This window comes from Paroedura picta, chromosome 4 (genome assembly GCF_049243985.1).
Source record: "Paroedura picta isolate Pp20150507F chromosome 4, Ppicta_v3.0, whole genome shotgun sequence".
Classification (NCBI taxonomy): domain Eukaryota; kingdom Metazoa; phylum Chordata; class Lepidosauria; order Squamata; family Gekkonidae; genus Paroedura; species Paroedura picta.
This window is the reverse complement of record NC_135372.1, coordinates 120,738,680-121,027,037: the sequence shown is the minus strand read 5'-3', so window position 1 is coordinate 121,027,037 and position 288,358 is coordinate 120,738,680. Positions and strand designations below refer to the sequence as shown.

Below are 288,358 nucleotides of genomic sequence, written 5' to 3'. Positions count from 1 at the left end.
AACATACTGTACTGTAGGTTAGCAGAATTTCACACCATGCAGAAAAACCTCGCACAAACCTTTGGAAATATTTAGTGCTATATGTATGAATATGCATGCAGGTCTGAAGAACTAAAAGCCAACTGTGATCAGCAAACCTTCTGAACACATTTTCTTTCAAGAAGCTTAACCGCCTTTAGGAACCAAATGAACATAATATAAACACAAATTTTATCTTGCTGGAGCATTCTGCTACGCTGGCTCCTGGTCAGCAATTCTTTCTGGATTTTTGGCCTTATAAGTATATATAAAGAAGAGTATTTGCTTTATCTTGGAACTCTGGAAAAGATTCTTACAGCCCTTGTGCATGTGAGCTGGATGTGCTCTTGACACCCTATAGCAATTTATGTCTATACACATATCAGCCAAAGTTACCAACAAGATAGTTTTAGAGAGGAGCAAATCAACTATGTCATTAGAAGGCAAGATATTATGGCTAAAGTTCAATTACTTTGGACACATCATGTGATCAAACTCGCTAGAAAAATCATTAATGCTCAGCATGGTCAGCGGCAAAAGGAAACGTGGTCGCCAAAGGATCCCCTGGCTCAACACGATCAAAGCCGATGACCATGAACCAGCTTAAAAAAGCAGTCATTGTCAGAGGCGTATGGCAAAGATTTTCCTATAGAATCGCTGCAGGTCAGACATCACTGAACGGATAACATCATCACACGTCAGTGTGTACAGGAAACAACAGAAGTGCCATTTTTAGTAGTTTACAAAATCTAAAGTTGGTTATGCTTTACTTGGTGGTTCTAATGGAAGTCTAATCCCTTCTGTGGCACTCTGGTGTGGCCTGCTCCTCTTGCTTCTTTTCTGCCATGGTAATGGCTGCCCTTGAAGTCTCCCTGAGGCGCCAGGTTGGGTCAAGGAGAGGGTTAAACACACCCAGATCCTGTCTTGCCCTGGCTAGTTGGTAACACCAAACTGTAGGCCTCCAGCCTGTATCTTCCTTTGAGAGATTTCTTTTCAGAAGGAGGTTTTCTCCATCTACCTTCATTTCCAAGTCGCTCCCTGCTTTCTTCCCTCCTTCTCCTGTCTGCCAATCAGCCCAGTAGCTTTGAGTCTGGTTTTCTCCCCTTCGATTGCACCTGCCTCGCTTTTGAGAGCCCTGTCTTCTCTAGGAACACTAATGTCCTTTACGTCTCCTATAGTCATAGTTTTCTCTCCCTGGAACTGCCTCTCCAGGCCTGCAAAACCCTTTCCTTGGTCACTCCTGTGTCTGAGGTTTTTTTTTTTCAGGTTTTCCACTCTGTTGTTGAGCTCCGGTGAACCCAGCTGGTCAGCAGTATTCTAGCAGCAGCATGAGGATGAGTGTGTGTGCCCAATTTGCTCTCCTAACTGGGTCAGCCTCTGAGGCTTTCTTTCTGCATTCCCTAGCTCACCTGGGAAATGTTCAGGGTTCCCAATCACCTGTTCTGTGGTCTGGAATGCCTGAATGTGCTTGATGACTTTGGACCAGTCACATACTTCCAGCCTGGCCTACCTCACGGGGCTGTTGTGATGATAAAACAGAGGACAGAAGAATGATAGAAGTTGCTTTGCATCCCCACTGGAGCAAAAGACAGGGTATAGATGAAGTAAGACAGCCAATGCAACACAACTCCTGAGCTTTAAATGTCATCAGAAGTATAGAGTCAAACCATTTTTGTTTTAAATGACTGTTTGAAAATTGACTGTTACAAGTGTTTGGCGTTTAATGCAAAAATGGTATAAATTCCTACCCCAGTTCCACTTTTTAAAATCAGAATGCAGAAATAATTACAATTGTTTCCTCTTAGAACATGATCACTTGCACAGAATAATGCAACTGTTTTCCATCTCTTATGGAAGTCTGTTTATAGGTTTGGATGCTTGCATATTGCAAAACACAGCCTCTTCAGAAATCATAAAAAGCTTTTTTCCCCTTTAAATCAAGGCATGTTTCTCTAGAGCAGGGGTAGTCAAACTGCGGTCCTCCAGATGTCCACGGACTACAATTCCCACGAGCCCCTGCCAGCAAATGCTGGCAGGGGCTTGTGGGAATTGTAGTCCGTAGACATCTGGAGGACCGCAGTTTGACTACCCCTGCTCTAGACCAAGATACACTGAAATCTGGTGTGGGTTAGACATACATGACACAATAGAAATAGTGTGCTTCTTTTCAGAGCATTGACAAACAGTACAGTCCTGAGGGCCACTGTGAGGGTGGTAGCCAGCCACTGATAAAACAGTGACAGTGCTGGTAGGATCTCCATGGACATTCTGCAGCGGGGCAGGGAACAATATGTACCCCTCCACAAAGTATAGACTGCATGGGCATTCTGGAATCCATAGCAACCCTGCTAACATCCACCAATCAGGCAGAGACACCCGAGACATTCCTCTGAGTGGCTCACACCGGCATAGCCAGTCACTTCCTGCTGATACAACCATAGCTGCTCTATGCCGCCACTACCTCCCTGAGCTCCAGGGGAGAAGGAAGAAAAATCCACTGACAATACTACCTCAACAGAGGCAGGCAGTATGAATGGGCCCCTATAGACCACAGGGTTAAGTGCTTATACAGCAAGCAAAAAGCCCATCTATCCAACTGATAAGGGTCTGAATGGAAGAAAGAGTGCTGCCTCTCATAGTGACCCACATATCATCAGTCCTTAAAGTCCCAGTGGACAGTGTTATATTATACATCTAAACAAAATAGGGGTCCAGGGACACCATGAAGACTGACAATGTTAATCTTGGCATGAACTTCCCAGAATTAGAGCTCAGATGTTTGAAGGGGAAAGCATTTCAACAGGCACTATGAGGCAGGCCTCTGTTGGCCCTCCAGAGGAACTGGTAGGCCACTGTGAGACAAGATGCTGGACTGATGGACCATTGGTCTGATCCAACAGGGTTCTTCTAATGTTCTTTTGAGACACTAGTTGTCATTCTTTTAGGCTTCTGGTGCAAAACTCAACACATTCCAGTAGGCTTTTGAACTAGATTAAGAGAACTGGATGATGTTTGATATTTCATAGTCCTTGAGGTTGTTTATGGTTTGATTTGATGGTTTTATGACATTTAATTTTATTGTATATTTTAATTTTGATTTGTTATGCTTTGAATTAAATTTGTTAGCTGCCCCGAGGATGCATATGGATGTGAAAGTGGCATATAAGCATCCTAAATAAATAAATTGGTATACAGTAAACTGGAATTGTTATCATAATATACAAAACATGTGAATCATATTCAAAACTTCAATTTGAATTTAATTTATTTTGCAGGGTGAAATATGGCTGTTGGAAAAGTTTATGCATTTTGATTGATCTATGCGTTTTGATCCAATATAGTTCATTTGAGTCTTCCTCATCATATAGTGGCTAAACTTGCAAACCTAAGAACAATTTCTTGAGAGCAAGCCAGGTTGAACTATCCTAAACTATCCAAAATATCAGCCCTCCTGAGGTAGGTTCATAAGTCTATGAGCAAGGGAATTGGTCGTCATTGTTGAGGGGAGGAACTGGGTTTTATTAAGATTATGTTCTGATGTTTTATGGGGATTTTAAGATGATTGTGACCCCCCACGAGCCACTTTGTGAGTGCGGCAGTATAGAAATCAAATAATAAATAAATAAATAGAATGAAATAAGAGGTACTCCTGAATAGAACTATTTAGAATTGCCTAAAAGACCCTTGCCTTGATTAAGATTTTTATAGGTGAACACAGGAAACATCTGAATGTGCCTTGATAGAACATTGGGCTATCAAAATCAGTACTATCTCCTCCAACTAGTAGTGGCTCTTTAGGATTTAGGCAGAGATCCTTCACATCACCTGGTCCTTTTAACTGGATATCCCAGAAATTGAACAAGGAACCTTCTTCATGACAAGCAAATGCTCTACCACTGAACCATGTTTTCTTCCTATTAGTCCCTGGCTTTAGCTCTTTCTTTAGTATAAGTACAATATATATCTGTTATACTCAACCCGAGTCTCTCCTTCTAACTGTTGTGCACCCCTCAAATCACTCCAAGATCAGACTTCATATTTCATGACTCATTGAAAGGAAATTTTGTACCTCCTCCTGTGCACAAATAGAAGCATTTTCGGAAACTATAATCTAATTCAACTTCCTGTGGTAAACACAGTGGCATTTAATATGAAAAATTCATGCGTAAAAGTGTTTGACCCTCAATGCCATGGCCTACCAAACAGGCTGCCTTAAGAGACCGGGTCATGTGAGGTTCCATGAACTGAACTTACTACAAAAAAATTCTTTGCTGATGCAGAAGGGATTAGCAACAGTGGGGAGAAGTGCTTGCTTATTAAACCGCCTCCGTTTGAATCCTTCTGAGTGAACACATGATGCTATATTGAACCAGATCACTCACCATCACAGTCAGTACTGCCTACTCAGTGCGTCCACCAGGCAAAAACATGTTTGTTTGTGTTTTTAAACTTCGTCCAGTTTCACACAGGCAGAGAAGGCTGAGAGAGCAGCCCTATGAAGAAGAACAGTTGGTTCTTATATGCCGCTTTTCTCTACCCAAAGGAGTCTCAAAGGGACTTACAGTCGCCCTCCCTTTCCTCTCCCCTGTGGGGTGGGTGAGGCTGAGAGAGCCCTGATATCACTGCTCAGTCAGAACAGCTTTATCCATGCCGTGGCGAGCCCAAGGTCACCCAGCTGGCTGCATGTGGAGGAGTGCAGAATCAAAACCAGCATGCCAGATTAGAAGTCCGCACTCCTAACCACTACACCAACTGGAAGTGGGGCAAATCCCTATTTTTATATGATACTGCCACCAGGCCACCGACCTCCAGGGCCTAATGCAAGTCGGGCCCCAGAAACCCTGGGCTAAAGGAACGTGGAATATTCCATGTTCCTTTAGCCCACTGCAGGGGCCAACAGGGCCTGTCCTGCGGCTGACCCATATGGACAGGGAAGATCTGGGCCTTCCAGTCCCGGCTCCTCCCTGTCCCACAGTGGCCCATAGGAGCAAAATATGCCCTGGTTGGCTTCACAGTGCTTTGCTGTGCTGCAGAGCGGACTAGGGCATTCTACGCAATCCCACCTTTCTGCAGAATAAACCCCCCTGCACCCTCTCCCCTGCTCTGCAGAACTAATTCACCGCTGCCATGCGGAATCTACCTCAGTTTTGCAAGGCCTGTAAGATGGAACTCTTCGGTCAGGCATTTGGGTGAGGCTGGGCTAAGGAAGATCTGGGCCTTTAGAAGTCCCCTAGATGCCCATCCATCTGAGCGGATGACCCAAGGCTAGTTGTTGGTTTGAATGGGGACTGGACTGTGGGTTAAGGGGGAACAAATAGGACTGTGCTGCCAATATTGTATCATTTTATACTGTTTTACAGGGTTTTATCTGTAAACCACCTTGAAACGGCATGGCTGGGAGCAACGGTTAATACATTCAAATGTAAATAAATGAATAAAAAGATATGTCAATACATACCAAGTATTTCCTAAATTAAATGTGTTTGAATAGCCTTTTTTGAGCCTGTGGGCACCTTTCTGACACAGTATTGAGGGCACAGCTGCATAATGGCTACCACAACATGGCTGCTGCAGGAGGTAGAGCCAGCCACAAAATGGCTGCCACAGATTACCTTCAGTCACACATCCTTGTCCTATGTGGAGAGCCTCTACCAAAGCAACATTTTAAAAAATCCTCACAGTTTATTAAATCTCCAATGGCCAATCAGAAGCGTTGGTGGGCAAAAGCCCCACCTGCCCCCACCCAAGTTCTAAAAAATGCTTAGAAGGCATCACAAAGATGTCAGCAGGTGCCATGGCACATATGGGCAACTTGTTGGGGACTCCTGGAGTTGGAACAGCATGCCTTTACTCTCCATCATGTAATTATGTCTTGTCCTCACATATCTATAATTAAGGTCTTTCATGCCAGTGAATAAGACATAATATCCAGTACATCCTGTGTACAAACTTAAGTGCTGCTTTCTATTAAAATGTATTTATTTTTAGGCTCCATATTCAGTAAATCCTGAAGCAGTGCTATCATTACTAATGCAGATAGCAAGAAACATGTGCTAATGTCAGTTAGATACATGCAGCCACAATAGATCTGTCTAGCTATCACATGCCTGTCTTGTCCTTCCTGTTCTTGGTTCAAAGAGCTTAGAGCACCATACATGGTTCTCCATTCCTCATTTTTTAAATCCTTGAAACCTCTTTGTAAAGTAATCTAGTATGAGAGTTTAACCAGTGGTATGTATGAATACTAGAGGGTCACCATGGGGCCCGATCACATATTTTGCCACTGTTTTAGCAAGTCCCCCTGCACCCACATTTGAAATTGCAAAAACTGGGCAGCCTCCTGTCTAAAGCTCAGGTTGTGAACTGTACAGGATTTACTGCAGCTTCAAGTTGTGTAGTAATTCTATCTCACCCTTCTTTCACCAGTTCTACAGGCCTAGTGCCAGAATAATTCAATGTATCATTAGCTAATGCATTTCGTCTGTTGCCACCCAGTTTTGTAATGGCAAAAATTCAAGTCCCTTCACCATAGTATAACCTTTGATGCTTGAGAGTCTATCCCATTTTCTTCCATATACTTAGGTTTTCTCCTCAAAGGTTAATCCAACTACATTCATCCCAGCAAAAGGAAAATTACTGCAGAGTTCACCACAAAGATAACATGTATAACTACAGCCCCCCCCCACACACACACACACACAGACACAGTAGTATGGTCAACCTAAGCACAAGCACTCAGAATCCTACTTCCAGAGAAGTGTTTTGGGAACCATCCTAAGGAGGTCTTCTCAGAAGTAAGGCTTCATTCAGGAAAAGTTTCTTTGGACTGCAGTGCTGGTGATGTGGCATGTTGCTCCAAGGAAAAGAATGAAAGCTGTGTCCTATACTGATGCAAAAAGAAGATCCTGTTTTTTTGTTTTTAATATAGAGCAGATCTGGTTTCACTTCATTTATCTCTTTGAGTCCTGTATGTGAAATAAATCCCTCAGTTTTACTATGAGTAGTATGGTTAAAGTGTCAATGTGTGCATATTAAGAGACATCAAGTCACTTACTACTCATGGCAATCCTAAGAATTAATGGCATCCAATTGTTAACAGCTTTGCTTAGGTCTTTCCGGCTGTGGCTTCCTTTATTGTATTAATCCATCTCATGTTGGGTCTTCCTCTTTTCCTGCTGCCTTCAACTTTACCTAGAATTATTGTCTTCTCCAATGATTCTTGCCTTTTCAGAATATTATCAAAGTGCCTCAGTTTATTCAATTTAACTTCTAGAGAGTGTTTGGGCTTGATTTTAACACATTGTCTTTTTTTGCAGTCCACAGTATCTGTAAAACTCTCCTCCGACACCTCATTTCAGTTGGAGGCTGGAGAGGTCCACATTCAAATCCCTGCTCAGCTCTGAATTGCACTCGGTTTCCCTGGGCGAGTGTTGTTCTCATTCATCCTACCCTATATCACATGATTGTTCCTCCCATATATCCTATATCAGATGATTATTTCTTCTGCATGCTTCATATCTGAAATGCAGTTCTTTTCCTGTGCTTTAGTGTGGGTTCTCTACGAATGACTACCTCATGGGTTAACCTGTGTTTGGGCAGCTCTGACACTTGTCTCAGAGAGATAACACAGCCACTCTGGTCTTTCCCCCAGCAACCCTTCCCCCTCTAGGCTGGTGAGTATGGTGTTTCTGGTAATCATGCCCAAGTGGTTTAGATGTTCAAGGGCGCTTGCCAGTTGAAATTAAACTGGAGCACTAAACCCACACTAGTTGAGGCTGAATCAGTCCATTTAGGGATTTACCCTGAAGTAGTTCTCTTCAATAGAGCCTCTTGTGGCGCAGAGTGGTAAGGCAGCCGTCTGAAAGCTTTGCCCATAAGGCTGGGAGTTCAATCCCAGCAGTCGGCTCAAGGTTGACTCAGCCTTCCATCCTTCCGAGGTCGGTAAAATGAGTACCCAGCTTGCTGGGGGGTAAACGGTCATGATTGGGGAAGGCACTGGCAAACCACCCCGTATTGAGTCTGCCATGAAAACGCTAGAGGGCGTCACCCCAAGGGTCAGACATGACTCGGTGCTTGCACAGGGGATACCTTTACCTTTAGTTCTCTTCAAGGGCAGCAAATCTAGACATTACCGGAGTGTATACCTATGTGTCAGTATCTATTTTGCCAATGGAAAAGCAGACACTGATGAAAAGTGCTCCTGGCCATCAATGCCACCTGCTTTCCCAGCAGGGGGCTCAGGTCAAGCAGCACCCTACATGTCAAACATGGTCCTTTAGGTAGAGTGCAACCCCATCTAGAATAAAAGACACCCCAGATCTTGAATCTTTACTTCTACCAGTAGAAGTATTTTGTCAGTGTTAGGTTCCAGAACTGCTTCCAGGCACTGGTTCTTAGTTTCCACAGACTTCCTAATTTCTGCTGGAAGTGCAAGATAAAACTGAGTATCATCCACAACCTCTTTCAAATCTTTTGATGACCCCTTTCAGCAGCCTTAGGTAGATGTTGAAAAGCAGGGGGACGTGAAGGGATTTTGCAAGTTCCCAGAGGCCAAGGGCCTGAGCAGCAGTCCCCTAACGCCACCATCTGAAAACTACCTTCCAATACCAAAGTATACTCACGATACTCTATAATTATTACACTGCTTGCATTATTTACAGTTCCAGTTCAAGGGTTCAGTACATTGATAATGCACATGTAGAGATGCAGAACTTTTTGGGGGGAAATGCACTGATGGGCCCTTGTGTCAGGTTAAAAAGCCGTGATGAATTCTGACCCTTCTTAACCAGATGAGACATGGGAGTCTGTCTTTCCCACTTTATAATTCTTTGTTGAGTGCTTGTACTGAAATTGTTTCACAACCGCATGAATTTGGAGTTTTCATTTCACCCTTGGACGAAATGTAGAACCTGGCAATGTGACAAGTATAACAGTGTGTCAAAGCACAATTAACTTAGGCTTTCACCCCATTTTTTAAAAACATTTCTAGGGAAGCAGTGAAATGTTAGAGTGATTGTTTTCACATCGGAGCCAACAGCACAGGCTGCCTCCACTTCATCAGCAATCCCAAACAAACTTGCACATCGTAATCAGCAACACATGTCTTACCCTATCATGGTGCCCCACCACCACCACCACACATGGGTGGAACATTCAAATCAGAAACACCTGAATGTCTTGATGGTTAGGAGACAAGGGAGAAGGAACTAGCCTTCTCAAAACTACTCGCTGTAGCTGGTTGGGCCAACGATGTCTGCTTAAGCAGGGTTACATCCTTCTAAGTCCATTGAATTCAATAACTTTAGATGGGCATAACTCTGTTTGGGGTAGTATTGCCAAATTTAGTTAAAATTCAGCAGAAACTTACAATTCTCTGTTTATATGTTCCTACTCTCTCAGGTGTCCACGGATACATCCTATTTTCTATTTCCTGTTGCGAGGGGGGGATTCCATCAATTTCAGGGTTCAACCCAATCCATCTTTGGTTTTTTATTTCCATTTTACATATCCTATTGAACCCTAAAAATAATGGAGATTTCCTCTCCACTGTCTCTGGTCAACCATAGACCCCTTTTTTTTTGTATTTTTCTTCTTATACTTAGCAAGATTTGGTGGTCACCTTTCCAAAGATTTTGTTAGCAAACCTTTTGTTAGCAAGGTTTCTTTTTTACTTCCAGCCCATGTCCCGTAACTGCCTAGCCAGATAGTAAATGTTGCTGAAAGTGTCTGAGTTTCAGCTATTCCATAATAAATACAACCAGATCCGCTGTAAAATTTATCCTCCTATTATACATAATTAAATTTTATTTAAAAGGGAAACTGTTACGGTAAGGTTACTCATAAACCTGCTTCTGAAGCCGAGGCAGGGCAGACTCTTGCAGAGTCCATGAATGCAGCATATGGCAGGCAGAAAAAAGGGCGGTGGGGTTCAGAGAGTAATTCCTGGTGTAGGAAGAAAGCTATTGGGAAAGTATCTATTTTTGTTTGTGAAATACTGGGGGCCATTCTGCACCCAGAAAATGTTGTGAAAGGGTTACCTCTTGCAGACACTTTTTTTTTTTTTTTACATTTTAAACAATGTCATCAGCATTCAGCATTCCAGCAACAATCCGGCAGCTACATCCTACGTTTTAAAGCGTTAGTTGGGAAATCCACAAAACAGGATTCCCCCAACTATGTTGCACGAGCGGGAGGAGAACAACCTGCAGCCACTAGTGAAATACATGTGTGTGACCAAAGTGGCCAGAAGTAGTGTGATCTCCATATCCAATACCCACCCTTGTGCCCGCCTCCCTTTCCCTTCTCCCTGGAATGGGACTTTTGTTGTTGTTGTTGTTACAAGCTGCTTGGAGAAACGAATATGCATTGCTTGATCCAGGCAGAGAAAAAAAAATTCCACCCACCGTTTGGCACACAAAGCATGCCTCTCAACCTCCCCCCCCCCAAAAAAGCAGGAAAATAATTACTTTTGATGATCTTCAAGTCTCATAATTCCAAAATGAGGTGGCATTAAAATATGCACTATCCATCTATGATTATATGCATAGGCATAGCAACGGAGAATTTTTACTTAAAAAAAAAAAAGAGATTGCTGGCATCATTTTCCCTAAAACTGGGAGAAAGGTGATTGGCTGGCTGCCATGATTGACAGGCGCAGGGAGACTCACAGCTATAGTGAGTCCCTCTGCCATTTTAATCAGTTCAGAGTGGCAGGAAGCATGAGAAAGCGGGAGAAGAAAGCAAGAGCGCAAGGAGGTGAGAAATGGTATAAGGGGCGATTTTTAATAGTGTTAAGCAATTGCACTGGCTTAAGGCTATGTCTTTAGATGTGCGGAATGGCCCTGGAAATATCCTTGGCATTATATTTGGATGCTACTCCTACCTGCAAATAACAGATGGGTGCTAAAAAGCCTCATCCAGGTTTCTTTCTTTGAGAATTGGGAGACCTGTGCTGCTGATCTGTTCCTTGAAAATCATCTGTAAATAAATAAGTCTTCACTGATGCTTACATTAAAATCCTGCCTCAGTGATCTCCGTATTCTATTGGCTCAGTGCAAAACTTACCTTACAAAGCCTAGATACTTGCTTCCAGAATCATACCTGGTAACTGTGGGGACAGTTTACAGTTTAAAACAAACTTGTTTCTCCAAACTCATAGGAGACTATGTGGATCCCCTCAGCTGGTATAAAAGGCTTGTCATAATTCATTAAACATTTTCATTTCATTTTATTGATTCAGAAAGGGCATGATTATAATGAAATATCTAAAATTTGTTTCAGGTAAGTTTGCAGAGTTTAGAAAGATTGGTTATCAGTAGACCAAGATTCCATCCAGACACCAGATCTACTGCCCATGGATGCAGTAGAGCTGGTCTCTGGATTCAGGCCAATCACCCATTGAAAACAGCATGGACCTGCAGGCCAGATCTATGTTCACTTTTTTCCAGTGGGTGGTAGACCTGGTATCTGGAGACCAGGACTGGTAGTGGAAGGTCCTGTCATGTTGCAAGCAATTTATGGAGCCCCCATAGACATTTTGAGGCAGGAGACATTCAGAAGTGACTTGCCATTATGTGCCTCAGAGTAGCAACTCTGGATACCCTTGGTGGCCTCCTATCCAACTACTAACATATCTTCTGATATCTGATGAAATTGGATTCAAGAGGGTAGCTGTGTTGGTCTGAAGTAACACAACCACATCAAAAATAGAGTCCGATGGCACCTTTATGATCAAAGGCTCATGCCTTGAATAAATCTTTATTGGTCTTAAAGGTGCTGTTGGAATCTACTTTTGTTGAATAGATGGTAAGCTTTGTTAAAAGAAATCCTGAGAGCCTGCTTGGTGTAGTGGTTAAAAGCACAGGCTTCTTATCTGGCAAGTTAGGTTTGATTCCCCACTCCCCCACATGCAGCCACCTGGGTGACCTTGGGCTAGTCATAGTCCCGATAGAGCTGTTCTTCCAGAGCAGTAATGCCAGTGCTTTCTCAGCCCCACCTACCTCACTGGATATGTGTTTTGGAGAAAGGAAGGGAAGGTGATTGTAAGCTGCTTTGAGAGTCCTTTGCGTAGTGAAAAGCGGAGTATAAAAACCAATTCTTCTTCTTAATTCCTCTTTACCCATTTTCTACCTGAAATCCAACAACCTGGAAGGTGAAGTCTTCCCAGACCTTTCTCCTCTCCTGCTAGAGCACTATCCTGTGGTGCATAACACTGGAAAAAGAAGGGGGGGGGAAACTCTACAAGTGCTGAATTTACAAATTGATCTATAGCAGAAATAGCAGAAATCTGCAAAGAGAAAGCAGTGAGAAATTAAAAAGAAATTCCTCTTTCAAAAGGGTGAATGAGCCTAAGAATGGTCCATATCTGTATCTAAAAATGTGAGTTTTGGAATAAGAAATTCCACCCCCAACAATTTTATTAAGTAAATCCCAAAGCCAGATTTACTGTATTTGCCGGCGTATAAGACGACTGGGTGTATAAGACGACCCCCCAACATTTCCACTCAAAATATAGAGTTTGTGACATTACATTACAGTACTATGGGCCACTATGGGCAGCTATGTCTATCCCAACTGAAGTGCACCCGGCGTATAGGACGACACCCCCCCCCACTTGGAGGCATGTTTTTCAGGGGGGAAAAGTAGTCTTATATGCCAGCAAATACTGTGCTTCCACTGTTTTCAATCTTCAGTAAACCAGGCAAATGCCAAAATCCCAAAAGTGCAGGACATAAATTTCAGGAATCTGGGTATTGGTGGTTCAAAAAAGGGACTTTTGGGCACTATTCCCAACCTCAAATATCTGACTGTACATCTCTGTTCTTTTTATCATTCCTATTACCACTCCTATCACCACTGTTACTATTGTTTTTAGTCCTCTGAAGACATTGGGTTTAGAAGAACGCAACTATGCATAGGACAGCATGTTTAAAGATGAACCAATGCATTGCGACAAGTAGTGATTCAAACCTTATACCGTGGAGCCATTCTCCTCCTCTGTAGAAAGATGCAGGGATTGTATTTGGAGGCTGCCTAGTGCATCTCGGAGCTCAGGAAAGAAAGAAGAGAGTACTATTTAAGGCCCTCCCTGCTGCTCAACATCTGGCTTTAGCCATGCAAGCTGCTGCCTTTCCTGCCCTTCAGTGAGCAGCAGATCATTAGCTGGTTGATTTGGAGCCAAGTATGAATTTTTAGATCCAGTTGGCCCAGGAGATCTTTGTTGGCCTGCTTTAAGTTGCTGGGCATTTAAATAAGCCGTAGTCAACCTGGATTAAGTAGGGGGTTTGGCAGGATGTCTGTGGGCTATAACCAGAGATGCACTGGTCTTCTCAGAATGGCAGGAGGTACCTGATCCCGTCACTGCTCACTCACTCCACATCATCATTGTTTGAACTCTTGTGTTGACCAGAATGGGCAGATGGTATTGGTGATCGGCATCTCTTAGCACAGGTTGCTATGCTACCTAAAACAAATGAGTTGTGGCTGTATTGACAGAATGAGTTTATAAGCAAGGTTGGATTACTGAAATGGTGGCAGTTCTTCAGTAAAATCTTTGAGGATGCCCTTATTAAAGAGTGGGGAGCTTAAAATGACTGCATGGTTGTTTTAACTGAACCCACTTTCAAGTCTTTTATCTTCATTTCAGGGTATGGGCAAGTGGCATCCAATAATGAAGAAGAAGAAGCAGAAGAAGCAGAAGAAGCAGAAGAAGAAGAAGAAGAGTTGTTTCTTAAATGATGCTTTTCTCTACCCGAAGGAGGCTCAAAGCGGTTTACAGTCGCCTTCCCTTTCCTCTCCCCACAACAGACCCCCTGTGAGGTGGGTGAGGCTGAGACAGCCCTGATATCACTGCTCGGTCAAAACAGTTTAATCAGTGCCATGGCGAGCCCAAGGTCACCCAGCTGGCTGTATGTGGGGAGTGCAGAATCGAACCTAGCATGCCAGATTAGAAGTCCACACTCCTAAGCACTACCCCAAACTGGACCAAGAGAATGATATTAACATTGGTCATCTTGGGTTGCATCTTCTAATACCAATACAGTTCTGTGAGACAAAGAGAGGACGGTGAAGAAGTTAAATCCTGTCTCTTATTGCAGCCCCATAACCTGCATGCCTTGTATATCATATAGGCCCTGCGACTCCAGGATATAAGTTTCCCAGATTTAGAAGAGACTGCTGAAGGAAAGGGAAATGCGGACGCCCAATGGCGTCACAAAGTGGCTTACAATTGCCTTCCTTCCCTCTCCACACAAGAGACCCCATGTGAAATAGGTGGGGCTGAGATAGCTCTGGCAGAACTGTGAATGCCCAAGGTAAGCTATTTTCTGTAGTGAGTTTATGCTTCAAAACCAACAATAAGAAAGCAAAGGATGGGAAGGAGAGAGAAAATTAGTGCTTCGCATGAGCAAATGCAGTTGCACCTACCTAAGCTTAAGTGCACAAGGAAATATGAATTAATGACACCCTTGTGTTTATCACTCCATCACTGTATGGGCCATGCATCAATTTCCCCTTTTCTCCTTCAGAGGCAATGCTACATGAGAGCCATAATCTCTGCATCTAGTTTGACTGCTTCCAAGTTACACACAAGCAAATGGCTTGAAGAGATTAGCCATTAAAAGAAAAGCCATCTGGAAAAAAAAGGGGGGTGGGGGGAAAGAAAAGTATAAAACTGCACTCTGTATTCAGGAATGGAGCCGAGCAACATTCTAGCTGGCTCTTTACAAGTTCTTTTACAAGCCTGTGCCTAGTTCTGTACCAGACTTAAAATCCTAACAAATAAATAAATAAAACCCACAGTATTCCTCACAATGGTTATAGTTGTAGGAAGTTAATAGGGAAAAATATATGCACACATGTCCAAAGGAATTGCAGAAAAAGAAGAAGAAAAAAGAAGAAACAAAGAAGAAGAAAAGAAAGAAAAGGGGGGGGGGGGTAAGTCAGCCGGAATTTTTAAAAATATCTCAGGGGTTTGTTTTTCAATTTTGGACTGCAAGCCACTTTTTATCTTAACATTTTAATGGCATTTGAATTAAATGCCCTTAAGCTTTCTTGTTCTTTATTTCCACTCTAACTAAACCTGTGTTTCTGTTCCAGAATAACAGAAGTGAAGACTTCATTTTAGCTAAGAGAGTTTCAATTGTATGGACTATCTAATGAAAATAAACACCAGTTCTTAAGCTACTGCAGAGATACTGCAGCCATTTTCCAACTAGTTGTTTGTCCTTATGGTCAGGTTCCATACCACCTTGCTAACAGCTGAGCAGAAAACTACAACTAAAAAACAGTTTGGTGGGGGCAACCACAGAGATCTACTATCGACCTCAAAAGAAAATATGGCCATGCGTAGGTGATCATGGCATGTGCTTCCCGGGCCTATACTGAAGCCTGTACAGGGAGGGTCCAGATCTTCCTAGCTCAGACTCAACCAAACACTTGGTGGAAGAACTTCTTCTTACAGGCCCTGCTGAACTGTGATAGTTCTGTCAGGGCCCTCAGCTCTTCCAGGTTGGGTTCTGAACTGAAAAAGCCCTGGCCCTGGTTGAGGCCAGGTGAACTTCCCAGGGACGAGGGACAACCAGCAGATTCATACCCACAGAGCGCAAAGCTCTGCGAGGGGCATAAGGAGACAAGCAGCCCCTCAGATAAGTGGGTCCCAGGCCACACATAGCCCTAAAGGTAAGAACCGAAACCGTGAACCTGATCCGGAAGCCAACTGATAACCAATGTAGCTGCCCAGGCATAGGCTGGACATGGCCCTTCCAAGAGGATCTCCTGAGAACCCTAGCAGCTGCATTTTGTACCAACTGCAATTTCTGGGCCAGAGACAAATGTGGGAAAGCCCACATACAGTGAGTTACAGAAGTCTAGTCTGGAAGTGACCATTGCATCGATCACCATGGCCAAGTGTTCTGGTATGGGTCAAGTTTTCTCCAAGAATGCTAGGAGCTGGTGCGTGGCAGCCCTCTCAACCACCTTACCCAGAAATGTAAGATATGAAATCGGGCAGTAGCTGGTAGGGTCCCGTGGATTCAGTGATTTTTATTTTTCAAGACAGGATGAACCACTGCCTCCTTCAGACCTTCAGGGAACTTTCCCTGTTAGAGAGAGCTTGATAATATCACTCAAAGGGCATCATATCCATTGGTCGCCCACCTTGAGCAGCCACAATGGACAGGGATCCAGATGGCACATGGTCACTCTCACTGACCCCAGCAACTTGTCCACTCCGGTTAAAGAGAGCCATCTGAAACCATCAAACATTGTCCACTGTATTTGTTTATGTCATCACTGGATGAGGGTGGTGTGTTGGCAACAAACAACAAATGTCTGCATTGAGAAGACTGGGCTATTATTTAAGCTCCTCCTTCCAGCTTTCCTATTGGCTGAATCCTGTCCAGTACTACCAATAGCCTCTTGAGCCTTATTCAAAAGGAAGGGCTAGCACAACGACACCTGTGTCTCAAAGAGCTGTGACTAGTTTTAGGAGGTTGGTTTGTTATAACAGTAAATAAATATGACTGATGCATTTACATTCAATTTAATAAGAAGAAAGAATTTTAAAAAGTATTCTTAAAAATGCTGATGTGGTTTTTTAGAAAGACATTAAGGTTGTAAAAAAGATCAGAAAATGCTTGCTCATAGTGGTTCCTCGTTCTTCATATTCCTTGGAACTTTATTTCTTGGTAGACAATTGCTACGAAGACTTCACATGGATTATTAATTTCTCTGGATAGGTTAAGAGTCAGTGTAGAATTCTACTGATTAGCTGACCTTTTAAGCATGGCTAAATGTAATTTCTCTAATTCAATTTTCTCAAGTATTTTTCTTCTCATTATACATCAGACTTAAATGGAAAATGTAGCTACCTTTTACAATAATATGGGTGTATGCTTTTCCCTAGACATAAAACCGAATGTCCTTCTTTCCAAAGTTTGTTTGCTGTCATGATTAGTTTTAGACAAGGTTCAAATCTCTACACTTCTATGGAAGCACACTGGGGGCCATTCCGCACGACTTTAATGTAGCAGAAGGCTTGCAAATTCTAAACGCTACTAATTTGCAGTTCTGCAAAACGTCGCATACAATCTGCCACACTCCTGAAACAGACCCGCAAAAAGCGATTCTTTGTAGCACTTAAAGGGAAATCTGGAGAAGTGGATTCACCCTCCGAAAAGCGCTACACTCTTGCGAACAATCTGCAACACTAGCATGATAACAACCGCCCATTGGCTGTTCGTTTGATTGACGGCTACTGGATTCCACTAAAAAAGCAGGTATGCCTAACGCCGAGATTGCACTTTTAAAAATAGTGTTTCTGCTTTGTGGAACCAATTGGCAACATTGGCCCTTGTGGCCCTGAGATGGATAGAAGGCTAGCTCTATCTTATTAGATGTTGGAGGCTAATCAGGGTTGTCCCTGGCCAGTATTTAGATGAGGCATGTCTAAGGAATGCCACAGTCACAATGCAGAAGCAGGCAATGGCTAACCACCTCTGAATATCTCTTGCCATGGAAATAGTATGGGGTTGCCATAACTTTCCTCTTCCACCATCACCACCCTTGGCATTGGAAGTGGATCAAAATCACATCCTGGTTTGTTTGCAAATTTCAACACCCCACCTAATAACTTACAGGAAAAAAAAACATCCTGTTGGTCGGGATTCAGTTGATCAAATGCTGTTGGATCCAATCATTATTAGAATGGACTGACGGAAGCCTTCAGAAACGGAATAGGGTACAGGATGGGATGTTGCAGAAAGAAGGTCATCAGAAGTAATATTTGCATTCTTCAGTGAAACAATTCCTGTAAGTAAAAAAACACAGACAAAAGGTAGTCTCTGTGTGAGTTTTCCTCCCTAATTCCTCTTGGTGCTGCACCACCTCCAAATGTTTTGGGGGACTTCCTAACAGGAATTGTATGTGAGTCATCGGGATGCTTTTGCCACAAATTTAAAAATCACAAGATTACATAAATGCATGTAAATATGTATTTTCAGGTGCTGTAGCCTCTGTGGACATGTCAGGGGGAGGGGTCGGGGCTTTTTGACTTGCAGGTGGGCCTTTTGTGTGGAAGGAGGACACTGAGACCTGGATGGTTTAAACATGGCCACAGCTTTTATTTAATTAACACACAACAAGTTGGCATCAAAATAGAGCCTGACCCAATGTTGTTAACCGCTAATCTTAGGGCCCCAATGCACGAGGATGCCCCCTGTTTCCTCCCAGGGAGACAGATCACCCATAGGCACTGGGCTGCCTTCAAGGGAAGTGTTAAAACCTTATGTGCCAGTGAGAGGCACAGACCTCCTCTGACACATAGGCCACCTAGCTCAGCAAGCATCCAGCCTCCACATCGGAGTTGGCCTAACTCATTCCAAGCTGCCTCACAAATGAGGCCCAAGCTTACCAAGTTCAATGCCCAATTCAAACTACCCCAAGAAGCTCTCTAACCATGCCATTTCTGACCCACAAAAGATGTGACAGAAAGATATGAACAATTTTAACAACATAATCAATGCTAACATTGCAACTAAACTTTTATAACAGGGTGGGTAGGCGGGATCCGACCACTTGCTGCCCTGATTGCTGGTGGAAAGAGGGAGGGCCTATGCACTTTGCATCTTAAATAGGCGTGTCATACCCATGGGTGTCATCCACGTCAACGCACATTTTCCTCTTGTTCCCCCTGCCCTCCCCGAACACTGAGGATGCCTAGCATCTCCTTTCAATGCGTCCCACCCCCTCGTCAATAGAGGCTTTGGGGATTAGGTAAGTCCCCATCCCCATTCAACAGTGAACATGATTGCACTGGAACTCCAAAGGATCAAGACCCGAACCTGTTTTGTTTACAAAATCCATTCTAATAGAATGTTAGGATTATCCCTAGTCAGTCTGGAAAGAGCAAAGTCCAGGTCTGTGAACTGAGGCTAAATGCTGGAGACCATCTTGAGTAAACAGAGTCAAATGTTTTCATCCCCATGAAGTACTCTAGGCTCTCAGGCACTGCCATCATGAAAGGTCTTTGCTTTACAAATTAGGAGTCAGATGCTCTGGGGATTGATTGCAAATGTGAGCCTGAGCCTTTCACCTCTAGGTCACTAACTCCAATCAGACTCAAGAATGGAGAGCAATGGGAAGTAATTATCACATGACAACTGTTCGGTTTCTGCATTAGGCTGCCTATTACATTGGACTGAGAAGGATCAGGTGCCTGGAATGTCAGCCTTTAAGAGACGTTTGCTCCCTTCTAGAAGAGACAGTCTGAATAGAATATTTTCTGCAATGTCTAAAATTAACAAACAGAGGTGGAGGAGCAAGTTCCTTATGGAAAGCACCACCCCTGAACTGAGCTATAATGACATATGCATTTACACTGACATAAGATTTATTCAGATCTGACCATGACCCCTGTAACCCACCCCTTCCCTTTGGCAGATTGGTCCAAGTCAATGCTGTTAAATTCCCCTGAGGTCTCAGTGTGCTAGATATTTGAGCTAACATAATATAAGATTGTGTGATGTCCTTTAGAATGCTGGACATGGTGTGGAGATGTCCCATCAAGGTTGATTAAGACTTAGGCCACAGCATTTGGACTTTCCCTGTAGAGTTTTTATAATCATGAACTATACAGATGCATGAGCATTTTGTTTGGCAGATTCTGTAATAAGTGTAAAAGATTAAAACTGCTGGGACTCAGAAATATTCTGAATTGGAGGGGGGCGGTAATGAGGGTGCATTTTACCATAGCATTTTTGCGGAATCCTAGAGCACTCAAGAAAACAAAGATCATGGCATCCGGCCCTCTCAATTCCTGGCAAATAGATGGGGAAGAAATGGAGATAGTGACAGATTTTATTTTCCTGGGCTCCAAGATCACTGCAGATGGGGACTGCAGCAAAGAAATTAAAAGACGCTTGCTCCTGGGGAGGAAAGCTATGGCAAATCTAGACAGCATCCTAAAAAGCAGAGACATCACCCTGCCAACAAAAGTGCGTTTAGTCAAGGCTATGGTATTCCCAGTTTCAATGTATGGCTGCGAAAGTTGGACCATAAGGAAGGCCGAGCGTCAAAGAATTGAGGCTTTTGAACTCTGGTGCTGGAGAAGACTCTTGAGAGTCCCTTGGACTGCAAGGCCAACAAACCGGTCAGTCCTAGAGATCAGCCCTGACTGCTCCTTAGAAGGCCAGATCCTGAAGATGAAACTCAAATACTTTGGCCACTGAGTCACTGAAGCAGTAGGTGCAAACTTAAATGGACTCCAGGGAATGGTAGAGGACAGGAAGGCCTGGAGGATCGTTGTCCATGGGGTCGCGATGGGTTGGACATGACTTCGCACCTAACAACAACAACAGAGCACTCCATGACATTCCATGACATGCAAATGGGTAAGCCAGCCTTGATTCCCTGCTCCTCCCTCACATGCAGCCAGCTGGGTGACCTTGAGCTCATCACAGCATTGATAAAACTGTTCTGACCGAGCAGTGATATCAGGGCTCTCTCAGCCTCACCCACCGCACAGGGTGCTTGTTGTGGGGAGAGGAAAGGGAAGGAGATTGTAAGCTGCTTTGATACTCCTTTGAGTAGAGAAAAGCCCACATGCAGCATATAAGAACCAATTCTTCTTTCCTTAAAATAAGCTAAACTTAAACATCTGAAATCAAGTGACAGCTTGATCTGAATTGAGCCTGAATTAGTTCAATTGAACTAAGTGAATTAGCCCATTCTGAACTGAGTGGGATGGATCTCCCCCATTGCTAGTTGTTGGCTATTAATATTATTAGAACTTACAGATGGATGCAGCCCTTGTCCTTTTCCCATTCCCATCCAGCATGTTTCTAGATGTATGCATATGGCAGCATGGGAACTTTACCAGCTTTGGAGGCCAATATTCAGTCCCATTCAGCCTGGTTTTCTTCTGAGACATCTGAGCAGGCTTCCTGTATTAATTCCAATAAATAAAAGATTAACATTTGTCAAGAAAATCTTCTAAGAGTCACAAATGTACATCTATAACAATGCTCACTCTTGTACTGTAACAAGTTCCATATCCAGTCCAAAAAAGAAACCAGAATGAGCAGGTCTTATAATATGCTGTTGTTAATTTTACATTTTTTTTAGCTTAGGTCTATAAAAGGCTGAGATTTATTACACACAGAATCTACAAAGTTAAGAGTTGTACAATTGCCAACGTGTGGCAAATAACATCAGGGGCAAAACCCGCATAAAACGGCAGCTCTTCTGGCTGTGCCAATAGTCCTTCTGGTTCAAAATCCAGGCTCTGAAAGCAGTTTCAATTATACCTTGACTTCTACAAAGAAAACAAATATGCCCTGTACATATCACACGCCCTCTTCTCATCCAATCAGAGTCCATCCACAGACTGTTGATAGGTAACATTCTTAGCCATCCAGTGAATGTGTGGGTCAGTGCATACTGACTGTTCTTATATTGCAGTGGGTCTACTGCCAAAGGCAATACCCAACACTATCTATTTCTTAACTTAGGATCTGATCCCTATATAAACTTTCCCATCCGTGTTATTCTACTAACTGGTGGGAGAAGGATGGGGGGAAGCTTAGCATGCATATTTGCCACTTCTTATGATCTGGTGTGCATGCCGAAAATGAAAGTGAACATTTACATTTAAAAGTTATTAGCTTTGGGGTACACAAGGGCTGGTATTTCCCCCCGCTAATTTTCATAAAAACAGAGATATGCATTTCAAACCACATAAAACAAAATTGGTGCCCTACACCAAAAATAAATTTTAAATGTTTCAGGCCTCCAAAGAGGTATCTTACATGGGGGAAAGGGAAGTGGAGAGGGAGAGAGAGGGAGGGAGAAAAAACATTTGAAAGGAAAGTTCCCCTAGCTGCCAAGCTTCTGATGGAAGGCCTTCCCACGGAAATGGTTACAGAAGACAGATTGCTGACAGAAAACATTGCCTACCGAAGGAGATTTTGCTTCATGGATTGGGTCAGGGCTTGGAGAAGGAAAACATAATACAGCTATTATGGCGGTCATTCCAACAAGAAGAAGCTGAAATGTGGTAAAATGCCCTTGTACGTAATACAATGTTGTTAGCATATATAAACATAGTGGAATGTAAAGTCAACATAGCTCCTTCTCTTCAGGTATATTGCTTATTCAATTCCAAGTGCCAAAACTTAGGTGTAAGTACAGAATACATAAACTTTCAAATGTCCACTGAAAGAATTAAAATAGGATGAGGTACTAGATGCTGCTGGGGACAAGGGAGACCACCGAGCACAATACATGTCAGTAACATGTATCTTTTAAGTGGAACATGAGGCTACCATTTTGTGAGTCTGTTCCTCTTGGAAGTTTGTGCAGTGTTAAATTTTCATGAAATTTGATTTTAACTGTGAAAATTGCCACTGGGTTTTGTTTTTTTTAGAGCCTCTTGTGGCGCAGAGTGGTAAGGCAGCTGTCTGAAAGCTTTGCCCATGAGGCTGGGAGTTCAATCTCAGCAGCCGGCTCAAGGTTGACTCAGCCTTCCATCCTTCCGAGGTGGGTAAAATGAGTACCTAGCTTGCTGGAGGGTAAACGGTAATGACTGGGGAAGGCACTGGCAAACCACCCCGTATTGAGTCTGCCATGAAAACGCTAGAGGGCGTCACCCCAAGGGTCAGACATGACTCGGTGCTTGCACAGGGGATACCTTTACCTTTACCTTTGTTTTTTTACCTCTCCCCCAGCCAACTTATCCTATTTTATCTTGCCCTTCTTCCAAATCTGGTATGTAGGGTTCTCCCCCCAACTAAGATTGGATCTACTACCAGTCAAGGTAAACCTTTGGTGACAGATTAAGAGATGACAATGTAGACCATGAGGTCATTCCTCTTCACCCCATTTACTACTGCCTCATCTTGCCTCAGCATGCCTAAGCAGTGAGTGCTTCTGCCCTTCTCTCCATCCCAGGTATTTCTAAACATGCTGCATAAATCCATCCCAGCTTCCTGAACAGTCATGATAATCTTATGAGAATTGAGAAAGTGCTACTGGAGATGTACATAGTTGCTATGGATAATGTCAGCCAGGGTGAAAGTGGGCTGGGGGGCAGCTCAGTGGGGAGCTATCGTTTCCCCCTCTCCCATTATATTATTACAACTCTATGAGGTAGATTTGGCTAAGACAGTATGACTGGCCTAAAGTCACCCAATGAGATTCTTGGACAGTGAGGAGTCAGGCTTTTTCACTCCTCGTTTGGCACTCTAATCACTATACCGTACTGGTGCAGAACACTTTCTATATTTTTCTCTAACTGATCCTTTGTGACCAACATCCCCCCTCCTCCCTGCCCCCACTCTGGCTGTGGCTTCATTCCACACTGCTCAAACATATTTTTTTTCTGTTTCTTGGGTTTGTAATTCTGGTTTTATAGTCCGGCTTCCTTCGAAGACTCAAGGTGGGTTACGTAAAAATATAAATTCCATAAAATCCCATAAAACTCCCTAACCCATATAACTCCCAAGGTACCAAGATGGCCAGGTCCCTCCTACCTCTCATAGTCATCTAACAAGGCATGCATTAAAGGTTGTATAGCAGAGCCTGAGCGGGGCTCATCACTCTTGCTGGCCCAGCTTCAACCATAGACCTGGTGGAAGAAGGCCCTGCAGAACTCCATCAGCTCCATCAGGGCCCTCAGGTCTCCCAGGAGCTCATTCCATCAGGTCGGGGCCAAGACCAAAAAGGTCCTGATCCGGGACAAGGCCAGGTGTATTTTTCTGGGGCCAGGAACCACTAACAGATTAGTATTAGCAAAGCACACTTAAAAAGACTGTTTGTATGTTGCCTCTAGCTGCTTTTCAAAATAAGAGTGGAAGACAATCAAAGCATGGGTTTAACTAGTTAATTTAAATGGCACAATGCACTACCTAACTGAGGATGAGCTGCACCATTTTTATAGCACCACCTTGGAACCAAAGGCAGCCAGCAATTTGCTGATTTTCTTTATCCTTGCCTGCTTATCTTCCTCTCATTTCCCTAATGTCCCCCACCGAAAATTAAGGGTCTTGTTGATGTTGCTCAGCACCCGGGAATTCTTTCTCACCCCACCATAGAACAAATGAAGGGCTGTCCAAGAATCAAACACACACCCATGATCCTCACCGGTTGTCTCAAGCTGCTTGCCACTTCATAATATTTCAGCCAGCAAGTCCTGGGACCAAGACTAATTTTTCCAATTCCTCCTGAGGCATCGTGAAGCTGGCCAACTCCCCCCCCCCCCACACACACACACCACTAGTTAATCATGGAAAACTCATGTTCTGTCTTGTAGTGATCAGCTAATCTCATAGTGTCCCTAGGCAGGATGTACAAGCAACAGGACATGACAAAAGCCCATACAGAGGAGATGGAGCTGCTCTTCTTCTTCTTCTTCTTCTTCTTCTTCTTCTTCTTCTTCTTCTTCTTCTTCTTCATTGCCTTTAAAATAAAAAAAAATGATGACTGCAGGACAATTGACAGACTAAGTCAACAGGAGACAAAGTGCCAAACTATCTTTAATACCGGTAGTAACCTCTGATACACAGTGTATCAGGTACAATGAGTTCAGGAAACATGTTTTTCATTTAGGATGGACAGGCACACCCCGATGTTCCTTGCACTTGAATGGTAGCCATTTTACTGCAGCTGTTTCCATGAGACATGGAAAACATCCAACATCAGCAAAGAAGTTAAGTTGGTTTAGAGTAAAGAGATATACAGTTGCATTTTCTTCTTATATGCCTCTCATTTACAAATTGCAGTTCACACTCTCATAATGTAAGCATTTATGTCTGAGGTTTCCTTTCCATGTCTACACAAATGTCAACTACATATGTCTTTTAAGCACCTTTTTTCAGACATCTAAATAATAAGTGAATCTTGAAACATTCTATCGTGGTTTAGAATCTACTGCCCATCTTTTTGGAATGCTCATCTTCAGTGCATCCTCCATCTCTGAAAATCATTCTAAATGCACAGAGCATCAGGGGGAAAAAATCATGTACAATGTATGTTGCCATGGCCAAATCCTGTTGTCCCATTCTAATGACCTCACTACCACTCCTTGAACCATTGTTGACCTATGTATTGCTTGCTGTCATAATAAATACCACTTCTGCAGTAAAGTGATTTGGAATGTTTACAGGGTGCAATTCTTGGCAGAACTCTGAATGCATATTTTGGAGGCCATGTGGCACAAATCATCACATTGTTTGAAGATGAAGTATCAAATAAGATTTTGCTGGGGTCTTTTAGAGTTATGAAAGAGCGGGCTGGAGCTCAGTGCAGCTCACCTAAGCAGATGCTACACAACCACCGTGTCACTCATCAGTCATACCATAAAATAGATCTTTCCCTATCTCCTCCTACAGTCCCTGTCCATAATTATTAGCCAGTATTATTTTTATTATTGGTTTTATAGACCATCTCTTCCTCACAAACAGGCTTGGGGCGGTTCACATCAAACATATATTGTGCTATTAAAATTAGAATTAATACAATAATTAAAACCTTGCAGTGCTCCAATTTTTCCCCTTGAGCTCACCTTTCAGTTTAGTGGTGGGAATGCCCCAGAAATGAATGGAGATAGGTCCATAGATTTTTATATGTATGGCTGTATTAACTATATACAAGAGCTATAGACAAGAGTAATTAGGCAAGAGAATAAGGGGTATCATTTCACATTTACAATGGTTAGTGGTATAAATTTCCTATACAATATATAAATCAGGGTGACATAACTAGTAATCCACTCAGGCAATCACTCCGCCCCCCCCCCAATTTTTGGTGGCCCACCAAGAGTTCAGATGTTTTCTCCTTATCTGGAATGGCAGAAATTAATGGGCTATGTCTGAAATGGCGAGATCAGGTATAAATGGATCTATCATGTAGTCAGGAACATAGAGCCCTGGAGAAAGGCTAGTAGTGAATGGAGCTCTCAAACAACTCTTTGTGTACCAGGAGCTCCTAACTGTAAACCTCTAAATCAAGAATCAAAGCCAATTAAATTTAAGGATGACTACAGATTTTGAAAGCACTGCCGCTGAAATTTCAAATTCGAGTTGTCATTGTCCAATGTCTCGTGTCTTCATGATTGTCTAGTCTTGCATTTTGTGTAGTGGTCAGGTATCTGATTAGGTCTGGGGATTCCCAGGTTCAAAGCCCTGCACTGCTATGATGTTCACTGGATGAAGTTTGGTTGTCTGCTCTATCTCAGCCTAACCTAACTCAAATGCCCATTGTCATGATAAAATGGAGGCAGGGATAATGGTGTACCCTACAGTTACTTCTCTGGAGATATAGGCAGGCTAAACATGGGATTAACAGAAAGATTTACTATGTAAGAACACAGACGTAGTACTAGTAAGAAGGTGCAATGTAGCTACTACTTCATCTACTGCCATTAGTCATTTCTAAGCAAGCTGGAGTCTTGCCTATGCTGAATTAGTCCACACTGAAAAATAAGTCACGTAACCATGCATTATTTTAATAGCATTGTCAATATATTACATGGCCTTCAATGTATGTTTGTGCCTGTGCCTATGACTCTCCAACATTAATGAAATCTTTTAACAAGTGATGTGGAGACATGATGCTCACCACCCTGAGCTGGCTTGCTGGATAGTATACTGAATGAATGAATGAATCCGTTCATGTTGCACGTATTGTAGGTACTGCAGGGATCATTGTATATTTATTGAAACAGCCAGACCGTTTATGCACTGGGAACTTCACTGTCCCAGCTCCCATGCAGGAGCAAAAATCGGGGGCAGATGAGGTGGACCAGGCCAAATGCTCCCCTTTGTGAGTGCACGAAGAGGCGGGGCAACCTACCTTGACTAAAACTCCAGCCTGCAGCCCGGCATGAAACCTCCAGTGCATAAACGGTCCTACTGTGGCTCAGCTACATTCATGGTGCTGCCCAGGTCACATGGACTTCAATCACACATCTGAATACATAACTATGTGGAGTAATATGTTACTGTGAATTGGCCTCAGGAACATTCTGCTTAAGCACAATCTTCATCTTATCTTCATGCATAGTATCCATTTGTATATATTCTGATATCTTAACAGTTTGCTCATGCATAGCGGCAATTCGGTCCTTTCATGCTACCAAGACGACTAAAGAACACTTTTAAAAGGAAAGCAAAAGAAAATCAAGCTAAATCAACTCTCAAATTCCCATGTAAACTGGGATTTAAGAGTGGAAAATTTTCTTTTACCTATTCTTTGGGTGGTACAAAAATGTAAAATTCCTGCTTCTCTGGGCCAAGTCAAACAAGGATATTGTCCTTTTAATGTCTTAAAGGCTCTGTTTTCTTGTAATGCCAAATGCAATATTTTTTTGAAAACACTACACCAGAAGTTTCCCAGCTGAGAAAACAGGCTGGTGAAAAATGGTTTCAGAAAACGAAATAAACCATGCTAAAGCCATTCAGGGTGTGTGCATGATATGAACATCTGGATTGGGGTTGTTAAATTACCTCTTTTCTCTCTCTTTTTCTCACAGCTGTTCAAAAGAGTCCTGGGGGCAAAGAGACAGGTCAATGGTCTGGTTGCACCTTTTTTTGGAAAAAAAGTATTTGCACCTAGGTAAGGAATCCTGGCTACATGTGTGTTTAATAAGTAGGAGCAACCACAAAGAAAAAAAATATCTTAATTCCTGTTTGAGGGGCTTTTTGTTCTTTTTTGCAGAGGCGCTGAAGGAAAATAAACTCCGGATTTCAAATTCTCTTAAACAAAAAACTTATGGTTCTAATAAAATATTTCTTTCAGTACGCGTGGGTGTTTTTAAATCAAACGTGATATAGATGGTCTATTTCTCTGCACTCCTTGAAAGAAGAATAACAGACGGTTATTCCATTACAATTTAGAGAAATAGCAAAGTGGGAAATAAATGTTCTGGGTTCACTGAACTGTATCTTCCAAGGGTGTTATAAAAATATGCATTTAATGAGCTTACATTTAATTTCAGATTGCAGCATCACCCAAATTTGAATGGCAAAGAAAAGAAACAGGACCCTGGAAACAATACATTGGCCATTAAAAAAATAATAACTGGTCCTTTCAGCTGTATGTGTGTTTTGGGGGGGTTTCTGCTATTCTTGTTTAATTTTTTTTTTACTTTTTTCAACATTTCTTAGTGCTGGACTGAAAGGGAATCTCCAGATTCACTTCCAATCTTTGTTCTAGCTGAAGCCCAATGAAAACATACAACCTCCCCTATACTAGCTGAACATTTGCTAGGCTTGTTGCACTTCTTTTGGTTTGTCACGTAATTCCTGATTGTTTGAATTCTTTCTCTTTAGGTGAAATTTTGATAGTCTACAAAAAAGAAGCTCAGAAGCTTCAGGGTTCTAAAAAAAACAACTACTGTGGCAAACAGTGACATCCAGTTTGGCAAATGTACAGCCTGATCTACACCTGCAGGAGATTGAGATAGCAGTGATAGAAGGTGAATGTTGTTAACTGTAACACTGAAAACCATCAAAACCATCATTTGGAATGGAAATCCATGGAGAAGTGGCTATTTTAATACAAAACCCAGGTATATATGTTTTCCTTCTATTTTTATATTTTTTTATATCCAAAAAATTTCAGCATCATTTCAGAGTCATCTCCCCCCCACCTCCCACCCCAACCATATCCAGATTTATCTTGCAGAAGGCCTGGTCTGAGTTGCTTTGCAAGGTTCTTATCTGCTCTCCCATGGTTCGGTATAGGTATTATTAATTTATACCCTATTTTGTTTTCCACAGTGAGGACCCAAAGCAGCATACATCATTCTTTCATCCTCCATCCTCCAAAAGACTCACGTGAGGTAAATGTGTGAGCTTTCATGGCAAAGTAGGGATTTGAAGCTGGGTCTCTCCATTCTAAAACTCTAATTGCTACACCACACTGGCCTTCATGAACTGGCTGCTGCTGAACAGTAGCAGATAGGGATTTGCACACACACACAAAATTGTACCATTTTGGATTCATCCAAATCCAAAACACAGAAAGACCTTTTCACCCTTTTGGATTCTGCCAAATCCAAAACATTTCAGGGCTTCTCTACTGCCTGAGAAGGGGTGAAAGAGAGCACCCACCAAACAACTGATCCCTTTAAATCTCTCCCCAGCTGGGAGGGATTTAAAGGGAATGAGAGGGGCACCTGCTATTATCAGCTGTTCAGAGCATGCTCTCCCTCTCACCTTCTCAGGTGCTGCCTGGGAAAGTGGGGGAATGCATTTAAACAGGCTGAATTGCTAAATCACGAATCAGCGACCCTACAGACTGTTTAAATGCAGAGAATGAGCAGTTTGGCTCTCATGAGCCAAAAAAGGACCCGAATCAGCATTGGGCCAGGCACTTTTTGGCTTATCTGAACCGAACTGCCCATCCCTAATATCAAACTAATAGAGGTCTATTAGTTTGATATTAGGGATGGGCAGTTCGGTTCAGATAAGCCAAAAAGTGCCTGGACCAATGCTGATGAGCCATACAAATTGGTTGGTAGCAGCAATGCACTTAAAGGTTTTTTGATGGGACTGTCCATGAACACAGCCCTGCAAACAACACAATTTGTTTCTTAAAGCTACAGACAATGCTTCTATTATGTTGAGGGGTTAAATGGCTTCGGTCCAGTATCCACAGATTTGGCCATGCTGGGAAATAGATATATTGATGATCGTTATTTGTTTGGAAACTGTATACATCACAACTTTCAATGACCAGCTCAAGGCAGCCTAAAAGCTATGAATATTAATGAGTCATAAAAACAAGCCAGGGACACAAAATAATATTCAGTGGCCTAGACTGATATTCATAAAGCAGGCAAGATGCAGCCCATAAATAGATCCTCCCCCACCCCCCAAATGTAATCTGGGTAAAGTGAAATGTTTTGGCCTGATGTCTACAGGAAAATAAGGAAGGTGATAGATCTTCCTCATGGAAGAGGGTGTTCCACAGGTGTGGTGCCACTGCTGGCCTAGGGTGCAGTACTGCTGGGCCACTCCACCAGTGCATCTCAGACAAATGCTGGTGTATCTTGTGTATTGGCTTGGTGTAATGGTTCAGAATGGTGGCTTCTAATTTGGTGAGCCGGGTTTGATTCCCTGCTCCTCCACATGCATCCAGCAGGGTGTCCTTTAGCTAGTCACAGCTCTGATAGTGCTGTTCTCACAGAGCAGTCCTGTCAGAGCTCTCTCAGCCCAGCCTACCACACAGAATATCTGTTGTGGGGAGAGGAAGGGAAGGAGATTCTAAGCTGCTCTGAGACTCCTTTGAGTAGTGAAAAGCAGGGTATAAAAACTAACTCTTCATAGTTATTGGCTTCCTATTAGCTCCCCATCAAGGACTGCACTATTCTTCTCTGACGGGGAGGGAAAGGAGCGATCGCTGAAGCTTTACGATTCCTAACAACAATCACTGCTAGCCAAGATGCACTTTATTCTTTGTTCCTGTGAGGCTGTTCTTATGTTACATCATGCTTTCAGTAGAGCTGAAAATGCAAGTTTACACGTATTTTTAAATCTGCCAGAATTTGATCATTTATTTTACCTTTTGTCATTTTGACTTTGAGGGATACTTTAAAGAAATGATTTAAGTTTCTAACAAAAGATAACATTTGAAATGCCTCAGGAAGTAAATCAGCCATAAGGACAAGCTTAGGCTTTGCAACTGTATGGACTGAGAGAAATGACCGAGACAAAACAGCAAGGCATTGAACTGTCCACAGAGAGGACCTTGATGAAAAGTGATGGCACTGCATTTTTCATAAACTTGATGACTTCTATGGCCATTAGAAACCTCAAAAGACAGAGGGAAAAGAAACTTACATGCTCATATGCAGCTCCAGCAATATGGAAGAGCAACCTTTGAAAGGTTACTAAAGGGCTTCTCTTTCATTTCTGCCTAAGTCAAGATTTTGTCATTCAACTGACAAAAAACAATTTCAATTCTCCCAATCTATGAAGTAGGGATATGCTCTGGCACCTCATTTGCAACATGCTGGGCCCAGGGAAAAAATGGCTTTAAAAAATCAGAAGAATAAAGTTAAAGCCTGCATCTGCTCTCAATTAGAAAGCAATTAAGGGAGTTGAAAACAAACCTGTTTACATTGGCTATGAAATCTAAGATAATTTGTGAGATGTCAGGACAGGATATTAAGACATTAACGATCATCTTGTTTCTCTTTCTTTTTTCCTATTAGACTACCCATCTTCCTGTCTGAACTCCTCTCACAGTGGCACCTTAATTGACTTTGAGGAAGTAGTTCTCCAACCACCGAAACCAAGTTGCAGAAGGGATATGTGTATGGAAGATTCCAGTGCATGGAAGATCACATGAAAATAAGAAACCTCAGAATAAATGTTTGCAACTGAATTGGCAACAAATTCAACATGAATTGGGTTGCAAAGATGCAGTTCTATAGGAAAGGCTCACGGTGAATTCAGGTCATCACAAGCAAATGTTTGCTACAAAAGCAGTTTAGCAGATGATGATGAGCATAACTAAATGTGAAGGTGGCCAACTACCATTGTAGACCATGAGATTGAAGCTAACTATGTGACTATAATCCATGACCACTATTTCTCCCCAACCATAGCCCTGTTCACAAGTTACAGTGAATATGCATACAGCAGCTGAACAGCTACTTATCATGGATGCTTTAGGCTGATTCTGCATGGTGCAAGGAGTTAGACTAGATGGCCTTTATGGCCCCTTCCAACTGTGTGGCCTTCATGGCTCCTTCCATTTCTATGATTCTAAATACAGTCTGTGTAGTCTACACTTTATTGTTCTTTGCAATTCTTGTGTTACAGCCATCACATGTACAGCTGAACGTGATACAAACCCCATATTCATACAGGTACTTATTCCCTGTTTTATTTGTAAAGTGCATGTGATTGGCTCTTTCTTACAAACAAATGTACTGGCAGAGTGACCAGTAATTCACTGTAATGTGTGAACAGAGCTCATGAAATCTGGAAAAGTGTATTAATGCTTGAAAGTTGTAGACAGGCAGCTTCCCAAGCATGATTAGGCTCTTGGCTGGAAGCCCTGGTGTCTCCTACATGGCTCTGCTATCAAAGTTCAATGCAATTCAGACTGCCAGAATCCTAATAACCAAAGCTGGCCCGAGGGTCAATTTTGTATACATTGGATAATGCGCTTTCAATGTGCTTTTGCAGCTGGATTTTCCTGTGCAGAACAGTACAATTTTACTTCTAAAATGCATTGAAAGTACAACAATGCTGGACAATTGGGAGGGGGGGATTATATCCCTGTAGCTAGCTTATCCATGAAACATTGAATTTCTTTTTAAAATCTCACAAGGTGACCTAAAGGAGAAAACGCGTTCACTTATTACATTTGTTTTAGGTGGGCAATATCAAGCCACATCTGGTTCAATAAGGCTTTCCCACCAGCATTAGTTAAACTTTGAAAATCTGTGTGTTTACATTCAAACCAGTTTTTCTATACTCTGTGGATTTGTCTAATCCTCTTTTAAAACCTCTGAGACCAATAGACATTGCCACAATAAAAGCCATAATTTTACCCTGAATGGATTCAAGGAAGGGAGGATGGGACACCTCGGGCTCCAAAAGGCACATGTGTTTTAAATAGCCTGTTAAAACACACACTGAATAAGTGGGTGGCACAAAATGCTCACCTCACCCCATAGCTAAGCTTTATTGTTGAAAGCGGGGAGTAGTGTTGCTAAGAGGAATTGTAACTGTGCCCCCATATAAGGGCTTGAGAAATCAGTATGCACAATAGCTAGCTTATCAATGCCTGGTCTACTTCTGTTAACTATCCCTGAATTGGTAACTACAACTACTATTGTTTTGAGCAAACCACTCTGGCTCCAAACCTAGCAAGCATTCCTGTCAACTTGATTTCTCCTCACCTGCATTTAATACAAGTGTGAGGAAGACTTGAGCTTCATCTTCCTGCGCCATGTGCTGCTCAAGCAAATAAGGACTCAGAAGCCATCAAAGCTGAACACCAATCCTCCAGGCTACTTGAGTTTAGGAACAGCCCCATGTTGTTGGTTGGCTCAGGAACCTTGGCAATTACCCTCTTCTTTAGAACCTTGACCTGTTCCTGCCAAATGTTGTTATGACATGACCAATTAAAAGATCGGGCCAATTAGAATCATAGAATCATAGAAACATAGAATCATTGGAAGGGGCCATTCAGGCCATCTAGTCCAACCCCCTGCTCAATGCAGGATCAGCCCAAAGCATCCTAAAGCATCCAAGAAAAGTGTGCATCTTTGTTTGTGCCTTTGTTTGAAGACTGCCAGTGAGGGGGAGTTCACCACCTCCTTAGGCAAGCCTATTCCACTGCTGAACTTAGAGAACAATTCCATTCCTCAGGACCCCTCCTGGGCTTATTTGAAAACTAAAAAAAAGTCTAAAAAAAGAATTTCTTTTCTTTTTTTAATGCTCATTACAACGCTCACCAGGAAGGTCTCAAGGTGGTTCCCATCTGAAGGAACAAGTCAGCCTTTTTGGATGTTTCACTGATATATGTACACAGTTTGGCAAAACACTAAATATGCACAATTATGCCAGGACTGCTTTTTTTAAAAAAAAATGATTATCAGTGGTCATATTTACATTGTTAACATAGAAGGAAGAAGACACAGAGAGAACTGAAAACTGGAGCAAACTGAGCATACGGAAATACTAAAAAAAAAATAGAACATGGAAGGATTTTGAAATACCTAGCTTTATTTCCTGATGTTATGCCTGCCAGAAATGGACTGACAGATGGAAATGTAGATTCTTAAAAATATACATATTTGTAAATGCAAGGTAAGGGCCTGCCAAACAATTTGTTTTCTTATAATCTTTGATTTAGATCAGAATTATAAGAGAGGGTCAGCTCCAACTTTTGTCCAGGGATCCATTGAAGCTCTTGGAAGCCCTGCCAGGTGAGCTTAATCATGTCATATCTCAGAATCTAAGCAAGGGTGATCCTGGTTATTATTTAGATGTCCAGGGTCACTGTGAAGAAGGAAGCAAAAGCAACCCCCCCCCCCTCAACATCTCTTGCCTTATGGCACTTTTTACATACACACACACTCAAGGGGTTACTTGAGGTTTTATTTTGGATGTTTTAAATGGCACAAAGAAAGATAGAAAATAGATATTTGAATGAATGAACAAACAAAAAATGAATGAACAGACGGATGGATGAGTGAATGAGCAAACAAACTCAGTGGCTGCTGTGTGAAGCAGGTTGCTGAACTAGATGGGCCACTGCTCTGACTGAGCAAAGTACATCACCTTTACTTTCTCTTAAGCTTCTCAGCTGGGTTCACTTCATAACAAAATGTGGGGGGGGGGGGACACAGGAAAATTTACTGGAGGTTGCTATATGTATTTGACTTTTGTTTTCCTCTAGAGTATGGCCCCTTCTAAACTGTGGTGAAAGTGGAAGAAAGACATGTTTTAATAAACTTGGCTGATGTGACTCAGTCCTTTACACAGAGACCACAGCTCCTGCATATACAGTAACAACAAGCTGCCTTATTTAGCATTTCTAACCATAACTACACTTCCAGTGAATTGTGGTAGATCAGCTGTTTATTCCCCAAAGTTACATCATTCTTTCCTGATTCCAGGAAATATGAATGATTGATTTGTTTGCAAAAATGGAGGAAGGAAAAAAAATTGTTTCGATTCTTAAAAGTTATTACTTACTCCAGTAACTCCCTCTGAAAGTAGATGTCATTCAGTAACTGCATCTGAATGTCAGAAAAGCATTCAAATGCAAATAAGCTTAAATTAGCATGCACCTAGAATCCCCCTGCTACCTTTTGTCCTTAAAATGTAACTGCCACATTTTCATTCACCATTTTGGGGTTGCTGAGACTCTGTCTCTGGGGGTTGTGGGTGTGCATGCATACATATGTGTGGTCTCTGTTCAACTGCAGATGATACTAATAACTTAGTAAATAATAATAATTTGGGGGAGAGTATACAATTTTTGTGCTAAACTTTGCAGAACTCAATATTGCAGGTGTGGCTGTCCTCATTGTGTATGTAGGGCCCTGTTCTTACCAATTAATAATAAGCAACAGAGATACATATGGCCAAACTGTGGCTCTCCAGATGTCCATGGATTACAATTGCCAAGAGCCCCTACCAGTATTTGCTCATGGTCATTGTAGTACGTAGACATCTGGGGGGATGTCTGTGTTTCTCACCCTTGCTTTATGCAAATATGTGTGTGCAAGAACTGAAATATTCTGCACTTGGTGAACCAAGCATCAGCTAATAACTGTGGTGTTCTTCCTTTCCCAGTTGGGCATTCCAAAGCACACCACAAGGATCCACAGCTGATCTAGACTTGGATGCTCTTACCACATCTCCTCTTTCCCAGCTCTCTTAAAGCTGTTCCCAAGTCCCCATGAGACATGCATCAGGAAGAGGTAAGGGGGTGGTTGAGTTGGGAGGCTGAGCATTTCCTGTCTCTTGTCTGAGAAATACAGCACAGCAAAATAGACTTGAGTTTGTGTCCATTTTAAGAACACTTACATTTAACACTGGATAATTGTTGGAGGAGGGAATGGTGGGAAAGGACAATCATAATAGTAAGTGTTGTGAGTTCTTAGGACATCACAAGCAGACCTTCTTTATTCAAGTCTAGATCCAGCCAATTCCACACTTTGGATAAACTGAACATTATAAAACAAGGTGAATTTGCCAGTTTAATAGAAACATACAAATACCCCAGTCTCTTACTGGCAAACATCTACTCAAAGGCAATACGAAGTGTGTAGGCTAAAGGGATTTAGTCCTGTTGGCTTAAATCCAATTAGTTAAATTGACAGCTACATAAAATAGCTAGAGAAACAGCAGTAGATTAATTATGGTCATCCTCACGGAAAAATTGCAGTTTACTCCAAAGCATTAAGCATTTTCGGGTTTATAAAGCAATTGTTGCTACTGATCTCATTGTTTTTTATGTTCATTCAACAGAGAACATCTATCTTCTTTAACATAGTCCCCTCAGTCTGAAAAACCAAACACAAATTAATTCCTGGAATTTTACAGAGGGAAACATTAAAAGCTATTTAGAGGTTTCTGTGGATACTTTGGTCTCTGCTTCATTGAGACAGTGGGTTTGTCTGTGGCACCGGAGCTAGAGCACAAGGGCAAGGGTTACAGAGGGGTGAAGCTAATCACAGATAGGTAGGCTTGATGGATGGGGTAAATCTTAGTCTGATTCAACAAGGAAACTAATATGCTCTTATAAGAGACTGACTATGTACAAGCTGAACAAAGAGTTGCTTGTTTTTTACAGGTTAGATCCAGACATATTTTTAATTTGGTCTCACCTAATCTCCATCCTTACCATGGCTTCTGTCCTGGCAATTCCTATAATCTCCAAAGCAGAGTTTTGGGAGGGCACCAGTGGGAAAGCTAAATTGGAGCCAATCCTGTTTGGTTTGTCTCTTTTTAAAATGTAGAGTTTGATTCACACATATATTTGATTATTCAGCATTCAAATCTAGAAGTTAGAATTGTGCATGAAGATAAGTGAAGTTTCTCCTACTCCATGTACCAAATCATGAAAAAAGTTACTTTTTTATTAACCCAGTCCCAAACTTCAGAAACCTAGTTGTGCTTCAACATGATGATGGAGCGATGAGTTCCTAAATCCTGTTCTCTATGCCTCTCTCATTTGCATGGCAGAAATGTGGTAATGGTCACAAAGAGACCTCTCAAGATCCTTTTCTCCCTGGTATAATCTCAAACATTAAGAAGAACGGGGAGAATAGCCAGCTCTGAAATGTGTAGCTGGTTTTTGAGAGTGCTTCTAGTCTAAGGCATCAGGGGGGAACAATATTTCCTTGGATACATATACATATACATACATCTTTAAACAGCCCCGCGGTGCGAAGCGTCGCGGACTGAATAAAGGAGTAAGGGCTGTGTGGGAGGAGTTAGGGCGGGCACTGTCCGGGATAAAAACTTGGAGGGGCCAATCAGGAGCCACGAAGTGGCTCCTGATTGGCCCCTCCAAGTGTCCATCCCGCCCCAAGCAGGGAAGGCTCGAGAGAGCCTCGAGAAGGCTCGAGAGAGCCTCGGGTGGGGGGTGGCCCTTGCCGCCTTCTCCCGGCCGGCGGGAGAAGGCTCGATATTTCTTACCCGCTGCTTTCAGAAGTGGTTGCAACAAGAATAAAACCCTGATACATAAAAACATAAAAACCATAAAACCAAATCCCACCTAATCCAGCGACGAGATAAATAAAACCTCCTCCTCCACTTCCCATGTTACCCCCTCCCCAGGAATTCCAATAGTTCTTGGTTGTGGAGGGGCCCCTGTGATCTCCCATACCCTGGACTCAACCAAAGATGTGGCAGAAGAGCTCCATTTTACAGGCCTTGCAGAACCGTGAATGCTCCTGCAGGGCTCTTAGCTCGGGAGCTCATTCTACCAAAAAGGCCTTGGCCCTGGTTAAGGCCAGGCAAACCTCTCGAGGACCAGAAATCACAAACAGGTTAGTACCCACAGAACGCAAGGCCCTGCGGGGAGCATTAGGCAATAGGCGGTCCCTCAGATATATGGAGCCCAGATTGCAAAGCTCCTTTAAAGTCAAAATTAGAACCTTGAACTTGATCCAGGCTGCAACTGGTAACCAATGCAGCTGCCTCAGCGCCAGCTGAATATGAGCCCTCCAAGGTGTTCCAGTGAGGACCCTGGCTGCTACATTTTGACCAGCTGCAATTTCCGAGTCAAGGACAAGGGTAGGCCCATGTAGAGTGAATTACAGAAGTCAATCCTGGATGTGAGCATCACATAGATTACTGAGGCCGTTTGGGGGACAGGTAGGGTGCTAGTAGTCTGACTTGGCAAACTGAAAAATGCCAGGTGTGCTACTCTCATGATCTATGCCTCCATAGTGAGGCATCCAAGGTCACGGCCAGATTCCTAGTATAGGGTGCAATGTTAAGTTGCACCCTAGCCAGGTTAGATACACACACTTCCTGATCTGTCCCCTTCCTTCCCACCCACAGGACCTCAGAGGGGTTGAGTTTCAACTCTACTCTAACCACCCAGCTATGGCTTCCAAGCAATTGGCAAATGTATCTGGGGGGAGGCGGAGTCCAGGTGGCCATCCATGAGGAGATCAAGCTGGGTGTCATCTGCATACTGATGACAACCTAGCCCCAAACCACTTTCCCTAGGCTCCACCTCCAAATTGTTGCCTAATGTGGTCCAGGTACAGCCATGGGCTTGGGCACACTTGCTGTCCTTCTAATCTTGGCCCCATCCCATCCCCAGACATGTGAGAGTGGAGGCTAGAATGGAACCAACATTGATGTTGTACTATGCTAGGTCAATTAACAAAAAGACCTTGACTCTGTCACATTATTTTGCAGAGTTCAGGGTGGACCTGGCTTGCGTGACTGAGAGTTAGCATAAAAGATCTTGACATATCCTTGGTTGGAACTGGGGTTCAAGAAATTAAACACAGGGATGGTGTGTGTGGAATTCTGAGCAAGAGCAGCAATTGGGCCCTAGTGGGGGATATTCCACCAGTAGGAGGCTTCGGAACCTTCAGCATTTTGTCAGGGTGTATGGCCACAATTTTATGTATATAGATGTATCTTTCTGTGTGATGTCAGAACATCCAGAAGTGGTGTGATGCCAGGACATCCATAGGCATCCTGAGCTGTGGCCAATGTTCCATGTTGCCCATCTCTGCTACCCCATACAGCCCGTGTAACTTTAGGAACCAGTGAATGACTGCAATCTATGCTCATTCAACCAAACACACGGAAAATAGGGCCAGAGGAGGCCAGGGAAATGGAATATCTAAGTGCAGATAATTAGAAAAATCAGGACAGAATGGAGCCAGGCTCATAGTTTTGTGTCATCTACCCTTGACCCAAAAGAGGAGATGTTCAGTATACAGAGAACAATTTTAGCTCAGAAAGCTAGGAGAAGACTTTTGTCTTTTGTCTCTCATGTGCTCAGATGCACCAGGGTCACAATGTCATGCTTCAGCTGGTCTGCTCAAGCCACAGGTGCTGTCCCGATGAAAGTACAGAAAGTTATGAAAGGTTTCATTTTGTCCAGCCTATTAAAAATATCATGAATTCAATAGATCTTGCCAATCATTTTTAAATGAATTTTGCGCTTTTTATTTTCCGGCCATTGTACATCCTTATTACCATGAATCTCTCAGTACAATAAACATTTCCTGAAGACTCACTTCCTTTCTGTGTACTTTGGTGGGGAAAAACACATAAGTGGACATACAGTGTGGCTGAGGTTATTGAATTAAATTTGTCTTTTTTTTTTTTGGTCATTTCCCAGTTGTTGGAAGAGGGATTAAATTTATCATATGAAGGTTCTGAAATTGTCTCCCTACAAAATATGTGTTTCTAGTATGGTTTTGTTTCTGGAATACGGCTTCTAAAATTTTCTGTGCATTAATTTTGGTGCCAAGGACTCTATGCATGTTACAGGAGAGTTTGAAGGGTATTTTGTGGTATAAATAAGTTCCTGCAGAATATTAGCCAGATTTATTTGGCTCAAAGTTGTACTATGTGAATGGAAAATCCACCCAGTGCTCCACTGGGATTCTGCATTGCAAGGAAAGATCAATAGCAGCAGACAAACTGTATTTCCATGAGCTTGTCCACCATTACTGAACTCCAAATCCCTAATAAAGAATCCTTAGTAAAGTCTAAGTAATGCTAAGATTCTCAAATCACAGCTTCTCTAGATCAAGACATTTGCACTGGTTTATGGGATTTCATATGCAAAGGATTGTTGGAACTAACATGTCATCAGCAATGAAGTTATTCTTTGACTATTAGCCTGATTTCCATTAGTGATGTGCAGCCCTTTCCCACTGCATGCCTCAGAAATTATTCATTCCTTGGGATCACTTCTGTGAGGTACGTGAGGCTGAGGGAGCTTTGATATTACTGTTCAGTCAGAACAGCTTTATCAGTGCTGTGGCGAGCTTCACAGGCTGTTTGTCATGGGGAGAGAAAAGGGAAGATGTTTGTAAGCCGCTTTGAGCCTCCTTCTGGTAGAGAAAAGTGGCATATAAAAACCAACTGTTATTTATTTTACTTAATTTATTTAGATTTTTATACCACCCTTCCCTACGGCTCTAGGCAGTTTACATAAAACATTTTGAAACATTTCTCTTCTTCTTCTTCTTCTTCTTCTTCTTCTTCTTCTTCTTCTTCTTCTTCTTCCTTCTTCTTCTTCTTCTTCTTCTTCTTCTTCTTCTTCTTCTTCTTCTTCTTCCTTGCTCTACACCCAAAGGTGGTGGGGTGGCATACCTAAATTAGGGTTAGATCTTTTGAATTTGAAGAAGGGGAGTGTTCTGTCAAAAGCCTGAGTACAGATCAAAGGGAAGGGCCAAAGACTAAAAGCAGGAGTAAGCCTAGTCAGACGGTTAGGAGTCTAAGAAGGCATCCAAAGAGCAAAGGCTGACTAGCTCTGTGGACAAGCTTATAAGGGTATTTACTTGCAAGTGCCCTGGTTCCAGTTCTATTCTGGTACCTTACGTTTTTACATTATAAATCCATCTATGTAATTGAAACTACACCAGTATCATCAATTGCTAAGTCACAAAAACCTAATGATTGGGCTGATGTTATCATTTATAGAAAGCTGTGCCCTGAAAAATTCAGAAATGAAAACAAACTTCCACAGAAGCATCAGTTTCATACAGTGTTTCAGCATGCTGTCAAGCATGAGTCCTGCAGTTTATTAATTTTGTTTAATCACGTGGAAGAATTTATATTGTGTAGATCCTGTTACCAGGGTTAATGATTTGCAATTCATAACTTAGTTTAAAATGTGAAAGTACTTTTAACAAATGCTGCAATGAATATTCTCCCATCTCAATTTTTGAACAGATATTAGCCATAAAGTAGGATACGATTTGTTCCGGACTGTGTGAATACTCAGCTTTTAAAACACCCCGTTCAGCACCTTTTCCCCCTTCGTTGCTCCTTTTCTGGAAGTATATTTTCATAGAAATAGAATTGGAGGGGGCCGTATAGGTCATCACCCCCTGCTCAATGCAGGATCAGCATGAAGCATTTTTGTAGTTATAGTTTCTTTTCCTCTTTCTTTGAATAGCAGGGAATTGGACAAAATATGAAAATATTACAATGATAGTCTGCCTAAGGAGGTGGTGAACTCCCCCTCACTGGCAGTCTTCAAGCAAAGGCTGGATACACACTTTTCTTGGATGCTTTAGGATGCTTTGGGCTGATCCTGAGTTGAGCAGGGGGTTGGACTAGATGGCCTGTATGGCCCCTTCCAACTCTATGATTCTATGATTCTATGTGTCGCCAATACAAGTGCTGACATCACTTACTGTGAACAAAATTAGTCTGGATCATATTGACTAAATTATTTACATGGGTGTTTCTAGCCAATCAGGGATCATACGTGACACGTCATGAAGTGATGTAGCTGGTCATATATTGCAGTGGGCCGCAACCTGTGGGCCGCGGCCTGGTGCCGGGCCGAGAAGGCCTTGGTGCCAGGCAGCGGCTTCTTCTTCCCTCCCCCCCGAAGCGAGAAGCTCGCCAGGCCGTGAGCAAATCGGCTGCCAATCGGCCGCTTCTTGTTTCGGGAGGGGAGGGAAGAGAAGCTTGCCGAGCCGCAAGCTAATCAGCCGCTTTGGCGGCCGATTTGCTGGCGTCCTGGAGGGGCCAGGAGGGGGGGCCACGGCCACTGGCATGGCAGTGGCGCAAACGGCCATGCACGGACTCCTGCGCACGCGCGTTTGCGCTGGGGCTGCCGCGAGTGCGCAGGCCCCCGGGCCGCCCTCTCCCTCCACTCTGGAGCAGCTGATATATTGCACTCCGCTTGTATCATTATGCAGCAAAGATTTAGATGGAGGAGGGATGCTTCCCGAATAGGAAAACTCTTCTGAATCAATTATCAAGTGACTGATGGTTCTTGAAACTTTCAGTAATGTCCACAGTAACATTTAATAGTTTCCTCTTATCCTGGTTATTGCCTGGGTAGTATCATTACTGCTTGATTTTCATGTATCGTTAGGACGACTATATTCAACCCATCTATTTTATTAGGTAAATGTCAATATTTTGTTTATATCATTTGCAGCATTTAAATGATACCATTTAAGTGCAGTTGGTGCACAAGCATGCATCAATATTCCTTGGCTTTTAGGGTGATTAGTGCAAACAGGAGGAGGCAATCCCCTTTGGTTGCTATAGAAGCCCTGTTGAAAACCATCATACCTATATGGACGAGAGCCACATGGGGCATGGGCTGTGGTAAGGAGGAGAATCAGGTGACAAAAAAGAACAACAAATGGGCCTCCCCCCCCTACACCCCCCATGGAGAATGTCCTCTGACAAAATTTGACAGATGTTTTGAGAATTACTTTTGGCACAGAGATGTGATTTAACATTTTTGGATTATACATTGTTTTAAGGTTTTTAGCTGTTTTGATATAATTTTCTTGCTGCGCACTGCCCTGAGTTGCATAGTAGGATGGTATATAATTTCATTATTATATATTTATATTATTATACTATTACTATAAATTAATAATAACACAAATACAAATAAAGGAGTTGTTTTATATCCTGTTTTTCACTACCCAAAGGAGTCTCAAAGTGGCATACAATCACTTTCCCTTCCTTTCCCCACAACAGACACCATGAGAGAGACACCCTGTGGGGCTGAGAGAGCTCTTATAGAATTGCTCTGTGAGAATAACTCTACCAGGACTGTGACAAGTCCAAGGTCACCCAGCTGGCTACATGCGGAGGAGCAGGGAATCAAACCCAACTCACCAGATTTGAGGCCGCCTCTCTTAATCTCTACGCCAAGCTGACATTGAATGAAAAAGCTGGCTGGATTGAACCTCATTTTTATGGTTGAGTTATTTATATATTTAAGCCAATTCAAGGAAAGTTGCTTGGAAAGAGGGATTAAAAAGAAAACCTTTCACAAGCTAATGCACAAATCTAAAAATACTATTTCACACATATGCCTCCTTCCTGTTTTCAAAATGAGGTATTTAAAAAAAAATTAACATTCAAGACAAAAAAACCCTTTCTCCAAAACAGCATTCCAGGTGGAATAAAATAATTTGGGACTCCTTGAATGTTACAAAACATACTATTGCACATCTGAAAACTTTGTGCACTGATGGAATGGAACAAAGTTGTGATTGACAATGTGTTCCAGGTCCGGTTAATACTTCTCAGTAACTACTTTGAAAACACTTTTCTAGAATGAGATAGCTATTGCAGAGCAGCTGGCTTCTAGGAAGTTGGGTCAAACGTCTTGAGGGAAATCTCCATTAAGCGGCAGTCATTTGGAAGCCAGCGGTTGCTTATTTTCTAAATTGTCTTGTTTTGAGATGTTTATTATATAATCACATACTTTAAAAGAGACAAAGGAAGTTTCCATCAAAGTATATATAAATACTGCGGAATTTGGCATTCCAATTCTCATTTTGGAATGTTTGGATGCGTTTTTAATAACCAAAAGGTGGGAAGATTCTATTTCGGAAGCGTCATTTATTTTTCTTCTTTCAAGACTTTGTCCCAGCCCTCTGCAACAAGCCTAGAAAAGCAATCCAAAGATTTTTCAAAGATATAAATGACATTTAGAGGCCTGTTCCCTTGAGGAGCTTGAGAAATCTAGTCCCAAATTATTACTGGCAGCAGTAAATCCACTGATGTCCCACGTGGCTAATGTTTCCACCAACTTCCTCAGGATAACCGATGTTAAAAGTCTGACTGAACTCAAAAGCAATGATTTAACAGAACAAGTGTTTATGTATTAAGTGTTGCATGCTGTAAGGCATGGGGGCTCCCTCAGGTTGAGGAAATCCAACGGAATGCCTCTCACTTCAGGGATTGCATAAACGAAAGCAAACTTGCTCAAAGGGGACATGTCTTTCTGTGAATATAAAGCACTGCAGGCAAAGGCAGGGATGTTACTGTTAGCTCTTCAGCAGTCCTTTTCTGTTCTGATTTTGATTAGATACATGCTTATGTACAATGAGAGAAAGAGGGTGAATGGCCATCAGGTTGGATTCAGAGGTCATTTCCCACCGGCATAAAGCACTTGTACAGAAGAAGAAGGAACGCTTTCTTGCGGACTCTCTCCCCTCACATTTATGAGAGGTCTCAGAAGTGACACAGGCCATTTCTGCATGGGCTACTGAGACTCTCGTGCGTTTCTCATTTCAGACAGGCTTGTCTCTGTTTGCACCCCGGTTTGAAGCATGACAAGAAAGGAGGAAGCGGATTCTACCAATTTCCCTCATTGCACGGCAAAAAGGATGAAAACCCATGCCACCCACTGGAGAGCTACATTTCTGCACGGGCAGAAAAGGCCCAGAACAGCTGCCGCCATGCAGAATGGGCCCTAGGACCTTTTCTGCGATTGTTTCTAATTAAGGGAAAGTAGTAAATGAAGGGAATGTTGTTAAGGGAAAATAATAGCAATACTACTAATAATTTATTTATTTCCTGACCTCTGTTGACTCAGGTAAATATATTTCTTATTGCAGCTGGAGGAAAAGGCTCCAGAGGAATTGAACTTACATAAAGCATCTGGAAGTTTCAAGGTGCAGATCACTGATAAGCTCTGGTGTAGCAATTCAAATGTGAAGTTAGGACCTGAGAGACTCAGATTCAAACCGCAACCATGTCATGAAGTGCAACGGGTCACCCTGGGACATACAGTTTCTGTACTAGCAATAATGTTCTGATTTGAATTTTTAAAGGGGTGACTTTTTCATCCGTTTCCACACTAAAATCAGCCTTTTCAGATGGAGACCTGAATTGTCCTCACACAAAAAGGGAATCCCCAGATATACCAGTTTTGTGTTTTGAAGCAGGTTCTAATACAGGCTGTTCAATGGGGGAAATCCAGCATTCAGGGTGTTCTGCCTGTAGCTGCCATTGCCCCCCCCCCTCCTGTAGCATCACTTCCATTGTCAACCTACTTTCCCTCTCCCCTTTATCATCCAACTGCATTTGCCATTTTAATTTTTTAAGGCTGATTTTATTACAATGCTAGTCAGCTCCTGGGAGAGAGATCCCACCCACCATTCCATTCCCACCCACCCCCGCCATTTTTTAGTACTGGCACTCCCCTCCCCTTTCTTTTTCCCTTGAGTTGACACTTTTGCCTGTTCTGGAGGGGTTAGTGAGATTGGTAATTTACTAACACTATTCCATCGGTGTGCTTCATCGACTATTTCTTTCACAAATACAGAGTTGAACGTTTGTGTTTTCTATCTGACTACTGTTAACAAATCCTGTCCACAGTTTGAAGGCACTGTAATTTCTGAATTGAATTGGGGAAGAGGGAGGAGACATTCTAAGGACAGAAAATGGTGGGAGGCTGATGAATGGGTATAATTACATAACAATGTTGGGCATGTGAGAAAGAAAAAAGGGGAGAAAAGGATGCCAAGAAGTTTCCATTTCTTGCCCCTCAGCTTAAGTGCAGAAACTAAAAAGTGGGCTCGATTCTGAACAAAGAATGGAAAAGGGAGGCAAATGATCGCAATGCGGAACACCAGGGAGAATCCATGAACAGTAGAAATAAAGGTAAGTTGAGTCTTACAGGGTTCCTGTGAGGATAAAATTAAGAAGAGAGTCGAACTGTATCTCCTGATATACTTTCATGCACCAGATAGCCTTCTGATGGTGCCTTGTCCATAACTGTACAGAAAATGAGATGATAGGTCTTTTCTATGGTATATCCAGTCCCATAGAATGGTTTCCTAGAGTGGGTGTGGCACCTTCACATGCTGCACTCAAGAAAGCAAGTAGTGTAGCTTTATTTTGAAGGGTATTATTTCAGTAAATGGTAAACTGTTTTAGCAGGTCTTGCTGTATTTTGAACCTGTGTGCTGTGTATTGCTTTCGATTTGTTAATGAACTGTTATGTTGTTTTTGCATCCTTGCAGCTTGCTGCTGTTCTGTTAGCTGCTGTGTGTCCATGGGGAATGAGACAGGATATAAGGGTTTTTTTTCTTTCTTAATCAATCATCCTGAGCTCCTTTGAGAAGGGCAGGATAAAAATGGATGGAGAGGCAGATAAGTAACTGTTGGTAAGGAAAACTAGGGTTGCCAACTGCCTGATAGGGGGAAAAAACCCTGTCTTCTTAATAGAGGCTTAATGGGATGTTAAAGAAAGGAGATTCCCCCCCCCCTCCCTGGGCACTTAGCAACCCCATCATCAGCAATATTTCAGGATATGAGCTTTTGTATCAGCTTCAGTATCTGAAGAAGTGAGCAGTGGCTCATGAAAGTGTATATCCTGACAAAATTTGTTTAATTTTTTAATGTACTACTGGACTCTTTCATCTAGTCCGAGATTCATGTATTGGAAATATAGTTCCCCCCTTCTCAAAAACATAATATGTAATGGACATGAGCATAGTAAGACACCATGGTAGTTTGAAGTAGAATAGACACCATAGTGAAACAGAAAATTATTTGGTAGCCAAAGAAGATATTAGTTCCAGTAGGACTTTAAAGACCAATGGAATTTCCAGGGTATAAGCATCATTAATCAGATACAAGGAGACTCTGATGCTCGTTTTCATATCCACTGTATAATGCACTTTCAGTGCACTTTCAAAGCAGTTTAGCAATCATTTGCAAGGGGATTTTGCCATTGCACACAGTAAAAACTATATGCGACACGTGTTAAAATTGTATTGAAAGTGCATTATTCAATGTGCGTGAAAGTGCATCTTCATGTTTCATTAGCCCAAATAAAATAATCTAAACAAGAACAAAAGAAAATGTTACTTGTTTCACAAATCCATCTTCTTTTGGAAGGCGATATAGTTATTCCAGATCAAGGCTATGTCCTCACAAATGATGCTACAATTGCAATTCTATGTGAACGTGCTTAGGCAATTCCAATACCTGGAAGGAAACTGGAAAGTCTAGAGTTAATGCTTCAGCGGCCCTAAAAATAAGAGAAAAAGTGATGTATTATGGCTTTATGAAAAAGTTGGCATTTAAAACAAGCAAAAGGCAAATACTGGCCTTATTATTATGTAGAGAGCTATATTTATTCATGTTTACTAGTTCGCTATAAACACTAAAAGCAACATATGCCCAGGAGATCTGGGTGAATAATTTAAATATATATAAACAGAATAATTTATTTGGAAAAATATTGTGAAATTTGTTATATACATTATTCAGGCAATTCTAATGCAATACATACAGATTAAACATACACATACATCGCATACGGTCAGATCTGCAGAAGAAAACCTCCTTGACTATTTAGAGCATGTTCAGAACATTGTACTCATTGTTGCCCAGTTAGGTCCAGCAGCAGTGCAGGAAGCATTCTGTGAAAACAGATTGTTATGGAGAGTGAAATTATTTCTTCAAGCAAAGGTTGGATACACACATTTTTGGATGCTTTAGGATGCTTTGGGCTGATCCTGCGTTGAGCAGGGGGTTGGACTAGATGGCCTGTATGGCCCCTTCCAACTCTATGATTCTATGATTTCTCTAAATTTTAATTTTTAAAATACAAACTATGGTGGCTGTGGAGGCTCCAAATACTAACTATGGAGGGAGGCTCCAAGGCAACTGCCTTCAGGCCAGAAGGACATCCAGTGTCCCACTGTGGCATCTCCTGTAGGCTCTTTATATCCCAACCACCCACAATCAAATAAAAAAGACATACACTTTAAAATCATGTTGGGTAGTATACAGGGTATTCACTCCTGAAAGGCTTCTTATTTGTAAATCTGCTAAACTGAAGTTCCATGAGGGAGACTGGCCATTTTGGGAGGGCTGAGTGGGTTGACCTGACCATATATGGTCATATCACTAGATAAATGTTTAACAAATTTTTCAAATATATAAAACATGAATTAGTTTATTTAATTTCTAACAAAAATTAAAATGATATATTAATTGTGATTGTTTACAATTTAGGACTTGCCACTGAGGAAAAAGATAATAGAAAACGCACCTTTAAGACCAACAAATCAAGGTGTAAGCTTTCGAGTGCAAGTACTCTTCTGCAGACTATGAACTTCTATCATGACAGTGGGAATATAAAGAAAAAAATTGATATGATATGGCTGTATTTGGATGTGTGACACAGTTTACTAATTTAATAGAATAAATTACTCCACAATTCCTAAGAGAAAATCTGAGTGTGTGTGTGTGTGGGGGGGAGGAACGTGTGGAGTGCAGGCTCAGGATTCAAAGTAAAAGCAGACCAACTCATATTCAGTGATAATGGTTAAGATATATTCCCTTCTGAACATGTACCTCCCCCTGAATTTTGTCTTATGCATGGGTATAATTAATATTATATTATGATGGATTGGAATCTGGTAAGATTTGTGCTGGTTTATGATAAAGATTACACAGTGATTCTTGAAAGTGTGCTGTGCATACCGAAAAGGCCATAATCTTAATCCAGAAAATCAGTCCAGAAGGATATCATGATTGGTGGTACTGAGGGCCATTTCGCACGGCTTCAAAATAGCACAATGGTTGCTAATTGAAAACGCTACTAATTTGGAATAACCCACGACGTCGTAGACAATCTGCAACACTCCTGAAACCGACCCGCAAAAAGCGCTTCGTTGTAGCGCTTTCAGGGGAATCCCAAAAAGTGGATTCACCCTCCGGAAAGCGATACACTCCTGCAACCAATCTGCAACAATAGCGATAAAGACCTGTGCGTTAACATTGTTGCGGTTTCTTCAAAGTCCCTCCTCCTGAGCCTGTCCTCCAAACTTCCGGCGAAGCGATCGCCTTTTTTTTTTCCCCGAGCGAGTGGAGATCAACGCACCGGCGAGCCTCCGTTTAGCCAGTGAGGCTTCCCAGGCTGCAGTCCCTCCTCAGAGCTGTTTACAGTCACTAAGCACAAGAAGCCCGCAGAAGCCCGTTTGCTGATGTATTTTCCCTTTATTTTTCACACTGTTTCGGCTGAAAATCGCGCCCGTGAGGGGGGGGGAGGGGGGGATTTTTTTTTCCCACTCGGAGGCAGCGTGGCCACGATCAAATGACAGCTCAAACAGAGGCTTCCCGGCTTCAGTCCCTCCCCTTCAGTCACTAAGCACACACATTTCACACATTCCATTCAGCCGAAAATTGGGCCCGTGAGAGGGGGGGGGGATTTTTTTTTTCACTCTGAGGCAGCGTGTTAACGATCAAACGACAGCTCAAACACCCCAGGCAGCTGGATGGGTCTCTCCGTTGCAACGAATCTACCCAGATTCGTTACAATGGGTCTGTTTTTTTTTTTTTTTTTTTTAAACCTTCCTTAAAGGGAAAGGGGCTGTTTGGGAGCATGCTAACGGCTGCCCATTGGCTGCTTGACGGCCAGGGGCGGGACGAGCTTGGCAATAGCGCTTCCTTTCTAGCGATTTCTGCCGAGACTGGAAGCCTGTGGGAAACGCTAAAAAACGCAACTGATTCCACTACAAAGGCAGGTATGCATAACGACGAATTCCACTATTTTAAATGGCGATTTTTCATTCAGTGACCAATTTGCAACAAAGATCCCCGTGCAAAAAGGCCCTGAATGCTCCTGAGAGGGCCAGGACTGACAGACTCCTAGTGGTATGGACTCCACACTGTGGAAATTTCCTGCTACCTCTCAGAGCAGCAGTGTGAGAAAAAAAATTAAAGTTATTATTGGGCTAATGTTATGACATCATTCCCATGGAAAACCTCAAAATGACATCATACCTTTCTAGGAATGCTGGAAACTCTATGGTTTCCAGTGATTCCTGGAGAAGTGTGATGTCATTTCTACTCTCTCCACCAAAAGTGGTGTCATACCATAACATGTCAGATAGCCACGCTTGTCACCACCTCCCTGGTCTCCTGCTGGTTGCTAGGCCAAGCAATCTTATCCAAGAGAATCCACAGAGTTGCATTCCCTCTGTCCATATCCTGATGCCAATCAATCAATCAATCAATCAATCAATCAATCAATCAAATATTTATTGTAGAATTCAACCAAAACTAATCATAATATAGAAAAAGAAAACCTTGCATATTTCCGAACAGTCTCAGTCAACATGGATACATACAAAAACATTGACGGACAATCGACTGTTTGGATAATTTAAACAAAATAAATGCAAAGAAAACTAGGCAACGGGTCAGTCAAGGTTGTTTTGGTTCCATAAACAGGTTGGAAAGGATCCCTTCCCTCACTGCATCCCATCCTTCTGTAAAAGTTCACTCCTATTTAAATTTACACTCCTAATTGTTTGACTTATATGTTGTGGCATTTTGTTGTACATACTATATTGTTCTTACTGTATTTTTTTTAATTGCAACTCAATTTTCTGAATTACTTTTTGCCCCATTTCTAATTTTTATAATCCCAGGATGAATCTGCACAGAGCTTTTATTCCAATCTCAGGTCAATTAAGTCCCTGCCATCTACACTGAATATGATTTCCATTTTGATTTTGGGTGATTTAAATTGATCCAGAATAAACAAAGTAAGTGCAGAATCAGCCCTAGTGCAATTGCATTGCTTATTAAAACACTCTTGCTATTTAATTGTGGTTTGTCTGAGATGGGTGGTATTTACATCCCTAAATAAATAAAAATTATTATTATTCCATATTGTATAGTCCATCTGGAGTCTGTGAGAAAAGCAAAGTAACAATAAAGTAGAATAATAAATCAATAAACAATACTTCTTTTCTTGGGTTAAGACATGTCTCCCTATGCTCAATCTGCAATTGAGAATTGGCCAAATATGGAGAAGCTTTCTGCTATCTTCTGCCTGAAATTTGGTGAAAAGGATGTCTTGGGAAAGAGGAATAACCCCTTAGAATCTCATTCCAATTTGGAAGGTGAAGAAATTTACATGCCCTTGAAATCAAAGGAAATTAAATTAATCAAGAAAACAAACTTGTTATAATGGTTATAGAAGTGTGGAATTTTCTTTTTTAAAGACTAAAATGAACCAGAAATGAAAGGAATGATCAGGCAGGGAAAGACCCTTCTTGGTAGTAGTAGCACATGTTTAAAATTATGTCCTCTATGTTCTTCTATCTGCTGTCTTTACTGCAAGATTTATGTTCCAGACAGTCATCTTTTCAGTTCTGCATGCTTCTAGTTGATTTTTGGATTTTTTTTTAAATTTCATGATTAATTTAGTTGTAACACCTATGGAAGACCTGGGAGAGACCTAAGTGCTACTCATTAAACAAGGAAGAGAGGTAATTGTATCTGCTTTCCCCTATACATAAGCAACTGAATGGGGTTTTGTACACATGGATCTTCAAATCTCCAGCAAGAGGTACCTACTAGGAGAAAGGGTGGTGTTGGGGGGATGTCCTTCTATCAGTACCAAGCACTGGCAGATCAGAAGATCCAACCCCAGACAGTTTGGTATAACCACAGTAATCTCCACAATCCTAGTCTTAATTGAATTGAAGACAACATGCAGAGCTGCTTTATTCTGAGTCCATCGATTCACCTATCATGGACATGTTGATTACACTTAGGTTGCCAGCTCCAGGTTGACAAATGCCCAATTTTAAGATATATATACCCCACCTTTCACTATCTTCCAAACATGTTTCCCTTCCTCTCAAAAGACATCCTGTGAGGTTGGTGGGGCTGTGAGAGCTCTGTGACTAGCTCAAGCAGATCCAGCAGTTTGTATATGAAGGCGTGGGGAATCAAACCTGGTCCCCCAGATTAGAGTCTGCTGCTCTTAACCACAACATAATGTTAAAAGCCCAGAGATCTCTAGCTACTACCTGGAGGTTGGCAACCCTAACTACACTGTCTGATATCAGCTTTCCAGTATAGGTTTTTCATATTACCTACTATTTATTCCTTTTAACTGTCGATGCCAGGGGTTGTACTTGCAACCTCCTGCATGCAAAGGACACATTCTACTACTGGGCCACTGTCTCTCCCCTAATCCAGAATAAAAAAATGAAGGCATTTCCACACAGTGGTCAAAATGGTGAGACACCTGCGACCTGCAATAGTGAGATATTATATCACACTATTCATCCCCTCCACATTTCAAAGCCTTCCCCTTCATACATATTGGGCAAACATCAAATGAGAGAGTGATGCACTCTTTCACTTACCGCTCCTTGGCCTGACAATCAATGGGGCCAACCAAGCAGTGGTTTGTTGGTCTCACCCCCTTTTTTTAACTGGAGACTTACACATAGCAATGCGTACTCATAGAATCATAGAATAATAGAGTTGGAAGGGACCTCATGGGTCATCTAGTCCAACCCCCTGCACTATGCAGGACACTCACATCCCTAACACTCATCCTCTGTAACCTACCACCCCTTTGCCTTCACAGAATCAGCATCTCCGTCAGATGACTATCTAGGCTCTGTTTAAAAATTTCCAAACTCAGTTCTATGAAAACACATTGCAACGTTATTTAAAGCCCCCCCCCTCCAAAAAAAATCGTGGCCAGCAAGCGGAGGGTACAGCATGGGAGGTAGATTCCCACCCCACCCCATCGTTTAAAATGGCTGAAAGGCTCCTGTTGAGCTCCCAGCCACCATCACCCCAATTAATCCAGGCAAATTAATCAGGGTTGGTTCACACACACACACCCCATCACCCCATCACCCTCACCCAGCCTCCTTCACTGAGCAGGAAATGGTGGGGGAGAGCAGGAATGAGGGTGGGACATTGCAGAGCTAACTATCACATACATTCCTTCTGCTGGTTGCCTGCTGGTTGTCCGCTGGTGGATCATGCTTTTTAGGGTGGTGAATCCACTTTTTGGGATTCCCAAAGTCATACTTTAAAATGGAAGATGTAGTGAGCCGGCTGCTGCCTAGATATGGAGGGGCCAGAATATGCCGCCTACATTCAGCAAACATTACACTAGATTTCTTGCGTGTGGAAATGCCCGGAATTGCAGAGAGAGGACCTCTTGTGTATGTAACACTGCAATTGTTGCAAGAATTATTCAACCTTTTGGACTACGTATTCTGGCCCCCCTGTGGATCAAATTGCAAAGCTCCTACAATAGAGCAATGGGACCTAACCTGACCCCAGATGCTTGGAAACCAGAACTAAGCAAGCATTGGCTGCTTTTGCACCAAGAACTGTTGATCATTGGTGGTGTTAGGTTTTACTTTTTGGTTGTTGTAGTTTCCATACTGCTGCCATAATCCTTGGAATATCTGTTCTGGAATCAGACTGGTTCCATCTGGCTTTGTTTTCAAAAGGAATGCATCCAAAAGTGTCACTTGAAATGAGGGAGGAGGGCCAATGGGAATTTCATAAAATGAAATAAGCATGGCTGTATATGAAAGTCCTACAGGGAAAATGTTCCACTCCCCCTTCCTCCTTTAAGAGCATTTCTGTTTGTTTTTGTTTTCAATTTTCAATTATTAGTCAGTTATTCTGTCCAGTTTCTTTGGTCAAAAAAAGTGGATTGTTATATGATTAGTGACTGCCCCACTTCTTCGATGCAGCATTACACCCCCCCCTCCCAAATAAAGACATTTCATGTCATCTCTGCTCCCGAAACAAAAAGGAATTCCATTGTAGACTCCTAAATGGCCACCTCACGAGAAGGAAGGACTCCCTGGAGAAGAGCCTAATGCTGGGAGCGATCGAGGGCAAAAGAAGAAGGGGACGACAGAGAATGTGGTGGCTGGATGGAGTCACTGAAGCAGTAGGTTCGAACGTAAATGGACTCCGGGGAATGGTAGAGGACAGGAAGGCCTGGAGGATCATTGTCCATGGGGTCGCGATGGGTCAGACACGACTTCACACCTAACAACAACAACAAAATGGATCCTAAACTGATGCTTGGCAGATGAGGAGGAATTAAATGAGGGAAAAAGCAAATATAGATATTTCTGGCAGTAACTAGGGAAGCTAAATGGAGCAAAAAGAACATTTGCAAAGAAAATGAAATGTTTCTGAATATGAGCAAAGGGAAACATTTTGCAGAGATGTAAGAATTACAGATAGAGAATTCAGAGTTTGACTAGGCCTGCTACTGCAAGTTGTTGATTCCCTCCAGAAAAATTATTCAGACAAAATACCAAACTACAGCTTTGGAATACATGAGAACTACATGAGCCTCAGCCTTACTAACTTTCTCCTTCACATCTCTCTCTTTTGTGGTAAACCATCACTTGCTATTGCATCTGAAACAACAACTTGCCCTCTAGACCAGGATATCAAACCACAATGATTTCCAATTCTAGTTTGGATGGCAAGAATATATTTGAATGTAATGATCAACCAGCTGGCTGAAAAAGGAGAGAACTAGACCACATGAATGGGGGGGGGGGGAGGGAGGAACAGGGAGGAGAAAGAAGGGCTGTATAACAAGAGGTTTGGACCGATGAGCCAAGCTCAGTTTGGCTGTTACATAAGGACCGGCCTGTATGCCTACTGCAAAATACTCGTATGCGTTCTAGTGAGCAAAGTTTGAAGCCTGTAGCCTTAAGAGGCATCCTCCAAACTGTTTCCCACACATGTTGGACAATACACTTTCAACGTACTTTAGATTGTCCAGTTTTTGAACAGCTGCCAAAAAACTTTGAAAGTTTTGTAAGAAGCAGAATTGGCTTTTACACCTGGCTTTTCAATACTTAAAGGAGTCTCAAAGCAGCTTAAAATTGCCTTCCCTTCCTCTCCATACAACAGACATCCTATGAGGTAGGTGGGGCCAAGAGAGTTCTGACAGAATTGCTCTGTGAGAACAGCTCTAACAGAACTGTGACTAGCCCAAGGCCACCCAGCTGACTGCACGTGTAGAACTGGGGAATCATACTCGATTCTCCAGATTAGAGGCCACCAGTCTTAACCACCACACCAAGCTGGGTAGAATGAGTGCAAGTCACATGGTTCTTCATCCAGCCAAAACTAAACCACAAGCCATTCCCTTGCTTTCAGACTGAGTCTTAACCCTAAAAAGTGTTACTGTGTCTCTAATGACCATATGCTGTGCTACAGCTTTTTCCTGCCCTGGAGAATCTGTGAGTAGGAAAACTTCACCTGAGGGGGAAACACCAGAGCACTGTTGGGGGGGGGGGGGGCAAGGGCAAGCGTAGAAAGCTCTGATTCAAATGAAGCTGTGGTGTGGAACATCATCAATCTTCTCCTTTCTCCCTTCCCTTGTGATTAATGGGAAAGTGGAAAGTAGCAAGAAGTGCCTGTCAGCCTGCAAGGCATTCCTTACCCATGAAGTGTTGGGGGTAGCAATATGCTCAGACATGCATCCAGGGAGACGGTTGGGTGACTTCAGCGCAGTGTAGTCAGCTGTTAGAGTTCAAGTCCCCACTCTGCCATGAAGTTTGCAAGGTGCCTCGGGCCAGCCAGGATCTTTCAGTATAACTTAACCCATAGGGTTGTAATGAGTGTAACATGGAGGGGAGGGGAGTGTATTCTGCCCTGAACTCATCAGGAAAAGGCTGGGATGAAAATGTCTTGCCTAAAAAACAGACTTGTATGTTTTTAGTGCCATGAACAAGTGGCCCACTACCAAACAGTATATAGCCATCCTAGAAAATGTTCTCACAAGAATGGGGAACAAACAGACAGTATGGCATTTTAAGGGAAGAATGCGTATTCCTTATTTCATGTCTTTTGGTATTTGTTTTTAATTTTGACAACAATTTATCTACTTTTTACGATTGATTTGTGGTTTGTTGTGTACTGCATATGTTGGCTATAAAGGTTTTTATTTGCATTTTTGTTTTTTTAATTATTTAAATAAAATACCTATCATTTGTACATATAATATATGTTTGATTAGCAGGGTGGCATTTCTGCCAAGGAAGACACAACTCGCTTTTTGGCATTAATATAGCTGCAGCTGTTTATTATTATGGACCCCCTTAGGCCCAGCATGGTGAAGAAGAAGAAGAAGAAGAAGAAGAAGAAGAAGAAGAAGAAGAAGAAGAAGAAGAAGAAGAAGAAGAAGAAGAAGAAGAAGAAGTTGGTTCTTATAGGCAGCTTTTCTCTACCTGAAGGAGTCTCAAAGTGGCTTACAGTCGCCTTCCCTTTCCTCTCCCCACAACAGACACCCTGTGAGGTGGGTGAGGCTGAGAGAGCCCTGATATCCCTGTTTGGTCAGAACAGCTTTATCAGCGCCATGGCGATCCCAAGGTAACCCAGCTGGTTGCATGTGGGGGAGTGCAGAATTGAACCCAGCTTGCCAGATTAGAAGTCCACACTCCTAAACACTACACCAAACTGACCCCACCTCCAGCCATCAGACTGCTTATCCCGAGTGTCCAGGGCGCCTTGGGACCTGCTCCATCCCAGCCGGGAGAGCAGGTCTCCTGTTCCTGGAATCCCTCACCAGGGAAGCGACCCATTGGGGCCCACCAGGCATCCGCCTCACTTTGGTACCTCTTAGGTTGCTTGTCTGCAAGCCCTTGACCTCCCAGCCGGTAGGCTGCATTCGTATATCTGCCGGTCTCGTTAAGGAGACCCCCAACCACCAGGGAGTCCAGTGCAGATACTGGACTCCCTGCCAACAGACTCTTACTATGCCCAAACACCACTGCGATGAACCCAACAACTGAACAAAACTGTGCCCATCACCAAAGCCTCAACACAGGGAGGGAGGGAATGAAAGCTGGCTGGCTCCCGGGGCACAAGGGAGGGTGCGGCAGGCACATGTGTTGCCCTTAAAGGTGCCTATGCCCCGCCTCCTATGCATGCCTCATTGTGGTGTGCGTACCAGCGGCCTGCTCGTCACGACTTCCTGGCTGCCACCTGCACATCCACAGCAGCCGCTGTACTAATACCATGCATGAAATACAAACAACAATGAAAGGGTATACAATTTGCAGGATATTGTTAGCATTTTTTTTGAAGGAAGGAAGGAAGGAAGGAAGGAAGGAAGGAAGGAAGGAAGGAAGGAAGGAAGAGAAGAAAGAAAGAAAGAAGAAAGAAAGAAAGAAAGAAAGAAAGAAAGAAAGAAAGAAAGAAGAAGAAGAAAGAAGAAGAAGAAAGAAAGAGGGAGGGAAGGAGGGAGGGAGGGAGGGAGGGAGGGAGGGAGGGAGGGAGGGAGGAAGGAAGGAAGGAAGGAAGGAAGGAAGGAAGGAAGGAAGGAAGGAAGGAAGGAAAAAGCCCTAAATATAAAGCATCAAGAGACTGAATTTGTATCAGGAGATGCAAAACTGAAATGAAGGGTTTTTTGAGTCAATCAAATTTCAAAACTATCCCTAATTATTATTTTTAAAGCTGTCAGTTCTGATTTCCATCCCTTACTAGCCTTTTAGAGCCCAAAACACTGCCAGAAGCAAAGAGGCCATTCCCAGCCATAATTTCCCCAATCAATGTTTCCTTGAAGTAGTGGTGAAAAAGGCCATGAATATTTCTCAGGTGGGAAGAAGGTATTCTCTCTTCATGTGTCCTGATTACTTGTGTCCAGGAAAAGGTAGTGGTAATACAAAAATAGATCCATTGCCCCCCCCCTTCTCTCTTCATATCTTGCCACTATGAAGAAGAATCTCAAGGATCTGAAGTAGTTAACAGTGCATTCATTTGCCTCGCCCCTCCCATCCTGTGCTGGCAAGCCAAAATTATGATCTGTTAAGAAAATTCAGCTCCATCTGTAGGCGAACCAGTCTTATAAACTTAAAGAATCCAGCTCTTGTTTATACCAGAGCTATAGTAAAATTCCCATTCACCTCTGTGCCAGCAGGACTGTGCTTGAATTGCATGACCTCTGTTCCTCTGATTATCTCTTCATTACTTGCTCTGTGATATCCGAACTCCAAAGAACAGATCCAAAGTCCACTAGCAACAGTGGGAGACTGTTTCCATTTGCTTCTTTTAGACTTTGGATTGGGGGGGGGGGATAGAGAGAGAGAAATGAGAGTCCCTGCAAAAGAATGTAAGTGGGTGTGAGTTGGAATGGAAGCGATTGGATATTGGAGGCTACAGAGCAGAACAGTAGCTATTTAAAGAGCACGCTTGCTACTGAGCGGTCCCCTTTCAAAAGGGTTATATAAATATGTTCTCGTCTCAACATATGTGGAAAAACAAGGTCTGAGGTGAGACTATATCCCTTCATTTCTTATGGGAAATGCTGGGTGGACTTGCAACACCTCCTTTCCCACCACCCACAGGCCCTGGAAGCCTCTTACCAGCTGTGTACAGTGTAAAACTAACATCCGGTAGCGCTGCTTTAAGAGTCCAACGCCTTTCCATTATAATAAGCCCCTGTTTTCATTCCTTTTTGACAGGGCTATAAAGGTTTCGTATGAAATTTGGTGTACACTCTGTCTGACAAGGGAGGGGAGGGCTTTCTCATGGCGTGGCTCCTCTTTGGTTTCTGAGTGTGTGAGCTACCAAAGGGTTCTCAGCAATGTGTTGGTAGTCTCGGCCCATTTCCCATCGATAACTACCTTTTAAAATTGCAGTGACTCATTGGCACCCCTGTTGTGGATTTCAGTTGTGGTAGAATAACACAAGACAAGCAGACATTCCCAGTGGCACGAGTTTGTCTGTGGATTGATGGTCTCCATGCTATTATGAAAAATCCCAAAAGTTTATTGTCTGTGACATGAGATAATTGCATAACAACAACTTGCCATGTAGTGATCATTATTCAAAATGAATTCCAAATGGCATCCATAATGTAAATGCTAGCCTTCAAATGACAAACATTCCAGGGTTAGAGCCAAACTCTGCCTTCTGGGAATGTAAGAAGCTTCTGCTCAGGCAAAAAGAGGAATTTTCCTAATTCCTCACTCCCATTCTCGATTGCTATGTTCTACCCCACTTTTTGATATGGAAAGATGTTCCGTGAGTGAAGCCCCCCTCACAATCCTAGGTAGGGTAGCCAGCTCTGGGCAGGGGAATACCTAGAGATTTGGGGGGGTGAAGCCTGAAAAGTGTGGGATTTGAGAGGGGGGAGAGATTTCAGTGGAATATAACACCATACAGTCCACCTTCCAAAGTGGCCATTTTCTTTAGGTGACCTTTATTAAAATATTTATACCTTGTCTTTCCTTGTGGATAGAGATACTGGACATGTTCTGGGTGGTGGTCTATCAAGTTCTGAATGACTTAGTTGTTCTAGAATAACATACATTCCTTTACAACAAATTTTATTATTTTAAAATGAGGATCCAGACTGTGAATGTCAAATTGATCATGAATATTTAAGAATTAAAAGAAATACTGCTTTTTTCTCTCCATAGATGTTAAAATTGTTCACACATTTCAGCAACCTTGGAAGCCAAATATCAGACAGCCAAATTCAACAACTGTTGATGATCATTGATTGTTATTGGCATAGTAAACTCGGGCAATGGGGAAGACAAGGGATAGTAATTTATCCTTCCTTCCTTCCTTCCTTCCTTCCTTCCTTCCTTCCTTCCTTCCTTCCTTCCTTCCTTCCTTCCTTCCTTTTAGAACTTGCTGGCATCAAGTCAATCTTGGACTGGGACTGAAAAGACCAACACTATTTCATGTTGGATCAACAGAATACTGTTTCCATTATGTGGGAAGATGAATTTCAATTAAATGAATGCTAATGGTTTTAGATGGTGTTTAGGTCTTGGGGTAGGAAGTGGATTTTTCAACACATCCTGGTTGGCAGTTACGAGCACTATGGTTCAGGAAGATGGTGACCAGCAGGAAAGAACCAAGAAGAGAAATACATAATGATCTAGAAGGCAAATTATATGAAGGGGAGATGGACTAAAGGAAGTAGGGGTCAATTTTCACAAGACAGAATATGAAATATTGGGGACCCTGGACTCAATCTGTGATCACCATCATAGTCATATGATACCTGTTTCTGTTCCCACTATTTGGCATACTGCAAAAGGTCATGCAAATGTAAAAAGAGGGTTGAAGAAGTGAAAGAAGGTACAAAGTGGGAATCACAAGTACAATGTGGAGGAGGAGGAGTGGAGTGTCCTCTGAGGTCCAGAAGGGGTGGGGAGAACTACCTGATGGAATGTTTATGCTTTTGATTTAACTTTGGCATTGAGCAAAGAGAGAAAGCAAGACTGCCCCTAAAGAACTTTAAAAGAAGCCAGAGATAAAATAGAGATAAAATGATCAGAATGCAAACTGAGGGCTGAAGTAAGGAAAAGTGACACAGACACCAAAATTAATCCTGAATGTAGTATGTAGTGAACTCGACAGAAAAGTAGAATGGCTTAAAAAATTGGAAATGCACTGTGAAAGTGAGGGAGACCACCAATGCAAAAAAGCCCAAAGGGTATAGTGTAGTGTGTGAGTAGCATTTTCATACACATGCCTTCTCATGTAGCGCACTATGCATCCTACCTAACCTCCTCCCTCCCTCCCCCATAAATGTGTTATCTCCGCATGCCAATCATATAACTTTAAATTGTAAATTGTTTTAAAATCTCACTACCTGCTCTTTTAGTCCATGTTATTAATGTTATTTCATGCATATAAATTTTCATACAGCTTTATGGGTGGTACAATTCCACACCTCACATCATTGTGAGCATCCATGAGTCCTGACCATCCATGAGTCCAGGCAGAAGTTTCTCACCTACTGCATAGATGCAAAAGATGCCACAGGGCAAGGGAATGAAACTCTACTACCACAGCTACTGCTAGCAGCAAAGCTGTTTGACAGCCATACAGAGTAGTTGGTGGACATGTTAGAAGAAGAAGAAGAAGAAGAAGAAGAAGAAGAAGAAGAAGAAGAAGGAAGAGGAGGAGGAGGAGGAGGAGGAGGAAGTTGGTTCTTATATGCCGCTTTTCCCTACCCGAAGGAGTCTCAAAGTGCTTTACAGTCGCCTTCCCATTCCTCTCCCCACAACAGACACCCTGTGGGGTGGGTGAGGCTGAGAGAGCGCTGATATCACTGCTGGGTCAGAACAGTTTTATCAGTGCCGTGGGGAGCCCAAGGTCACCCAGCTGGTTGCATGTGGGGGAGCGCAGAATTGAACCTGGCATGCCAGATTAGAAGTCCGCACTCCTAACCACTACACCAAGCTGGCTCTCATATCAGAAGTTCAGCTCCCATGGTTGTTGGATACTCATGTTCATGTTCATCGCAAACTTTGCCGCATCCTGTGTACTCTCTAACTGAAAATGTCATAACCGGTTTTCTGCTCCTTAACTCTTGTTTAACTGGGACAATTAATGCCTATATTTGACCATGTATATTTTGCCACAGCTTTGAGTTGGTTTCTGTACCGTTTCTGTATGATATCAACGTACTTACCAACATCTTTAAAACACTGCAAATATAGCTCAAGATGGGTAGTTGTGTTAGTGTGTCGGTAGCAGCAGAAAAAAGCAAGAGTCCAGTAACACCTTAAAGCCTAACAAAAGTTGCAGCAGGAGATTGAAGAAGTGAGCAGTGACTCATGAAAGCTCTAACCTGGCATAAATGTTGTTAGTCTTTAAGGTGCTATTGAACTCTTGATCTTTGGTAATGTGGTTGTAGTTATGATTGTGACAAATTATTTCAGGGGTGCAATGTATACATCTACAAGGAAAGCATGCAAACTCCTTGATACAAATGTATGCACAGTCACCCAAATGTTGCTCTTTTGCAGTGTTTTATCAACATGCACAAGTCTGCCAGCACCTCTGGACTTTCTTTCTACAGGTGGAGACAAAAGCTGATCTGGGGGAGGATGCCGGAGATCATAATACTGGGTTGACAGAAATGCCATTATCAAATGACTACATGTGGAACTAGATGTTTAACGTCAATATACAAGATGGGAAAACACAACTGTAAACTGATACTCTGGATTAATTGAGTCCACATTCATGTGTATAGGCCATTGTTTGACTTTTCTTGGGAGCAAATTTTGGCAAAGGAAGGGTGTGTTTGAATTACTTGGCTTCTCCCCCCCACCTCCCTGAAAATGCAGCTGTTACTGCTATATGTGAAGTATGCAGGAACATGTGTGACCAATCTAAGGATGCAGAGCTTGGCAGAGAGAATTTGGCAAGGTTTAATGAAACACAGAACAAGTGCATGAATATAATCCTTATTTATTTTTCCACCTGGAATCTGCAGTAAATCATGTTTCCTGAGCTAATCGCTGTAGATTTAATTACAAACAGTCTGATCACCCCCCCCCCCCAAAGAGCTACATTAATTCATCAGGGAGAGGGGGAGCATTCTCCTTCCAGTCCTGTAGCATCTTGAAATCAACAGAACATTGTGCTATGCCACCTGTGCAGATACAACATGCCATTCATTGCACCAGCTGAGAAGGTAAATGGAATGTGACAATAGGAAAAGGAGCTTGCGAGCTGTTTAACCTACAAGGAATTAAGAGAAAAAGAGGAATCAGTCTGCCCTGTGTAAACACAGAAGAAGTGTCTGTGCATACGCTCTCTTGCTATGATCAGTGCTGCTGCTTTCTGAGCTGGAGTGGGCCAGAGCTATTGTTGCAACAGCTTGAGGAACTCTCCACCATATATAAACTGGAGAAATGCATTAAGGAACCTTGGCCTGAGACTTCTATAGAGGTGGGTATATTTGGACAAGCAGCCTACAGGTATGGCTACCTGAGAGATTAGGAGTGTAAGCCAAGTAAACCAAGAGGCACCTAGCAGACAGACTGAATCCAGAAGGTTACATACCATAATCCATCAGCCGAAGGCACTGATAATCAGACATCATTCCCACTCCCCCCTGCACCACAGCAGAGACACTGAGAAAGTTTATTCCCAGGGTTGTTACTTACCTGAGTCTGGAAGGGCACCTTCCAGTGATGTTCACTGTCCCCTGCCCTGAATCAGTGGAGTGATGGGGAGAAAAACAGTCTCAATTGACATCTGCATGCCTGTTTAGGAACATGAAATGACATTGTGATGCTCTATGAATATTTTAAAAAAATCTCTATAGCTAGAGATCCAGCAACAAATCAGAAAATTCCTGTTTCAGAACAGGATACGACATCCCAGAAACCTCAGTCCCTCCTCCAGTGGTTGCAGGAGATGCAGGGCAAGCTAATTTCATTCCCTTCCCCTCCACACTGCAGCCTCCGAGTCCCCAGGGCTATAAGTCCAGAGGATTCTGCAAATCTGGAGATAAACTGTTCTCTGGGCTTTTGTCTGGAATATAGAGGCTACAACCACATGCACATCACATAAACAAATACCCTGCTGATCTTGAATCATCATCATAATAAGCGAAACAAACAGATAGCATTTCCCCAAACAAGGCAAGGATATAGGTTTTCCATGCCATATTTTAGGCCCAACATGAGACAGATTGATTCCATCAAGGAAGCCATGACCTTCAGTTTGCAAGGCTAGAAAATGGATATCAACAATGGGATGTTTGGGAGGACATTAATTCATAAGGTCATCATAAGCTGGAAACAACTTGACAACACTTCACACACACACACACACACACACACACAAGGCAGGACCAATTGGAAGTACTAACACAACCAGGGACAGACATTTCCAGAAACCTTCAATAGCCATGGGTTAATGTGCAGAACATCAATAAGAGAATGAATGTCCAAAGACCTATTGTGTGCGGGTGATAAAAAGCCACGAATCACATAGGCAAGGCTAAGCTAGATTGTAACCCAAGCAAAACCTGCAGGTTTGATCTGGAGCTATTTGTAGCCAAGCTAGCTTTGTAAGAGCTAATTGGCTCTCTGGGAGGAGAAGTGTGGGTGATAATAAGCTAGTATGGGCCAGTACAGAGAAAGGAAGTGGCTGAAGAGGGAGCTGCTGTCTTCTAGGACAGGAGAGACACTATCAGTAAAAAAATGGAAATTACTTTCTTCTCTGGGGAATAAGTATGCTGGAGCCTGAAGATGACACTATTTCCCCTTTACTCTTCCACTCTGGAGCCATGTGGTTTACCACAAGAGGCCCAGCATGGCTTGCGTTCCGGCGGACACTGGCAGGACTCTTCTTTAGTGAGGAGGAATACGCTGTCTCCTGAGCTGTTGGTTTGTGACTGTTACAGGACTAAGAGGCATCACACAAGGATAGGGTTGAAAACACATTGTCCTTTGCAAGCCTTCAAGGGAGTCTATTATGAGAAATGAGCCCTAATGGGACACATTTTATACTGTGGAAATTGCTGCTGTTCTTATGCACAGTGCCTGCAGTGAGGAATGAAAACCCTGTCAAAGTTCTGTAGCACATTAATAATCTCAATATGATATCCATTCATTTTTTTAAAAAAATAGATCAGGTGTGATTTAAAAACATGGAAACAGACCTCATGACACATTTCTATTTGCCCTGGCTATAGTTTTCTGAAATGAAATGGTGCCGTCAGTAGAATGGAAGCGTCAATAAATCCTAAGGCATTACCAGCATCCAAGGAATGCTCTTGACATTACAGCTAGAAGGGTGATGTGGCGATGATATATGAGGATGTCTCCAATCCACCTCTCACACATGCACACTGCATGTCCTCAGCACATGCACTTTTTATTGGCTGCAACAACTTGACCATTCAGAAAGTGCAAGCTGTCAAGATGAGTGACAGCGGGCCAGCAGGGGCTTTGTCCTTCATTCACCACTGACTGGTCTGCTCATGATGTTTATGGGGTAATGGAAGAGGTGCAAGGGAGTTGAGCATAATTAATTGGACAATTGAATAGGTTTTGCTCCTCTGATTTCAATTAACCTTTGAACTTGCTAGTGACAGAATCTGATGGCTAACCATCAAAGTCATAAAACTGTGTAATCCTGAAGCAACGCTCAAAAGAAAGGTAGTGGGGAAAACCGAGGGCCTTCAGAGAAAGTAATGATGTTGAATAGGTTTGTACAGTAACTCCTGTGGTACAAATTCCAGTGCTTTCCCTCATTTCCAATATAGTTATGTGCTTGTATCTCAAAATGTACAAAGAATTTTTTGAGCCCCAGTTTCCCTTTCAGCAAATATTCCACAGAAACAGAGGAGCCTTATAAGGCAATGAATTAAGTAGGTTAAGAAATAAGGACAAAGTTCCAGTATCTGAGCAGAAGCACTTGTAAGGATTGTTTCTTCCTCCTCACAATCACTGAAGCCTTCCCTGTTCCCTGCATCTACTGCCCATTTTTTGAAAGCGTTATGTTCTGTTGCCAGGGAGGAATGTGACATTCAGGACCAATGTCTTCTCCATTCCTCCTCTCTCTGGTACTCTTTAGGCTGGGCCAAGAACCTTACAGACCTCCTCACATCCTAGTTTCTCTCTTCTCTGCCTCATGTTCTGATCCTGAAGATATTAAGGGCTGAACATCCTCTTTCCAAGACTGAAGAAGCTCAGATCCTCAAAGTAAGGGAAGCGAAGAGCTGAAGTTCTCTTTATCCCCCAAGGCCATGGATGATAGGTAAGTAAATGATCTAGGAGATAAATTAAGTCTTCCATGTTCATGTAGAATTTCTGGAAACTTGGAAGCAATGAAAAAAGAGTGTTTTCTGTTATTCAGTTTTGTTTTGTTCTTTTCCTGAGGGGGGGGGGGAGAATGGAAACTTGGAGGAGATGAAATCTAAGCAATACTTTCCTATCAAACCTAAACCTTTCTTGCTGCTTTAACAACATAAAACCCATTATTTATAACCAACATATACATTTTTAAACTGGCATATTTTTTGAATTTTAAAATGTTAATACCTTTGTTCTCTGCGAGCAAAACTGCAGATGTATGCAATACTAAAGCCAGACGGTAGCAAACTATTGCACACTGAGTTATCTTGCAATTCTCTACTTAGTCCAGAAGGTATTTCCCCCTAAATTTAACATTTTTCCCATTAAATAAACAGGAAGAAAGGCCAAAGGTTTTTTTTTTTAATAAAAGCTCCCCCCTAACTTTCTCCTCTCCCCACATCTTTGCATCTCCATGTCCATAAGGCCATGTGAAAACGATCACACAGACTGAAATGAACACCAAATGGTAAGACAAAAAAAGAGAAAGAAAGAAAAACCCCACCTCAGAAGGTTTAGAGCAGGGGTAGTCAAACGGCATGGACATCTGGAGGGCCGCCGTTTGACTACCCCTGGTTTAGAGTGACTGAGTTATTTGCCATTTCTTTATATGATGATTGGCTACTAAGATTTGTGCAGTGAGGCTGGTCTGTGGGGGAGGGGGATGCTAACTCTCATGGGCCTTCGCGAGAAGGCAAATGCACAGAACACTGCCTGTTGCACTGCAATGTACTGTACAGGTCATTGTGGGATGGGGATTTTTCAGTCTAATTTGTTATAGTTACAAAGAATTATTCATTTTGCTTTTGTTGACAATGCATGTTGGGTTTGGGGGTGATATTCATTTTTCATTCTCCTTGAAATCCATGTCAGAACTACCATCCTCCTCCTCCTCTGCTCTCCTTACAACACCATCACTGGGTAACCCCAAAGGTCACTAGCTAATGGGTGGCAGTGGTGATACAAACTTCATTGAGAAACTCAGCTAGCTTATACTGAAATGATTTTGACTTCTTGGAAAGAAAGAACTTCTGAAATCATTACATTGTTTTGCTTTCGATGAAATTAATTTACCACCTTTGTATGAAGAGATTCAGCTGCAACCCTAGTTTTGGATGGGTAGCCATATTTGTCTGTAGCAGCAAAAGAAAATTTGAATTAAAAAACCAATACATATTTCCAGTGTGTAGACTTTTGGGATCCAAAGCTACTTTGACAGATACAAAGCTCTGGAAAATGTGCTTGGTCTTTAAGTTGTTAGTATACTCCAGTTTTTCCCCCCAGCCCCCCCCCCCCCCACAACAGAACATCAAAGGATGCTGAGAGACTCAAACCATTTTGTGTTAATCTTGTCTCTGTGCCTCCCCCAAAACATATTTCAAAATATGGCTGCTTGGATTTTCACGAGAACACAACAGAGAGCTCACATCAGGCCTCTACTCATGCAACTTCATTGGCTTCCGAATGAATTCCAGGTCAGGTTCAAGGTTCTGGTTTTAAGACCATATGCAGCCTGTGCTCCACATACCTGAGGGACCACATGATGACTATACGCCCCACCAAACGACACTATGCTCAGCCAATAGGGTGATCCCTGGCCCTCAAGAGGTACATTTGGTCTCTACCTGGTAGAATGAACTCCTGGAAGAGCTGTGGGCCTTTCAAAATTTAAATCAGGGCTTGCAAGACAGAGGGGCCTGCAAGATAGAGCTCTTCTACCAGGCATTTGGTGGAGGCCAATAACCAGTAACATCTTTGAGTCAGCACCCTACTATGTTGCACTCCCCCCCCCCCAGGAAATGAAGAAAATCATTAGTAAGTACCTGATACTGCTGTGCAATTGAATTCTTAAGGAATGTTTTAATTTGTTTTTAATTTATTTACATTCATATTAACTGTAGCAATGTTTTAATATTTATATGTAACCATTATTCTGTTGTCATCCACCATAAGCTGACTTGCCAGGAGGGCAGAATATAAATCTAAACAATATATAAATAAATAGTCCCATGAGCCTTGCATATGACAGCCATATCCAATTTGCAAATGAAAATAATTCTCTATCATAAAATTCATCATCAAAATTATATCCCTACAAGCAGAGACCTCTGAGACTTGTTTGGGGAATTGCATCCTCTCCCACCTCCCTCTTTCACTAGCTTGGCCATTTGCCATCCTGCAGCATTGCTGAATTTCTTGGTCTGGCTCTAATGGGAACAGTGGCTTGGGCTCACACATTTCACTGCTCCTCTGGCTCGCATGGTGCTGGGGAGGGTAGCATTGGTGTCTCCAGCTCTTGCTCTGCCAACCACAGCCCATCCACTACAGACTTTGTGGCTCTTGAGATGAGAGAATGGCGGTTCCCATTCCTTCTCCTTTCCTCCCTGCATTGGGTTGGGCAAATGGAGGTACATAAACACAGACCACCACCCCTCTCTTTTGGAGGTATTTAAACTTTCTCCCTGTGACTTTTTAGATTTTTGTTTGTGACTTTTTAGATTTTTCTACAAACATGGGGGTACCACACATTTGAAGAAATATGTATTTACTGTCTATATGGCCCAGATCTATAGATTTAAGTATCTTCAGGTGGCACCAAGTTGATTGTTAGACATATTTATTCCCATTTTGGTCTCTTCCCTCCCCATACTTCCCTTTCTCCTCCACCCTCTTGTGAATAACTTAAAAAAAAACCCTCTTCTTCTCTTCCAATACTTTTCACAAAGAAGTCTTGGATAAGTCCATACTTTCATGCTACAGCTCAAGTTCATGCCCCAACTCAGATAACATGACTACAACATGTGCTAGACCAGTGAAGGGAACATTGAAGGATATTTGCAGACAACAGACATGAACCTGAGAGATGCATCTGGAAGGATGGAGGTCTAATGCATAACGTCTTGACTACATGAATGTCCTTCATACAATTACACTTTACTTGCCCTATTTAATATCCGAGTGATAGAAGTTCTGGCTGTCCTCCCTTAATCAATACTATTGCAAAAAGAACCCTTCGTTCAGCAGTAGTATAATTTATCAGATATATGCAAATAGATTTGCTAATGTTAATTGCCCTGGTTGATAGGTGATTAATTTTTTTTGATTAAGATCAATCATTCTTCAAGAGTCTTACTAAAGCAATCTGTAAAGTAATAGTAATGAGACTTGCCATACTGTTAGCATGCTTCTAAACTAGCCATAAAGTATATCCTTGATGGAAGAGAATATTTCCAAGCCAGAGATTCCCAGCTTAAAAGGTATAAGTAGAGAATGCAGCTGCTCAAGAGGGAGCGCTGTGCTGGGATGATCTTTCCAGAGGACAGCACAAGAGGGGCAGGGGCACCTTGGCCTTATAGGCAGAGAAAACATCTATTTGTAGGCCTGCGGCTAAAGAGGCACCCACCCGTTGGAAGAGCAGCTCCAGCATAATGTGCTGCTTCTACCATTGCCACACACAGACTGAGAATGTGTCTCTGAATCTTCAGGGCCACTGCAGATGTTCTCTTAAAGTAGGTGGGCATCCTCATATTATGCTGCTGTGTAGAATAGATGGTTGATTTACAAGCAGCAGAAATGTGCTTTTTTTTTAACTATTTGATGCTGTTTCTTTACCCAAGGCAGTGAACAATCAAAAACATATAAACAATTGGTTTAAATATATATTTATATCCTGCCTTTCTGGCTGGTCAAGCATTCCAAGACGGCTTTTTATTGTGTGTCTGCATAACAATGAAATAACAAATAAAAACAAGTAACCAAAACACATAATAGGCACATGGGTTTCAACTGCTAGGGGAAGACAATGATAGGGACTGATTAACCACTCTGGGGAGGTAATTCCATAATTTTGATGTATTTATTTATTTTATTACATTTGTATACCACCCTCCCCTAAGGCTGAGGGTGATTCACATAGAAGGTAACAGAACAATACATCTAAATCAGTGATTATAATGAATGAAAGGTAATAATAACAATAAAAAAGAGAAATAACATTCTAATGTTGTGAACAATCTAACAGGTCCATGGTTGGTTATATCTGTGCATGGGTTCAAGGGAGGGGGGTTTGGAGCCCAGTAGGTATTTAGTTTTGTCTGATCTCAACCAAATGCCTCATGGAGGAGCTCCCTTTTGCAAGCGCTGCAGAACTGTTTCACTTTCATCAGGGCGCTGATCTCCTCTGAGATGGAGACCAGGACAGAAAATGCTCTGTCCCTGGTTGCAGTCAAGCCACCTTCTTGGGGCCAGGGATCACTAGCCGGTTGGAGGTGGCAGAGCACAGAGATCTTTGAGGAGCATAGGCAGAGAGGCGGTCCTTCAGCTACACTGAGCCCAGGCCACATATGAACTTGAAGGTAATTACCAAGACCTTAAGCCTGATCCGGAATTCAACTGGTAGCCAGCACAGTCGTTGGAGGACAGGCTGGATATGGGCTCTCCGTGGTGATTCTGTGAGGACCTTGGCTGCCGCGTTCCGAACCAGTTGCAGCTTCCAGATCAAAGTTAAGGGTAGGCCTCCAGTGATTTAACAAGTTTATATGGGAGTACAAAAGCAGCATGATACCTGTACTGGGAGCCAGTGCTGGTACAACGAGACTAGCATGATACAGGCTCACTTCTGTCAGTAATAATGTGCTAGTTGTAATTTCTAGACACCCTTTAAGTGCAGCCCCATGTATATTAAATTACAGTAGTCTAACTTATATGTTTCATTTTATAGCTTGGAGGCTTGAAGGGGGTTAGAGGCCTCATTTACCCTGCATACATGACAGGTAGCCTAGCTGCAAGGTACAGGAGCAAACTCTTTTGCCTGTGTGCTCTGGCAAAGCTGGTAGACTGCTGCAGCAACTGCAGAAACAAAAGCATCCTCTGAACAAAAGGCATTAAAACACATACAGAGATAGATCAAAAAGGATTGTTGTGTTAGTGTGTCGGTAGCAGTAGAAAAAAGCAAGAGTCCAGTAGCTTAAATTGACCAGAATTAACTGGCTGAAAGGCGGGACACGCCACCACCACTACCACCAGGATTTCCCTACCGAAACCTGGCAACCATGTGAGGGCCCCAGCCTGCCCCTCGATTGTATGAGTCATAGCGGGCCAGGGGGCAAGCGGCTGCCTCCCCAGCTCGGCCTCCTCCGCGGCCATGTACTCTGCCCTCTTCACTTCCTGCCGGCGGAGCTCCTGCAAGGAGGAGGAAGGGCCCTGGTTGGGATCCCGGGGGGGGCGGCACTAGACGCACCGCCCAGGCACTTCCAGACCAGGAGGCAGCCTGATGGGGAGGTGTGCACCTGGGCTGGCCTGGAAGGCGATCCATGCACAAGGCTGCGCAGAAACTTACCCACCCAGTCTCTGGCAGTGGCAGCGAGGGTGGCCTCTCCCTTCCCCCCTCCCCCCTCCCCGACTCTGCTAAACTCTTCCCATCTCGGAACTTGCTGGGTTGTGCCTGCAGGTTATGCCTGTGGGGAGCAGACCTGGCACGCCTCCCTCACCTCGCTGCCGTCCCCGCACATAGGGAGAGTGCAAGTGGAAGCCCCGGACAGGACACACCTCCTTCCTTCCCTCCTGGCCTCCGAGTGAGTTGCGGGACATTTAGAGACCTCGGAGGGACACGGGGCATTTGTCCCAGAGGCGTGGCGGTCCCACAAGATTCTGGATGCCTGGGCAATATACAATAGCTCCTTAAAGACTAATCAAAAATAGTACAATTAATTCCTACATTTGACGATATATCTTTTGTCACAACTTTCTATACTTTTTCTGTATGATAGCAATGCACTTATAGACATCTTTAAAACACTGTCAGTATAGATCAAGATGGGTAGTTGTGTTTGTCTGTAGCAGCAGAATAAAGTCCAGTAGCACTTTAAATACTAACAATATTTGTGGCAGGGAAGGAGCTTTTGTGATTCACTGCTCACTTCTTCACACAGAAATATAAACGGCCACCATCTTAGGGCCGAACCAGCCAGTGATATGGATAATTCAGGGCTCCTTCTGCAAAGCAACAAGCAAAGAGTAGATTTAAGATTGAGGCTGCAATGCTAGTGCAAGGGGCGGGTGAGCTGATGAGAAATCAGGCAATCCTTTTCGTTCAGGGCTCAACAGAAGGGTTCTCACGTGCAAAGAAAGTTGGGAGGTGGATTTTTCAGTGACAGAGCATGCCTGCCTGCATGTAAGCAAGGAAAGCTCAACCCTAGGCCTTCCTGCACCTTATCACACAGCACTTGGTTTATTGAATTCAGCATTTGTTTCCTAGCCCAACTTCAATATTGGAAGCTAGCCAGGCTGAGAGAAAGATTCTGAAACCAACTAAGTGCAGCAAGATAAAGTGTGTGTCTGTATGAGAGAGAGTGAGGACTGAACTCCCTTTTCCCAGGCTGTTTGCACTCCATTGGGCTTAAAACCAGACCTCTGCCCCCCCTCCCTTGATGTCTCCAGGAAATGAAGGAATTGCAAAAATAACATTGCCATGCCACCCTGTGCCCACTTCACAGACAACAATTTTAATTACCTTAAAAATGGGAGCGCTTTACCTGATCTGCTTGAAATGTAGCAGGCAACTTCCTTTGGTAAAGAGAGATAAACTTTGGCAATTTCATCTCAACTGCACAGGGACAAAGAGCCATGGCCAGAAATGTGTTTCACATTGAAATCAGTGGGAGAAACCCCAAATAATAAAGCTATTAATTTTCAGCATGAAGATAAAGCCTTTGAATCTAGTGTAACTATTGTTTAAAAGGAACTAAGACCAAACAACGTGAGGGCTGAAAGCTGTGAGCTTTTGGATCATATGTTAATCTGTTTAGGAATGTAAACCTCCTCTGAGTACAGAAAGCAACTCAAAGCAGCCAAAAGTAATCCGAAGTGAGAATTTCCTATTTGCAGAAATACATATATATATATAGTATATATATATATACTAGTAATCAAGCCCACTGTAGCTGAAATACAGTGGGCCCTAGCGGGGAAGTGTGCAGCCCCTGAGCTGGCAGGCTGCCGGCAAGTGAGCCATGGCGAGCCACACTGCTTGCGGCTCGCAGTAGCGCCCTTGCCGGCGGGCGGCCAATCGGATTGTCAGTCCGATTGTCAGTCCGAGGAAGGGGCCAATCGGCATCCTTCCTCATCCCAGACAGAGCCCGCCCTAACTCCTCCCCTCCAGCTCTTACCACATTATTTTGTCTGTGGCGCCCATGGCGCCGCGGGCGGTGTTAAGATAAACAATAGGATTCTGGCTCTTTCCACTGGAACAATTGTAAAAATTGAATTAGTTATTATCAGGTTCCCTGGCCTTAGTAGCTTGGGTCCTAAGTTATGAGAGTATAATTCTACTAAGGGAAGGAAACTTTTGGCCATGCACTACAGCCTGCCATAGCCCCCAAATTCTGCTAAAGTAAAATGGTGGAACAGCAGAGAAAATGAAGTGGGAATCTGTAAGGGATTGGAGGGAACGGGTAAATTAACATCCTCTTTCTTCTGCAGTGTCTCTTGATGCAGCATCAAAGTAATCCTTATTTAGGGACACAAGGTATTACATTGTTTGCTTTCTACCTTCTATTTTCTACCTTTCTACCTTTCAAAAATCATAGAATAATAGAGTTGGAAGGGATATCATGGGTCATCTAGTAGAACCCCCTGCACTATGCAGGACACACACAACCCTGTCGCTCATCCACTGTAACCTGCCACCCCTTTGCCTTCACAGAATCAGCCTCTCCATCAGATGCCTATCCAGCCCCTGTTTAAAAATTTCCAAAGATGGAGAACCCACTACCTCCTGAGGAAGCCTGTTCCACTGAGAAACCGCACTGACTGTCAGGAACTTCTTCCGGATGTTTAGACAGAATTTCTTTTGCATTAATTTCATCCCATTGGTTCTGGTCCATCCCTCTGGGGAAAGAGAGAATAACTCTGCTCCATCCTCAATATGGCAGCCTTTTAAATATTTGAAGATGGTTATTAATTCCCCTCTCAGTCGTCTCCTCTCCATGCTAAACAGACCAAGCTCCCCCAACCTTTCCTCATACATCTTGGTCTCCAAACTGCTCACTATCTTTGTTGCCCTCCTCTGGACAAGCTCAGTTCATTGTACTTTACCACATATGAGAGTTATAAATTGCCCTGAGCTGAAAGAGAGGGTAGGGTGGTATATTAATAGATATGTCGATAAATAGATATGTCGATAAATAAATAAATAAATAAATAAATAAATAAATAAATAAATAAATAAATAGAGATAAAAGGCAAAAAGGAAGTCCTAGATGCTAGATAACCTAGTTGTTGCTCTTAGCAATGTTCAGGGAAGGGATCTTATTGTTGAGCCTTGCATATTTTTACAATTGTGTGAAATTCATCATTTTCATGGCCGTTCTGGATTTCGCACCTAACACTTAAAACAAGATGGCCTATCACATCTCTAAAGGATGCTGAATCAAGGGTATTAGAACAATGATTTCTCTCCTTTGGTTTAAAGAAATATGCTCAATACAGTGTACAATGAACTGTACACTGTCACTGGGTATGTGTTGAACTTCGGGAAGACAGATTCCAGAACGGCATAAAAAGTTTTCTTTGAAAAAGTCACGTGCCTCTAGGAAAGCCCTTTTTCCTGTAAAGATTTTGTTGTTGATAAAGGTTTACCCTGGACAACATGCTGTGGACAATATATTTATTTCAAGGAAGAGATACATAGAACAATGTGCTGCATGATTCCTTTCTTGGGCAATTTTCAGGAGAGGTTCTGATATTGCTGTGCACAGTCTTCTTTAAAGTGGCTTCAACAGCCTTTTAAAAAGAGCCAATCCACAGCTCAAAGTTACCACTTTAAAGGAGGGAAATATCTGTGCCCTTCACAAAGATTGATTGACTGGGACCAATTATGCACGGCAAGAAAAAGCTGGGCCAGTTCTCACATGGCAGCAGGGCTAATCCCTGCTTACACATGATGTCACTGTCAGCCCAGCCTCCTCCCGGCTGATTATTTCAGCTACCTTTTCCTGTTGTGGTCGCTATCAGCACCCTTGTCAGGCCAGGTTTCCAGGACTGGCTCCTCCCCCACCTACAGTATCTTTGCAGGGATGAAAAATGCCTCAGTTGGCTCCCAGGTGCTTTGTCATGCCACAGGTCCAAATAAAGCTTTTTTTTCACCTTTGCAGTAGGCGTGCAATCCTACCTTCATGCAAAGGTGGAACCTGCATGGTGGAACCTTTTCACTCCAGCTGTGTTTGTGGGGATGCTGTAATCTGTGGCAGACAGGGTCCACTGTGGTAAAATGTCCCCCATGGGGACGTGGGAAGTGGTGAAGCATGCTGCTCCAGTGCCAGAAACCAGCAGTCACCCAATACAGCTGCTGCCATGCATAAGCTTTCTGGGAGGGACTTTTATACAGACCAACTATCTTTTATACAGTTCAGCCTGACTCAGCCCCACTAGAGATGTTCTGCTCCAGATCCCACAAGGTTTTACTTCACAAGAAGAAGGAATAAAGAACATATATTCCAGTGACTCCTCAAAGGCTTTCATGGTCAGAGTCAACTGGTTGTTGTGAGTTTTCCAGCCTGTGTGTCCATAGTCTGGTAGGGACTAAAATTACCAGACCACAGCCACACAATCTGGAAAACCCACAACAACCAACATATAGCACTATCTTCACAAATGAAATCACTAGTCAAGCAAACACTCGACAATTCTTAATAACACTAGTAAATAAGCTCGCTGCAGTGTTAATGCTGTGGGTGCTAGCGGGGCTTCGGAGTCAGCGGGTCCAGCTGGTCAGGCGCGGCCGTGGTCCGGGGCACGAGCGGGGCCTGGGAGTCGGCGGGGCGGGGGTGGGGCGGGGCTGCATGGTGCAGGGTGGCTCGGCCGGGTCGCGGGAGTTGTCGTTGGCGATGCGGGCATGGGGTGGCACAGCACAGCATGGGGTGGCTTTTCGAGGCCCCGCAGTCGCAGCGGCTACCTGGGGCCGTCTGGAGGCCTGTACTGTGGTGGCGGCACGGCAAGGAGGCGAGCATGCATGGTGGAGGTGAGGGTACTTATGGCGGCGGGTGGCTGCGGGTGAGGACAGAGGGGAGCGGATCAGGAGGCGCTTTTCACCTCCTGCTTAGTCAGTCTGGCGGCAAGGGACCAATTGGGAGCCGCGCTGTGCATGGCTCCCAACTGGTCCCTTGCCACCGGACTGACAACCAGAGGGCCCAATCGGCAGGCCCCCCGATTGTCATTCCAGAGGAAGGGGTCTATGGGCACCCTTCCTCATCACGGACAGGGCCCACCTTTGGTGCCCTTAACAAAATATTTAATCCGCTCCTCTAGGGGCGGTTAAAGATTATGACTGTGAGCTGACTGGACAATATGGTTATTTAGGAAGTTTGAGAGTATCCACACATCTTTGCCATCTCCCTGCCCCCTTTGCTCTCAGAATCTCTCTCTCTCTCTCTCTCTCTCTCTCTCTTTTAAATGGTGAATTTCTTCCATTTTGGGGGAAACTTTTACTTTTGCCTGCTAGTTGTTTCGTGATCAATTCATTTGTGCATTTGTGAACATGAAATAGGGGTGTATTGAATATATATATTTTTTTAAAAATTCAAAACTAAAACCCTCACATTTGTTGATAAAGATAAGTATCCTGAATAATGCAGTAGATTCCCAAAGAATTGTCAAAGAAAATTACCACAGTAAATAGGTATGCCATTTTCACGGAATCAAAAAGGAAACACAATTTTATAAAAAAAACAAACTGATCATCACTTTGATGATGGGAAATGGTAACTAAGAGCAATGCCATTACCACTTCAGTGGGAAAGACACTGATGAACAACTGTTCAGTCAGCACACTGACAGGGTCCCATGCTTAGCCTAGCAACATCAAGCTAGGCAGCATATTGATGAAAACCATAGTCAATAGGAAGGTTGCAATGACACTTAACTCTAAACAATAAACACCCACATGAAGATGCAAACTACTGAACATTCTATCCAGAAAATCCTACCCATGGAAGAATTACATATATGGATTTGCAAATAACTGTTTCAGACTTGCACTTAACTTGCATCTATTTTAGGTAAGGCTGAAATATCTCTTACCATGCATAGTCAGGAAAGTACATGTTCAGTAGGTGTGTGTGTGTGTGTGTGTGTGTGTGTGTGTGTGTATGAAGTGCTGTGGTCACTTCCGACTCATGAATTTATTGACCTCCAAAATGTCCTATCATTAACACCCAAGCTCATCTGCTAGAGAAATATCTATGTAAATGACACCCGCTTTCAAGTCTGGTCAATATTCACCAGAGGAAGCCTAAACATAAAGAATAAACGTTCCTTCTGCTTTCTCTCATTCCTATTCTAAAGCAGCTGCTGACTTAGGTTTAATATCTGTCCACACATTTTACACATAAATGAGAGCCCTCCAAGGGAAATGTTGAGCACAGAAACACCACTAAAGGATGATACTATAAGGAGGGATCACTTGGTCATTGTTGGAATGGGATGGTGTGCGGCATGTCCATCGGTCATAGAGCCACTGATCTGCACTCTTTTCCATCAATGCTAGATTTTGCTGTGTCTTGCACTGACCAAAAAGAACCAGCACCCTTGAGTTCAGCACATTTGATTTTTTTCTGAATACTTTTAAATGTCAGAAATGGTTTCATTCCGCTGTTATCCTTCTGAGCTTAACAAACAGGGTATATTTGTCTATGTGATAATGTCACTTATAGACATACAAAGTCTTTTGAGGAAGCATTGTCTTCGACATGAACACTCACCATCAAAATTAGCAAAAGGGGGGTACTTTTAATGTGTTAACATACTCATTTAATGCTCCCATTTCATTGTGCTCATCTGTAGAATAAAAGACAATGCCTGGAAAAATGTGTACCTTTCTTGTCCCTCTGCTATCTATGACTAAGTTCATAGATATTTTGCACGTTTGGCAATGCCTTTTTAATGATTCCCATTTCAAATTTGCTTCTCCCTTGTGAAAAGGAACCCATGTATTTACAGCATCGCCTATTTTCTCATGCTGAATGTTCCCCAAGGAAATATATGCATTTCCCACCATTTGTGTATGTAAATAAGGTATATGTTACATGTAAATGGCATAAAACTCCAAGTATGTCTAGTGCTACAGAATGGTACAGACAAAACAAAAGAATTGTCAACGGCAGTAGAGAAAACTAAAGGAGACACAAACCACCAATGGTGACAGCATTGTGAATTTAAAAAGAAACAAACATGGCCAGATTCTCTCATAACCTATTAAGCACCAAACCATATAACCAAATCAAGACACTTTGCAGTCAAGACGGTAACTTCATCCACCCCCACGCCCAGCTCCATGTCTGATTTTAATAGAGTTTGAGTCAAACTCTAAATGTTGTTCCTAAAAGCTATCCTGAACAATTTATCCATCAAAATTCCAATCCAAAGTGTCTGGTGACTTTTTAAACAAACAGGTTTTCTTCATGATGTGCAGATAACAGAGTTCTATAATATTGGTCTCCTGGGCAAACCTATTAGTCTTTGCAGTCCCCTGCTGTCCTTAATGGCCACAGCCAGAGGGGATTGGTTTTAACTGCAGAGGAGGCCACGTTTTATCCGCCTTGCATGGAGAGGCATAAATTGGCATTCCATATCATAATACAAAAAAATTCCCAGCAATTATTAAAAGATTCTTATCTCCTGCTCCCTGCATGGATAATGAGATCCTTCTCTGCTGGACTGAGACAGCCTGTCTCTCTGCTCACTTAATGAAATGGACCCAAGTTTGCAAATTAGCAATGCTCTGACTCCAGAGGTAACCTCTTGTTGTCTAGTTGTACATCAAGGCTCCAGGCTTATGTCTTTCCTTATTAACACCCTGTAATCATGACAGGGCCCCTTTCTTATTCATTTCCTGGTTCCCTTAAACTCACTCACAAGTTATGGCTGTCCTTTTTTTTTTGTCCTTTGTCCTGTTGATTTAAGGTTGGTGGTATGTGGGGGGGGGGGGGGGAGGGGGTACGGCAATTCTTTGGGAGATTGATTCAAGAAGTTATTTGGGCCTCATTGAGATTGTGGCTTTAAAACAATTGTTTTGAAGATTTAGTTAATACAACACGGAATTGTGCTTCGTGATTGTGGTGGCTCACTCCGTACTAAGGTGTGCTTCTTCTCCCCTTCTCCTACGTAAGTATTAGGAATGTATGGATCACCATTTCTGCCTTTTCATTTGTATGTGCGTTTACAGTTGTTCTTCTCATGTTTTCTTTTCACAAAGATCTCATTTTTGTCGACCCCCTTCACCCCCCCTTTCTCATAGGGCATTCTGTGGCTCCTGGGCTGTGCTGCCCCCAGGTCCAGTGCAGCTCTGAAACTTGTCCAGTGCCACCAACGACTGCTGGAGGTCAGTGCATTCTCTGCACTTGCACATATCAACTCTTCTAACCCCCATATATTTTTAAGATGTCAGATTTTTATTCAAACCTAGGATGCCCCCCCCCCCCAAGTTTGCAGAAACATCTGTTTGGAGTAAGTGTGGCCCCAATCTGTGGATTTGGATATATTATTATTATTATTATTATTATTATTATTATTATTATTATTATTATTATTATTATTATTATTATTATTATTATTATTATTATTGTTATTGTTATTGTTATTGTTATTGTTGTTGTTGTTGTTGTTGTTGTCGTTGTCGTTGTTGTTATTATTATTATTATTATTATTATTATTATTATTATTATTATTATTATTATTTTACCCACCACTCCCAATAAGGCTCATGGTGGATCACAAAATGTGCATAAAACCCCCAATAAAACTTCCCCTTAAAACACAACCAGAAATTACAATCAAAAATAAAATCCATAAGATGTGGCGGAATCTCAATATTTGCAGATAGGAACCACACATGAGAAATAAATATACAGATCTAATGATAAACAGGGCTTTTTTTCTTCTTTTTTTCTTTTCTTTTCTTTTCTTTCTTTTTTTTTTTTTTTGCTCAGCATGTACTTGTATGTCGAAGAAATTAGGGGAATTTCAGACAGTATTGTAGTCAGCAGTTGTTTGCGAGTGCTAATACATATAAGCCCATCATGGGTGTTGTTCCTAGATCCAGTTTAAGAACTGAGAACCCTCCTGAAACAAAGGAGCCAAGCATAAACCCAACACAAAGCAGAATATACAGAAAATAATATGACTTTCTCTGCTTAAAGTACTTTCAGCAGCACCAGTGAACATGTCCAACCAAAGTTGCCTGATAATCATATCAGGCACCTTTGATTCTACGTGAAAACTGCAGTTATTTTTCACGTTGAGCAGAGGAATTCATATCGCTTCACAGTCTCCTACACAGGCTTACAAACATATGCAGGAGCCATCTGTTGAGTGCTGTACCTGTAGCCTCCAACTATTCCTAAGCAGCAGCTGTTCTGTCCTTACAGAGGAAAGCAGATGCCTGCCCTGAAGAGACAGCAGACAGTAACACATTTCATCCTCCAAGCATCTACCAAGTCCGTGTATTATATATTTTCACTTGCTAAATGTAAAGGTATAAAGATATTTTAGTGTTGATCCTACAAAATGAAAAAAAAATTCTACACTGTTCAAATACTAAGGAGATGGCTTCGGTTGGACCGACCTCTTGCTAATTGTACTGTCTCTGCTTTTTTACTGAGGATAGCAGAGATGTGCTCTAAAGCAGGAGTAGTCAACCTGTGGTCCTCCAGATGTCCATGGACTACAATGCCCATGAGCCCCTGACAGAGTTTGCTGGCAGGGGCTCATGGGGATTGTAGTACATGAACACCTGGAGGACCACAGGTTGACTACCCCTGCTCTAAAGGACATGGCAGGCTGACATTGGTGCATTTCACACATGCAAACACCCCAAGCATCTGCCAGTGTGGTGTTGTAGCTGACAGAGTGACTGTCGAAACCAGGGTTCAAGTCCTGCTTGCCATGACATTTACCAAGCGAATTTGGGACAGTTCATCTTAACTAACACTCACAGAGCTGTTGTGAAGATAGTATAGAGGTGAGCCATATATGCCACACTTAGCTATTTGGAAGTAAGGAGGGATTTTTTTAATGGTCAAATAAATAAGCTCTTCTTTATCAGCCTATTCAAATAGTATATCAGCTGGCTCACATTCTTGCATCTGACAGCTCAGATCAGCTGAATACCTCCACCAAGTAACGTCACATTGAAAGAAAGGGTACACACACAACATTACACACACATGAATGGGGAACTCAGAAGGTGTAATTTGTCATAATTGTGCAAAAGGAGCCACAATTACATAGTCCTCTTCCAATGTTATACTGCAAACGCAACATTGTGCTAATTAAAGTATTTTTCTGCGCCAGATGTAAAATATTTTGTCATCATTCCGGAACAATCAATGAAAAAATGAAGCTCGCTAGCTAGCTAACTAGATCAGACAGATGGATGGATGGACGGACAGACAGACGGACAGACCAAGCTTGGGAAAAGTCTAGACCTGTCTTTAGACACTGGGCTCTCAATGATGAGTTATGAGGTGATCTTTAAAAGTGAATAAATAATGTCAACTAAGCCTAAGGGCTTGTGAGAAGCCATTAACATTCTCCCCCCATGTCAACTACCTCACAGATTTCAGGCCAGATATCAAATCTGTCACATAAATATAACTTTAAAAAAAAGTCTACTAACTTTGCCAGCTACTCCAGTAACGTTCTATTTGTTTTACATGCATTCTGGGCTGTTTGGTTGTTAGTAGCCTTCACACAAATACATTGGTCTTGTGGCCTAGGTTCGGGTGGAAGTGTTGTTTATGTAGTGGTGATGTATGCTGCCATGGTGAATGGTACAGCTGGAAATAAATTGTGCCCCCCTCCCCAAAGGAAGAACCTTATAAAGTAATTAAGCAAACTTCAGGAGGACACCTGGGAACGTTGGGGCTGTGGGACACAGGCACCCTTTCCGAACTGGCGGCACTGTGTGCTGTGCTGCTGCCAGGTGTTTGTGATGGGGCAGTTTAACCTGCCACTTCCTGTGTCTCCACAGAGGACCATTTTTGGTGGTGCATCTTGTCTGCCCTGGATTTCTGTCTCCACATGAGGCAGCTAGGGTTAGAAGGTTCTGCCATGTGGCGTGGTGGTGGCAGAGGATGGTTTTTTTGTTGTTGTTGTTGTTTAAGAATGTAATAGCAATATTGCATTCCTAAACAAACAAAAATGCCCCAGGTGGCTTGGCAGCACTGTGCAACACCATGGAATCATATAGGGCATTTTGTGTCCCTTTGAGACACCACAGTCAGCCTGGAAAGCCCAGTTCTTCCCTGCCACATTGACCTAACATGGCTTTTCCCTGTTTGCACCTGGGGTAGGAAGGGGAACACAAAAATATCTGCACTGCCTTGTTGTGGGGCAACAGAGGGCCTGAATCAAGCCATCCTCCAGTTAGGCACTGCCATTATATGGAAGCGGAAATTAGCCATGCAACCAGTCAAGCTCTAGCCTGGGTCTAATTCCCCATGCAGAAAATGTCAGAAAGATTATGTTGGGCAATGCTGCAATGTCACTTCCAGGTATGTACCCAGAAGTGATGTCATGGTATCACCCAATGCCGGTCCCCTCCCCTTTTTCTCTCAGTTGTCCCCCAAGCAATAGTGGGAACCTAGGAGACGTGGAAGTAGTTACCCAGCACAGATTTCCCTAGATTAAGTTATTGACAACTGATGTGCCCAAATTAATGAATACTTCTTAATGTGTGTGACCATATCAAGGGCGGATAGAATTAAAGGTAATTCTGAACCCTGGTTCATAGGAATATATGAAAAGCCTTCCTGGATCAGACTAACTGGCCTTCTAATCCAGCAACCAGTCTCACACAGTAACCCATCAGTTGTCCTTAAGGAGCAGCTAGCCGAGCATAGAGGCCAAGGCCACCCCCTGATATTGCCTCCTAGCACTAGTATGCAGAGATTTATGACCTCTGGATGGATCTGATGGTTTTATTTAGTCACCATGGCAAGTAGCCATTGATGGATAGGGCTGTCAGTTTTGAAGCTTATCCCTATAGATGTCTCTTTGATGTTTTTTAACTCTATTCCATCAAAATCTTCCACTGTCTATTTCTACTCATTAAAGGTACAAGACATTGCCTTCCCCTTATCCAGTTGGAAATCATAATGAAAAACCTAGCCTCTATTAAGAGCTTTTAAAAGCCATCAATGCTAGGGTCCACTGCTATGTCCACTGATAGTGAATTGTGCAGTTTCATTAGCTGTTGAATAAAGAATAATTTCCTTTTGTCCATCCTGAATTTATTGCCCATCAACTTCATTGGACGTACCCAGGCATTATGATTTTGTAAGAGGCAGAAAATACTCTCCTATCCACTTTCCCTGCACTTGTCTTTCTCCCCTGACACAGGAAACCTGCAGTGGAAGACATCCCATGATATATTATTGTGCACTGGGCTGTCATAGAAACATAGGGTACCACCCTGCACACTTCCACATATATGTAAACTGTCAATTATCAAGATGGGCATCTGATAAGACAGTGATAACGCCAACCATTCTTTGTTTTCTTCTGTTGCAATTGTACCACAGGAACCAATCAGTGCAAGAAGAACCCCATTTCATATCTTATGTATCAGATTCCTTGTGACAGAGCAGCAGGAATATTTTTTTTTAAGTTTTGATACTGAGCAGACCATTGCTCCCCAAGGACATTAGATTACATGAAGGAGCTTGGAATACTTCCATTTGCAAATTCTCACTCCAGCAGTTAATTTGGCAATGACAGCACCGAGAGGCCCCCAAGTAGAAAAGAACAGAAATGAACACTAGCTTCATGTTCATCAGAAAAACCTGCTTCTTGAACTGGATGGCCTCAAAATCTTCGCAACAAAATCTCTAAAAGAATATTCTACATCAGGTACATTGTGGGAAGTGCCTTTCAAAATGTTATGACGAATGCAGGTTGCAATTGTTTTGGACCTCCATTACTTCACTTGAGACTTGTATTCTTTTCTATGTCACCAGTGTATCGATAATACTACATCTTTCCCACAACAGTAGAAGAATTTGAGGATAACAAACAAATAAACAATAAGTGTATTCAGAGACACCCCTTCAGTAAGGTAATTAAGGCAGCCACACTGAGACCTGCCTTTTGAAGAAACTGCTGATCTCCTGGATATAGGGTTGCCAGATCTGAGTTGGGAAATACCTGGAGACATTTGGGGTGGAGCTGGGAGTGGGTGGGATTTGGCGTGGGGAGGGACTCCAGTGGAGCATAATGTTATTGAGTCTACCCTCCAAATAAGTCAGTTTCTCCAGAGGAACTGAACTCTGTTGCATGGAGATGAGTTATAATTCCAGGGGATCCCAAGTCCCACCTGGGGACTGGTATCCATACCTGGACAGCTGGTTCAGGGTAGGAAAGGGCCACTCCTTGGAGCCCATGCCAGTCCATGATTCAGTCTACAATCACAATAGATAACCTGAGCAATGAGCTCAGTGCAGGGTGAATATGCAGGGCTGCCTAGAGAGAGAGACTTGGGGACAAAATTCCTGGGGCCCAAAAGCAGCTTGAGAGTCCTGAGCTGGGCTCTCTGACAATTAACACAATCAGGTTTGGATTTATTACCCGCCACTCACAAGTGGCTTGTGGTGGGTTATAATAGTCTGAATATAATCCCCAATAAAACCCCCATTAAAACCCCAGACATAAAACCACATAGATCCAGTAATCACAATACAAAAAAGGAAGATATGGAGGAAAAAACAATTCAAAACATTATCCATTCCCCCAATAAAAATCCTGTAGAGGGAGGTAGGAAGATGGAACCCACAGCCGATAAACAGATTGCTCTATCCTGGAAGGGGGGGGGGGCATACAGATCTTTCTTGCCGTGCCGTATGCTCTGCCAAGCAATATCAGAACCTTGAAAAGTTCTGCAGGGCCTGTAAGACAGAGGTGCTTTGCCAGACCTATAGTTGAGGCATAGAGTAAAGACAGATCAATACTGCCTAAATCCATCTGCTTAATCTGGTCTAGTCACAGTTGTTATAGGGCTGTTTTTGCAGAACAGTTCTGTTAAAGCTCTCCCATCCTCACCTATCTCCCAGGGTATCCAGTTTGGTGTAGTGGTTAGGAGTGCAGACTTCTAATCTGGCATGCTGGGTTGGATTCTGCACTCCCCCACATGCAGCCAGCTGGGTGACCTTGGGCTCGCCACAGCCCTGATAAAAATGTTCTGACCGAGCAGTGATATCAGGGCTCTCTCAGCCTCACCCACCCCACAGGGTGTCTGTTGTGGGGAGAGGAAAGGGAAGGCGACTGTAAGCCGCTTTGAGCCACCTGACTTGACTGGACCTGGACTTTATTTTTCCTGCCTGGCAAGAAGGAGAGAATTTTGTGGTTGTTTTTATGAACAAAATTAAACATTGGCTTGAGTAGCATGGACTCTGACATGAATCTCAAATCTTTCTGAATATATTCTTCAATACAGCTCTTTCTGCTGCACTTACTCTTTGCTTATGGCTCTGCCCTTGTAACTCTTGTACGTTTGCTATCAATCTTTTATTTTAACCCCCTGCATTTTTTCTCTCTCAATCTTCTCATCACTGCCAAATCAATGTGCACTCCTTCCCCCAAAAGCCATACACTGCCTAAGGAAAGCATTTGGGAGTGTTTATGGGCCAGTTGAAGTGTAATGATTTAGGAGATGTTTATAAATGTTTATACTATACAGATTAACATTCCCCTGGGGCGGGGGCTGTAATGAAGGGAGAGCTCCAGCTAGAATGAAGTCAGCCAGTATGAGCTGAGCTAGAGGCGTATGAATGAACCCTGCTGGGCTTTACTCACAGGAGATTTCCATCCTTGGAGCGGATTTCCTGAGATCGTGCTCTTTCAGCATTTTGTTTTGGGAGAGACAGAATAAAGAGCCATCCAACTCGGCAGTGAATTGAATTGACACTCCAGAGTGACATTTGGGACTGTGGTTATTAATCAACCCTTACCCTAGGCAATGCGATAAAATTCTTTACAGGCCTGTAGATCCTCCTCTGTGTTGAGCTCAGTATATGATAACTGCTCCAGCTCTAAATATCATTGCACGTGTTTGCACCAGATTTTCTCAGAGAATCATGATGGACAAGATTCATAATGCCATACAAGCTCATGCACCAACAAACCAGTTAAACTGAGCAATCCCAGGTCATTGTCTGGTTCCTGAACAAAGATGTGCATTCACCTCCTGCTGTTTGTGAGCATGTTTCTTTATATTGGCCTGGGATAGTTACTTTTTTTCTTCTGAAAAACAGAATTGTGGCTGTTATTTTGTATTGTTGATTTCACCATGTTGAAATCTTCAGTGCTGGAATCAGTTGGACTTCAAATGTTATTTTTTATATAAACCTTGTTGAATGCAAGGTTTATTTTTTTGGATCAGCTGTAGTTTCCAGATCAAGGTTAAGGGCAGACCTGTGCAGAGAAAGTTGCAGAAGTCCAGTCTAGAGGTGACCATTGCATGGATCACTGTGGCTAAGTGATCCGGGACCAAGTAGGGCAGTAATAGTTTGGCTTGGCGAAGGTGGTAGAATGCCAGCTGTGCTATTCTCATGACTTGAGCTTCCATTGAGAGGGAAGCATCCAGGATCACATCCATGTTCCTGGCAGAGTGAGCTACTGATAGTTGCACACCATCCAGGGTGGGCAGACGTGCTTCCTCGCATGGTCCCTTCCTGTCCAGCCATAGGACAGAGCTTCAGATGACTCTGCTTGAGCCATTTCATCACTGATTCCAAGCATCTGGCTAATGCTTCTGGGGGAGAGTCAGGGTGTTCATCCATCAGGAAGAAGATCTGGGTGTCATCTGCATATTGATGACATCCAAGCCCAAACTTTTGTACCACTTGGGCAAGAGGGTGCATGAATATATTGAATAAAATTGGAGAGAGGGCTGCTCCTTGTGGGACCCTGCAAGTCCCACATCAGGTCCAGCCCATTTCTAGAGGACAGCAGCTCAGCATGGACATTAAAGTCCCCAGAACTTATAGTCTGGGGAAATATAGTGTCCAGGCCACCACCATCTCCAGCAAGGTTGGCAGGACATCTGGAGGTTCATTGGATGTATGGTACACCAATCAGATGGCCACGCTCTTGATTGATCCCCACTTGAGGCTAAGATAATCAGTACCTGAGATTGATGGTATGATGGTATGGCAAGGGTCCTGAAGGAGAATTAGCCCAGCAGGGCCTAATTTTTAAGGGCAACAGTTTCACCCTTTCTGACTCAGGTTTCTGTTATGCATGCCAGGTCCACTCTATGCTCTGCAACATAGTTTTGCAGGGTAGAGGTGAACATATTACATCATTCATAGCATCATTGTTGAAATTTACCTCCCTCTATGCTTAGGTCCATATACTTCAAGCTAGCCCAAACTGGAAGGAGATGTGTCTCTGTGCTTAAAGGGGAGTTTGGCAGGGAACCTCCTTTTTAATGATATTTCTAATGCATCTTTAGCAAAGTTTGGATGGATCAGGGAGCTTGCCCAGACATGTTTGCACACCAGGGATAAGGCATACTTATTCTGATAAGATGCTAGATCCCCCCAGGAGGATTTTGGATAATGCAGACTGACCTGATTACTTGCAGAAAGGGTCTGGACATTGACCAGGGTGAGGGAAAATGTCAGTGACCATTTCTGTCATAGCCTTCAGCAATATTTCTTCAAACCTGGAGTCTTTCTCTTCCTAATTATTTCCTTAATTAATTAACTTACTCCAGCTGTTTCCGATCCTTGAATACCAGACCATCAAGCCCACTTTTACATGATAGTTCATTCCACAAAAAGCCCCATGTTAGGTGAGAATGCAAATGTCCCAACTACTTGAGAAACTTTATGAATAACTTCACTCCAGAGGTTTTCTAGTAATCTAATCACTGATCCTTTGTCACAAATTTGCTAGAACCATTAGTGAGACTCCATTTCTCTATCCAACATTCAAGAATATTGTTTTAGGGGCTAACCACTCCAACCTGGCCTTAGGACATGAATTTAGCTATTTAAATGGACACACTTGACCCAGTCTTGTATATGGAGTTTGTAGATCCAAATCTCACACCCAACTAGCAGGCTGGTCATCTTGATAGCCTGCTAGTAGTCAAACAATAAGTATTAATCTTCTTCTAACCCAAAATATTCATCCTCTATCACAGGGATAGTCAAACTGCGGCCCTCCAGATGTCCATGGACTACAATTCCCAGGAGCCCCCTGCCAGCATTCGCTGGCAGGGGGCTCCTGGGAATTGTAGTCCATGGACATCTGGAGGGCCGCAGTTTGACTACCCCTGCTCTATCATATCACTTTGATTATTTACTTTATTCTTGTATGCTTGTTAGTTTAAATAGTGTGAAAATGTGTTAAGGGCTTTATTTTGCTTTTAAAGAAAAGATATTTTTGCTTCATTTAAGTTTTCCTGTGCCTGAGTCTTCTGGCTAGGAAGCTTCCCTTATATAAATAGGTGAAGATTTGTTTGTTACCTCTCTCACTTAGGATGCTAATTTTCCCATCCAAAATTCAGGTGGCAAGTATATTTTGGGTAACAATTGATTTGATTGTAACAACTGATTTAATTGTCTGTTTAAACAAGGTTTTAAACCCCTGAAACATGTTTCAGGTTTCAAGCAACCCCAGAATAGATCACACAAAATATGGTTGAGAAACATAGCTGTGTACACTCCCACCAGGAGCTCCTCCCCTTCCCAGCCCCTCCAAGCCCATTATTGGCCTTTTGGAAAGGGGTGAGTAGGTCAACATTACCATATATGGTCATATCACCTGGTAAATGTTTAACAAATTTTTAAAAAATATAAAAATTAATTAACCGCTGCCCATTCAGAAAACTATTCCAGGACTATTAAGAAACCCCGAGAAAGCCTGATTTAAACAATTGCCTGCTGAGTGGAGCAGTTACACAGAAAGGATGGAAGAGGACAAGAGGACTCAATTGAATGGTATGAGAACATTTCTGTGCAAAAAACTCCCAATATAATGCACACCTAGGAAAAGATACAGTGAAAGAAGACGCTGAAACAAACTGTCAAATACTGATGAATTGATCGACGAATTATGAAAATGATCATTGAAAAATCAGGTCCCTCTTCACGATCAGTAAATATTTTAAAACCCTTAGTTAATTCTGCAGTTTCTATGGAGGAAAGGATAGAGTTTTCCCTTTTGTCACACATGTGCCTTCTTTACTGGGGATTGAATTGTCCTTTTCTATTTTAAAGGAAAAGAACAAATGACAATTTCTCCCCCCCCCCTCCAGGACTGTTGTTGATTGAAAGCACATAGTATTAGCACTTCCAGTTCCTTTTCATTGTGGTAAATTTAAAAAGAGATGATAATAAAGTGGAGATGCAACAAAAGTGTCTTTCCATTCATGCAGGATAATTCCCAATTTGTATTCAGAAGCAATATACATGCTGTGTAACTAGAAAAAAAGTCCCCCAAAACAACATTATTAAATCTGGGGAGGAGGTTGTCAATAATATCTTTTCTTTCCAAGGTAAAATCTCCTTCCTTTAGAAAACATAGAATGGTTACTCTAAGGTAGCACAGAAACCACGGATCCACACATTTCTGCCTGACTTCCTTTTCTAGAAAAGTCTACATTGTTCCTAGGCAGGGGGCATTCTTTGGGCCACAGAAGGAGGAAGGATGCAAGAAAACTAAACTCTGCAGGCAGAAATTGTTCCATCTGCTCAAATGGTTTGGAGGATCCAAGGCAAAATTTAAACTTCGTAGCTATGAAGCCAAAGGAAATTTTGGCCTTCCCCAACATGAGTCTCAGACTTTGATATATATATTTTCACGTGACGACCCCGGCGGTCACCCGGAAGCTGCGCTTTCTTCGGCGGCTTTTTCGGCGGCATGCACCGAATCTGCGGCCGATTGCAGCCGGCTCCATGCGTTGTCGGTGATTTTAGTTGCCGCCATTCCACCCCAAATGTGCGGTATCCCCCCCGTGAATAATGGGCCAACAAGGCAACACATAGATTTTCAAAATAGATTCTATCCACATTACTTGAAACTGTATGGGATATAACTGGAGCACTGCAGGTAATACCTGTTCTCTTTAGTGGGTCCCTGGTATGCTTGACTATAACTTCTTAAAAGGGTTTATTTGCGTGCACTACCAGTGCCGCATGAATGTAGCCCCAAATTCTTGGAAGTTCATTCTCCATTCGTATTTAATTCTGTTCCCTTTCCTTCTAATACTAAGCAGTAGTGGCAACGGTACTGTGACCTTCACTAGTCCTGCAAAAGCATTATGGGCGCCACAATTTCCCTTTATAGTAGTTTCTTAGCGCCATACTGATCCCCATTGATCTCTCCATTTGAGCATTAAAGTGCAGTTTTCACATTACTTTTGGGGCTGGGGAATTGTAGTACGCACATACTTTCAATTAATTATGTGGTTTTATTATTAATAATGATGATAGTAAAACAATTAAAGTGCTTTCTGCTTGATTAACAGTGCTGTTTTAGCTGATTGATCAATCAAGTAATCAATTATAGCTACAGAGGAGTTTGGTCAGTGTGCCTTTCTTCCAGGAACTTCTAGACAGAAAACTTTCATCTGTGCCCCTCCAGTCTTAGGGAGAGGGGAGGGGTAGCTATTCATATGGCAATTGCACTGTTGGTTTGTACTTTATAAAATGGCAGATATGCATGCAAGCAAGGAGGAGTCATCAATAGTTAGAGAAGGTAGCTCTTAGCTAGAGAAGGCAAAATCTTTAATACATCTTTCTGTGTGTAATCAAGTCGCAGCCAACTTATGGCTTCATAGGAAGTGAGAAGCAGAGATGGCTTCACATTGCCTTCCTTGGCCGTCTCCCTTTTAAGCACTGACCCTGCTTAACTTCTGAGATCTGATGAGATCAGGCTATACATCCCACCACAAGCATCTTATTAGGGTTTCTTTAATACCCACAAAATTCAAGCCCAGTAGCATCTAAAGGCCAACAAAACTGGACAAAAATTTTGCTATTCTATTACAGGCTAACATGTCTATTCATATTAAATACCTACAGTCTGCCTTATATTTAGCTCATTATCAAGGAAACAAGTTTTCATCAAGTGCTTTGGATGTTTGTGAGTAACTCAAGCATGTTCACCAGCCTACTTTCCTCTCATCCATACAGGATGGTACATCAGAATTTTCAAAATGTCATGCTTGCCATTGTCTAATGGGACTGATGTTTTCCTCCCCAGAGGACTTTTAAAAACTCCCAAATGGTAGTAGCTGAGCAGCCTGTGATCTTTTAAGTATATTTTGTTTGTACAATGTTCACACAGCCTTCTGGAGTCAGAGTCCATCCCTGTTTCGTTTAATAACTCCATCTGCCTATCCAAGACCCTGAGGAAGAAGGAATTTCACCTGCGGCATAGATGCAGAAGTGGTTTGCAAGAGAGAAGGAAATGAAACTTCACAGTGACAGCCACCACAGACACACAAAATTGTTCTAAACCAAGTTTCAGAAGCTAATGCTATGGGACTGCTGCTTTGCTCTTGGCTTCCGGCTGACAAGGTTTTGCAAGGTTCCATCCAAACCCTCATATTTTTTTACATCTATGTAAATCTAAATAGGTAGGAACCCAAGAAAGGGATTTATTGGTTGTGGCATCAAAATGTTTCTACTCCCACTTCAGGGAAATTTGTGTGAGGACGAAATTGTTACTGACTTTTCATATCAAGGTTGAGATATTTGGAAGGCCCATTTCAAGACATACAACTGAAGTTGGTATGACCCCGACACAGTTCTCCACCCTAAGGTAAATTTTCTCCTCCCAAAAAAATGTTGTTCCCTCACAGTCTGAGCTAGCTTTGTAGCATGGTTTCTTAGTTATAAAATGAAGCTCACTGTGACATCCTGTAATTTACAGAGAGTTCTGGCTTTACTCAGCTCTGAAACTTTTTCTTTAACCTTATTTCTTTAACCTTTGTCAGAAATGACACTGAGACATTGTTAAAAACAAACAAATCTTTTAAAATCTTTTTTGAGTTCCACTGAACTCTCTTGGCTTCTGGATGGTAGTCACTCTTGGCTAGTTAATACCACTTTCTCCCTTCCTGGCAGAATAAATATCTCTCTGACTACTAAGGAATCTGAAGCACAATCCTCTCACATAAGTCTGATGAAATCTTGACACCTGATTTCCTTTTTTAACTGGGCAAGAATCCTTCTCTCAGAAAAAAATTTCCTTCCAGTTTGGCCTGAATAGCTTCACTGCCCAAGTTCCCCCTGCCAAATAGCTGCCCCAGTTGTCCAGACACTGCATGGATTAGCTGTCAGTAATAACTCAGTTCTCTAACTAAAGTTTTTCCTCAGAGTAAATGGTCACCTGAGCACAGACAGGTTCTGTCTGAATCAAACATACTTGACTTCAAATGAACCCCATCTCAAATAGACTGAAACACACCCCAGCACACAGCTATATATCAACTCCCTCTCAGCTGTTGCTGGCCAATCAGGGCACTCAGAGCAGTCTGTCACTCCAGCTATCTCTGCCTAGTGCTGAATTTTAACCTTTCACTTACTGTTACTCTTACTTCAGCACTTGGAACCTGATTTACAAAGTGCTGTGTGTAACTGATATACATAAAGATATGCCAAGGATTGTACCAAAAAAAAAAAAAAAAAAGCTTGTCTTAAGTGTGTCACGTCATGGATGGACCTTGGTTTCCTATAGTTTTTTTTTTAGTTTAAGGGGAGTGATCCTGAAGCAAGAGACCATCAGCCTATCTCAATTAGGATTAACAGCAAAACTGAACAAGGAATGGGCCTTAACCAGCCTGGGACCAAAATTAGACTCGGTCTAATACAACAGATCTAGTTTGTGCCCTTTGACCCTGGTGCCATCAATCTGTTTATGTATTCTGTGCATGCATTACCAACCCTTTCTAGGAACAAAAACCCACACTTAAAGGAATTACTTCTATATGTATAGGTAGATTTATTTTGATAAACTGATTGGATAAAGACATTATTTTTTCAATAATACCATATTGAGCAGTAGTGTAACTGTTTTTCAGTGTGGCATTTAATGAACATATCTTCGGGTTGGTCTTCTTGCCAATGTTATTATATTTATATCCCTCTGTAATGGGGTCTGATGGCCTAGATAACTCTATTGTTCAGAGTTTTACTATGAAAATGGCTTAGAAAGCACAAAAGAGTAATTGACAATTCATTACGGGCCAAGTTTACAAGTCACTAATTCAACTTTATACCCAGCGACTGGTGTAGTTTTAAAATCTCGATACCAAATAACTCCATTTTCCCCTCTACAGTAGACTTTAAGAGACAGTATAAATGAACATATTGCCATTTAAAATTGCCAGCATTGGGTTGGGAACATCTTTGGGAGGTTTTGGAAGGATAGCTTGACACAGCAGAGGCTGGGAAGGGGAGGGACCTGAGCAGGGTATAATGCCATAGAGTTCACCGTACAAAGCTGCCATTTTCTCCCGAGGAATTGATTTTGATTGTCTGGAGATCCATGGTAATAGCGGGAGATCTCTAGTCACCATCTAGAGGTTGGCTACCCTAATTGCATTATGTTTGCAAACTGAGAAGTTGGCTTGCTTTGCATAAGTCAAAGCACAACCACTTATCTACGAGAAAGAATTAAACTCAAGCAGCTGTCTTGGAAGAGCCGAAGTTCGTATCTTCAAAACTGCATTGTTATTCAGGGTAAACCACAGAAAGCTGTAATGGGACAAGTGATTTTGTACATGGTATAATTAATTAGAACTCATAAAACCCAATTAAACAGCACTTTTGAGACCATCAAGTGGTGCATGTTTGAGGCTGTGACTATGACAGTTTAAGTACCTTTTTATAGCTGGGCAATCTCTGCAGGATTATTTTCAGTGCTCTAAGTAAAATGTGAAATGGCACCGTTTTGGCCCCTGATAATAAATTATTCGATAACTGGTGATATTAATAATCTTTATTGGGGGGAGGGCTGTAGTGTGTGGGGACAAGAGATGGAAAGTGTGGCTGAAAGGGTTGGCAAAATATAATCAAGTCCATTTAATTGAGGTATCATCCAGCCGGTTTTGGTAGGTTTGAAGAGAGGTGGGTGGGAGGAAGCAGCTACTACTTTTACCAAATACAGTCTTATCACTTGTGGCACATTTTATCAAGGTGATTTCTTGAAAGGTAATGCTCACCAAGCAAGAAGAGGTCAAGAGGAACATAGCTGCTGATATCGAGTAAGGAGTTCAATAGTCTTTTACAAAGTGGAAAACTATCCAGGAACAGGTAAGTTCTAACAGCCTAAAACACGACTGAGACTTACCTAGGCTGCTTGTTGACACCACAGAGGGCAATCTGGAGGCAGACACAACTGCCTCAGCAGCCCATTCACAGTGCATATGGCATTGGGAGGCAGGGCGGAACCTTTGGTGCCTATGAAGGTGACATGTGCATGGGTCATGGGCTTCTTTTGTCCATGATGCTGTGGAGAACAGCTTCCCTCCCACCCCCCTGTGTTAATGTGAAAATAGCCTTGTTCAGTTAATGAGGTGGATGTTTCACAGTCAATCTTTGGGTTTTGGTGCAGTCTGCTGACTACTAGGTCAGGCGTTGGTAATAAAGCTGTGACCTTGTTTGGTGTAGTGGTTAGGAGTGCAGACTTCTAATCTGGCGTGCTGGGTTTGTTCCTGTACTCCTCCACCTACAGCCAACTGGGTGACCTTGGGCTCGCCACAGCACTGATAAAACTGTTCTGACAAAGCAGTGATATCAGGGCTCTCTCAGCCTCACCCACCCCACAGGGTGTCTGTTGTGGGGAGAGGAAAGGGAAGGCGACTGTAAGTCGCTTTGACCCTCCTTCGGGCAGAGAAAAGCAGCATATAAGAACCTTCTTCTTCTTCTTCTTTATACCCAACATTGACATGTCATGTCTTATATCAGCCCAAAATGCCCTCCTGCAAGTCAATCTCTGACAGCTAGCATGGTGTAGTGGTTCAAAGCAGTAGCCTCTAGTCTGGAGAACTGGGTTTGATTCCCCACTCTTCCATATAAAGCCTGCTGGGTGACCGTGGGTCAGTCACAGTTCTCTGAGAGCTCTCTCAGCCCTGGGAAGAGAAAGGTAGGTAGTTGTGAGCCACTTGAGACTCCTTTGGGTAGTCAAAAGTGGGGTACAAAAAGCAGCTCTTCTTTATAATTATAATGTTTAACATACTTCTCTGGCCAAATACATATCAGTATGTTTGTAAACTTGGGTGTTCTCTCAAGCAATGCATACAAGAGTGAGCTAACATTAAAGATAAGCTCATTTCCCTGTTTATTTGTTTGTTTAGGATGGAATTGGTGGTTCTAACACCCTTTGTTTTAATAAAGATCAACATACTTCTCTCCTTCTACTGATCAAGCACATGCCTCCGTGTGTCTGTGCGCATGTGTGTTCCGTCAAGCATATACATGCAGGAATGATGCACAATCAAGTGGGAAGCAAAAGCTCCCTTTCCCCTTATTTATTTACGGGGCCCCCATTTATGTTTCCCTTGGCAGCCAGACGGCCTGTGCTGTGTGCCAAGCACTAATTCCTTGACCGGCCTGACAGGCCTTGGCGTGCACACCTGAAAGTCGTTAGTGTTTGGACTCGTTTTGTTCTCACATTTTGAGGCAGTGACCTGCAGTCATGTAAGACTTCAGCAGACACTTTATCATCCCCTCCCTTTCCCTCCTGTCATCAGCTCACAGCTTAGTGGCCTGGGCCATTCTCGGCCATGCTAAGCAACAAATAAAGGCTCCAGGGAAGTCTCTCGTCTTAGCAAATGACTGCCGGTGGCGAAGTCTCATGTTACCAGTATGGACGTGACAGTCGACTCTAGGAATTTTCTAAGCTCTCATTAACATGAACTTCTCATCATCTTTTTTTTCTAAAGGTGGGGGAGAAGAAGGGAGAAATTAAAATGACAGTCTTATATATTATTTGAAAAGGGGGGTAAGTTAATCCTTGTAGCATAGGCAAGTAGATATAAGAGGATTCATTAGCCATGTTAAATTCTGGAGCCAGGATGGTGTAGTGGTTAGGAGTGCGGACTTCTAATCTGGTATGCCAGGTTTGATTCTGCACTTCCCCACATGTAGCCAGCTGGGTGACCTTGGCCTCGCCACAGCATTGATAAAACTGTTCTGATTGAGCAGCGATAGCAGGGCTCTCTCAGCCTCACCCACCTCACAGGGTGTCTGTTGTGGGGAGAGGAAAGGGAAGGCGACTGTAAGCTGCTTTGAGCCTCCTTTGGGTAGAGAAAAGTGGCATATAAAAACCAACTCTTCTTCTTCTTCTTCTTCTTCTTCTTCTTCAATTCTCCTGTTTGCAGAGTTTAATTGTGTAAAAGGCCATGAAAATTGGACTCAAATTTTGCTATTCTATTACAGGCTAACATGTCTATTCATGTTAAATACCCACAATTTGCCTTACATTTATCTCATAAGCAAGGAAACAAGTTTTCATCTAGTGCTTTGGATGTTTGTGATCAGTTCCTACTGAACCCATAGATTTAATACTGGTGGTGAGGATGGGATTCCTACTCCCTGCCTTCCTAGGAGATACAGATGAAATTACTTCAGTGCCCTGCCTTTCCAAGGAGGGACTGTCCGATACCATGACATGCCCTACTTGTATGCAGGAACTCAAGCTGGAACCATGGCCACTGGGGACCACACTGAGGAGTGCAGACCAGAGTTTCCTGTCAAATGGGGATCATATGCCACCCTCTTTGGCTGTTTCCTGGTAGTAAGTGGAATAATGGAAGTTGCCCACCACTGAAATTTCCCAGACCTGGAAGGAATGCTGAGAGACCAACTCATGTGTGGCTTCTGGGACGAGCACACCCAGCAGTGTCTCTTCACATGAAAAGAATGCCCTAGCAACTGAAGTAGCAGACTCGAACAAACAAAAGGTCATCTGGGCTTGGAGCCCACCACCTAACTAACTCTGAGAACATTGACAAAGAGATGAAGCAGATGCATCTCGCCATTCCTGAACATTCCTGTCCTTTGCATACAGAAATACTACCTTGCATCAGTGGAGGGAACCATCAGAGATGAGTGTGCGGGTTCCGAGACATGAAATGTTTGCCATGTAGAAAACAAGACCACATCACAAGAGCCTGCCATTCAAAAAAGCAAACCAGCACCACCTTTGCAAGCTCGTCCCTGATGGAGGGGCAAAAAGGAGAGACAAACACCAATGACCCAGATGTCAGTCCAAGACATACACTCACAACTATGAAAGCTCAAAGTCAGTGTCAAGATACAGGGGGTGCCTCGTGAAATGGGAATAGATTCTGGCTCAGCACTCTTGATAATCTCCCAAGAGACTTTTAGACAGTTACGTCTTCCAAGAGACTTTAACTTGCAGGAGGGCATTTCGGCTGGAATAAGATGCGACACAACAATTTTGGATATAAACATGGCCACAGCTTTATTACCTCCCCATAGGAGGGTTGGCACAGCATGGGAGAGGGAGTCTGACCTAGCAGTCAGCTGACTGCACCCAAAAAAACGCAATAATTTGACACAGCTGCAGGTTTGAAGAGGATGGAGCCTGTTGGCAGGGGGTCCCACGGACAATTGGGCTCTCTGGGGTTTGGGCCGCCCTATGAGACAGCATGTAAATGAGTATGGCTGACCCTGCTGAGTGTCCAGGGGCTCATTTGTCAGGAGGCCAGGGGATAGCCAAATGAGGTGGCTCCAGTGGCCCCAGAAGCACCCTGGGGATCTGCACCATTCCCAGCCTGAAGAGCAAATCCCCCTGGCTTCTGAAAACTGCCCTACAGAAAGTGACCTATGTGGGGGAGCCAATGGCCACCCACCTCATTTTCATTATCCCACCACAATTGCAAGGGGGGGGGGGTTCAAAAAATTTCATATGTTTACAGATTCTGGTTTACAGTCCTCACTGATCACATACCAATGTTGGGCCTTTTCGCTATGGACTGCCAACCCACCCACCCCCCTCAATCTCCTTGAATGCTGTGGTAGTCCACCTTCCTTAATGGCTACCATTACATCCTACAACACTGTCCAGGAAAGAGCATGGATAAAGAGCATTTAGCCATTTGCTGCTATTGGGCATTGATTCTGTCCCTTCGCTGGTGCATGACATTCTGTTCCTCAAGACTCTTCCCAAACTGCCTCTACATGCTTCATATGTGGCTGGCCATTCTGCCAAAGATCAGGTCCTCTCCCCTATCCTCAATCCTACCAGTGCTAAGAGTGGTGGCCTCTGATCTGGAAAACTGGGTTTGATTCCCTGATCTTCCACATGCAGCCAGCTGGGTGACCTTAGGCTAGTCACAGTTCTCTTAGATCTGTTCTCACAGAGCTTTCTCAACCATACTTCACAGGGTGTCTGTTGTGGGGAGAGGAAGATGTTTGTAATCCACTTTGCGACTCCTTCAGTGAAAAGTGAGGTATAAAAAAACAGCTCTTCTTCTCTTCATTGGATCCGTCCCAGCATTAACTATTATTTGCCTCACAATAATCATAGGATTAATTTCAGAGTGATAAATCTAATCATTAGGATTCTTATCTAATCATAACTGTGAAAACCTTAACAAACCAATACAAGTATTAAGTAGCAAATAGTTTCCGATCTTTACCTGATTATATCTCAATTTCATTCCATGACCAACTTGTCCTTGCCCCCCCCCTCTTCAAAACTCCCATTAAAAATGAATGAATAGTGAAGATAAACTTATAGTATCTGAAGAACTAGGATCTATTCCATGAATATTTATGCTGGAATAAAATGGTATTAGTCTTCAGATTGCACAAGACTTCTGTTCATTAATAAATATATGTATTAATTAATATTAGTTTTTATGAATAATAGTTTTGTGCTCCCTCTCCACTGTGGAAGGAAATTGCTAAGATAGAGTAATGTGAAAAGCCAAACAGTGATTCCTTGGCAGAGGATTCCTGAACCAAGATCTAAGCTGTTTATACAAGTAATTATTGTTTTTGTTCTACATTTCTACATCTGTAAGTTGAATAGTTTGTGTTGACTAGGATTCATTCCAGGTTTTTTTTTTTTTAATAGTCCTCTCTTTGGCTTTGTGTGTATCGTGGCTTTTTTCTACTCCTAAGGTAAACATTCTAAGCTAAAATATAGAGAAGCATCAGCTAAGAAAAGTATCTACCTTGCTGTTCCCTGGACAACACTAGCCAGGAAATGAAAATGTCCACAGCCACCATCTAAGCCTGATATTCCCAAAAGGGTCAAAGATCAAGGCTAAATGAGCAGAAGACTAAGGCTTTGTGATTAGAGTTTTGAGACTACCATGCAACCAATAATCACATTCCAAAAATCAAAGATATACCATTAGGCTAGTAACCTGGGAAATTCCAATATGTTAGATTTTACATTCATGCTTTTCACTACATAAACATAACCATAGTAGATACTATTTGAGCTTTTAATTGCCCCTTGGAGTCTAGTACATTTGACTGCATGGTAACGGTGATACCTGGTGTTTGAAGCAACAGGATACAAAATGTTCCTTATAAAATCTTTAAATGCTCCCAAGAAATTTGTCAAATATTTTCCCTCAAAATGTATGAAGCACATGCAGAATGCATGATTGGTGTGGTATATAGAGGACATATTGCTACAGTTGACTTGTGAGTGTATTTTTAAGTGAGTTCTTATTCCAGTCCAGTAGATCAGTCTTAATACCCCTTGAAGGGAAAACCTGAAACTGTGCAGGATATACAAATAAACGAATGAATAACATTACTGCAACATTTATCTAAGGGTGAACTAGTTTTATTCTGGGGTATTTGTTTTTTAACAATACCACTCAAACACTCTAAAACAAAACTATATTAAATCTTTGGTACTAGTTGCCAATTGTTTGTATCTGATTGACCATTTTCTCCCATATGCTCTTGCCTGGGAATTAAGTTTAGAGGAAGAGGCCCTCCTGACCGTCCCATCAATCAAAGAAGCTTATCTGGTGGGCACATGAAAGAAGGCCTGTTCAGTGGCAGCCCCATGATGTTCAAACAACCATCCAGAGAGGTATATCTGGTAATGGTGAGAAGGCTCACCTGGGATTTCCCCCATGCATCCACTTTTTAGAGCAGGGGTAGTCAAACTGCGGCCCTCCAGATGTCCATGGACTACAATTCCCAGGAGCCCCCTGCCAGCGTTCGCTGGCAGGGGGCTCCTGGGAATTGTAGTCCATGGACATCTGGAGGGCCGCAGTTTGACTACCCCTGTTTTAGAGGTTATTTTAACTTTCAGGAAGAGCCAGTATGTTGCATTAATTAAGAGTCGTGGGCTCTAATCTGGAGAAATGGATCTGATTCCTCTCTCCTGCACAGGGAGCCTGCTGGAGGACCATGGGCCAGTCAAAATTATCTCAGAACTCTCTCAGTCCCACCTACCTTACAAAGTGCCTGTTGTGAGGAAAGGAAGGGAATACGATTGTAAACGTTTTTGAAAAGTGGGGTGTAAAAACCTACTTTTCTTGTTGTTTTAAATCATTAGGAACCAGTAAGGATGATACAGCTATCTTTCAGTCTGAAACGCTTTAATCATATACTTTATCATCTCAGGATGTTATCACATTGTCCTGAGCCACGTGCGTATTCAGAACTGGTGAGACAAGAAAAAATGCTTATAAATCAGTATAAACTGACCGACAACTTTGTTCATCAGAAGTTGTGCTGGTCTACTGAAGGTCAAACCGTGTTAAAGGTAAAATAGGCAAATTCAAAAAGAGAGAGAGAGACTACAATGAACCTTCAGCAAATTAAAAGTCTACTGAAAGCTGGGCACTAAGTAGGTTTGTCAAACTAGCAGTACCCGTTAGTGCAAGAGACTTTACAAACTGTCTTCACCACAAGACTGTATCTGAACGTTTTTCCAGGCCTTGCACTGTCAGCATAGGATATAACATCCTAATGATGTCAGCTTCTGGACAGAGGAAAAAGCTGGTTTTGGTTTACAAGGGGAAGGATGAATAATTACAAAGGAATTGTGTGTGACATAATGTAGGTTAGCTAGGCTCCTGGTTTTTGAGAACCAGGGATGAGAGTTCCAATGGCTTTTAAGACGTCTTAGGCCTTTGACTCTATCTAAAGAGGCTTGTGGTATCTATATTGCTATTCAACTCTGAGATGTTTCTGTCACCCAATCATGCTTTGACACAATAACCATAACTGAACAGTTTGTAAAGTAAGATGAGATCTGACTCACTAAAATTTGGAACAGTGTAAACCTCCAAGCTCTGTAGAGTTTTCTCCCCAGACAGCAGGAACGGGGCTGGCAAGGCAACTTTCACTATCTTCAAGCTATGTCTACTCTACATCCATGCCCAGATACTTAGGATGGCTGTACATTCACATATATTGGTGATAAAATATGGCAGAGATGGCTATCTTCTTGTTCTGCTTGTCAGACCCTGGCATGGCTGGATACTAAATTGAATGGAAGTTGATCAGAACTAGCAAGGCAACTCATGTACCAAAGAGCTAGACTTGTAGTCCTGTTGCATGCAACCAGTTTGGACAGTGGCATATTTGATTCACCCTGTGGTTCAGCACTACTTCCTCCAAAACTTCATTAAAGGTAAACGTAAAGGTATCCCCTGTGCAAGCACTGGGTCATGTCTGACCCTTGAGGTGACGCCTTCCAGCGTTTTCATGGCAGACTCAGTACGGGGTAGTTTGCCAGTGCCTTCCCCAGTCATTACTGTTTACCCCCCAGCAAGCTGGGTACTCATTTTACCGACCTCGGAAGGATGGAAGGCTGAGTCAACCTTGAGCCTGCTGCTGGGATCGAACTCCCAGCCTCATGTGCAGCGCTTTCAGACTGTATGTCTGCTGCCTTACCACTATGCACCACAAGAGGCTCTAAAACTTCATTAGAAGATGCATATATGAACATAAGTATGTAAGGCAGATCCTTGGTCTATCGAGCTCAGTATTTAGACTGGCAGTAGCTCTTAGGGTTCTCAGGCAGGAATAGTGGTTTTAGTTTTCCTAGCGCTTACTTTCTGAGGTCTTTTAAGTGGAGATGCTAAGGCTTAATTTCTGGACTTTCTGCATTCAAACTAGTTTTCTTTTCTTTTTATCATTGAGGCATGACTCGTCTGACATAAAACACAGAGTACAATATGTTGTTGTGCAGGGGGGGGGACTCCATCATTGAAAGATACATTTAAACTAATTTCCAAGGCAGCGTTGTCAATCCACATTTTAAGAACTGCAATGTGTCCCATTTTTCATAAATGGAGAAGGCCAATGAGAGTATTTCATTTAATGAAAGTCCCTAGCCGACTCTTACTGGAAGTTGTTTTCTTTAAATTAATGCTAAACAGTACACTGTGATTGCAGTTCACCAGAAGTACAAACACTTTTCTGCAATCACAACAAATGTCTAAGCATTATACTTTGCAGAGGGATCGCTATGATCTGGCAAAAAATCCCCATTGAAGAAAATTTCTATGCATGCTGTGCAGCAGGGTAAAATTGTATTGCAGGCTGGGATTACTGATTTAAGCATCTTCTCTCCCTCCCTGCCCCCCGATCGCCCCGTGCATCCCTGGTACCATTTAAGCTGAAATGGCTAGGCAAGAATATGTTTATAGGGTGAAATAAACGGAGGGTTTTTATGTTTTAGAAACAGCAGACTTGGAGATCAGCCATTTCTTGTTACACCCCGCAGGTTCAAGCTTAGGGAAATGGCTTTGAGATTTTTCCATTCCACATTTGTTAGTTGGTTTTATTTTAAATACAAGATGCTGTATAAATAAGATGCTATCTAAATTTCCATTTGAGTTGATACTGGCAGTTGTAGCTAGGAATTTGGCCTTCTGGGCTCTGGTGACATTCCCACATTTGGTAGGTAATAGGTACACTTGCTTCGTGGTACCCTGAAAGGTTGTCTTTCCTGCTGTGGCAAAAAGCACAGATATTGTGGAAGCCGGTTTTGTGTAACAGGCTGAGTTCATATGACCAGCATCAATGCCAGATTTGTGCCAGTGGAAGAGAGATGAGAAGGTGATTTTACCCATTTCACCCTCTTCAGTGCAAGCACTCACTCCTCAGAATTTTGGGCATAAGCAGAAGGCTGCTGGGTAAATGGGGAGGCAGGGAGAAAATGTAGGATGTTTTATGGCTTACCTGGACAAAAAAAAAAAAACAGCTTTGCTTTGCAATAAATGCAGTACACAGTTTTAAGACGCACTGTAATTTACTCATGTATGATACATGATTCTGAGGTTCTGTCATATTTCAGATGTGAAGCACCAGATGCTGGCATCCACTGGATCAAAACTAGCTGGAATGTTTGATTAGCTGCTTTTTACTGCTTTAATGATCCCCATTTCCCTGACAGAGCCATGAAAAGAACAAGCTTCGATGCATTTTTGTGATCTTTTATGGATCCCAGAAGTACAAGGATTAATGAAGCAAAAGGCTTATTGAGCACTATGGAACAAGCACAGTTGTGATTTCTATCTGGCCAGAGATTGCTCAGCCATTGCTGTCTGAAATCTGTTTTAAAAACAACATTGAAGTGGCACCACTGGCTTTTGATTGCTTGGAAACATTTTGAAAAGTTTAAGACCACTTAGTCTGGCCAGTCTCCAGAGTTATACTTAAAAAAAAACACACCAAATAACCTACACATAAGCAACTTTGACACCACCAGCACCATATCTGGCCCTTTCAACAACCAAAGTCAAGAGAAAGCAGATGTGCCCCCCACGGTGTTTTGAGACCTGTGTCTGCAGCATCCAAACCAGAAGTAACAACCCAAGTAGAACAAGATCCTTTTGATTCAAGCAGGTAGCCATGTAGGTCTGAAGCAGCAAATTTTGAGTCCAGTATTACCTTTAAAACCAACAAAGTATACCTTGAATAGAACTTTGTTGGTCTTAAACTACTGGGCTCAAGATCCTTTTGAATGAGTCATGAAATCAAAGGTTCCTGTGAAGTATAATTACTTTGCCGCCTTTGTTGAGCTGCAAAGGACTACCTTATGTTCCTGCTGAATTTCTATCCAGGATTTAATTAGGATAAATCATGAAAACCTGGGGTTTCTTGATGGTCCTGGTAGGGTTTCCCGAATGGTTGGGAGTTAATTAATTAATTAATCCATTCATTTATTCTATTTCTATACCACCCTCCTGGGCTCAGGGTGGTTTACATAAAACATAGGAGTATACATTGTAACAATAATCATACAATAACAGTAAGAGCCAGTGCTGAGTAATAATAATATGACAATTAACTATGCAATAGAACTTTTTAAACAGAGCCCATAAGGCAGGGGTAGTCAAACTGCAGCCCTCCAGATGTCCATGGACTACAATTCCCATGAGCCCCTGCCAGCGAATGCTGGCAGGGGCTCATGGGAATTGTAGTCCATGGACATCTGGAGGGCCGCAGTTTGACTACCCCTGCCATAGGGAGTCAATTGGGTTCAGGATGTAGAAGAACATCTGCAATGTCTGGGAGGAACAGCTGAATGGTGTTAAATCTGTCAACCTCAAGCAAATGCCTGGCAGAGGAGCTCGATTTACAAGCCCCATGAAAATGTGGTTCAGGAAGGGCCCTGATTTCTTCAGGGAGCTCATTCCAACAGGTGAGGGCCAGGACAGAGAAGGCGCTGGCCCTGATTGAGGCCCAGTTTGCTTCTTTGGAGCCAGGGATCCTCAGCCAGTTGATGGTGGCAGAGCATAATACTCCTTGAGGGGGTATAGGCAGAGAGGCAGTCTCTCAGATACACTGGGCCCAGACTGTGTATGGTCTTGAAGGTGATTATCAGAACAAGCCTGATCCGGAAATCAACTGGGAGCCAGTGAAGTTGTTGAAGGGTAGGCCGGATGTGGGACCTCCATGGTGTGTGTGTGAAGATCCTGGCTTCAGCATTCTGGACCAGTTGCAGTTTCCCGGTCAAGGTTAAGGGAAGGCCTGCATAGAGCGAGTTACAGAAATTCAGTCTGGAGGTGACCATTGCATGGATCACTGTGGCTAGATGTTCTAGGCCAAGTAGGGTGCTAGTATTCTGGCCTGGTGCAGATAGTAGAAAGCCTGCCAATCTACTCTCGTGACCTGTGCCTCCATGGAAAGGGAGGCATCAAGAATCACACCCAGGTTTCTGGTGGAGTCAGCTACAGATAGTTGCACTTCATCCATGTTGGGTATGGGTCCTTTCTTGGACCCTTTGTGCCCAGCCACAGAACCTCTGTACTTGAAGGGTTGAGCTTCAGAAGACTCTGCTTGAGCAACCTCATCACTGCTTCAAGGTCTCTGGTTAAGGATTCAGGAGGAGAATCAGGTGGTCAATTCTGATTAGGAGGAAGAGCTGGGTGCCATCTGTGTCATCTGGGTGTCATCTGTGTATTGGTGACATCCCAGCCCAAACATTTGCACCAACTGAGCAAGAGGGTGCATGAAGATGTTAAATAGGATAGGAGAAAGGACTGCTTCCTGTGGGACTCCACAGCTATGTCTCCCAACCATATTCTGCATGATGGTGCCACTTCTGGGATTTCTTAAAGTTTGAAGAATGTGTCAGGGATTTCTCAATGGTAAAAGGTTGAGAACAGCAGAGCTATATTGTTAGCCAATATGAAATCTAGTGCCAGTAGAAGGCTTTGTGCTGTCATATAAGGATGTGCATTCAGATATACCCAAGCCAAAAATATACCCATAAAATACCTTATCAGTATTTTCAGCATCCCAAAGATATCCTTCTTGTTCTTGAACACTGGGGGGGGGGGGATTCAATATTTTCCAGGAAGATGGCTTCCAGAGACCTGGAGGCTGGGATCCCTAGCTTGCTCTCAGGAAAATATCTTTAGGATATCACTGTGTAAGTACATGTCAATAGAGTCATTCAGTATTTTATTATTCAGTGCTGCTTAATATATTTTTCTATTGTTGACTTTCAAGAGATTGTGTTTTGGAATAGTTAATGTATGGTTACCAAGTTAGAAATTTAAACTAATTACTTAACTAAATTCCTTATGCTGGACCCCTCCCCAGGGAAACCGACCAGCCATTAAATGGTTAAACCAGTGAATTCGGAGCCCAACTCAAGAAACCCATGCTTTTGAGAACATCAGTGTCTGCAACACATTACAATATAATCAGCAGCACAAGGAAATAAACAACTCTCAATTATCTCAAAACCCAAATTTTGAACATCTTGTTACAGTTTTTTTCCCCCGGAGGCCTTCAAATTATGGAATCGTTCTGCTCTGTTGCGTTGTGGTGAATAAATCTAGAATTATTCCCTGGAAAGAGTGAATTGCAGCTGACATGCTATTAATGCAAAAGACCACAGTTCCCTGCTCACTCCAACATTCCCCATTTTGGGACACATTCCCTCTCTCACACTCACACATAAATAATAATGCAGTGTTCTCATCAGAAGGCGAAAAGAAAGGAACGGAGGGACTGATCTAATTTCTAGAAAGTGGGAAGCAGTAGAAAGTTGTATAATGGATACAGGCAAGGGGGAATGAATAGAATATCGTTTTTTTTTCCTTGAGGGGTAGGGTTGGATTTTCATGCACACTTACTCCTGTCAAGATGCCAAACTCCTCATACTTCATAATACCCCAGACAAATAACTTTCCACTGCTTTTCTTAATAGCATATGCAAACACAAGTTCATCCCACTGTGAGGGGGGAAAAAAGAACCAGTCCCACCTCTTCATAACAGAAAGCCATTCAATTTCAGTTCCAGCCTTGCAACACAGAGGATTTCAGTGTCCCAGCTAGCCTCCAGAACTGAAAAGAAACCAAGTGCCAGTTTGGAGGCTTGAAATGGGAGCTCGGCTCTGGAATTCTCACAAAGCTCTGAAACATTTGCCCAGAGAGTGGCACAAAACAGTTTCCAAAAGCTTTGAGACTCCTTTACAAGAAATTTCACAGGCACCCAAACACTCTTTAAAAAAAATCAAGATGCTATTTACTCCCAAGGAATTTGGCTTGGATGATGTTTTATAAATGAATTAGGATTAGGATTCCTATTTCCCATTCATAGGAAGTGCTTGTGTCTTTAAGAGCCATCACTTAACTTTCCTGTGTACCCTGGAATCACCATTAAGTATGAGAACACTGAGAAAAGTAGCATAGCTTATGCAAACTTTGGAGAGAAAAAAATGATATACGTTCCGGTGCCAGTGATGCTGATGACAATAGTTCTCATGCAGCCACACCCCTTGCATGTGTTGGCAGCATTTAAATATATAGAGGAGCAAAGCACTGGTTGCTTAAAGAATAAATAGTTTTATTGACAATTGAAACAACTTTGGGGGGGGAAAGAGAGAGCTCACTAACTGCTCTTCATCTGAAGGCAAACAGGGGGGGGGAGTATGGTCAAGGGAGCAGGAAGTCTTCAATTGAGCCAATCAGGACACAGGACTTCTTCAATGACCTCTGCAAGACATTCTTCATATATACGAGTGTGAATCATGCACACTACAGATCTTGCATATTCTAACAGCATGGAGTAAGCAAGACTCTTCAATTCCCATATTTTCAGGAATACAAGCTTTAATCAACTGAGACTTTCACTAGCTACTTGCTTTAATTGCTATATTAACATTTTAAAGCAGCTAATGGATCAGACTTGTGAAATATACTCCTTTGTAATTCCTTTTAAAAACTATCAAAGGATAAGCATAGCAACAAGGAACTTAAATCTCAGACATGGTACAGTTTTTCCTCTGATGAAAATGGGGAAAGGAGGTCTCCTTTGACCACCAAACAGGCCATCCTGGGAATTAGGCAGCGGGGACAGTGCTGTAGAATGGAAGGCAATTAAGTGTGATTGGAAGAAAACACTGGTTGGATCTAACCCCATGACCTGATCACTATCTTGTGAAAGAGTGTTCAGAGGTCTTTGGATTCCAGAGGAATTTCAGTGTTTGTTGCAAGAAAAGTAAGAGAGAGTCTTGCAGTGTTTTGAAGAGTAATGCATTTATTATGGCATAAGAATTCAGGAGAGCTCACTCCGTCAGTTGCATGAAGAGTCACTTTCAGCTGGAAGAAAGATGTATACCCCTAACAACAAACAGCAAAAGGGCCATGTGTCTTATCTTACATTGCAGAGCACAGATGATGATAAACTACAGTTAAAAAAACAATGTGGACTATTTTCATCTGGGTAAATCCAGATACTGCACATAAGAAGAACAATTACTTTTTGTAGCCAGTGTACCATTCCTAGTCAGATAGTTTCCCTCTTTCTTTTTTTCCTCCCTCCCTTTCATTTTCCTCCTTCTTTCCAGATCAGTTGTCTTCCTTCCTTGGAGATCAGTTTATTTTAATTTATGTTCAGAGGAATCTTGTATCTATGTTCAGAGGCAGCATGCATCTTAACATGAATTGCTGGAGGAGCAACAATAGTAGGGGCTTCTGTCTCCTACTCATAGGTCTCTTGGGAAAATTTGGCTGGCCAATGATGAAGGACAGGAAGAAGAGACCATGGGACCTGTTCATAAAGTGTTTTCTTTTCCTTTTAAGTGTTTCACTTGTTTATAGCTAAAGTTCTAAGTTGTCTTGACCCATTAAAACCAAGGGGAAGTTTGCCATTGGCATCCTTGGAATCTGGCTTGTAAATATCTTCCACAGTGGGAGCAGATGCATTCACATGCCTTTTGCACAGCCAAGGGATATTAGAATTAAACCTCACTTGGTGCAAAAATACTTATTGAGTTCTAAGTGATTCTCCTTATTAATCCTGAGACGAGCAATTCCTCCAATCTTATAAAATGTTGTCCCATGATCTCCCAGTTATGTCCAATGAAAGTGGGGTTTATGTTGTTGTCTCGGAAACACGATGAGTTAAATGTTCAATATTTTCTTATAAAATATTTAGGTTTATAAACCGTTGCAAAGTGGCTAGTGTTTATATAATATGCACAGACAGCTGTGATCCCTATCATGAAAGACACCAACTAATGTATAAGCTCTTAGCAAGAGGGAAGGAGGGTTTTTTATTATTTAAGGATGCTTGGACTATTCTTAAAGTGCTTTTGCCAGCCCAGAAAAGTGGGACTGTAAAAAGCACGATATGCATTTTCATATTTATTTCATCTCAGTAAAACTTGCTCAGTTTTACAACTCTGCTTCCAGTCCTCTTTATTTATTCAAATGCGGTCATTTAAATAGAAATATATAAAGTAGTGCATGGCCCTGAAAAAACAGTGATGTTGTTATGGGTGTACAAATATGCCACACACACTCTTCTGTTTCTTTTCTTTTCTTTTTTGTATGTAACTCACTGTAAGCATTTTTGTCCTGCTTATTTAGACCTCTAAAGAAGAGTTGTTAACAAGACACTGTAGATCAGCCATCCGAGAGGCCAAAGCTGAAAGTCAGCTGAAACTAGTCATGGAACCCACTATAACAAGAAAAACTTCTTTAGATATGTAAGGAGCAAAAGTAAGGTAAATGATGCAAAAAGCCTACTGTTGGGTGAAGAGACTCTGCCAGAGGGCAGAGAGAAAAGCAGAAAGGCTCATTACCTATTTTGTCTCTGTGTTTTCCCAGAAGAATATGGACACATCTAGGGATGGTAGTAGGCAAGGGATCATGTCTAGCTGGTGGGTTAACATGGACAGTGAGGTTGATGAGAAGCACGTGGCTGCATTGGATGAGTTCTAATCCCCTGGGTCGGATGGTGTGCACCCAAGAGTGATCAAAAGATTTCTGGTGAGCTTGCAGAACTGTTGTCCATCATCTTTAGGAAGTCTTGTAGGACTGGAGATGTGCCAGAAGACTGGAGGAGAGTGAATGTTATCCCAATCTTCAAAAAAGGGAGGAGAGATAACCTGGGAAACAAAGGGCTGGTGTGCCTGACCTCAATTGCAGTGAAGATAATGGAACAGATTTTAAAGGGGATGATCTGCAAACATCCGAAGGATAATTTATTGATCCAGGAAAGTCCACACTTCCTGTCTACAACTGGTCCTGCCAGACCACCAAGTTATAGTCTGCACAGGGCTTTTTACCCACTTCCAGCTCGAATAAATCACTCCCATCTACACTGAATGTGATTGAAAATTGCCATCAGTAAGTGTGCAGATTTCTGCTCCAATCCTCTCACCCCCCTCGTTCAAGAAAAGAAAGACAGAGTCTCCTGCTGTCCTTGGCTTCCCTCCCCGCTTTGAACTTCACCAACCAAGTGAAGTGACTTTATGTTTCAGCTGGCGCAGGAGGGGGGGAATAGAGGAAGACCCGGATTCAAATCAATCTGAATTCAGCAGCATCCATGACAGGAAAAAACAAAGTAAGTGCAGAATCATACCTGCTTTCCTTTTTTGATGGGCTTACTAGATTGTGGAATACTTAATTGATGTTGTTTACCTGGATTTCAGTAAGATTTCTAACAAAATTCTTCGTGCTGTTCTGATGGGTAAATTGGAGGACTGCAGAATGGATTTTTGAATGGTTAGGTAGATAGGGAACTGGTTAGAAAACTGCATCCAAACAGTAGTTGTCAATGGTGATTAAAATTTTGAGGGGAACGTCGTGTTTGGAACTGGATGAAATGGTTTAAATAGAGGAGAGATCTATCAGTCACTGTCCAAAATGGCTGAATGATACCTCTTTATTCAGAGGCGGCATACGTCTGAATTTCATGTCCTATAGGAAGCCCTGGCCAGAGTTCCTGGCAATTCCTGGAACTATCTGGAAGTGACAAAGGGTAGCTCTACCCCTGAGAACCCTAGGCAGGTTAAAAAGTCAAGATAAATATATTTCATTTATACCATTAGTCTGTTAATTATTATTGAGTACTGAAATAAAGGAACCAAAAGCCATGGACTGAAGGCCACAGCACAGTCATGGAACATCTGCTTTGCATGCAGAAGGTCCCAGATCCCGAGCAACTCCAGTTAAAAGGATCAGGTTGTAGGTGACGAGAAAGTTCTACTTGAGACTCTGGAGACCCAGAAAATACTGTCTTTGATGGACCAATGGTCTGTCTTACAGAAAGGCAGGTCCATATGTTCAATCTCTACACAAAGAGTGTTCTGCACAAACCTGGGAAGTGAACAACAGAACAATGGGGAATGCCTCATTTTTAATTCATTAGTTGCCACATGGAAACAAGACAAAAATTGAGGTAAAGAGAATTTAGAAAGCATCTCTAGAAAATAGCCACTATCATACAGAGAGCAATAGGGTTCTAGGAAGGAATGGAGACTCACTGCACTCTGCACAGGCAAAATAGCTGGAATAACCCACATTCCCATGTCAAAATACCCAAGACATGCACACAACTTAGTGTTCCTATGGGTTATAAGTAAGCTACTACATGCATACTGGTACTCTGATATATGGTTTGAGGGAACAAAACGTATTAGTGTTAATTAAGGAAACAGATATTCTAACTGTGTTGTCAGTGACATTGCATATGACCTTCACACTGTCTTATTTGCATAGCAAATTAAAAACCCAAACACAGAAAAATTGAAGAGGTTTCATTCTTCAGGCATGATAGTGTTACGAGGGGAGAATAAGTGCACCTTAAAAAAGCAGGGGGGAAAACTTCAATAAAATGAAATTATTATGAGAATAATACCTTGGAAACATTCTCTTCACTCTCCCATTTAATTTAATTTAATAGAGGATGCTAGTTAGCGATGCCAATAATAGACTGTTGTAGTAAATCATCGTGGCCCTATGAAACCCAGCTCTAATCAGATGGGGAAGTATCACAAGGTAGCTACAGCAATCACTAAGTTTCTCTAAAAAGAAAGTTGTGTTACTTCGTGTAGAGATATTATGTTGTGGTTCTTATATAAATGGTGGTCTTCCATCATCTGTCTGTAATCTCACCCCCCCCCCCCCCGGATACAGGCATTGGCCAAGTTCCTGTGTGTTCACAATATTCACCATGATTGTATATTCACAATATTCACTACTGAATAGTGAATCTCAGTGTAGAACGACAAATCCAGACAGCAGGGTCAGCCATAACTGCCTTTTAGGAGTCTATGTGACTAAGGGAACTAAGATCTCCAGGAACGCTTACTTAAAAAAACACACCTAATTTGGACATAATCCCCACCCATTAAAAATGTTAACAGTATGTGAATGGCTGACAGTAGGAGATGGCAACAGGATCCATTTGGAAGAGGATGTGAGAAGAAGGGGAGGAGAAATGAGCTGGCAGTTAAGGAAAGGAAAAAGTGTGGAGGGGAACAAAGAAGAACATAGAGGTGAGCAACAGCAAAGGAAAGGAGGAACACAGAAGTATGTGCCTATGTAGGGGGTGGAATTTCCCCTCCCCTGCAAGTCTTCCTGAGTTTTTGCTTGTTCCTGTTGAGGAAAGGATCTGTAATAGGGATGGGCACAAACCAGAACGATATAGTTCATGTCAGTTCATGGCTTATTGCTGAACTGCAGACTGAACCACAAACTGAACTGTGAGGTTCATTCAGCAAACAGCTAAGTGCCTGGGAGGTGCTCCTGGCTGCTCAACTGTTTTTCTTTCTTATGCGGACCCTTGAAAGAGACTGCACAAGAACCTTCCCCTAAAACAGCTGTGCATTGGAGGGGTGCTCCCAACTGCTCAACTGCTTTCCATAGTTGTGCAGGCCCTAAAAACAGACAGCAGAAGAAAGACGAAAAAACCAACAACACAAGAGCTGAACAGAAGGGAGGTGTTTCCTAACATTCAGCTAATTTGCTTGCTTGTGTACTTTATTTAAAGGGACTGAATGTGAAACACTGAAAATCAGCTGAGCAGTGGAGAGGCACTCCTTGCTGATCAGCTGTTTTTGCAGCTTTCCTGTTCTCTCCACAAACCTGTCATGGACATGTCATGAACTTCATTTCACGAACCATGAATTCAGCAAAATTTGTGATGAATTATGCTTTGTGGTGCTGTCTGTGCTCATCCCTAGTCTGTAACAGAGTGTTCACAACTGTTAGGACACTGTAAAGGTAAAGGTAAAGGTATCCCCTGTGCAAGCACCAAGTCATGTCTCACCCTTGGGGTGACGCCCTCTAGCGTTTTCATGGCAGACTCATTGGTGGTTTGCCAGTGCCTTCCCCAGTCATTACCATTTGCCCCCCCCCCCAGCAAGCTGGGTACTCATTTTACCGACCTCGGAAGGATGGAAGGCTGAGTCAACCCTGAGCCGGCTGCTGGGATCGAACTCCCAGCCTCATGGGCAAAGCTTTCAGACTGCATGACTGCTGCCTTACCACTCTGCACCACAAGAGGCTCCTCAGGACACTGTAAAAACAGTAAAAATGAGTAAGAAGAATCTCATTGTAAACATTGCAGGAATCTTACACCTCTGCAGGCCTTGGTCTAGTCCTCAACAGTATGTTTATAAATTAGATAGTGCAAGTAGAAACACTCTCACTGGAGTTACCACAGATCCCCAGCCGCATTAGCAGATAGGATTCTAACTAATTCATCACTCAGTTGCCTGCCAGCACCAGGAATAAAGAAGCCCAGCTAAGGTTCACAAAATGTATGTCATGAACTATATCACTGTACCTGCACCTTATGGACTTTTGGGGTACACAATTGGGATCTTGTTGATATGAAACTCTGGTGAAAGGGCACTTCACATCAAGAGATCACTGTGCATGCATAACAGCCAAGAATGGCAGTTATCTAGCAAAGGCACCCAGATCCCGTTTTTGTGCCAAGAGCTTTACAGATGTTTTATTTGAGCATTCAGTTTAACAACCACCAGAAATCTCAACTGAATCGCTTAACTTGAGCAGGAGTCAAAATCAGGAATCAGTATGACTGAGCCCCTGTCAAGGCCCAGGACCTATCAGAGGACGATGGCATGGATGGGCATGATTTGGGAAAATGTGGTTCAGTTCATAGTTTGTAGAGTGCACAGACTGTTTACTTTTTGACACTAGATGAACTGGTTTGGCTCATGATCCTGCCACAGAAGAGGAGCTTATCATCAGCTCCAACAACTGGATGACCCTCTTCCAAATGGTGCATTGTCCTCAAGCCCTTCCATGATACAACCAATGTGCTATACTTCCATAAGGCCAGCCTGTGGCATGTCAGCCCTCTGGCTTCCCCAGCAGCTGGCTTTTCTGTCATGGATCATGGCCTTGGCAGAGAGGTTGCAGATTGGCAGGGCGTCAACACTAAGTTGCAGCCTCTCTGCAGTAAAGGAGACTGGCCTCTATAGACTGTGACTCCCATATAAAAGGCAGCATTACTGCTAATCAGAAGTTCCCCATCTTTCTGCAAACAGCCTACAAACAAAAGGGCATGCTCCTGAGCTGAGCATTATCTATTTCTGACCACATAGAACAGATTAACTCAGTTATTGGCATTCAGCAATGTCTGTAAAGCTTTAGAGGGCTCCTCTTGGTATTTCTAAGGCAGGAGAATTCCCCCCCCCCCTTTTTTAATGGGGTTTTGTAAACAGTTGAATTGAGCAGAAACCGTTTGTCTGGAAGTGTATCTATTCATGAACTGCCACAAACTGCCATAAGCAGCACCAAAGTTTGTGAAATGTTTGTGCTGGTCAACCTTCCAGAAACAATGTGTCCATCCCTAGCCCAAAGAGATGGTGATTTAGTCACCCATTGATGGCTAGTTGCCATTTTATGTTTGTACCCATACCACCCTATGTCAGCTGGCCACAGACTAAACTGGTTGGAGACCCCCTGGACTAGATATTAAAATGCCAATCATCCACACATGCCCTGCAATAGGCCCTGACAATGTAAAGCCAACTTGAAGCCTACTACAAATTGCACACTTATGCATTGGTGGAACTGCCAATGTAAAACTACCTGCTTAACCTTGTCAGTTTTCCTTCCCTCTATGAGAAAAGAATGGAAAAGCAAACTTTTTTCATGCACTCTTTTACATATGTGACGGTCCATTTTGTAAAGAGATAAACAGGCTCATTGGTTGGACACGTTTCTGGGACACAGAAAGCAAATACTTTTGAGTGCAGATAAAACTCTTGACTTGCTTAGGCAAAAAACTGCTAGCCTAAGCTCTCACCTTGCCTGTTACTCCCCATAAGACTGTACTTTCATAGGACTTTGAATCCCAGTCCATGGCAGCTGTTTGAATAAGTAAAATCTCTGAGCCTTGTACAGCACGCTTGCCTAATGAATGAGTGATGAGGAATGTTTAGCAACATCTGTCTGTGGTGTGAATGGACATGGCAGAGCACATATGCCACTGTGTTCCAAGCGCACCATCCCTCCTGCACCTCCTGCATTGGGGACAAGCTTGGATCGAGAGCAAGCATCCGACAAAAGCATTCCCCCATCCTATCTCTGCTATGCCAGAAGCAGGCAGCGTTCTCTCTCAAAGGAATACCAGATCTGTTTTCCTCTTTAGTAGTTGGAAGGCTTCAGCAAGTAAGGAAATGGAAAACCATTAAGCAAAAGAACTTTCAAAATCAAATCTGTTGTTGGGCCAAAATCCTTGCCCAAGATTAAGCCCAGTTGCCACGCCTCTCTCTCTCTCTCTCTTTTTTTTGAAGAACATGACCCTCCCCCCCAAAAAAAAGTTTTCCTTCCGGCGTCTCTTGCAGACATGACTTCCAACTACCCAAAATGCTTCTAAGATGCAAGCTGAAAAGTAAAAAAGCAAAGCAGAACAAGGAACTGCACTGCACATGTCTCCTTGCTATATTTCCTGGGGAATATCACAGAGTACATTACAAGATTACATTTACAAAAAAAAAATGAACTGCTATTTCATGTGCTGCACATTCTATAGGAATGAAGAGAAGCTAATCCTGAGGCACACAGTAATAGGTGTTGACAAATCTTCCATGTTGGCCTCCTTAGCTTCCTGGTCCTCACAAGGATGCTTTATGCATGGTGGCTGCTATGTCGAGCTGACACCGTACCATTGCGGTGGGACAGGATGCCCCGCCATTCCCCGTGAACGCATGGAGGTGGGGTGTGCGGGGCTGCCCTGGCGTAGCACATGCGCACATGCGCTTTGCACCAGGGCCAGGACGCCCAGGACGTTGCTAGGCAGGATAAGTGGCAGCGGCTGGGGGGGAGGTCGGGAGGGGCTATGGCGGGGGCAGGGGGACGCCCCTGCCGGCTCCACGCCTCCATGGAGCCCACAGGAGCGTGCGGTGTCCCTACAGGAACACTGTAGGTCAGGACCGAATGTGCCAGGCCCGGCACTGGCAATTATGCACAGCGCTGGCCTGCCCCAGCCCCTGTGGGCACCCGCAGTATCCTGGAAGCTGTGGAAGTTCCCGTGTTTCCATTACACTGGCCTTCTGTGTCCCTGGACCAGGCCATGACCACGCTGGCGGCGGGGGCTTGCGTAATTGGGGATTTTCCCCGGTGCCCTGCTGCTGCCAGAGCGGGCATTTTGGCCCGTGCATAATGGATCAAGGAGTGTATGGGATGATACAAATAATATCGACAATTTATTTATTACATTTACATACCGCCCTCCCCTGAAACTCAGGGCGGTTTATTCCAGAATGCATTGACTGTATTTTGTAGCCGTCTTTTCACTTAAAAAAAAAAAAAAAAGAAAACCCTTAGCTTCCAAAACAATGACTATAAATTAAAATATGATAAACGTTTCTCAGGAAGGGGGTTATTGGCTCAGTTCCAGCAAGAGAGAAACAGTGTTGTTGGGGGCCTGCATGTTTTAGGAGCATTCCTGTTCACCATTGCCCATGCACAATTCAAAGAGCAGCAAAAGCAAAATTAGAGTGGCGATGTCACAGCGCCCTGTGACACTCCAGAAATTGACCCTACTTCTACAGTTAATTCCATACAGATTGGGGGAATTCCCAGAGCTTCACTGAAGGCCACTTTCAGGTGGGAACAGGGCTGGATTAAGATATACTGAGGCCATAAAGATTAAGAGGCCCTAGAGCATTACTATATATATCTATCAGTAATTGCTAGTAAGTTTTTAATATTGAGGCCTCTCTTAATCTGAGGCCCTTTGACCATAGCTTGTGCATAAATCCAGCTCTGGCTAGAAAGAGATAATGGTGCTGAGGCTAGACATGGTGGAGAATTGTCCAGCTACTACCAGGGTTTCTTCCCCTTTATGATTGATATAAGGCTGTTCCCCTTCACATTTTAGAATGTGGCTTTAACTCCATATATGAAAGAGATTTGGAACTTTGGAACTAGTCTAGATTCATCATAGCTTGTCCCCTGGACCTATTAAAACTTTTCCTGGAGCTTACCACCACCACCACCAACCTCCCCCCTACACACACATTCACACTGACTCTGAGCCTGCCTCTTCCTCCAAGTTCCCTTTGGCTGCTCCTTCTTTAAACAGAGGTCTCCACCCAGGGTTGCCAATCCCTGGAGTTTCCCCAGAATTACAATTTATCTCCAGACCACAAACATCCATTCTTCTGGAGAAAATGACTGCTTTGGAGGGAGGACTCTGTGTCATATGCCCAGATTTGTTCTCTTAGTTAAACAAAGACCCAGACATAACCTGGAAACATGAATGCCAAGTCCAGTCTCTCTCTTCCTCACTTGGACAATTTATGCACTGGGAACTTCACTCCTCCAGCTTCCGTGCAGGAGCACAAATTGGGGGCAGATGAGGTGCACCAGGCCAAATGCTCCCCTGTGTGGGTGCAGGAAGTGGTGGGGCAACTTGCTACAACTAAAACTCCAGCCTTCAGCCCAGCATGAAACCTCCAGTGCGTCAACGGTCTTGGTGTGCAGTGGAACCTAGGAGAACAGGTTTCCCCCCCCCCCCCCACAACCCCGTGGCCTCTTCTGCAGCCCTGACTCACCAAGAGGGGTGCCAGGATATAGAGGCTCCTTGATTGAAACCCATCCAATCCTGACAGAATACATTATGGAACAGTGCCAGTAACAGGACTAATCCTGTCTTGGCTCAGTATAGATTTAGGATGTGGTGAATCCTGATCTCAGCACATGTCTCTTGCTCTACAAACTGCTCACAAAGTCAGCCGTCTCATAAGAAACCTGGTCAAAGAACATTAGTCACCAGGGGTTGGATGAATCCCCTTAGCTTTTTCACTCAGTCTTACCCAATATTCCTCCTTATTCCAGCTCCCATAGCACATGGATTCTGTGCATGCAGGTCCCATGATCTCCTGCAGAGCCATTTTGCCCCTGGCTCTGTTTACTCACAGTGGAAAAACTGGTTGAATCCAAGCCCATATTCCAGTGGGTATCTAAATTTTAAAAGGTAGGTTCAGGTGAGTAGCCATGTTGATCTGAAGCAGCAGAACAAAGTTAGATTTTAAAAAACTACCATGCAAATGACTTTCCCAGGATATGACCAGGATATCACAGCCATCCATTGCTATTAAAAAGAAAAACCTGTGGAGGAAACTAATGAGCTATCCCTGCTGAAAAAGCATTAGAGGGCATGATGAAGAAGAAAAAGAAGGCACAAAGATTCTGCTATTGTGGGTTACCAAGTCTAAACCTCCTGATAAAAGGTGCTCTCATAAACTTGACATATCTGATAGGGAAGGAATGGAAACTTCAGTTTTCCTTAGCAAAAAGGATCACTGGGGACATTCCTTTGAAAGGAGAGAGGGCAATCTCTCTCTGAATCTGTCTGAAGCCTTCCTTAGTTGTTGCCACTGCCATTGTGAAGCTGCCTCTAGAGCAGTAGTCATCAACCCCTGGTCTACGGCCTGGTGGCAGGCCGCAAAAGCCTCGCCACCAAGCCATGGCGGGGAAGAGGGAGGCACCTCACCCCCCCCCCCCCCCCGCAGCGCAGTGCTCGCCAGGCATTCGCTCAAGGCCTGGCGAGCCCTGTGCTGCGTGGAGGGAGGCGTGCGCTTGTGCGGAGCTCCATGCAGGCGCACTTGCATCCGCCAGCGAGCGCAAACGTTCATGTGCTACTGCTTCACGCATGTGCATTTGAGCAGAACTGTCATGCATGCATGTTTGTGCCCTGTGGGCATGCATGTTTGCACGGAGCTGCCGCGCATGGGCGGCACTGCCAGGCCTCCCTCTCCCTTCCACCCCTGTTAGCGGTCCCCAGCCTTAAGAAGGTTGGGGGCCGCTGCTCTAGAGTACCCTAAATCATGGCACCCCACTTGAGATCCAGTCAAACCTAAACCAGTCAATTCAGTCACACCCAGCAACTAGAACTTAAGGGCTGTGAAATAAGGTAACGAGTTGGAAACCTTGGTGCATGCATGCAGTCTGTGCGTTGTGCCTTGGACCCCATCATATATTGAGGCCACACAAAGTTCAGAAAGGGCAAAATGAGGGCAAAAAGAAACTGGCCAGTCCATCCTCTATGAGTACGGAACTCAGAACTGTGTGCATTGTGCACTTTTCCAGACTGTGGTCCTTACAATACAATGTTAATGCCCCCAAATGCCCGACCTGCCAGCACGAGAGGCTGGTGATGCATGGCAAGAGTGGCACTGAGAGGTCATCCAAGTTTGTAAAAGTCGTACTCCAAGAATCCAAAGCAGAGATCTTACAGGAAAATATATATTAAAAGATGATCTCTCTTACGCCATTCTTCTTTAATGGTGCAGAATTTTGTTTTGCTATGTCTTCTGCTTCTCCTGAATTTGAGTTGAATGAGAACGTCTTATTACTAGTCCAGGAAGGTCGATTCAGGTGGGTAGCTGTGCTGGTCTGAAGCTGTGCTGGTCTGTGCTGGGATCAAATTTTGAGTCCAGTGTCACCTTGAAGACCTTTGTTGGTTAAAGGTGCCATTGAGATGTGAGCATTGAGATGTTGCCTCAGCCTTTGAGGTTTTTCACTTGATTTGTATCTTCTGCATTCCTATTGTTATAACACACACACACACACACACACACAAGCCCCCTGTGACATAACTGCATGAAGATCTATGTGTGAGCGTTTCATTGCTTGTACAATCACAATGTGAATGGTTGTTATTGCAACATTTTATATATTTATGTTATGTGTACATATCAGGAATACAGATGGGGGCCAGACACAACCGCAGCTGTTAGGGTTAGTAACCACAGGGTTGAGTTATCCTGGAATTACAGCTGTTCTCCAGACTGGTGTAGTTTATTTCCAGAAGAAAATGGTTGTGCTGGTGGGTAGACTGCTTGACCCACTCCCCTCCCTAAACTCTGCCTTCTCTAGGCACATCCCCAAATCACCAGGAATTTCCCCAAGCCAGAGTTGGCAACATTACCAACTGGATGTACAGGGCCATGTACACAATCTGGAAATAACCCAGCAACTGGTTCAGAAGTTCTAAAATATCAGGTTCCCTTTGGAGAAAGACCAGACAAGTGATTCAAATGAACTGCTAGGGCAGAAGGTTGTGCCAAACTGCACATGCTCCAAGCCCAGCATTCATTTTAGAAGTTCCGTATGCTAAGCCAGAATTTGAGAAGTCTGTGAAAAAAAATAGGGAAACATGAACATATTGGAGTGTTCACCATTGGGATTCAAAGTTTCTTGGGGTAGTCAAACGCCTTCTTCCCATATGTGTGCAGTGGCAGAAGTCGGTGTGTTTCACAACACCTACAGTCTATGACAAATGCCCAAAGACTAAATACCCACTTTCAGATGAAGTAGGACTTATTTTTGTAGACTTCCACCCCTCCCAACACTTTTGCCAGTTTAATAACTTATACATCTGTTCTGAGGAAAGTTATCAGGCCATCATTCTGTGATGAGGGGGTATCTCTCCAGAGCTTTCCTGAATTGTTTTCAAGGGTGGGGGTGGAATTAATTAGACTTTTTGTTCTATCCCAAGTACTCCAAAAACATTACACGAGGATTTAAAAAATATTACAATCACAAATTAAATTGACTTTGTGGAGTTGCTTCTATGCCCCCGAGTACTTCTTTTTGTTTAGTATAATTTACAGAAGAAAACTGAAAGGTGCTACTGGGGAGTCATTTCATGGCAGAAACTGAGAACTGTGGAATTCAGATCAAATTGAAATTCCAGAGCAACAAAAGAATTAAATGTGGGGAATCTGTCGGGTCCTATTAAGTTTAAGTGTTTAATGACTTCCTCCCCAAATACCTATTCTTGACTCCTCTTGAATCAATCTACTGTCCTGCATTGATTGATGAACATTGTCTTCAAGAAGCCTGTGAAACCTACATAATTTTGTTTCTGTGACAAAAAAGGTACCAGCTCCCCCACCTTCCTTCCCTCCCTCCCTTCATCCCATCCACCAGCAGACTGTGTTGAGCCATTGCTTCTTTACATGACAATGAATGCCCTGGCTGAAAAGGTAGGTTGGATGTGGAAATGGGGCTCCCCCATTTGGCTCCCACACCCCCATGTCTACGGCTAAGTGTGGGAGAGGAAAGCTGAACATGTTCACATTCAGATAAGCTGTCTTTCTCTCTATGCAGCTGCCAAGGAAAAGGTTCTTTGACAAGCCAATAATGGAGCCCAGAGGGGATGAGCATGGCACCATTATTTACAGATCCAAGCTTCTGATAGTCTGATCATTAGATTTTGCCCTCAAGGTCATTTTGCAACCATCATTATTATTATTGATAATCATTTCTCCCTTAAGCTTTTTTTTAAATGGTTCATGTAGGCAGTTGAATTATGAATGCAAAAAAAAAAAAAAGAGAGAAAAGAAAATTGTTGTTCTCCAGTGGAGGTATCTTAATATTCAGTATTCTGTTCTGAAATATGGATGTCTGATCAGGAGGTCCCAAGACAAGAGTGGAACTGAACTGTTTGCATTTATACTTTACATATTATACATTTTGGAAGCTGCTCCAGTTGTTGGTCAGGAGAATGACTGGACAGTTGTCAAGTAAATACGCACCACACACACACACAAAGCTGTATCACACCTGGCCTTCCATATCACTAATAAATCATCCAAAGTGCTAATTATTACTTCTAAAGCTCTACATCAGGGGTAGTCAAACTGCGGCCCTCCAGATGTCCATGGACTACAATTCCCAGGAGCCCCTGCCAGCAAATGTTGGCAGGGGCTCTTGGGAATTGTAGTCCATGGACATCTGGAGGGCCGCAGTTTGACTACCCCTGCTCTACATGGTCTGAAACTAAAGTGCCTTCTCCTATATGAACTTGCCCACAGGTTAAGATAATTAGATGTAATATTTTGTGCTTTCCATTCTCATCTACCAGATGGATCAGCACCAAGACAAGGCTTTCACAGTGGCAGCACCTCAGATTTAAAATGCCCTTTCTGCAGATGCTCACCTGGGGCCAAAGGTAAAGGTATCCCCTGTGCAAGCACCGAGTCATGTCTGACCCTTGGGGTGACGCCCTCCAGCGTTTTCATGGCAGACTCAATACAGGGTGGTTTGCCATTCCCTTCCCCAGTCATTACCTGGGGCCAAAGGTACTATTTTTAAAGTATGAGGTGAATTTTTAAAATATCTCTAAAGTTGAAGTTGGAACCTCCTTATGAATGACACTTGTATATACCCTATTTTTATTTCCTCAGAATGTTTATTGGGATCTTATGTTCCTGTTTTTATATTTCATATGATTTATTATATTTGATGTTTTTAGAAGGGTCAAATAGACACAGAGATACTGTATAGCTTGATCATGTCAGATCTTGGAAGCTAAGACAGGTCAGTACTTGGAAGGGAGATCACCAAGGAAGGCAATGACTATCCACCTCAGATTCTCCCTTCTACACATCTTCCACACACAATAGAAAGGAAGGCAAAATGGTGGTCTATTGATCTGTCATATTTCTTCCTACTCTACTTTGGAGGAGCTCCCTGGTCCTCATATCTGACATTTTACTCTTAACAAACAAACTATAAGGCAGGCCAAGCTGAGAAGGACTGGCAAAGGTGAACTAGTAAATGTCAAGATTGAACAGGAATTTAAATCCAAGTCTTTTAAACTACTATACCAATCTTGGCCAAACAGTGTCCATGGCCTACAATTCCCATGAGCCCCTACTAGCTCAATACAATAACATATAGTTAAAATACAATATAAGTATAAACATTTTTTTTTCAACCAGGGTGTAAAATCTTAAAAAGATTGATCTCTGATGAAGATCTTATAGATTCAGCAGTGGCCAATCTGTGCTGGCAGAGACTCATGGGAACTGTAGTCCAAGGACACCTGGAGAGCCACAGTTTGGCTGCCCTTGTATCAAACTGACTGGTATTAGTTATAAACCTACGGGCAAACAAATAAGGGAAGAAAGGGAAACAGGAGAATACCAATCTACACCACTGTGGTTGTTCAGGTGATCACTGTTAGGAACCTTCTCTCTATAATCTCAAAGTATGCAGACCCAATAAGAGGCTCAAAGTATCCCTCAAAACTGTCCTTAGTTGACAAGCCTCATAACTCCCTGAACTTTTCTGTGCTCACTACAATTAAATTTATCTCAGGAAGGTCTGCAGTTCTTTTTCCTTGTTTAGTAATACTGGAAGTTTTGACATTCTCAGTAGCCAACAATATAAGTATCTTTGGCTCGAATGTTTCACAAAATTAGTTTTCTTCTTCAGCAACAGTTCTTATATCATCTCTCCCCCCCCCCTGTTCTTTCAGCCAACACTCATTCCAGAAGTATCCAATGTAATAAATATGTTGTGTGGAAGGAGGGGATTGGGAAAAATATTCATGTAGAATGTTATATTATATCACAGGCAAAAGGATCATCACAAATTAATGTGTATAGAAAGTAGAACAGTGAGAGGTTAGGCAACCTGTGTGCCCAAATTGGACAGACATTTTTCTGCCACTTGGTTCTCCTACCTGTCCCTGCCTTTGAGGCTGGCAGGAGACCTGTGGGAACAAGAAAGGGTATTGTACAAGATGTCAACATCACTTTCAGGTAAAAACTCAAAAGTGAAATCAGTGTATGAGTCTGTCCCCTGGAAACTCTATGATAATACCATGACATCCTGAAGGTTTCAGAGGACGTGCTGACATCACTTCCAGATTTTCAACCAGACATAATATTAAAATGTAATGCCATATCACATCTGCCCCTTGCCCCATCCCCAAAACTTCTGGGATAGCTTGGCAGTGGCATCTCTGCCAGTGCCTGGCAACTCTACAAAAGAGAGAGAGAGAGAGAGAGAGAGAGAGAGAGAGGGGTCACCTGATCATTTCCTTCCCTCACTGCTGGAGGTGGACATTCAGTCAAATACCATGTTCCTTTCTGTTCGTATTAGTTGTTCAGGTGAAGTGATATTGTCAGCTTTGCTGCTGAACCTTTATCAGGAAGGATGGCAAGTTCTTTCCCCCTCAGGGGATGAAACTGTTCCCATTTGTTTCTTTCGACTAGAAGTTTGACCTGTTCAGCACAGATCTGCCCCCTTTAACCTCATTCTCTATAATGACACCATTTATTTTATTCAGCAAAACATCTCACATGCCTTATCTCTCATTACCTCATCCATACAGTACTACAGGAGGGAAAAGTCCTCTTTCAGCTGGGTACCAGCTAGCCTGCTTGGTTGACTAAGACCCTTTCCACATGAGGAATCTCATGGTCAGCCTCTGGTTGCTGCTGGGTTTTAGAGCCGCCTCCACATGACGTCACCTGCATCCTGAGGTTGTCCTGTGAGCATCCTGTGAGCCAGCGTCTTCAGAGCAGCAGGTAATAAATCCAATGATGATAATTAAAAAATCAACTGACAAGGATTCTCGCCCCTTATGTGGAACATCCACATATGGGGTACAAATCCTTGCTCCCTGTCCCCTCCCTCCTCCCCCCACCTCCCTCGTTGTCTGCTGGCATGTCTGCTGGTGGGGCCAGCCCAGTGTGACACAGTGCTGTGTGTCGCTATGCTGGCACCCCCCCCACACACAGCCTCCTGAGGCTGCCTCCACTCTCCAGAGGGGAGATCAGTCTTTGAAGACTGATGATGGCAGCACCAGAGCACTGTGCATGCCTCAGTGCTCTGGTGCCACTGCTGCGGTCCATGTACTGGCGTGGTCCCTGGGGGCAGGACTACAGATGTCATGTCTATAGACTTCCAGTGGAGGGACTGTGCCAGTAGATGTTCCACGTCAATAATAATAATAATAATAATAATAATAATAATAATAATAATAATAATAATAATAATAATAATAATAATAATAATAATAATAATAATAATAATAATAATAATAATAATAATAATAATGCAGTAAAGGTATCAAGCATCCAAAAAAAGGGACTGTAGTTATTTCATTGGGAGGAAAATGTCTGATAAAGCTGTTCTGACCGAGCAGTGATATCAGGGCTCTATCAGCCTCACCTTCCTCACAGGGTGTCTGTTGTGGGGAGAGTAAAGGGAAGGCGACTGTAAGCCGCTTTGAGGCTCCTTCGGGTGGAGAAAAGCAGCATATAAGAACCAACTCTTCTTCTTCTACTTCTAGCACCCACAGGAATCCTAGGCAGGATCCTAGGCATGGTCGAAATCAACTGGTCTCTATAAAAAGCCATATGTGTTCTTTCCTCCATCTTGACCTATTTATAGTGGGGATTTTTGTTTGGGCTCCCTGCCATCTGACTCATTTGCAGCTCTGCTCATTCATTTCCAATGATACTGGTAGTGTTTCTGTATGAACAGCTGGACACCCGTTCTCTACTCAGCCATCAACACAGAAGGCATTTAAGAAAAACCTTCACAGATGACAGCTGGGCAGAGCAGCCAGATTTCATTTGGGAGGGGGGTGTCTGTGTCTGCGGGCATGGAGGCCATTCTAAGAACTCTTGCTCTCATTCTCCCATGACTTTAGGCAAGGAATGTCCTGAGCTGTTAACCAAGTAAAACATTTCCCTTCAATCCTTCCACTTCAGAATCATAGCCCTGAAGTGAAGATAAAAATCATCTATCCTCTTGCAAAAAAATCCAGCTTATCATGAGAAAAATAATACCCCAGTGGGCTTGAGGCTTGTATGGGAAATGTGCAGAGGGTGTTGCTGTCATTGCCGCTGACCACAAGTCAGCAATGAGCACAGATTGTAGGAAATGTCCTTCCTGAATCAACAGCCACACAGTGGCAAAGGAACACTGCAATCTTACCTTATAGGCCCCAGCCTTCAATAGACATAGAATGGTATGACTCTGCTTGGGATTACATGCTAAGTCAATGTTCTAGCTAGAAAGCACATGGCAAAAACATTTTAAAATTACAAGATAATGTCCCTATAAAGCCAGAAAAGAATATACAACATGGTACTTTATACTTCTTGTGCTTTTATCAGGGCTCTCTCAGGGCTCTCTCAGCCTCACCCACCCCACAGGGTGTCTGTTGTGGGGAGAGGAATGGGAAGGCGACTGTAAGCCGCTTTGAGCCTCCTTCGGGTAGGGAAAAGTGGCATATAAGAACCAACTCTTCTTCTTCTTCTTCTTCTTCTTCTTCTTTATCACCCAAAACACAATGAGTAGTATGCTCATTCTAAAAGCCAGTTAGTACAAACTTGTTACTGGAGTGGACATTGGAAAACAGTTTAAGATGGTTGCATGCTATGGATATGTCACTTGTGTCCAGGAAGGCTAAAACTTGGTTAACAAAAATTCTTAAAATACATGCCTACACCTACTGGCGTAATGAGCCTCTTGTGGCGCAGAGTGGTAAGGCAGCTGTCTGAAAGCTTTGCCCATGAGGCTGGGAGTTCAATCCCAGCAGCCGGCTCAAGGTTGACTCAGCCTTCCATCCTTCCGAGGTCGGCAAAATGAGTACCCAGCTTGCTGGGGGGGAAACCGTAATGACTGGGGAAGGCATTGGCAAACCACCCTGTATTGAGTCTGCCATGAAAACGCTAGAGGCCGTCACACCAAGGGTCAGACATGACTCTGTGCTTGCACAGGGGATACCTTTACCTTTACCTTATGCCTACTGGAGACAGTGACCATAATAATTTAAGCAGCAATGTCCAGTGGAATTTGCCCCCAAATCACCGGAATACAGTGAAGTTCAGTTTTCATTTCAGAATTGTAACAGCACAAATTAGGCCATACAAATTCTGTTAATGTCATCTAGTTTTAAGCACAAAATTAACTACTTTTATTCTACTGATTTAAACAAAACTATGCACATCCATATGTAAAGAATGTTCTGTATCCTGCCAGTATGTACAAATTATTTTTTTTATTTAACATCTCCCCTTTCTCTTGTGTCTCAATTCCAAATTAAAGCCAAATACAACATAATACAATGCTATTATCCTCACCCCAAAGAAAATGCCTGCCATTGAAACATCATTAAAAGGCTTAGCAAACAAAATAGCCTTAATCCCAGAGTAAAAACAACAACAAAATCCAAAAAACTTCTAAGGATCTAAGGATTGTCCTACCCTCTAGAGAAGGCGTTATTTCCTGCCTTTGGTCAAGCAAGCTGAGGGAGGGGCAAGTGGATCATGAGGATGCTGGTATATTTTTCTTTTCCTGCAGCCTGAGGGGGAGGGGAGGGGTGGAGTGGAGTTTCAGCATCAGGAGAGAATGGTGGGGGGTACTCCAAAAGGCAAATCTCTGCTCATAGAACAGTGGGCTTTTGGAGTGAAGTCATTTAAAAATCCCAAAAATGAGGGCAAAAAAGAAACTTGCTAGGGAATGGCAGCCAGTTTTCCTGTAGTCTTTGAATCAATGCCCTGACCAATCAGCAATATACTACCATGCTGCATCGGAGGCGTGGAGAAGGGGAAAGAGGTTATTCCGGCAAAACACTGACATCTACACTTGAAATACTGGGGTTTTTGAAGAGCTTTTCTCAGAGTTATATCCACTCCTGGATATCATGGGGGAAAGGTAATGTCACCGTGGATCAATCATAGACGTTGCAGGGGGGAAATGTAAAGCGCTAAATATCAAAATGGAAACTGAATAAGGTATAGATGAGCTTTTTAAATTCAGGGTCACAGGGGATAAAAAGCCCCGTGCAGACTCAACCCAGTATGGCTGAGTTCATGAGCTCCATCAAGATTTTAATATGCCTTGTCAATGTCTTCTTTCCATCCACAAGTGACTCTAGTCCTTACAAAGCACTGTCAATACCTCTTTCTTCTATGGATTCAGCTTCAGCTTGTTTTGCCTTAGCCACCTGCCAACAACCTCACAGTATTGGTTCAGAGTTGAGATGAAAGCATATCCACTCTTAGATCATAAAAATATAGTGGTGGGTGTTGTCTGAATATTGATGGCATCCAACATAAAATATTCAGTTGATTTCACCCAGTTGATTTCACTTGGCAGCCACATCTAAACATGAAATAGCAAGGGTGACAAAACAAAACTCTAAGCCATTCACAAGACAGATCCCAACCCTATCCTGGTGAAACCTCTTTGTGTCCAACCACATCAAAATACTGAAGCCAGTGAAAAGCTGTTCTTTGAATACCAACTCAATGTTTCAACAATCAAATAAGGACAAAATGGTTAACTGTATCAAAGTACACACATAAATCTAACAGTATCACCAGGTTTTACTTTTCCGTGTCTTACTTTAAGCAAAGATTACCCATCAAAACAATCAAAGCCATCTTGGTGGCAAAGTGAGTCTTGAAACCAGACTGAAATTGGCCAAGGGCACATGTGTCATCCAGAAATCTCTGGAGTTCCTCCACTAACATAGGTCCCACCCCTTTCCCCCAAAGCATCAAGTTGAATATGGGCCTATAATTATCCACCTTATTTTTAGCCCGTATAGTTTAAAAAAATAAAGTTCTAGTAACTGCTTGTTTCAAAGGACAAGGAGAAACACGGTTATTCAGTAGGGCCTTAACTATTTTAAAGAGCTGAATAGTTCTAAATCCCAAAACAGGCATAAATCAAGAGCACAAGGGGTAACTCTCCCAAAGCCCTATCAGCATCCATGGGGAAGACCAATTTGAATCTGATAGCCAAATGGACTAATTAGGGTTCTTTTGCTCAGCCCCAATGAATCACACAGAGAGAAAAACCTTTTTATATTTTTACTGCAGAAGAAACATAGACACAGAGGAGTTCCCAAATCTGTGCCGAGAATAATAGGATTACATCATATTAAAAAACCTTCCCTTGGAGGTTGGGCTTGCAGGATGAGCCAATAGCCTGGGGTCTCTACCTCCCCACTCTACCCTTCAGGAACACCCTACAGCCCTTATGCCAGCCTTCCAGGAACTGCTGACAGGTTCAAAAAAGCTGCTTGCATGCTTCTCCCCCAACTTCACATTGTTTACATAAATGGTAGCGACACACTCTTCTTCCATTTCTCTAGCCTTGAGAAGGACCATCTCAGCTATAAAATCAACTTTGGTCTTGTAAGAGAGCTTATCAAAAACTACATTCCAGAGAGGAACAGGTGGTTTTCTCTGCCTGGTATGAACCAAAGGCTTGAACCAGGACAGGATATAGAATTATAGCCAATCTCTAATAACTATATGATCAATCAGAAGGTTGCAATCATTTTCTTTACCACCAAGCCATCAAATCTACCCATAGGAAAATCTACCCTCCTGGCTGGACTTAGTAAAAGAGATTTTACCAGCAAAAAACCTCACAAAAACAACACCCCTGGAGACCAAATCAATATCATTAATCAGACTGGTGTTAGCAAGTTATGATCCATCTTGAATAACAGAGATGCATGGAATTCAGCTGATGCAAGGGCAATAAAGGAGAAAAAAAAATCATCCTGAGCCACCATCACTGCTACCTCATAGGCATACTCTAATTCATCCTCAATCTTCTACCAACATCACTCTAGCCAACTCCCAATGTATTTCATATCCCTCAGCTCACTTGTAAGCCAGGACTCTCACGCCTACCAGAAAGTAGAAGAGTGCTGAAGAGTGACCCTGTTTGTGGCCCCAGGCAGCTCTCCTTTCAATGCAGTTTAAAGAGGTTCTCCAAAACCTCTGGGCAAGCGCTCGAAATCCCCTCAGCCACCTGGAATGCAATAGGTTCTATTAGTCTCTGTGGTTGGACAATCCCATTAAGTCTGGAGGCAGCAAACTCAACTGTGTCTTCAGAAGGGATGGACATTAAAACTCCTCATTAGATCAACAGCATGCTGAAAAAGAAGGTCCAGCAAATTCCTTTTTCCATGTTTTGAGTCTAGCACAACTTGAGCTCATCCCACAGTTGCCATGGAAGCCAAAGAACAATGTAAGGAACAATACTGTCCACGCAGTCTGCACCATTGTTTTCTGAGAGCACAATTAGGCTTCCTGTTGGGTACCAGAACACCCAAGAGAATATGGAGCTTCTACTAAGATCTACCTTTGTTTTTTACTGGATTGAGATCTAGATATACGGTTGCCTTTTCCACTCACAGAAGATAATTACCAGTTCTAGCCACAGATAACTTATCTTGCTCCTGAGCGTCACCTGTCCCTCAACAACATCATTTTAGGGAGCTCAGTGAGCTGCAGGAGGAGGGAGAAGCAAGGAAATATTCTGTTCCACTGACGTCTTTCCATGAACAGAAAATCTAGTCTGGATCACAATCTATAGACAGTCCTGGGAGCCATCTTGTTCCCTTATTCGTGGTTAGTTTGCAAGCCGTTCAGTTGCATTCACTTTAATGATGAAAAGAAAAGAAAGAAGGGAATTCGAGAGTTTCAGATTATAGATCACAATGTGGCTGTTCAACACCAAAGAGTTCCAGATAGTAATGCATGCTGGTCGGTTGCAGTTCCATAGCACCTTAATAATTAACAAAATCAGCATGCAATAACTTTGAGTGCCTACTTCATCACATGCATGGACCAAATTTGTTTTTGTTAGATTCAACATTGAAGGTGGGGGGGGAGCTTCATGAAATCACACACATACTTATTTTGGATATTGTACCCCCCCCCTCCCCAGGAAACCTAAAACCCAGAAAACCTGAAGTGGGATTTTATATCTCACTTTTGTCTACCTGAAGGAGTCTCAAAGCAGCTTGCAATCACCTTCCCTTTCTCTGGGCTCAACAGGTACCTTGTGAAGTAGGTGAGGCTGACAAAGAGTTCTGAGAGAACTGTGACTGGCCTAAGGTCAGAGAGCTGGCTATGACCATTTATGCACTGGGGACTTCACTGCCCCAGCTCCCGTGCCGGAGCACAAATCAGGGGCGGATGAGGTGCACCTGGCCAAATGCTCCTCCATGTGGGTGCAGGACGAGGTGGGGCAACTGAAACCGAAACTGAGGTGACTGAAACTCTAGCCTGCAACCTGGCTTGAAACCTCCAGTGCGTAAACGGTCTATATGTGGAGGAGGGGTGGGGAATCAAACTCGGGTCTCCAAATTAGAGCCCACTGCTCTTAACCGCTACACCACGGCGGGTCTATGACAAGGAAACTTGAAAAGGAAAATACGTTTGGGGTCCAGGCAAATGGGGTACTTTTTAATGAAGAAGACCTTTTAAGCGTATCATGAGAACATTTTCCTCCAAGGTTTCTTTTTGCTTGTTTGTTTTTAATAAGACCACTGTCTACCATCCAGCAGAGGATGCATGCTGTCATCTCATCACCAGTGCTATCATGGGTCAGATGACAGGTACTGATTTCTTTTAATGCAGATTGGAAAGGGTATTACAAAAGATTTGTTCTCTTGAAGACGCTAATCTCAAATTAAAAACATCAAAGCCAGCTTGCCTCTCCACTAATGCCATTATTAAAGAGAATGACAATAAAGAATAGAAAACAAAATGGAATGAAAACCTTCATGAGCACTGAAGTTTGCAAAGGAATAATTGACACTAATAAAATATTTGGTTCCATACATCTCAAAAGATCTCTTGGCTTGACTTTTCATTGTTTTTAAACAGGTCCTTTTTTTCTTTTCTAAAATGTATCTGGCACCATATTAATAAGAACATCAACTTTAAAGGGAATGTAGTTGTCCTATCAAAATTAAACAGGCTCTACAAAAGTGAGATCCCTTTATACGATAGAGATGTGAAGACATGACTCCTTAGCAGAAAGGGAAGGAGACTTAGGGGCTTAACGCACCGGGATCTTTGTTGCAAATTGGTCACTGAATGAAAAATCGCCATTTAAAGTAGTGGAATTCGTCGTTATGCATACCTGCCTTTGTAGTGGTATCCAGTTGCGTTTTGTAGCGTTTCCCACAGGATTCCGGTCTCGGCAGAAATCGCTAGAAAGGAAGCGCTATTGCCGAGCTCGTCCCGCCCCTGGCCGTCAAGCAGCCAATGGGCAGCCGTTAGCATGCTCCCAAACAGCCCCTTTCCCTTTAAGAAAGGTTTTTTTTTAAAAAAAAACACACCCATTGTAACGAATCTGTGTAGATTCGTTGCAACGGAGAGACCCATCCAGCTGCCTAATGTGTTTGAGCTGTCGTTTGATCGTATGATCGTTGGCACGCTGCCTCGAGTGAAAAGAAAAAAATCCCCCCTCCCCCCCTCTCACGGGCCCGATTTTCGGCTGAATGACTGTGTTAAATGTGTGTGCTTAGTGACTGAAGGGGAGGGACTGAAGCCGGGGAAGCCTCTGTTTGAGCTGTCATTTGATCGTGGCCACGCTGCCTCGGAGTGGAAAAAAAAAATCCCCCCCTCCCCCCTCTCACGGGCCGATTTTCGGCTGAATGACTGTGTTAAATGTGTGTGCTTAGTGACTGAAGGGGAGGGACTGAAGCCGAGGAAGCCTCTGTTTGAGCTGTCATTTGATCGTGGCCACGCTGCCTCGGAGTGGAAAAAAAAAATCCCCCCCTCCCCCCACTCTCACGGGCCGATTTTCGGCTGAATGACTGTGTTAAATGTGTGTGCTTAGTGACTGAAGGGGAGGGACTGAAGCCGGGGAAGCCTCTGTTTGAGCTGTCATTTGATCGTGGCCACGCTGCCTCGGAGTGGAAAAAAAATCCCCCCCTCCCCCCCTCTCACGGGCCGATTTTCGGCTGAATGACTGTGTTAAATGTGTGTGCTTAGTGACTGAAGGGGAGGGACTGAAGCCGGGGAAGCCTCTAAACTGAAAGAGGCTCGCTGGTGCGTTTATCCCCGCTCGCTCGGAGAAAAAAAAATGGCGATCGCTTCACCGGAAGTTTGGAGGACAGGCTCAGGAGGAGGGACTTTGAAGAAACCGCAACAATGTTAATGCACAGGTCTTTATCGCTAGTGTTACAGATTGTTTGCAAGAGTGTAGCGCTTTCCGGAGGGTGAATCCACTTTTTGGGATTCCCCTGAAAGCGCTACAACAAAGCGCTTTTTGCTGATCGGTTTCAGGAGTGTTGCAGATTGTCTACGACGTCGTGCGTTAAGGCAAATCAATAGCGTTTCCAATTAGCAAACATTGTGCGATTTTGAAGCCGTGCAAAAAGCCCCTTACTTTTGTTTGAAATGAAAGATGGGGCTTTGGAGAACCTGGTGATTGTATTGCAATTGATATAGTACTGTTTCAATTGCTGATTTTTTTAAAAAATAAAAAAGCTCCTGAGATGGAGAAAGAAATGGCTGTTGCAACAGCCAAAACAGGAGCCTGCCGGCCCACCCGCCATTTTCTTGCTAAGGGAGAGGGCTTGATTGCCTTCACGGCTATGGGAGGGTGGCAGGGAAAACACCGGCACAATTCATCCAGGGATAGTTCAATCCTTTCCATTTTAAAATGTAAAGGTCCATGGGTAAAATCCAGAACTATCTTAGTTTCAGCTGCTAGATATCACTTCCCTTCCCCTGTTTCCCTCCTTACTTCCGTGTCTCCCTGGAGCCCCCAAACACTTCCAAAATCACAGGAGATAAAATTTTATTACTCCTGGAATTTCAGAAGTTTTTTTTTGGGGGGGGGGAATCATCTGAGGTGTCCCTGTGCTCATCTGAAACTGCAAGTTTCAGGTGCAGTTTTGGCTTGGATAGATTGCAATGCACACCCTTAATATTTAGTATACTCTTGCAGGCTTCTTGTCTCTAGATGGAGCAGTTAATGGCAAATAGAGTAGGTGAGTTGCAAAAGCAGAAATTGGCTGAAAGTTATGACATGAATACGGATTAGGCAATCTGTTACATTTGACAGATGTGAACCTTGCTATGAATATTCAACTCTGCTTCATTACGTTGCCCTTTATAGACAGTCCCGTCTTTATGCATGCAATCTGAAATCAGTACAAACTAGATTAGATAATCCATATTAACACACCACCGTGATACTATTTAGCCTGTATATAGCTTGTTGTAAGATTGTTTTATGGGGCCTGACTGATAGGAGCATTCCCATGGAGCCTGTAGTCTATTTTTATTGCAAAATATACATTCTGAATTGTTGTTGCAATAATGTTATTTAGGATGCAATATACTCCTAATTCTCGCACATTTTCATCACTCTGAATGAGCACTGAAAACTAACATGTGTCAATTGGGCGCCAAACATACAGTGAGTGATTCTGTATGAGGAAATGTGTGTGGACACTTCAGTCTAGAATTATATTTCCCCTTTTCTTTTTCAGGCACGATTTCCTTCTGTTACCTTCTAGAGCAGGGGTAGTCAAACTGCGGCCCTCCAGATGTCCATGGACTACAATTCCCAGGAGCCCCTGCCAGCATTCGCTGGCAGGGGCTCCTGGGAATTGTAGTCCAGGGACATCTGGAGGGCCGCAGTTTGACTACCCCTGTTCTAGAGGGCACAAAACAGCATTCTGAAGCAGGCATCTCACTTCAGTATGCAAGAAAAATCGGAAGCCAATGATCCAGTGGGAGAGGAGCGCCGGTTCTATCTAATTTTGTGGCAAACAAAAAGTCAAGCAGCCCTCCCCATGCTGAAGGTACAAGATGGGTGACGATAAAGGGTCAAAGCTGCATACTTTATGCAGTCAAGTTAGATTATAATTCCACTAAAGTAGTAGTAGTAAAGACGGGGGGAGGGAGCAAAAAGGTTTTCAGGTCAGACTTCTCTGCATGTTGAGCAACAAAAAATCTGGGTCCTTCCAAGATATAGATAGCCTTTGCCTGCTTTCTTTCCCATTTCTTTTCACCACTACAGTTTTATTTTTTTAATCTGCTTATTTATGCCTTCCCCCCCCCCCTGCCCCGGAAGAGGAAGCTTACATTGTTTCCGTCATAATTTTAACTTCCCGACTGCTCTGTGAGGTCACCCATTATAAGACGATGAGCTTCCATATTAAAGTAGGGATTTGAAGTTGCATGACTCATATTTAAACCCGCCATTCTAATCACTACTCCAGAGTAGCTTTCTTTAAGGGAAGACACTATGTATAAGAGAGATAATTGGAATCTATTTTAATGTGCTGACAAATGTTTATTTCGGAAGCCATTTTGATTTAGTTGCATAACTTATTTCTTTTCTTTCTCTTTATTTTTTACTGTACCTACAGTATATCTCACTTTTCTACCAAGTAGGGATCCAAAGTAGCTTACATCATTTTCCTCTGTTTAATCATTGCGACAATACTGTGAGGTAGGCTAGGCTGAGAGGATGTGACTGGCCCCAGGCAGCAAGCTTCCATGGCCTGAGGGTTTCCCAGATCCTACTCTGACACATTAACCCCAACATCATGCTGGCTGTCTAGCTGTCTCATTGATTACTGAAATAGTGAAAGCAAGATTCCCTCCAAATTTAAGTATATTCTTACCTCTTTCTTTGCTACCAGCAAAGACCCAAAAATGGAAGGAAAAAAAGGTTCATTTTATTGGGATCTGGAAGTACTGTGAAGGCACAGGGAGATTATAGCAGCACAGACTGAAGACCCATTACTGTGGTATGATATACTAATGTTGATTCAGAATTTTAAAAAGATGTTTCTTTGATTATTCACTTATGGCATCTGTGTAATTGTGGACATGTAGTCCATGTGACAGATCTATTTAGAGAAACAGTGGCTTGACTCTGCTGTCTACCTTTCTAACAAAGTGTTTACGTGTCAAATTCTTAATAATCTCATGGTATAAACCAGGGGTAGTCAAACTGTGGCCCTCCAGATGTCCACGGACTACAATTCCCAGAAGCCCCTGCCAGCATTTGCTGGCAGGGGCTTCTGGGAATTGTAGTCCATGGACATCTGGAGGGCCACAGTTTGACTACCCCTGGTGTAAAAAAATGCTTCCATACGCAACAAATGTGTATCTAAATTATTCCACCACAATTTCATCTTCATCCTCAAAGAGGCCCCCAATAATTTTGGGCGTGATCGGCAAACATGTTTAAATTTAATTCATTGATCCAATGGAAAAGCAGATGATTAATCAACTAAAATACTTACTGGATTGTCACTCCCTTAAACTATGTAATTGTAATGAATGGACAGCAAGAAGGAACGATGTAAACTTATTCAGAGATATGTTAAAATTCCAGGAGCAAACAACAAGAGGAAGTGTAAGCTTCATGAGATTCACAGAGCCATCTGCCTGTCTTCTTTTGAGAACAGACCACTAGACTAGATGGACCACTAGGTTGGTTGGATCCAGAGAAGTGGTTGTCAAGTATTTCTCACATGTGTAGGAATGTGCGTGTAAACAGTCATGGACATGTAAATAAATCAGAGCAGCCCTTTGAACCGAGACAAAATAATACTGCAGAAGGTGGACCAACTGGTTTTAGTTTATGGTGCAACATCAAGATCAAGGATCGGTAAGCCTCAAACAAACCAGTGCTGGCCCAAATCAAGATATCATCAATGCCATAACCAACACCTGGAGCTCTTCAAAATAAAATGGCCTTGTGCAATGGGTTTTAACTATTATCTGTTAAAAGGGGTTCAAAATGATACCTGGAATTATATGCAGTCTCTCCAGCTTAAGGGATTTCAAGGCAGATTCTTGAATCAGGAGAGAATTGTTTCTTTGGCAATAAGTGAAATTGTTCTTCCATCTGCTAATCCTAAATATTTTAGCCATGTCACCTATGCCAAAACAGCTTTCTCAAGAGATGCTTAAATTGTTTTTCTGTTTCCCACGTCTACACGATGACAACACATTAAGCAGCATTATGCCTGTCCATGTCCAAGTGTACATGTTTGTGCACTCCTAGAAATATCACACCCACCATTTTCTCATACCAAACAGGCAATCCTTACAAGTTCTATCGTTTTAATACTGCCTTTCTTCCAAGAAGCTCAGGGTAGAGTGCACAGACCTCCCTTTATCCATGTTATCCTCACAACAACCCTGCAAGGTAGTTTAGGATGAGAGAAGGGGAAGGGGGGGGGGAGAGACTGGATGAAAGTTACCATGTGTACTCTATGGCTCATCAGGGATTTAAAGCCAGGTCTGCCTGGTACTAGTCCATAATTCTGCCAACTAAACCACATTGGTCTCTGAGATCCTTGGGATACTGTTTCTGAATAGTAATGAAGGGATCGCTTCCAATAATGAAATCAAAAGAGGTGTACCAAAGAAAAAAAGACAAAAATGCATAGCCAATAAGGTGCAATAGTGAATGGATAATTCCAAGAAGCAATGATGCCTGAACTCATGAAAAAAGGCATCATGCTTTGTTGCTTTCTTGGCCTCCATGCTCTGTGTTCAAGATCCTATTTGAACATTCTGCATATCGCCAATGAATTTAGGCTTCCTATGCACCCTTTGTAATATGCAAAGAACAGCTGATTATCCATTTGTTTGTTTGTTTGTTTATTGTACAGAGTTACACATTGGAAGCATATAATAATATAAACAAATATCATGGCTGAAATGGTTGAATTATTGAGAAATGGTTGAAAACATAATAGATGTCCTATGAGCTGTCATAGCAAAATTCCCCCTCTAAAAACAGCCATTGTCCCCTGGGAAGCTGATGTCTATCAGCAGGTGAACTCCAGTTCCAGGAGGTCTCCAGGCCACACCTGGGGGTTGGTGACCCCTGGGTTAGGAATGTTCCTTGAAGTTTGGATGTGGGGTCTCAAGAGTCTGAGTCTGGGTGTGGGTGGGTAAGAGAAGCAGTAAAGGTTGCCCACCAACCCCATGGGACCCTGTGCGGTCTCTGCTCTCCCCCCCCCAGCTGCCTTCTGCAGAAGATGCCTGAAGATTTCCAAGCCCCCAGCTAGAGGTTGGCAACCCAGCTGGCTGCACGTGGAGGAAGACTGGGGGATCAATCTGGGCTCTTGAGATTGAGATAATGTTTAATCACCTCCAAAATGCTGGATCTTAAGACTTTGCTCCTAGTACCTTGAATAAAACTTTGTTGGTCTTAAAGTAGCCACTGGGCTCTAAACTCGTCCTGCTTCTTCAGACCAACACGGCTACCCACTGGTGTGAAATTGAATGCTACACAATGGGCAACATTGTCCTGATTATATTCACAAGTTCTTTCTGGAAAACCCAGAACCTTCCAGCAGTTCCTGCTTCTGACCCAGGCTGGCTTCTCTTCTGGCATCTTTCCTGCTTGTCATTCATATCACTTAGCAGACTGAGCATAAGGGGAGCCTCTTCCGCTTTGAAAGGGAACAGGGATGCCCGTTCACAACGGGAGTGCCACAATCCCCTGAGCATGTGTGGGATTCTAGAAAGGATGCAAATGGGGCTTCTCATGTGAAAATAAATTGAGCCGTTTCTGTTGGAACGGTCCCCTCATTTGGATAAAGGGAAACCATTTGAGCCTTCTTAGTTCCCTTTCCACGAGGGTAAAAACGCTGCTGCCCTGAGATAGCCCAAACCTTCGTTTTCCCTTCATTCCCTCCTTGCTCAAAAGCCTCTTGTCACATTTCAGCTGCTTTGGAAAGCTTTCTTGCCAACCCCCCCCCCCCTTCTTCCCCGCTCCCTTCCCCCTGTCCTCTGGAGCCACTGCTTTGGACCTTGCATTATTTCTCACTTGGAGTCTACCGTCTGGAGCCAGAGTGGTTTGTCTGCTTCCCTGGGTTCAGCTAATAAATTGGGATCAGAGGGTCACACAGCAGGGGACTTGGAAGCCTGCGAGCCTCTGACACCATTTTTATTAGTTTTTACTATACATACCATTTCAGGAGCAGGGATGCCATCCCAGTGGGGCCCTCTCCATTGCTTAGTAACTAAGATTTTGTAATCTAAGTTTTGACAAGGTCATTTTTTACCTTAGAAGTGTGTGTGTTGGAGGGGGGCGGTCCCACAGACATTAATTACTCAAAATGGGACAATGCAAATAGGAGCTGATCTTCCCTTCTACCTACAGGGGTCTAACATATGGGGGGGGGCTCCTATCGGGAGGCAGGACTTTCTTGGAGGGCCTCTCTGGTTTGCTTTACAGAACACACCATTCCAAATGGGCAGAAACCACACACCCCCTCTCCCTCATTTTCTTGTGGAAATAAGACAAGCACTCCAGCTCGCTTGGCAGAACTCTACATGCCATAGGGGAGACAGAATGTTATCCCTCCAAAATCCACCCATTCCCCCAGCCCTCTGAGAAACAGAGATACCTTCCCAAATGTAAATTACCTTCCAAGAGGCAATGGGTGGTGGGGTGAACACGTGTTTCATGGAAACATGGGTGGTGGACACAAAATGTGAAACAATGTCATAGAGTTAAAATATACATTTTCCTATAGAGAGTGCACCTTCCTTACCTGTAAAAAAACCCTCATATAATCCGGCATCCTGTTAACCTGGAGGGCCAATAAACCAGACAGAGAGGCCAAGGCTTCTCCCCTGACATTAGCACTGGCATGCCGAGGTTTACTGCCTCTGAATGTAGAGTTACACTTTAGTCACAATGGCTCATAACCATTAATGGACCTGACCCCCATGGTTTTGTCTAATACCCTCTAAATCAGGGGTGGGCCACAGTTGGCCCACCCCTGCTCTAAATCCTCCCCCACCACATCCCCAGTCATAAATTACCTCTCTCCCAAATATTAACTTGCTCAGAGTTTGTTTTTAATGTGTTTATCATGAAGGTCTTCTGATTTTTTTTTCTTCCTTTTATTAGTTCCACGAGTATATATGATGGCCTTGTTTGTAGTGAGGACAGATATTAAGAATATTAATCAATCAAATAAATGAACCCTCACACTGGTCAGATCGGCAGACCATTGTCATAGAATTCCCCACCTCAAGTAATGCCAATTAATATGCAACCACAACCAGCACACAAGTGAGAAAATGAGTAATGCCCTTATGGAAAACGTGTGAGATTCCCATGACTCAGTATTTTAAAATTTGGCACATTGATGCATCTACATCACATTCTGCGTGAAACTGGATTGCTAAATACTGTACATTGAATTCTGCAGGCTGTGCAATGTTATACCAAAGCAATACAGTTGTTCTCGGAAGACTTACAATCTACATTTAGATGGGAAGCATCTGGGCTGCCACTATGAGAAACAGGATGCAGGATTAGATCAGCTCTAGAAAAGGAGACTGATATGGAGAAATTCGGAATGATTCTGGAACAGGGGGAGCTAAAGCATGAGGCTCTGATCACTTTACTGCCTTACCTACAACTTCATTCTGCTTTTTCAGCATGTCAGCATCTCTAGAGGCATTATTACCATTTGGTGGCATCTTTGTGGCAGTATCTTCCCAATTGCTCACATGAACAGCCAAATGTAGGCACTTCTAAACATTCACTGGTCTGCACCTGTCTTTTTGGACCATCACAAGATGACTGAGCTCCGGTCTTCTCTGGATTGAGGGAAGAAAAATTGGCTGTGGCAGCCAGGAAAGCATCTATTCTTGGAGAATGTAAATCTACATAATCACATTCTCCCTCACACTAGCCCTCCCGCTGCTGGCATATACCCCAGCTCTGGGTTGAAAAACACCTGGAGACTTGTGGGGAGGTGGAGGGGATAGAAGGAGGGGGTTTGGGGTGGGTAGGCCCCTCAGCAGGGTACCACGCCATAGAGGCCACCTTCCAAAGCAGCCATTTTCTTCAGGGGAACCAACCTCTGTTGCCAGAAGATCCACTGTAACCATGGGAAGTCTCCAGATAGCACCTGAAAGTTGGAAACCCTCTGAGGGTACAACCAGATGGGAACTGCAGTTAGCTCCTCTTGAAGCCCGCCATGTTTGCTGGGTAGCCATCTGACGGAGAGGCTGATTCTGTGAAGGTTCAAGGAAGTGGCAGGTTACAGTGGATGAGTAGAGCAATAGGGTTGTAAGTGTCCTGCATATTGCAGGGGGTTGGACTGGATGACCCAGGAGGTCCCTTCCAATTCTATGATTCTATGATTCCCTAATAAAGCTTTTGGTAGGTGGTGAAATTTTGATCAGCCAATGCGGCTTCTCCCCCTCCCTCTTGCATCCACACTTTCTCTGTTTCACTCTCTGCTTGTGTTCTACTTGTGTTCTACTTTTACCAGGGAGTCTCTCAATAGAGTTTGAATTCAGTGAGCTGCTTTGGGGCAGGGTGTGCTTTCTTGCCAACCCCCAGGCTACCTTTCCTTCCACCTCCACTCCCGCAGCCCTGCACCATGTGAAGTGTTTGCTTCTGATGTGGTTCATCAAGAGCTGGGGCCCAGTGATGCTTTGAGGCCCCTTGGCTATGCATTCCGCCAACTGTCATCCCATCGGGCTCCAGGGTTTGCTTTGAGGTTAAGTCCTCCCATTAGCATTTGCTCCTTTGTTGTGGTCCTCTTGATTTGTTCATGATGGCTCCAGCTTTGCCACCCTTCAAGTAAGCCAAAGCTCTCAGCGATCTGAGAGCAAAGAGGGGACTCAATCACCTCCTCCTCCTCCTCCTCTACTGCCCTTTTCTCCACCACTGGCATCCGCTCAAGGCAGATCGGAGAGAAGACAGGCAACGGGTGTCTCCAACATGGATTTCAAAATGCAGACACAAATGGGAACTTTAAAATTAAAAAAAACACTTGAAAAAGCAAAGGAAGACTGAAAGAGAAGTCACAGCAAGGAAACCAGTTGGAATTTTAAGCAAAAAGAAAGGGAAGGGGGTGTTGAATCTGATCTGTATTCAATCACATGTACTGAACTGTGGTTCTGAGAACTGCTCAAAATATGGCCAGTGACTGTTCCAGATTTCTTTTCCATCAGTTGACTTAGTATGTTGAGTCAAAATGCATTACTTGTGGCTGCCAGCATATGAAGCTGAACCCAGTGACCCCACCCCCTCTCCCTCTTCATTATTGGCACTAATGTTAAGGCCAGCTTCTGGGAATGCAAATCGGAGCATTGGGGTATGATGCAGGATACTGAAACTTGCTAGCTAGCTCTCAGCTCTAACAGCACAGCAGGAGTGGGAAAGGCAGGTTTTCATCAGCAAAATATTAATTATAAAAAGCAAGTGTTCATTGTCTGTGTCCATTCATACTAGCCAGCTTGGATAGTAATGCGGACTTCTAATCTGGTGAGCCGGGTTTGATTCTGCCCCACATGCAGCCAGCTGGGTGACCTTGGGCTCCCCACGGACTGAGAAAACTGCTCTGACCGAGCAGGAATATCAGGGCTCTCTCAGCCTCACCCACCTCACAGGGTGTCTGTTGTGGGGAGAGGAAAGGGAAGGCCACTGTAAGCCACTTTGGGACTCCTTCGAATAGAGAACTAATTCTTCTTCTCCTTCTCCTTCTCCTTCTCCTTCTCCTTCTCCTTCTCCTTCTCCTTCTCCTTCTCCTTCTCCTTCTCCTTCTCCTTCTCCTTCTCCTTCTCCTTCTCCTTCTCCTTCTCCTTCTAGTTTACACAAGTGGATTCCTCCAACACTATGGCAAAAGTGGCAAAAGCTACATGGTAAAGGCATTTTAGGCTTGAATTCTACAAACTAATATATAATTAGCATGAGAGAAGTATTTGAGAGTTCCTCACCCACAGGAAATATTGTGAGCAGGGTTAGATTTTCTTTATATATATTATTTAAGACATTGATTAGCCACCTTTCTCCCTTGCGAAACTCAAGATGACTTAGAAGAAGAAGAGTTGAGTTTTATACAGAGTTGCCACAGAATTCAGACTTTGTTCTTGCATCTGTTCATTAACTCCCTTATTTGTATGCGGATTTACCACCTTTCACATAGCTTGACAGCTTCTTAATCCAATCTCAGCTAGAATCGCCCAGTTACTCATGCATCTTGATTCTAGCTAGCCCTTTCTGGCAATTGCATGCATCCGCCCTACCCCCCTATCTATATGTAATGGTTGAGGAAATTCTGTTTCACAGTATCTGAAGAAGTGTGCGTGCATCTTGAATAAAACTCTGTTGGGCTGAAAGGTGCCCCTGTACTCAGACTTTGTATGACTGACTAAATTACAAACCAACCACTGGAACCTGAAAAAAACCTGCATTTGCATTGCTAATGCAGGAGTGAAGGGAGGCATTTTCAGACGAGAACTGGCAAGCAGGACCCAGGGGTAAACCCACCCACCGATCCTTCCCAATAAACCTGCACCCACCTGTTTCTCCCAAACAGAAATTAGTCCATCTGGGAAGGGAACACCTGGGATAAAGGCTGATGGGAGTGTATGTGTGTGGACTGCACATTCCCTCCCACAAGTCAGTCCCTGCCAAACGCCTGTTCTAACGTTATCTGGCAGACGCATAGGTAGAATACATACATTTGTAGAGGTGATGTATGGTTTGCTCCTGAATAAGAATTCTGGCTTCTATTAGAAGCCATCAGATGTTTCTCCTGAAGCAGAATTCCCATTTGCTTCCGTTTTCCCTTGGGATACAGGTCTACAATCATTACCTTAGAAAGGTTTGATTTCCTCATTTATTTGTTTTTGTGAATAAGACACGAGCCCTCTTCAGTGGTTTAAACTTGCATAAAATGTATGCATGCATTAAAAGGAGACAAATCATATTCATCCGAGAGGTCCATCTGTCAGCCAAATATCTACAAGGAATCCTACATATGATAACAGGATTTTGTTATGTGCGAAGTCGTGTCCGACCCATCGCGACCCCATGGACAATGATCCTCCAGGCCTTCCTGTCCTCTACCATTCCCCGGAGTCCATTTAAGTTTGCACCTACTGCTTCAGTGACTCCATCCAGCCACCTCATTCTCTGTCGTCCCCTTCTTCTTTTGCCCTCGATCGCTCCCAGCATTAGGCTCTTCTCCAGGGAGTCCTTCCTTCTCATGAGGTGGCCAAAATATTTGAGTTTCATCTTCAGGATCTGGCCTTCTAAAGAGCAGTCAGGGCTGATCTCCTCTAGGACTGACCGGTTTGTTCGCCTTGCAGTCCAAGGGACTCGCAAGAGTCTTCTCCAGCACCAGAGTTCAAAAGCCTCAATTCTTTGACGCTCGGCCTTCCTTATGGTCCAACTTTCGCAGCCATACATTGCAACTGGGAAGACCATAGCCTTGACTAAACGCACTTTTGTTGGCAGGGTGATGTCTCTGCTTTTTAGGATGCTGTCTAGATTTGCCATAGCTTTCCTCCCCAGGAGCAAGCGTCTTTTAATATCTTTGCTGCAGTCCCCATCTGCAGTGATCTTGGAGCCCAGGAAAATAAAATCTGTCACTATCTCCATTTCTTCCCCTTCTATTTGCCAGGAATTGAGAGGGCCGGATGCCATGATCTTTGTTTTCTTGATGTTGAGTTTCAAGCCAACTTTTGCACTCTCCTCCTTCACCCGCATCAACAGGCTCTTTAGTTCCTCTTCACTTTCTGCCATTAGAGTGGTATCATCTGCATATCTGAGGTTGTTGATATTTCTCCCTGCAATCTTGATCCCAATTTGTGACTCCTCTAATCCCGCATTTCTCATGATGTGCTCTGCATACAAGTTAAATAGGCAAGGCGACAGTATACAGCCTTGCCGAACTCCTTTCTCAATTTTGAACCAGTCAGTGATTCCATGTTCAGTTCTCACTGTTGCTTCTTGACCTGCATATAAATTTCTCAAGAGACAAATAAGATGTTCTGGTATTCCCATCTCTTTAAGAACTTGCCACAATTTGTTGTGCTCCACACAATCAAAGGCTTTAGCATAGTCAATGAAGCAGAAGTAGACGTTCTTCTGGTACTCCCTAGCTTTCTCCATGATCCAGCGTATGTTGGCAATTTGATCTCTAGTTCCTCTGCCTCTTCGAAATCCTGCCTGTACTTCTGGAAGTTCTCGGTCCACATATTGCTGGAGCCTAGCTTGTAGGATTTTGAGCATAACTTTGCTAGCATGAGAAATTAGTGCGATGGTGCGGTAGTTTGAACATTCTTTGGCATTGCCCTTCTTTGGGATTGGAATGTAAACTGACCTTTTCCAATCCTGTGGCCATTGTTGAGTTTTCCAAATTTGCTGGCATATTGAGTGTAGCACTTTTACTGCATCGTCCTTTAAGATTTTGAATAGTTCAACTGGAATGCTGTCACTACCACTAGCTTTATTGTTGCTCAGACTTCCTAAGGCCCATTTGACTTCACATTCCAGGATGTCTGGCTCCAGTTCAGTAACTACCCCATTGTGGTCATCAGGGATGTTAAGCTCGCTCTTATATAGTTCTTCTGTATAATTTTGCCACCTTTGTTTAATCTCTTCTGCTTCTGTGAGGTCCCTACCATTTTGGTCCCTTATCATACCCACCTTTGCATGAAACGTTCTCTTCATATCTCCAATTTTCTTGAAAAGATCTCTGGTCCTCCCCATTCTATTGTTTTCTTCTATTTGTTTGCACTGTTCATTTAAGAAGGCATTCTTATCTCTTCTAGCTTTTCTCTGGAATTCTGCATTCAATTGGGTGTATCTTTCTCTTTCTCCCTTGCCTTTCACTTCCCTTCTCTCCTTAGCTATTTGTAAAGCTTCCTCAGACAGCCATTTTGATTTCTTGCATTTCTTTTTCTTTGGGATGGTTTTAGTTGCTACCTCTTGTACAATGTTGCGAACCTCCGTCCATAGTTCTTCAGGCACTCTGTCTATCAGATCTAATTCCTTAAATCTATTTGTCACCTCCACTGTGTATTCGTCGGGGATATGATTTAGTTCATACCTGAGTGGCCTAGTGCTTTTCCCTACTTTCTTCAATTTAAGCCTAAATTTTGCAACAAGAAGCTCATGATCTGAACCACAATCAGCTCCTGGTCTTGTTTTTATTGACTGGATAGAACTTTTCCATCTTTGGCTGCAGAGCACATAGTCAATCTGATTTCTGTGTTGACCGTCTGGTGATGTCCATGTGTAGAGTCGTCTCTTGGGTTGCTGGAAAAGAGTGTTTGCTATGACCATTGTATTCTCTTGACAAAATTCTACCAGCCTGTGCCCTGCTTCATTTTGTACTCCAAGGCCAAACTTGCCTGTTATCCCGGTTATCTTTTGGCTTCCTACTTTAGCATTCCAATCCCCCATGATGATAAGCACATCATTTTTGGGCGTTGCTTCTAGAAGGTGTTGTAGGGCTTCATAGAACTGATCAACTTCATCCTCTTCAGCAGCAGTGGTTGGGGCGTAGACCTGGATCACTGTGATGTTGAATGGTTTGCCTTGGATTCGAACTGAGATCATTCTGTCATTTTGGGGATTGTATCCCAAGACTGCTTTTCCTACTCTCTTATTGATTATGAATGCTACTCCATTTCTTCTGCGAGATTCTTGTCCACAGTAGTATACCTGATGGTCATCTGAATTAAATTCACCCATTCCTGTCCATTTTAGTTCACTGATTCCTAAAATGTCGATGTTCAGTCTTCTCATTTCTTGTTTAACCACGTCCAGCTTGCCTTGATTCATGGATCTGACGTTCCAGGTTCCTATGGAATAAAAATCTTTACAGCATCGGACTGTCTTTTCGCCACCAGTTACTTCCACAACTGAGCGTCCTTTCGGCTTTGGCCCAGCCGCTTCATTCATTCTGGCGCTACTCGTACTAGCCGTCTGCTCATCCCCAGTAGCATATTGGACACCTTCCGACCTGAGGGGCTCATCTTCCAGCGTCATATCGTTATGCCTATTGGAACTGTCCATAGAGTTTTCATGGCAAAGATACTGGAGTGGTTTGCCATTTCCTTCTCCAGTGGATCACCTTTTGTCAGAGCTCTCAGCTATGACCTGTCCGTCTTGGGTGGCCCTGCACGGTATAGCTCATAGCTTCACTGAACTACCCCTTGCCACAACAAGGCAGCGATCCTTGAAGGGGGGATAACAGGATACAGAGCTCTAAAACGTCAAACTCGATCACACATACAAAGCCTTTGAGAACAGAACTCTGTTTATGTACAGCTCATAGAAGACTTCAGCTATATATATGGTCATTGTGAGACATAGGCAGCAGATGTGTTCTATATCCTATCTAGGAATTCACGGTACAGTTTTAAATTCCTATGCAGGGTTAAGGTAACATTCCAAGAGACACCAAACCAGGTTCACATCCTCCACATATTAGAAGTCTGCAAGGGAAGGTCCATAGCTTAGGGCAGCGGTCCCCAACCCCCAGGCTGGGGACCAGTACCAGTCCATGGATCAGTCAGTACCGCAGTTCCTCTTCATCCTTCTCCTCGGGAGCTGCCCTGCCACTCTGCCGCCAGCTCACCTTTGGTGCTCTCCAGCGGCCGCCATGGCTGAGGCTCCCCTTCTGTGTGGTACTGCACAGCTGCTGCTGACAGCGCCCCCCAGTGAGCAGCGGGAAATCAGGGGCACCAGCAGGAAAGCAAGCAGAGCAGGGGCTCAAGTGGCAGCTGCGGCGATAACGTCCCTTGGCAAAAGGCAAAAAGCGTGCTTCAACCCAGCTGTAGAAATAGTGAGGCACATTGAACCCACAAGCGAGCAAAATGAGTAAGAAACAGATGTCTTTGCAACAGAGAGCATTAGGGCAGAGGAGAGGAGTAGACTACCCCCCCCCTCCGGGCCTCAGTAAAATTGCCAAGCATTGACCGGTCCCTGGTGATAAAAAGCTTGGGGACTACTGGCTTAGGGCATGTGGTTTGAATGACCAAGGCATGCACAACCCCTGACTATTAGCCACACTTGAAAGGTATTGGGTTAGCTGAACCAGTGGTCGAAATCAAAAGGAGGTAGTTAACATCCCTATCAACAGACACAAACACACAGCCACACCCCAAACCATGTGGAGACGGCCTCTAAAGTGCACTGAACTGTCCCAGACTTTGTAGTTTGCATTGTTTATAACCAGGAAAGCAGTTGATAGCTAACACAAGCCAGACTGACTGTAAAACTGAAAGCTAAATTATCCTCAGTCAAGAGAGACAAGAAAGGAGAACCTCTAGTAATGATTTGCAGTTGAATCCAAGAAAGACAAGGTTATATCCCTCTTTGGAAATTTCAGAAGATATTTGGGATTCTTAAAATCACCCATTTATTTATAATATTGCCCTACAATAACAATATTGCTTTACAACTATTCACATCACTTTTACATTTCTATTAACTCAGGCAACCAGTATGTTAACTGCTGAAAGCTTCCCAGTCCAGTACCTTGGCGATTATCTTCTCTCTCTTCCAGCCTACAAAAAATTCTCTTTTCCCTCTGTTCTGCACCTCTACCCTTTATTCATTTTTTTTGTTTATGTCCCTGCTAGGGCTGCCATTAAGGTGGGACCTGGAGATCCCCTGGTTTGCCAGCTCATCTCCAGGTGACAGAGATCATTTACCCTGAAGAAAATGGCTGCTCAGAAGGGTGGACTCCATAGCAATTTACTCCACTGAGCTCCCTCCCCGCTCCAAATCCCACCCACCTCTGGCTCCCCCAAGCATTTCATAACTCTGAGGTGGCATCTCAAGCACCCCTACAGATATGGGTGTGACACAACTGGCATACGGCCATGCAAGAGTCACAGAAGAGGGTGCAGAAATGTTTCCTAAGTGTGGACTGGAATGGGGCCCCAGCATTGGAGAAGGATGGAGGCACAGCTGCTTTCTGGTGCTGGCCTGGAAGGGGCCACGGAGGGTCGTATTTGAGGCAGGAACAGCAACAGGGACTTGGGAAGGGTGCTTCTCCCCACCAGTGAACCACTGTAGTCAGAGAACTCCTTTCTAGAGAATATTAGCACTTCTGGTGTCTCTAGTTAGTGATAACAACTCTTTTGCCTCTGCGGAGAGCCCCAGGAACAGACTAAGGGGAGGAAGCTCCAAGATCCCTGCTTAGGGCTAGGCTCCAGTGGCCTGGTAGGATAGGTTTGGTGCTCAGGGAAGAGGGCTGGTGGTGCCCATGGCAATCACGTTTCACCCCCACTTTCACCCTGACAACACACAGAGTTATTCTGGCTCGGGAGGGGTGGGAGGGTATAAATGTGGGCGACCTCTTGGGGGTGCCCCAGAAATGTAATCTGCCCCCAATTTGGAGAGTTGCAAACTGCTCCAGTCCAACCATCCACTATGGAAGCAACTCTAGAAGCAAAGTTGGGGACATATTTGAAACAGTTCCCGTGCATCATTTCTGCGTAGGAATACACGTCATCACTTCAATCCATAAACACTTGATTGGGCAAGAAATCATAAACAGTCTTTTAAAAATGATGCAAGATACTTTGCATTGCTACTCAGCTGACCTCGGAAACTCTGATTTCCATGAGTCGCATGGGGCTGGTGTGCATGTCAAGTTGTCATCATGAGGTAACTTTGTGAAACCCCTGTCAGAAGTCTTGTCATGTCTGCCTTTCTGTCCTTCCAGATCTGCCGATGTGGGTGGCCCAACCAACCCAACAGGTGTTCCTTTGCCTCTGCAGACTAGAAAGGTTCACAGAGAGTTGTTTCAGCCCTTGGGGGGGGGGGGGGATGTGAGGGTTGAGGGCATGGACCATGCAAGATGATGCCACATGAGCAGTCTACCACTTGCTTGTCTGCTGGGGTGCCCACCAAGCTGTCGTGGGGCTCCTCTGGGGATCCCCTGTTGAACGTCTGCCTTTCCCTTTTGGTTGTTGCATCATTAATCACTTAACATTTTTACGGTTGTCTGATGGGGCTGGGGTGGCTGCCAAGTTGTTGTGGGATTTCTTTGGGGAGCCCTGTCAAACCTCTCCTGTCATGTCTGCCTTTATGTCCTTCCAAAACTGCCTTTGAAGAATTGTGGGTGGCCCAGCCAGTCTGACAGGTATTTTCTTTTCTCTGCAGAGTAGAAGAATTTATCAGCGGGGAAGGGTTGCGTGAGTTGTGGGCACGCTTTCTGTGCATGTCTGGTATGGCTAGGGTGCCATGGGGTTCCTTTGGGGAGCCCCATGTCAGCACTCTGGGAGATGTCTGTTCAGAACCTTCCTTTGGAGACTTATTGGGGGACTGTGAGCATAGCTGGGTTGCTTCTTTTGATTCCAGCATCTGGTGTGTGGGCAGGGGGGGGGGGAGGGTTAGGTGCCTGCCCAGGCGAAGCTTCCCTGTGAGTATGGTATCTCCGGCTTGTTCCTGAGATATTATTCCATAGGATCCTGGCTGTAACCGCAGCTGCCTTTTCCAGAGAGAGCATTGGGGAAGCCTTTTTTTTTTTTTTTTGGGGGGGGGGTATCCATAATTGGGTCCCCAGAAATGTAATCTGCCCCCAATCTGGAGAGATTATAGAAGAGCAAGCATCAGGGTAAGAGTCTCTGTATATTCACTGTGTATAGTTTGCAACCCCCTTCAAGGATCGCTGCCTTGTTGTGGCAAGGGGGCTTGCGTAGTTCAGTGAAGCTATGAGCTATGCCGTGCAGGGCCACCCAAGACGGACAGGTCATAGCTGAGAGCTCTGACAAAAGGTGATCCACTGGAGAAGGCAATGGCAAACCACTCCAGTATCTTTGCCATGAAAACTCTATGGACAGTTCCAATAGGCATAACGATATGACGCTGGAAGATGAGCCCCTCAGGTCGGAAGGTGTCCAATATGCTACTGGGGATGAGCAGACGGCTAGTACGAGTAGCGCCAGAATGAATGAAGCGGCTGGGCCAAAGCCGAAAGGACGCTCAGTTGTGGAAGTAACTGGTGGCGAAAAGACAGTCCGATGCTGTAAAGATTTTTATTCCATAGGAACCTGGAACGTCAGATCCATGAATCAAGGCAAGCTGGACGTGGTTAAACAAGAAATGAGAAGACTGAACATCGACATTTTAGGAATCAGTGAACTAAAATGGACAGGAATGGGTGAATTTAATTCAGATGACCATCAGGTATACTACTGTGGACAAGAATCTCGCAGAAGAAATGGAGTAGCATTCATAATCAATAAGAGAGTAGGAAAAGCAGTCTTGGGATACAATCCCCAAAATGACAGAATGATCTCAGTTCGAATCCAAGGCAAACCATTCAACATCACAGTGATCCAGGTCTACGCCCCAACCACTGCTGCTGAAGAGGATGAAGTTGATCAGTTCTATGAAGCCCTACAACACCTTCTAGAAGCAACGCCCAAAAATGATGTGCTTATCATCATGGGGGATTGGAATGCTAAAGTAGGAAGCCAAAAGATAACCGGGATAACAGGCAAGTTTGGCCTTGGAGTACAAAATGAAGCAGGGCACAGGCTGGTAGAATTTTGTCAAGAGAATACAATGGTCATAGCAAACACTCTTTTCCAGCAACCCAAGAGACGACTCTACACATGGACATCACCAGACGGTCAACACAGAAATCAGATTGACTATGTGCTCTGCAGCCAAAGATGGAAAAGTTCTATCCAGTCAATAAAAACAAGACCAGGAGCTGATTGTGGTTCAGATCATGAGCTTCTTGTTGCAAAATTTAGGCTTAAATTGAAGAAAGTAGGGAAAAGCACTAGGCCACTCAGGTATGAACTAAATCATATCCCTGACGAATACACAGTGGAGGTGACAAATAGATTTAAGGAATTAGATCTGATAGACAGAGTGCCTGAAGAACTATGGACGGAGGTTCGCAACATTGTACAAGAGGTAGCAACTAAAACCATCCCAAAGAAAAAGAAATGCAAGAAATCAAAATGGCTGTCTGAGGAAGCTTTACAAATAGCTAAGGAGAGAAGGGAAGTGAAAGGCAAGGGAGAAAGAGAAAGATACACCCAATTGAATGCAGAATTCCAGAGAAAAGCTAGAAGAGATAAGAATGCCTTCTTAAATGAACAGTGCAAACAAATAGAAGAAAACAATAGAATGGGGAGGACCAGAGATCTTTTCAAGAAAATTGGAGATATGAAGAGAACGTTTCATGCAAAGATGGGTATGATAAGGGACCAAAATGGTAGGGACCTCACAGAAGCAGAAGAGATCAAACGAAGGTGGCAAAATTATACAGAAGAACTATACAAGAGCGAGCTTAACATCCCTGATGACCACAATGGGGTAGTTACTGACCTGGAGCCAGACATCCTGGAATGTGAAGTCAAATGGGCCTTAGGAAGTCTGAGCAACAATAAAGCTAGTGGTAGTGACAGCATTCCAGTTGAACTATTCAAAATCTTAAAGGACGATGCAGTAAAAGTGCTACACTCAATATGCCAGCAAATTTGGAAAACTCAACAATGGCCACAGGATTGGAAAAGGTCAGTTTACATTCCAATCCCAAAGAAGGGCAATGCCAAAGAATGTTCAAACTACCGCACCATCGCACTAATTTCTCATGCTAGCAAAGTTATGCTCAAAATCCTACAAGCTAGGCTCCAGCAATATGTGGACCGAGAACTTCCAGAAGTACAGGCAGGATTTCGAAGAGGCAGAGGAACTAGAGATCAAATTGCCAACATACGCTGGATCATGGAGAAAGCTAGGGAGTACCAGAAGAACGTCTACTTCTGCTTCATTGACTATGCTAAAGCCTTTGATTGTGTGGAGCACAACAAATTGTGGCAAGTTCTTAAAGAGATGGGAATACCAGAGCATCTTATTTGTCTCTTGAGAAATTTATATGCAGGTCAAGAAGCAACAGTGAGAACTGAACATGGAATCACTGACTGGTTCAAAATTGAGAAAGGAGTTCGGCAAGGCTGTATACTGTCGCCTTGCCTATTTAACTTGTATGCAGAGCACATCATGAGAAATGCGGGATTAGAGGAGTCACAAATTGGGATCAAGATTGCAGGGAGAAATATCAACAACCTCAGATATGCAGATGATACCACTCTAATGGCAGAAAGTGAAGAGGAACTAAAGAGCCTGTTGATGCGGGTGAAGGAGGAGAGTGCCAAAGTTGGCTTGAAACTCAACATCAAGAAAACAAAGATCATGGCATCCGGCCCTCTCAATTCCTGGCAAATAGAAGGGGAAGAAATGGAGATAGTGACAGATTTTATTTTCCTGGGCTCCAAGATCACTGCAGATGGGGACTGCAGCAAAGAAATTAAAAGACGCTTGCTCCTGGGGAGGAAAGCTATGGCAAATCTAGACAGCATCCTAAAAAGCAGAGACATCACCCTGCCAACAAAAGTGCGTTTAGTCAAGGCTATGGTCTTCCCAGTTGCAATGTATGGCTGCGAAAGTTGGACCATAAGGAAGGCCGAGCGTCAAAGAATTGAGGCTTTTGAACTCTGGTGCTGGAGAAGACTCTTGCGAGTCCCTTGGACTGCAAGGCGAACAAACCAGTCAGTCCTAGAGGAGATCAGCCCTGACTGCTCTTTAGAAGGCCAGATCCTGAAGATGAAACTCAAATATTTTGGCCACCTCATGAGAAGGAAGGACTCCCTGGAGAAGAGCCTAATGCTGGGAGAGATCGAGGGCAAAAGAAGAAGGGGACGACAGAGAATGAGGTGGATGGATGGAGTCACTGAAGCAGTAGGTGCAAACTTAAATGGACTCCGGGGAATGGTAGAGGACAGGAAGGCCTGGAGGATCATTGTCCATGGGGTCGCGATGGGTCGGACACGACTTCGCACATAACAACAATAACAACATAGTTTGCAAAGGAGCATCTTGTGGCTCAGGGTGGTAAGGCAGCTGGGGAAGGGAATGGCAAACCACCCTGTATTGAGTCTTCCAAGAAAATGCTAGAGGGTGTCACCCCAAGGGTCAGACAGAACTTGGTACTTGCCCAGGGGATACCTTTACCTTAACCTTTATAGTTTGCAAATGGTCCATTCTCTACATCTTTGGACCTGTGCCTGACTTTCCCCCCAAAAGCATTTTCCAGACTTGATCTTAGTCCTGTTGGGTTTGCAGTGTCACAGTGGCACTGGTTCTGCTTAGCACACTGTTCTGGTTTTGCTGGGCTGGCGAAAGTGCCCCCCCCCCTTCAGTTTCTACTGCAGAGATTCTCAGGGGATACTGATTCTGTTCTGCTTCACTGCTATTGTTTGGGAGGAGTGTTTTACCCCCTCCATTGGAAACCATAGGTCACCCTAAAACCAATCCTCACCAAATTTGAACAGCAGGTAGAGAGTCAACTCCTGATCTCTGACAACCTTGGTGTCTTTAGTGTGCCAGGGGAGGCACACTAAAGACACCAATATCACAATTCTCACAAACCGAACTGGTTCATCTAGTGTAAGGTGAACAGATTGTCCAACTTTTGGGGGGAGATCTGGGGACACCTGGCAAATTGTACTTATGTTGCAAGTAAAAATATATATATTACAATACTATTTTTGCGTTCTATGAATTTTTTGTTGCTTTATATAGACCAAAATTTTAATCAAGAACCCCCCCCCCTCTCAGTCAATGGTGTCCCGCTGTACCCATGTTAAAATCTGGTCACCTTAATCTAGTGTCAAAAAATTTGTGATTTGCAAACTGGGCATGCCATGAACTATGAGACAATAGGAACGGTATTCTTCCAGTTCATGCCCATCCCAACTCCTGGGGAACTAAACCTTATAGTTTGGAGACCAGTCATAATGATGGGAGAACACCAGGCCATGCCTGAAGCTTGGCAACCTTACTCCACAGTGTGACAATAACTGCACACAAGGTTTGAACTTCACTGGCTGACCTTGAACCAGTCCCCACTTGTTACCTGGATAAAAGAACCACTTGTGTCAGAGTCATCCGGAGGTGTGGAATAAACAGACCGGCACTTAAGCTGGCAGGCAGGCAAGCCAAGCACTGTTGCTAGCTGTCTGCAGCAGAATGGGAAAACTGATTGGAGAGAGAGGGGGAACACAGGCCGTAACCTTTCAAGCTCTCTCAGTCTGGGCTTGAGATAGCTAAAAGGCTGTCTATCCCCAGATGATGGACTTGGCTCTGGTTGAACTTCAGATAGTGGAGCAATGCACAAGAGGGCAGCTCCAAATTACCTCAAGGCACGGGAAAACACTCGAGGGCCCAGATTATTCCATGCTTTAACGATCAGAAAGTACCGAAATGCTAAGATGCTGATTAATTCTGCAGCAGCACAAATGTAGGTGGTTTGCAGATCGGGTTATCTTCAAGGTGCGGCTTTTGCATGTGAAAACAATCTGCTGAAACAGTCAATAGGAAAGCAAGGAACTGCTGGGTTAGACAGATGCCCCATGCTGGTGATTCAGAGATGTTAATTGTTAAACTAGATGCAAACAAATCATTTCCATTGTTTTTCCATTTACTTTTCCTTGTTTTCCCTATAGAGTGCTCCCAGGACGCAGAGAAAGAGAGCTAGGTGATCTGGGGAGGGTAGGGGGATAGGTTTTTTGTTGCCAGGATATATAATTTTAATGGGGGGATTAATAATATTATTGTATTTTATGTGGGGTTTTATTGTCATGTAACCTCCTGCAAGACAGTTTTGCTGAAAGAGGCAGGAATAACAACAACAACTTGTTGAGTACTCACTAACATGGGTGACATCAAACCCATCTTTGGATGCACCACCATCCCTAATACAGTAAGTGCCTGTTTCATAATCAGGTGCCTAGAATAACCAACTCTTTGACCCATTTAAAGATTTGATTTTTTTATACATTTGGGGTGTGCCTGAGCAGTGGTTGTGACTGAAAGCAAATCATCCTCCCAGCAAGAACAGAGACTCTCAATTTCCCTCTCATTTCTTCTTGATCAAGGGTAGTCTAACTGTGGCTCTCCAGATGCCCATGGACTACAATTCCCATGAGCCCCTGCCAGCATTTGCTGGCAGGGGCTCATGGGATTCGTAGTCCATGGACATCTGGAGGGCCGCAGTTTGACTATCCCTGTTCTTGATAATGCTCAGTGAGTAAAAAAGAGCCCCATCTGGTCTAATGTCCTGTTTCCCACAGTGGCCAGCCAAATACCCCCAGGAAGCCCACCAGCAGGGCATGAAGTCAACAGTCTTTTCCCCACTCTCACCCCAAAAGTGTCCTGAATATGCTACCCATCAACTTCATTGAGCATCTTCATTGAATGAAATAATTCTCACTATCACTGTCTCCAAACCCTACTTACTTTTAGAAACATCTGTTACGTTTGCTGTGGCAGGGAAGTGGGAGGTGGCACCAATGGAAGAAGGATGAGCCTTCATGGGAGAACTATAGGAAATGGGTCAGCAACAGGGAAAACTTACATGAATGCCAGTGGAAAAGGCTGACTGGTGTTTGCCATAGACACTCAGCCTACAGTGTGGCCTGAGCAAGAGGGGCAGAGGAAAGAGCCCCAGGAAAGAGAAGGAAGGGATATAACTTTGACATCTCCCTGGAGGCAACACTGTAAAAGGTGGAATCAAAAAATAAGGTCATTCCAGGGCAAGACGGGGAAACAGACATGCCAAGCCTTCAGCGATTCTCTCATATCTCTCTTCATCACATATCTAGTAAGCAAAATACTTTTGTCTTTCAATTAAGAAAGATAATTCAATGCCATTTTGGTTGCCATCCTTTGTACATTTTCTAGCTCCACATTCATTTGGGGGACTGAGGTAGCCAGAGATAGACACATCATTCTATGTACCTGCCACAGATCTATAGATGGAATTATGATACTGGAAGATTTATTTCCCAGTAACTTTAGCACTCAGTTGCCTTTTGCACTGCTGCAGAATACTGAGTCAATATCTTCACTGAGATATTCACCATAATTTGGATAATCGCGATTTAGCTGTATGGTACAGAATGGTAAATTATATCCTTGAGTCCAGGCAAATTCTCTAAAGTAAGCCAATGAAATACCATGTGCCTGTTTTATTCTATGTTGCCTTCATTGGATTTAGTGCAAAAGGCAAAGGAACTTCTACAATGCTTGAAGAAGAAATGGAGGAGAATCAAAAGCAAGATTCATGATATCAGTTGCAAGAAACAAAGAAACTAGATGATAGGAAGGTAGATGACATGGGCATAGAGAATGGTTGAAAAAGAGTGTAGAATTAGTGGAAATGCCCACATTGAGTATTTTAATTCGAAAACAATTATATTATCTGTAAGTAGTCAGATACCTTCTATAATCTTTCTGTGTGATTTGAACAAAAATGATGATTGATGGGTTGGAAGACTAAAGGGAAAAATATGACATTAAAGGGGAAAAGCAGTTTTAACTGTTTTATATACTAAGAGCATAACAGATATCAATTTGATTTATAATCATCATAGCTAATGTTGGAAGCCTCTTTATTTCTAACTTCCCCCTTTTTTCTTCCTTCCTTCTTCTTTGATTGCATTTTAAAATTTCTAGTAAAATATTCTGTAAAAGAAAGATATTGCTTCAAATACTTAAAAAAAAATTAAAATATCCTTAAATATATCAGATTTAGGAAACCAATACTGTTATATGACTGCAGTACAAGTAAATTATTGGAGGGCAAGGAAGGTCCCAAGATGGTCAATTAATTAATTATGTCCAATGGCATGTACCTAAGAGTTATTAAAGTATTCAGAGGTACAAAAATGCTAATCTCCTAATCAAAATCTGCATCTTGACTGGAGGAATAGAAACCACTTTTTAAAGTGATCCAACTAGGAACCAAGATACTGCAAAATATACAGAAATACAGATGAGAAGCCAATAAAAGCACTCTTCATCGAAAGCTCACGCCCTGAATAAATCTTTGTTGGTCTTAAAGGTGCTACTGGACTCTGATTTTATTGTGCTACTTCAGACCAACACGGCTACCCATTTGTATCCATCCAGATGAGAAGCCAATCAGTGATAAAGAACAAAATCAAATCAAACTTGAAAAAATTGGAAGATTCTACAGAGATGCTGAATATCAACAATAAAAAGATAAGTGTCAGCCTGAAACCTGGGTTCAAGTTCGTACTCTGTCATGAAGTTCACTGGGTGACTTTGAACTTGCTATTATCCTGCAGCAAGAATTATATTGGCGTATTGTAAGGATATAATATTAAAGGGAGGTCCTTGCAAGAAGGGTACAATAAAAGTGCTACAGGTAGATCTACTTTAACTTCAAAAGTGTGGACACAGTATCAGACTTTGACTTCAAAAACTCAGTCTTGACTGTCATAATACTGAAGAAATAGAATAGTTACATCAGATGGGAATTTTAATAGGCTGCCTATCTGATCCTGTTTCAGCATAAGCCCTAGGAACGAAGCAAAGGCCAAACAGTTTTCATTAGAGCACCTTTGTATTAAAAAAACAATTACATCTGAAGAGGACTTCAACAATACTCCAAATCATTGCTGATAAACAATTATTTCATAACTCCATGCTCGTAAAGATTTCCATGGTGCTATCAACTTCTTCCTACCTAAGGAATTAATATCTTGATCTGGAGCCTGGAGTGTGTACTGAGATAGCCAGATTTGCAGATGGCACCTAATTATTCAGAATGGTGAAATCCAATGTAGCCTGTGAAAAATTTCAAGAGGATCTAAGGAAATGGGTAACAATATAAAATATACCATATTAAGAAGGTTTGCTATGGCAGCACACAACAAGGAAGAGACTTGGGAACTAACAGGCATTATTTCCTTAAGGACATGAGATGTGGAAATGGCTACTGGAACCCACTGTTATGGTTGTTTTTGTTATGATTATGATTATGATGTATATCCCTATGTTTTGTGTAAACACCCTTAGGCTTATGGGAGAGTGGTATAGAGATCCTGGAAAATAAAATAAATTAAATAATACATTCAGCTCTACGGAAATGAATGGAAGTAATGTAGAACAAACTACAGAACTATGCCCAAGTGTTGCAGTGACATGCTATAATACATTTGACCTTTGTTTAAACATTTTGTATGCCATAGTGTCATAACAACCCCAAGGGCCTTACTAACTAAAGACTAATTATTTATTTTCAGTGACAGATGGAGTGGCAGGACACACAACATCTGTCCAGGAGGTGTTTCTTCTGAGGAAATCTTTCGGGCATCTCTTGGCAATTAGAAGCATAATCAGAAAAAAAAAACTAATTTTGGTGGTACGTTAAAACAAACCACATGAGTCTTCCTCACCTTTCATTATATTCTTATAAGGGGCCATTATGTTCAAGTAAATTCCCTTTCAGATGCTTTAGTCCTCACTAAAACCGTTTACGCACTGGGAACTTCACTGCCCCAGCTCCCGTGCAGGAGCATAGATCGGGGGCAGATGAGGCACACCGGGCCAAATGCTCCCCCGTGTGGATGCAGGAAGAGGGGGGGCAACCTGCCACAACTAGTTTTACTTAGTTTTACCATAACATATATATACCCATAACATTAATACTATTAACACTAATAATTGTAACAATGGTAATTATAACAGTGCAGTCAGCTCCAGAGGCAGAATGCATTGATGGATTTCTGGGAGGGAGGGAGCAGGGGCTGTGCAGATGTTGTTGATTACGCGTTGTCTCAACCAAATGCCAGGCGGAAAAGCTCCCTTTTGCAGGCCCTGCAGAACTGTTTTAGCTCCATTCAAGTTGTTCCAGTTCATATTCCAGTTGCAGTCAACAGAAGAGAAAGAAGTCTGATCTAATACTTCCCCTGTCACAAATTGTGTGTGGGAGGATGAGGGCATCGTATCTGAAGAGACCTACACAAGTGTCTCTGTGGAAGGCCATGCACACTGAATAAGAAGGCAAAGGAAGAGCAGGGTTCAGATGGCAGCTCCTAGATTAAGACAAAGGCCATACATGGAGTGGAAGGTCCACATTCGGGGTGGAATGGTGGTGGCTAAAACCCCCAATTATGCATGCTGCAGGCGGCAACCAGGCACAGAGTCAACGTATGCTACCGAAAAAGCCACGTTAGCGAGATGTGGAAGAAAGTGGAGCTTCCTGGGACCAGGTTGCAACCAGAAGCAGCTCTGGAGTAGCCGCATGCATAATCGGATACTCTGGGTTTTGCCACCATTGCATTCCGTCCCCTTTGTAAGCGATTTGCTTCGCTTCTTCCTCCTCCGTGTTCTCCATGCTGCCGTTTCAGCGGCCGTGCATAATAGGCCAAAGAGAGGCATCCCATTCAAGGACATAACCTCAGAATTACTGGGTGAAAGGAAAAGACAGTAGGGCAGTTGTAGGAAAACCATCTCTACCCCTTCAGAGGGAGACCTCTGACCCACTGCCCAGTTGCTAACCACCTGGCTGATCAGAGAATGGTATCCAGAGACAATGGGAGGCAATGAGTATTCCCCAGTGTGATGACATCACTTCCAATGTGCCACAGAAGTTATATCATCATACTAGGCAATGTTCTAGCATTCATCCAAAACTCTATGGTTAAACTGTAAGTGATATTATTATGTTCCCCAACCCCACCCACATCGGGGAAAGTTCTCTGAGGCTGGCAACCCTAGATCCTTAATGTGTGAGACTCAACAAAGAGGGCATTAAACAGGCAAGATGCCATGGGAAGGGGGATTTTCATTAGTTGTCACTTGTCTTGCTTCTGCTGGTGGGCCCCCATGTGATGCTAAGACTTAACGATAAGCACCAATACTTTGACTTCGTCCAGAAGCGGAGAACAGTGAGTACTTACAGATCTTTCAGCACACCACTTGGGAGATCGAAAGAACTGATTCTGCATTAAAATAATTATCTGTGTTTTTCTTTATGCAGAACTACTTTCATTTCTTAAGATTTGCACCAGATGCTTCCTCCAAGGCAGGTAAACATGAGACAATCCCATTTTCGCTGAAGAACCATGTAGTGAAAAGACTAGAAATAGTTAATGTCAAAGAGGAATCCAGTACACCTTGCTTGAGAAAGTTTTTCATCCTGGCTTTCTCCTATCCAACAATGCTTCTGAAACAATACTTCAAAGATTTAAACTAGTTGTGTGACCATGATCTAGAAGGCTGGGGAGTAGCAGAGCATTTTCTCCTGCTAACTGAGTGGAAAATATTAGGACGTCTTTGGCTCATAGAGGATAACTGGGAACAAGTTCAGAGGACCGTGTTACATAAGGCCTATGCTTACAAGTTGTGCAAGTGGATAGCCAGGCACACCTCTACTACTGCCTGGACACTGGGTACCTACATTGAATACAACATTTGCCTAAATTCTACAGAGTCAAAACTTCAGCCAATATATAAGCTGGGCAATGACTGTGGTGGTCCCAGCCCCAACCTAATGGGCAGGCGACATTGGCCAAATTATCATTCCTTAATAAACCTGGACTGTTCCTAGCAGCAGGGCCTGGATTGTAAAAAACCTCCTTTCCTTATCCCAGGGGTAGGCAAACTGCGGCCCTCCAGATGTCCATGGACTACAATTCCCAGAAGCCCCTGCCAGCATTCTGGGAATTGTAGTCCATGGAGATCTGGAGGGCCGCAGTTTGACTACCCCTGCCTTATCCTCTCGATGCTTTCTCTTAAAATCCAAAGGCTGACCACAGAGGCCAGTGCTCCCACTTGCCTTGCTCAGTTGAAGAATATTATTTCAATCTAGCTTTATTTTTTTTTCCATATAGGAGGTAAACATGATAATTAAGAACAGAGAACAGGTCATATGATAAATGCTCAGCCTTTGGCACTCATTCTCGGAGTGCAGGGTTCACTTGTGAAAGCTGCATCTTGTAATATTGGATTATGGTAATAGATGAGAACTATTTTCCACTGTTTTTAATGCCTCTGCCCTTCACTACTTACAGTCTCCTGATTTACTTCTAGAATTTCCTGTCTATGTATTTGTTCTCACATGTTTTCAGGGTTGATTTAGATAATGATCCATATGATCATTTCCCAGTCCCAATCTTTCTTTTTGAAGCACCATTATTTTACCCATCAGCTTCTTATCCCTATGCCTGTACAAATTACAAAGACTAAAGGAGGATGAAGTCCTTGGTATTTCCAACCCCTTTCTCCCAGTGTGGAAATGCCACATGTGTCATTTGTTGCCATTTGCTGCCAAAAGATGCAGTGATGGCTGCAGGCATACACAGCTTTAAAAAGGGATCAGACAGATCCATAGAGGAGAGGTCTGTCACTAGCGATTAGCCCTGGGGACTAAAGGGAACCTACATGTTTGGAGGTCTAACCCTCTCAATCCTCATCTTCTTCTCTTTATGCTGGACCTCCGAAGGAAGTGGTCAGCCACTGTGTGAGACAGGATGTTGGACCAGATGGACTACTGGTCTGATCCAGAAGGTCTCTTCTTGTGTTCTTATATTTGTTAACTGACTCTTTTTTGCCCTGAAACTCTAAGCTGTGCATACTAGGAGTAAACCCAGCTTCAAGCCTCCATCTCTCTTACTTGCATGTGATGCACCATTGGGTTGGTTTCAACTCATTCACTTCTAATTCCCCTCCTTGCTATAGCTATTGTGGCATGTGTAAGCTTGCTATTTGCCTGTTGCAGCAGGTAAACCCTTGTTCCTAGTTCCCAGTCCGCAAGAAACTGAAGAACAGGAGGGGGAAAATGACTGGAAAACGTCTTCCATTATGATGCTTTAGGAATATCCATAATTTTTTACAGTCCATTATAGAGATTAGGGGAAAATCCTAGTGCATCATCCAGAAGTGACGGTACATCTTCCTGCAACTCCCCTCCCCCTCCATTGATGAATATGGATGATTGGGGTTCTGTTGTTGGGTGCCTATATAATTAGATCCCCTTGTCCAATATTTTTCAAACTTGGATAATTTTTTAAAGAGAGGCACCCACAACTCTGCTGATAATTTGGTGTCTCCATCTCAAAAATCACCCCCCCTCCTGAGCCCCAGATACACCCAGATCAATTCTTCATTATACCCTAGGGAACCAGTACTGACTATAATGGTCCCCCTAGGCTATAATGGAGCTGAAAAGATTTGGCTATTCTGAATAGTTGCTGAATCTGAATTCCATATTATTATTGGGATTCAGGAATATCATGAAATGTTGATATTTTGGGGGGTTCAATATGCTCAACCCCCCAAATACTGATTTTTGCATGCTTCTACTATAAATCACATTTAGCCCCATTCAGTCCATATTTACCAAAAGCAGAAAAAAGAGAGGGACTTGAAATCAGTACTATGGTCTTTAAGTGACCCAAAAGAGAGAAGTCCAGTAACAAATGTCTGGCCTAATTCATGCCTCATAGAACTGGCTTGCTGTTGGTGGGTGAGAGAAAACTAGAGAAGAGGCAGATGAGCTTTGTTGGGAGTCTAGAGGTAGGAGACCCCCCAGATTGGCTGAATAGCTTCCTCATTGCCAGTTTGGAAGCCTTGTCCCTTCACAACTCACTGGCAGTCTTCATGCAGTGGCTAGAAAGATCCTTATCCTGGATGCCTTAGATCGATCCTGCATTGAGCAATGGGTTGGACTAGATGGTCCGTCAGACCCCTTCCAGCCCTTATGATTCTATAACTGGTCTGAACTGCAATGTATTTTTCTGTGGCAGCCTTACCTCCATACCCATGAAGTAGGCCCTAAAGCAGGGGTAGTCAGCCTGTGGTCCTCCAGATGTCCATGGACTACAATTCCCATGATCCCCTGCCAGCATGTGCAAGTGCTGGCAGGGGCTCTTGGGAATTGTAGTCCATGGACATCTGGAGGACCACAGGTTGACTACCCCTGCCTAAAGCATTGCACTCTTGATAAGTATGAACATGGAAGAATAAGGTAAAGCATATGTGACAAAAGATATACACTTAGCAAGTATGAACATGATAAACTGCTTTGCAGGATACCTGTAACATACTACCAGCTTTGGACAAAAGGGAAAATCCTTCAACCATATCATATGTGCAACATAATATACTGTTAAGATATCACTATATCAACCACATAATATATGTCACATAATACACTATTAAATGCCTCGCCTACATTTTGCAATCTTGCCCATTATCTGGTTTGCTGGAAAGATGTCATATCCAGATCATACATACTTGTGGTCTGTATGGAATAACTGCTCTTCTTTCAGGCTCAAAATCATGCATGTTCATTTCAATCTATACGTATTTCAGTTCCTTATCTAGTCTGAATGTGGACAAATAGTGTGGACTAGGGGTAGTCAAACTGCGGCCCTCCAGATGTCCATGGACTACAATTCCCAGGAGCCCCTGCCAGCATTCGCTGGCAGGGGCTCCTGGGAATTGTAGTCCATGGACATCTGGAGGGCCGCAGTTTGACAACCCCTGGACTGTGGACAGAGCATGTTAGGAGATAAATAATAAGCATCAAGTGGTCCGTTAGGGTCTGCCAACTTTAAGCCCTGATGGGATCCCATTCCACTCTAATCAACTTTCAGTAATCTCTTCCCTTAAAATAACTTAGGTTTTTACCCTCTGCCAAATGCTACACATATACTAACACTTTCTGAACAAATAAAAATAAGTAATGCTTCTTTCCCAAAGTGGATGGCTTGATAGGCTACTAAGCCACATCTTCCCGTTTCTGGAGCCTGATCCATTGTAGCAAGGATCTCTCCGCTTCCCAAAAGGTTATCAAATCTGATGTAGGCCTTTGTTCACATTGCCCTTGTCTTCCCCCTGCTGGTTGGATGGTTTTTCAACTGCCAGCTATAGAAATGGATCAAGAAGAACACCTTTCTTGATAGCATTGTGCAGATACAGATGCACGCACACATACGATATAGACATCGATGTCTTAACAAAGGTGGGAATTGAAATTAAAAGGTAGAACTCCTGCTAACCTTTTATACAACAATTTTCACTTGTAGAATTGATGAACAAGGCCTTCTGGCTTCTTCTTTAAAGCTTTCTTTGGAATCTGACAATCTGGAGGGTTTTTCTCTTTTTTTCCCCCAGTGAGAATCTAATGTGGTGCTATGTTCTGTTGCATTATGTTGTGCTGTGCTGTCATGTCACATCTTGAAGTTTCAGTATTGTTGTGTGTGTGTGTACATACATCCACACATTTACAACCTCCCCCCCCCAAAAAAAAATATCCTCGGCAAAACTGTCACAATAATGTTCCAGTGTGCCCAAATTCCAGAGAAGAATGGATTCTCTGGTTAATTTTCAGTATTGGAGGCTGGCAGGAGAATAAATCTTCAAGAAAAAGAATAAAGCATAGAGATGGAGATAAAATTTAGCTTCTTTTAGTCACACCCTTTATTTTCAGCTAATTAAATAACCCCTATGTACTACTTTGCAAATGAACAGGCAGATTTGTGCAAACAGTGATTACCAAGGGTGACCTGGAAGTTAAAAAGTTGTGGATTTGGGAATAACCTTTGGGATAAGGAGCTGAGGTCTTAGGACTGTTAATTTTATTGAAAACAGAAGAAGGAATGGTTTGTGCTGCCAACTCTGAGATATGAAATTACTGGAGAATTGGGGGCAAAGTCTAGAGTTTGGGGAGGAAGCTCAGAAGAGATGATGCCACAGAGTTCACACCCAGAAGCTGTCATTTTCTCCAGTGAAGCTGATCAATTGTAATTCTGATAGAACTCCACCCCCACCCCCCCCACACACACACACACACTTGAAGGTTGGCAAACCCAGAGACCTAACTACCTGTAGCATTAAGCAACGCTTTATCCCTGCTGATCAGGACGAGCAACTGATAGCAAAATAGCTTATGCGAGCAGAATATATGATTATCTAGAATTAGAAGGTATCCCCAAAGCCACTGTGTACACAAGTGCCAAGTACAGCAGTCCTGGTGGGAACAACAGTGAATTGTTCTGGTTGGATAACATCCCAGTCAGGTACACAATTGCAGAAACACCCTGTCTTCCTTCATCCATAGAAGCAAAACCAGATAGCAAAGTACCAAAATAAGAATCAGACATGAAAGTTCCCTATTGTTATCAAATGTTGCAAATGACTGCTGTTGGATTGGTTAGATCAGAAGTATTAAAGGATAGCCATGATTCAAGTCAGACGTTGACTAATTCCTGAATTTATGTCCCTAGCACTTCTCAAGTTTTAATGAAAATTCTGTAAAACAAACAAACAAAAAACTATTGCATCATTCATTGCTGTAGCACTCTAAGAAGAGAGCCCCATTTTCCATTTTGAGGGCTGTGAGAGTTACATGCAATAACACATTCCAACTAGTCACTGCATCACTGAGAATTCCAACTCTGCAGAAGCAAAAGGGGAGGTAAAGACGGACGAACTAGTGTTGGATGCCTTCCCCTTTTCTGTTTCATACATATCCACCTCTTTGTTTTGTTCCTGTGATGCCACTACCTTCAAAAACACCAGCCATCTCTCGTTGTGACAGCTCAGGCCTGTGCCACCTTTGATTCTTTGTGCACAAAGAGCATATAGAACTATCTAATGTAGATTCCAACAGTATGGAGGGACAAGTGTCGGTGAGATATTCTCACCGTATCAGTGTCCCGGAACAAACATAAACTAAAGAATCGGGCCTCTTTTCAGCATAATGGATCAGGGGCATGACATATTACGGGAAAGGGAGACTCCTTAGGTTGTGTCAGCAGCTATAGGTTATTGTATTGAGTCATGATTCTTCCAGGAAACATCCTGTAGTAAGAAAGTATGAAAAAACCCTGCACAGTGGAAACTATTTTCAGATTGCAAGGAGTAGGTTTTTATGACATGACAAAACCCCAGATCCCTGTTGCATGTTCTCAGTTGCCACCTGCTGGCAGGATATGTACTAACTGTCTATAGACACACATCACTATGACGGGGCCTACATTTTAATCCTCATCTCTAGACTATCTACAATATTGTCTCTACTTGGTGAAGAAATCATATTAAGAAAAATGAATAAGCTCTGCTTTCAATGTTGTTTCACAATTTATTTCGCAATATGATAATGATGTGGGTTCCCAGGCATCTGCAGTGCATAATTAGGCAGCAGGATTCAGGAAGACAACTGCCTGAAACTTTGGAGACCAGGGTCCATTCTGCACACACAGGTCAATGCACTTGCAATGTGCTTTGGCAGCTGGATTTTCCTTTGCAAAACAGGAAAATCTGCTTCTAAAGTGCATTGAGAGTGCATTATCTAACGTGTGCAGAATAGGGCCGGGGTTGCTTTCCAAATTCTCATCAACCCAATTTCTTCCTGTTTGAATTTCTTTCCAAGGTGGAATTAAGGCTGCTAACCACCAGGTGGGGCCTGCAGTTCCCCCAGAATTGCAACTGATCTGCAGACTGCAACTGCCAGCCCCCTTCTCCTGGTGGAAATGGCAGCTTTGGTGAGTGGATTCTATAGAAGAACCTCTCCCCTGTCAAGTACATCAGTAGCCACTACACAGCCAGGTGCCATAATGAATACGGGTGGGCACAAACCAGGAAAATGCAGTTTGGACCAGTTCATGGTTTGTGGCTTGGCCAGTTGGCAAACCATGAAGCATCATGAATTAGGGGCTGAACAAACTGGTTTTGTTTGTGAAGCTTTTGACTGCACAGAACACCCCCTTGGCATACTATAGAAATACAATGCCAAGAGGGTGAGAGACACCAGGTTTGCAGAGGAACTGTGGTTCTTCTACTTGCCCTCCAGATTTGGTTAGGATTCAATTTATGGGGTCCAAGTCACAGCCCCTCTTGAAAGGTGCTCTTAGGAAAGTTCTTTCTGGGGATATGACTGTTATTTACCCAGAAATAATACAGTACAAAACAAGTAAAGGAGGTCACAGGAATGAATGCTAGAGTCCAAAGAATAAACAGTTCATAGACCAAAACATGAAAGAATTCCAAAAACCGTATTGTGTTCCTTTTTATCTTTGATTTTGATTGAAGTGGCAGAAATTTTAACTGGTACAAGGATGGGCTTCTGGTAAAAGCCTAGTTTTGTTAACACTTCACCAGTACACTGCTCTTGGAACGATAGAGCTCTCATCAATGCAAGCTTTTCATAGGCTCAGTCTTACATACCACACAACCAACCAAAATTACAAATGACTAAGTGATGGGGTTCTTTGAAATTGTGACATGGACCACTAGGATAATGGCCATGGGTGGAGACAGGGTTTACAGAAGGCCCTGGAGGAGGATGAAGCCAGCCCTATGCTGTAGCAAGGCTCATACCTCTCACTAGATGGCAGGGACTCTCATCAAGCTTATGTGGCTCCTGGAACAGCTATAAAAAGGGACCAGAGTAGACCAAAGAAGAATGTGATGGGCTTTTGTCCAGGCTTTGAAGGAGGTGCTTATGGACCAGAGGAGAAACACAGTGGCCATCCTTCTCCATCCTGGAAAATGGATGACACAATCAGGTCAAGCAGGAGTCCCCATACCTCAACCCCTGGGAGAATGGGGGCCATGCTGGCAAAAAAATCTAACATTTAGAGAGGTGGATCTTTGCAAACAAAGATGTACACTCCAGTAAGCATCCTCAAGGACAAAGAAATCTTGTGGCAGGACACATTTTTAAGATTAAGGCACTGGCTCATTGCTCCTCCTCCTGTTTCCCCACTGGTCCTCAATTTTTTTTTAACTTACTCGCTGACTATTGTTCTTGACAGCATGAACATACATAGTGAGACGCAGATCTGCCATTTATCTTTTAGCACCACTCCGATTAATATGAAATCCCTGTACTGACAGAGTCAGACAAAAAAACTCAGACAAGCAGGGAGACAGATACATCTGCATAGAAGTCAAGGGGACAGTTTCACATGAGAGACATTTAGCATTCTCTCTGTTCTGCTTCTGATTTATTTGACTCAGACATGTACGCAACTTGGGATCCAGCTGGTGATTTGGCAATAAAATGATATCTAAGCTCTAACGGGTCAACAAGAGAGAGAAGGAAGGGGGAGGAAGAAACTAAATTACACTTGTTTATGGAAACATTACTGTACCTTTGATCTGACTTGTGCTTTGTTTCAATACAAAAAAAAACTTAAAAAAAAAGAACGAAAGTAGATCGTAAAAGTCAGATGACTGCAAGGGAGCTTTTGTATTTGTTTGCCAAGTTTGATGGAAACCTTTAATTAAGTCAGACTCCTGGAGGGCAGATTTCCCAATCCAGCAATGAAAGGCTCATGTTGCTAAGAAGATGCCTATCCATACCAATACTTCAAAAGTTGTTTGGGAAATTTCTGAGACTGCACAGTGGGATAAACTGTATGAGATGATGTCTGCCAGGTAATAACCAAAATGAAGCAATGATGAATGGTGGGAGAGTGAATATTATCAAGGATAATACATTCATTGCGAATTCTTAAAAATGAATACCACAATAAAATTCGTAAACTACAAATGTATATGTAATAGTAACAATAAAATCCAGATGAAGAATGCACCATACATCTAGGATAATAACATTCATAATACTGTCCCTCATATAATATGAAGGTATGCCAGGTGGGATCTGGTGTTCCCCTGGAATTATAGCTCATTTCCAGATTACAGAGAGCAGTTGCCCTGGAGAAAATGGATTATTCAAAGGGTGGACTCTGTGGCATTGTGCCACCCCTGTGGCATTGTGCCACCATTGCTTTGCAGGGCAGGGGGTGGTCCTGGTTTGAGTGACTGAGACATGGGCAAGAGAGGGTGAGACAGTGGCCCTCAAGGATTTGGCCCCGCTTGAGTATGCACCAGTCCCAGCTCCATGGTAGGGGGGGAGGGGTGGCAGTCTTGGTCCGGGAGGCTTTCTCCTACAGGGCTCTTCTGGTCGTTGGGGTGGAGTGTGTCGGCATAGGGTGGGATATGGTGGAGAACACAGCAATTTATTTTATTTTATTTTAATTATTTATTTCGATTTTTATACCGCCCTTTCCTACGGCTCTGGGTGGTTTACATAAAACATTTTGAAACATTTACATAGAACACTCTCAAAATCAATATAACAATAACAATAACATACCAACTAGAACAGTATTTTAACAATAACTTTGACAGTCCCACAGTAGGTTTGGTCCCTCAGTCTGGGGGGGGGGACCTGTAGATCACAGAATCACAGAATCATAGAGTTGGAAGGGGCCATACAGGCCCTCTAGTCCAACCCCCTGCTCAACGCAGGATCAGCCCTAAGCATCCAAGAAAAGCGTGTATCCAACCTTTGCTTGAAGACTGCCAGTGAGGAGGAGCTCACCACCTCCTTAGGCAGCCTCTTCCACTGCTGAACTACTCTGACTGTGAAAATATTTTTCCTGATATCTAGCCTATATCGTTGTACGTGTAGTTTAAACCCATTACTGGGCGTCCTTTCCTCTGCAGACAACAGAAACAGCATCCTGCCCTCCTCTAAGTGACAACCTTTCAAATACTTAAAGAGGGCTATCATGTCCCCTCTCAACCTCCTTTTCTCCAGGCTGAACATTCCCAAGTCCCTCAACCTATCTTCATAGGGCTTGGTCCCTTGGCCCCAGATCATCCTCGTCACTCTCCTCTGTACCCTTTCAATTTTATCTACATCCTTCTTGAAGTGAGGCCTCCAGAACTGCACACAGTATTCCAGGTGTGGTCTGACCAGTGCCGTATACAATGGGACTATGACATCTTGTGATTTTGATGTGATGCCCCTGTTGATGCAGCCCAAAATGGCATTTGCCTTTTTTACCGCAGCATCACACTGCCTGCTCATGTTTAGTTTACAATCCACAAGTACCCCAAGATGTTATGGGTCAGTCAGCCTCACCAAATGCCTGGCGGAAGAGCTCCTTTTTTCAGGCCCTGTGTAACTGAGGGAGTTCTGGCAGGGCCCTGATCTCTTTGGTGAGCTCATTGCATCAGGTGGGGGCCAGGACTGAAAAGCCCTGGCCATTGTTGAGGTCCGATGTGCCTCTTTAGGGCCAGGGATCCACAGTCTGTTGGAAGTGGCAGAGCGTAGTGCTCTTCTGGGGGTATAGGTTAGTCAGGCTTCTTCTCCTTGCCCGACTATTCCACTGCCACTCAGCTGGGCACGAAGACTGAGGTCATCATGAGTCAGTTGCAATTTGACTGCATGCAATTATTACTATTATATAAAATTACAATTTGAAGGGGATACAATTTGAAGGGGGGAGCCAGCTTGGTGTAATGGTTAGGAGTGCAGACTTCTAATCTGGTGAGCTGGGTTTGAATCTGCATTCCCCCACATGCAACCAACTGGGTGACCTTGGGCTCGCCACAGCACTGAGAAAAACTGCTCTGACTGACCAGGAATACCAGGGCTCTCTCAGCCTCACCTACCCCATAGGGTGTCTGTTGTGGGGAGAGAAAAGGGAAGGCGACTGTAAGCTGCTTTGAGACTTTTTCGAGTTGAGAAAAGCGGCATATAAGAACCAACTCTTCTTCTTCCTAGTGGTCATGGTGTGGGGTTGTACATACTCAGGCTTTCATACATACAAAACACAAGGAATGCTGAGAGGGATGAATGGCATGATTCTGTAGCTACTTTGTCACTTCCAGCCTGACCTAGAAGTGACATCACATGGATAACATTAGCATTCAGTCCGTCCCCCCTGGCCAAAAGAAAAAAATTATGGTTAAACCATAGAGTTTGAGGTGAATGCTAGAGCACTGCCAGGGACACAGTAATGTTACTTCCAGATCATGTCAGAAGTGATATCATCATGTCACTAGACATGGCATTGCTTGCAAGACCCCTCTCCCAAGATGGTGAGTCTCTTGATATTTGACTGATTCAGGCTGGCAATGCTAGGTTGCCCAGTTTGCCACTAAGGGATACCACAAATCAGGGGGGCCTCACATTGATACTATCAGTCCTGACACCCAATCTGCAAATACATTAGGGGTCCACTGGTCTTATGACCCTGTATTCTACTGAGTTAGAGAATATCCCCATCTAACCATGTATTGTCTATTCTGCCAGGGACTCTCCAGGTCCTTCTAGCTCCACAACTTAGCATCCTTGCAATGGTGATGCCAGAGATTGGACCTGAGACAGTATGCATGCAATGCATTGCTCTGCCATATAGCTAACCCCACCCCCACCCGTTTCCAACATGTTCATAGAAATAGAATTGTAAAAATCTGCTCTCTCACAGAAAACCCTCAGATAAGGGTTCGGTTTATGAAACTTTGCTCAAATTAAGCACTTGCTAGTATTGACCTATTCGTGCATCTAGGAAGAGAAGCATTTATTATCTTTACCTCAAAGGAAGTTTTCAGTGAAATGCCCCTGTAATTTGAAGGTCTGAAAAGAGAGGGGGAAACTGGGGGTTGAGAACATAACAGAAATCGTTTCGTTTTCCCAGCTTCACATTTCTGCTCAAATGGATTGTTAACTTTTAGAACAGAATGTCATTTATCAATCAAACTCAGTCATCACTGACCCCAATCCAATCCGTATGAACAAAGGAACAGCCTGCTTCATATTTATTCTTAGCTATATGGGATTCCTAGCCTGTTCTAAACGCAGCCCTGTACATACAGTGTCCCCTTTCTGATCCAACAGGTGAGGTATTTGGGATTGGGGCTGTGTGTGAAAGAAATCAAAACCACACAAATCACACATAGGCTCATTCTACACATGTTGGATAACGCACTTTCAGGGTGCTTTTGCAAGTGGACTTTCCTGTGCAAAAATGGGAACATCTAAAAGTGCAGTGAAAGTGCATCCTCCAGCACAGGGGTAGTCAAACTGCGGCCCTCCAGATGTCCATGGACTACAATTCCCAGAAGCCCCTGCCAGCAAATGCTGGCAGGGGCTTCTGGGAATTGTAGTCCATGGACATCTGGAGGGCCGCAGTTTGACTACCCCTGCTCCAGCATGTATGACAGTCTCAGCTGCTGACCTTGCAGACTGTTGCAGCAGATTCACAATCTGTAAAGATTTCTCTGATTGTGCTAATGTGACAGAGCTTAAATACAACACCAGATCTTAGAGGAAATCATCACAAAACCTATGGTGCTCACCAACAGCACCAAGCCAACACTCTCAAGTGTTTAGATGTTAGGGAGCAAAAAGCAGGAGGCGAACAGTAATTAGCTCTTTGGGAGTACTGAGAGACACACAGAGCACAACAGGCATCCATGAGGAATGAAAGCGCCCCAGCAGGACATGACAAATTGTAAGGCCAATGGGGATTTAATATTTTCCTTAATGCTACAAAAATATCGAAGATTGATTTCAAAGTGTGAATGTTTTTCCTAGCACATGGGAGGGTTCCCATGTCCCAAATGATGGATGGCTGAGAATGAAACGGAGAACCTTTTTTTGCTCCATCCTTTTGAAGTGAACAGACATCTTTCTTCTTCTCGGAGTCTATATGATTTCTATATTCTAATGATTTCCAGTCCTTTATGCAGCAAACAGATGAATGCCATGAAAGAGGATGGAGAATTCCATCAACTATCCCTTTGAGCTGCTTGTCATAGCGAGGGGTGAAATAACACATCAACAATGAGGTTCTATAGGCAGGTTCCTCGATGATGTAAAATAAAGCCATGCAAAACCACCAGGACACGTTTGGAAGCAGCGTCTTCATGGAAAGCACAAACTGGTTGTTTAAATCTCATGCCTTTTCATAAAGGCAGATCTAGGAGCAGATGCTAAAAAGCCAGCATAGTGGTTAAGAGCAATGGCCACTAATCTGGAGAATTGGGTTTGATTCCCCACTCTTACATGTGCAGCCAGCTGGGTGACCTTGGACCAGTCACAGTTCTCTCAGAGCTCTCTCAGTCTCACCTACCTCATGGGGTGTCCTTTGGGTAGTGAAAAGTGGGGTACAAACCAGCTCTCTAAAGGAGGCACACTTATTGTAAAATAAACCAGTCTGTGGCAAGCTAAACAAATCAGACTAGCAAATGAAAGGGGGGGAAATGGAAGAAAAAAGAGGAAGCCAAAACAAATGGCCATTGATCTACCAATAGAGAATAGTTCCATTCTTCATTGCAATACAGATTATTTGCATAGTCTTTTATGGGAAAACGCCTGTCTCTGGCTAGCATTGGCTTGAATTGGAGCTCTTTGCTTGAAATGTGCCAGGATTGGGGAGTTCCAGTAAACACAGACTTGCAATATTTTGGATTGTGGACCTTTTTTGTGCTCCAAAGTCAATCCTGGTCTTGTCTAGGGTAGCAGATCTAGAAAACAGCCAGTCCCAAGACCCCATAGAGATGCTTGGATTTAGAGGATATCACATAGTTCCAGATGGCTGTAAGTCCTTATAAATGGGAAGATTAGTGGTAGCTGATTGTTAGCATTGGTTGATATGAACATGGCAGCCTTTCTTGAGAAATTAAGTTTGGAATCAATTAGCCATTTTGATTATCCTATCCAGGTTAGATTACTGCTGTGTGCTCCTCTTTGGTCCGTGTTTGAAGACTGTTCCAAACCGTAACTGGTTCACAGCAGAAAGATTGGCAGGAGAAACCATGCCGAATACCATGCAGGTTACTATATTTATGTGTGATTGCAATCTATTCAGAGGCAATCCATTCTGCTCCAGTTGGGACATTACAATGTATGGGGCCCATCATTCTTTAACACATGGAAGAAAAGAGGGGGCTATTCAGATTGTACATTGTGGAAGATTGAGGTCACCCTGGACATCCAGGGCAGTCACCCTGAACATCTAGGACATATATTCCCCCCTCCTGTGGCGGACTGGCAGTGATTGCAGGGTGCTGGAGGGAATCAGATGGGTTATGCCACTTGGGGATTTATTATTTTATCAATGTATTACTGGGGTTTTATTGTAAACCACCACGAGCCAGCTTGGACTGGGAGTGGTGGTAAATAAATATAAATATAAATATAAATATAAATATAAATATAAATATAAATATAAATATAAATATAAATATAAATATAAATATAAATATAAATATAAATATAAATATAAATATAAATATAAATATAAATATAAATATAAATATAAATATAAATATAAATATAAATATAAATATAAATATAAATATAAATATAAATATAAATATAAATATAAATCTTTATGTACATTTTACAATGAAAAAATAGTTGCATATGGAGCTCTGTGCAAACAGTGCATGAATCCAATAAATGAGCAAACACTGTAAATTGCTTCTTTATATATTCATTTAATAAATAACTTAAAAATAACTGGGGGGGGAGGGGATCCTCAATTAGGTCTAGGAACAGGGACCTGAGTATGATTCTGCCCTCTCAATGAGGGCAATTAACCATGCAGTCTTCTTAAGCAGAGTTACACCCTTCTGAATCCATCGAAGTTAATGGGTTTAGAAGGGTATAATTGTATTTGGGATAGCCTGGGAAATGCAAGAATTGCAATGCATTTCCCTTCACTTGTTCTAGGAGTATGCAACATAGATGTTTACACATGCATAATTAGGAGCAATTGAAAGCTGTTATTAAAACATTCTTTAACGATGTTCAACAGTAACTTGATAGATATGCATCTGTCATGTGGTCCAATTAATATTTGTTTTAATAACAGACCTATAATTAACACAGAGGGGGAAATGTGTTGCTAAATCTAAATCAAATTATAATGCACTTTAGGAAGATATCCATTTAATGTGGTATGTTAAAGGGGGGAAATGTTTATTTTTATTTTAATACTAAGGAACAGCCTTTTCCAAGAAACAAACTTGCTGAGGAGATGGCAGTGGCATGGACTTACCAAATTTACATCATTCCTCATACTTTGAGGTTGCAACTCAGTCTGTTGAACAATGTTTAAAGCATCGAACATTAAACCGTTTTCTTGAAACCACTGCACAGGACAAGAAAAGAAGATAAGGTGCTATCTGACAGTCAGAACAGAACTGTGGCTCTCCAGATGTCTGTGGACTACAGTTCCCATGAGCCCCTGCCAACATGCAGGGACCCCAGGTGGACATCTACACAGCCATGCTTCCCAACCATATTCTGCACAGTCCACTTCTGGGGTTTCTCAAAGCCTGAAGAATGTTTCAGGGGTTTTTCAAAGGTAAAAAAGTCTGCTTCTAACAAACAATGTAGGTTCCAGCAACAAGGCCACATAATGTTAATTTCAGGAACAGCATATGGATATGAGAGAAAGCAGCCTTCAAATACTTGCAGGCCTGATCATTTTAGGGCCTTTAAAAGCCCATGTCAGGACTGAGCCCAAAAGCAAAACTGAAATCTGTCACAGCTGTTGAATAATTGGTATAATATCTCAAGGGGATCCAAAGAATCCAAGCTATATTTGATTGATGTTTGCAAGCCAATCTTAATGTTGTAAAACAAACTGCAATAGTCTAATATAGCTGTTCACAAGTTATGTGTAACCATAACTGTTAATGATATTCACTATGATTAGTGATCAAACCTACAGATTTCAGTTATTCAGTCTGTTTTGTTTGTTTGTTTCCCTTGGTTTCAATGAGAAATGCATTTCCATCTGTCATCATTTCCTCACCTGGCCAGCCAATTGGAATTAAAGTCTCTGAGGCGGTACCCAAACTCCTGAAAGATCCTCCTTGCTAAATTCCCCAACACATCCAATAGCACATTCCTGTTTCATTGGCCTTTGGCACAGGAACTGTTCTGTAGGCAAACAGAGATGAAATGTGCTCAAAGGAGCAGGAAGTCTCCTGTTGAGCCAATCAGGACACTGAAAGAGATAATTACAATGAAAATTATCAGGAAGTTCCTATTCTAACTATGCTAAATACACATCTCTTTTCATGCCCCCTGCAGGGCATTCTTCATACTCTGCTCAGTCGTTCACACTGCAGATTTTGTATATTCCAACAATAGCTGTAAAAAAAGCCTTGTAGGAAAGACACCAACTTAAAAAACAAACAAAACAAAACAGAATGACCCTAGGACTTCCAAGAAAATGGCTTTCCTTTAAAAAGAAAAGAACCTGTCAAATTCATGCCTTTCTGCAAAGTTTGATGGCTGTTTTGTACCTATCATTCCAGAAAAATCGTCTTTCTTTCAGAGTGAGTCTCTTTCTCTTATGGCTGAGTAGAAGGGCTAAGAATTACAGTCTGAAGCAGGGTTTTCTGGGTAAGTGGCCCATTTATTTTCACAAAGCCAGCTGTTTGGCATGGCAAATACCCCGTTTCTCCTGTGAATCACAAACACATTGAAACACGGACTACTCGTTTTAGATTTCAGTTCATTTCTGTCGGATTTAAAATGCCAAGCCTTGTTTATAATGATTGAGCCAACATTATGCAGTGTTATTTTTATTGGGGGTGGGGGGGCAGCTTCCATTAGATAAACCCAATGGGTAACAGATAAGCCATGTGAGAGAGAAGGCCAGCAGAGTCTGCATATGTAGATTATACTACCCATACACAAAGGGTAGCGTATGCAATCCATCCAATTTGTGATTGATTCGAAAGCATGACAAGACTGGCCCCAGCCTGAGAAGAACAGTGCTTTTAGCAAGCATCGGCTGTCTATATGACAAGGAGCCTGCTTACCATTCAATAATGCTCATCTAAATTCCCGTTTTCGAGCACCGAGCAGGCCGGTGTGCTGAACGTGACATCCCGGCTTGAAACAAATGACTTGATTACAGGCTTATTAAAATTGAAACAGGGCTGACTTGATTAACCCTGACAGCCCTACTGTACATGTCACTCTGCATCACGGCTAAAAACAAAAGATAATGTCCTTCGTTCCGAAAGAGGCTGATGCGCTCTTAGGGAAATAGCCAGTTGCCGATGCAGTCGGCACACTAACAGCACAAGCCACAAAAACCACTTCTGTCAGCGGACGGCCACTTAAAGGATCTAAGTACCACTGATGTCAAGGCAGCAAACAGATTCACAAGCCAATTAATCCGGGGAGCTTGGACCAAAGCCAAGGGAGGGCCAATACAATGAGCCAATTTGCTGAGTCAGAAGGGTTTTTTTGTTTTGTTTTGTTTTGTTTTTAAAGCTCCCTTGCACAATGGCTGGCCCTGGAAGTCCCTTTGGGCCTTTTGCCAGCTTAAGGGCTTGCCGCAAAGGGCAGGCTGGCTGCACTGCTATTTGCCCAGCATATGTAGTCAGGGTGTGTGTGTGTGTGTGTGTGTGTGTGTGTGTGTAATCTCAGTCTCAGAACCTGCCGAGAAAAAGCAGGGCTCATGTTCAGCTCTACCTCTGCCAAGTTCTTCTGAAGCTGGTGGCTTTGTGCCAGGGTGTCGTTTTTCACAGGGAAGACACAATACCCAGCAGCCTGGCTGAGGAAGAGTAAAACTGTCATCTGCACTCACTCCAGCCTCATCCTTAAAGGCTTGTTTAGGTTTGTTCTCCTTGCCTGTGAAACAGTTCCAATTGATCCAACAGCCACATTACACGACACCTCTCTGAGACCCGGTGGACAGTATTCCAGCCATGACAAGTGGGCTGCAACATTCTGTAGTGTATTTCGGACCAGTGATTTAAAAGGGTTCATTAAAAAAAGAAAATCACACCCTCAGTCAATATTACATTTGGTTGAATTTTTTTAACAAAAATCTGAGACGTTTGTTTCTTTTTGCATGCAAGCTTGAGCTGTAGAATTAGATTAACAGCAGCCGTTGCACTGTATGAAATTCCATGTACTTGCTAGGATGATTGGTTCATCTACTCCAGCTGGCTGCAGATTCCCAAGATCCTGGGCAAAGTTATTTCCAAGTTCTGCTCCCTGGCATACTTAACTGGAAATTCTAGGTACTGAACTTGGACCTGCCACAGACGTATCACATGTTGACCTGTAGGAAGAAAGGATTTCAGCAAGGGCAGCTTTTCTCATCACTGCATGACAAGCTGTACCTTCTGTTTAGGGTTTCACTACTAAAACATTTGAAGCTATAGAGTGGCATACCTAGGCTGGTTCTGCAATCATATAGATCCTGCTGAATTCAGTTTGATTTGAACCCGGATCTTCCTCCTTCCTTTTCCCCCAAATTGAAACTGACAGCATTCTACAATTAATTGTGTGGCTGCTCTCTCCTTCCTGCTTGATTGGGAAAGCTAAGAGGGGGGGGGGGGGGGAGCGGTGGTCACAAAGCTCCAGCCAGCACTGAAGGAGCACAAAGCTGGAGGGGGGGGGGTTATTTCCTGTCATCTCCTGACTCTACAGCCTAAACAAGTGTGTGTGTGAGGGGGGGGGGGTGGAGCAGGAGCACCACCTTTCCTTTCCTGAGCAAATGGGGTGGGCAGAACAAGGGGGGAAGACAAATCAAAAGGCAAATCTCAGCACATAGAAGTGTGGGCTTGGAGCACAGTCACTTTAGAAATGAGGGCAAAAATAAGTCTTGTGAGAGAATGGCAACTAGGAACCAAGCAGTCTTTGAGCTGACTCCCTGACCAACCAGCAACAGACTGCTTCACTATGTCAGCATTAGAGGTGTAAGGAAGGGGGAGGGAGTTAATCCCGCACTTAATACTGTGGCTTTGGGAGTGGTTTTCTCAAATGTAGTGAGTGATATCTACTCCTGTATATCACAGGGGAAATATAGTGTCACTGTGGATCAATTACAGACATTGCAGAGGGGAAATTGAAAGTGTTGGATATCAAAATGGAAATTGAATAACATGTAGATGACTTTTTTAAATTCCAGGGATAAAAAGTCCAGTGCAGATTTAGCCCTAGAGTCAAGAATACAGGGAAGTCTATAACATGAGTAAGGAAATAACCATATATGTGAATGGGACAGGTACAACCTGGCAATCTCCTGGAATTACATACTCAACTAGGTAAGACAGACATCAGTTCCCCTCTAGAAAACAGTTACTTTCAAAGGTGAACTCTATGGCATTGTACCTAGTTGAGTTCTCACCTTTCCCCAAACCCCACCCTCCACAAACTCCACCCCTAATCATTATGGTACATGATTTGCACATGACCAGAAGCCCTACTTTTCATGGTTTTCAATCTTATGCACATTTTTACACTAGAGACTAAATGTGTTTAGGTTGGGAGCAGAGTTTATAATAACATTCTTACGCCTCCTTCCTTCCCTCATACCTGGTGAAGTTCTGGAAAAGGGTGCCAGAATAACAAGGAGAAGTAAGTTTGGAATAGAAAATATCATTTGTCTTTTCAGACAGATTTTGCAGCCCTAGCCAAGCTTTTGTCAAATTAAGAGTGCAATCCTAAGTAGGCCTGAAGTCAATGGCCTTAGGAAGATGTGACTCTATTTAGGATTGTACTGTAAGCTTTTAATTTTTAAAAACATAATTTGCACAGGCCAGTCCCATGACTGAGCAAGACAGTGAAATGATTTCATGCTCAAATTACTTCTTCCTTTTTCAACTCCCTAAGCACATAGTCAACTTTGCAGTGCAAGAAAAATACTATTATAATAAGTAGACCTATTTGCTGCAGTGGCTCCATAGAAATGTTGGGGCTGAATATTATCATACCAAAAGATGTTTTTAGCTCTGTGCTGGATCAGAGCCGGTGTTTCTAGTGGGTGATATGGAAGTCAGTTACTCAACTCCTGCTATAAGCCCTGTCTGCAAACCAGGCAAGCAAAGGCACCTGTATTTTTTCAAACATAAATAAATAAAACTTCAGCAAACTTAACCTTGGAAAGAGGTAAAACCCTCCAGTGAAATTCTAAAATATGACTTGTCAGCTCATACTGAAGGCACTGAGAGCTTGGAGGCACCAAAATCTTCTTAAATTTCACTAGGGGCAGGGAAGGAAAACTAATCAGAGGCCTGGAAAAGGTGGGCCAGGGGACAGAGTATGAAACATGGATCTGGAAGATCTATCAGCTTTAGGAACTGTGGCATGGGACAAGTCATGCTCTTTCACTGCCAAAGTAGATACCAGGAAGTAAATGCCGGGTTCCCAGACAACTCAGTTGTAATGCCTGTAGTGGGGAGGCTTAATCCTATAGGGACAAAAGAGAATTTCTATTGAGCAGTTTTGGTACTGTGTGGGCTTTTCCTACACCTGCTCGTTTGAAGTAGTCTTGCCATCGTTAACCATTTGACCATCAGGCCCTGCCCCAGCCCCCATTTACCAACACTCAATGATCTTATTATCTGGAGAAAGAAGGGAAGGGGGCAAGAAGTCGCATGACATGATAACACATGATATTACTGCATTGCATAACACTTGAGGAATTCTTGAGATCTCAGATGATACTGTGGTACCCTTTCTGTTCTCGATCCACTTCCTACAAGCTCCTATGGGCTGTCAGATGTCTGCTTAGTGGAAAAACCCACACCTAGGTCCCAGTTCCCTACCCTCAGGAAACAGAGAAGAAGAAGAGAAAAAATGGCTGGCAAATAGCCTCCATAGCATTTCCCCATGTTTCTATGTTCTTTAGCATTGATAGTAGAAGATTAGAACATCACTCAGAAACAACATCACTTCCTCCCCAGTTTCCACTCTGCACAGGCATGACCCTCAAAATATTTGAGAATTTGCCAAAGCAATGGCAGCCCAAGGCTGAAAGTCCATCAATTTCAACGAACAGTAACTAGTTCCTAGGCCAGTTCTATCCAGGACACTTTACCAGCTCTTGTATGAATTCTACTTCACCTCCTTCAATACGGGAGAAAAATAGCACTAAGATCAAATTAGTGTAGTGTGGTCTCTATGGAGCTTTCCTTGAAGATTGTTTGGAAATTCCTGTTGGTCATGTTGGAATAAGCAAGATCTGTAGTATGCATGATTGAAGAGAATATAAAGAGTATCTTACAAGAGGTATCTGGGGAAGGCACTGGCAAACCACCCCATATTGAGTCTGCTATGAAAATGCTGGAGGGTGTCACCCCAAGGGTCAGACATGACTCGGTGCTTGCACAGGGGATACCTTTACCTTTACAGGAGGTATCAGAGGATATACCTGGCTAGCAACTTAATCTCCATTAGAGAGGTTCTCATTAAGGATTGCTTGTGTGTGCCACAACTTGAAAACAACCTGATTTCAGTAAGAGTACTTGCCAGAAGTACTTGCCAGAAGAAGGATGGTGATTATGAGTATACAAAGAAATCTGTATTCATGGTAAAAATTCCAGGAACATATCAATAAGATTTTTTTTTTTTGGGTATTTGGCAGGCTTGGGTGAGTTGAACGCAAATGCCTCATAGTGACATAATTTAGACAGAGATGTTTAATCAAGCATAGATGAGAACTGATCAAAACTAGGACAGTGCAAAAGGATTTGTATGCTTTAGACACATGTATTCGAAATGCAAACCTAACTAAATGTTGCAATCTTAAGAAATGTTTTAGTCTCTAAAGCTGATGCCTTGGACATAGAAATAATAGTGCTATTGCCCAGTTAGAGAGCTAGAATTTGACCAAGGCTATGCAGATATCTATGAGCCTCTTGTGGTGCAGGGTGGTAAGGCAGCCAGCATGCTATCTGAAGCTCTGACCACAAGGCTGGGCATTCGACCCCAGCAGCCAGCTCAAGGTTGACTTGACCTTCCATCCTTCTGAGGTCGGTAAAATGAGTACCCAGCTTGTGGGGGTAAAACGGTAATGACTGGGGAAGGGCAAACCACCCTGTATTGAGTCTGCCAAGAAAACGCTAGAGGGCATCACCCCAAGGGTTAGACATGACTCAGTGCTTGCACAGGGGATACCTTTACCTTTATGCAGATAACTAAATGCAATATTGAAAGAAACTGCATGCAATGCATTCAAGTTAAAGGAACACATATGTTCAGTAAAAGCCATGAGACTCTGGAACTAATTCATAGGGATGCATGTGGCTTTATAAAGACAGAGACCTCTAGTCAGAAATAATATCTTCTTAATCCTTAATCATTAAGCAAAGAGAAAAGCCAAGTATTGGAGAAGACATATGTTGCAATGGTAACCAACGGGTTCCAGAAAAATCCATTAGCCATTCACAAAAACAGAGGAGAATATGTGAGTTGTGACATGAAGGATAACTTAGATGAAGAAGAAATAGAACATCTCCTCAGTGTTCCATACACTCCAGAAGAGAATGGCATAGCAGAAAGAAAGAATCAATCCCTAACTGAGATGTACAGATGCTTCTAGAGGCACAGCTGCCTGAAAAATACTGGGGAGAAGTGATTAACACGGATACTTACCTACATAGAATCATAGAGTTGGAAGGGACCTCATGGATCATCTAGTCCAACCCCCTGCACTATGCAGGACACTCACAACCCTATCGCTCATCCACAGTAACCTGCCACCCACTTAAGCCTTCACAGAATTAGCCTCTCTGTCAGATGGCTATCCAGCCTCTGTTTTAAATTTTCCAAAGATGGAGAACCTACCACCTTCCAAGGAAACCTGTTCCACCGAGAAACCGCTCTGCCAGGAACTTCTTCTGAATATTTAGACGGAATTTCTTTTGAATTAATTTCATCCCATTGAAACTGGTCCATCCCTCTGGGGCAAGAGAGAACCATTCTGCTCCATCCTCTATATGGCACCCTTTTAAATACTTGAAGATGGCTATCAAATCCCCTCTCAATCATCTCTTCTCCAGGCTAAACAGACCAAGCTCTCCCAACCTTTCTTCATTCATCTTGATCTCCAAACCCTTCACCATCTTTGTTGCCCTCCTCCAGACACACTCCAGTTTATCTACATCCCTCTTCAACTAGGGTGCCCAAAACTGAACACAGTACTCCAAGTGAGGCTGAGTAAAACAATACTATCACCCCCCGTGATCTGGACATGATACTCCATTTGATACAGCCCAAAATCCCATTTGCCTTTTTAGCCACCAAGTCACACTGCTGACTCATGTTCAATGTATGGTCTACTAAGACTCCTAGATCCTTTCCGCACATGCTAATGCCAAGACAAGTCTCCCCCATCCTATATTGGTGTCTATGGTTTTTCCTACCTAAATGCAGAACTTTACATTTGTCCCTATTGAATTTCATTTTATTCAGTTTAGACCAATTCTTGAGCCTATCAAGATCATCCTGTATTCTGATTCTGTCTTCTGTTGTGTTTGCAACCCCTTCCAGTTTAGTATCTTTGGAAAATTTAATAAGTATCCCCTCTAATCTCTCATCCAAATAATTTATAAATATGTTGAACAAGACAGGCCCCAGAACAGATCCTTGGGGCACTCCACTTGTCACTCTTCTCCAAGAGGATGCTGAACCATTTACAATCCACCTGACAGAATTAGGATTCATACCGCATTTTACCAGAAGAGAATCAACCTCAAGGACTATGCACACGAGTTCTTGAGAAGGTGGTATGGAATATGCAAGATCTGTAGAGTGCATGATTCAAAGGGATATGAAGAATATCCTACAGGGGGCACCAGAGGAGATGTGGAGTTAGCATAGTTAGATTAGGAATGTACTGGTATTTTTCATGCTGCAAGAATGTTCATACATGGTTGTTGTTTTTTTGTTCTATCTTCAGTGGAAATACTGCACAGCAGTCCCCCAACACTGAATGTAATGATTTTTTGAACCGACAAAATTCAATCCAAATTAGGATCTTTTTGCAAAAACCAGCATCTGCACACAGATCATCCCTGTTCCTTTCGGCTTGGTGTGTGAAGAGATATGTAGGGAAAGTAACATACGGTATTCAATAAGCAGATTGACTGTTTATGTAAACATCCCCTTTGTAAGTATTTGGAGTGAAGACCCTAAATGCTGTCACTTGTCATCAGCAAAATAAACAGAATGTGCAACAGCAGAAAATGTTGAGATGGGGGAAGGGGGGAGCGGAACAGTAGAATTATAGGAATTTCACTGTTTTTTAAACACAAGCAGCCCACTGTTAAAAAAATAAAAAATGAGGAACAGATGTTAGTATTCACAAGTCTTTTTTAAAGTTAGCTTACTATTAGTAGGTGTTGTTAACCAGAGAAGTGAATATTACTTTGTTTGAAAGCCCTCTCCCCCCCCCCCCCAACAAATACCATGGGAATGTTAGATGCTCAAGGACTGTGATACTGACACATCTGTATTTTGATTTAATTAGCTGTTTCATGAGATTACACTGAAGCATGTGATGCCTTTCAAGCACAGCACCTGTAGTCAGATTTAGAAGCAATGAAACTGGGGCTACTCACGTTCCCAGAATCTTTAGGTGATTTTTTTTAAATATAAAATAATTAAGATGTCAGGGTTTTCTGGCAAAGTCTTAAACTAGAGATGGGGATGAATTTCCTTTTCATTCAAATACACACACATGTATCTATGGGGGTAATAATGTGCCAGTGGGAATTTTGAAAGAAAGAAAGAAAGAAAGAAAGAAAGAAAGAAAGAAAGAAAGAAAGAAAGAAAGAAAGAAAGAAAGAAAGAAAGAAAGAAAGAAAGAAAGAAAGAACACAAAGTCTTGCGTGCAACTGCAGTGTGAGGTCTGATATGCCCCAGGTGCAACAGTAGGTCAAGTGTCCTTCCGTCTTCTCACTATTGGAAACGTGCCTGGCCTTGCAAGAAGTCCCCAAGCTATGGCAGAAGGCACAGAATGTTGACTGGCCCAGGGCAACATCTTTGGCTGCTGGAGAAGCAACGACCTTTGCCCTTGACAGAGAGCTTTCAGCATTTCTCTGGAGTTCTCACAGTGGATGAAATAGCTATTTGGGTTTTTCACCCTGACATCACCATTGTCAAATGCAGCTCATAGGACGCAGACATATAGACACATATCCCCTTTGCAAGGGGACAGTTTTGATTGAGTCTTCTTGAAAAAACATCTCCATATAATCCATAAAATACTTGGTTACAATCTACCTTATATTAATCTTATATAAGGGGGAAAATTTGGTTCAGGCGTATTAGACTGTTCTGTGCATAGGTCTGCAGACTAAACCAGAAGCCTTCTTACCTCTGGCAGCCAATTTTCTATCATGTATTACTGCACCTGAATATCTAGTCTTAAGAGGAAGATATCGGTGTGGGGGGGGGGAATCACAGTCTGAGTAGTTCAGCAGTGGAATCAGCTGCCTACGGAGGTGACTCTCTGGCAGTCTTAAAGCGGTGGATGGAGAGATACTTATCATGGGTGCTTTAGGCTGATCCCGCATTGAGAAGGGGGTTGAACTGGATGGCCCCTTCCAACTCTATGATTCTAAGGTGCTAGTTGCTCATTAACACTATCTGCCATTCCAAGAGCAATGGAATCTTATCTGAGATAGAATCTTTTCTGAGATAGGGACTTATCTATTAGGAGTGGGAGAGAGGGAGCAAAATTTTAATTTTGCCTTGGATCTACTGGAACATTTCAACAAATGGAAAGGTCTCTGCAGAGTGACTTCCTCACCTCTCCCCATCTACTGAAATACCAGATAGGCTGCTCCTGGAATTTTGGGGTCACTTCAGGTTTGGGGGGGCACATATTGTCATTGTGGGAATAGTAATCAGGAGGTTTACTTTTTGTACATTTGCAAAGGGCAATGAATTTTATCACAGTAGACTTAAGACTGATGATACAATGGCTCAGTTTGGACAAACTTTATGTGTATAGATTCTACAGCTACTATCAAACGGCACTCACAAAACATAATTGAAATGTTATTATCACCCACCTGGGCATCTTGGTGATCCCCCATCCCAGGGCTGACCAAGCCCAGCCCTGCTTAGCTTCCTGAAGAAAATGACAGCTTCAGAAGGTAAACCAGATGAGATTACATTTCTGCTAAGCTCCTTCCCCTCCTCAGACTTTGTCCTTCCCAGGATCCACCTCAAACCTCCAGGAATTTCTTAAGCCAGGGTTAGCAATCCGTCCCCAAAAGTCTCCTTTGGGAGATCAGAAAAGCCTTCTCCTGCTTGGTCCTGATCATGGGATTTTCCATTGTTTGCTTCTTTCTCTCTCTCTCTCTCTCTCTCTCTCTCTGCCTTTTCCTGTCTGTCTTTCTCTCCAGTGAGGACTCAAAGTGGCTTTTACAAATGACTTTTCAAAAAAAAAAAATCCCCGAGTGAACCCCCCCCCCCCGAATGTAAGTTCGGAGGAGAAAGCCAGGGGGAGGGACTTTGCTGGAACCGCAACAATGGGAACGCACAGGTCTTTTTCGCTAGTGTTGCAGATTGTTCGCAAGAGTGTAGCGCTTTTTGGAGGGTGAATCCACTTTTCCCGATTTCCCTAGAAGCGCTACAACGAATCGCTTTTCGTGGGACTGTTTCAGGAGTGTTGCAGATTGCGTGCGACGTCTTGTGGAACTGCAAATTAGTAGCGGTTACAATTTGCAAGCCTTCTGCTATATTCATAGAATCATAGAATCATAGAGTTGGAAGGGGCCATACAGGCCATTTAGTCCAACCCCCTGCTCAACGCAGGATTAGCCCTAAGCAAGAATTAACTTTTAGGAAGTTAATATTAAAGTCGTGCGGAATGGACCTGAGTGTCCTATCCTCTGCTGACAACAGAAACCACTCCCTAACCTCCTATAGGTTAGGAAGGCTCCTAGTCTCCTGGCTTTCCACAAACTATGCAAAGCAGAATTATTTGGAGGGCTTTTTTACATTGATAATTAGCACTGTACTATACCAAAATGTTTCAAAAAATGCTTCAGTTAAAGGGATGGTAACTTTAGTCTATACTAATATGTACTGTCTGTCACTTTTGTTTCTACATCATTTAACAAGTCATTTTAGTGCTTATGCTTTGTTTCAACTTTGCTTCAGCTCTGTTTTCAGACTACTGCTTGTTTTCGGATTTCTGCAATCCTACTCATATTGAATTGTTTATTGGGTGTCCCATACAGATGATTGCATTGGCTTACCCAGTGTGACCCACCTGGAGCCTGAGTGAGAAAGGTGGACTAGAAAGAACATAAATTCTAAATTAATAAAGAAAAACAAATAGCCCTGGTCACCTACTCCATCAAGCCCTGACTATCAAATGGAAGGGAGACTGCCCTTCCTAAAAGTTAATTCTTGTTCTTCCAAGTGGAAGGACTAAGCAAAGCTATCCATTTTCAGTTCATACATCTCCACCTTTGAAAAAGGATTTCCTGCCCTCTACCAAGAACTTGCAATTTCAATCAAGGCCGAGATGTCAGCATTTCTGCCAACATAAAGCAGCTGTCAAAATCTCACCTTTTGGAACAAATCCCTTTTTTTTTTTTTACCCTACCCACATCACTAAATCCTTGCAGGGAAATTGTCACTGATTCTATATTGCAGCAGTCTAAGGAGGTATGTTGGTGGGAATTGAGTGCTACCAGTGGCTATGCAAAGCTTGACTCTCTTCTTCAGTTCAAGGTGGAAAGGAATTGGCATTCACTTCCACAAAAGCAGCTCTGAACTACAGTGCACAGCAGCCAGAAGTGGTGCAACTGAGTACCATGAACTTTGCAGATGAAGTACCAAGCAAGAACCAGAAGGGCTCCAGTACGTTTCCACATGTTGATCAATGATCTGAACAAGGGGGTAGAGGGACTCCTCATTAAATTTGTGGATAACACCCCAGAAGATAGAGTTCAGCAAGATCTGAACATGCTGGAAAAGTGGGCAAATGAGAACAAGATGTCACTCAAGAAGGATAAGTGCAGAGTTCTACATCTGGGTCACAAAAATGAGAAGCATGCATACTGGATGGGAGATACACTCCTGGGTAGCAGTGCGTATGTGAGTGTGATCTTGGGGTATTTGTGAACTGTAAGCTAAATATGAGCAGATCTGCCACGGGTTCTTAGGAAAAGCAGCAGTATATAAATCAAATAAAGAAACAAACAGCATGATGTAGTGGTATAGAAGTCAAACACAGTCTTGGACGATATCAGAAGGGAATGCAGAAGCTGAGATTCACTAGAGCAAATAAGGGAGATTCACCAAAATATCTCTTCTATTTAACTAAATCAGAGATGTGGCAGAACTTTCCATATGGGAAGACATAGAGAAGATGTGCAAAGGCAGGGTGGAGCACCAACTTCTTAAAGAATAAATTGAGAACTGAAACAACTTTGTAAAGATAGAGAGGAGAGACAGTCTTAACAGTAACTGACTGTGTTCTTCTTTATCTGAAGTCAATCGGGGAGTCAGTTTTAAAATGGATAAGGACTAGCAAGCTGAAACTGAGTCCCAACAAAATGGAAGCACTACTGGTGGAATTATCTGCTATTCTGGATGGGTTGCAATCACCCTACTGGAGAAGTTTTGCAGCATGGGGGTGTTCCTGGACATGGATGTCCTGTGCACTGGGTTGCCTTTCACTAGCTTTCAACGAGTGGCAACAGCATTTCGCCAGCTTTTCCTGGGCCTATTATGCACGGCCGCTGAAACGGCAGCATGGAAAATGAGGAGGAGGAAGAAGCGAAGCAAACCGATTACGCACGGGACGGAACGCAACGGCGGCAAAACACAGAGTATTCGATTATGCACGCGAATACTCTGGAGCCGCTTCTGGTTGCACCCTGGTCAAGGGAAGCTCCACTTTGGCCCATTATGCACGGAGTGAAAGGTCCGCATTCGGGGTGGAATAGCGGCGGCTAAAATCACCAGTTATGCACGCTGCAGGCGGCAACCGGGCGCAGAGTCAGCGTATGCCGCCGAAAAAGCCAAGTTAGCGAGATGCAGAAGAAAGTGGAGCTTCTCGGGACTAGGATGCAACCAGAAGTGGCTCCGGAGTAGCCACATGCATAATTGGATACTCTGGATTTTGCCACCGTTGCATTCCATCCCGTGCATAAGCGGTTTCCTTCGCTTCTTCCTCCTCCGCGTTCTCCATGCCACTGTTTCAGCAGCAGTGCATAATAGGCCTTTCTTCCGCATCTCGCTAACTTGGCTTTTTCGGCGGCATACATTGACTCTGCGCCCGGTTGCCGCCTGCAGTGTGCATAATTGGTGATTTTAGCCGCCGCCATTCCACCCCGAATGCGGACTTTCCACTTCGTGCATAATGGGCCCTGGTGAGCCAGTTGTGGCCCTTTCAGAATGACAAAGGTCTCGCCGCTGTGCTGCATGCCTGGTGACATCGCATTTAGATTACTGCACTGTGCTCTATGTGGAGCTACCCTTGAAGGCTGTTAGTATAAAATGCAGCAGCCATAGTGTTGACTGGAGTGAGTGCTAGGAACCATATCAGTGCAGTGTCATCCCGTCTATTCTGTATTCCAATTTGCTTCCTGGCTCAATTCAAGGCGCTGAGATATTGACCTTCATAGCCCTGGGGACCAACATACCTTAAAGACCACCTTCTTCGATATTAACCTAACTATTCACCCGAGTGATCTTCAGAGGCCCTGCTTCAGTTGCTCTTGCCATCTGAGGCTAAACAGGTTGTGTCACATGAAAAGGTTTCTTAGTCATGGCACCAAAACTTTGGAACTTCAGAGCAATCATGGGATTCTTGAACAGACATTTGGTGTGGTATGGTTTGAGACCATAACTAGTACAATTCTGACTACACACCCCCACTACACATAGTGTCATTGGGTTAAAACATTAGTCTGGAAAAAAGAGGGTCTGTCAGATTCTGCTTGGGAGTCCAACTTAGGCCTGATTAGATTATGTTGTAAAACATAGCTATGATAGTTATGTAGTATCATCCTTTATTGATTAATGCTGAGAATTAATACTACATGATACAAAACAAAGGTCCATTTTGTGGATCCTCTGGGGCAGGACTAATAGGTTCAATTCCACCTCTTGTACATACGACGAGGTATTCAAAATAGGGCTACCATAGTGTGTGACACATGATAAAAAAAGGGTTTTTAAAATTGTGTGTTAGCCCTACGGAATAGGATAGTTCAGAATGAATATGAATAAAGCAAATAAACAACATCTACTTAGCCATTTTCATAGCCACGAGAGAAAGACAAATATGGAAAAACAATGAAAAGCTTCAGACACAGGCCTGAAATCAGGGCCCGTAGACAGAGATGCTGAATGGCCTCTAAGCTGACAGGACAGAATCACAAGGGAATGACCTCAGCAACAACAACAATCCCCCTTTCCTGGAACACATATTTACGAACGGCAGGATTTACAAGCTGGTCCAAATGCTTTATGAGATTTACAAGGCTTAAAAGAATTTTACTAGGAAGATGTAAAACATCAATGGTTTAAAATGGGAATGTTTGCAAGGGACTTGGGATCAGCTGGTTTTGATTGCTGCTCAGCCAGTGGCAACAAGTCTACACTTTTGTTTGAGGAGTGCAGACTGATCACTCAGCGACAATGCAGGATCAAAGAAAGATGACTGTTCAAGATGGATGAATTGTCTCAAAACACAATGGGGCAGAATCTCTCTTGAGTAAGCAGCTTCACCAGAAGGTTGCATTTACTCTTGAGGGCTTAAAAGGGCTGCAGTGCCATCGTAAACATTCTTTTGTGCTGTGCTTGAGATCACCTGATTCATATACTCAGGTGCTTAAGAACAGTTTGCTACCTACAGTTTGCAGGTAGCAAAGCCAGGAATGAATGGAGTATAGCTCTGGTCTGGATAGCCCCGGCTAGCCTAATCTCATCAGATCTCAGAAGCTAAGCTGGGTCAGCCCTAGAGGTGTCAACATCCAAGTGATGGCTGGAGATCTCCTGGGATTTCAATTGATCTCCCAGTGCTAGAGATCAGTTTACCTGCTGAAAATGGCTGCTTTGTCAGGTGTACTCTGTGGCATCATAACCCATTTAAGTCCATCCCTTCCCCAAACCCTGCCTTCCTCAGGCACCACCCTGAAAGTTGGCAATTCTAGTCATCCTTGGTTAGCATCTGCATGGAGACCACCAAGGAAGTCCAGGGTTGCTATACAGAGGCAGGCAATGGTAAACCATCTCTGAATATCTCTTGCCTTGGAAACCCTGTGGTGTTGCCCTAAATTAAATTAACTGTGACTTGATGGCAAAAAATAGTGTCTATCAATAATGATTCGCCAAGATGAATCAGAATCACACAAAGCTGAAAGGGACCACAAAGCCATCTCATCCAGGCCCCCATCTTCTTGAGGACTTAAGAATCACACACTGACAGATACTCACCCAATCCCTTCCTAAAAACTTCCAGTGAAGGAGAGTCCACCACCCTTCATGGCAGCATATTCCATCTACGAACAGCCCTCATTGTCTGAACATTCTTTCTACTATTTAAATGGAACTTCCGTTCTGTAATTTGAACCTATTGCTTCTCGTCCATGTCTCTTAACCTATAGTAAAACAGTCAGATCCCTTTTCAACATGTGTACCTTTTATATACTTAGATGCAGTATCACCCCTTGCCCTCCTCTTCTCCAAGTTACATGTACCCAATTCTCTTAACCTCTCCTGATAAGGCATGGATTCCAGCCATTCAATCATCCTAGCTCCTCTTTGAACATTTTCCAACCTGTCAATATCTTTCTTGAACTGCGGTACCCAGAACTAGACACAGTATTCCAAATGAGGTCTAATCAATGCAGAATAGAATGATATTGTAACTTCCCTTACTCTAGATTCTGTGCTCCTAGCAATGCAGCCTAATATCGCTTTAGCCTTCTTACCTTCTATATACCACTGTTGTCTCATATTCAATTTATTGTCCATCAGAATGCCTAAGTCCCTTTCACATCAAGCCTAAGTCCCTTTCACATCAAGCCTAAGTCCCTTGCACATTATCAGGTTTTCCCCATTTTGTATTTATGTATCACATTATTATTACCTAAATGTAATACTAGTCCTATTAAAATTCATTTTGTTGGCTATGGCCCAATTTTCCAATCTATCCAGATTTCCTTGAATTGTAGTCCTTTCCTTTGGGGTTTTAGCCATGTACCCCACTTAGTGTCATCTGAAAATCTGATCAATTGCCTCACCCAAATAATTAATGAAACTGTTCAACAATACCGGCCCCACAACAGAACCCTGCAGTACACCTCTGGTCACCCTTCTCCAAGATGAAGATGAACCATTGACAAGCACCCTTTGGATTCTATCAGCTGGCCAATTAAAATCTATTTGATTGTGACCTTATCCACCCTAGTTTTTACTAACTCTCTCACAAGAATATCATAGGGGACCTTATCAAAGGCTTTTCTAAAAGCAAGATATACTATACTGCATATTCTACATCTACTAAACTAGGCACCCTATTAAAAAAATAAATAAGAATAGTCTGGCAGGACTTATTCCTGAGAAATTCATGTTGACTTTTATAAAGCACCACATTATCCTCTAAGTGCTTACACGCTGACTGTTTAATGATCTGTTCCCAAACCTTTCCTGGTAGCAATGTTAAATTGACTGGGTGATAGTTGTTACCTCTAAATGTCAGGTGATGAGAGTTTTTGGCCTAACCAGCTTCTGATAAGATGTTAACATACTTAGCTGCAACAGGATGAATGAATCATGTGCTCCAAGACTGTACTGAAGTGGCTCTATGTCATATAAAAACTACTGGCATGGTGGACTCTGCCTTGCATGGTGCCTTTGTGTTTGTGCCTACAGATTTATGCATGTGCAATGAAGACAAGATACAGCCACTGCCATCCCACTCTGAGTTTTCATTTTTAGAGGCTTGGGAAAGGGAAGCTGAACCCTGGAAAATGCTATCAAAACTTTGAAAAGGCATCTTTAAAAAAACACACAACAAAAATAAGGGTAGTGAATTACCAGGGACAGTAAAAGGAAAAAAAAAGGGAAAATGGAGCATTATTTATCCCAGTTCTTTGGTTCCCTAGAGTCCATTCCTTGAAGATCTTCAAGGGTATGAAAATTCTGTTTCGTCCCTTCTTCTTTGATCAGCCTGCCGTGTGCCAAGGGCAAAGGGACTGATGCTAAGTTTTGTGAGCAATTTCAACATTTGTTTTGGTTGTACAGTAGAGGGAAATTAGCCACCCTTTCCCCTTGTATTTGGGGAAACACACGATGGCATTAGTTGAAAATACTGGATCAAAAATATCCCTAATGAAACAGTAAGTTTATATAGGTATATCACTACGGATATTCTTAACCAACAACAAATGAAAGAAAACATTTTACCGTAAGGCATTTTCCTCCTCTGGGGCCTAGATTAATGCACAGGAGATCTAAGGCTCAGCTGAACGGATGCGTTGGAATTAATCTCTGCCATTTTCCAAATTTTCAAGATCACAGGGACAAGCAGGGAGGAAAAGGGAGGGGGCAGGGGAAGCCGGCACTGTTGGTAAATGCAGACAGACCCTTCATAAGTCTGAAACAGATGTCACTCAGGGGATATCTCCTTTCACACTGGTCAAGTTCAGCTTGTCTGATCTGACTTTGAAATCATTGTTCGCCCCTTAAAATACCTTGGTTGTCTGAGACAAGATATGAGCATTTAGGAGCTCAGCGGGGCGGGGAGAGGAAGAGAAAGAGGGAGACAAAGAGTCCACAGATCAATAAAAGCACTTTAGGATAATGGCACTACCTAGAGAGAAACAAGTCTGGATGCCAGGGCAGCTCCATCATTGCCAGGAAATGTGCATTTGCATGAATGAAGTGCTTAATCCAGAGTGCTACAAGGAAAGGGTTGCACAAGCATTCCCCGCCCTGCTTGCTGCTGCTGAAGAGGTGTTTGTTTACCTGTTCTTTCCCTTAGTTTCATAGCCTCTTAATCCCCCTGAGTACACTCTTAGGAAAAAGTCTCAAGGACGGGAAAATATGGCTGGAAAGACCAGCAGACTTCTCTGGTATCTTCTTGTGATCCAGATGATCCCAAGCATATAGTAATCTAGTAGTGGCTTCTTAGACCTCTAGGTTCAAGATCATGCTTGTAGGATTTCTAAAGATTAAAGAAAAGGTATCAATACTACTTTGAACAAAAATTACATCAGGAAACATTCAGAAATGAAAGATGCTTTACTCCTCAGAGTATACATCATGTGTAGGGAATTGTAGGAAAACTCAACACAGTAACCTCCTCCCTAGAGCAGCTGTCCCCAACCCCCAGTCCGGAGACCAGTACCAGTCCATGGATCAGTTGGTACTGGGGCACGGCTCCTCCTTGTCCTCCTCCCCCTCCCCGGCTGCTGCCTCGGGGACTGCCCTGCCACTCTGCCGCCATGGTGCTCTCTGGCGACCGCCATGGCTGTGGCTCCCCCTTGGCGTGGCACTGCACAGCTGCTACTGGCAGCGCCTCCCAGTGGGTGGTGGGAAGTCAGGGGCACTGTCGGGAAAGCAAGCGGAGCAGGGGCTCGGGCGGCAGCATCCCTCGGCAAAAGCGTTGACCGGTTCCCGGTGATAAAAAGGTCGGGGACCACTGCCCTAGAGCCTTCTTTGAATTTGCTACTGTGTTTCCTTTAAGAAATCTTAAGTGAACTGGTTAAGCTTAGGATCCTCAGGCTGGAGGAGGGGTTGCTGCCCTCTAGAAATCAGGCACATCAGAATGAAGCATGACAGTGATTTAAAAGGCTGAGAAGGATTTGGTGGAAATATTTCAGAATGGTGGCAGTGGTTTATTGCAGCCAAAGGAGTTTTGGGGCACCTTAGACAGACAAAGTCATGGTGGCCACTTTTACCAGATGCATGAAAGATTCAATTCAGTGGGCAGAAGTTATGACAAAGAGAGGCCAGAAGGTCTAGAAGTCCAAGCTCTGTCATGTTTCTTTACATTTCACTCCACAGATGAAAGTATGATTCAATCAAAAAGGTACCATATTTGCCGGCGTATAAGATGACTGGGTGTATAAGACAACCCCCCAACTTTTCCACTCAAAATATAGAGTTTGTTACATTACATTACAGTACTATGGGCCACTATGGGCAGCTATGTCTATCCCAACTGAAGTGCACCCTGCGTATAGGACAACCCCACCACTTGGAGGCATATTTTTCAGGGGGGAAGTCTTATACACCAGCAAATACTGTAAATGATCTACTCAGCATGAGTCTGGAAGTGCCAGTGATTTGGCCGGGTATGATGAATGATATATGTAAGCCCATAAGGAGGTAGAATATAGACAGGAAGCAGTTCTCAAGGTTTTACAGTATTTTTCCCCATATTCTCTGCTCCACCCCTCCCCTCCCATGTTTGCCTTGCTAACGTATACAATGGATGTGCTCTGGAAAAATATTCTTTTAATTCCATAGCATAATTTTAAAAGGGGAAGGCGCATTCATTTTAAGAATTTGTTGAAATGTTGCCATATTGTGAAGACTTGTTGCATTCTACTTCTATTTACAGTAAAATCAAATTGGGTATCTTCCCATTGTTGTCCATGTAGGGAAATTGGCAGATTTTCCCAAGTGAATTCTACACACACACACGTGTTAAAAAATAAAGGAATCAAGTGCACCCTCTCTATTAAAAACTTTAAATTTGTAGCCCCTTGAATGAATTGACCCCAGTTCTCCTTTCTATGGTGGAAAAAGGCACCAAAATGACCATCTGTTTTATGCAGCAGCATTTTTTTTAAGCCAGACATAACCACTGAAAGTTGAAGTAGTCCTTCCAGATGGTTGATCTATTACAAAAGAATAGGATGGCAAGCTCAGGTCACATTCCAATTGGTTCATTGACCAAGGGTGGGGGTCCTTCAGTCTCTCTTAGTCTATGGAAAGGGTGCCTCCCTATCTAGACCTAAAAATGTGATGTTACCCCAAATCACCAAAGCATAAAAAGGTGGAATACAGACAATCTCTTAACCAAGGGCAACCAGAAAAGCCAGCAAACCAAGAAAAAAGTTGAAGGAACTATAAGAAACAAGAAATGGGCTCCACAGATGCACAGAAAAGGAATGTCAGAAGATCAAAACATACCAGAGATTAATCCACACAGTACCCAAAACAACAATGAAAATAATTCCTCTCAGAGTACTCCACCCAGTGAGAAAATGCCCTTTACTGTGTCCTGGGGAGGGGGGGTAGAGGAAAGACTAGTTGGTAGTGATACTCCAAATGAATCAAACCAGTCTGCTGAGAAGAAAAAAAAAAACCTAGCACAATCCAGGCAGGATCTGTCCAGCTAGGCAAGGTGTCTCTCCCAGGACTCAAGGAATAGCAAAGAATAGCACATTGCACAAAATGAGTAACATAACTGCCCACTATCAGTTAAAAGATCCCTCCCTTTCAAGAAAGCTTGCATGACTGGCTAAGGCAGCTCTCATGAATGGTCCCAGACTAGCTGGGAGAATACTGCTTCCTGGGGAATGGGAGGCAGGTGGGCAGGTTCAATTAAATTCCCATCAATCAGTTCATCAGGAATGGATCTGAGAATTGGTCCAGAAAGATTTTGAGTGTCCAGTCCAGTCCTGAGCAAGTTGGACAACTTTTAGGGTCAGCAATATCTGACTGCAACATGGTCCTTTATAAAGCACATCTAACCAAAATGCATTTGCACTGGCGTTTGTGGTTCTCTTTGTGTCTGCCTAAACAAACATCTGTGGTGAAGATTTGCTGTGTGGACTCACTTGCCATTATAGTACCCCAGGGTTCCTTTCAGTTTGGAGCATCTCCTAGATCACCAGCTTTACAATTGTGTTCTAACATTTAGCCACAAAATGGGATCTATCAAATTTGTCCCCCCTTGAATCTTAAAATAGCATAAAGTATCAATTTAGTTTTGGTATTAATCATTTATATTCAATTTATATGCAAATATTTAGATGACTGAATGAATGTATTTGCACATGCATGATCTCATAGCTGCCAATTTATACATTTAGACACTCATTTATTATTTTCAAATGCCCATCTACCATTGCTACAACACACCTACCATTGGCAACACATGGTGCCTCCAAGACCATTTCCGCACTGAAGATTTCATGCTGTGCTGCAGGCTGGAGTTTTAGTCATGGCAGGTTGACCCACCTCTTCCTGCACCCAGATGGGGGAGCATTTGGCCTGGTGCACCTCATCCGCCCTCCATTTGTGCTCCTGCGCAGGAGCTGGGGCAGTGAAGTTCCCAGTGCATAAATGGTCCAAGTGGTTCCCATTGTAAAACAGAAGCACCATAGACCAAAGCCATAGATTAATTCCCTATACCATCTTACTGGGGAGGAGTCACTGGGGAGGAGTCACACAGCAAGACTAATTCAAAACGAATCTATGGGAGGGAGGCATGAAGATGGATGGATACCTGAAGAAAGTGTAATATCTGGTTATGTTCTCAGATCCCATTGAGGGATAAAACAGTATATGGTCTCAGCAACTTAACACTGACATCTTCTTCTGAATCTCTTCTACTGAACTACCATCATCTTTAAGACATTTTTTTATATCCAAAGAGACTGAAATACTATCTCACTGAAATCAGAGTCCAGTAGCTCCTTTAAGACCAACAAAGATTTATTCAAGGCGTGAGCTTTCAAGTGCAAGGATTCTTCGTCAGACTAAGAACTGACCATCATAACAGTAGGAATATATAAGCAAAAGTTAATCCTGTTACATTAGTCAACTGTGTCACAGCACCCACACACAGCCACATGATAACTGCGAAGAGTGCTTGCACTCAAAAGCTCACGTGTTGAATAAATCTTTGTTCGTCTTTTTATTGTGCTACTTCAGACCAACACGGCTACTCATTTGAATCTATCTCATTGAATGCCTTCATAATGTTTTATTTGCATCCATTTGTTCATGTGTAGGTAATAACTGAATAGAAATTAACAACAACAAAAACTTTAAGTCTTACCACTGGGGAACAAAATCATATATGTGCATCTTTAGTCTTGGGACCACACACTGTAGCTTGTGGGAGGGAGATGAAGTGAAGGTACAGGAATAAATACATATTAGTTGGTCTAATGGTCTAAAGTATTCTGGATTTATTGGCTTGTTCTCATTGTTATTAACATGGAGTGATATGTCATGAGAATATAAAATATCTAATCTGTATTCACATTTTGCTACCTTTATGAGAACCACTGAATAGTTATTATTTTGTGACTGGATCTTGAAGAGAGAGAGAGAGAGAGAGAGAGAGAGAGAGAGAGAGAGAGAGAGAGAGAGAGAGAGAGAGAGAGAGAGAGAGAGAGATTTTTTTTTAAGTCCATGTTAACACATACAGTTTATGAAGTGGGCTCTTCACCTTTGTTTGCTAAATGGGAGTATTTCCTCCCTCCAGCAGAAATAGGGACTGTAGACAAATTGCTATCCCATGCTCTAACTAGGGGTGAGAAAGGATGCCGTTGCCCCCCCCCCCGAAAAGGTGACGAGGCAGAGAGTTTGCATTGACTTCAGTGTTTGATGTGTGCCCTAGCCAGTCGGTGAGAAACCTGACTGTTGCAATCCATACTATCTACCATAAACTTGGCAGTTGTCCAAGTGAATGCTAAGTGGTCAAGACAAGGGCCATGAAATGAACAACATACAGTAGTTTATCAGCAGGAGGAAACAGTAGTAGAGCTATCAAGATATGTTGCTCCAGAAGCAAAGTCAGCAGGGTAAGGACATTTGGAGGGTAGATTCAGGACATTCATTTGCTTTACAAAGAGCAGGGCTGGAGGAGTTCCTGGAGGAGCAGGGCTGGAGGAGTTTCACCTTTACAGGGTTTATGTGCAGAAGTCCACTTCTGATTTTATTATTTTTGTTTGTGTGTTTGATAAGGTTTATCTATTTGTGTCTTTAATCCACCACTCATGGCACTCGTATCCACCATTCAGGTTAAATCACCGCTGTGTCATGATCCAGAAATGCAGCTCAGCTGCAGGGCTTCGGGACCAATGTAGCAGAATCCCAGGCAAATGGACCATAGCAGACAATAGTCTTTATTGAAGGTACTTTACAGGAGAAAGCATCAACAGCAGGAATACACAGATAACTAGATAATTGGCAAGGACGGGGTACAGAGGGAGAAGTGGGGTTTTATCAGACCAACACCATGTCCCCAACTATGTGCAGGAAAGCAATTCCCAGGGAAGGAACTGTTTTGCGGAAACCTGACACAAGCCAATTGGGCAGGCACTTGGAGCACTAGCTATACCAAGTAGATTGAGTCCCAAATGCCTGATGTCTTCGAAGATGGTAAGTTCAGCTGTTGACCATATTTGCGGCAAAAATCACAACATACCTAGTCCCAAGCAGGACGCCAATGAGTCAACTTGTTCATCAGGTCACTCCTCACCAGCCACCAGAATTTGCAGCCCCACCCACCACCCACACTGCAATTCACTGTTTGGCAGCTTCACTGTGGGCCTCAAGGTTTGGCCTGTTGAATCTGTCCACCATTAGCCCTATAGCATCCCTGCAAGGTATGTGTGATTTGCACAGGGTTGTGAAATATGTCCCATCCAATCAAAATTATATAGATATGATGGGGTGCAGCTATCTGTTCAGGGTATTGGCCTTTTTATTTTTGGTCTGATCTATAGTAGAGCCTGCCTAATTTTTTTCATTCTGCAAACTGTGCTGCCGTTTTCTGACAGTTCAGATGTCTAACAGATAATCGAACGATAAATTAACACAGTCACCTTATCAAAGCTAAGCAATTTAAAGGCAAACAATTTCAATGGAAGTGTTTACGCACTTTGCCCGCTCCCACTGAAAGCTCTGGCCTTTAAAAATTTAAGAAAGGAACTTTTACCCCAGCATAATTTGGGTAGAAAGACGTTTTGGAAAACGGCTTCATAAAGCTGTATTTTGGATGCTAGGAAACAGGTCACTGATCTTGTCACCCTTTGTGCCTCAAAATGAAAATCAATAGTGAAGAAGTGGGGAGTGGAACATCGTAATAGCCTAAGCTGAATTTGTATAATAAGACAAACATCAAAGGTTGTTTCTTTTTCATTATTCACTCTTGCTATCTTTCTTCATCAGCTGGAACTCCCTATTTCTTCCCCCTTCCTTGTCTTTTCTTTTTTTAAAATATAAACAAAGCAGTGGGATTTTAATAGTGACCCAAGTCACTTCTTTGGTTTGAGTAATTACCAAAATTGTCCATAAATTGTCCTTTCATGACACTTTGAATTGCCTCATTTATTCTTGACAACATACATCTGTTTCAATACATGCACACATACACCACTCCTTCTATAGCCATGGTGGGATTATCTATATGCTCGGATGGGGATAGCATTGAGTTTCAGCCCATCTCGTGTTTTGGCTGGTGGTGAGGTCCCCACGGCCAAAGAGAAATTGAACCCGCGCAAGGGAAAAGACATGTAAACATGGCCATTACATCCTAAAGAAGGGAAATTGTTCCCTCTCAGATGTGGCTGTTAAATGAATCATGTGAGAAAGGCCTTTTTTTACTTATGATGGCTGGGGTGGATTAAGCATATGGAGAGGAGGAGGTTTCTCCTTTCTAGGCATGGACCCATTTGTTTCCCTTTAGAGTCTGAGAAAAACCACAATCCATCCAAAGAATACGGAATACCTGAGCTACAGCATGTGTCAGTCTCACAAAAATGAAGAAAACCTCATTATGTGAATTTACTGAGCTGTCTGAACAAAGAATAGGCATGCTGTGAACACAGCCACTTTGCTTGATCTCAGAGTAAGCACCAATGTGCTTACTGGTCATTGTTTAGTTCACTAAACAGAATTGTTTTCCAAAGACTTTCTACCCTTTTGTCTCCTAGAAAATACAAGCCACGAATCAAGCATATTATAAAGCACCGAGACCATGGCCATTTTTGCACTCACAGCTTATTCTCTTTTATCACTGAATTTTGGTCGGTTTGGTTTAATTTGAATGTGGTGTCTGCACTCTACATGTCTTATGTTTTTTTCCAGTTTTTCTACATGGATTCCCAAAGAGCCTCTTGTGGCGCAGAGTGGTAAGGCAGCGATATGCTGTCTGAATCTGTCTGCCCATGAGGTTGGGAGTTCAATCCCATCAGCCGGCTCAAGGTTGACGCAGCCTTCCATCCTTCTGAGGTCGGTAAAATGAGTACCCAGCTTGCTGGGGGGTAAACGGTCATGACTGGGGAAGGCACTGGCAAACCACCCCGTATTGAGTCTGCCAAGAAAATGCTAGAGGGCGTCACCCCAAGGGTCAGACATGACTCGGTGGTTGCACAGGGGATACCTTTACCTTTACCTTTACATGGATTCCCAGAGTATAGATTCGCACAATTAGGATTTTTGTTTGGGGGGGGGGGGCATTTGTGTGAACCCAACTGGTCAATTTCACTAAGATCATGTTTATGGGATGACAAAGCAGGTTCCATAATCTGTGGTGTTGCTTGCTTACCTGCTTGCCTGTGAGCCTGTCCAAGATAGCTCCATGGCTGTGGATGAGTGACTGCTCACCCTCCCTTTCTCTGTGACCCAAATTATACACAAAGAAAATATTTGGAAGCTGGGAAACAGTAACAGATGGAGTGTGTATACCTTAAAAGGGGGTAGGATGGAGGAAGGTATGGAATGGGAGGTATGTGTACATTGTAGGTGGTGTTGGAGTGGAGGAGAGTCCTCTGAGGGACAAAAAAGGGTGGGAGGAACTAACACAACAGAATCTTTTCACTTTTTATTTAACTTTAGTTTTGGAGTGGGGTGGGGGAGAACCACTGCAAAAGACTTTCAAATAAACTGTAGATAAAGTGTCCAGAAAGCAAACTGAGTACTGAATTGAGAAAACATGATGCACAAGCCAAAATGAAACCTGAATGAGATGAGTAGGGAACTTGATGGGAAAGCAGAACAGCTTTAAAACAAATCTATGGAAATGCACTTTGAAAGCATGAGGAAGCAACAAAGCCAAAAAAGCTCTGTGACTATATAATTCTTACATCTTAAAAATGTTGAGCTAGAACTTCTCATGTTCATGCCTACTGTCCCCAAATTCCTTATTTAGTGTACTGCCGTTTTGTTGCCATCCAGAGGCCAATGTATCCAGTTCACATATACAGTAGCTGTAACAATGTGGTACACAGGAAAATGATGACAGCAAAGGCATTATATTAAAGAACCAAAAGTACCAAATATGATCTTAAAAAAAAAAATTAACATGCAATATGTCCAAGACATGGCCACTGAATCTTGCAATTAATCAAAGAAATCTTTTCCACTATGATCGATTCTGCATGAGGAATCTACCCCCGGACAGTCTCCGGTGGGTTGCTGGTGGGTTTTTGAGCTTTTTCCACATGATGTCATCTGCATCCCAAGGCTATTGAGTTTTGGTCAGATTTGCCTCAAGAAGAAGGAAATCGCCAAAACTGGATTTGCCACTTGCTATCTCACTTCATGTCAGGGAGCAACTAGGGGCAAGCCTGTGTGGAGGAAGAAATGTGCAACAGTCCTTGCAGGGTTTTGTTCACCCTCCCCTCTCCATTTCCTGCTCTGATAATTTTTTTTTAAATAATGGCACGGTTCGTGTTGCTGCAGGACTGCAAACCTACTTTGCATAAGTTAAAATAAAAGTGTCCATGGTCTTTTTTGGATTGGGCAGGCAAAACACAGTCCCATTCTGTTTTTGGCAGATGTGAATAAAAGGGGAAAGGGGGAGAGTATGTGATGAAGTAGCCATCTCCTCATTAGCTAGGCATCCGTGCTTTTTTGTATTTAAGCCAACTGTTTACACACAATCATTCTTCGGGGTCCAGTTACCATGTCCAGCCTCACACAACTCTACTCAAACATAAATAGAGTCCAAAGCACCACAAATCCCAAAAATGGGTGGGAGAATGCTTTATCATTGTGGCGTTTCTCCATAGCAATGCAAAAATGTTGATTTTTTAAAATTAAAAAGCATTTGTGGCATTATTCATAGCAATGTAGAAGTACACTTAAAAAAATAATGTTGGTGCTCGGGGGGGGGGTGGAAGTTTGAGTCCCTGAGACACCCACTGTGCTTTGATTGGTGGCTTGCTGTGTTTGACAAGCTGAGGAGTGGGGAGAGAAGTTTGATTTGTTTTCCCTTGCTGCCTCGTCAGGAGTCAAAAATCCTCAATGAAGCAGAGGGAAATCACAGGAGGGGGCTCCTGTGAGGAGGTTTGTAAATGTGGGCTTACAACCACATGTTTGCAAGCAGGAGGCAGCACAAGTTTTGCACAACCTTGCGGAATCGGTCAATAAATATGCTGAAGCCCAGTAGACATCTGTTAAAACAGAATTTAATTTTGGAATGAATCATGCCTTACTTTATTCACATCTCACATCTCTGAAATTCAACAAAGATTCCCAAAATCTGAGGCCTGCCAGATGAGGTTTCAAATATCTACAAGGTGCTCTGAAGCACATGTAGTATATTTATTTTACTGGAGAAACTGTGCTACGTGAAAGATCCCTTCTTCTGATTGTGACCTGCTGGCTGTTCTCCAGCTAAGGTAGCCATCCTGGCATCAACCAGAGCCCACACCATTGTAGCTTTCACTTTATGGAATGGGCTCCCTGAAGAGGTGTATGGACAACATCTCGAGAAATGTTCAGATGTCTCGGCAAGGCTCTTTTATTGGCCACCACTTTAATCAGATTTGGATTGGTGAGAGGAGTGTGTATTTTAAATTAAGATTTGTGAGATGATTTGGCCCTGACTGGATAGCCTGATCTTATCACATCTCTGAAGCGAAACAACAACATCCCTAGTTAATATTTGGATGGGAAGGAAGTTGACAGTTGCTACACAAAGGCTGGCAATGGCATCTGAACATCACTTGCCTTGAAAACCCTATGGGGACACCATCAATTGATTGCCACTTATTGGCACAAAAGACAGAAAAAGCTGACAGGGCACTAAGAAAAGTGGGATATAAATAAATGTCATTTGCCTTCTTTCAGGGGCTCAAACCAGGTTTACCCCAGTGATCTCTCATTTAAAACTATCTTATCCATTTGGTGCTTCTTAATAATTGTGAAACAGCCTTGGGGATGGACTGTCCAGCCTCTCCAGGGCCAATCAGGGTGCAGCCAGCTGCACTCTTATTGGTCTTGCCCCTACAGCTCCCACCCTCCCTGTCCGAGTTGGAATAGGACCAATCAGGGCGCAGCTAGCTGCACCCTGATTGGCCCTGCCCCTACAGCTCCTGCCCTCCCTCACCAAGCCCTCACCCCTTGCTTCACAGTCATGCCTGGCTGCTACAGCCAGCCAGTTGGTGACTCCTCCGCTCCACTTGCAGGGCCCCAAATAAGAGGCCTGGCCAGGGCAGGAGGGAGTGCTTCCCAAAGGCCTGGAAAGGCCTTGCAGAGGCCATGGGTGTGCTATCAAGGCCTTTGGGAAGCCATCTGGCTGAGGAGGAGTGGGGGGTAAAGGGAACGCTTCCCAAAGGCCTGCAAAGAAGAAGAAGAGTTGGTTCTTATATTCCGCTTTTCCCTACCCAAAGGAGGCTCAAAGCGGCTTACAGTCGCCTTCCCATTCCTCTCCCCACAACAGACACTCTGTGGGGTGGGTGAGGCTGAGAGAGCCCTGATATGGGGGTGGGGGAAAGAGGCTTCCCAAAGGCCTGGAGAGGCCTTGCTGCCTCCCTGGGTGTGACCCTTGCAAAGCCCATTCTTACGAACGGGCTTTGCCACTAGTCTTGTAATATTTTGTGGATTGTTTTGTAATGCAACCCTAACCACTGGGCCGCAAAGGCCCTAGCACCAGGCCACGGCTCCCTCTCCCCGCCTGCCCCGCAGTAAGAAACATCCCAGGCCGTAAGCAAATCGGCCGCAAAAGCTTCTTTTTTTTGGGGGGGGGAGAGGGAAGCAGGGCCGCGCATGCGCGTTTGAGCCATGCACAACCGCAAACGTGCATGCACAGCAGTTTTGTGCATGCGCGTATGCACGGGAGTGCCGCAAATGTGCGTTTGCAGTCACACATGGCGCAAACACGGATGCACGGCATGGCCACCTTTCCAATAGAAGGAAGACCTTTTTTGGAACACAACATTTCCTGCTTTTTGTTTGCTGGACTGTCATTCTTCAATGCAAATTTCCTCAGACTGCCAGTTAGCTACAAATCCTAGGTTTCAATATAAATCAAAGGCAATTTCCAACATCTGTAACTTCTCATTATGGTTAAGCAGGTCATGTCAGTCCATTTAAAAGCTTTGGTTCCTGCTCAAGAAATGAAGGTATTTCAGGATGCTGCCAACTGAAAGTAACAACCGTACTTGTGAACAGGATTGATTTCTAGAAATAAATGGGTTAAATCCTTAAAAGGGAGCAGTGGCCATGGAAATATTTATTCTACGAGGAGTGGGGAGACTCAGTTTGCATGACAAATATCTACTAGCTTGAGGAATAGAGGAGAATAGGCTGCATAAAAGAAAAGAAAATATAGTTTGTCATGGGGAGGAAAAACCAGCCAAAAGAATATACTGCCATTCCTTTGCATACTTCTGGGAAATGCAAAAAGAGATTCAACCCACAAATGAGATGGGGAGGGTGAAGCAACTGTATTGCATGCAGAAGGTCCTGGGTTCATTCCCCAGCATCTCCAGTTAAAAGGACCACATGGGACATGATGTAAAAGACCTCTACCTGAGATACTGGAGGCCTACTATCAGTCAGAGAAGATGATGCTGACCTTGATCAAACCAGGAATTCCATATAATGCAGCTTCACGCTTTTCCACAGGCCATATAAAGGAATGGATTGTCATTTTTTTAAAAAAGCCCCAATAATTTAAACACAAAGGCAAAATGATAGTGAAACAATGTCAAATATTATACCAGTGTGTATAATTAATCCAGTTTCAGGCATTCATAAAATGGAAGGATGAAGTAGTGCTCCTGAAACATTAAAGAACCCCCAAATTAATAGCAACTAAAAATGTCCAAGATGTCCAAAATGTTTATCTTGGACATTTTTATGTTGTTGTTAATTTGGGGGTTCTATAATGTTCCAGGAGCACCAAGTTTGCTCAGAGCTTCACCATAGCAGTAAGAGGGTGAGAAGCTTGCTGTGCCTTTAAATCTGTATCGTGTAAATGGAATAATATATCTGCTGTTTCGGTCAGCCATGCCAATGAAACTGAATGTGTGCAAAATTTCCACTCAAGGTTTTTGTAACTTAATTTTCCTCTGGAGATAAGAGGAAGCCAGAGATTCTGTTTCTCTCTGGAACTTGGCTCTGAGCCACATCTCCCTCTCTCGCTGTTTCTCTCTCTTCCCCCACCCCTATACATCACTGTTAATCATATGGCAGTATCTTCCCTATATTTCTCCTGTCAAGCTATTAAGGGGCTACGGAAAGAAAGGAGGGGGAAAGGAACAGCTTATATGTAAGCCAGTACAGCTCCCAAGGAAAGCTCCTCACTCCTTGAGGCTGAGATTGCAACATTTAACTCTAGGTGTGTTCTTCTGAGCCTGTTTCTCCCCCTTTTCCTGAGCACATGGCTTTGTTTTCCAGATGCAGAAAGAGGAAAGATTATGCATTAAAAAGACACCAGGCAAAAGGTCACTAGCCATCATGTTTTACAATGCAGTCCTAAAAATACATTCTTGGGACATGAAAAGAACTCACTGGGATTCTGAGTAGAAGAAGAGTTGAGTTTTTAAACCCAGCTTTTCACTTCCCAAAAGAGTTCCAGGGGGGCATAAAACACCTTTCCCTTCCTCTCCCCACAACTCTGTGAAAGAGTTCTGAGAGAACTATGACTGACTCAAGGTCACCCAGCTGGCTGTATACGGAGGAGTAGAGGACTGAACCCAGTTTTCCAGATTAACTGCCACACTTAACCACTATACGACACTACTTAGGATGGTTCTCTCATTCTTGCAGGGGCTAAAGTGAAAACCAAGTGTTCGCGTGATTATCCCTTTCCATGACCAGTTGGGTTTTCAGACAGTAATGAGATAATCAGTAATAATGAGAAAGTTGCTTGCCTAATAGTGGGTTAAAATGTTAGGGAAGAAGATGGACACTAGAGCTATCAGACAACTGCTTTTCAATGTAAACAGTTATGATGTGCAACATAATCAAGACAAAGTTAGATTCATTTCTCGTTATCTCCTTAAACCAATATATTGGCAGCATGAAGAAATAGAATACAAATGAAAGGATCAAGCCACTTCTATCTGGAGCCCAAACATAAATATACATATATTAGAGTGACTTCATCTAACCATTTTCCAAGGGAAACTGCTGAAGTCTATATCAGACTAAGCCTTTAAGCCAGCCAATAGATGCTAAAAATGTCATCTGTTAATATTACCTTGACTTGGAAGGTAGTAGAAGGAAGAGTCCTTTGTTATGCTCAAGCAACTGTAGGCCAAATTGAAAAGTGAGCTAAATTCAAACTGACATTTGTCTAACATTATGCATTGTAAATATGGTCACACATGATCAACGCCAAGTATGATGCCAAAATTCGTGGCAGCTTGTAGCCCAGATCCTGTGATTATACAAGTATATATTAACTATGTGCCCCTCTGTCTTGTAAAGGCAACAGTTCAAAAACTGGTGTGTTTACATGACCTTGCATAGGTTTTAGGTGCACTGTAACATTTGTATTCTCAATCAGGTGGGGCCAAATAGTCCCTGTTGCTCTCCCATCAAGCAATGAGAGAACGAGTAATAATTATACTTGTGTGAAAATTACAATTCCAGAAAAGAAAAGTGTAAACTACTGAACACTGTCTTAGACACTTGAATTTGCAAAAACCTTTAAAATAAGTTGTGATTCTTGCTTGGCCATTTGAACTAATTACTGGAGTTTACAAGGACCAAACTCGTCCACAGACCAAGGCTGACTGCTGAAAAAATATTCGACATCCCCTATTTTTCAAATGATACTTGAACAGGAATACATAAAATCATTGCCACAATCAAGGTACTGGCACTAGGACATACTATAAAAGAAGTCCGAGCGAGCTCTGCGTCCAACCCTGCTGTACTTGAGACACAACACAACTGGAACTGAAATTAAGGTGTTAAATTGTCCGTAAGCGGTTTGGTCCATGAAGAAGTTCTTATCATGCTTTGCTTGCTGTGAATCAATCCTTTCAATTAAGGTCGCTGGGGGAAATAATGATGTTTTTATTTGCAATTACAGCTTTAAATTAGGATCAATAAAGGTGGTTACAGCCCTACCATACCAACAGTAGAAAGAAGTTAGTGGGTTTTTGTATAAGAACGGTTGAAATAAAGCCATCCAAATTTTAATACAAAAATTTGGGGAAACCATAAAATGGTGGAGACAACAAGACTGGGGAAACTAACCAATGTGGAGGACTGAAATTATCCTCCTGTTTGTTTTCTTTTTATGTTTAGGCCCAGATTTAGGAAGATGTTTCTTTTATTATGATCACCTGCCAGGTTACTGCCCTAGAGGTTCACAATGGTGTGAATGAACAGTTTGCCAGGGCACAGCCAACCCAAAGCCCATTCACTGAAAAAATACTACCCCCCCCCTTTTTATACTTTTTGGGTTCAATGAACAAGACCATTGGAAGTGTTGGCAGAATTTAAATACACTTGTGGCGCAGAGTGGTAAGGCAGCAGAAATGTTGTCTGAAAGCTCTGCCCATGAGGCTGGGAGTTCAATCCCAGCAGCCGGCTCTAGGTTGACTCAGCATTCCATCCTTCCGAGGTCGGTAAAATGAGTATCCAGCTTGCTGGGGGGTAAACGGTAATGACTGGGGAAGGCACTGGCAAACCACCCCGTATTGAGTCTGCCATGAAAACAGACAAAACATAGAGGGCATCACCCCAAGGGTCAGACATGACTCGGTGCTTGCACAGGGGATACCTTTACCTTTACTTTTAAAAGAACAAAATAGCTTTATTTTGAAGATAAACAACTTTGTCAAGAAAGAGAGAAGAGAGACCTGTTCTTTCTTTCTTTCTTTCTTTCTTTCTTTCTTTCTTTCTTTCTTTCTTTCTTTCTTTCTTTCTTTCTTTCTTTCTTTCTTTCTTTCTTTCTTTCTTTCTTTCTTTCTTCCTTCCTTCCTTCCTTCCTTCCTTCCTTCCTTCCTTCCTTCCTTCCTTCCTTCCTGTGCCCTCTTTCCCAACTGGTGCAGAGGTTTGGGCTGGGGTGCCACCAATATGCTGATGGCCATCTCTTCCTCCTGTTGGATGACCACCCTGACTCTCTCCCAGAAACATTAGTCAGCTGTCTGGAAGCAGTAATTGGATGGCTTAAGCAGAGTTGTCTGAAGCTCCACCCTTCAAAGATGGAGGTCCAGTGGCTGGGCAGGAAAGGTCCAAGTGAGGAAGCACACCTACCCAACCTGGATGGAGTACAGCTATCAGTGGCCTACTCTGACAGGAACTTGGGAGTGATTCTTGATGCCTCCCTCTCAATCGAGGCTCAGATCACAACGGTAGCATGGCTGGCATTTTACCACCTTCACCAAGCAAAACTACTAGTGCCTATCTTGGCCCCGAAACACCTAGACACAGTGATCCATGCAATGGTCACCTCTAGACTTGACTTCTGGAATTGCTCTATGCTAGCCTGCCCTTATCCTTGTTCTGGAAACTACAACTTGTCCAGAACACAGCTGCCAGGGTCCTCACAGCAGCACCTCAGAGGTCCCACATTCAGTCCATCCTCCAGCAGCTGTGCTGGTTTCCATTTGAATACTGGATCAGACTTAAGGTTTTGGTTATCACCTTTAAGGCCACACAAGGTCCGAGCCTAGTATACCTGAGGGATCAGCTCTCTGCCTACATCCCTCAAAGAGCCTTGCACTCTACCACCTCCAACCTCCTGATGGTCCCTGGCCCCAAGGAAAGCCACTTGACCTCACCCAGGGCCCGAGCTTTTTCCATCCTGCCCCCACCTGGTGGAACGAGCTTCCAGAGGAGATTAGGGCCCTGATGGAACTTGAACTGTTCCGCAGGACCTGCAAAAGGGAGCTCCTCTGCCAGGCATTTGGTTGAGGTTGACATAAACCACCACTTCCCATTGACCCCCAAGCCTCCCTCCTACAATGACCACTACAAATTCGCCCAACCCACTGGGCCTCAGTATTAGTTGAAATGATGCTCTTTGTAGTTTCCACAGTTCATTAATGTTATTGTTATTATTTTGTTTGTTTGTTCAATTTTTAGCCTGCCGCTCCTGGAACCAGCTCACGGCAGGTTACATAATTTTTAAAAAATTCAACATACAATAAATGGATAAAACCCATAAAACCCCAGCATTATGTTAATATTGTTGGTAAAGGTATCCCCTATGCAAGCACCGGGTCATGTCTGACCCATGGGGTGACGCCCTCTAGCCTTTTCATGGCAGACTCAATGCGGGGTGGTTTGCCAGTGCCTTCCCCAGTCATTACCATTTAACCCCACAGCAAGATGGGTACTCATTTTACTGACCTCGGAAGGATGGAAGGCTGAGTCAACCTTGAGCCGGCTGCTGGGATCGAACTCCCAGCCTCATGGGCAGAGCTTTCAGACTGCATGTCTGCTGCCTTACCACTCTGCACCACCTCATTATTACTACAAATGGAGTTACCTGTATTTTTTCCTGTTTCATGTAAACTGCCCTGAGCCTTTGGGGAGGGTGGCAAATAAATAAATACATACATACATACATACATACATACATACATACATACATACATACATACATACATACATACATACATAGTAGAATTGCTTTCCATTGTATCCAAAGAGTCCATTAATGTTAAAAATTATACATATTTAATGGGGGGAAATCTGATGTGAGAGAATAAAAGCCCAAGCAAAGACATGAAAGCAAAACAGGGATTTTTGTAACAAAGAAGCACTAGGACAGAAAACTTTGGTAGCATACTTCTCCATTTGTCTGTGTCAATATTGGTGCCTGTCCCAGCCCAACTCCCCTTTTCCTTCTCCCACCTGAGTAATTTTGAAATGCTACAGGACAGCATAGCTGGGAAAATGAAAAAAAAATGGCCTGGGAGAACTTCTGCTTTCTGCCCGATTGCATTTTGAGAATGGAACTTGATTTCATATTCTTCATTGTGTGGATGGGATATCTCCTCAACCCACAGCCCCCAAACAATTTCCCCAAAGAGTCGGATTACAGGATGTTGTCTTTAATCTGGCAATAATTTTAGGTTACTGTCCTATATTGCCTATGGGTGCTACACCACTGAGTAATGCATGCTTTGGTTAGGCAGTTACTTTCATATGTTGAAGAAATTCTTTCATCAGTAGTACCGGAGCTTCATAGTATGCACAAGTAACTTATTGATCTCCCATGGTTGGTGCTAATATCCTTTTATGCTTCTCACAGTGCCCTGTTTTCCCCTGAGAGGAATTCCAAATTCCCCTTGAAAATGGTCTTCAGGTGAAAGGCTGGTGAGGTGACATTCACGGCACAGTTTAATTAGCAGCTTGAACTAGTGTTTCTTGCAGATGCCAAGAGGACAATCTTGCACTTGAATGATTTCATTTCCACTCTGGATCCCTTGGAATTACTCAGACAAATCACACAAATTCTTCCAAATTTTCTGCGAAATGCAATATTAACTGAAGGTCTCAGGTATAGCAACTTTATTTCCTAAAAAAAGAAACAGAATGTATATTCATAGAATAGAATCGTAGAGTTGGAAGGGGAAATACAGGACATCTAGAATCATAGGATCATAGTTGGATGGGACCTCCAGGGTCATCTAGTCCAACTTCCTGCAGAATGCAAAAAATTCACAGCTAGCTGCCCATCTAGTCCAACCCCCTGCTCAATGCAGAATCAGCCTAAAGCATTTATGTTAAGGATCTGTCCAGTTGCTGCTTGAAGACTGACAGTGATTATTCGGTGCAAAACTATGGCTTGGATTCTAATATTCACTTCTTCTATTATTGTTGCTGTTGTTGTCATTTTGATTTTTAACCCCCCTCCCCCCATAAAACCAACTCAGGGCAGTGTATATCACATAAAATACAGCACTACAATTTAAAACCATTCAGTTTAAAAAATAGTTACATTTAAATTTAAATTAGTGTACAAATTAAAACCATCAACAAAACAGTATCGACAATTGAACAAAATGGGTGTATCTCATTGTCGACCTCTCAGAATTCCATTTTGGGGTTGTTTTGAGAAGTCTTGGTGGACTCGGATATTATTGTAGCCGGGATCTATGAACTTAGAGCTCACAATTCTGAATGTTGTAAGAACAAATTTTTATGTCCTTTTTGTACAATTTTCATATTAGATGAAATGCTGTAGCCTGTGAGCAGGGCAGACAGGGTAGGCATCACACCTCCCGCCTGCACCGGTCTAGATAGGGGAGCAAAGTAAGCCTTAAAATCATGCATTAAAATCACAATTAAAGTAATGTCAATTCATTATTTACTACAGGGAGCACATAAAGCTGTTGTGGTGTAATGGATGGAATGTCAGACTCAGATCTTGGGAGACCCGGTTCAAATCACCACTTCCCACTTGCTGACCTTGAGTCTATCACTTACTCTCGGCTTGAAGCAACCTCATAGGGTTGGTTGAGAGAAAATGGTGATGAAAACCATGTCCTAAGCTGCTTTGTGTCCCAGTTGTGGAGGAAAGTTAGACAGAAGTAAATAACTGCAAACTTATTCCTCCCCCTCTTTGGTATAAGCCAGACCATTGGCCCATTTAGTTCAGTACGGTCAATTCCAAATTGCATCTGCTCTGCAATAGCTCAGTACGAGAACAGTCTTTATGACTACCTGCTGGTTGAGAACTTTTAAGTCGATATACCAGAGGATGAACCGGGGGCCTTGGGCATAAAACAAAATTGTTCTCCCAGCCAGCCATAGCCTCTCAATATTAATTATTTCATTGCTTGTTTTTAAAAGATTTATAATATCATACTTTTCAGCTATAAAGTTCTCAAAGTAGCTGATGACATTTTACAAATACATTTTTAGCCGCTTCTTTCTCCCTGCACCCCATTCCCAATATATTAGTCTCCATTTATGGGCTTGGGATGGCAGTTCCTTGGCCGCTGCACTTTCTAGCCCCTTTTACCACGGCTATTGGCATGTCACTTCGGATATTAATTACATCTGAAGTAGAGCCGCACCAGTTTCCTTCTCCCTGCTTGGCTCCTGGGACATTAAAGATCGTTGATAGCAATAATATCTTACACCAAAGGAACTCATTTTAAAGGAAGTTAAAATGTGGATCCTACCACTTCCATCTGCTATGAGGAGCACAGATCTAAAGCATGGAGTCTTGCAGCAAGACCTCCTTGCAGAATGGGACAGGGGCACAGGAGGGACGGTGGCCTGGTGTAGCTCATTCTCATCAGATCTCAGAAGCTAAGCAGGGAGGGGGCGACCACTGAGGAAGACTCTGCAAAGAAAAGCAATAGGAAACCACCTCTACTTCTCACTGGCCTTGGAAGATCCTTGTTGGGACTACCATAAATCAGATGTGATTTTATGCTGCAGTGCATGAGGCTGGGAGTTTAGTCCCAACAGCCAGCTCAAGGTTGACTCAGCCTTCCATCCTTCCGAGGTCGGTAAAATGAGTACCCAGGTTGCTGGGGGGTAAAACGGTCATGACTGGAGAAGGCACTGGCAAACCACCCCATATTGAGTCTGCCATGAAAATGCTAGAGGGCGTTACCCCAAGAGTCAGACATGACCCGGTGCTTGCACAGGGGATACCTTTACCTTTTACTTGCACAAACACACCTTTCCCCCTCCCTCTTTTGCCCTACTGTCATATCTAATCAGACAGGTTCGGAATGCTTCGAGGGAACCGACAAAATCTGTGAATTCTGTCCTGAAACATCTGGGCTTCTACGTCTCCCTGAAACCATGATGTTTTGCTAGATGCCCATAATGAGTAGAGACAGAGGTGGCCCGTTCTGCCCCATTCCTCAAACTGAGAATGCTGCTGTGACTCAGCCCCACGAGTTAAATAAAAGGCAAAAGGACCATGCTCTCCAACAAAGGCACACCCTTTGTCAATTTTTCCCCTTGCCCAAAGAAGAAAACTTAATAGCAACACTTTTGAAAAGCGATTAGTTGTTGCATCTAGCAGGGGATGGAATGGGGATAATGAGATAGGTGAACTGTAGAGTTCACAAGGTTTTACATAGTTCGGTAGACCTTATCAACAACACAGAAGATAAAACAGAAAGAATAAAGATTCGGCGATAAGGCGCTCTTTTTTAATCTAGTAGTCATTTTCTGTAAGTGGTAATAAAAGCCAGGAGTAATGAGGGGACATTTAGCTTTATAAACTTCTTTTTTCTCTTGTAATCAGAATGTCCTAGGCTTGCTATTACCAACTGCCTTGAGGACAAATACCAATTATGCCAAAGCATGAGTCTTTCCAAGGAAAGCAGAAAAGGCCACTTTTAATATCAGCTATCTAGCACTTTGAACTGAGTCATCTGCATAAAATATAGCACAAAATTCATACTGTGCACATATCCCAAACCACGGGAGGGCTCAGTTCCAAATCCAGTTTGGTTTTGGAACACACAAACAAGGCAACCCCAGGAAACTGGGGGTGCCTTGTTTGGGGAGATGTCAGATGTGGGTTTGAGACTGTATCGAATGTGAGCTAGAGGCATCACACTTGTGGTGGATCTCCCTATATGCCCTGACACTGGGGGTGGGGTCCAACTTATAACCTGAAAAAGAAGCCCTCCTCCTGGAAAGTGCTTTCTGGGGGGTGGAACTGTCAAATATAGGTGGCTGTAGTGTAGTGCACTGCAAGGCAGGGCTAATACTCCCACTCTGCCAGGGGGAATGGTTGAAGGTGGCTACATCTTTCCAAACTCATGTTCCTTCCACTGTCAAAGGGACTGCAGGGCAGGACCAACCCTCCCAAGCTTGCATGATTGCAAGTGGCTGCATCTCTCCGGTCCCACCCTCCCTCTGTAGATGAACAACAGGATTATGGAGCAGGGCCAAACTTCTCATCCTGTCAAGGACAAGGGAGCCACCTAAGCAGCAGGTGTCTGTTTTCTTTGGGCTCACTCTCCCATCCCAACCCTCCTGTCCTGCCCGGAGCCTGGGAGCCATCACACAGTAGCAGACAGCTGCATCCCTCTGGACCCACCCTCCCTCAGAGGACAGACAATGTGATTATGGGGCAGAGCCAACCTTCCTGTTATTCTCAGGATCCAGGAACCCCCACACATGAGTTGATTGCATCTCCCCAGGACACCCCTTCCACGTTAGTGAAGGTAACTTCAGGGCAGGGCCATCTCTCCCATCCTTCCCAAGATCAGGGAGCTTCCTGCACAGTAGGTGGCTTCATGTCCTTGATCCTATCCTGGATCCACCCTCCCACTGTGGTGAAAGTGACTGCAGGGCATAGCCAACCAACCCATCCTGCCTGGGAACTGGGAGCCAACCCACAGTGGTGGGTGGCTGCATCTACCCAGACCTACCCTCTCTCTGTGGACAAGGCTTTCATAGACCTTTACTTCCCACTTCCCATCTTGTCTTTCTGTCTTTCTGACATGATTTGCTGTTTCTTTTGCTTTGCTATATTGTTTTCCTGTTCTTCTACAGTGCTTCTGTTGCCCTTTTTTTTTTTTACCGGCAGCTGCAGCTGGTCATTTTTCAGAGACTACAAGGGGGACAACTACAAGGGGGACTCTAGCTGAAACCCACCTCCAAAAGCATCCTGTTCCCAGGAAGGGTTGGTCAAGTGTGTGTCACTATGCTCCTGCAGTTGCCCTGGAGCCTGGAGACCATGCCCCACAAACATCATGCCAGTGGGATGACCTTAATGGGCCAAGCAATGTGCTTCAACACTGTCTAAGCAAAACAAAGCCAGGGATAGCTCTGGAGAACCAGTTTGGTGTAGTGGTTAGGAGTGCGGACTTCTAATCTGCCAAGATGGGTTCAGTTCTGCACTCCCCCACATGCAACCACCTGGGTGTCCTTGGGCTTGCCACGGCATTGATAAAGCTGCTCTGACTGAGCAGTGATATCAGGGCTCTCTCAGCCTCACCCACCTCACAGGGTGTCTGTTGTGGGTAGAGAAAAGTAGCTTCTTCTTCTTCTTCTTCTTCTTCTTCTTCTTCTTCTTCTTCTTCTTCTTCTTCTTCTTCTTCTTCTGGAATGTAGCTCAACCCTCCCCCCCCCACACACACACCAGTACCCCAGAAAGATTTGGTGTAGGCCAGGCTGGTTAAAACCTGGGCTCCCCATTTGAGCAAATTAGATTGGCGTGGCTCCCCCTTAATCCACCATGAGGTGTCATTCATCTGTATGACCTGGGGGAAAGAGGGCTGGCCACCACTGTCTGGAATTGGTTAAATTTAGATGTAAGGGGTTTTATGGTGGGTTTTAATGTGGGCTTTTATACATGGTTAGCTTCCATGAGCCGGTTTCATGGGAGTGGCAGGATAGAAGTTGAATCATAAATAAATAAAATAAATAGATTCTTGCATGTACAAGTCAAATACCAAAAAGGCCAAGGTCCTCTTATGAAAAGTGGAGACCATTTATGCACATTGACTTTCTCTTTAATGATTTCTTGCACCTCAATTGAATTAGGGTACAGTAGCACCTCTGGCTCAGTTAGGTAAAGGTAAAGGTCATGTCTGACCCTTGGGGTGACGCCCTCTAGCGTTTTCATGGCAGACTCAATACGGGGTGGTTTGCCATTCCCTTCCCCAGTCATTACCGTTTACCCCCCAGCAAGCTGGGTACTCATTTTACCGACCTCGGAAGGATGGAAGGCTGAGTCAACCTTGACCTGGCTGCTGGGATTGAACTCCCAGCCTCATGAGCAGAGCTTCAGACTGCATGTCTGCTGCCTTACCACTCTGCGCCACAAGAGGCTCAGTTAGAACAACAAATAACCTTCTACTTCTGTTGTTTAATAGTGGCATGCAAATCTTAACATTTTGTGCTCAGCCATCACATGGCACCACATTAATTTTCCCCATTAAAGCAACACTATGTATTACGGTGTAGGGTTTGGTGAGAGTGATTCCAGTAGCAGATCAGTCAAGAAACAGTCATGATTTCAAACATGCTCATCTCGTCTTGGCATCCTTAAGCATATCAGCCTAATGGATTAAGCCAGCAGCTGGACCACATCACATCATGCCTGTATGGTGCCAACAGTTAAGTGGAAGGTAAACTAGCCTCCCTTTCTGGACCGCTACAGTTCCTGGGGCAAAGTTGGTTAAAGAATCGATTACACCCAGCACTAGAGAATGTAATCATAATACTTCAGTTCACAGTCTTGAGCTAATTATGAAGGTGTCCTGACTAGATCGGTAGGCAACTCAGCATTTTAAAGATGCCGATTAATCTTCAAGCACCTCCTTGTTGAAATTGCATCTTACTGGGCCTCTGACAATTATAACCATCATTTACCGTTGTGTTCTTGCAATATGAAGCCCCGAGGAAGGGTAAGATCAAATCAACGGGCTGCCATTAAAACGGAGCTGTAGATCAATGTGGGTGAGAATCATGCTGCCAAACAGGATAAGAAGTCTGTTGAATTCAGTTGCACTGAAATGTTCCTCTTTCTCACGGCTTGTTTGTTGCTCTGGGTTTCCCCATGAAATGTGCTTTGTTAGTTGATGGCTCGGCATGCAATCAGAAATCAACTTCTTTTATAAATTTCTGTTTCCGTTGGCTGCAGAGGAGAGGACACGCAGTAATGGGTTTAAACTTCAAGTACAACGATATAGGCTAGATATCAGGAAAAAAATTTTCACAGTCAGAGTAGTTCAGCAGTGGAATAGGCTGCCTAAGGAGGTGGTGAGCTCCCCCTCACTGGCAGTCTTCAAGCAAAGGTTGGATACACACTTTTCTTGGATGCTTTAGGATTCTTTGGGCTGATCCTGCGTTGAGCAGGGGGTTGGACTAGATGGCCTGTATGGCCCCTTCCAACTCAATGATTCTATGATTCTATGATTCTATGATAAATAAATCAGCATATGTATGCAGCTCTAGTAGTTTGATCATGTAGTTTTCCTATGGGGGGCAATCTCCAACACTTCCTCACTGGAGCTGAATTCTATCTGGGAAACAGTGCAGAAGGAAAGACTTAAACCCATGCACAGACCCATGCCAAAAACCTGTTCATATAGGACACCAGTGTCTGTGTTTTTTTAAAGCATACATTGAGAGATCCAATCATGGGTCCACAACATAACGTGAAGTTTGGCATTATGCTGGGATAATTTAAGTGGCCACCCACTTATAACACGTGCATGTCCCTAAGAAGTAGAAAGGGAGGCTTTCAAAGTCTATTGTATGCTTGGCAGCCACTGCCTCCCTGAAGCAGCATTTTGAAACTTTGTCCCATAACCCATCTCTGCCTATAGATTATCTCCCAGGAAGCAACACATGATAAATTCTGAGCACAATGCGATTCCCTTCCCTCTGCCTCCTCCCCACTTCAGAAAGATTTAACATCTAATTCGGGTTTTGACGAGCTGCTTCATCACAGCAGGGACGCCACTGATCTCTGTCGGAACCCTGTGGCCTTGGACAGAACAAACTGAATGGAAGGTGGGGGGAGGAAGGATTCGGCCATCAGTAATGATAAATAAATACATTACAGGATACAACTCTGGGGAATGGAGGCTGACACTGACGGAATGCTCTGACCTCCATGCAACTGCCAAGTCTCAGTCATTTAACAAAAATTCTGCTTTTGCTTGCCTACTTTTTAAATGTCAATTTCTTAAAGTGCAAAGATAGGATAGAAAAGAAGGACTCTCAGGCCACCTCTATCTGCACAGCACTGCACTTTGGATTTGACATGGCCATTCATTTTCTGTCTGGTCAAACTCTCAAAAAGGTCCGATGTTGCAGCAGGAGAAATGTATTGGTAAAGTATATTCTTTGAGGGGAACTGTAAATCCCATTAAAATGATTACAGTTTAGAGTGGGTTTTTAGATTTAATAATGTGCTTGAGATATTGTGACTTCAGGGGATGTTTATGTACTGGAGAATTGTCAGAAGAAGCTTTGCATCCCTTTACCCATGAGGAATCAGGTTCTACTCTGAATAATGTTGACAGTGAAATAGAATTGACTGGTTTTACTTTGCCAACACTCTGAAATAAATTATCGCATCTGGAATAGAAGATGAAGTCATCTACAGACATATTTCAAGGCCAGCATGCTGAACGGGCAACCGTACCAGGTGTTTGGAAGCCGCATAAGGTTTCTTCTCACTTGCTAGAAGTCCTCCAGTATCAAAAGAATGGCTTTATCTAGTGATCCGCAACATATCTACTGATTGTTGCAATGGGAGAACATGAGAGAAGATTGTGTCTGAATGCAGATGTCACTTACAAGTGAGGCTCTAGGAATTCCCCCAAATCTCTATGGTATAGACCACAGAGATCAGAGAATTTTTAAAGTGTCACTCATCATTTCCATATTCAGATACGATCTCCCTATACACACAACTTTTGCCAAGTGCAACCAGCAGCAGCAGGCAAATGGGATGGGCAGATGGCAACCCTGGTTCCCAGGAGGCAAAAGTGTGCCTCACTAGGAGAAAAATTATGTGAAGGCTGAAGCGAAGGCCATCTCACCTGTGCCACTACCTGGGAACTGAGGAGAACCTAGAAATCACATCTGATTGTAACAACAGAACAACAGAGAGTGGGCCTCAGACCTTGCTAGTACAGTCCATAATGTGTAAAGTGAGCAAACTGTAGGCCATGCCAAAAAGACAGATAATGCAACACAACTTGGAATGAAATGCATCATACTTAAGTTTCATATCTTTCCACATCTGGCCTAGAACTCACTCCAAAATCCAAAGCCCAATCTGGAAATGCTTTTCTCCAAGCTGGAAACCATGGTTCTTCTGGCGCAGATTCTAGTTGTGGCAAAATTCCACCCCATTCTTATTGATGAATACATTAATAAATAATCTTTTGAGGGAGGACAGAGATGTTTTAGGGAAATATTTTTATTATGGCTCATCTGAAGTATTAAAGCAGTTAGATCCATCATCCATTCCTTCTCATGTGTGCAAAAATGGATGGGGAGGGAGCTCAGAGGAAGTCACCATAAAAAGTTCCACAATGTTCATTCTGTCCTCCTTTTCCACTGGTCTGTCAATGGCCTGGACTATATATGTCGCACAAGGAGGTGGCCAGAAGAAATTGCTGAAAACCAGGCTGTGGGTAGGAGGGCATTTTAAAATTATTTTCCCAATTAAAGAACACTCTGAGAGGGTTTTAAAAAATCCAGCAAACCAGGGATTAGACTTTAAACTAGTCTGCTCTCTGATTTATTAGATTTCAAATTCCAGGAGTTTCTTCTGTGATACATGTTTCTAGGAGTTTGGAGGCAGGGGCAGGCATTGCATAGCATCCCACAGCATTATGCGGAGCCACAATGCTCTAGCAATCCATAGAGTTTGGGAAGACTTCTAGAGCATGTGATAGAAGAAAATTTCAATCCTGTGGCACCTTTAAGACTAACAAAGTTTTATTCATGGTGTGCACTTCCTCAGACAATGAAATGGGAATAATCAGAGTACAGTAAACAGGATCACAAAGATATCGAACAAATAGGCAGCATAACGAAGAACAAATAATGTCTTGCCAAAATAACAAACTGAGCTGATCAGTCCTTTGCAAAGTGATGTCACTTCTGGTCATGTAACATTTCCATGAATGTGCCTATAATTTCTCCCACTGCTGCACTCAGTAGTAGGAAATTTGACCGCAGTTTCAAAACGACACTGTATCCTGGCATTGAGGTCCTACTTTACACAATATTTGATCTAAGCAAGCTTATCTGTCTTTTTGCGTGTGTCTCTCTCTTTATCTGTCCACAGGAGTTGTTTGTTTTAATGTAACTTGTTTGGATTTAATGATACCAGTCTTAACACTGCAAATAATCTGCTAACATAAAGTAAACCCATAAGCAAACAGGCATGGGAGGTTATGCACATATTGATACATAGGTGTGCAACAGAGTCTCAGTTATATTAAGAATGCAGACATTACTGTAAAGATTAGCACAACTATTTATTTACTTTGCTTATACCGCACCACCAGATGATGTGTCTGGTAGTTAGGTTTTGTGTCCAGGTCTATAAACTTAGAAAACTAGTACCCGGTAACTGAAATTGATACAAAATGAAATGTTAAATCTTAAATCTCAAGCCTCATTTGTTTCTCTGTTTTAAATTATATTATAAAGTCAAATTTAGTGAAGCAGATTTTCTTATCTATTAAGTTATAGATTGTTATGACTGTGATTGCATTGTGCTTGTATTGGTCAAGGACCATAATAATAATCTGACTCACGTATACCCCACATTTCTCCCCAATGGAGATCCAAAATGGCTTACAACGTTCTCATTTCTTCTATTTTACCCTCACAACAATCCTGTGAGAAAGGTTATGCTGAGCGTGAGTGACTGACACACCAAACTCCAATAGTTGAGTGAGGATTCAAACCTGGGTCTCCCCAATCCTCCCCAGTCCAACACTGTAACCATTATATTGGATCCCATGGTGCCCCCCCAAACCACACCCTATTATACCTAAGTGACCTGAATTAGGCCCTCTTCGCCACCATCCCATTTCAATTGAGTTGTTTTAACATTAATGAATACTGAATTTCTATTACAATATTAATATCACTCTTTCTTGCAATTAGTGCCAGATCAAGATGGGGTGGGGAGTAGACCTAAAATGCCTACTCAAACATTATGGTCACTGGGTGACTTTGGGACTCTAACATTATGGTTTTATAATTTGTTTTTACACACCATGAATATTTCCAGTTGAAAACTGTGTATATCTTTAAAATCTGTTCCACTTAATATTTCTGGTAAGGTCTAGGAGGAGGAGCTGGTCTCATGGCTTAAGTGCCATTCATTGCTTAACACCCATTCAGGGCAGCTGTCCCTCCGCCTCCTCCAACTAGCTTGCCTGTTGGTCCAGCAGCCAGCCAATCACCTTCCATCTACCACCCCTGATGACCCCCTCCTCCTTCCACTTCCCTCAGCGACTGCAGATCCCTGCTGCGTGAGAGCTGCCCCTGCTGGTGAGTTTTCCCTGCTGGGGGCCTCCAGCCTGCAGCTTTTCCAGGTTCTGGAGGGAGGGAGATGCCATCTGCGGAGTTCTTCCACCCTCCCTCCCAATCTAGCACCCATTGTATTCCTGAATGCAACGAGCTTTGTCTCTAAGGTAAATCCTCTGTGCAAGCACCGAGTCATGTCTGACCCTTGGGGTGACGCCCTCCAGCGTTTTCATGGCAGACTCAATACGGGGTGGTTTGCCAGTGCCTTCCCCAGTCATTACCATTTACCCCCCAGCAAGCTGGGTACTCATTTTACCGACCTCGGAAGGATGGAAGGCTGAGTCAACCTTGAGCCGGCTGCTGGGATTGAACTCCCAGCCTCATGGGCAAAGCTTTCAGACGGCTGCCTTACCACTCTGCGCCACAAGAGGCTCAGCTTTGTCTCTAGTAAAAGCATAAATAGTAAAATAAAATCAACAATAAGACACACACTTAATGGTAATGGTCTTGGTAATGCATGGCATAAGCAACTGACTGCTGACGAAGAATGGACAGTTATCTCTGTGTCAGATTATAGGAAGAATCCTGGGATCATGAAACAGCTTCGGCGAAAGGGTTATGTACAAGCTTGCACATTAGGTCATTCATGTAATATCACTCATCCTTTCCCTGCTTAAATGTAAGAATTTGCTACAATCTGGCCGTCATCTTATGAATCATCACGGACCCTTTGCCTTGTATCACCCAAGGCAATTACTCCAGCTCAGCTAAAGAGGCAATAAACCTTTCACAGATCGGCTATCAACTATTGCTGGATGGTTATTCCTTAAAGAGAATATTTGGAAACATTCCTAACAGGAAGCTCAAATGACACACATATCAAGCGTCAACCAAAACATGATCTGCTATCCCTATCCATGTATGTATTTTAAATAATTTAAATTCCACCTTACCTTTCCAGAGTGAGGTTTATAACCTCTATGAGGTTTATAACCAATCAAAATGGGGGCTGGGGGCAGGGGGAAACCAATATTACTCAGAATAAATATATCACAAAACCCAACAGTACTACATCTAATGTCAGATTAAAACCACCATCCATTAAAACTAGCATCTGTTGGACCTTTACCCCTCAGAGAAGGCTTTCATTCAGCCCCTCACCTCTCCAAATAAAGAATCTCGCTTAGAAAACCTAGGAAAGACCTCCGACTCGAGATCTTGTCCAGCTGTGCCAGTCAGAGAGGGCTACTTTAGATGGGCCAATGCGTTGAATCAGTGTTGGGCTACATCCACACTTAATCAGATATTTTGCGATCATTGCACTGTAGCAGTCATTTGCATCCTGGGTTGTCATCAGAAAATCCAGCCATGAGCTACTGCAATTGTACAACACCAACCTAGTATCAAACTGTGAGTTGGTGCAGCCTGATGCAATGTCATATGTTCACTGAGTTCCAATTGAACAAAATTTTGCCTGTAAAATGGCACTCTTCTGATAGGCCTACGGTTGAGGCGATGGTAGCCTAAATACTAAGTAGGATTTCCCTCCCTCTCCTCACCATGCCCCCCACTTTCTTCTCCCCCCCTTTCTTTTTCTTCTTAAAGGGGCAGATATTTGTGGGCAGGAGGGGATTTCACTATGTTTTAATGTGTCTGTTGAACTTTTAATAGTATGTTTTATTGCTATTATGTAAACTGCCCTGAGCCCACTCACAGGGAGGAGCAGTATAAAAGATAGATAAATAAATAAACACCATGAATACTTCCTGTCTGTCTGATGCCGCTGAACTTAGGGTACAGAGCACTCCTGGACAGCCAGGCTTTCAGACAAAGCTGAGCTTTACAGTTTAGCTATCACTTTGATTTATTTCACTCTCTCGCCCAAACCAGAGTGATGTCCTATGAATTATAAAGATGCTTTACACACACTTTCTCCTGGGCGCTGAACTAACTCGGTGCTAGTGTGTGCTAGATGTATTCATATTTGCCTTTATAGAAACTACTTCCCCCAATAGACTGTTATTCAATGTTCTTCTTCTATCCTTATTTAAGGGGCCTCTGGCTCTAATGGGACAAGGATTGCTTTGGAATATAGTATGAAAGGTGCACAATCCTCCACTGTCCTGCATATTACACAGAAAGAAAGAATTCCAAACTGAATTATTATTCAGCCTGAAATATTACTACAAACGGGAGATATTTAAATAGCTGAACGCTCTTCCACATCCAAAACAACAGATTTCTGAATTTAATACTGACATGTGAGGGTGGGGGGAAGGGTTACCACGGCTGTCTTCTGATGGCTTTATTTACAACGTGCAGAAAGCTTATTGCGAATTTTCTAATTCTTTATAAAATGTGTAGTATGACTAGAAGCCGGCATGGAGTAGGTTGTTGAACTAGGACTGGGGAAACTGGGGAGGGATAGGCATGAACTGGCTAATAAACTAAAGTTTGTCATGAATTTTGGCCAGTTCATGGTTTGCAAAGCGATGTTCACTAGCTGAAGAGCTGCCACAAACTTCCATGATTTTTCAAACAGTTTATTGCTGGTTCTTGAACAGCAAAAAGCAGAAGTTTAAAAGGATCCAAGCCATTTTAACCTTTAATTTCTGCTCATTATGAAAAACAGCTGTTTGGCTGAAATGGCGCAGAGCCATTTAACCCCCTGCTTTCTGCTCCCCATGAAAAGCAGCAGAGAGCAGGGATTTAAGTGGCTTTGAGCCTTTTAAATTCCTGCTGTCTGCTCCCCACCACTTTTCAATCAGAACAGAAAGCAGGGGTTTAAAGAGGTCATAACTGGTTCACTAACAAGCTTTTCGGTTCATGGTTTCGTTTGTCATTCAGCCACAAACCATGAACTGAGCAGAAAAAATGTGCCTATCCCTAAAACTGGGTTTCAAATGGGTTACAATTCTCATTCAATCTCTCACCGGGTTGTTTAAAGCGGGTAGCTATGTTGGTCTGAAGTAGCAGACAAAATTTTGAGTCTAGTAATACCTTTAAAGACCAACAAAATTTTATTCAAGGTTTCATGTGTGCACAGTTCTTCAGATACAATTTAAGTGAAGTATACAGTACATTGTATCTGAAGAGTTATGCATACACAGGAAAGCTCATACCTTGAATAAAAACTAAAGAGTCTCCTGATGCAGGTGAAGGAGGAGAGTGCAAAAGTTGGCTTGAAACTCAACTTCGAAAACGAAGATAATGGAATCCGGCCCTCTCAATTCCTGGCAAATAGATGGGGAAGAAATGGAGGTAGTGACAGATTTTATTTTCCTGGGCTCCAAGATCACTGCAGATGGGGACTTCAGCAAAGAAATTAAAAGACGCTTGCTCCTGGGGAGGAAAGCTATGGCAAATCTAGACAGCATCCTAAAAAGCAGAGACATCACCCTGCCAGCAAAAGTGCATCTAGTCAGGGCTATGGTCTTCCCAGTTGCAATGTAAGGCTGTGAAAGTTGGACCATAAGGAAGGCTGAGCATCAAAAAATTGAGGCTTTTGAACTCTGGTGCTGGAGAAGACTCTTGTGAGTCCCTTGGACTGCAAGGCGAACAAACCAGTCAGTCCTAGAGGAGATCAGCCCTGACTGTTCCTTAGAAGGCCAGATCCTGAAGATGAAACTCAAATACTTTGGCCACCTCATGAGAAGGAAGGACTCCTTGGAGAAGAGCCTAATGCTGGGAGCGATTGAGGGCAAAAGAAGAAGGGGATGATAGAGAATGAGGTGGCTGGATGGAGTCACTGAAGCAGTCGGTGCAGACTTAAATGGATTCCGGGGAATGGTAGAAGACAGGAAGGCCTGGAGGATCATTGTCCATGGGGTCGTGATGGGTCGGACACGACTTTGCACCTAACAACAACAACAACAAGGTCTTAAAGGTGCTACTGGACTCAAAATTTGTTCACCAGGTTGTTATGAGGGTAAAATGGAAAAAAGGTAAAAATAAGGTATATATCAACTTGAATTTATTTCACACATCAACACTGTTCACAAGTTGCCATGATTGTATGTACAATCTATGTACATGTGGTTATTTTTATAAGTTCATTGAATAATTGTCATTTTACATTCAAAGCATGTGTACAGTTACACATAAAAAAAATACATATCCACACACTGATCCCTGGTTTCATTTGTGAAGTGAATACACATTGGCTCTTTCCTAAAACGGGTGTAGATGTGTGCACTACAAGAATAAATTAAAGATCCTTGCATTTCATGAACAAGGCTGTGTTGTAGTTCATCCCATACCAATGTCACCCCTTGGGAAATTTGTATAAAGGTCCCATCTCCCCCCCCCCTTCTCCAGCCTGGAACTGCTCACATGATTTTGTTTGTGTGGGAAAGAAGATTGCCGCAATGGCTTCCACACACAGTTGTATAGAATTAGTAGGAGGGAGGGTTGTGTGTGTGTGTGTTTTTAAGAATAGTGGTAGAATGCAAATGTGAATGCATCCATTCTTGAGAGGTAGTTTTATATCATAAGAACAAATCCACAAATATTTGTAGAAATGATTGATGAGTTTTGCTAATGTGGTAATAATTCCATACTGACTATAAGCTGGCGTTATGGTTTTAAAGCATTTCATATTCCCCCAAACCACTCAAAAGAAATGTGTGGCATTTAAATTTACAATGCGAAGATATCCATTAGAAACTGTCAATATTTTGGGTAGAAATATCTAATTACTATAACTTGCCTCAGGCAAATTGGTTAAATTTTACATAAATGTCTAAATATTCTTGAGAAGTTTAATGCATTATTAACGGGGGTAATCATTTAGTTATTGCTTATGTAATTCTGTATTAATTACATGACAGCTGAATTCATCAATTTTATGCCTACTGAATTTTTTTTTCAACTTAGTTTTGGGCAACTGTTTGGTGTATTTGCTAGTTATAGGCTAAATGTTTATTCTATTTCACATTGATCTCATCTGACAACTTTTTAATGACCTTAAATATAATCACCTTTGCTATGATTGTAAGATCATCTTTATTGATTTCAGCCTGAAGTTCTCAGTCTTTTGTAGATCATCGTTGTAACCTGCATGGGATCAAACATTGGTGCTGGTGAAGTGGCCACTTTAGGCAAACATCTTTAGATGTCATTAAGGGTGACCAAGAGAGATTTATCTACTTATATCCCACTCTTCTCCTCATTGAAGACTATGGATAGATATGAACTGGCTCATGAACTAAAGTTTGTGATGAATTTTGATGGATTTGTTGTTTGGGTAGTGAAGTTAATCGCACCAACTTTCTATGAACTTTCAAGTTTTTTATGGAGGTAAGTTGGGCTTTGTGAGCATTACATTTTCAAAATGATTGTCATGGCTCAGTGTAACTGTTTACGAAACTTCAAAGCAACAGGGTGTCAGTTTGAAACTAGTCTTGTAAATGTCAAGAAGCCTCCCCCCACACACACACACACACATGTCAGTGTTCCTTGTGTGGAGAGTCAGAATGGTTAAATCTGGAGAACTGGGTTTGATTTTCTACTCCTCCGCATGTAGCCAGCTGGGTGACTTTGGGCTAGTCACAGTTCTCTGTGAACTGTTATTTCAGAGCAATTGTCTCAGAATTCTCTCAGCCCCACCTACCTCACAGTTTGTTTGTTGTTGGAAGAGGAAAGGAAAGGTATTTGTAAACTGCTTTGGGAATCCTTCAGTTTGTGAAAAACAGTAATAAAAACAGCTCTTTTCCAATTTTTTTGTTCAGAGCTTGCAAAATTGAGGGATTTTGAATGGATTTGTTCTGACTCTGTGCTTTGTGAACAGTCCCTTTAAGCTTGCAATACAAATGGCACTGGCACAGTAAAATCCCCCCTCCTTTCCTGGATTTCTTATGACTCTGCTTTGAGATCAGACCCTTTAAGCCTGTAGTTCCACTGGGTTCTGCTGGGCATACTGTACACTGAACAGATTGTTCTGGGCTTGTAAAAAACAAAACAAAACAAAAACAAAAAAAGAAAACCTTGCTTGGATTATGATTCCAACAACATTCATCCTGTTGAGCTGGCATTGCCACAGTGGCACAGGTCAAGAGGACAAGTGGTTGGCCTGACAGCTGCCAGAGCCTAGTCTGCTTTGGCCAAGGAGAGCAGTCTGAAGTTGTAGTCTATTCTCAGGTTCTATTAAAACTCCGCTTCAGGCTTTGGCCTAGTTCTTTAAGATTATTTTCTGATGTGACTTTTAAACCATATCTCCTATATCTTACATCAGTTTTCCCTGGAACACACTTGTAAACCATGAACTTAACATCAGCTCATCCCACCCCCAGAATGGATGTTTGATGATAAGGAATTCTTCCAGTTTTTCTAATTAACCCCAGCCTTGCTGGTATGAGAGTCTGACTTCCTTGATACTGCAGGTCAAGTGATATCACACTGGAATACCTCAAGAGTAGTCCCTGATTGGGTATTAAAAGTAATTTGTCATCTTGTTACTAGGGGTTTAATTGGCTTTCAGCTAAATTTTGATAGGGACTTCCAGTTAGGCCCCACATGGCAGATTATCCATAAGCATTCTTTTTTTGTCTTTTTTCTTATCTTTAGGGATCTGACCATTCTGTGCTGTTGCTACATCTGACCTTCCTGGAGCCATACTTTTTGTGGGTCAGACTTCTTGTGCTTTGGACTTTGTCTATGTTCTGTTGACTCTTGATTACTTTACTTGATTGCTTTAGGATGCTTAGGGCTGATCCTGCGTAGAGCAGGGGGTTGGACTAGATGGCCTGTATGGCCCCTTACAACTCTATGATTCTATGATTCTATGATTACTGATTTCAAAATCCTCTTGTTTGTGACTATTGAATATTATACAAATATTATACAAATACATTATATATTTTTATTATTTTTATTATTGTCACTGACAAGATTAGCTTGATTTGTGCACCTTAATAAACATTAATTGATTTTTAAACACTTGCCTGATTTTGAGATTTGCAAGAATTACTCACTCTTGGCTACAGCTACCACATCCTTTTGTTTTGAGGTCTCTCATCCCAGACTTGGATTGAAACATCCTGCTTCATTACCAAAGAGACGTTAAGGGTTGCCCCTGGACCCCCTAGATCTTGGGACAGACTCAGGGGTGGTAGCAGACTACCAGGGGGAATGTAGGGGTAACTTGAAACCCCATTTTGTAACATGTGAACCATTGATCAAAGTGCCAGGAGATGGTGGGACAGGGTGAGGAGTGATCCTCTACCTTGGGACTGTTCTCCCCTATATCACAGAAATGGTCCAAAGTAGGACTGTGAGATGGTCAAGGGGGTTCTCATTCACATTCTGCATCAAACGTGGTAGGAAAGCTTTGGCAGGGCAACATGATTTTCTCTATGACATAGCTCACAAAAGCCTCACAGCTAATATTCAATTTCATACTTTGGGACAATCCAAAGGATGTCAGGGACATTGTTAAGCAGACAATGTCCTCAAATGTTTACCACAAGGTGCCTTACAACATAGTTTCTATTGTAAACTTACAGATAAGTGAGCATGAACATCACCATAATATACTTGGGGTTTGTATGAGGATGAGCTAGGAACAAGGTTGTAGAAAGTAATCTAATAAATTCATGGTATAATTCACACCAGGGACTTAGCTATAGCTCAGATGCTCAACAACTATGCGATGCTATTATAAAAATAATGGTTGAAATTCATCCCTCTTTTGGTAAAAAAAAGGCATCCTGTTTTAAAATCGCTTTGATGATGATGATAATAGGTTATTCATAAACTCTCCTCTGCCTCATTCATGGATATACATAATTTCTATACAAAGTGATTTAATGTTTTTATATCATGTATATGCCCTCAACAAACCTTGCTAGAAGAGTTTGGGCCACGTGGTCATTCTTTCCCTTTTAACTCTGGATGTTCTATTTCTAAAAAAAAAAAAAGCAGAAATCATCTCTTAATTGCCCTAAATCCCAGCAATTTGGGGAGGGGGAATCAAGGGGTCAAGTATGCATCCTTCATATCCTTTCCCTTTCTGTACCTAAGCGGACTCTCTGATTTGCTGCTGATAAAATGTCCAGCCTGCATATACCAAATGTGAAACCTTGACAAACTGACATCATTATACAGTCTGTGAATCTGAGGTCATATATCTCACTTCATTCCCATTTGGAAGAAGGATCTTCAATTAAGCAAACATTGATTTTCTAATGATTTTTCTTCCCTTACCCATGACTGGTGGACTGCTTGAAACTGCTCCAGCTCAACAAAATATAGGGAGAACAATTAAATATGCATCTTAGTTGACAGCGGGGTTGGTTTTAAGTAAGTGAATACAATTTCAGCTTTCATTCTCTTTGAAATAACAGAATATTTTAACAATTGTGAAGATTTAAAAAATGGTACTGTTGTGAAATGCCTCAAGTGTTGTATCAACATGAGAACTGTAGAACAGCCAAGATACCAGAGAGACACCCCTGTGGTTAAACAGTTCATCGCATCATCAGTGACTTACAACCTCTCCTGGATAATGACAGTTCTCTTTCCCAAGTACTCGGGGTGGGGGACCTTTTCTTGCATACAGACAACTCCCCAGTCTCAAACAACTCCTCACCCACAACAATGCAACAACTAATGTGAACATGGACACTGGTACTAGAGCTTGCAACAAATCCAGATGCCAACTTTGCTGCCAAATACGCTCCGATGACACTATCACTGGACCTAACTACGTCATCTACACCATCAAAGGCTTATTTACTTGCTAATCTTCTAACATTGTACATGTCATTAAATGCCAGCAAAGAATTATCATATGGCATAATTTGGATACTGTGACACATTTTACTAATTTGTCACTAATTTACCTTCTCTATATATCTGTACTCTCATTATTCTTGTTCCATTTAGTCTGAGGAAGAGTGCACTTGAAAGTTCACACCTTGAATAAATCTTTCTTGGTCTTAAAGGTGCTATTGGACTCAATTTTTTTTGTACCCCTGTGTCTTGTCTTCTTGTGTCTTGTCATTTCCTGTCTACCACACTAGTTCCCTGCTCTCAAGCAGGAATGCCCAAGTGCAAACCTAGGGGCAGCCTACATATTACAAATGGTACAACTCGGCTATGATTCTGTACTAGCATCCTGTATGAGCTGAGTAGGGAGACTCATGCTTTCCGTAATCCTGCATAATGAGTGAAATTTTTGCCCCTGATTTCACCAGACCTCCAAGTAAAGTTGCCTTTTTCAGCCCACAAATGATGCTGCAGAGGAGGGCTTTTCAGCCCTTCACTAGCCTCTAGCCTCTTACAACAGTGACTCTGTATTTTTTTTTCTTTTGCACTCAGTAGCAGATTCAAAAATATATCTGCGGTGACTTTGACTCCCTTAAGCTGAGTCAGTATAGAAAAATGATAAATGTAGAATCACAGAAACAGAAATATAGAGACCCTATGAGTGATCTAGTCCAGCCACCTTCACAATGTAGGAATTTAAATAAATAAGCAAACCAAATCTTTATTCTTGTATCCTTGTATCTTGTGGTAGTTCAGGGTAGGTAACAAGGTGGGTTTAAACAATCAGGATGATACAAAAACCAAAATAGTCATTAAAACATGTATATATATCATCAGCTCCATGTGATAGAACTTGGGGAGGGGCATCCAGATCTTTCGGGCTGCGGGGTGGGGGGCAGGTCTTCCTTCTATTCCAGCGGTGAAGGCAGCACCTCTTATTGCTCTGTTTGTCCTCAACCATATGTCTGGTGGAACAGCTCTAATCCACAGGTACTAATTCACATTTACCCCCCCCCCACCACCACCACCCATTGCCCCAGTAACCCTTGCTCTGAGTAGTGGAATATGCAAGATCTGTAGTGTATATGATTCAAAAGCATATCAAGAATATCTCACAGCATCAGAGGAGATGTGTTTTTAGAATACTGATGTTTTTTTTTCTTCAAATAAACTTCCATTGTGTCCAGATTTGCTCAATAGGATCACAAAAATATAGGGCAATGGGAGTAGGTGGGGTCCAAATCTTGGAAGGACACCTTACATGGTTGGTATATTCAGTTTCATCAATGCTGTGGCACTGAGCAAGTCTCTGTTAAATATAAAAGGAGTCAGACTACCAAACTCACACACACAGAGTCACACCCCCTCCCTCTTGAGTAATCTCTAACCAGGAGCACTAAAGGATGCAACCAGTCTTTCCATTTTGCTGCCAACCAGAAAAAACCCAAGCATTAAGGTCTTTTTTTCCTATTTGCATTTCTTTGGTATGTTAATTCTCCAGCGGCCCCATATTATTCGGCTTCATCTGACCTGCATCTGACTTATTGCATTTCCCAAGCTACTTTTCACTCCGCGGTTAATTAAAAGATTAAGTCCTTGACACAAAGCTTACAGCCCTTATTGGCACCCATTAGCCCAGCTAGACTAATTCGCCTGAAAACCAAACCTCCTTATATTTTTGGGGGTCATGAGTTTAACTTCAGCCCTCTAAATCTTTAGCATTTGCTGCAAGTTAATTCTTTGAAATAAGTCTGTTGTGGGCATCTGCATTCTAACTGACAAATGGAAAGAGAAGCAAATGGGAGGGCAAGCTCAGTTCAGAAGGCACATCTGCCACATTTGGAACCACAGAAACTGCAAAATTCACAGGCCCTTAAAAGCCCTTAAAAGCCCACTAACTTGATCACAGCCAGAAAACGATGCATTGCCCCCACCCTCCCAGTCTGCCAGTATTACTGACTTAAGTTAGAGATTCTGAGACCTTTGCGGCAAATGCCATTACCAGCTGACCTTACCTTGATCAAGTGCTTCACAGCCCTTGCTGGATTGGCTTAGTGTTGCTGTTCAGTGTTAGGTTCAAAGGCAATAACAATCAGTTCTCTTCTGCACAGTACCTGCTTATGCTACAGGTTCATAATTTAGTCTTGCACGGACAGATATGTTTCACTGGATAGCTTGCCTTAGAACTTGGTTTGCAGTGCAGAAGGGTTGCTGCTTCTGTAGTGAAGGCCACATGAGACATGTTGGTTTAGAAAAAGAAAAGTCCTACATTGTGAAGGAGCTCCATATTGGTTAGGAAAGGTATACAGGGTGGCCATCTCTGAGTCAAGAATTACCTGGAGATGTGGGGGTTAGAGTCTGGGGAGGGTGGGGTTGGGAGAGGGGAAGAACCTCAGTGTATATAAGGCTGTAGAACCCAACTTTCAAAGCTGCCACGTTCTCCAGGGGGAACTGAACTCTGAAACCTGGGGACCAGCAAAACCTAGAATGTCATCCTGAGGAAATGATGTTGTTGTGTATGTAGACCTGCCAAGGACCAAGCTTGAGGTCTGAGGCAGGATCGTAATCCAGAGCCTCTAATTGGCTCATGGCTGGCTGGCTGATCCACTGGAGCCAGTAGGTTTGTAATAGGCAGCCACTGCCAGATTGGTTGACTCACAGAAGGATCCTCATGGGATCCAATTGATTCAAACCATCCTGTAACCAATCACCTGCTATCACATGAAGTTGATTGTCTTGTATGTGTGTATATTGGAGGGTTATTCTGTTTTTTTTTAGTACAGTCTTGTACTATGAGTTGATTTCCAATAAAAAGCTGAAAGATTCCGTGTTCCTTAGCCCATGGATTTAACAAATGTCACTTCCAGTGTGAATCAAAAGTCATATCACACTTCAGTACAACTCAGCAAGCCTGTCCCTGCTCCCATATTTCTCCCAACTATTAAGCTAGGATGTTGGGGGGAAAATTACAGATAACATATCTTGCTCTCATGGTGGATAGGGACAGATGGGAAAGAAGAAGGAGTTAGCCAGAAGGAAGGAACACCTACAAGTAGTAGGGATGGGCACAAACTGTGTTTTTGTGGTTCAACTTGGTCTGTGGTTCATGACTGAACCGCAAACTCAACCACACATCTATACAAATCTAAACAAACTGAGTCGGGAACCATTTAAACCCAACAGCTAACTGCACATATACTGTTTCTTAGTTGTAAAGTTGGACATGTTTGGGCTGTTCATATACAGAGAACCAGCTGCTTGACTCCTGTAACTTCTTCCTGCAAACAGAATACAAGCTGAACAGGTAGCTAATTGAGCATTCTTGATTTGAATATTTGAGCCCTACACATTGAGGTTCCAAACATACAACTGATATCCCTGATACATGCTGGGGATGGACCAAGGATGATTTCAAATCTCTCATCCCTGTTTTTTGACACATTCCCAAATCCCTACTCCAATTTCACCTCTCGTGTGATTCAACCCCCAGTGACCCTGTTTCTTGTACCACTCTGAATCCCTCCCCTCATATTTTTTCAGTCTTATTTGCTCATCAGTAAATCACACACACAGGTATCAATATATCTAACTCTCAGTGTGGCCACATCTTTGACTATTTAAATCCAGTGACTGATGCCATGAATGGACAAGATGGGTCTTTCTACAAATTCAAGATAAACCCCAGGTTGACAGAAAAGTCTGAAATCTTAAGGGAGGGGTGGTGAAATAACCTCCTTAAAATAATAGGATCCGTGCTGAAGCTTTAAGAAACCAATACGCTCTGTGTCCATTCAACCACAACAATATTGATAGTTGGAGCTTTGGTTTTTGTCAGTAAAAGCCAGAGAAGGAGGCAGGGTCATCTCCAGGACTTTTGACCTTAAGGGAGGACTCATCAGGGCCTGGCCTTGCAACAACCACCAGGAAACAGGCTTGTCAACCCTCAGGTGGTTCCTAGAGATCTCCTGCTATAAAGTTAATCTACAGGATACAGAGATTAGTTTTCCTGGAGAAGATGGCTGCTTTGGAGGATGGACTCTATGGCATTGTACCCCACATAGGCCTCTTCTTCACAAACTCCCAGGAATTTCCCAAATTGTACATGGCAGCCCTACCAGGTGGTTTAATCTCACATTAATTCCAGAATTTACACAAGCCCAGATGCTTGCAACTGTTCAACAGCATTTGCTCCAAGAAAGTCAGCATGCTGCCATCGTTTGAAACCCAGGTATGAATCACTACTCTGCTTTAGAAGGTCACTGGGTAACTTTTGGCCAGTTATTAATTCTCAGCCTAACCTGCCTCACAGGGTTGATGTGAAGGGAGGAGAATGCTGTAAGATCCCCTTTGTGAAGAAAGATGGGGTATATGGAACATGCAGTGATGTAAGAGGAAAGAATAGTATACTATATACTAGGTAAGTTAAGATGGAAAGCTTATTCACTCCTACTATTACCCTTGTCCTCTCTCACACTCAGGGCCAAGAATAATCTGAGCTACTGCAAAGGTACAATGTTTGTCTACTGATTCCAATCCCCCTAAAGCTAAGAATATTCATTTTTTGTTCCTATCACCTGCCCTTTCCCACGGAGATCAAGATGGAAAGCAATATTCATTTTCTTAGGTGTGAGTGAGAGAGAAAAGGCAGACTTTCATATTAATATACAAAAGTAGCAGTTCACAAATGTTATTTAAGCTACAAGAAGTTGTCATTAAATTCAACCTTTTCCTCTGGCATCTGGAATAGCTCAGGTCCCAATGATGACCTTATGTATTTCTTTTAATTATTCCAGAGTAACCTCCTCCAGTCCCACTACAAGCCCACAGCTACTTCAAGCAAAGACACTATAATGATTTCAATTAAATCTTGGCCTCTCCCCAACTGAACACAAATTAAAAGCATTACTAGGAGATACAAGCTTCATTGCTTGGAAGTGTTATATAAAGAAAAGGGGAAGGTTGCCAAGAGCTTGTTGTCGTTTCATGGGCTGCAAGGGGGAGGATTAACCCCTTGGTAGCTATCTTGGTGCCTGCTCAACAAGTAAAATAAAATAGGATTCCCATGCTACTGGCAAGATTCTAACCTCATGACACATTATAGTGTACACATTTTGGACCTGAATGCCCCACTCTGTGTCCAGTGTAACCGTCAGATCTAAGTTGGTTTTTTCCCCTCATTTCCCGCATTCATGGCCCCCAGCTGAGATTGCAACCGAGTTGTGCACGAGGAAGGTGAAAGCCCCTTTATGCGAATCACAATTGTGGTCTGAATTGTGCGCCACATGCCCAGGAATTGAGGAGTACCCATAGCTCACGTCTGGCTGTTGCAGCGGACATGGGATAGGGACCACAGACCCAGCCCAATGGAGAAATAGTTCGTTTTCTATGGCAGCAAACTCATAAGGTTTCCTTCACCTCAAATGTTCTAATGGTATTCTATAAACTTATCTGAGCCCAATATCTGCAGACAGTGCTTCACTTACCTGTCATTGTAGGGTTTTTTTTAAAAAAATGTGCATTAAAGGTATACTGCCCCTGAACTATAATGTTGTGAGTGAATGTCTGCCACTTGGTCCCTTACGTTTTATCTCATATCTCAGTGTGCCCTCTGCATTACAAATGTGCTTGTTTATGTTTCAATGTATGATAGGAATTATTGGTAGATTTTGAAGCTTCAGCAGAATTTTTCAGCACCACTGCATAAATCTCTTTTTTTTCTTTCTTCTTGAACTGAATCATGTAGCATCATGAGGACAGCTATAGCATATGCCCACAGTTGTGTGTTTAAGCCACGTGTGCACAAGTTATGATATGCTGTAATAGTTTTATTTGGGCAAATTTACATTCCTTCCTTCTAGAATCATAGAATCATAGAATAATAGAGTTGGAAGGGACCTCATTGGCCATCTAGTCCAACCCCTGCACTATGCAGGACACTCACATCCTAATCGCTCATCTACTGTAACCAGCCATCCCTTTGCCTTCACAGAATCAGCCTCTCCGTCAGATGGCTATCTAGCCTCTGTTTAAACATTTCCAAAGATGGAGAATCCACCACCTCCTGAGGAAGCCTGTTCCACTGAGAAACCACTCTAACTGTCAGGAACATCTTCTGGATGTTTAGACGGAATTTCTTTTGAATTAATTTCATCCCATTTGTTCTGGTCTGTCCCTCTGGGGCAAGAGAGAACAATTCTGCTCCATCCTCCATATGGCACCCTTTTAAATACTTGAAGACGGTTATCAGATTCCCTCTCAGTCATCTCCTCTCTAGGCTAAACAGACCAAGCTTCCCCAACCTTTCTTCATATGCCTTGGTCTCCAAACCCCTCACCATCTTTGTTGCCCTCCTCTGGACACGTTCCAGTTTGTCAACATCCCTCTTCAACTGGGGTGCCCAAAACTGAACACAGTACTCCAAGTGTGGTCGAACCAGAGAAGAGTGGTTCCCTGTTAACAACCACCACTGCAGTTCAGAATTACAGGACAGGGTCTTGTTTCCATTCTACAATGTTTGCATATATCTTCCACAGTGATGGACCTCACTATCTCCTGATGGGACCTCACTGTCCCTCAAGAACCACATTAGAACCTTAGATCATATTATAAACTCACTCTACCACATTATATCATTTTTCCTACCAAGACAATTCCTTCTGTTCATTTACCCAGCTGAAGTTCTGCCCTCCTACTAAGAATAACCTAAACCCAGTACAGATTCAGAAGGCCTATGTAGAATCATGGAGTTGGAAGGGAACTTCAAGGTCATCTAGTTCCAACCCCCTGCACTATGCAGGAAAATCACAACTACCTGCCCACCCATGGTGACCCCAATTTCATGCCCAGATGGTGCCCCCCCCCAAGAAAACCAGAATCACTGGCCTGTATGACCTGGAGGAAATTCACCTCCTGACCTCAAAGTGGCAATTGGTATTTCACTGGGCATCTAAGAAAGGGCCGCAAGAGCCCTTTCAACAGCATTCCCTTCAAGAATGCTCAGCAGGAAAATCAGTTAGTTGAACTTGCATCTCAATGTGGCTGTTGCTATTTGCATCATCATTGCACATTGTAAACCCACTGGTATTATTATATGTAGTCCGGTGGGGACCAATGATTATCTTAACTGGGCTCTAAACAGCTATTTAGATCACCTAACAAGACTGTCCAGTGGCTACCTTTCCCATAGAAATATTGTGAACACTGTAGGATGGGGGTGGTACTTCAGAGGCAGAGTAACTGATCTGTATGCACCAAGTTCCAAGTTTAGTTCCTGGCACTTCCAGTTAAAACGCTCTCGGGTAAGTAGAGCCAAGAAAGTCATCTGCCTAAGAATCTGGAGAATTGCTACCCATCAGTATTACTCAATAAGTATTGGGTTTGAGGGCTCAACTCTGTACATATGCCTTTATGTACAGGACCAAGGTGGAGCAGGTAGGACCACCAGCTCTGGACTGGGAAATTTCTGAGGGGGGTGGGGTTTGAGGTGGGGAGGAACTTCAGCAGGGTATGATGCCATAGAGTCCACTTTCCAAAGCAGTCATTTTCTCTACAGGAACTAATCTCTGCCTATTGTTGGTCAGTTGTAATCCCAGAAGATCTCTAGCCACTACCTGGAGGCAGGCAACCCCAGGCACAAAAATGAGTATACTGATACCACTACCCATCTCTGTGTGCTCACCTCTTGTGTTCTGGGGAGGGTGCTTTTTGAATATTCCAGATTGCAAAGGTTCAGTATACCTGCACATTGACACTGTGCCAAAATGGGGTGGTTTAGGGAGGGTAGAGCCAACACACTTGGATACCGGACAGTTTCATATGTTTCATCTGTTCACTGACCATAGAAGCCTAAGCTGATGAAGTGACCACACAAGAAATGAGAGCACATTTAGCAACGCTTGCATGTAGACATTCTCAAGAAAGTCTGCCTCAGCAACTGGTAATTTATTGCCAAAGAAACAATTTGTGTGGTGGATTCTTTTCCAGGAGATAGAGGATGTCTGATATTGTCTCATATTTCTTTCATTTAAGAGAGGGAAAATAGATGTCTTTCAAAGTGAGAGAGGCTCCATGAAGTTTAATTTAAGATATGAATCCCCTGGTATCTTAAGGCTCGATGTGCTTCATTTTGTTTTTGCTAGAATAAATTTGGCTCACAAAGAACAGGAGGCCTGCATTGGCTCTCCCACACTGTCTCTGAGCCCTACTATATCATTCCTGCCATGTTTCAAGACAGTTAAATACTTTTAACCTAGTTTTCCCCCAAAAGATGTTTTGTAAAATACAGCCTTGCTTCCAGTATGCAGTTGGCTGCCTTTCTCACACCACTGCTCTTTTTCATCTTCAGTAGAGTGGAGATGAAAGGTCTAGAGAACTTCAAAGACCAGCATCTGAAGAAGTCTGCATGCACACAAAAGCTTATACTCAGAATTAAACTGGACTCCAATTTTGTCCTCTTGCTTCAGACCAATACCTCAACCAGAATCCTGAAGACATTCTAAGGCCCATACTCAAGTCTACAGGCTGGTATTAAAGAGAGGGTTCAATGAAGACTCAAAAACACTCTTTTCAAAAACACAGCTCTTGTACTGAAAACCATCAACTGAACATATAACAATCAAAAACAAACTTATTTACATTTGAAGGTTCCCACCAAAGCCTGTGATTGGCCCTAAGTAGAGACCCTTTAGAGCAGAGGTAGTCAACCTGTGGTGGCCTCCAGATGTTCATGGACTACAATTCCCATGAGCCCCTGCCAGCAAATTCATGAGAATTGTAGTCCACGAACATCTGGAGGACCACAGGTTGACTACCCCTGCTTTAGAGGTCCATTAAAGAGTCCAATGGCAGGTCAGATCCTGCATGCCAGTTAATGATCTTTAAGAGTCTCTGATATGAGACTCTTTGCTCAGGCTCTATGCTCACTGTCTCTGAAGGTTAGCATACACAACAGAAGAGACCCCAAAACCAACGGAAGACAATGATGAACCATGTCCTACATACTATTTCATATAGGCAGTCTTCTATGAGGCCCCAACATGCACTAAGCTTTAAGAGAGCCTGAAGCCCCAGTGACCAACAAAGAACAAATCAGGCATGCCATATCATCATGGTGATGGCAATTTGGGGTATGAACTGCCAGGTTTACATCACTGCCAGTGCTTCTCCTAGCTCTAAGCTACTTCAATTGCCTAAATAGTCCATAACTACTGCTACGTGTCAGCCTGCTCTTTACTAGCTTTGGCAAGTAGGCAAGCTTTGGCAAGCTGGGTGTTTCATGAAACCCTGGCTGAGAAAGCCTGGTCTAAGGAGATAAGGCAGAAGAAAAATATTATAAATAAATACACAAATAAAATGACCTCCACATTTTCTCATCTGTGTGTGTGTTTAAGGTGCCATTAAATTGCAGCCAATTTAGGGCGACTTTACTGGGTTTTCAAAGCAATCGATCAGACTTTCTCAACCAGGGTTTCATCTGGTTTCTTGACAGCCCTGGAGCGGTTTCCTCAATAGCTGGGAGTTTTTATATTTTTTAAAGCAACAGTAAATGTTTATCAGAAGATAGGATCACATAGTTACTGCAATACGCATTTGATTTGCTATTTCTGCTTCTGCCTGGTGACTCTGCACTTCCTTAGTGTTCTCCCATTCACATACTTGCCAACCCTTCCATGTTCTCACAATACTGGGCTCACTTGGACCATCCAAGTCAAGGCCCAAAATTTTCTCTTACACTCCTGATTTTTTCCACTTCTTATTCCCATGATTCCCATGAAAAAAAAGATCATTACATGGATTGTATGGATCAATGAATGGGCATATAAGACCTACAGAAAACAATAACAGAGGCTTCATATCAGAACTAAAATTCAACCAAGTCAGTTTGTGTGAGCCTTGTAAAGACTAATCCTAAAAATTTGTGTTGCTCCCACCTACATATAAGCCTTCAGAAAGCCTTGGATCAACAGTTGTGCAAATACAATTTCACAGCTCAGGATCTTATGCCAACACTGCAGTGATCTCCTGCCAGCACTACAGGCAGATGCAGATACCAATTTTCGTTTAACTTGGCCCTGGTCCTGTACCTTTGACATATCAATTAAGCAAGGGATGCTTCTTTCTGGCCACAGATCTTAAACGCTGGGTAAAACTTCAGCAGCCCAATTTCTGCACGTCGGGTTGATATTAAAAGGCTTCTTGGAGAGATGCCTGTGGGGCATCTCCATTCTGGTGTAGATAAAAACTAAAGTGCTGCCGACCAGCTCAGAACTGACACATGATTCTCAATCACATGGTGTCGAGCTTGGGTGTGCTGCTTCAGGCTAGCTTCAGCATTGCTTTGACTGATGGTTGTCTTCCAGCCAAGGGCTTCCTCTCCAACAAATCATCCATGTGCTTTATTTAAGAAGCCCCAACCTCCTGGTCTTTTCTTTGCATCTTTACAGCTCAGATTGGGAAGCCGCTTCAGAAGAAGCCACTGCTTTCTGTAGAAATGTAGACTGGCTAGTCTAGGCACTACTTTGTTCCTTGCTTCCTGTCAACCACTCTGTTATCTCTGGGCATAAAGTTGCATGGCTGAGAGGCGCTTTCCCTTGTTTAAGAAACACACTTCTCACCTGTTTCCATTTACTTTCTCAACATCACCCAGGGAACTTCCATGGCAGAGTGGAGATTCAACCCTGAGTCTCCCAAATTCTAATACAGAGGTTCACAACCTTCCTACTGCCATGAGCCTTTAATATGATGTGGTGACCCCCAACCATAAAATTATGCAAGTGTTCGTTCACAGAAATTAAACTGAAACTGACCAATGGTGTGAAGATCCATTGTTCATGATTGTATATAAATTGGTTTTTTCCCCCTGGGTTTCTCAGTTCAGTTCTGTCTCTTGTCTCGCTGAGCTGTGCCACCACCTGGAGTGCCTGGCAGGAGACTGCTGCGCTGGAGGCACTGAGGGAGTGGCTGATGGCCGAGTGCGGGCGCCTGCAAGAGGGGTGGCAATAGTGGCAGTGCCCACCCCGGCCAAGCTGCTTGCCCTGCCGCGATGTGAACCGAGATGTGAACCATCACACCTTGTTGTCTCACAGTTTAAAAAACCAAACATGGCTCCTATCCTTTTAGCATTTTATGAGCTTACTTAAAAAAAAGAAGGAGAAAGCCTCGATGTCATATTTATGTCTTGGTTCCTTTCAGAAGGTAATAAAGCTGTCATGTCAAAACAATGCATTTCTTGTTAGTTTAAGGTACAAGCAGGATACGGGGGGGGGGGTGGAAATTACATGGCAGAGGGAATCAATTTGCTTGATGAAATAAACTAATTAGGTAAATTACACATCTATAATGATGTTAATTGTGCAGGCAGCATGTTATGTTGTGTTGCAGCACTATGGCACTCCTGCTGAATGGGTTCCTTCGTGCCACCGAAGAAGAAAGAGAACTGAAGAGTCCTAGACAGAGACACTCAGTAGCTGCAGTTAGACATCACCCGAAGCAGGGCTTTGTGCACTAGACCCTGGTCTGTCTTCCAGATATAAGTAATCAAGCCAGTTGCTTGTAAATCCTGGTTTGTCTACTTCCACTTTCTCTCCTGCCTTGCAGCAGGAAGCTTGTTCGAACAAAATGTAGGAATCAATGGACAGTGGGGTCCTACAAGGATTGGTATTGGGGCTGGTCCTATTTAATTGATTCATAAATGATTTGGAACCAGGGGTGAGTAGTGTAGTGGTCTAGTTTGCAGAGGGCACAAAATTATTCAGGATGGTGAAATCCAAGGGCTGGCTGTGATGAACTTCCAGAGGATGATAGCCACAGGAATAAACAGCATTAAAGGGGATTAGATCGATTTATGGAGGATACATCTATCAATGGATACTAGCCATGGCGACTTAGGAGAACCACCACATTCACCATATGCATTCAACCTCTGTATCACAGAGCCAGGAGGCAACATCAGGGGATGGGCTTGGCCTCTATGCCCTGTTGTTGGCTGTCCAGTGTGTGACAAGATGCTGCACTAGATGGAATATTGGTCTGAGCCAGCAGGGATTTTTTTTTTTTTTTTGACTGGCAGGTGGCGACTTCCCCAGCGAAAACATGACACCAGTTTTTTGGCAAATAACTTGCCCGCAGCCATTTATTAACAAACAACCCCAACGTAGGGTTGGCCTTATGCAGGTGAAGGGAGCCTGACCCCCCGGCAGCCGTCTGGCTGCAATTTTGAATCGCGGCGCTCCAGCTCCATGCCTCACTCCCAGCCAGGAGGATGGGATGCCTTCCGCCACGGAATCTGGGGAAGCAGCCACAAGGGACCCAAAGAGCGTCCGCCTCCAATGGTGTCCCCTTGCCGCCTGGCCCCGGGCCCCTGGCCTCCCAGTCGGGTAGGCCGCGCCCAGGAACTGCCGGTCTCTTTACTGAGACCCCCATCTCAGGGAGTCCTGCACGCATCTCAGGGAGTCCTGCACGCAGAGCCCTGCCAACAGGCTCCCTGCCAACAGGCTAGCATAACCGTGACTGCGACTTAAACACAACATCCAAACAGGGAGGGGAGGGAGGGTGTCTGTTCTCTGCAGGCGGCCGGCACGAAGAGGATGGGTGCGTGCGTCTGGCCTATTTAAGGCCAGGTACCCCGCCCCTCTCCGGCCCAAAGGACTCACAAAGAGGCTTGCAATCGCCTTCCCTTCCTCTCCCCACAACAGTGTGGTAAATGGGCCTGAGAGAGGTCTGACAGGACTGCTCAGTCAAAACAACACTATCAGTAACCCAGCTGGCTGCATGTGGAGGAGCGGGGAATCAAACCTGGCTGGCAAGATTAGAAGTAGGGTTGTATCCAGGCCGACGCAGCCAACACCATGACTCTCCTCCCTGCTGCAGCGCTGGCTGCGTCAGCCTGGAATGGCCGTTTCAGACGCTGCCACGCACAACCCTAATTAGAAGCCACTGCTCTTAACCACTACACCATGCTGGAAGAGGATTTTAGGATTGTAAACCTCATCATACCCAGTTTCAGCTGAAAGTAGTGAGACTTCAGTAAGCTGTCACTAATGTGTTAGTTTCAATGGAATAGTTTCAATGGAAATTCAGCATTACTTTACCTAAGAGTTGCACTTTAGCTGGGACACATTGATTATGTGTCACTTAAGCTTCAGTTAATTGGCCCCGTTTCAGAAGAGAATATTTCTGAATACCATTATCACACTGGAAACTTCACTGCCCCAGCTCCTGCGTGGGAACACAAATCCAGGGTGGACGAGGTACACTGGGTCAAAGGAAGATGTGGGACAACCTGCCCCAGCTCAGACTCCAGCCTGCAGCCCTGCGCAAAGCCTCTGGTGTGGAAATAATGGGTAAAGTACCATCAAAATTTCTACCACATCCATTACATGCACAAGATAGCTTCAGGGATATTAGCAATATTTATTGTGAATATTTCTGTGAAATAGAATTCCACTAAACAATTCCCAGTGGAACAGTAATGAAAGATGTTAACAGTCATAATCAAGACTGAATTTTTGTTTACCTACTTTTTTGCTCCTCATGTTTTGGTCTCCTGGCCAAACTTTGATTTTTATTATTAACCAGTGAAATCCGTAGACCAGATGGGGTCTTGCATATCTATGCCAATAAAACTTGAAACCCTGTGGCTGAACTTTATTTGAGATTTCATTTCAGGTCATTAAAATGTAAACAAGTGTGTTTACATTTTTTTGATGCCGTGACGCGCATATCAATTTTGATGCTTAAATGGGGGAAAACATAAACAGAAAAGGCCAAAATTTTGTTGGAATTTCTCCAGCACAGAATATGGTTTATAGTTTATGGCTATTTACTAAAGAAAATGAACTAGGGAACATTGCCTACATTCTGTGTAAAAGCATGGATGTTGATATGCCAGCAGACTTCTATATAGATTCAGTCACCCAGATGGATCTTCCCACTTTATAAGAACACAAGAGGACCCCACTGGATCAAACCAACAACCCTTCTAATCCAGCATGCTGTTTCACAGAGTACCTCTGCAAGCCAATTACAGTGCCATTGTAAGCAGATTTACATCCTGCTATACCCAAGGATCTTAATTGCATTATACACAAATTTCTCTGCTATGTGATATATACTTGAACTTCTATGGCCCAGCAGCATGCAGCAAGGAGATTATTCCATTTGTTAATAGTTTGTCATTCACCTTGTACTGTTTTAATGCATCTGATCCCCAGCAGAACCCTCATATGGACATGGCTGAATGCAACTACTGGCTAACTTTGTTTTGGGTTCATGGTTAAGAGCTAGCTAAACTCTACAGGACTCCGGGGAATGGTAGAGGACAGGAAGGCCTGGAGGATCATGGGGTCCATGGGGTCGCGATGGGTCGAACACGACTTCGCACCTAACAACAACAACAAACTCTACAGCCGGAATATTTATTTAACTAAATTCTATATCAGGAAAGTCATAAGGAAAACTTTGCTGGTTCCTTGTATTTTTTCAAAATTCCAAAACACAATGTTGGAACATGCTGTGTTTTGACAGCCTTCAAGAAGATCAGCTTCTGGCATGCTGAAAAATAAATTGATCTTAATTGTAATGCTGTCCAGCAGAAAACATAGTCATAGTACACAAAAGCATAGGGAAATGTTTGGAAATGTGTGTTGCCACCAGGAACAGAGATAAAATATAAAACAGACAACATTTAGGTCCAGATTTGATGTGTTTGGAAGACACATGTAGGTATCCTTTGGAATTATAGCTCATGTCCAGATTAAAGAAGACAGTTCCCTGGAGTAACTGGCTGCTTTGGAGGGTGGACTCCATAGCATTATATTTCACCGAGGACCCTCCCCACCCCAAATCCTGCCCACTCCTGGCTCCACCCCCAAAGTCTCTAGGTATTTCTCAACCCAGAGCCAGTGACCCTATACACCAGCTATTTGTGTGTTACCCTATTCATGTGCCAGGTGGGACACAGGAGGTAGGAGACATTTAGAAAACAAACTGAGAATGGAACATACAGGTCAAAAGATCTAAATCTTGCCTCTTCCTTTCCTTGATGCTCTCTGATGTTTAAAACATTTTTATCTTAGGCCGCTTACTTTCCAGTGTCAAAGCTGACTTCCATGGACATCCTGTTAATCACTATATTCTATCACGGGGGTCCCCAACCTTGTACTCATGGGTGACACAGAACTCATTGATACTTTCCTTAGTGCTCACCAAGTGTTTTTAAAAGGTATGTGAGGCCAGGTATGTTGGGGTCTTGCCAGCAGGACTCAGCCTGGGAGCCACCTGTCCTGCCCTGGGGCCCTTCCAGTGCTGAACCTGTGGAATCTGCCAATGCAGATCTCACTGTCTGCAAGTGCCCCCCACGCCCCACAGCACATGCCTCCACTCCAACTGCAGACCAGGAGTGCTGCAGAGAGAGTGCAGGGCAGCGAAGCAGTAAGCGATGCAGCCAGCTGCCAGGAAGAAGGGGCCAGCACATGGGGAGCCCCTTAAATAGGGAGCCTTGCTCAGCTCTCCCCACCCTGTCCAGGCTTGGCACGGGGCCAGCCAGATTGGATGCACTGCCCCTGGCCGTCAGTGCCCATACGGTGGACCTTCCAGCAGCTGAACCTTCATCCTCCTTTAGGCCCAGCCTTGCCACATCTCCAGCAACACGGCCTTCAGTGAGTGGTGAGGCCGTCCTTCCATCTGGCCACAGAAGAACCGCTTAGTTATGCAGAGTAAAATACCATTGTTTCAGCAGCAGCTTTTTTCTACAGTATTGGTCTCATTTTCTCTCACTTATCTTACACAGGGCCATTCCGCTCAGTAAAAGAAATTAGTGTTACACCAGTGCAATAGTGTAACGCTAAAGAAAAATGTGCCTCCGGGAATTCCTCACCTGGTGGCTCCTCTTCCTCTCTCTCACGCGTCTTGCTACTCCGTACACCTGCTTGAAATGGCAGAAGAGGGGAATGTGCTATACACACTCATCTTCTCCACCTGTCAATCAAGACAGGAGACCAATCACCTTTCTCCCTCTTTTAAAGGGACCACGATGCCAGCTAATTTTAAAAAAATAAAAGTTCTCCTTTTAAATGCCTATGCATCTAGGGCTTTTTTCTTTTTCTTTTTACTGTCACCCCTCTTGGAATCCTGAGCCTTGAAGCTGTAAAGTAATTTGTTTCCCCTAATTTTTTTTGTGGGGGAGAGGCATGTTTTTTTTTTATTTGTGTGTGTAAACTGATGGGGAAAAGTGTTTTTTTCCTGAGCGATTGTACACCTATTTGTTGCCCCAGGCAGTTTTTTTAAAAATAGAAAGCCCATTCAGGTGAAGAGAGAGGGAGGTGGGCTCGAGGGCGGGCAATGGAGCTGGAGATCTCACTGCTTCGGTAACACACATGTTTTTTTGCTCGTGGATTGCTGACTGCTCTCATCCTGCTCGTGCTACATGATAGGGGTAATTGAGTTTATGTGATTTCCCTGCAAGTGCTTTAAAATGGAGGATGTAGCTGCCAGTTTGCAGATATAATGCTGGATGCTCACAATGCTGTGCAAAACGCATAAAATATGGTGTTTACAAAAGGTAAGGGTTTCACTTTTTTTACCAGGTGCGGAATGGCCCCCAGTATATCTTTTAAATTTTTGTCTCTTCCCACCTGCACTTGGGCTTCCTCTGTGTTTGGTTCCACCTCCTGCAGTCACTGTTTTATGGCTGGCTCTGAATCCTGTGGCAGTCATTAGGAGATTGCACCCACTTATGTCAGAATTTCAAAGATGCTCACAGGCTCAAAAATATCGGGGGGGGGGCTGCTCTACAGGTTCTTCTTTAGAAGTTTGAGGATTTTTTCTTCCCCCCCATATCTGCCTCTTGTGTCCACTTCTTCCTCAGTTTCCTGCCAATCCACAATCGCTGTAGTGTTGACACCCATAATACTGTCTCCATTTCCACAGAGAGAATATTGATCTGGTGTGTCCATATAGCTGGCTAATTTATTACATATTTTACCACACATTGATTCCTGATGTGTTTTCTCATTCTCTTTGCCAGTTACCAGGATGATACCAGTGAACAGTCTTCTGTTTCTATGGAAAGTGGAAAGTGGAAGCATTTTGTATCATGCAGATTATTGGTTATAATGGGACAACTTTGAAATAAATTCATTATAATCCAGTGGTAGGAATACTGTAAAAAAAATATTTTTCTCAATCATTGCCAAGTCAGAGAATATTCGTAGGACGTGAACTCAGTAGACTTTTTTTTAAAAGACAAGGCAAAGTATATTCAAGCCCAAAACGGTAGAAAAAAATGAACTCTGCTGATAGCAAAATGCTGGAATAATATAATTGTGGCTTGAGAGAACAGCATTTATTCCTTGCAGTTTTGCCATTTTCAAGAGAAAGCCTCCAAGTATTTGACATATCAAGTTACAATTGTTGAGGCAGAGACATTTTCTTGAAAAAAATCCCCTCTAATGGGAGACATAAGAAACTTTTATTGAGTTTAGATTTGTGTTTAACCAAACCTAATGTCTCAATGGAACAGCAAACCACTTATACTAAAATGCCAATTCACTTTGACTAGCCTAATCCAACTGCCCCTGTGTAACTAGGAAGAGTCCTAAAGATACAAAGGGTTAGCAAAAGCCTAGTGACTCAAAAGCAAGGAACAGAGGGCAAAGCTAAATATGTAACAAGGACAGGGAAACCTTCGTACCTGTCCTTGTTAGTCTTCAACTTCGAAACAACTTTCAGCAAAACTACCAATTGCACCCCTCCCGGGAATTAATGCCAGATCCCAGTTGGGTTTTCTCCATCAAAGCTGATTGACACCATTAACATCTTTGCATTTCTTGGTATGATTACCTTATGCACTAGGTTGTCCAAAGGATGGGAGCATTATTGGTGAAGGCACCTACCTTGGTCCAAAGCTCTAACTGGAAATTTTGCTGTGCCTTGCTTTTCCTTGCCTGTACACTGAATGGTTCACCAGAGGAGCTGAAAAACCATAATTCCCACCATGCTGGATGGAACAGAATTCAAATGGCAGAGTGCCAAGAAAGTCTCCTCCCTGAAACCCTCATGGATTCAGTTAGCCTGTTTAACAGCATCCCAATCCTGCCAAGCAATAGGAATCAAGCAAAATAAGGTAGTTCTCTGAGAGGACACTCCCACCCCAAAATAAAACGTCCTCCTTGGTCTCCATACAATCCGGCAAGTCTTTAGTGCTTTGATGAAAGGTGGGGGCAAGAGGTCAAATAGATGAGTATCTGACCTGGAGAAGTGGAGTACAGTTTAAAAGTTTGCATCTCCACTTCCTGTTAGCTGGGATGCATAAGGCTCCAAGTTAGGTTGACTTCCATAGCCGGCTTCTTGGCAGGGAGCATCATGTGAGAACAGGACCAAGTGTCTGGGACCCACAGACCACCTAACTACATAATGATAGGCTCTGATGAACAATATATACTTCAGAATGGGATGCTGTGGTCGTGGCAACTGATCACAAACTCAGGAGGAATAGATTGCTTAATATTTGCTCTGTTATCCTTCCACGGCTCCATAATGTCTTGAGTTTCATTCCAGTTGCTTTCTGTCAAGAAAGGAGAATTTCCCCCAGGAAAAAAAAATGAGCCAGATTTTGCAGGATAAAAGCATTTATTCCATTGGAGACTTATACATTAAAAAAAAAAAAAAACGCTTTCCCCGATAAAATGTATTTGTAGTTGCCATTCCACAGAAGCTCAACAACAACACAGGAGCAATGTTTTAAGAAGTTTCAAAACAAACCTAGGTTTTGAAATATATATATACTTGCCAAATCAAACCAATGCAGAGAAGATTAGAGAGCTTCTTCTCGATGGAAAGCCTCAGATCCCTCTGAAGATGGTGAAGTTCTGTGTGTTTGTGATTCAAACTCGCCAGAAGGACAAGAAATATATTGAAAGATCTAAAATTCTGAACTTGAAATCTCTTAATTTTTTAATTTTTTCTCCCTGCTATTTTTAATGATGATTTCATGATTTTTCATTGTTGTTGTTAGGTGCGAAGTCATGTCCGACCCATCGTGACCCCATGGACAATGATCCTCCAGGCTTTCCTGTCCTCTGTGATTTTTCATAATGATTAAAATTAAGCTAATTTTTAGCTTTAGTTTTAGTTTTATTTTAATACACCCATAAACTGTTTCAAATGCTTGAGTATCACAAGCATTTTGTTTTGATCCTTTATGTTTTTGTATTCTGGTCTAAGAATGGGTCTTTGTGTTGTAGAGAGAGACTGTTCATTTTTATTTTTATTTTTGCAACAGTAAAAGAGAAACTATTTTAAACAATGAAAGTATTTTACATGCATAAAGGGTAACTTTGCTCAGTTTCACTTTTACAGCATGGTCAGTGACATGCCTTTTCATCCCCAAAGGTCCACCAATCCTCACAATTTGTGTCCACTGTGAGCTGAAGGGAGAGGTGGGGGAAAGCTCTTTTGGCCAGTCAGCATGTTGCCCTAGGACTATAACTCACTCTTCACAGGGTACCCTTGGCACTGACCCTGAAATTGTAACTGGTACAAAATGGACTTTCATTACATTAATATGCTACTTGTGCTTCTGGGCCTGTCCGTGGCATTTGATATCGTCGGCCATGAATTGCCCCACTGCCTTGCCTGTGGTGGACTATAAGGAACAGACTTGTTGACTTGCAGGCCTGTACATTATGGCTCAGGAATGACACGGAGACCTGTATGGCTTTAAATACTGGCCACAGCTTTATTAACTCAAACAAGAGATGTTGGCAAAAAACAAGGAGAGGAAGCCCTCGGTTATTGTGGTCAGCCGACCATATACCCCCTACCCGTCATCTCAGGCACCCTGCATTACCTCATGCAGCCCCGAGGATAATCGATGGGGATCTTTCCAAAAGGGAGATGCTCCACTCGGGGTGCCGAGGAAGGCGTAAACCTTCTTCAACCCACCCTGAGCCATCCGGCCCTGAGAGCCGTGTCAGCCTGCCCCAGCTGGTGTCAGCTTAGCTCACAGTTTGGCCACCTCAATAAAGGTCCCTCTCCAACAGGTACATGTGCCCATGACCTGACTCCTTCACCTAATCGGGCTCCTCTACTTGTGCAATGGTGCCAACTATGACAAAATGAACAAGAATAAGTAACAATCCAACTCCACCAAATAACGAAATAAACAAAGAGAGGGAGGGTGGGTCATCCTTGGCTCGGCTGCGGGCAAAAGGGGCGGGCTTCGAGCATGAAGACCCTTAAGAAGCCCTGCGCTCACCGCCCCGCCCACACACCACATGCATGTGTGGGCACACAGCCAGCTGCATCTCTGCCTCGCCCACCAGGCTGCCGCATCAACAGCGGCTCGGGTGAGTGCTCAGCTGCTTTTAGTGGCTGATCTCCTTTCTCCAGAACCTCATAAAGAGGGAGGCAGTGGGAAAGAATCAGTTGCACAGTTACCAACTTCTGTGCAGAGTGCAGAAGGGGCAGTTCTTTTTCCCACTTTGTTCAACATCTTTATGTGGCCTCTGGTCATCTGGTCTGGAACTTCAGGCTGGGTTGTCATCAGTACACTGATGATACCCAGCTCTCTCTTAATGGACATTTGGCTTGACTCTCCCACAGATACATTTGCCAGTTGTTTAGAAGCAGGTCAGGCTCAAGTCTGACCTGAAAAACAACCCTTCCAAGATGGAAGTCCCATGGCTTGATAGGAGAAATTGCAGCTGGTACAAAATACAGCTCCGAGAGTCCATACTAGAACATCTTGGAGGGCCCATATCCAGCCAGTGCTGTTGCAGCTTCATTGGTTGCCAGTTGAGGTCCAGATCAATATTAAGGTTCTAGTTTTGACATTTATGGCCATTCACAGACTGAGGAACCTTTAAATCCTTATGCTCCACACAGAGGTCTGAAAATCTGTATAGGTTGGTGATCCCTGGCCTACGGGACATGGCCTTGATCAGGGCCAGGGCCTTTTTGGTCCTGGCCCCTACCTGCTGGAATGAGCTATCACAGTTCTGCATGGCCTGCAAAACAGAGTTGGTTGAGGCTGGGATATGGAACATCTGTTGGGCCCCTCCTCTGAACACCACTCTCCTGTGGCATGGGGTCAGTAGGGTCCCATTGCATTTGTCAGGAGGGAAGGGTAGGTGGATTAGGGTTGGGGGGAATTGTGGGGTTGTATGTTTAGACTTGATGTAAACCACCATAAGCCAGCTGGACCGGGAGTGGCAGTCAACAAATACAATCATAAATCATAAATCATATAATATTCTAGCATTTTTAATGAGCAAAGTCACAGTGGCTCCAAGGATGAAGAGTGGCCAGTGCTGGGTGATTGGAAGAAGGAAAGCTGGAGTAACTTGCCATATGAAAGCCCTGTTGCTGTGGTGCTTCAGCAATATCCACCTCAGCAACAGGGAGACCACACAAGCCTGTTTCCACACGGAAATCACCACAGAGTGAAAATATCCGTTACATGATCTAATGAGGAGAACACTACCTATACAAATATCACAGCAGGGATTATCTCTCTCTTCCTTGTGTATGTGTGTGTGTGTGCGCGCAAGCGCGGGTGCGTGTAACTTTGACTTTCCATCGCTTTCTTTATATTTAACCTCCCACAGGCTCCAGCCCAGTACAAGCCCACGAATTAAATTCATTATTATTCATTATTCAAACACCATCCCTTTGTTTTCTGGAATAGCTTTGTAGCCTGGAGTCAAATGAGCTAAAGTAAAATTATGTGACTTGGCATTGAAAATATATTACTTCAGCTGCCAGAACGGATTTAACAGAATATGTGCACAGTTCGTCACTTCTTCCACAACTGCCTTCATGTGCACAAAGGGGTATGACAGGCCCTGAGTTATGAGGGGCCATTCGAGGGGCTGTGATGGATTAGATTGTTTTATGCACTGACTTAAGATCTCATTTCCTGCAACATTCACAAGTGCTTTCTCCCCTGCTGAACAGAAACTTGCTCTGGCCTGTGTAGGCTGCTCTTCTTCCTTAAACTAAAAAAGCTCGGAACAGCAAAACAGGTGATGACAAGTGCGTTCCCTTGGTCAGAAGGCAGGAGGGTCAAGCCTATGCAAGTACGTTAATTTATGATAACAAAACATCAGCTTTCGCTTTTCTATCCCCCACACCTTCCTCTTATCACTAATTGATTTTTGTTAAGAATCAAGAGTTCAGTTGCTCCATGATTCTCATCAAACAAGTCTGGGGGGCCAGCATCTCATGAACTTTGTCTGTCTGTCTGTCTGTCTGTCTGTCTGTCTGTCTGTCTGTCTAGGGATGCCCACTAAAGATTCCAAAGGATTACCTTCACCTCTGCTTCAATCTGTTTGAACTATCTTCAATGCTTTACTGAGGTTTATCATGTATGTGCACTAGAGGCTATCCAAGTCCAAAGCAGAAATGGACCTATTTTTCATCCAGAAGGAAGGGTGATTACTCTGTCGAGACTGAAAAGTTCAAAAGATTCCAGGATACCAACAGCTCCTCAGGGTGTTGTTACTTAAATAGTGTCAATTCTGCCTGTTATGCTCAATAAGATTTTTTAAATTTCAGCTGGTGTTCCATCTAGCTTTTTTATTTCAGCTGGTGTTCCATCTAGCTTTTGTACATGCAGGATACATGAAGCCCAGAACAGTCTGTTTGGTGGTAAAAGTTCTTTTTGTTTACATAAGCAGAAAAGCTGGTTGGATCCAACCCATATTTTTCAACAATCTTCTGGAGCCAGTACTTCATCTCAAGCCATAGCTCAACAGCAGGAAGAACTTCCTCATCTAACTCTCATATCATTTACTCATAGGTAGGGCTATAACTGAAACTCCATAAGTGGACATGCAGCACTCTTTTTACAGAGATTACAGAACATGTGAAAGATCTTGAAACCATAACAAGTTGTAGAAAACATTGGAATGTCCCCAACCCGCAAATCAGAGGAGGTCAAGAGTAGCACATGCATGCTACATTCATGATGCCAGATAATGTTTGAAACAAACAAACAAAATGAGCAGAAATTTCATTGGGATTGGAGTTAATGTTTAACCTGGAGCATAAAACCAGGGTCGGATGGATAAACGTGAGCGTTTGCTTCCTTCAGATCTTCCCCAAAGAGCTGTTCTGTCACACTACATGGAGAGCCATTAGCCTGCAAGAAGGGTGTCCTTTTGCATTTTTAAGAATCACAGGTGGCAAACTGACTTTTAGAAGGCATGCTTCTTCTGGGGCCACTTCCCCTCTCATTCACTGATACACATACTGCTATCCCCCCCCCCGTTGCACATCTGTCTTAAAGACAAATTTCTTCAAAGAACTTGTATCTGTTAACCCTTCTGCCTGTGCAGAATCAGTGACATGAATTGCTAAGTTTGCCTAAGTTGCCTAAGTTTGCAGTCAATTTGAAGTTCTTGATTTAAAGGCAAAAATAGCGGATGCCCAAGAACTCTAATAAAGATGCAAACCAGCACAGCACAAGCAGTGAAAATGTTTAGTCCACTTTGTCTAGTGAGGCTTTGAAAGTTCCATGCTGCTGACTTCATAGACTTTCCATTCCCATCACTTTAAAGGCATGGTTAATTGTGGATGAATAATTGTTTTAGGAAGTGGCCTACGTGGACAAAAAAAAGAGTGATGTTATTGGAGGCATGCTGAGTAGCGTGTCAATAAGGATTTCAACCTCATTTGCAAGGGCCTAACAACTGCTTTTTCTGGAGCCTGAGAAGAGATGGGCTGAGAAAACCCACTTGTCTTAGGAAGATTTTATATAACATGCCTGCATTGCATAAACTTTGGTGAATCTCCCTGAATATGTTACTTATAACAACCCGTATTAACTATAATTATATTACTAGAGTATCTTATTAAATGGAAAAGACCAATATCCAGTTGCAGGCTTGGCGATTAGGTTTCAGTTTCAATTGATTGTCAAGAACACGGTCATTAAGATTCAACATCTGTTTAATAGGTATATCTTGTTACACAGTAATACTTAAGTCCACATGCAACATCTGATTTTATAGGAGACATCGTTTAAATAAACTCATTATGCAATCATGATCTACAACCAAGCTAAACAGGGACCTTTGAAAATGACACATGAGTTTAATCAAAGCCTGTGCCTCAAAGTGAGCTGAACTTAACCACTGGATTGAGTCATACCCGTATTTTGATTTCACAGCTGCAACCAGTGAAGCCAGCACCCTCTGAGAGCTTCCTGACTCTACACAGCATCTGATTCTCCCAGGGATGAGAGCAGCAAGTATCCTCTTTGTTTGGAAAGATGGTAAATATTTACACACTTCACATGGAGAAGGTTCTACCATCACCTTATTAGTCACAGGTTGGCAATGAGAAATCCTTCAGGGTTTTTTGATGAGGTTAAGTCAATGACAAGGGATGTAGGGGGCAGATGTCTCGTGTTTTGCCCAGCTGAGTTTTCAGATTCACATTAGAAAGGCCTGAAATTCAGCTTAAAGTGCAAGGGAATATCTTAGAGTTGGAGAACAAAAGAGAGACCTTGCTTGAAAATCGCTGGACAGAGTTGCTACACCCCAAAGGTTTTGCAACATATTATTATTGTTGTTGTTGTTGTTGTTGTTGTTGTTGTTGTTATTATTATTATTATTATTATTATTATTATTATTATTTATTTATTTATTTATTTATTTATTTATTTCCTGCCACTTCCAAAGCCGTCTCATGGCATGTTACAGTGTCCATTAAAAACCCATTAAAACCCCCATTAAAAGACATAAAAGCAAGAACATGGTGGAACCCCCCCTCAAACACACACACACACATCCCCACTACTGGAGGGGCGAGGAAGGAGGTCAAGATAACTCAGTCTGCTACTCACACCCGGAGGGGCCCATCGATCTTCCTCGCTGACCCCAGCCTCAACCATAGAATATATTCATATAATATATTTTATCCCACCCTCAAAGATTTCAGGGTGATGAATATTCTGTGAACTGTTTGATCGTCACAATAATGAGAGAGAGAGTCTGGTCAGGGGTCATCCATTAAGCTTCCTGGTGTGTGTGGTGGGGAGGGGGGGAGATCCTGGGTCTCTGAAATCTTAGCCCAGCACTCTAACCACTCTACCACACTGGATCTGTAAGAAGAGAACCATGTGAGAAGTGTGAAGATCCATCTTCCACCATTTAAAAACAACAATGTAGGCCCATATTCAAACAAGAGCATAGTATGGAGAGGAGGGAAGAGAATGTTTAAGCATTCCCCTCTATGGGCTTCTGTGATCAAAACTGATCCCCACACCTTGACTGGCTTGTTATTAGTCATACCTTTAAAAAATTGCTTCCAGGGTTAATAATCCAGAGAAATCAGTTTCACACAGTAAATGTGCAGTATGTGAAGGGATAAACACATCCCTTTCCAATACCAGTGTAGCCCCTCAAAGTCTGTACTGACTGGTAGGGTCTCTCCAGGGTCTCAGGCAGAGCAAGGTCTTTCACATCACCTCCTGCCATTTTAACTGGATATGGCAGGGACTGAATTTGGAACCTTTGTCAGTTTGTGAAAACTGAGAGCCAGTTTGGTATAGTGGTTAGGAGTGCTGACTTCTAATCTGGCATGCCGGGTTCGATTCTGCACTCCCCCACATGCAGCCAGCTGGGTGACCTTGGGCCCGCCACGGCACTGATAAAAACTGTTTTGACCGGGCAGTGATATCAGGGCTCTCTCAGCCTCACTTACCCCACAGGGTGTCTGTTGTGGGGAGAGGAATGGGAAGGCGACTGTAAGCCGCTTTGAGCCTCCTTCGGGTAGGGAAAAGCGGCATATAAGAACCAACTCTTCTTCTTCTTCTTCTTCTTCTTCTTCTTCTTCTTCTTCTTCTTCTTCTTCTTCTTCTTCTTCTTCTTCTTCTTCTTCTTCTGTGCAAAACAGAGGCTCTTCCAGTATCCTGAAAGAAGATTTACAGTTTCTGGGGCAATTTCCCCCACTAGATCAGAGGTCCCCAACCTTTCTGGGCCTGCAGGCACTTATGGAATTTTGGTACAGGGTATTGGACACAATCACAAAATGGCTGCTATGGGAGATATACTCAATTACAAAATGGCTGCTGTTAGAGGTGGAGCCAACCACAAAATGTCAGGGAGAGAAGCTATATATATAAGTAATAATACATTTTCTGGGTTTTTCTTAAACTGCTTAAATCTAGGGGCCCCAATTTTTTAGAGTTTGTGAACACCTTTGGAATTCTGACAAAGGATGGTGGGCACAACCACAAAATGGCTGCTGCAGGAGATATAGTCAACCACAAAATGTCAGAGAGTGAGCTTATGCCTAATTGTAATGCTTCAACATTTCAGGAATAATCTCTGTTCCACACAGTGTTACCAGGCGTTCATTTCCTCAGTCAAAAGTTTCCTGGAGTCACCTTTGGGGGGTATAACAGAATTCTTAAATCGAATTCTCACCAAATTCGGGGATCTGGTAGAGGAGAGTCAGCCAGAGTTCCTTTTGTAAGTTTGGTTTTTCAGACATGTTGTGTGTGTGTGTGTGGGGGGGGGATCTACCATCTCATGTACCAAAGCAGTTCGTGAGGTGATTTGAAATTCATGACAGTCTGTGGTTCATGGACAGGACAAATCACAAGCAATGAACTGAACTGCATTTTCCTGTTTCACATCCATCCCTAACTAGAATGAATGGGCACACTTCGTTGGTCTAGCAAAATTCTTTTTAGCATTCCTCAGATATTTTGCCCACCCAAGAAGCTCCAGATTGGCCACAGAATTTCACTTCAGTCAAAATTTAAGAACAGCATTAGTTCCCTTCTTCTTAACATCTCTGTTTTTGACTGCTAGAAGAGTTCCTTCACCATCTCCAGTTACTTAATAGGACTGCTGGTCCTGGTATGAAACAACCATGGGCTTGGATCATGCACAAAATCCCTAATGACAGGAGGAATTTCCATCAGCAGAGTGGGATTCCCCCCTCCATGCTGCTACTGGAGGAAATGAGACCCCTAGGAACAGCATAGGAGGGGATCAGAGAACTGCACAAGGGATGGGAATTGGGAAAAATCATACCCCTTCCATAAGCAGAATTTTTCTGCTGAATCCATCTGAGGAAAAGCTAGGCTGACAGGCCCTATTAATGCTTCGTGAATATATAAGAGGCAGGTATGCTGCCCTTTCAGAAAGGTCTTATTGAAACTATTTCTGCTTTCTGTTTCAGGATTTCTCAGATATTTAGCTATCTTTGGAACCTCTAGTTCAGGGGTAGTCAAACTGCGGCCCTCCAGATGTCCCTGGACTACAATTCCCATGGACATCTGGAGGGTCTAGTTGTCTACAACCTTTTCCCCAGTAGCAAATCTTGTTGTAGCCTGTAGGAAAAGATAAAATTAAAACCATCAAAAACCTGTACCTAGTCCTCAAGAGCATTTAGGCATATTGCATGTTTATGCAGGATCTGCCTGAACTGAAGTTTTACACATTATGTTCCTTTCCAGATAGTCCTTGACTTTTTATTTTTGGTGGGTTTCTTTTTTAAAAAACTCCAATGTCCTAAATACAGCTCCCCAAACAACCTAAGTATTGGTTCTGTAAGAATATAAAGGTAAAGGTATCCCCTTGTGCAAGCACCGGGTCATATGTGACCCTTGGGGTGACGCCCTCTAGCGTTTTCATGGCAGACTCAATACAGGGTGGTTTGCCAGTGCCTTCCCCAGTCATAACCGTTTACCCCTCAGCAAGCTGGGTACTCATTTTACCGACCTCAGAAGGATGGAAGGCTGAGTCAACCTTGAGCCGGCTGCTGGGATTGAACTCCCAGCCTCATGGGCAGACAGCTTCAGACAGCATTTCTGCTGAGAGCCAGTTTGGTGTAGTGGTAAGGAGTGCGGACTTCTAATCTGGCATGCCGGGTTCGATTCTGCACTCCCCCACATGCAGCCAGCTGGGTGACCTTGGGCTCGCCACGGCACTGATAAAGCTGTCTGACCGGGCAGTGATATCAGCGCTCTCTCAGCCTCACCCACCCCACAGGGTGTCCGTTGTGGGGAGAGGAATGGGAAGGCGACTGTAAGCCGCTTTGAGCCTCCTTCGGGTAGGGAAAAGCGGCATATAAGAACCAACTCTTCTTCTTCTTCTTCTTCTTCTTCTTCTTCTTCTTCTTCTTCTTCTTCTTCTTCTTCTTCTTCTTCTTCTTCTTCTTCTTACCACCCACGCCACAAGAGGCTCTTTCTGTAAGAATATAAGAAAAACTTTGTTGGGTCAGGCCAAAATTCCATTAAATCCAAGGTTATTTCTCTACCAACATTATTGCTGACTAGATTTAAAGCCCATTTTACCAGGGAATAAAATGGGAGCTAGCGGGGGGAAAGGTAGGGTTGCGGGGAATTGCGGGCGGCCATGGTCGGCGGTGCTGCGGCCTCCTGCTTGTCACCGGTAGACATACCTAGCAGTGAACTGGCGAGTCCAGGAGGCCGGGCGGCAATCCACAGGCAACGTCGGAGGCGGCCTGGTATGCGGGGCGGCGCGGCCATGGCGGCGCAGGTCATCGGGTGATGGTAGCGATCGAGACACGACGTCGGAGGAGGCCTGGTATGCAGGGCGGCATGGGCGCGGCAGTGCGGCAGCGGGCCAGGCGCGGCGGGGCAGGCTCTGAAGGCGAGGTGCCGTGGGCCAGCGGTGGCGGGGCAGCGGCAGAGGGCCAGCGGCAGGGCTCAGGGTGGAATGGCACGTCAGGGGACTGTGTCCGAGCAGCGGGAGCGAGCCGTTGCTCAGAGGGTCGCTGCGGTGTCGGCCTGGAAGGCCGGGGCGAGGCCGGGTGTCGTCCCAGGCGCGAGGTGTAAGTGGCGAGCATGGGGGGATGGGTGGGGATGGACGTGCATTGCCGTGGTGGGAAGGGGCAGCCGGGGACGTTGGTTGGGGGTGGGGGTGGGAAGTAGGTGGGCGGCGGTGGCCATGGAGGGGGGGTTAGCGCGCCTCCCAATTGGCCACTTGGCCCTGGATTGGCACTCTGAGGAGCGAATCAGGAGCCGCTTCAGGGCTCCTGATTCTGCTCCTCAGAGTTTTTATCCCGGACAGAGACCGCCCTAACTCCCCCCCCCCCCCCCCAACAGCCCTTACTCCTTTATTTAATCTGCTCCGCAGGAGCGGATTAAAGATGCCTCTAGAAATTTACAAAGAGGCCAGGAGAACGATGGCCTTTATCTGTGGCATCTGGTATTCAGAGAGAGAAACTTTCCATATATGGAAGTTCTGTTTCCGCGCTAATTTATAGTTTCTATGAAGCCTATCAGATCTCATGATGTGATTCAAAATATACAATGTCTCGATGAATGTAAGGGGCCAAACTTTGCAGTTGTAATACAATAGAATCACCCACACCCCAGTTTAACTTGAAATAGAAGAACGACAGAGCAGGAAATCATCCCATGGTGTCTGTAGAAATATGTTAGCTTTCAAAAGAGAGCTTGTAGTATTATACTATTCCTATGCAGCCCTACCCATCTTCCCAAATTTTAAAAAGATATTAAAACAGGATGGGAAGAGAATCCAGTTGTTTGCAAGAAACCAGAATATGTGTGTTGCTGGGGGGGGGGTCAAATGTACATTGAAAGGGAAACTATAGCTAACAATGGAAAGAATGAAATATCTGTTGAAATTGTGATTTCATACATACCCATGCCAGCAACCTGACCACCAAGGGAAAATACCCTGCTGTGGAAGCAGACCTGTCTTTTCACATATACATCTTTAAATGTATGTCTTTACAGTTGTGTAGAGACAGTGTGACTTTTATGAGATATTTAAACTCTCACACTCTCCAGTGAAGAATGGCATTTGTATGCAATTATCTTCATTCGTTCCTATAATGGTGCTACAATAAAGGGGTTTTCAGCAAGCAAAAGTGCAATTAGTCAGGATTTGTTTATTTCTTTATACTCCACTTTTCTGCCTCTTGGGGACCCAAAGCAGCTCTCAATATTGATCCCTGCTTCTCCATTTTCTTTTCAGGACAACAATCCTGTATGGCAGGTAAGGCTAAAATGGGGCAATTGGCCCAATGTCATCCATTGAGTTTCCCTCCAACTCTGTGATTCTATGATTTCACCCACAAGGATGTCTTTAAACCAGGGGTAGTCAAACTGCGGCCCTCCAGATGTCCATGGACTACAATTCCCAGGAGCCCCCTGCCAGCGTTCGCTGGCAGGGGGCTCCTGGGAATTGTAGTCCATGGACATCTGGAGGGCCGCAGTTTGACTACCCCTGCTTTAAACTGTAGTAGTAAATAATGAAGGTATTCCTGCAGTGGGTGAAGACTGCCTAACAACTAGATGATTGATTCATCATATCACTTGCAGTTCCTTACATACACATACACTCTATTTATCTGAAAAATTAAAACTATTTTTTAAAGTTTACAGTGACAAGGTGGGAGGATGTTTTTCTGCAAAGGAAACCTCCTTACTTTTGCATAGCAGCGAAATATGATGAATGCAGAATTCTCAGTGGAAAGGTTAAACAACATTGTCAGTCATTCATTGTAAGAGGAGGTAAAGGAACCAGATGCAACCAGGAAATGGTTAATGTTGCCATGTGGCATTCTCTGACGGGGCTGCTGCACCACTGAAAGAGTGGAAAGAGATTCTCTTTGGAACATCTATTTCAAGAGTCTATAAAATAAACTCCCTTTTTCTATTCCACCATGATCTTAGAGGATCTTTAGGTAAGAAGGAGTAGCGTGTTCTGTGAAAATTTGGCACCATTATCTTTTAAAAAATGATGCACCGGATACTCAGATTCATTTCCCCATTGAAAATAATAGTCCTACAATTATGGAAACCTCTCCCCCCCCCAAAAAAAAACTGCTTATGGATTTGAATCCTGAATTGGTACTGTCTTTCCCCAAAATCAGGAATAAATGATAAAAATGTTCTCCCTGAAACCTGGATTAAAAATTAAACTTTTTTTCCCCTCAGAGAACTCCCATAGTACTGTTGATAGTGTTCATCTTTCTACTGAAGGGTGAAATAATTTTTTTACCCATCTGTGTCAGGACTCTTTTGGACTTTTTCCCTCAGTTAGGGGGCAAGTGTTGTTAAGATTAAGGTGACCAGATTTTAACATTAGTAAAGCGGGACACCATTGACCATTCTTGATTAAAAATTTGGTCTATATGGAGCAACAAAAAGTTTCATAGAATGCATAGAACGCAAAAATAGTATTGTAATATATATTTTTTTAATTTCAACATAAGTACAATTTGCCAGATGTCCCTCCAAAAGTGGGACAATCTGGTCACCTTAGTCAAGATCAGGGGTAGTCAAACTGCGGCCTCCAGATGTCCATGGACTCCAATTCCCACAAGCCCCTGCCAGCATTCGCTGGCAGGGGCTCGTGGGAATTGGAGTCCATGGACATCTGGAGGGCCGCAGTTTGACTACCCCTGGTCAAGATAGAGACTAACTCCTCTAATGGCAGGAATGCAGGCTGGTGTACTGGAATGTGTTTGTATGTACACAAAGTTAAATAAGATAGGGGCAGGCCTGGCTTTTGCCCAAATTCTGGAATGCATCAGAAGCCACTCATAAATAGTGGCCAAGGTTCATAGGGGAGGGAAGTGTTTTGTAACTCTGCACATGAGTCGTTGTTTGAAATGTAGTTTTATCCATATGCCAGTGTCTTATGTCTGGAGGTGCAGGTGCAAAGTGTTCAAGTTTTCCAGACCGTTGCCAATAAAAAGCCACACTGCAAGTTAAGTAAGTTTTGTGTGCTTGTACCTCAGTAACTCCTATCATACTACAGACTTGAACCCGACCCATCCTTTTCTGGATTAAATACCACATTCTGGAATAACATCCGATACCTTTGCCTGACTAAAGACAAAAGACTACACTATGATTAATGTGTTCATGATGGAAAGCATTGGGATTGAAAATGATTTGCAACTCAATCATTAAAACAGCATAAATCATAATAATTGATTGGTTAATTAAATATGGTGATTATATGGGTGTCAAGTGTTTGCAAAGGAATTCACTGGTAATTTAGCAATCATTTTTAAATCGTGGCTGTTTTAACATGTTGACATAGCTGGTATAGACGTGTATGATGTCTCCCTCCACCCCCCCCCCAGAGACTATTTTCTATGCTAGCTTTGTTCAAAGAGAGATTTCTGTTCAAAAGTAGTGAATTATACACTACCATCAGGTTAAATTTTTGTTCTCCCCTTAACTTTTTGTCATACTTTTAATACTCTCTTTAATACCTGATTTTTCCCCCTTTTACCTCTCCTCTCTTGGTGACATTGTTTGATCTGCTCTGATAATAGGACTATGGCTTCTCTGGTGGCCATTGGCTTGGATGCTTTGATGTCGCAGAGAAAAGATGACTAAAGGTTACTTCAGATCCCTGGGACTCCAGATTCCAGATCTGTGTGCATTTAATACTTTTATATTTTCCGAGATATCAAGGGCTTTTGAAGGACAGTCAAGCCTGGTATGAAAGCAGTAACCTGGGACCTGTCTTTTCCATATCTTTTACCCTAACTAGCAGCAGCCTGTTCCTTCTTAATGTGTTGTGTGAATGATCCCACCAATTAAGGGTTCAGCAAATGACACATCTAGTCAAATTTGACTACATAATGAAATCACAGATGGGAAAGGAAAGCAGATGAGAATGAGTGGAAGTGAATGCTCAGTAAACACATAAGTGGACATTGGTAAAAGAAGAACAGAAGATCACCCAAAAATACTAGAAGGGACACTACCAACTGTGTTTGTAAACAAATGTGGATAGTTCTGGTCAGTTCATAACTTGGTTTGCATCTGTGGAAATAAGCATGTATTTCCATTCATAATATCCCTACTCCAAGGTAAAGGTAAAGGTAAAGGTATCCCCTGTGCAAGCACCGAGTCATGTCTGACTCTTGGGGTGACGCCCTCTAGCGTTTTCATGGCAGACTCAATACGGGGTGGTTTGCCAGTGCCTTCCCCAGTCATTACCGTTTTACCCCCCAGCAAGCTGGGTACTCATTTTACCGACCTCGGAAGGATGGAAGGCTGAGTCAACCTTGAGCCGGCTGCTGGGATTGAACTCCCAGCCTCATGGGCAAAGCTTTCAGACGGCTGCCTTACCACTCTGCGCCACAAGAGGCTCTGCGCCACAAGAGGCTCCCTACTCCAAAGTTCTTGTCAAAGGGAGGGCAGAACAGGGATTATTTGCAAAAAGTCTCCCAAGGACCGTTTACGCACTGGGAACTTCACTGCCCCAACTCCCGTGCAGGAGCACAAATCGGGGGTGGATGAGGTGCAACAGGCCAAATGCTCCCTTGTGTGGGTGCAGGAAGAGATGGGGCAACCTGCCACAACTAAAACTCCAGCCTGCAGCTGAGCATGAAACCTCCAATGAAAATGAGCAAGGAGATGCTGGGAAATTCAAGGAAAATAGGGAGCTTACCAATAGAAAGAAGGCGGCTAAGGCCATGTTTCTGGCATCACCCAGGTAGTGATGTCATCATGCCAGCAATTTCTGGGTGACACATTTGGCAAAAACTTTGTAGAAAAACTGGCTTCTATTATGATATTGCTTTTGCTGAAATCAGAGTGTTGCTCAGAAGTCAATGATGTGATGACTCACTTCCTATGAGATGCTACAACATGGCCAGGGCCTTCTCCTACTAAAGGTAATTCCCCGTACCAGCCAGCTGATCAGTGGTTGTGGGGCAGGGTCTGGCAGGTGGGAAGCCCTTCCTCTACCCAACAGGTCAGGCAACCCTAGATACACTAGATCCTGCCTTGGTTCCAATCTCTGACCCATTTGCTTCTGTCCCACATCCTCACTAAACAGTCCAGTATTATGGATTTTTTCCTTTAAAAAATGCTAATCATACTTTCAGTCCATTTTGCTGAAGACAGCCTTGGAACGACTAGGATTGCAAGTTCTGATTTGGATTAGAAGGATGGAGGGTAGAGTTTGAAGAAGGAAGGGAACTCCACAGAGTACAATGCCCTAGAGTCTGCCCCAGAAGCAGCCGTTTCCTCCTGGGGTTCTGATCTCTATTGCTAGAGATCGCTTGCAATAGTGGGAGATCTCCAGGCCCCACCTGGAAGCTGGCAACCCTCACAATGACTGCTAATCCTAATAATTATTGGACTTTTGATTTTTCTAAATGGTTTGCTTCAAGGAGGATTCCCAGTTGGAGAGATTTTAGTATCTGAAACATGGCAATTCTCCAACAAGTGTGGGAGTTTGAAGGCTATGAAGCCCATGGTGCTTCCAGAGCAGTGGCACCAGGTCACTTGCCCAGAAAGATTTCACTTGAACTCACTTAATAAAAGGGAACGGAAGGGAGCAGACATTTGGTCTGTAACACAGGCATTCTTCTGATCATAGTGTGAAAGAGCCCGCCAGGAAGACGGGAGAAGGCCCCCTCTGAAGCAACAGCCTTAAAGCAAAAGGCCTACTGACACTGTCTACTGCCTGTCCGGTAAATAACAAGCTGATCAGGGAGAGGAAGAGCCAGAGTTCCACTTGGATTTGCCCATCCCCATCTCTTTCCCTCCCCTCTATTTTCACCTCAACTGTCAGCTGTTTTGAAAATGGGCTGGCAGTGGGGGAGAGGGAGAGTATCCAGTTCAGTCTGGTTCCTGGCTCAGAGAAACATTTTATTGGATTTGTTACTCTTTGATGCTGATTAAGCCCATGGGGTAGAAAAAGCAAAAGAGACGAGGAGGTAGGGGGAAGGGAAACGTTGCAGTTTCCCTGTGGCTGCAATGTTTTTAATTTATTATTAACCATCTCTCATGTGTTATCTGACAGGATGTGAGGGGAAAGCAGAGCCTGTGTTGCTCATTTTTTCCAAGGGCAGATATTGTCGCTCTCCACAGAGTCAAAGTCTAGACGCCATCTCAGGAGTTAACTTTGTAGCGGCTAATTTATAACAAATAGATTATTACAGAATTGGTTCCATAGGACTTGGAGGGCTGAGTGGTGACCAAGCCAGGATTACACAATGGAAACTTTAATAATAGCCTGGGACTTGGGGGTTGAATGAAAAGCTGAGAGTTGGGCAAACCCAATGGAATGTTGCAAAACAGCCCATAGAATTGCCCCATCTGCTATTTCCCTGTGCAGCTCTGTGGTTCCAAAGCCAAATGCAGCTAACCATCCTGCTTAGGGTGTAAATTTGTTAAAAAGTGTAAGCTTTTAACACGCACACACACATCTTTCATTTCAGATGTCAGTGAAGGGGCTAACTAGAGATGCTCACACTTGAATGTATTCAAGGTTCAATTGCAAAAAAAAAAAAGCACTTTTGTTTTGTTGTCTGAGATTATTCCCTTCAGCAGAGTTATTAAAACAAGGAAAAGAGATGCTTGTTTTTCCAGCAAGTCATTTTGTCCTTTTGACACATGATGCTGTCTTCTACCAAGTCAAACTATGGGTCTCTCAAGGTCAGTTTTGGGTAATATGACTGGCAGCAGCTCTCCCAGGTCTCAGGTGGAATTCTTTCACATCATCTGCAGTCTGGTTTGTTTAAAACTGGAAATGCCACATATCGAAGATGGGACCTTCTATACATGAAGGAGACACTCTACAGCTCAGCCACATTCCAGTTTTTATACAGAGTCAAATGCATGCAAGTCTATCATAAGAGCCATTTGAGTGTTTATATCTGTTTCATACAGGAGAACCTGATTCATACAGGAGAGACTGTCCAGATAGTGGAATTCCTGAGGAACAATGCTATGTGATACTATCACCACATCTTTCTTGTTCCTGCCATTTCCATCTCCCAGACTGAGGTGGAAGCCAAACAGCTAATTCTCCTTGCCTCCTGCTCTCCCCAGTCATGCATGCCCAGGGCTTCCTTAGCAAAAAAATTGTCCATAGTTTGGTTGTCTAAACAATCATGGTCATCAGCAGGGTTGCCTAAGCAACCAAAATAATAACTCTTAAAAGGAAGAATCTCATGAAAGTCCACATGTATGGCTTGCTAGTTTGCTTTGTAGAAGACTGTTGGGGCAGGAGAAAGCAAGGAAAATTTGCTCCTCTGGCTCTCAGTTGGAGGCAGGAATGAGGTGGTAGGAATGGGGAAGCAGTAGCATCCATTGGTGAACCAGGAGGCCGGTGATAAGCAAAATATTCCCTCAAATCCATTGCCTCAAGCAACTGCCTCAGTTAGCCTCATGACAGTGCTAGCCCTATATATCACCCAGCGCTACAACCACTTTCAAGACTGCACCAGCTGACAGATGTGCCATAATTGTACCAATGGGTACAGCCGTTTCACTTTATAGTGGAACCGCTCTCCTTAGTCTTCAGATTCAAATTTTAGGCCAAGAACATCAACTTTGGTGGGGTAGAAATATTTCCTGAAAAAAAGTATAATCTTGCATGTATTCGTCTTTTGTCAATTCTGTCCATTGTTATTATTTTCTCTGGCAGTTACAGCTTTGATGCCATATTTCCTTCCTCGATACCACTTTGTCTTGCTGCACTAAATCACATGTACAATCCCAGCCAATAGGGATCATGAGATGAAAAAGAAGCCACATTACCCATCAAACTTGGCTACACAGTGACTGAGGGCAAAGGAATGGTTGAGAGGGAGGATAAAGGCAATTTGGTGAGTAGTGTCACACTGAATGCTGAAGATAAAGGAAGGCCCATTTTCAGTATTAATAATGTTTAGAAAAAGATGAGTAGTTTCAGATCAACTTTATTTTGTAACAGCACCTACATATAGAGTTTATCACCTACATTCAGATTTATACATCAAGGACCATCTATTTGTGCATCATATCCTATTTCAGCTGCTAGAAATATTTGTTCACACAATATTCATAACCATAAAGCATTCCCCAATAAAATGTAACCTAGTACTTCCCCCACGATCTACCTCTCCATTCAGAAATATAATTCATGAGATCCTTTCCAAACATAACTCCCAGCACAAGAAAGGAATTAGTGTCCATATATGCACTAATGAATGTAAGGCATTGATACTTTTCCTTCACTTGAACTATGACATGGCATTTTTTATCAGACCATTCTGCATCTCTTCTGGTGAAACTTTCCATGCCAGAGGTTCACTTTTGTTGTTGTTTTTGTTTTTACCTTAGTGTCAAAAAGAAACTATTTGGAAGTTGTTCTGTAAATTATGTATCAAAACATAACCTAACAACTGATATGTATTCCATTTTTTGAAAGAAGGTATTTGGGATGGGGAGGGAAATAGAAGGAATGATTTAGATATAAAGGACTTCCCACAACCCTCTACTTTGCTGAAACATTTTGAACTTATTATGCTAGCATTATACTCCCTGTAGATGGAAGTCTAGGGTGGCTGAGTCTGATTATTAGCAACACAAATGGGAACAAAGAGAATATTGCTCTTGGTTCTTTATCTAAACAAAATGCTGGCCTGCCACATCTCATCACTGAGAGTAAACAGCTGGGCCAGCGAAAAGCCATTTGAAAAAGAAAGCATCCTGATCCTTGTTATTCATTATAATAGCATGGATCCTAATGAGTTCATTTGGTATTCTGGTGGATGTCGTGTGGATTTCCAGAGATGTTCTGCTATAATTTAGCATGAGTTAATGGACACCTCTATTAAAGCATTATTGAAAGTTTGACATTCAAATAACCTGGTGTAAAATAGGACAAACTTAAATATTAAGGCTGAAGGGCAAAGGGGAGGGGAAAACCCCTGGATGCATTAGCAAAAGTCACATATGCCATGCCAAATTTTGACAGTCATTTCATTCCAGTTGAGGTAGATCATTTTTTTATTGCGCATACCTTTATAATACCTTATATTATTCCATGATAGGAGAACTCCTGGGCAACTGTGTATCACTTAATGAAGCATGAATGTGCACAGTTCCATTGCAATTTGAATGAGACTAAGGATGGCTATTTAACACATTACTCAGAGAGAAACCCATGTTTTACACTCAGTAGTTACTCAACAGGGACCTTTAGCAAATGATGGTTGTCCAGATAAATATATCTATATAATACATATGTTTGTAAAGGTGTTTCCAGTACTCATACTTCATAGCTGGGGAGATAATGTTATCTTTAAAACAGAATCTATGAAGTTGTCTTAATTCATTTGTTTTATTTCAATATTATGACAATTTCTGCATGAGGAATCTGCCCCTGGATAGCCTTTGGATGCTGGTGGGTTTTAGAGCCCCCTCCACAGGATATTGCCTGCATCCCAAAGCTGTCCAGGGGCTGGCTCATGTTTTGCCCAGATTTGCCTCAGGATGAGGAAATTGCAAAATGTGGATTTCCCACTTTTTATCTTGCATCCCATTGGTGAGCAACCAGTGAGCTCCCAGAGGAAAGCCTGCATAGGGGGAGAAAGTCTCTGCAGCATTGTCCCACCCTTCCCTCTCCATTTCCTGCTCAGAATAATTTTTTGTTAATGGTGCAGTCCGCATTGCAGCACAACTGCAAAGCTACATTGTCAGAGGTAAGGTGGGTGATCAAGCACCCTACTCCCAATCACACAGGGGTCTGTGCACTTTGTTTTTAAGCCAAGCATTTACACAAAATGTCTTTTTGGGCTTCAGTTACCATGTCCAGCCTTCTCACAACTCAGGCAGGCAAAAACAGTCCTGTTTGTTTTCTGGAGGAGGGAAATGAGCTGGGAAAGGGGAGGAAGGAAGGTGGGTGATCGAGCATCGTTCTCCTGATCATAAAGGGGTCTGAGCACTTTTTTATTAAGTCAATGATTTACACAAAATAACTTTTTGGGTTCCAGGGACCATGTTCAGCATTTCAGAAATCCACCCAGACATAAATAAAGTCCAAAAGAACACATATCCCCAAAAGGGAGGGGGAATGCTGTATTGTTCTGGCATTTCTCCATAGCAATGTGGCAGTGTTGATTTTCATTTAAAATGCATATGTGTTCTGGCATTACCACATAACAACGCAGACATGCCTTTTTTACAAAAAATAATTTGGGGGCTCGGGGGGGGGAGAATGTTTCAGTCCATGAGAGTACTGCTGTGCTGTGATTGGTGGTATGCTGTAATTGACAAGCCAAGGAGCAGTGGGAGAAATGTGTTTTGCTTTCCCTTGCAGCCTCATTGGGAAGCAAAAAGCTGTGATGGGGTAGAGGGAAAATGCCGGAGGGGTCCCTTGTGAGGAGGGCTGCAAATGTGAGTTTTACCATCCCGTGTTTGCAAGCATGAGGCAACATGCATTTTACCCGGAGCTACAGAGGGGTATGTGTGCATTTTTTCAGATAAAGACCTTGGGGCTACCACTGAAACGTCTATGCTGATTGAAAGCCATTTGAAGGATTCCGATAACTTCTTCAATCCTATCTCACTTATAATTGCCCAGTTAATTATGTATCTGAACTCTAGTTAAACCTTCTTCGCAATTAACCCACCACCACCACCTTTATGTATGGTCAAGGAAACACTGAAGAAGTGTGTTTGCACACAAAAGCTAATATCTTGAATAAAACTTTGTTGATCTTAAAGGTGCTAAAAGGTAAAAGTAAAGGTATCCCCTGTGCAAGCACCGAGTCATGTCTGACCTTTGGGGTGATGCCCTCTAGCGTTTTCATGGCAGACTCAATACGGGGTGGTTTGCCAGTGCCTTCAGCAAGGTGCTACAGGGCTCAAATTTCATTTGGTCTAGATTATGCTATGTTCCCATTTCCCCTAATCTCAGGATAATCCATGAGTCCAGCAAAACCTCTGCCTGGGCTGACAATATACTACTGCAAAGTGTTGTGTTTGTGGACATTCAGATATTAAGAGCTTAAAAGCTGAGCCTGAAATCTAAAACTGTTGTCAGGGATTCACTGGTTCTTCTGCAAATAAGTCCCACAGTTCTGATTGTTACTACTCAGTATTTCTGGTTCCATTCAAGTTTTTGGTGGCTGGAGTCGAGCATCTGTGAATTTACTAGAGAGCACAATTAAAATCTGCATCGGCACTATGATGTTTCATATTACATCCCCCCACCATTTAGTGACCTTTTACAGACATGGCAGACTCAGCACCAATGCATGCATGGACCTTGTGCACAAAAAAAAAGAGTTTGTTGTTTGAATCAGAGTGGGAAGTTACATATACCCATGCCTTGGAATGTGCAGAAATGTCGCATTAACTGAAATGAATGAGGCAATTTATGCCACAATATATGACAGTGTGGCCATTATACACCCATAGCTCTGAGTCTTTAAAAAATAATGAGAGAAATGAACAGTGCAATCATATGTGAAGTTACACCCTTCTAATTCCCCTGAAGTCAGTGGGCTTAGATGGGTGGAACTCAGCTTGCAATTGAACTGTAACATCATATAGCTAGGTAATGTGATCATCATAGGAAACAAAAACCCGGCACTTTAATGTGCTCTGAAAGAAAGAAAACCCCACAGAATGAATGCACGTGCACTTTGGGAACACAGCTATGCTGGCCTCATGCTCATGTGGTATGGCTCTTTCCACAGTAAGTAAGATTTCAAATGGAAGAAAACAGGCAGAGACAAAGAATTACCACAAAACCCTGTAAAAATTAAGAAAATATAGATCATGCAGTAGCTACGTGACAGTGCGGTTTGCTACTGAGGATTATTAGGCACTTCTATGTCAAGACCTTTGGTGTCTTGGTGAGTAATGCAGCCCTCCAATATTCACAGCAATAAAAGCTTAATATCACCTCATCATGGATTCTGTGTGTAAGAACCCACAAATAAAAGCTTGGAGAATATAACACACAGTATGTGCTGTAAACATTATGAGGGGGGGAAAAAGTTTTCCAAATTACAGATGCCTCACATAAACAACATCATTTGCTTCCAAGCAAATGTCACATGTCACAGCAGTGAAACTCCCCTCCCATAAACACATACTGAGTCAATCAAGGTCAGTGTTATCTATGACAGACAGCATGATATAGTGGTTAAGAGTTGGTGGACTCTGATCTAGTTCGGCTCTCCATACCTCCTCCACATGAAGCCTGTTCGATGATCTTGGACCTGTTACTGTTCTCTCAGAACTCTCTCGGCCCTGCCTACCTCCTCAGGAACCTGCTGTGGGGAGAGAAAGGGAATGTGATTACTAACAGCTTTGGGACTCCTTAGGACAGAGAAAAGTGGGGCGTAAAAACCAAGTCTTCTTCTTCTTCTTCTTCTACTATGCCATTGGGGAAACAGCGTTCCAGTGTCTCAGATAGAGGCATTTCACATCACCTACTGCCTAACGCCTTTAACTGGAGATACTGTCAATTAAATTTAGAGTTATCTGCATGCAAAACAGACGGTCTACCACTGAGCCACAATTTCTCCACATAAACAGGGACTCAACAAAGCCTGCAGCAGAACAGCACCAAACTCTTGTCATCCCACTATCACTATCAGCTGGCAGAAAGCCAAGCCCCAGGGGCATTGGCAGTAATTTGGCTTAGTCATAGCACAGATCCCAGGAATAAGGGACTCATAGGCTACACCAGTTGCGCCTCCTTCTCTTCTGATGGTGGCCAGAGACAAGCTGAGCCCCATACAGCACAGGGGAAGCCAAGCAGACCCTTTAGTGGCATTGCTGCAACCTGTGATTTACCTGTGATCCCTATTTGTATAATTTATTTATTTGCAGTGTTTTCATCCATCTTTCTCCTGACAGGATTTTAAGGGCATTAATATAAATACATGTGGCTCTTCTCTCTGAGGAATGGCACATGTTATTGTCTGAATAGAAGGGCTATGTGAAAATTAATTCTTGGGTTTGCCCTAGGAAAGTCCTTTCTCGTGATCCACCTAATTTTCGACTATGATTTAATCCATCTCTGTGAAACCAAGTCAAAAGCTGGACTGGGCCGAACAGATCAAGTGGGTCTTGTGGGTTAGCCTTGGCAAAAGAGCCGTATTTGGAATCCAAAGGAATGAGAAAGGCTGTCTTAATGGAATGAGTAAACCAGATGCCTGCATTGCTCAAGCAGGCCCCATTGTAATATAGGCAAGATGCTATACTCAGCAACTGTAATGAACAGCCCAACATCTGCAACTAGCAAAAACACAAGCAGGCGCTCTCACACCATTTCTATCTACACCACTCGCTTATCATAATGTTGGGCTGTTCTGTTAGAGCAGAACAGAGCAGAGCAGTTCTGTTAGAGCTCACTCAGTCCTACCTCCCTCACAGGGTGTCTGTTGTAGGTAGAGGAAGGGAAAGGTGTCTGTAAGCTGTGAAAAGTGGGGCATAACCCCCCCCCCACACACACACACACAGTTCTTCTTTTTCTGCCGTGTAAACAGTACATTCTCCCTTTCTTCCCAGCCACAGAGATGCCAGGATCCCTTTCCACATCTCTTGCTTCCCGCCCCTCCCACCTCTCATTTTCAACAGTTGTACCCATCTACCTACTATTCAAAATTTTAAAGTAATGAATAAAAGTTAACTCATTTATGTTCATCCCTGCTGACTGAGAGTGAACCATCTCAGGGGAAGAAAGTTCACTCACAAACCAGTTAGGCCTTGGCCTACACACACACACATACACTGGCAGCATGAAAGGGAAGCAGTACTTAGTTCGCTAACAGGGAAATATCTGGGTGAGGGGCAGTTGAAAAGAGGACTGGGCTACCCTGTGTGATGGTGACCCTGAGAAAGAGAGTGGAGACCACATGTGGAAAAGACACATGAGGAACCTGTAATGGCCTAAGCTACACTAACCTCTGAGACTGAGAGAGGCTACATTGGCTGATAGGTCTAGGAATCACGGGGGGGGGGAGCAGAAGACCCTCCCGGTTGATAGACTGGGGGTAGGGCTCCGCAGCAGTGCACCAATGTACATTGTCTCTTCCAGTGCAAAATTTTGTTTAACCAAGTAGTTTGGGTTGAATCAGAGCCTCTTGTGGCACAGAGTGGTAAGGCAGCAGACATGTAGTCTGAAAGCTCTGCCCATGAGGCTGGGAGTTCAATCCCAGCAGCCGGCTCAAGGTTGACTCAGCCTTCCATCCTTCCGAGGTCGGTAAAATGAGTACCCAGCTTGCTGGGGGGTAAATGGTAATGACTGGGGAAAGCACTGGCAAACCACCCCGTATTGAGTCTGCCAAGAAAACGCTAGAGGGCGTCAGCGCAAGGGTCAGACATGACTCGGTGCTTGCACAGGGGATACCTTTATTTTGGGTTGAATCATTCAGTATTACCCTGATGCAATGACATCATGTCCAGTTTTGCAGTGGAAGTAATACTGTGCAATGTGCATCAGCGTGTCACTAAGAGCTTGTTCTTGCTCCCTCTAGGCTGGGAACATAAAACTACTGCTTCTCAAAGAGTGTTCTGCACCCAGTTGCCTGTGCGGTTTCTAGGTTTGTACACGCAGAAACCTGTTTCTGCACACATGCAGTCCTTAGTTGGATCAGGGTGGGTGTTTTACTACACAGTTTCCTGAGTATTTCCGTCTCTCTGTTCTTTGCCTTTCTTTCTGGGGCCATCCTTCAAGTTGGACAGGGCACGCAAAGCACTGCCTTGTTCTCGACAGGTGACACTGGTTTTCATTATTATTATTCTTCCCAGGGGCAACTCGTGTTCACAGGGTATTAAGAATAGTTTCTAGATCAAAATGTGTATATTAAATGAAGAGTTCTAAAAGAGCAAATTTAGCTGAAGCAGGATTCTGTATCTCCTTGGGGCAGCAAAACTGCTCAGCTTTGCTTTGTGGGTTTCACACGCTGAAAAAGACATAATCTGTCAGGCTCTGAAACGCTGTGGCCAGCAAAACGCTTTGTTGCCTTCTGTAGGGCCTGCATATTGCCATCTTCCAGGTGGGTCTGGGAGTTCTCCCAGAATTACAACTAGTTTCCAACCTACAGAGATCAATTCTCCTGGAGGAAATGGTAGCTTCCAAGGGTGGTGGACTAGAGCAGGGGTAGTCAACCTGTGGTCCTACAGATGTTCATGGACTACAATTCCCATGAGCCCCTGCCCGCAAATGTGGGCAGGGGCTCATGGGAATTGTAGTCCATGAATATCTGCAGGACCACAGGTTGACTACTCCTGGACTAGAGGATAGCACATTCCTGCTGAACTCTTTCCCTTCCCCAAACTCTACCTTCTCCAGGTTCAGCCCTCAAATTTCCAGGAATTTCCCTAGTTATAGTCGGCAATTCTAACACCAATGTCTTGACTGGAGCCATTTATTCGCGGACACTAAGAGTTTCCATGCATAAAATAAAGGAACTATCAAGATTCACACACCATCTGAATATGCCTCCACTTGCAAAAGTGAGGCAGATGGCAAGCATAAACAGGGCCTTTTCCAGTGGTGGCCCCTCAATGCCCTCCCCCATGAAGCTCATTGCAGTAGCATTTCCTGCTTTCATAAATGGCAGGCAATAAACCAAAAAAGGTAGATAAATGAATGCCAGATAATGAAATTATATCTATATGAATTGGAAATGTACAGTACTGATGGGTTGTGGCAAAAATTCAGGATGTCAGTGTTTATATATCTTTCCGTAGTGAATACTTCCACTTGACTTGCTGCTATGCCAATGTACAAATGCTTAGGGGGAGATATACCAAAGGTACATAGATCTAAGTGACAACAAAACGTGATTTTGAAATGGTGTGGCACAAATAGAGTGGCACAGTCAAAGTAGTGAACTTGTTAAATAAATAATCCATGTCAAATGCCTGAATCTCTGGTGAGTCTACCATGCGGGCCAGGAAGGCCTACATGAATCCTCCGAATCGGCAACAAACAGTCAATTTTATGCACCATCGTAATGTCCTGGGGCACTAAACTGTGTTGCGCACTTAAAAGGAAGGAAGAATGGATGTGACACAAGATATATATCCATTTATCCAGAAACACAGATGCTTTTTATTGGCTTTGTTATTTTTCAAACACACAACACATAACCCGGCATGGAAGCATGCAGAACAGATGCATGCTGAGGTCAATCAAAGCCAAACTACTCAGTACATAGCTTTAAAGCATCCTGACACCACACTCTGGGGTGATATATGAGAGATCATGCGAGGTTGCCCCTGCTATACAGCTCTGTGAATGATGTATGCTTTGGGGACAGAGTCAATTGGGGAGGGGAGGGCATCTTAGCAGCGATTCAGCATGCAATTTCACTCCCATGTTCGACTGGCTTCCTGGAAACGGCGGGAGTGTGAAGTCAAAAGCAAGTCTAATAGCACAATGATGGACTCTGCTAATTGTGCTGGTCTACCTGGAACAGGGGGAGGGGGGCAGTGCTTTTAGCTCTTTATAGTTACCATTGATTACACCAGGAAAAACTTTGTGTTGTTTAAAATATGTGCGGTTATTTAAAGGATGAAAGGGCCTTCCAAGCAACCACGTTATCCCAGCTAGGGTGGATTTGATCACCTGTATTATCCAGCTACAGGATCAGGATTTCACCAAGCAAGGAGGTCAAATGTTTCATAGAATGCCTGATAATCCCAGAATGTAGGTAAATCATTTGTATTCACCTTAAATGGTAAGTTACTGCAATGGGTATATAACCACAGGCTAATTTGGTTGTTTGACTATTGTACCTAACATTTTAACTTTCACCTGAGCTTCCTGGCTTGGCTCCAGTACACTGTTTCCAGGCTCAGAAGGATTTCCCCCACCATCACCTGGTTACTGCTCAGGAGGATGATATAGATCAGGGTCCCTGGGGCAGAATAGGCTTGCTTTGGCCTTCTGCCCTGCCCACTCCAAGGGGTTCCCAACTCCTGAAGAGGCTTGTCTCTCACTCTCTCTCTTGGGTAACCACTGCCACCACTGACCTTTATACAAAACTCCCTGCTGAGATGATCAGAACTCCCAGCTTCTCTTCTCAGGCATGAGGCCTTGCTTCTGTGTCTCCTGCTGCCCAGTGCCTGGCCACCATGGGGACACCCCTGGAGGAATAGCTGCTTGCCAATTGCCAGCCTCCCTCCCTTTCCTGGGGCTCCTCTTCTTCAATAGCATGTGTGAGATGGTGGGTATCTGTGTAGCACAGAGAGCCACCACCAGCATTCAAAGTTCTAAAGTATTTATTTAAAACAAAATGTTTACAAGCACAATTTTAGCACAGCCGGAGGAGGAAAGAAAATGTCCTAGCTCTTTAACAGACGTTAAGTGTACAGAAACAGCAGCGTTTAGAATCATAGAATCCTAGAGTTTGAAGAGGTCATATAGTCCAATCCCCTGCTCAATGCAGGATCAGCCTAAGGCATCCAGGATAAGTATGTGCCCAGCCACTGCTTGAAGACTGCCAGTGGAGCTCACCACCTCCTCAGGCAGCTGATTCCACTGCTGAACTACCCTGACTGTGAAAATAAAATTCCCAATATCTAGCCGATACCATTCTACACATAGTTTGAACACATAGTTCCCGTCCTCTGCTGACAACAGGAACCTTTCCCCATCCTCCTCCAAATAACAACCTTTTAAAGGCAGCAATCATGTCCCCTCTCCATCTCCTCTTCCCCAGGTTGAATATTCCCAATAGGGCTTGGTCCCCAGGCACCTTAGCATCCTCGTCGCTCTCCTCTGAACCCCTCAATTTTGTCCATGTCCTTTTTGAAGTGAGGCCTCTAGAACTGCACACAGTACTCTCGGTGTGATCTACAGAGGGACTATGATGTTTTGCAGTTTTGATGTGATGCTTCTGTTGATACAGCCCAAGCCTTATATATTTAGTTTACACCCCACACCCCACACCCTGAACTGTGTTCACACACACTGAACTTTCATTGCAAGGTGATAAATAATATTACATGATAATCACTGCTAAGCAGACTGATATCAAAGGGGGCATTTAGAGAGATATAATCATAGAGTTTGAAGGGACCTCCAGGGTCATCTAGTCCAACCCCTGTACAATGTAGGAACTCACAACTATCTGCCTATCCATGGTGACCCCAATTTCATGCCCAAATGATTCTCCCCCCAAAATCCCCAGAATCCAGCCTGGCCTGGAGGAAATTCACCTACCTTCCCACAGTGGCAATCAGCAATTCCCTGGGTATGCAAGGAAGGGCCACAAGAGACAAACACTGATCACATCCCTTCCTGCCCACCCATTTACAATCTTCCTAAATTCATAAAATCAGCTTTTCAGTTTAAAAGTTGACAATCTCCAATTCTGGTCAGCATGTGACATTGACGAGGGGCTTAATGTTAATGTAAGAGCAGTGCTATTTATACCCAGTGTTCTACTCATCGGATGAGCATCAGCCATGTACTTTATTTCACTGAAATCCTTGTTCACATTATGTACATTTCTCCCCCACTGCAACCCGGAAAGGGGGAAGAAAAACCTCCTTCTCTCCCTTTAAGATCCAGGGCCTTCTTGCTATCCTGGCAGGTTTCCATTGGCAACTCCAGAATCTTGCACAAGGCTCTCAACACCTGATTAAATATTAATCCAGAGGTGGGGGCCTCACTCTTTTATGATCCTTTCCCTTGAAACCCCTATTAGTAAATCACCGTCCAGCATGAGAGGAAATGTGGCCATTCCATTACCCTCAGTTCACGAAGGGGCATTAATTCTTAATAAACTGGCCTGATTATAATAATACTTGAAGGATACAAAATAATGGATAGACAGGTTTACGTCCGTGCCTAAGATTAAACACATGTGTGGCCCAGGGAGAGAGAGATGGGGGCAGGAGGCTGAGAGGGAGATGGATGGGAAACTGTGGCTAGAATTCTCAATGAAAGTGGGTGTTGTGCTGCTAAGTTCTCGATCGGTCCCTGGTGGGCTGTTCATTTCTCTCTTTCCTGTGCTGCAAATTTTAAAGTCTCCCATTTGAGAGGCACAACTAGCCTGCAAAAGGAGAACAATACAGGCTATTTCAGATATCGATATACTACAAGCCACCAGTGGCCTCCGTCTGCGGATATCTAAATCCACGGGTCAGGGCCACGTGGAGACTAAACAGATGCTTCTGTAAACTCAGGGCACCACCTAGTAATGCAGAAAGAGCTAAACGTTTTTTTTTTAAATACACAGGGGGGTAAACCCCCCAAAGCAAGCACAGAGAATGCTCTTAATTACTCACCTTCCACAGTGGTGGCAACAAAGCATGGTGTGGGCTGGTGGATTTGGTGAAGTTGGGCAGGGGCTATGCCAGGTGGGAAGCAGGGAGGCAGCTGAAAAATGGCCCAGGGGTTGTGTGGGGCTTGGAAGAAGTGATGAAGCAGGCTGAGGCTGTGCTAGACTGTGGGCCTGTAGGTAGCTAAGGAGAGAACAGGAGCCATGTTGGACAGAAGATGTAGGGGGAGGATGGGATTTTCTCCCTGCAAGCCCCACAGGCCCAACTGTAGATACTTAGAGCCCTATTGGGCTCCTCAGGATCGATAGGAGAGGGGAGGTAGGAGCATGACAGCCCCCAGCAAAAGCTTTTAGGGTGGATCTTCTTTGGGCCTGGAATCAGAAACTTGGAGCCACTCTGGGCTTTTCAGGATAGATGTCATGGGGGGGGGGGGGGAAGAGAGTTGGCGGGAGCATGGCAACCCATTGGCAATGGCTGAAACAATAGGGGGAGCCAAAATATTCATGGAGGAACACCTTCCCTCCATGATGGAGGGGTGGGGAAAATAGAATTAAAAATGGGAAAGGATCCCCCTGTGGAAATTGTGGGTCCTCACTTGTAAGCTATCATGCCTTCTAAGAAGATTAAAGCTCAAAGCCCATAACATGGTCTTACAGGGTGCCTCTGGCAAAGGGAAAATCCCAATCTTATAGGAGGTTGTTTGTTTTCTCTTGAATAGCCTGATAAAGTCATTGCATTTTTTTTCTTGTGAAAACTCAAAGGGGAGTGCACATTACCAGTGAGAAATTAGGAAGCATCCTGCAACTTCACAAGACTCATTATTATTTTAAATAATGTATTGTCTATCACCTTCCCCAGTACTGCATATTCTGCATATGAGTGCAATCTGTCTTTTGGGACTCAGGGTTAGAGTGCCAAAATAGAACATGGGTGTTTTGGGTTCAAATCCCAGTTCAGTCACTGACACAGTGAGGCCAACCCAGTCCACTCTTAAAGTAAGTCCCATTTTATTCAAGGGACGTAGTCCCGGGTAGGTGAAGTGATTCTGGAGTCTAGGGAGAAGTGAAAGATGGAGGTCCCCGGCCCATTGACTCCCAACCCAGTTCTGAAGGGGTAGTCATAGGAGTCCATAGCCGATGTCTTGTGGGACTTCAGAAACAAGCATATTCTTATCCGAAGTTTTATGGACATAGCCTAAAAGTCTCCAGTTCAATTTTTTTCCCGGACTCATGAAAAACTTTAGGTATATCAAGCTAATTTTTAATTGGAGAATTGGACTATAGTAACAAGGGATATTTTTGACAGATTTACAGATAAGTAACACCAGTGAATAGGGCCAGAAAAGGAAAGTGTTTTTGTCCATCCTACTCACCTTACTACTTCTATGTACACTAGAATGTTGACATCAACTCTGTGAAGTAGTGCTGGTGGGGAGGAGAAGGACTGAAGGCTGGCAAGGATTCTCAGTACTCTGTCTCTCTTGCCTGGCCCTCCTCCATTTTAAAGTTGACGTGCAAGGGCTCTTGGGATTTGGTTCTCTCTGCTGCCAACCCCCACAGCTGTCGTCCAGTTTGGAAGCAGTTTGGAAGGTTTTGTCATCATGCCAGCAAGCTATTGTTCAGATCAGCTCACTGTAATCACTCCCATCGAATATGGTAAATTCATCGGATGAACTCAGTTGTGGCAACATTTGTGCATACTTTGTTTTTACCTCCACACCATGAAAGTTTCAGCTGCACATTTCCATATTTAAAACTTTTGTTAAAGGCATAGAACTTTTATTCTCCAGGTTCTTCTCTAGCTGCCATCCATTAGTAGGAGAGGGAGAGGTGGGAATGTGGTAAATATCACTGTTATACCTGTATACCTGTTATACCTGTATAATACAATTGGATTTGGACAAAACTCTATGATAAAACTGAATCCTGGAGCATCACACCAGCATCATACCAGCAACATGAAGTCACTTCCTGGCATTTGTCAGAAATTATGGTGTGACATGGCTTTAAAAAATATTTTTTCCCTCTCTAGCCCTCAGGAGGCCATCAGGCAACAGAAAGGAAGATCTTGGCCTTTTATAAACACACAACTTACTTGAGATTTTCACTGAAGTTGAGTCATGGGGCTTGACTTGCGTACACTCCACACTTTCCTTTTGTCCTACCATATTCCTCTAAGGAATGACGGAGTATTCCTTAGTTGGTCATGGCACCAGCAAAAATTGTATGGAATTGTTGGGCTACCATAGCTGTGCAGTTGCATAACAGTAGGTATCAGTGTGTTCTTCATCCCAGTTTAGCACACGAGGTTTAGCGAAATTACCATACTGGTCAATTTTGTCCTGGGTTAGTTTTTTGTATTAAGATAGGGATTCTTTAACTTGTATTTATTCTCACATAGCCATCTAAATATGACATTAGTAATGGATTCTTGGTAGTTTCTTATGGTAGCAATGGTTCTGACTCTCATTATGGTCAGAAACTGTCAAGACCTGGCAATTGTTGAAATTGGAGGAATGCAGAAAAGAGGAAGCACATCTTGCCAGTTACAGAGAGAAGGAGAGTGTCATGGGCAGTACTGATGGGGAACATGGCTTGGCAGTCCCTTGCTGCATGGAGGTACCGGCATACTCTTGCTGTGTCTCATCATCATGCTGTGTTTGGTCATCATGGCTGGTGGGAGACATTTGTACTGGCACAATGGGGTGAGAGGAAATGGATCCAACATGTCAGAGTTACCAGCATGATATTTGCTCAAATAGTGGAAAATTTGAAAGGATGCATGCAGCTGGAGCTAATCACAATTTGTGAGCCCTCTTCAGAGGAGAAGCCAATGGCAATACTTTCAGAGAGCTCATGGAGCACTTTTGAGCCCTCGGTGGGGGGGGGGGCGGTATATAAATATAATAAATAAATAAATTTTGTATTGAATAAATTTTGTATTGACTAGGTGACCCTGGAGGTCCCTTCCAACTCTGTGATCCATGTACAGTGGCAGGCACAGTCTTGAATGTTTGTCCTCGCCACATTGCAGAATGTTTGTTTCTTTCTATGTCCAAACTTCTATTGAGGTAAATGTTCTAGTGGTTGAGCTTATGATTGCCCAGTACTGCAATGTACTGACTTGTTAACTTTGGGGAAATGTCTGTTCTTAAATGCTACTAGTGGATAGATTCAACAGGTTAGAATTCCCACTCTGCATTGGCACCATGGACGCTACATCACTCCTCATCCCTTTTTCAGAAGTCATGTTTGAAAGCAAGATGGTTGGCAAAATGGACAGTGCAAGGGCCAGACACATGTTTTCCAAGCAGTATTGCTTTTGAGGGCTGGGTGGCCAGTTGTTCACTCTGTATTCTAGATGAGGGAACCTCTGAAAATTGCTCTTGGGTTTTGTGCAGGTGGGCTGGCAACCAATATCTTCAATCTTTGTGAAAGAACCCTTTCATTGCTTTCTGAAGTCTGGCTACTCATAGCTGCTGTTTTGAAGTTTGGATACTCACCATGTTTTGCCTGTCTTTTTTATCTTTAATATAGAACCTTTAAAAGCTTTAATAGGCTCATTTCACCAGCGTTTGACTCCTATTACTGCCTTCCTTGTGCTTTGATGCTTATAGCAAGAACTTTTATCATTAGCTATGTGATGTTTGAAAACCTGCATTGGGGAAGGGGGAGATGTCATTTCCAGAAACCACAAGAGTCCATGCACACAACTGATTGAGTATGTAATGCTATTCTCTACTTTTATAGTAGAAAGCCTTGATCTGCCTCATAGTTGTCTTTTAATACAGGTCACGGCACCTCTTTCATGGGAGCCAAGAAAGTTTCAACAGGTTTGCTTCTTCATTTGGAAATGTGTTTATTTGTTGATATTATGACTTGATCCAACCAGGGGCCCAAACCAGCACAAAATGTCTTCTTCTTCTTCTTCTTCCCCAGTACTTCCTCACAGCGACAAACCTGAACTGTTGCGCTGAGAGAGAACCACATAGTCAGGGTCACTAAACAAACCTGCATTGCAACGGTGAAGATTTGAACCTGGATCACCAAGATCCTAGTCTAATATTCACCAGTTGAATATTTTCTAAGAAGTGTACAGGTGGTGTGGGGTACCAGGGGGTTCCAATATTTTAGCCGGTGACCTGAAATATCAGACAGCACACGTTTCCTTTTCATAATGGTTCTCCGCTTCTTTCCTTTTCCCCACTGAAAAAGTGCAGACCATACTGAGGTGTTGTTGTCACTGTGCAGTCTCCCATTACAAAAGAGGATCACAACTGAAGGGGGTAGGGGAGACATCTTACACAGAACTTCAGCAAGAAGGATTGACCCTGAGTGACCCTACCTTTATTGTGCAATATCTTATAGTGCTTTTAACCCACTCAATATTTAAAGGCTGTTTTGAATCTGGGGCTCTCCTCCGTGGTAGAGGACCCATGATTGGCCAGAGGTGGTCATGTGACAAACTTTCCTTAAAGGAGAAGCCCCTAATTCCTCTCAACTTATTTAGGTCTTGGATTTGTTTTTCTGCCCTCTTTGATCCTCCCCCCCCCTTCAAGAAAAGAAAGGATTTTTTCCTCCCTCCTCTGACTTCTTCAATCCTCTTCCCCCTTCAAGAAAACAAAGAAGAGTCTCCATTTGTCTCCCCCTCCCTCTTATGAGCCTCCCTAACCATGTGCAGAACACTTTCCTGTTTAATGGGGAGGGGGGGAGAAAAGAAAGACCCAAGTTCAAAGCGATCTGAATTCAACAGGATTGTCAATGGAATAAACCAAAGTAAGTGCAGACTCTGCCCCTGCCACGATGATCCACATAACAGTCACTTCCAAGCTTGATTACTGTAACTCACTACACATGGGCCTTCTCTTGACCCTGCTCCGCAAACTACAGCTGGTCCAGAATGCAGCTGCTCAGGTTCTCACACAAACACTGTGGAGAGCCCACATAAGACCAGTCTTATGGCAGCTGCTCTGGCTTATAACCATATTCCAAAACTGGATCAAGGTTTTGGTTTTAAACCATCAAGACCGTGCAGTCCGGGCCCTACATATTTGCGGGACCACCTATCTGAATGCATTCCTCATAGAGCTCTCTGCTCTGGCCTGCCAACATCAACCTCAAAGAAATACATCTGGCCTTCCTGGCCTTATCCCCCAACTGGGGGAATGAGCTTCCAAGGAGATCAGGGCCCTGATGGAGCTTACTAAGTTCACAGGGTCTGCAAGAGGGAGCGCTTCTACCAGGCATAAAGTTGAGGCCCGTCAGGAAACTCTCCAAAGCAGCTAATTGGGTCTCCCTTTTTCTCCCCCCCCCCCCCACCAATCATCCACCACCTTCTCATCTTTCTAATTTTGACAGGCCAAAAATTAATTAATATGATTGATTATATTTGTATGCTGCTACTCCCAGCACAGCTGGCTCGGTGCTGAAAATCCGTATTTTATTTATAATTTAAAATTTATATTGCTCTTTGTGTTATTTTGTTGCTATATGGTTTTACTACAAATTTAATGAGGAGGTCCTTATTCATTTGTAGATTATACCAAATTGGGAGGAGTAGCAAACATCCAGAAGATAAAGATAGAATTCAATAAAATCTGACGCACTGGAAAAGTGGGCAAATCAGAACAAGACACAATTCAATAAGGATAAGTGCAGAGTTCTACATCTGGGTCACAAAAATGAGAAGCAGGCATACTGGATGGGAGATACACATTCTGGGTAGCAGTGTATGTGAACATGATCTTGGGGTACTTGTAGACTGTAAACTATATATGAGCAGACAGTGTGATGCAATGGTGAAGAAGGCAAATGCAGCTCTTGGGCTGTATCAACAGAGGCATCAGATGGAAAATCACAAGATGTCATAGTTTCGCTGTATACTCCATTGGTCATACCCCACCTAGAGTACTGTGCGCCGTTATGGAGGCCTCACTTCAAAAAGAACATGGACAAAATTGAGGGGTTCAGAGGATAGTGAAGAGGATAATCCGGGCCTGGGGACCAAGCCCTATAAGGAAAGGGTGAGGGACTTGGGAATGTTCAGCCTGGGGAAGAAGAGGCTGAGAGGGGACATTATTGCTATGTTTAAATATTTGAAAGGTTATCAGATACTTAAAGGCAGCAATCATGTCCTTCTCACTAAGGTTCTTACCTGGAGAGGGACAGGGAGTGGTTCTTGTTGGCACCAGAGGATAGGACCAGCAGTAATGACTTTAAACTACTTGTAGAATGGAATTGGCTAGATATTGGGGGGGGGGGGTCACAATTAGAGTAGTTCAGCAGTGAAATCAGCTCCCTGTCACTGGCAGTCTTCAAGCAGCAGCTGGATAGATACTTATCAAGGGTGCTTTAGACTGATCCAGCATTGAGCAGGGGCTGGACTACATGGCCTGTATGGCCTTTCCAATTCTATGATTCTATGACTCTAGGACCTAACTAACAACATGTTGTAATTACTATGGCAACACCACAAACATTCCATAGCATTATGAAATTGATGGTAGTATTACTAATCTTGAAGCTTGCAGCAGTGTGTGTAGAGCATTGCTATTTTCACAAGATTTCTATTTCTTTCTCCCCCTTTCACATTACAGTCATTATTTTTAAGGGGGAAAACCCTGAGATACTGAAGCTATGACATTCCAGGTCCCCCCCATGGAGAATCTGGTAAAACATTCATATGCTGTAGTCCAGTTTTTATGGTGCTTTTTGTCAGAACTGGTGAACCGGGTTGCTTTATTTATTTATTTATTTATTTATTTATTTATTTATTTATTTATTTATTTATTTATTTATTTATTTATTTATTATCATACTCTATACCGCCCTCCCCGGAGGCTCAGGGTGGTTTACATTATAACAGAGAACCATACATAAAACAGTCTGTAGAACATGTACATCAATAACCAACAATTGCAACCAAACACAACACAGTATAACAATAAACAATCATAATACAAACAGGTCCAGGGCTTGTTGATGGGATTCTGAGGGGGGTGGCTTATTGATTGAATTCTGAGGGGGGGGTGGGGGGGAGCAGGGGCCCTTGGTCGCTGTAGATTACATCTGGTCTCGACCAAATGCCTGGTGGAGGAGCTCCTTTTTGCAGGCCCTGCGGAACTGTTTAAGCTCCGTCAGGGCCCTGATCTCCTCTGGGAGCTCGTTCCACCAGGTAGGGGCCAGAACAGAGAATGCTCTGGCCCTGGTCGAAACCAGACGGACTTCTTTAGGGCCAGGGATCCTTAGCTGATTGGAGGCAGTAGAGCGTAGAGCTCTTTGGGGGCATAGGCGGGGAGGCGGTCCCCTCAGGTACACTGGGCCCTGACCGCGTATGGCCTTGAAGGTAATTACAAGAACCTTTAGGTTCTTGAAGGTAATTACCAGAATCCAGAATTCAACTGGTAACCATTGCAGCTGATGGAGAATAGGCCGGATATGGGACCCCACGGTGTTGCCGTGAGGATCCTGGCTGCTGCATTTTGAACTAGTTGTAGTTTCCCGGGTCAAGGGCTAAGGGAAGGCCTGCGTAGAGCGAGTTACAAAAGTCCAGTCTAGAGGTGACCGTCGCATGGATCACTGTGGATAGGTGTTCCGGGGCCAGGTAGGGCGCTAGTAGTTTGGCTTGGCGGAGATGGTAGAATGCCAGCCGCGCTACCTTTGTGATCTGGGCCCTCCATTGTGAGGGAGGCATCCAGAATCTGGGCCTCCATTGTGAGGGAGGCATCCAGAATCACGCCTAGGTTCCTGGCAGAGTGAGCCGTAGAGAGCTGCACGCCATCCAGGGTAGGCAGGTGCGCTTCCTCGCATGGGCCCTTCCTACCTAGCCACAGGACCTCCGTCCTGTGCCTTTGATTCCATGTGCCTTTTATGGCAACCAAAACAGTCTCTAGGATTCTATAATCATGTATTTCCACTCTTTATATTATACTTGAAATGAGAGCAAGAGACCTTGCAATGTTTCACAGTTAAATGAAAGGTTAAAGGGAGTGATAAGGGATTCCTAGAAAGGCCTTTGGCTCCGTTTAAGGACTATTGGGGCACTCCTTCCCACTCTTCCTCCTTCTCTCATTGCTGTCTCTTGCCCTTTTCAGATATTACTGTCTACACTTGCTAGGAGGATGCCAAGCTTGTGAATACGCCCCAGTACACTAGATCACCATGTTGTCTGCATTGCTTTCCTATGGATGAACCCTGACACCACAATCAAGGTTTCATGTAACCTGTATGGGCACTGTGCAAAATCACCATGTTGCCCCTTTTAGACAATTCAGCAACCACGCATGTCAAGAGGACCACAAAGAGTGTGATCTCTCATACTCAGGCTCCTGGTATATGCAGTTTGTGATGTCTGAAAAGTGCATCTCTCATCTTTCAACATATGAGGGAGAGCGGGAGGGAATCCTTTCCCAGGAATCCACAGTAGCTCTTGACAGCCCTGCTTCGACATGTGTGATTACTGCTATTTGCATAGTTGCAGTCTTGCCTGCCCTTAGATCAATTAATTTATTCAACCCCTTTCATGTTGGTCCAGGTTGCCTTTTAACTGATGCAAGCAATTGTTTTTAGCAACTAGGAAGTGAAAGTGGATCTAGCAAAAATGAGCCAACAGTGCTGGGAGGAGGGGAAATTCAGTTCAGAAGCTCCAACAATGCTCACTCATTTCTTCTCCAAAACTGGCAGCAATACAGGAGGTGACAGTTCCTGAGATATCACCAACTGACTGTCATTGCTGATGAACGATCTGTGCTAAGTGGCCGCTGAGACGTTGGTAGAGTTAATGGCTCTGCTTGTTTCTGGCCACCAGTGGAGCACCTGGAAATTTCCCTATAAGTTTACGGCCAGTCTGACACTGCATCACCCCTATTTTGTATTTTATTTATCCTTATCCATTGTTGTCCCTCTATATATATGTGAAACAGCCTAGGGGGTGGGGCGTGTCCAGCTGTCCAAGTTAGAATAGGGCCAATCAGGGTGCAGCCAGCTTTGCCCTGATTGGCCCTGCCCCCGCTGCTCCCGCCCTCCGTCCCTGGACTCTAGCCTCTTTGCTCTCATGTTCTCAGATGCCTCAGTACCTGGAGCCAGAAGCAGGTAAGGGGAGAGGGCCCTGGGCAAAGGGTCATGGGGAGGGCTTGCTAATGAGGGCCTCTTGGCCTGCTAAGCAGGGCCTGCTGACAAGGGCCTCCCGACCTGCTGACTGCCTGCTAAGGAGCTCTGTCCCGGCCATGCTAACGAGCTGCCCAGCCCCAGCCTGCCCCACTTGATCTGGCTGTGGCCCAAAACCACCTTAAGCTGCCGGGCCAGGGGCCAGGGGCCAGAGGCCAAAGAAAGGGGACCCTTTCAAGGCCCGTTCTTAGGAACAGGCTTTTGAAGCTAGATTATTTATAATTAGATTGATAGGACTGCTCCTTTTGGGTGGTGTACAACAGCATAAACAACAGGATTAAAACTGGAACAATTCATCCATTTAAAATAGTATTGGCATCCCTTGCTTACAGGCCTCTTCACATTGCTCTCCCATATTATAAGCCAGATTCAGATGGTTTTGAACACCACAAAGGTTAGGGGCTCCTTGAGGTACTGATTGAGGGCACCCATACTTAGCTTTGCCAGGGCTAAAACCCTTGTTGATACCAGACAATTTAATACTTTTAATTATTTATTTATTTTATTTTTTATTATTAAATTTTTATACAGCATACTCCCAGACCAGCTGGCTCGTGGTGGTTCACAACGATAAAAAACATAAAAAACATAGGATGACAAGATGTAATACCTTGCTGATATTACAATATAGTACAGTAAAATACACCCTTTAAAAACAAAGATGGCAGCCATAATAGTTCCTAAGAGACCCATATTCGTCACTCACCTATTCACCTTTTCCTGGCAGTGTCAACAGGTGCAAACTGGAGCGATGGATGGCCCCAGTGGGATCCAGATGCCACAAGGGTGGGAGAGGACCCGATCTTATAGCCAGGTATGCAGCCCAGC

At 43.2% G+C, this 288,358-nt stretch overlaps 2 long non-coding RNA genes across 2 annotated transcripts; both read right to left on the bottom strand.

Annotated features, from left to right (window-relative positions):
- Nucleotides 1-16,673: 16,673 nt before the first annotated feature.
- On the bottom strand, nucleotides 16,674-21,160 carry LOC143836868 (uncharacterized). The gene is made up of 3 exons (XR_013230803.1): nucleotides 21,044-21,160; nucleotides 20,809-20,957; nucleotides 16,674-17,824 (listed from the first exon to the last, which is right to left on the bottom strand). It is a non-coding gene; the product is annotated as an uncharacterized LOC143836868 (long non-coding RNA).
- A 40,870-nt stretch (nucleotides 21,161-62,030) lies between these two features.
- Nucleotides 62,031-206,936, bottom strand: LOC143836867 (uncharacterized). Its single transcript, XR_013230802.1, has 3 exons — nucleotides 206,880-206,936; nucleotides 62,726-62,824; nucleotides 62,031-62,297 (listed from the first exon to the last, which is right to left on the bottom strand). It is a non-coding gene; the product is annotated as an uncharacterized LOC143836867 (long non-coding RNA).
- Between the last annotated feature and the right edge of the window lie 81,422 nt (nucleotides 206,937-288,358).